The sequence below is a fragment of the Falco punctatus genome (genome assembly GCF_963210335.1).
Source record: "Falco punctatus genome assembly, chromosome: 3".
Classification (NCBI taxonomy): Eukaryota; Metazoa; Chordata; class Aves; order Falconiformes; family Falconidae; genus Falco; species Falco punctatus.
In genome coordinates this window covers 114,422,484-114,682,168 of record NC_137582.1, presented here as the reverse complement: position 1 = coordinate 114,682,168, position 259,685 = coordinate 114,422,484, and the positions used below count along the sequence as shown (strand labels likewise).

General features: G+C 52.4%; 11 protein-coding genes and 1 long non-coding RNA gene across 54 annotated transcripts; 4 read left to right on the top strand and 8 right to left on the bottom strand.

Moving 5' to 3' along the window:
* Positions 1-1,095: 1,095 nt before the first annotated feature.
* On the bottom strand, positions 1,096-10,178 carry E2F2 (E2F transcription factor 2). 2 transcript variants are annotated; one of them, XM_080378856.1, is made up of 6 exons: positions 9,408-10,178; positions 4,152-4,239; positions 3,563-3,782; positions 3,292-3,450; positions 2,998-3,112; positions 1,096-2,707 (listed from the first exon to the last, which is right to left on the bottom strand). In XM_080378856.1, the coding sequence occupies exons 1-6, from the start codon at positions 9,597-9,599 to the stop codon at positions 2,219-2,221; spliced, it is 1,263 nt and encodes a 420-aa protein (XP_080234982.1). In that variant the 5' UTR covers positions 9,600-10,178; the 3' UTR covers positions 1,096-2,218. The 2 variants fall into 2 exon arrangements, with proteins under 2 accessions (XP_080234982.1, XP_080234981.1); XM_080378855.1 differs by lacking the exon at positions 9,408-10,178 and adding an exon at positions 5,138-9,370.
* Positions 10,179-19,516: 9,338 nt separating this feature from the next.
* On the bottom strand, positions 19,517-21,033 carry ID3 (inhibitor of DNA binding 3). Its single transcript, XM_080378863.1, has 3 exons — positions 20,500-21,033; positions 20,263-20,334; positions 19,517-20,070 (listed from the first exon to the last, which is right to left on the bottom strand). The coding sequence occupies exons 1-2, from the start codon at positions 20,818-20,820 to the stop codon at positions 20,278-20,280; spliced, it is 378 nt and encodes a 125-aa protein (XP_080234989.1). The 5' UTR covers positions 20,821-21,033; the 3' UTR covers positions 19,517-20,070; positions 20,263-20,277.
* A 13,255-nt stretch (positions 21,034-34,288) lies between these two features.
* YTHDF2 (YTH N6-methyladenosine RNA binding protein F2) lies at positions 34,289-56,356 on the bottom strand. The gene is made up of 5 exons (XM_080379111.1): positions 56,096-56,356; positions 55,809-55,833; positions 55,335-55,414; positions 49,530-51,110; positions 34,289-35,224 (listed from the first exon to the last, which is right to left on the bottom strand). The coding sequence occupies exons 1-5, from the start codon at positions 56,120-56,122 to the stop codon at positions 35,201-35,203; spliced, it is 1,737 nt and encodes a 578-aa protein (XP_080235237.1). The 5' UTR covers positions 56,123-56,356; the 3' UTR covers positions 34,289-35,200.
* Positions 56,357-56,959: 603 nt separating this feature from the next.
* GMEB1 (glucocorticoid modulatory element binding protein 1) lies at positions 56,960-69,538 on the bottom strand. 2 transcript variants are annotated; one of them, XM_080379112.1, is made up of 10 exons: positions 69,429-69,538; positions 67,628-67,793; positions 66,480-66,562; positions 65,384-65,508; positions 64,376-64,479; positions 63,784-63,938; positions 62,419-62,547; positions 61,555-61,692; positions 60,302-60,424; positions 56,960-59,217 (listed from the first exon to the last, which is right to left on the bottom strand). In XM_080379112.1, the coding sequence occupies exons 2-10, from the start codon at positions 67,753-67,755 to the stop codon at positions 58,511-58,513; spliced, it is 1,692 nt and encodes a 563-aa protein (XP_080235238.1). In that variant the 5' UTR covers positions 67,756-67,793; positions 69,429-69,538; the 3' UTR covers positions 56,960-58,510. The 2 variants fall into 2 exon arrangements, with proteins under 2 accessions (XP_080235238.1, XP_080235239.1); XM_080379113.1 differs by lacking the exons at positions 66,480-66,562; positions 67,628-67,793; positions 69,429-69,538 and adding an exon at positions 66,253-66,373.
* Positions 69,539-69,898: 360 nt separating this feature from the next.
* LOC308060403 (discoidin, CUB and LCCL domain-containing protein 1-like) lies at positions 69,899-80,363 on the top strand. Of its 2 annotated transcripts, XM_080379106.1 has the most exons (15): positions 69,899-70,120; positions 72,622-72,843; positions 75,321-75,458; positions 75,864-75,915; positions 76,121-76,193; positions 76,362-76,495; positions 76,625-76,662; positions 76,773-76,967; positions 77,696-77,817; positions 77,910-78,078; positions 78,175-78,267; positions 78,471-78,561; positions 78,763-78,800; positions 78,952-79,074; positions 79,729-80,363. In XM_080379106.1, exons 1-15 carry the CDS (start codon positions 70,021-70,023, stop codon positions 80,007-80,009), a joined length of 1,869 nt encoding a protein of 622 aa, XP_080235232.1. In that variant the 5' UTR covers positions 69,899-70,020; the 3' UTR covers positions 80,010-80,363. The 2 variants fall into 2 exon arrangements, with proteins under 2 accessions (XP_080235232.1, XP_080235231.1); XM_080379105.1 differs by lacking the exon at positions 69,899-70,120 and having other exon boundaries at positions 70,174-72,843.
* On the bottom strand, positions 79,242-79,720 carry LOC308060415. Of its 2 annotated transcripts, none has more exons than XR_013926714.1 (2): positions 79,573-79,720; positions 79,242-79,502 (listed from the first exon to the last, which is right to left on the bottom strand). It is a non-coding gene; the product is annotated as an uncharacterized lncRNA (long non-coding RNA). The 2 variants fall into 2 exon arrangements; XR_013926715.1 differs by having other exon boundaries at positions 79,630-79,720.
* Positions 80,364-80,477: 114 nt separating the features above from the next.
* Positions 80,478-87,879, top strand: TAF12 (TATA-box binding protein associated factor 12). Of its 2 annotated transcripts, XM_080379127.1 has the most exons (7): positions 80,516-80,605; positions 81,910-82,056; positions 83,856-84,107; positions 85,232-85,309; positions 85,615-85,729; positions 86,175-86,263; positions 87,403-87,879. In XM_080379127.1, the coding sequence occupies exons 2-7, from the start codon at positions 81,988-81,990 to the stop codon at positions 87,436-87,438; spliced, it is 639 nt and encodes a 212-aa protein (XP_080235253.1). In that variant the 5' UTR covers positions 80,516-80,605; positions 81,910-81,987; the 3' UTR covers positions 87,439-87,879. The 2 variants fall into 2 exon arrangements, with proteins under 2 accessions (XP_080235254.1, XP_080235253.1); XM_080379128.1 differs by lacking the exon at positions 81,910-82,056 and having other exon boundaries at positions 80,478-80,605.
* Positions 87,880-88,847: 968 nt separating this feature from the next.
* LOC308060412 (ras-related protein Rab-39B-like) lies at positions 88,848-90,506 on the bottom strand. The gene is made up of 2 exons (XM_080379126.1): positions 90,191-90,506; positions 88,848-89,394 (listed from the first exon to the last, which is right to left on the bottom strand). Exons 1-2 carry the CDS (start codon positions 90,403-90,405, stop codon positions 88,962-88,964), a joined length of 648 nt encoding a protein of 215 aa, XP_080235252.1. The 5' UTR covers positions 90,406-90,506; the 3' UTR covers positions 88,848-88,961.
* A 472-nt stretch (positions 90,507-90,978) lies between these two features.
* On the bottom strand, positions 90,979-93,347 carry LOC308060411 (ras-related protein Rab-42-like). Its single transcript, XM_080379125.1, has 2 exons — positions 92,161-93,347; positions 90,979-91,396 (listed from the first exon to the last, which is right to left on the bottom strand). The coding sequence occupies exons 1-2, from the start codon at positions 92,424-92,426 to the stop codon at positions 90,982-90,984; spliced, it is 681 nt and encodes a 226-aa protein (XP_080235251.1). The 5' UTR covers positions 92,427-93,347; the 3' UTR covers positions 90,979-90,981.
* Positions 93,348-100,478: 7,131 nt separating this feature from the next.
* TRNAU1AP (tRNA selenocysteine 1 associated protein 1) lies at positions 100,479-116,672 on the bottom strand. Of its 2 annotated transcripts, XR_013926712.1 has the most exons (10): positions 116,437-116,672; positions 113,109-113,206; positions 112,208-112,307; positions 109,828-109,880; positions 109,117-109,248; positions 105,884-106,003; positions 104,290-104,452; positions 103,676-103,709; positions 102,162-102,328; positions 101,768-101,904 (listed from the first exon to the last, which is right to left on the bottom strand). XR_013926712.1 is itself a non-coding variant. In XM_080379124.1 (9 exons), the coding sequence occupies exons 1-9, from the start codon at positions 116,461-116,463 to the stop codon at positions 101,768-101,770; spliced, it is 864 nt and encodes a 287-aa protein (XP_080235250.1). In that variant the 5' UTR covers positions 116,464-116,669; the 3' UTR covers positions 100,479-101,767. The 2 variants fall into 2 exon arrangements, 1 of the variants encoding a protein (XP_080235250.1); XM_080379124.1 differs by lacking the exon at positions 102,162-102,328 and having other exon boundaries at positions 100,479-101,904; positions 116,437-116,669.
* Positions 116,673-117,099: 427 nt separating this feature from the next.
* On the top strand, positions 117,100-160,692 carry LOC308060408 (CCN family member 2-like). 9 transcript variants are annotated; one of them, XM_080379122.1, is made up of 16 exons: positions 117,100-118,004; positions 118,493-118,646; positions 119,123-119,232; positions 127,410-127,748; positions 128,621-128,832; positions 139,028-139,254; positions 141,642-141,847; positions 141,970-142,032; positions 144,154-144,419; positions 144,612-144,660; positions 145,382-147,523; positions 152,696-152,814; positions 153,013-153,226; positions 155,949-157,592; positions 158,000-158,208; positions 158,405-160,692. In XM_080379122.1, the coding sequence occupies exons 14-16, from the start codon at positions 157,232-157,234 to the stop codon at positions 158,714-158,716; spliced, it is 882 nt and encodes a 293-aa protein (XP_080235248.1). In that variant the 5' UTR covers positions 117,100-118,004; positions 118,493-118,646; positions 119,123-119,232; positions 127,410-127,748; positions 128,621-128,832; positions 139,028-139,254; positions 141,642-141,847; positions 141,970-142,032; positions 144,154-144,419; positions 144,612-144,660; positions 145,382-147,523; positions 152,696-152,814; positions 153,013-153,226; positions 155,949-157,231; the 3' UTR covers positions 158,717-160,692. The 9 variants fall into 9 exon arrangements, with proteins under 9 accessions (XP_080235248.1, XP_080235247.1, XP_080235246.1 ...); XM_080379121.1 differs by lacking the exon at positions 152,696-152,814 and adding an exon at positions 149,208-149,311 and having other exon boundaries at positions 117,101-118,004; positions 157,341-157,592; XM_080379116.1 differs by lacking the exon at positions 152,696-152,814 and having other exon boundaries at positions 117,108-118,004; positions 145,382-145,449; positions 146,108-147,523; positions 157,341-157,592.
* A 1,211-nt stretch (positions 160,693-161,903) lies between these two features.
* EPB41 (erythrocyte membrane protein band 4.1) lies at positions 161,904-258,036 on the top strand. 29 transcript variants are annotated; one of them, XM_080379079.1, is made up of 23 exons: positions 206,946-207,414; positions 209,755-209,985; positions 212,431-212,535; positions 215,356-215,398; positions 217,320-217,395; positions 217,899-218,117; positions 220,303-220,390; positions 220,932-221,084; positions 222,037-222,134; positions 222,483-222,655; positions 224,420-224,536; positions 225,864-225,992; positions 227,078-227,182; positions 228,718-228,929; positions 230,731-230,787; positions 230,917-230,958; positions 231,815-231,877; positions 234,835-235,014; positions 250,132-250,260; positions 251,932-252,033; positions 252,512-252,592; positions 253,459-253,566; positions 254,468-258,036. In XM_080379079.1, exons 1-22 carry the CDS (start codon positions 206,953-206,955, stop codon positions 253,555-253,557), a joined length of 2,964 nt encoding a protein of 987 aa, XP_080235205.1. In that variant the 5' UTR covers positions 206,946-206,952; the 3' UTR covers positions 253,558-253,566; positions 254,468-258,036. The 29 variants fall into 29 exon arrangements, with proteins under 29 accessions (XP_080235221.1, XP_080235212.1, XP_080235211.1 ...); XM_080379078.1 differs by having other exon boundaries at positions 230,914-230,958; XM_080379090.1 differs by lacking the exon at positions 250,132-250,260 and having other exon boundaries at positions 230,914-230,958.
* Positions 258,037-259,685: the final 1,649 nt, after the last annotated feature.

Sequence of the window (259,685 nt, the reverse complement as noted above, 5' to 3'; positions counted from 1 at the left end):
AGCCTGGGGACTGCGGGGGGGGACACGGCCCGGGGACACCCCCAGCTGCTCCAGGACACGCAGCCCCACGGGGGATGGGGACAGGAGCGCGGCTACAGCACTCTGCCACTCGCCCGGCTTACCTGGCCCGGGGCTCTCCCCCTCCTCCTCCTCCTCCTCCACCCCACCAGACAAGTGATGCAATGACAATGTGTGCCACAACCCCAGGTACCACTGGCCGTCACCAGGTATCCCAGACATCACTGGATACCACCAGCCATCACCAGGTATCCCAGACATCACTGGGTACCACTGGCCATCACCAGGTACCCCCAACCATCACCAGATAACCAGACATCACTGGGTACCACCCGGTATCCCGGACATCACCGTGTACCACTGACCATCACCAGATAACCAGACATCACTGGGTACCACCAGGTATCCCGGACATCACCGTGTACCACTGACCATCACCAGATAACCAGACATCACTGGGTACCACCAGATATCCCGGACATCACCATGTACCACTGACCATCACCAGGTATCCCCAACCATCACCAGATAACCAGACATCACTGGGTACCACCAGCCATCACCAGGTACCCCAGCCATCACCGTGCCACCAGCACTGTTGGCATCACCAGGTCATGGCATGACTTGGCAGAAGCAGGTGAACTGCGGCAGCACCCTGGGGGAAGGACCCTCCATGGTCACGGCCCCACCAGGGTCTCGCTCTGCAGCCTCCAAACCTGCCTCAGATTTGGGTGCCTCAGCCTCAGCCTGTCCCTTCCCTGGTACCAGTGGGGACCTGGCTCCCAGCCCTGGGGCCTTTTCCGTGTTCCTGGTTCCCAGGGCTCAAGCTTCAGCAAAGGCTCATGCTGGACGGATTTGGGCTGAGAAGGACCGATCCGTAACAGGTTGGACCCATTTCCCTCACTCCAGCCACAGTTTCATCTCAAGCCTTCTCCACCAGCTCCTCCAGAGCAGGATGGCCAGTTAAAAGGCCCCAAAACAGGCTTTTTTTACTCTGAAAACAGGAGCAAAACCAGCCCAACACCTCCCTCCTCCCAAACCGCCCCAGCATTTTGCTGCTTAGAGGAAAACAGCCCCTTATAACTCCAAAGTTTTATTTTATTTCACCCCCTCCCAGGCAGAAAACATCAAGTGCCACAAGTTTTTCCATGCCAAAACACACTCTTACCCACGCTGCCTCCAAGCCAAACCGCAGCAGAACCAACCCAAGGACGGACAACTTAAATACACTCACTTAACAACCAAAATACCAACCCACCCCTCACCAGCACCATGCCGAAAGGGGGGTCCTGTATAAATACAGTGCAATAATTACATATATTTTGCAATGGCACAATTAAAAGCCGTATCCAGCCCCATGTCTGGGGGCTCATGCCGCACCGCTACCCAAGCCCCTCTGCAGGTGATGCTCCAGCCACCAGTTAATAGCATCCTTTGTCCCAGTACACTCCAGCTTTGATACCCCCAGCACCAATAGCTCCAAGAGGCTAGAGGGAGCTGGTGCGGACTGGGGGAGAGGGGCCACAGCCCCCCAAGAAATATGGCTCCGTGTCCTGGCCAGGGATTTGCCGGAGCTGCTGATTTTGGAGGCTGTGGGTGCAGTGCCCACACATGAGCTTCATCCTCTACCATCCAAAGGTGACTTCAGCTTTGTTGCCTGATTATTTTTTTAAGGATATTCCCAGCCACACAAGGGGGAAATGCTGCTCAAAAAAAATCTGTCATGACCCTGAAAAACCAGTCTAACTGGGGAGCAACTGGAATGGTCCCAAAACATGACAGTCCCCCAACATGGCCCATCCTGGGCAGGGGTTCCTTTCCCACCCAGGGGTGCTCCTAACCCAACCCATGCACTCAAAGGCACCCCCAGTTCACCAGCAGCCCCGGGGCAGTGGGGGAGCATCGGTGCTGGCACCCCGTGGTGTTATGGCCAGCGCTGGGACAGGAGCTGGCTGCATCCTTCCTACACTTTCCCAGGGTGCTCCCGGAGCCTAGCGAGGTGACAGAGCCCCCAGATGACAACCAACCCAGGAGATGGAGAAGCCGCCACCCACGGTAGCTGACCTGAGCCCCCCACCACCATCCTCAGAAAACACAGCACTCCCTGACGCACCCCACACTCTCCAGCCACCCCACAGAGACCCCACACACTCGGGACACAAGTGGCTGGAAGGGAAAAAGGCAATAGGGAGGGGAGGGCTCAGTGCTTCAGCAGGTCCCCCAGGTCATATGCCTCGAAGAGGTCACTGACACCTTCACCCTCCAGCCCCCAGAGATAGTCATCCTGTTCTAGGGGGGGTGAGAAGGTGATGAAGGGTCCCAAGTCCAGGTGGGAGGGGGCGCAGGGCAGCTGGTCCTCCGTCTGCTGCAGGAGGTGTGGGGGCGAGCCCAGAAGCCCAGCCTCCACCTCCAGCAGCGAGCTGGACCCCCCCGAGACAGCGAAAGGCAGAGGTGGGGGTGAGGAGGAGGAGGTTTCCGTGGCCCCCCAGCTCTGGGGGAAGACGTGGGGCGGCTGTGGGGCTGGCCCAGGGCTGTTTGGCAAGGAAGGGGGTACGGCATGGTCCCGTGGAGAGGTGGCAGCGGAGGGGGTGCCATGGTCCTTGGTGGGGCTCTCCTCCGCGATCTCCTCCGGGCAGAGGTAGACCTCAATGGGGCCATTGGTGCTCTTCAGGTGGAGCTGGAGGTTGTCCTAGGGGGAGCAGAGCAAGACTCAGTGGAACACCCAGAAAGACCCCACATCCCACCCTACCGCCCCCAACCCATTGGGGTCCAGGCAGGGCATTCCAGCCCCTAAAGGACCAGGTCAGGGTCAAACAGCCCCATGGTGATACCCCAAAACCACCCAGGGCCATGCTAGGCTGCACCCCTGGGACACCCCAGATGACCCCATCAGGGATGGCGCAGATGCAGCAGCAGCACCCACACCCCAGCCCTGACCCTGCCACAAGCCGGGGAAACGGCCCCCAGCCCCACACACACCTCGCTGAAGTCTGGCACCTCCAGCTGTGTCTCGGGGGGAGCCTTCATGGCGATCACCGTCTGCTCCTTGAAGTTGCTGATGGTGTGGAGGTCCTGGTAGGTGACGTACGCCAGCGTGGACGGGGACAAGGTATAGGAAAAAGGGGGGCTGCAGGGGGGATGGCTCAACCCCCCAGTCCCAACAGCGGCCTCTGAATATCCCCCCCAGCCTGGGGGATGCCAGCTGGAGGAGAAGGGGCTCAGAGAGGTCCCCAAGACCCTGTCCTCCCCCCTTGTCCCCCTCAGCAAGGATATCTCTGGTTGGCTTCGCTGTCAGCCAGCTGCCGGAGCTGCAGGGCACAGTCCTGCAGGAGCTGGTCCAGTGTCCTCTCCGTCCTGGCCAGCTCGGCCAGCTCCCCCCGCAGCGCCTGCTGCTTCGCCGTCACAACCGTGTCCTCAAAGATCCCTGTCCCCCTGCCAGCAGAGATGGCACCTGAGGGACAGCACATCCTACATGCCCTTGAGCCACCTGTCCCCCACCCTGCCATGACCCCTGGTCCCCCTCCAGCCCCCTAGCATCACTCACATCCACTGGATGTTGTTCTTGGACTTCTTGCGGATGAGCTGGATGCCTTCCAGCACATTGGTGATGTCGTAGATGCGACGTTTCTGGACTTCCAGCACCTCGGCCGCCCGGTTGAGATCCACGACGCCGTCGGACGACTCGCTCAGCAAACGGATGAATTTTTTGGTGAGCAACCCCAGCGAGGTGTCGTAGCGAGTCTTCTCCCCAGGAGACTTGGGGGCTGCGGGAAAACGAGAGAACCCCCCCATCCTCTCCTTAGCCTGGGTCATGAGGTGGAGGTGACATGGGGCTGGACACGCTGGGGACATTAAACACTGTACAATCCCTAACCTGGTGGAAAAATAACCCAGAAATAACCCCCTCGGGAGGGGGGGGGGGGGGGGGTCTGCCAGCGCAGAGTTGAATCAGCTCAAATAGCAAGGAGGGGCTGAGGAGCAGGTGCTGCTCCCACGGTGCCACTTCGAGTCGCTTTGGGTGGTGCTAGAGGGGACATTGCAGCAGCTCTAAGAGGGGAGAGAAACGGAGTTTGTGCCCCCCCTCCGCCCCCCCCCCAGCTCCCCCCTGCCCCACCTCGCCCAGCACCACTTACTCCTGGGGCTGGGGACCTGCACCAGGGTCCTGCCCTTCCCCTTGGGCGTGCAAAGTTCGGGGCCCTCCAGGTCCAGCTTTCTCTTGGCCTGGGTTGGAGAGAAAACCCCATGTGAGGGCTGAGCCAGACACCCCCCCTGAGTCCCCCAGACCCCCCACCCCGGGGCATCAGCCAAGTCCTGGGTGCCACAGCCCAGGGTGGGGGGATCTTGCAAGAGGTTCATCCGGTTGCAAAACCCCTTCTGGGAAGGGCTCCCACAGGAGCGAGGGGCCACCGGGAGAGGTGGGTGGGGAGGAGATGGGGGGTCCCTGCACCCCCCATGGCTTCCTGCCCGCTTCCGCCACAGCACTCCAGCCGTGGGGAACCCACCGGGATTTCCCCTCACCCCCAGCTCCTGGCACAGCTCCACGGGGCTGAGCCCTGGGAACGTGGCCGGATCCTCACCCTCCCACCCTGCCAGCTGGCTCTTTGGGGTGCAGGGTTTCACCCCCCCCACACCCCCCCAGCCACGGCTGGAGGCAGCCAAGGGCACCCAGCTGTCACCGGTGCACCTGGGGCCAGCCGGGCTCAGCCCTCCCCGGGGACCAGTGGGTGCCCCAGACACGTGCACCCAGCTGGAGGGAAACGGGTGAGGTGGGGTGGGGGGTTGAGGAGGGGTGGGTGCCGGGTGCAGGGACACCTCCTTGCACATGCTGTCCTCTCAGCCGGGGGGGGGGGGGGAACAGCTCCTTGAAATCACCCCCAAGCGACTCCCCCAAGCATCACTCGGGGAGAAAAAGACCCAGGGAAGGTGGGGGGCCTGGGGTGCAGCAGAGCCGATGCAGAGCAGAGCTGGGGGATGTCACCAAACCTCCCCCCCCCCAAAGCGTGCAAATCCCCCAGGATCCCCCCACACCCCAGTTATGAGCAGGGGGACTTGGGGGGGGACCCTTTGGCTCAGCAGCAGAAAGCAATGCCCCCAGCCCCACTCCATAGCCCCCCAGTACCTGCTCCCAGGTCGGGCTGTCCCACAGGGTCCCCCCCAGCACGTCCCGCATGGCGCCCAGGTCCCCGTGCCGGCTCAGCGTGGCTCCAACAGCAGCTCCCTGGGGAGCACACCCCACTTTGCGGGGAAGGGTTGGGCACCTTGGCGGTGTTCCCACCCGAGGGGGCCGGTGGGAGAGGTGCCGGGGGCTGTTTTCCACCCCCCCAGGGAACCAGGTTGGTCCTGAGCTCCTGTGGGAATCTGTTCCCTCCCTCCCTTCCCCGAGCAGGTTTTCCCCAGCGAATGCGCCTCCATCCCCGTGCCCCCGGATCTGCCCCCGAGCTGCCGGCACCCCAACGGTTAACGCTGAGCGCATGGGAAACACCTGCCCTGGATCAGACCCCATGCATCTGCCAGCTCGATTTGGGACAAGGAGGGGGGGCATCATCCTGGCCCCCCTTCTGCTGGCACCCAAACCCTTGCTAATCCGGATACCGATGGCCACAGCCGCCCATGTGTTCCCATCGCTGATGGGGATGGGGGTGTCAGCTGCACCCCATCTGCCCAAGCAATGGGGAAACTGAGGCACAGAAGCAACCCACAGCAGGTCCCGCTGTCCCCAGCCACCTCCGATCCCCCCCAAGGCTCTAAGGTGGTCTCCCCTCCCCATGTGCAGGAGGGGAGAATGGGGGACCCCCTGCTTCCCCATGGGCAGCTCGGGGAGGGGGGAGTTTGGTGGGCCCAGGCAGGGGCAGGACCCCGCAATGCTGGGACGCACCAGCGAGGGACAATGGACAAGTGTCCCAGCTGCCACCCCCCCACCCCCCCATGCCAGAGCCGGGCAGGATTAGGCACACGACAGCTGAGCGGGGCACGACAAGGGGCTCCCAGCACCCTGCCAGGGCTGGAGGGGTTGGGATGAACCAGAGCAGATGGGGGTGGGGTGGGGGGGTGGGGCAGGAACCAAACTCCAAGACTCCCCCAGGGCATGGCAGGACCCCCCCATGCCGCTTGCCAGCCCCCAGCCACTGCTTCCCAGGATGGGGGGACACACCAGCTACACCCCAATATGATACAGGGGGTGGGAAAAGAGGCTCGACCCTCCCCCGGGCAAGGGCAGGAGCCTGCTGGGGGGGTAAGGCAGCGGGGGGGGGCAGGCCGGGACCCCTGCCAGCTCTGCCTGCCAAGCAGCCCTCGGCCCAGCCCTGGCGCCAGGGGCTACACCCTGCGCCCAGCCCAAGCATCAGAGCAGCCCTCTCCCCTGGGGGGGCCGCGGTGGGCTCCTCCTGCCAACGCTTCCTTTCAACAGCACCCGCTGCCTTCTCCGGGCTTGCCCGGGCTCTGCCCGGCCCTTCTGGCCCCCCCCACCCCGGTCCCCCTCTGCCAGCCCCACCGACACCCTGGGGCGTGGGAACGCAGCGCCCGGGGATGGGCACCCAGAGCTGGGAGGGTGGCACAGAGCACCCCAGGATCGTGCCCGGGGATGCTGCTCATGCCGAGGGGCTGCTGGATCAGGCCCCCCAGGTGCAGCTCCCACTGCCTTTGGTATGGCTGAGGGCTACTGGGGCACAGGGTGATGCAGAACCCCCAGATTTGGGTGGTCAGGGGGGCTTTCAGCCATACCATGGGCAGGGCAAGGAGGCTGATGCCAGCCCTGGCCCCGGGATGGGGAGACCACCCTGTGCTGGGGAGGAAGGCAGCACCCCCCACCCTGGGTACCACTCCCCACTCAGAGATGCAGCCCGAGTCTCCATCCCCTCCAACAGCCCCATCCCAGCACAGCAGAGGGGAAAGGCCTGGCCAGAGACGTTTCCCACAGAGAGGAGCCGGAGGCTGTAAAAGTCAGAGACAGAAAAAGCCCCTCTGAGGGCAACAGGACACCTTCCCACTCATCCCCCCAGCTCCTGGCACCCCAAAATTGCCCCCTCCTGCCCATGCAGAAAAACCCATGATGGGATCAAGGAGGGACAGGACCACCCTGGGTCACCCCAGAAGAATCCAGGGTGCTGCTGAGCGGTTTTCCGGTGTGGAAGGGTCCCAGCCCAGCACCCACAGGTGCCACCCTGGGTGCTCTTTGCACAGGTGGCTTAGCCCTGCCAGCTCACATCGAAATCACGGTGGACTCTGAACGCCCTTGTCCCTGTGTGAAGCAGGCAGGGAGAGCCAGGACCCCACAGTGGAGATATCGCTCTGCCCGGGGCTCCTTCGCAGCCCTGAGCCCCTATAGAGATCCCATGGCCCCTATAGAGGGTCCACATGGCTAGAAGCAGGGCAAATACTGAGGATGGGATTGGCACAGGCTAAAACCGCTCCGAAATAGCATTTTTCATGGGGGAAAATGCATTTACTTACCCCAGGACCCTCAAATCAGAGACTACAGATAATCTGAGACGGTTTTGGACCGTGAGAGACAACCCATCCCACTTTCTCATGGATGGACATGGGGATGATGGGGTCCCTCCACCCAGACCAGGTGACCCCAGATAATTTATATGGCAGAAATCCAGCAAGCAGGTGGGAGCGGCTGCAATCGCCCAGCTTAGGAATTGGGAGGAAATGCTCATTATCTGATTGCCTCGGATCTGCACACAAAGGTTGTGCCAGTAAATGGGGTGTATGCCGGGGTAAGCCCCAGCTGCCAGGGCTGAGCTTGTCACACTGGGGTTGGAAATGGGATATCCAGCACAGGGAACGGGATCACGGCATCAGGAAATGGGATGGGGACAGAGGGGAATGCCACTTGCAAGCCACCAAGGGAGATGCAGGAGCACTTCATGTCCCCATGCTCCTGCAGACCCCGTTCAGAGGACAGCTGCAGGCCCAAGCACCCTGAGCATCTCCTGGCGTGGGCGATGATGATGATGATGGTGGTGATGCCAAAGAGGCTGTTAGCCCAAAGCCAGCTCTGCAGCAATGCGTGAGAACAGGACTGTGAGTTTGTGGGGTGTTTTTAGGGGAGGAGGCAGGGGCACAGGTGTCTCCTTCAACAGCAGCCCCTAGCAGCACAGGATGCAGCATCACAGGTGGCTCAGAGACAAAGAGGTTGGGGAGGAGACAGGTGGCCCCAGAGCCCCCCGGGATGAGACTCGCAACAGCCCCAGCCAGCCCCGCAGCAACAGCGCAAAGACACCCGCTCTCCCCCAGGCACAGCAATGTCCCCAGCTGGCACCGAGCATCAGGGACCAGGGAAAGGGGGGGGGGGGGGGAATAAATAAATAAATCAAGCCTTGAAAAAGCTAAATCGAAGTTAGCAGGGTCTGGGATCCCTCCCAGGACCCGGGGAGAACAGAGGCTCACAGTGAGGGCTGGACGCGCGCCCGGGCTGGGGCAGGCAGGAATTAAATGCCAGCTGCCAGCAGGGCTGGCCGGCCAGGGTCTTGATGGGGGCCCTCCAGCAGGAGGGACAGGCTGGGCAGTGCTGCCCACGCACCCCAACAGTGGGCATGGGGCCAGCACCCCATCTGGGCCACGGTTTCCCTGTTTAGGGACAGCAGGCACCCCAGGCTCGGTGACAGGGACACAGGAGGGCCAGCAGCTCCCTCCCCGTGCCAACCTGCACAACTGCCAGCATCAGGGTCCCTGCTACAAAGCCTTGGGGTGTCCCATGGAGGATGGGAATTGCTTCAAATTCACACTCCCCCCTCCCCCCCCCAAAAAAAAAAAAAATATATTGCAAGCTCTGCTGTAACCACAGGCAGGAACCAAGCTCGGGCAGCGGTGCTGAACCACCCCTGCCCCACGTCCCCCGACCTCCATGGGTGATGGGTCACCCCAGGGGTCACAGTCCCGAAGCGGGGTGAGCCAGCAGGGATGGTGCCCCCCGCCCCGCCCCCGGCGGCAGGAGTGCTGCCTGCACCCAGCCCTTGCTTCCCTAGGGTGGACAGAGGTTTGCAAAGGGCCTCAGCTCGGTGGCCGCCTTCGAGGCACGATGCAAACTGTTTGCAAGCTGAAGAGAGGCAAAAAAGGCTGAGAAAAAAGGCTGAGAAAAAAGGCTGAGAAAAAAGGCTGAAACGCGGAAGCCAGGAGCCAGCTTTGGGCACGCAGGGGCGAAGGAAGTTGAGAAATGCATGAGCCATTTCATTGCGACTTTTGATTTCAAACCTTACCCTCTCCCACCCCAATGAGTCATTTGAGGGGGGGGGGGTGCGGACCCCAGTATAAGCTGCAAAATTTGGGAGGGTGCTGTACCTCCTGGGGTCAGCCATCCCTTGCTCGCCACCCTGCACAAAGTCCCCAGCCTCCCATCCCACCGAAGCGATGCCCAAGGAGGGGATGGGGCGCAGACACCTTACCGGCAGCCGTCCCGCTGAGGCTGAGCGGAGGGTCCTGAGCTGCGGGCCCTGGGGGGTGGCATAGAGACACCCCCCCTGGGGAGCAGGGACGCTGACAGCCGCCGGCTTGTAGAGCTGGGTGAAGCAACCGGCAGGTAACAGAGGGCTGCCCAGGCTGGAAGCCCCCTGCTCAGAGGAGCCCATCACCGACATGACCTTCTTCGGGTGGGGGGGGGGGGGGGAGGAGGGCGGCGCCCCCCCTCCCCGGGGCGGGGGACACTCCCCGGGGGAGCCGCAGCATTGCAAAGTCCTTTCCAAGAAGCCGGGGAAGGGGGCAGAAGCACCCCACGATTTTGCCTCAAGGAAGGGGTCACAATCTCAGCGGTGGCATTTTAGGGGGGGCGCGGGGGGGGGGGTCCGCCGGGCGCTGACACCGGCCGGTCTCCAAACCCCCCCCCCCCCCGAAATACCTGCAGAGAAGCAGGCGGCGGCAGCACCAAAACCGGGCGGAAAAAGCTTCTTTAGCCCCAAAAAACGGCCGCGGTGGGGCGGAGGGGGCCGGGGCAGCCCGCAGCGCAGCCCTGCCTCGGCCCGGTGCCCCGCGCCCGGCTCCGCTCCCGCCCCGAGCCCGGCCCCGATCGCGCTTTTTTTTTTTTTTTTTTTTTCCTGTTTTTTTTTTTTTTTAAGCGCCAAACGCCTTGCCGCGAAATTCGGATTTCCCGCGGAAAACGCCGCGCACTGATTGGCTGCCGCAGCCCCACCCCCTCGAGGCAACCAGCAGGGCCGCGCCGGGAGGGGCCTTAAAGCGGCCTCGCGGCGGCTGTATGCAAAGCAGGGGGGCGTGGCCTCTTTGGCACCACCTCCGGAGGGGGCGCCTGGGGCAGGGATGGGGATCATTGGGGTTGATGACTAGGATTGATTTTTTAATTATTATTTATTTATTTATTAAAGGCACCTCCTCCCCACCGAGTCTGGTGGGTTCCAGGCTCAGGGCTGTGACCTCCCCATCCCCATCACCCCCTAGCCCCATTGGCCCCCATCTCCATTGCCCCTCCCTCCCCATTATCCCCCATCCCCATCAACCCTCACTGGCCCCCCACCCCCATCACTCCCCCCACCCCTCTCCCCTGACCCCCATGGCCCCCATCCCCATCACACCCCCATCCCCAGCTGCAGCCACCCAGGGTTGGAGAGGGGTTGCATCTATTTGGGAGAAAAATGTGTTCAGGTCCTCCAGCCAGAGGCTGCCTGGCAGCATCCCACCCCCCACAGGCAGGGAGCAGGCAGGGGTCTGCGCTGCCTGGGGGGGCCAGACCTCGGCAGGACTCCCTGGTTTGCTCACAGCAGTTCACCCGATCCATCACCCACCAGTCCCAGCCATCGGCCACCCACCACGTGTCCACCAGCTCCTTCTGGCAAAGAAGGGGGAGAAAGAGGGGGTGAAGGGCCCCCAGTTTTGCCAGGGGGATACTTCAGGGTGCAGTGGTGGCAGAAAGCACCAAGACAATGGCAAATCCCTGAGTAAGGGCAACTCTGAGACTTACTGGAACCAGTAAAAGGCCACCACAGCCTGAGCCAGTTTCATCCTGCTGAGGCCACTGAGCCACAGCGGTTGGTTTCTCTCCATCACCTGGGTGCCCTCCATCGCCTGGTTCCTCTCCTTCACCTGGTTCCTCTCCATCACATGGTTCCCCTCCAACACATGGTTGCCCCCCATCCATTCTTTCCTCTCCATCATTCTCCTCTCCAGCATAAGGCAACTTCATGATCCAGGACAGACATTTGCCTCCCACCATGCAAGGGCTTTGAGGCAGAACAAAAAGCCTGGCAGCAGTAAAGCCACCATGCGGCTGGGCAGCATCTCTTTCTGCCAGGAGCGCGGCTGAGCTTGGCAGCTCAACCCACCCAGACCTTCATCTCCCCCCCTACGGGGAGAAGGCAACTGCTGTCTCCATTTCAGCACACAAAGACAACGCCGTGCCCGGCAGGGTGGATAAATCGGTGTCGCTTGGCTGCCTTGGGCTGGCTTCGGCTGGGTGACTCTTGGGACAGGGACACTGGGGTATGCAGAGGACCTGGATTCTGGGGGCTCGGGCTGGCAGGTTGCGCCCGTAACTCCTCCAGTTTGGGTGAAGTGGAGGTGATGTCCCCACGCACCATCACTGTGGGGTAAGGGCTGTCCAAGAAGGTGGTGTAGAAAAGCTTCTGCTGAACCAGCTTGTGCTCCTACGCCACATTGAACTCGATAGCCCTCACGTCCTTGACTACGCTGAGAGCCGAGGCAGGACTTAGGAGCATCCTTCCCCCCAGTACCTGATACTGGCTCTACAAGCCTTCTCCAGGCTTTCCATCCATCATTTTCCACCAGCAAATTGTTCTCCTGTGCCAGAAGCCACAGGCTGGTACCTCCCTGTGACACCAATGCCTCCAGATGGGTGATAGCCACCACCTTCCCCCCCCCCCCCCCAAAAGGGACGGCTCTTTCCAGAGAGGTTTTGCCTTGGCTGAGTACAAACGGGTGCTCCCACCACCCACCCTACAAGCAAGCCAGCAAAGAGGAAGGAGGTCTGCAGCAGGTCTCACAGGTTGAGCTCCTCACGGGTCGGTTTGTACTCTCTGATGTTCTCGCTGCCTTCCAAGAGGCGTCAGACTTCACACAGGATCCCTCACCCAGCTTGCCCAGCCTGCTGGAGGTGAACAGGTCCTGGGAGATGTACACAGAGACCCCGTCCCCCATCACCTTTGGGTCCTTGGGTCCGTGTTGGTTTCTCTGCCATCCAGCTGAAAGGGTTAACTCACCAATGTGGTTTTGTCCTCCACCAGCTGCATGCAAGGACCGACCCTTGTCATCAAACAAGCCAAGCCCAGAATCCAGCTCTACTGAGATGGAAATCCTGACCTCTAAATGCTGATGGTGGGTGCAAAGTGCAGATCCCTGCTACAAGGAGCTTCAGACTGCTGGAAAATCTCCACTTCCAGCTTCCTCCCCTCTTCTCAATGCTTTTTTTTTTTTTTTTGTCAGAAACACCCATTTTATCAGGTCTCCTGGCTTTTGGCTGGAGGGGAAGAACCATGCAGCTCTTCCCCCCCCAGGCCATCTCTACAGGGGACCACCAAACCATGGCCCTTTCAAGGTGGGCTTGACAGATTCCACTCATCCTTGCCCACAGAGCCCACCAGTCCTGGGTGCCTGGTCCCGGCTCTCCTCCCAGCTGGGCTCCAGCTCCCTCTGCTTCTCTTTGTTGTGGGTGAACAGGGATTCCCACAGGCTGGATGCCACCACGGCCACCAGCAGGTTGGCACAGATGAAGGTTTCACTCATAATGAAGATGACGAAGTAAATGGCCACCATCATCTGCTCTTCTTCCCTGTTGGGGACAAGGACCATCTGGTTGACGGTTGGTGGTGGCCACCTCCCCAGCACCAAGGCCCAGGGGAACCTCTCAGCATCCATGGGAAAGGAACCCCACCATGGTGCCCCACGTCCCTTCTGGGGTGGGGGGACACAGCCCAGCCCCAGCCACCCCCAGGACCCCGCCCCGCAGTGGGCTCACACCTTGCTGTGTGCTCACTGGAAGGACTCATAGATATCCAGCCAGCCATCCAGCGCGATGCCAGTGAAGAGCGAGTACATGGCCTTCCCCTGGTCACCAAAATGGGCCAGGACAGACTTGCCAAAGAGGATGATGCCCAGCACCAAGAGGATCTGTATGGAGACAGTGATGGGGGTCCGGCACCTTCCCCGCAGTGGGAAGGATGCTCAGCATCCTCCAGCCCCCAGCACTGAGGCTCCCTGGCACAAGCAGGGTCTGGCCAAGCTCCTTAGCCTTAGTGCTGGGAGATCAAACCCCTCCTCCAGTATCCTGGATCCTCCTGGGAAGGTGGGATGGGCCAGCGTGGTGGGAAAAGACCATCCTGCTGCTCCTCTGTGCCTGCTGTTCCCATGGTCTCCACAGTCACCGAGGTGCTGTGGCCAGCACTGGACCTTGTTGTCCAAGACGTTTGCTCAAGCTGATGCTCCCAGCCCAGGCAGGCGTTTCCCAGCCACTTACCGGCATAGAATCACGTAATGGTTTGGGTTCAAGAGACCTGAAAGATCACGTAGTTCCAACCCCCCGTGGAGATGGAGAGGATGAACATGTTGTTGCAGAGATCGGGGATGTCGTTGACCAGCTTGCAGACCTGCGGCAGCCCCATCACCCTGGGGCAAGGCGATAGGTCCCATCACTGCACTGACCATGGCAGGGGAAGGGGCCAGGAGAGCTGGGTCCCCTCCTGGCCTCTCCCCTGAGGGTCTGGGGCATGAGGGTGAAGAGCAAGCGATGGAGTTGCCTTTCCCCGACCCAGCACTTGGGATGGGGGCACCACACCTGGACCACAGCATCTCTGCTCAGAGCAGCACGGGGGCACCAGAGGCTCTGGGGTGCAGCACCCCCCGCTCTCGGTCACCTCAGGATCTCCAAAATCCTGGGGACACTCAGCCAGCGTGGGGATCACCCTGAGGCAGACCAGCAGGAGGCTGAAGATGTTCCAGCTGAGGCTGCACTTGTGGACCTCCAATGTCCCTTCCGCAGGGCCCTTCCCCTAATGCTCCTCCCCCGGGGCCATGCACAGGGCGGAGGGGGCTGTCGGGGGTGCATGTGCCCCATGGCTCTGCCCGGGGGGGGCACAACTGCCCTGGTAGCAGGTGATGGGCCACTAGCTGAGCACAGGTGGCCAGCAGCCACAGCAGCCCCGAGGCCAAGCATCCCTGCGCTTGGGGTGGGGGTGCTGGTCCTTGCCGGGGGGGGCACGGGGGGGTGCCGGTCCTTTGCGGGGGGCAGCGGCGGGGCCGGTGGCGAGCCGGGCTCTTCCTCCTTTCCCCTGGAGACGGCAGCAGCGAGCTGCGGCTGCGGGGCCCGCCCCGCCCCGGTCCCCACCCCCACCCCCCGGCATCCCCGCCCGCCGCAGCCGGAGTCGGTGAGGGACCGTGGGATGGAGAGATGCAGGGGTGGATGGAGGGAAGTGGAGGGACACTAGTGCACAAGGACAGAGGGGTGAAGGAGGGATGCAGGGACAGAGAGGTGGAGGGACGCAAGGATGGAGGAGTAATGGAGGGACTCAGGGACACAGACAGAGGGATACAGGGACACAGATGGAGGGATGGAGTGATGGAGGGACTTAGGGACTGAAGGATCTGGGGAACGAGGGATGCAGGGCGGGAGACAGGGGGACACAGAAATGGAGGGATGAGGGACTCCGTGATGGAGGACTGCAGGGACACAGGGACAGAGAGATGCTGAAGGTCTCCATCCTGGGTCACCACAGCTCCCACTTTCCAGTACAGCCAGAAACCCCTGAAGCAGTTGAGCAGCACCTTGGTGACCAGCACAATGTTGTCTGTGATATAGCTCAGCCAAAACTGGAACTGGAGGGAAAAGAGGAGGCAAGAGCATTGCTGGGCCCTGGGGTGGGACTGAGGGGTACATGGCAATGGCCTACTGGGAAACCAGCTGAGGTTCTTCCATCAGACCCATGTTGGGTATAAAATACAAAACTTGTGGATTCTCCAGTGGCTAGTATGGACAAATTCACTGCCCAGGTATGAGCATGGTGACCCTCTCCCCATGCACGAAGCGCTCATCTCTCTGCCATCAAACAGAACTGTGGGGTTTCATGGACCCATCCCGCAGGCAGTGAAAGTCCCGAGGAAAAGGCAAGGGAGCAGGAAGGGGCAGCAGCAGGCGGTGGTGGGCACAGCTGGCAGGGCAGTGTCGTTGGAGGTCTGGTGGACAGGGTGAACTTGACAGGCTGGCTGAGCAAGCAGCCCATCCATTCCTGGTGGTCCCCCCCTGGAGGGGGAGGCAGGGTGGGGAGCACAGGGGGTGTCCCCGCTGTCCCGGTGGGCTGCAGGTCCAGCACCCATCGCCCACCCCACCTTACCTCACTGCACACAACTCTGAAGTCGATGAGCAGCCCCTGTGGCTTCAGCGCCTCTGTGTGGCCAGGAAAAGGTGAAGGGACAAGGGACATGTCCCAGTGCTCCCAGAGCCAGGCTGGGCCAGTATCAACATGGGCCTTTCCCAGTATCCCAACAGCACACTTCCTCTGTCCCAGTTTGCTTTCTAGTGCTGCAGCCACTTCCCTTTCTACAAATGGGAAACTGAGGCACAGAAGGAGCTCAGAGACCCAAAGACCCCAATTTTTCATGGACAGAGGACCAGTTTCCTCTGCTGATCCAGCCCCATGACCACAGTGACCTTCCCTGCATTGCAGCCATCCCCCAAATGCTCCTGCATCACCCACCCCATCCTCACCCACAGCTGGTGCTGAGCCTCACCACGGCTCGGTTTGCAGGATGAGCCCTCCCAGCCTGGCGATTAGACCTGAGAGGGGTGGAGGGTGCCAGGGGAAAGTTGGGGGCCTTTGGGAGGGTGTGGAGGAGACTGGGGTTTTGTTCACCCCTTTCCCACACTGGAAATCCTAAGCGTGCCTCAGTTTCCCCACGCAGCACTGGCGTGGGAACTGGAGCAGGGCGAGGCATGAGCAGGGTGTCAAGGGTGCTGGGCACGCCCTGTGCTGGGCAGGATGGGGCCAATGAGCCGCGTGGGGCCAGTTTGGGTGCCAACCCCAGCAGAGCCCAAGATACACCCACAGCCATGACTCATCCCTAACCACAGAGCCAGGTCAGGCTCTGGCCCTTTGGCACCATCACTGGGGCCGGGAGGAGCTGGAAGGGCCGCAGGGTCCCCCCCGGAGAGGGCAGCTTCCAGGGCTGGCAGCAAACCCACAGTGCCTGGGGTGTGGGGCCAGGGTGCTGGGGGGGGGCTGCGTGTTTGGATTTGGGATGCTGTGCGTGTGCATGCATGTGGATGCATGTCCCTGTTGGCTGGGTCAGGGTGTGTGTGCATGTGCATGCATGTGTGTGCATGCATGTGGATGTGTGTCCCTGTTGGCTGGGTCAGGGGGTGTGTGCATGTGCATGCATGTGTGTGCATGCATGTGGATGCATGTCCCTGTTGGCTGGGTCAGGGGGTGTGTGCATGTGCATGCATGTGTGTGCATGCATGTAGATGTGTGTCCCTGTTGGCTGGGTCAGGGGGTGTGTGCATGTACATGCATGTGTGTGCATGCATGTGCATGTGTGTGCCCCTGTTGAGGGGGTGCATGTGTGCGTTGCAGCCCCCTTGCAGCCCATGTGCATTAGCTCACATACGCGTGTGCACACACGTGTCTTGGAGCAGCACATGTGCAGCTGGTGCCTTGTAGTGGGTGTGTGCGCATGTGTGTCTGCCAGAGCGTGCATGTGTACACAAGTGCATATCATCATTGGGGTATGTATGTGTGCATAAGCATGTAAGCGCATGCATGCGTGTGTAAATGCATGTGTCAGCGTGCATAGGCGTGTGTGTAAGTGCACACAGGCAGGCATCCGCACAGAATCCCATGCATGCACACATGCTAAGCGCACGCCTGTGCCGCAACCCGCCAGCACAGCCGCGTGCACCGAGCCCACGCGTGAGCGCGCCCAGCCGTGCACGCCTGCCCAAGGCCACGCGTGTGCGCGTGCATCCGTCCCGGCGAGGCGGCGGCTGGCGGGGAGCCGGGGCGCGGGGCGGGGGGGCCCGGGCCTTGGCCGGGGCAGCAGCGGGAGGAGGAGGAGGGAAGTGCGGCTCAGACACTGCGGCGCCAGCAAACACCTGCAAACAGCTCCGGGCACACAATGGCAAATACAGGTGGGGAACCGCGGCCTCCGTCAGCGCCGCGATTGCATCAGACTCCGGCTCCTGCCAAGAGGCGAGCGAGCCGGCCTGGCCGGCCACCGGCACAGCGGCTGGGGGACGCCTGGCCTTCACCCCCCCGCGTTATTTTTTGCTCTTCTCATCCTCTTTCTTGCACCCGTGCGGTGTAGCTGGGAAGAGAAAGACAAAGCCTGCTTTGCTGGGCGGTGCGGCCGGGGGCATTTCTTGCGCTACATCTGCCCCGCGAGGTAAATCACAGCCCCGGCAGGGCAACAGCAGCTACTTTTAGTTGGTTTTTTTTCCCTTTTTCTTCATTTTTTTCTTCTTTTTTTTTTTTTCCAAATCAGGATTTCCAAGGAAAGCATCAGTGTCATGCCACAGCTCAGGCTGGGAAGCTGGGGTGGGGGTCCAGGCAAGGTTTGTGCCCCCCACCTCCCCCCCGGCTATCCCCGGAGCCTGGGAACAGCAGGGCGGCTGTTCCAGGCAAGGCGCCGGGATCCGTCCGCCACGGGGGAGGAGGAGATGGCCCTGGGAGGCTTCCTGGGAGCCAGCGCCAAACCCTCACCCTGCCAAACCCCAGGGCCCCTGGGGACCTGCAGCCCCCAGCCCCGGCCGAGGGAATCCCTTGCCCTGACCTCCCCTGGCAAGGGGATGGGGTCCCCCTCTGCCTCCCCGATGCTGTTTCCATGCAAAATGCTCCAGCAGGACTGGTTTCTCCCACCCCACTAGTGCCTGTCCTCACTTCTCCCAGTAATCCCAGCCCCAAATTAGACTCATTAACTGCTCCCATGGGTCCAGGATCTCCACTGCCATCACCCCAGCTGAGGAACCCGTGGCAAGCTGGGGTGCTCACACTGCAAGGAGCCCCATTTTGCAGCTACGGAGACCCATCCCTGTCCCTTGGCTCATTCCCAGGGTGCTTTTCCCACCATTCCAACTAAACCCCTTTGGCACACGACACGGGTGAGCATGGGGACACTCACCCCTAAGCTACCCCTCAGCTTTTCTTCCCAAACTAAAAACCAGTGGAGACAGAAAAAAACTGTTTTTATCCATTAGTGCAACATCAGCTCGGTTCCCAGCAGCAGTGGCTTCCGACGGGCACCCTCACCTGCCTCCCACTGCACCAGGACAGCTCCGTGTCACCCCATCCCACCCCATCCACGGGTGCCACAGGGTAACCTTCCCTTGGGAAGCCTGGGGACATCAAGCTGGGAGGAGAGTGGGATGTTCCCAGGTGTTCGTGATCCCGTTGGACTGGCTGTTGCTTTCTGGCTGCCCCATGTACTGCTTCTCCCTGTGGAAATGCCCACGGACAAAGGGTGCTTTGTGGGTGCCAGCTGCACCCCGCGCTCACCTTGGCTGCTGCGGGGTTTGCAGGCTGAAGCCAGTGCACATCGAGGAATATCTGCATCACCCTGAGCCCCAAGACCCCTCTTCCCACTTTCCTCCTCCTCCTCCCACCCCTGACCCGGCTTACCTGGATACTGTAGTACCCCAGGGGTGCCCTGATGCCACCGGGCAAGCACCCACACCGTGCCTGGTCGAGCCCATGGCAAGAAGGCTGGAGCCCGACACAAGGCATGAAGAAGATGGTGCTACAGATGGAGGGGTTTTAACTTAGCCCCCAGCAGAGGAGCCAGGCCTGACCCTGATGGCAAGCAGGCCAGCACCTTCCCCAGGGAGCAGGATCTGGCCCAGCTGCACTGCAGCCATGGGGCTCCACAGCTGAGCCGGCCGGCCGCATCTGCTCCTGGGCCAAAGGGAAACCGCAGCATTAATCCAAGGGGAGGGAAAGGCATTTCTGCTCCCAACACGCCTTCCCTGAAGTGCTGCCACCCCCCCATAGCCCCGGGGGGGTCCAGGCCAGGCAGGGGCGTGCAGTGTGGATGGCACCTGGGGAACTGCAAGGCTCAAAGCAGCCCTAATTAGAGCCATGGCAGCTGCAGCCCAGAACTCCCCTTCCCGTGTGGGGGGAAAGCATCACCCCCCTTCCAGCCCGAAAGCAGCTCTTACCCAGCCTCAGGGTACTGGGCAGCCCCTTTTTGCAAGGCATGGAGTGGAAACCCTTGGAAAAAAAGCATCCTTTCCCCCCCTCCCAAGGTGCCAGCTACACCTCCAGATGGTCCCCGGGGCTCAGCAGCGTCTTCACTCCTTCCATATCAGATAAGCGGGGCAGCACCCAAAATAACAGGCAGACACCTCGGCCGGGAGACAGCAGCCTAGGGTTAATTCCTCCCATACCTGAGCTGACATTTCAAAGCTATTAAACAACTAATGAGATTCCTACCATAACCCTAGAAGTTACAGTAAGAGAAAGGGGTTTGGGGGCTCCCACCCCCAGGGTGCTGCTCTCCCACCCATGGGGTGCACCCTGGTTACCTCTGCCCCCAGAGATGGGGAAAAACATTCCGAACGACCTGTTTTTATTATGTAAAAATGTAACTTTTATAAAAAGTTTATAAAGCAAGTACAAGGCATGTTCGCAGAAAATCACCTTCCTGCACAAAAGGTACAAAACGTTATACTCTAGTATAGAGCTCCACAATACATGAGGCCGCAGCCCCAGAGAGTTTGGTTCATACGCGAGGATGTGCCCCCCCTCCCCAAAACCCCCTACATTCCACCCCCACCCCCCAAGAAAAACCTTCAAAAAAAAAAAGGACTCGCTTCTATAATCCAAAAATATACAGACAACCGCCTCTTCACCAGTCTATCATTAAAAGTATCTCGTTGAGGTTCGGGTCCAAAGTCTTGCCAAGTCGGGATGCTGCGCTCCGGGGGGGCTGCTGGCGGCGGAGGGATGGTGGGGGTCGGGACCAGCCGCCCCCCGCCGGCGGGGCCCGGGCCCGGGGGAGGCGATGCCGGGGGCGGTAGGTCGCAGACAGCCCGGCGCCACGGAGGAAGCTGCTATTTACCTCCGGCTGATAACGAACCAGGAACCGACACTCGCTGCCTGTTTGCTAATTGGCACCGGGAGGAGAGAGAAGAAAGGCGGGGGAGAAGGGGGGAAGGAGAAAAAAAGTTATAAATATTAAGTGTTGTGGTAACTCTGGGTTTGGTGGTCGGGAAGGCGGGGGACCGCCATGCATCGGGGCGGGTATCGGTCCCCTGAGGATGATGCTGGGGGGGAATCGGGGGACACACACACTCACCTGATGGAGCAGCCGTTAGTGACACAAACTTCTCTCGTCTTTGGAGCAGAGTTCAGACGCCAGCTCGGCCGCCTGCGGAAAGCAGGGACAGCGCTGAGGACCACCCCCTTGCCACGACACCCACCACCACCACCCCCGGCATCCGGGGCCGCGCATCACCCCCAGCCCACCATACCCTCCTCACCCCACCATACACCACCACCACCACCCCCCCCTCCAACGCAGCGCAACTCTTACCTTAAGGGACAGCAGGGTGGCCTCGGAGGAGGGGTCGCGGCCCTTGGCCCCCTCCTCCAGCACGATCTGGAGGTCGAAGATGTAATCGATAACATGCTGCAGGATCTCCACTTGGCTCACCTTGGTGCCTTGCGGGATGCCCGGCACCAGCTCCCGCAATTTAGAGTAACAATCGTTCATATCGTAGAGCAAGTTCATGGGCTCCTCCAAGGCCGGGCTCTTGTTGTTGCTGCCGCGGGCGATGGCCAGGCTCTGCTCTGAGAGGCAGCACACCGCCTCGTAGCAGCTCCGCACCGACCGCACCGGGCTGATGGCTTTCATGGTGGGGGTCCGGGGGTCACAGCTCGGCTGGGGGATGCAGGAGGGGAGGGGAAAGGGGGGGATGCCTGGGCGCGTCGGTGCGTGTCGCGACGGCTGGGACCTCCGAGCACCTCGACCACCAAAGCTTGGACCAGCGACCCCCACCTCCGCAGCCCCGCACTCAGAACCCCTCAGGCTCCGCCGGTACAGTGGGAAAAGGGAAGCCCCGCGCCGCCTTTTATATAGGCGGCCGGCGGAGCCCCGCCCCATGCATGCAAATAAGCCTTGGGTCCCGCCCTCTTTATATAAATGAAGTGCTAAGCCCCACCCTCGCATCTAAATGAGGCCAGCCTCACCACCCCCTACCCCCCCCCATTGACCCCCGGTGGCCCCACGGCGGGGGGAGGACACGGCCACGCAGGTCGCCCCCGCAGCCAGCCCCCCACCCCACCCCTTGGGGGATCCCCCTAAACCCCCCTTGGACACCCCAACCCCCCAAACTGCCCCCACCCCCCGCACCGAATCCCCCCTATTTTCAGGCAGGACACGGGGCGGGGGGGGGGGGTTCCCGGCCCCCCGTGTTTTTACCGGGCGCTCTCCTAAGGAAATTAGTGCCGCCCTGTTCCTCAATCCGCTTCTCATCTGACCCCCAGACTTTCTGGCGTCAGGAATTATCTTGTGACCAGCAGAAAAAAATTAATTGCGGTAAAACTGAGGTTACGATGGAGAAACCAGATTTAGGTCAGCGCCTGCGAGGGGCCGGCCTGCAGGCTGGGGGGGCGGGGGGGGGGGGGAGATTTATAGGCGAGGGGGTTTGTTTCAGTCGGAGTGATGAGGAGGGGGAAAGGCAGCCCCCCCCCCCCCCCGCATCGCTGCCGCTCGGTGCCCACGCGTGTCGCCGCGGCGGGTGGCGGTGCCACATGGAGGGGCGCGGGGGGGCCGCAGCGCCCAGGTTGGGAATCGTTAAGCCAAGGGGAGACACCCCACCCCCCCATTGGTTTCACAGGTTTTGGTCGGGGGCGGGGGGGAGCGCAGGAGAAGGGGGGGGCACAGCCGAGAGGGTGGGGGGCACTGCGGCAGCCCGGGGGTCCCGATGCAGGGGGGTGCGGGGGGGGGGGGGGGCAGGGCACTGGCCGGAGTCCCGGCGTCCCCCCCGACAGCCACCAACCACGGACGGTGCCGCTGGGGTCCGACCCCCCGCAGCTCCTCGGGTCTGGGGCCGCAGGCCGGGACAGTCGCCACCCCACCCCCCCCCGGCCCGGGAGCCGCTCGGTGGCCCCCAGCCCCCCCGGGCAGCATGGCGCTGTCCGAGGGGCTGCGGTATTTTTTGTGACCCCCCCCGAATTTCCAGGGAAATCGCCTCCGTGTGAAGGGTGGCAGCTTGGGGGGAGCCGTAATTACCCTCATTAACCTGCTCTGGGGCAAGCGGCAGCAACCGCGACCCCCCTAAAAAACGGGGGGGGGGGGGAGAAGTAATATTCCTTTCTATTTAAAAAATGTAAAGTTTCAAGTTAAATAAAAATTAAATAAAAATGTGGTATGTAAAAATTAGAAAGTCTAGAAATCATAAATAAAACATTTAAGTTTAACAATTAAAACCCAAAGAGTTAAAAAATAAAAATAAGGTTTGAAAATAAAAAATTAAACGTTAAAAAGTGAAAAGTTACAACTACAAAATGAAAAGTTAAAGAATGGAAAGTTAAAAAATAAAAGTAAAAAAGGAAAAGTGAAAAAATTCAAAAGTCACAAGTTAAAAACGTGAAAATAAGAGGTTAAAAACTTTAAAAATCAAAGGTGAAAAGTTAGAAAATTAATAAGGTGAAAAGCTAAAAAATTAATAAGTCAAAAGTTAAAAACTTAAGAAATGAAAAAAAGTTAAAAACTAAAAATAAAAGGTGAAAGGTTAAAATATTAATAAGTTAAAAACTTAAAGTTAAAAATTAATAGGTAAAAAAGAAAAAGTTAAAAGTTAAAAACCTGAAAATAGGAAGTCAACAGTTAAAAAGAATTAAAAAGTTAAAAAACTTAAAAAATGAAAAGTGAAAAATACAAGAAAATGACAAGTCAAAAAAAATTAAAAACGCAAAGCTAAAAAGGAAAAAAGAAGGGGGGGGGGGGGGGGGGGGGGAAGAAGCCCCGAGAAACACAACCCGGCTCCGAGCTGCGCAGCCGGCCCGAGCGCTCCCCCCGGCCCGGGGACCCCCCGCCCGCCCCGACCCCGCTAATTCCCATGGCCGCCCCCCCCCGTTTCCCAGGGCGGGGGGGCCGCCGGGGGCAGCTTTTGTTTGCAGGGGGGTTTTGTTGGCGGCGGTTCCCACAGGCGCTGCCTGGGCGGCGGGACCCGCTGCCTTTGCCCAGCTGTGGCGCGGGCCCTCCAGCTGTGTTGATCTAACTCCCGGCCCCAGACAGCCTGGCGCCAGCCCTGCGCGCGTCATGCATGCACGGCGCGGCGTGGCCAAGGCAACCCCCCCCCCCCACCTCCGGGGGGGCCGCGCTGATGTGGGGGACCCCGGGGGTGCCGGCAAGGTGGGAGCACGAGATGCCACCCCCCCACCCCCCCAGCGCGCGCCCCCCGCCCCGCCGGCATCCCCCCCCCCCTCCCCCCCCCCCCCCCGCTGCTGGGTGGCCGCCCCCGGTGCCCCCACGCTTTTGGGGTGCCAGCGCTGGGTTTGGGGGGGTCCCCACGCTGCGGCTGGGGGGGGGCGGGTTTGTTGGCGCGGAGGAGGGAAGAGGGGGGGCGGGGGGGGGGGGGAAGGGAGCGCGATGATTTCATGGTGAAAAGGGCCCACACTGGGTGTTCTATTAAAAAATGAAAAGAGGAGGAGCGGGAGCTGGGGGCTGCCCGGCTCGGCGAGCCCCCCCAAACCATGCAAAGCCTCCGCGGGGGGGCTGTGACCGTGCCCCCCACTTCCAGCTCAGCCATCGCTCCCCACAACCTTTCCCGGGGATGGATGGTTAATCCCAAGCGATTTTCCTGCACTGCAAATACCTGCGGGGGTCCCCGAGCTCGGGGGGGTCCACAAGCAGCTGCCCCCCATCCCCACCCCCAAATCCACCCCTCGGGCTTAGGTTTGGGTTGATATATTTATTTCTTTTTTCCTTAAATAAGTCAGTACAGGTGGCAGGATGTGAAGGACATAAAGCAGCGTGGAAGGGGCCGGATTCAGCAGGCTGCCGCGGGGCAGGGAGGGTGAGCGTGGGGGTCCCGGTGTTCCCAGGGGAGACACGCCAGTGTTTTTTGGGGGAATTTCTCGCGTTTTGGAAGCAGGAGGCTGCCTGGGAGCACTGGCTGCAGGGAAGGGAGCGGGAGGAACGGAGACGTGGCAGAGCGCCCAAGGCAGCTACAAAGGGAAGGGCTCTTCCCCAGGGGTCATCTGGATTTGCTTTTGGGATAGGGCTGGGGTATAAATCCCATCTCCCCGGGATCTTCGGAGACCCTCTGGATCCTTCGGGAGCGAGGGAAGCTGGGGGACACGGCAGGCCACGCTTCAGCTCGGCACAACGTGGGAGCGAGAGCTCAGAGCAAGCGTTTTAATTCATCGATTTTTGGAGACCCTCAAGCCAACTGCCCAGCCCGGGCACCCGCATGGCACGGCACGGCACGGCACGGCACTGACCCAAGGGAGCTTTGGTGCTGGAGAAGGAATCTGGATGGATGCTCAAGGGGAAAAAGGGTTTCTGGCTTCTTAAACTGGCTCTGAAATCTCCTTCCCACCTCGTCCCCCGGGACACTGGGCTGCCACCCCGTGCTGTGCCGTGCCAGGCTGTGCCGCGCGGTGAGCTTTGGTCACTGCACTCCTTCCCGGGGTGCCAGCTGTCCCTGCGCCCCAATCCCTGCCAGGGCCGGGTGCTCCGGGTGGGCAGCGGGGATGGGATGGGCAGGGACAGGCAGCCTGGCTCTGGCTGTTGGTGACACAAGGGACATGCCAAAGGCCCTGGTGCGGTTTGGCAAACCCAGCCTCCCTTGGGGTCCCTGTGGCTGCGGTGACAGCCCCATCCAGGGATACCACGTCCCAGATTTGGGGGTGTTTGGGGATAAATGGGGATTATAAATGGGAATGGGCAGATTGGATGGATGCACGCCTGCCACACGAGGCTGATGGCAGCCCACATGGGACAGAGCCCAGCCCCGGCCGCTTGCTGTGCCTCAGTTTACCCCGTCACCCACGGCAGGGACCTGCCGCAAGAGCCAGACGGTGCCAGAGGCTCCGGACCAGGCCTTGCGCCGTGCTGGATGTGCAGGGAAATGGGGGGGGATGAGGGGGGACCAAGGAGGGGCACTGCTGGGAGTGGGCACCCAAGGAGGGGCAGCCAGCCCCCACCCTGGGCTGGGTAACTAGGAGACCGGATCTTGCCCTGGGGAATGCGCAGCTGTTTGTGCAGGGGATTAACCCCAGGGACCCCCCCTCGTCCCCTGTGCCTGAGGCAGGGGCTGAGCAGCCCACCCCGCAGCCAGGCAGGGGGAGCTCAGCCCAACTGAGCCTGCACCCGCGGAGCACTGCCTGCTGGTGGTCATTAGGGGCCAGAGTGAACACAGGGAGGCATTACCTTGCTCCAGAGCACCCAGGGGAGGGAGGGGAGCACACACATCCCTCTGGAGGGGGCCCGTGACCCCAGCCTTGGCCAGCTGCCCAGCCACCGTCTGTGCCTCAGTTTCCCCAGACTCCGTCCCTGCCAAAGCCCAGCCAGGAGCAGGGCCGTGGCTCCATCTCTGTCACCCGCAGCACCGGCAGGGCCAGGGGGATCTGTGGCTTCCCACCGGGAAGCAGAGCCACTTGTCCGGGGCAATCCCTGGGCACCCCCAGCCCCCCAGAGGGGAGAGGCCGGGAGACTGTGAGTATCCCCGGGTGGTACCCGGCCGCAGGGGGGTGGTGTGCAGCGGGGCCGGGGGTCCCGCAGGCCTGGGGGGCGGCAGGCGGGCGGCAGCGCTGTTCCCAGCGCCGGGATTCCCCGCAGCTGCTTCCTGCAGCCCTATCTCACGGGCACATCTGGGGGAGCTGGGAGCGGCTGCCCCCCCCGGCGCTTCCTGCGCTGCCCCCCGCCCCCCCAGCCCTGGCTGCCGTTCTCACGGCCTCCCCCCAGGGCCAGCCAGACCCCCATGTCCCCCCCAGCCCGATGCCCACCCCAGGCCTGACACCACAGCAGCACCCCGTGTCCCATCTGCACCCCTGGGGTGGATCTCATATTCCTGCCCCACCCCCACCCCCCCACCCCTTATGGAGCATCCGCAGTGCTGGGGAGGGGGCTGGAGCATCATACCTCATTACCCCAACGGGGCCAAGGCTGACCATGGGGTAAGGCCAGCTGGTGCCACGTTACCCCCCAACCCACACAGGCTGGGGGGGTACATGTGGGTGCACCCAGCCGGGTGAGGTGCTGTGCCACCACTACGGGTGCACCCACAATTTGGCACATACCCCCCCCCCCTTGCTCTGTCCTCCTGCCCCTGCTCTGCATCCATCATTTCCTCTGCAAAAGGAGGAGGAGGATGGGGCGGGGGGGTGTGAAGGCTGCAGGTGTGAGCATCCCTGCTTGCAGCCCCCGGCCGCTGCAGGTGTGGGGACACTGGTGAGTCAGAGGAGCCTGGGCCCCGCTGCCATCACCCCGGTGGCAAGCAAAGCACCTCCTGCCTCCCACGATATCCTCCCGGGCCCGGGGTGTGGTGGCGGGGGGGCAGCGGGCACCCACTGCCGGCACCACCTTCACCGCAGCCCCCCCCTCCCCAAGGTGGAGTGCTCCAGCCCTGGAATGGTGTGGAGAGGGGAAACTGAGGCAAGGGGAAGGGGAGCCCATCCTGGGTTTCATGGGGGTGCACAGGTCCCAGGAGGGGTTTTGCTGTTCCCCGCAGCTCCCCCTGAATCCCTCCCTTCCTCAGGCCCCCAAATTCCTCCCCCCAGGTCCTGCCGCGCTGCAGGATGTGGCTTTGCCAGGCTGCCTCGCTACGCCCAGAGAGACTGTTACAACTCATCACACACCCCCCAGCCCATGCTGCCCAGCCCCAAATCACACCACCCCCAGCAACCCCCCCCCCGAAAACTTGACACACACCCCTCAAGCACCCTAAAAACCCCCAGATCCCCCTCCCAAAATGACAGGAGCCCCCAGCTCCAGTCACCCCTCCCACTACGCCCAGCACAGCCGGAAAGCCACGTCCCGTGGAACAACCCCCCTACCACGGAAAAACATGGCGGGGGGGGGAAGGTGCTTTATCTTGGCCCCCATCAGCCCCTAATAAGGCAGCTTTATTTTTAGCGAAGGTGAAAGCCAGAGCAACCAGCTCAAGAGCTTTTTCCACTCACATCTGCATTTGTACAATTTGGGTTTCCTGTCGTGGTTTCGGCACTTTTCAAACCTGCCTGAATTGTTATTTTGTTCACTCGTCGAAGAGCCCTACAGATACCTCCCCCGGTATAAATAACGCGTGAGCATCCCCTCCCCGACCGCCTGCTCATCCGGCCCCACGCCCCACCACCCTGCTTTCTTGGAATGGGATCCGAGCATCCCCCTGGGATTTGGATGCTGGTGGAGGTTCAGTGCTGGACCACATCTTCCCAGCCCTGGACCATGTGCTCCCAGCCCTGCATCGCAGCTTTCCAGCCCCAGTGAGGGGAAGCAGCCGCTTCGCAGACCCTGAGTGGGGAAACTGAGGCAGGGATGGGGTCAGCGCTGGGGTGTGGGGGTGGGGACCCCAGCTTGGGCCTCCCCCAGGGGCCCATGGGTTGCGCGGCCACGCTGGGTTTAAGCAGGAGGTGACATGTGTCAGGCAGCAAAGCTGGGGGACAAAGAGGGCGGTCGAGGGTTGTACCCTTCCCCTGCTGCCAACCCATCCCCACGGGGGTGGGCTGAGACCTGCCCAACTCAGCCCAGCTGTGCTGGGGTCAGCTCAGCTCCTCAGCACAGCCACTGCCGGGGGACACACACAGCTGTGTGCCCCCCCCCAGCCCTGGCCGGGAGCACGGCCCCCTCCCCGCTTCCTCTGACACAGAGTTTCCATCCGCCCGGAGCAGGTGCCAGGTGAGGGGCAGTGGGGGGGGGCGAGAAGGGCGCCCTCCTTCTCTCCTCAAGCTGCATCCTTGCTGGGCCCCATGCAGGAAAGGGGGGACAGAGGGCTCAGCTCCCCCCTGCTGCCCCGCCCCGCCCCCCCCCCCCCCCCAGTACACCCCAGTGCTCCTCCAAACCCACTGGAGCTGTGGGAGCCATGCAGCCATGCTGCCCCTCAGTCTCTGGGGGGCACAACCCAACCCCGCCCCCCACATACCCACCATGGTCCCTCCGACACCCCCCAGTCCCCCATCACCACCTACCCCCCTTCCCAAAATCCAGCCTGACACGAAGCATCTGTCCCTATTGCAGGGGTGGGTCTCCCTGTGCCCCCTCCAGCTCTGCTCACCCTATTCCCCTCGCCTGCCCCAGCACCCTGGGACAGATGCTGCCTCTCCACATGGGCACACACAAATACAGCTCTGACCTGGCCTAACCCCAATAGACATCAGAGAATCCAACATCACCCCATCCTCCTGGGGGGTCCAACACTCCTGGCTCCATCCAGCAGCCTGGGGTGATGCAGGGGGGAATAAACCCCTGGGGGTGATGGAGAGGGATGTGATGGTGGAGTTGGAGGGGAGGTGAAGCAGCAGTACACGCATCCTCGGTGAGCAGGGATGGGACACGGGGGCAGGATGTGTCCCCTGGGACACCACAACCCCGTCACAGCCACAGTGATAAACCCTGGGGAGATGTGGCTGTCACCTCCTGTCCCCCGAGCAGTGTGCCCAGGCAGTGAGGGGGAGACACATTACCCCAAGGGACATCTCCCTCTGTTTCCCCATCCCCTGCCTCCAGCAGCTGGGGATTTATAGAAAATAAAAAGAAAACCCACAAATCCTCAGATTTGGGCACCCCACATCCCAGCCATCTTCCCCCATGAAACCCCACCGCTGGTGCCCAGCCTCTCCGGCAACATCCTGCGGGATGAGGAGGATGCTGGGGTGTGAGGCTGAAGGCCGGGGTCCCCTGTCCCCATCCTTCGTTCTTTAAACTCCTTCTCCGCAGCCCGGCGGGGTGGCAGCTGCGGGGCCAGGTGCTGGAAGCCGACCTGCGCTCACTTTCGCTTGGCTTTTATTTATTTTTTTCACTCTCCGTTGACCCAGGGAACTTCACTTTCTAAAGAAAGTTGTCCCTGCGTGTGTGTCCCCCCGCTGTGGGGTTGGGGACATGCCCCACACCAGGCTCACCCCACGCCCGGTGCCATGGGGATGCGATGGTACCCAGCCACGCATCCATCCCTGGAGCTGAAGGGGACACCCCACCAGGATGGGGGGGCTGGCCGAGGGGGGGTCAGGAGGTCCCTGACATGTGGCACCTGTGGCACCCAGGGGCTCCCCCGGGCCCTGTCACCCTCCTCCCCCCCCCAAAAGCAGCATCTCACTTCTCTGCATTCACTTACCCTTGACAACCTTTTGGGGGGGTCAGCTTTATTTTCATTTTTTGTCAACCTTTTCATGGTAAACCCACCAAAGCCAGCCCCCAGATCTGCCTGCGTGAGAGAGGCGCTGGGGACACCGAGATGGGACCCCCCTGCCATGGGCGGGGACACACATCAGGACACCCCCAAAACGTCCCCTGCAGGATGGTTTCCAGCCACAGACCTTGCCCAGGGGACAGATGTGTCCCCAGCTGGACCCAGCCCAGGGTCCTGGGTGCTGGGTGGGTGCAGGAGACCCCCTGGCTGCCTGGGTCCTGGGTGGAAGTGACCCTGGGACCACCCACCTGGGGGGCACCCTGAGCCAAAGGGACCAGGACCCACCTAGCAGCCAGGGGAGGAGGAGGGGGGACAGATGAGTCTCGCAGGTGTCCTTGTCACGTGGGGAGTCTGGGCGCCTGAGCAGGGGGTCATTCCCCCAAAGTGGTGCAGAGGGTTTAGGAGTGGGCAGGGGGTGGTGTGAGCCTGGGGGGGCTTTTGCTGGGAAAACTGGGGGGAGGTGGAGCGGGGCTTCCGGAACCCACATCCCTGTCCCTCTAGACCAGCAAAACCCAGTCTGCCCAGGACAGGGTGGGACATGGCCACTGGGACCCCCCCACTCGGGACCCCCCCACTCGTGAGAACTGGGGGGATGGAGACTGCACCACTGCTGGGGGGGCGGGTGCCCCCCCCTCCAAGGATAAGGACCCTGCATCCATTGCAGGGGTGACACAACCTGCTCAGTCAGCCTGCCCACTCCAGTTACCTCCATTACCACCAGTGGCCCCCCTCCACCTGCTCCCCCTCTTACCCCTCCCCCCCCCCCCCCCCAGTACACGCCTAGGGCCAGTTCAGCTCTGACTGGGCTCCCAGGGGCCACTAACACTTGGGGTGCCAGCATGGGGGCTGCCTATCATCACTGCAGCGCCAGGGCAGGGGGACATGGGGGCACACGTGCCCGAATCCCTTCTGCCCAGGCCAGGGGCACAGGTCCAGGGCCTTGGGGGGCAGGAGGAATGTGGTATGGGGGGGTCCAGGACACCCCCAAAGGCAGGGACCCCTATAGAGTGTCCCCGCTGCATGATGTGTGTACCTACGTGTGCCATGATTACCTGTGTGTGCTGCACACCCCTGTGCACGCATGTAGGTGTAGGTATGTGTGTGCTGTGTGACCCTGTGCATGCATATATACGTATGTAGGTGAACTGTATGGATGTGCCTGCATGTGAGCTGCACGTCCTTATGCATGCATGTGTGTGTATGTATGTGAACTGTATGGCTGTGCACGCGTGTAGGTGTATGTATGTGTGTGCTGCACACCTCTGTACATGCTCATGCATGTGCCCCCCATACCTGCGCAGGCCGCATGTGCCGTGTTTCCCGGTGCGTACGCATGTACCGTATGTACTGCACATACCGCATGTACCGAATAGGCGCGCAGCCGCCTGCGCCGCTGCTGCCCCCTGGCGGACGGGAGCGCGCGCGGGCTAACACTGCCCCCTGGCGGGAGAGCGGGGCCCACGGACCCGGCATCCCCCCCCCGCACAGCGCTAGGACCCGGCCCCCCATGCGACCGTCAGCTCCTCTTGCTCCAGCAACCCCACGGACCCCCCAGCCCCTCTCAGACCACCCCCCTCATCGCCCCCCCCCAAACTCCTTCAGCTCTCGCCCTGGGGCAGAGCCAGGGGCACAGCCCCCCCCAGCAGGGCCCTGCTCTGGCAGGGGGTCAGCACCCACCCTCCCCCCGGGAAAGGCACGGGGCTGCAGCCCCGCGTTCGGCATCGCCCGAGCGGGAGTGGGGCGCTCAGACCCCTACCTGCCCCCGTCCCTCCGAGGCGCGGGGCAGGGCAGGGGGTCCGGGGTCCCTACGGGAGTTCAGTGACTCCAGGCCACGGGGGGGGAGGGCTGCAGCGGTGGCACCGGGCTGCTCCATGTGGCTCCAGCCCGGAGCCGGCACAGATGCTCATTTAACAGCCGCTCGCCCCCCGCAAGCACCGCTGCCCCACCCCCCCCCCCGGCCTTGCGATGCTCCGCAGCCCCAGACGGCTCGGGGAGGCCGGGGGGGCGCAGCCGGGGGCGCGGGGCAGCGCACGGGGACGCGGAGCGGGGCACAACCATTGCCCGGCGGGGGGCAACGGCGCTGAGCCCTGCGCAGCGGGCAGGGACAGGCAGGGCAGCGAGCAGGGGCGGGCAGGGCAGCGGGCAGGGCAGCGGGCAGGGGGCGGGCAGGGCAGCGGGCAGGGGCAGGCAGGGCAGCGGGCAGGCAGGGGAGTGGGCAGGGGCATGCAGGGGGAGGCAGGGCGGCGAGGTGTGCGAGCAGGCAGGGCAGCGGGCAGGCAGGGCAGGGGTCGGGCAGGGGCAGGCAGGGCAGCGGGCAGGGCAGTGGGCAGGGACAGGCAGGGCAGCGGGCAGCGAGGCACACGAGCAGGCAGGGCAGGGGGCAGCAGTGCATGGGAGCAGGCAGGGGGCAGTGGGCCCTCACCCCCCACCCAGGTTCTGTCGCCCCCAGCGCCCTGCCGAGCTGTTTCCTTCCAGGGGTCGGGGTGCTGGAGCCCCCCACTCAGCCCCTGCAGGGCCCCGCGGTGCCAGCGCCCAGCCCGGTTCATTTGCTCCACAACAGCCGGCACAGGGGCTTCTGCGCCCCTGGCCCCTGGGGCAGGGGGAGCCGCCTCCCCCTAAGCAGGGGAGAGGATCAGCAGGAAAAAACCTGCAGGAATCCCCTTCCCCACCTAGGGAACATGCAAATATTTTGCCTTCCCCCCCCCCCCAAAGAAATAGCAATAATAAATACCTTCATGCTCTTACCTGTGCCACGCTCACAAGAGGCGGCGTTGCACACTCTTGGGGTCTTCAGTTACCATCAGGGGTGGATTTTTTTGCCCATATCCTTAAATCCGCCACGCACAGACAAGCTGCGGCTGGCTGGAAGCAAAGCCTCCTCAGTGGTACTAGAAAAGCCCCATTTTTATCCCAGTTTAGACTAGACCAAGACCAGGTCCAGGCTGAACTGGCTGCCCATTGAGTCCTGCCCTCCAAGCACCCTCAAAGTCACATACCAAATCCCTGCTTTTTTCCCCCACATCCAAGCCACCCCTTTTCCCCAGGAGCATTTCAACCCTCCAAAACAAAACATTCGCTTAGCCTCTTCCTTTTTTAAAAAAAATCCCTCCTAATACTTAACATCAGGCCCAGTTTCGGCATTATCCCTTCTGTTCCCCTCCAGAAGCTCCGCATGTCTCCTAAACAGCCAAGGAGGAGCGCAGCCAGCCAGTGATGTAAAAACTACCTGTTTTTCTCTCCCCTCTCTAGTTTGGGGTGAAATGGGGGCATTTCAGGTCCCTGAGCACACCAGACTCCTGCCCCCACAGCACAGCCCCAGAGGGGGCTGGTTTCCATGGAAGTGATGGCAAGGTTGAAGGCACTGCGGAATAAATCCTGCGGGGAAGACAGGTATCAGGAGCACGTCCCAGCGATTCACCCGCTTTGCCTTAGAAGCAGAGGGGAAAATAACATTTTGGCTCTCACGCAGCTAAACACAGAGGGACATTTCAGCAGCAGCAGATGACACCAGCGTGGGACCATCCCAGGTTAAAGGACACAGGTATGACCTGTGAATGAAGTGATTTTTTTCTTATGTGAAAATAATCGCAGGTACCACACCTGCATCCGAGGTACTGGGGGGTTTAAATCACATCTTCCTGCTCCCGTCGTGTCTCTCGTGGGTCGTTCCTTGAAGACCAGAAAGGGGAACCAACCTCTGACCAGCAATGAAACCGAGGACGCAAACACCTGCCAGGCACAGCAGAAAAACCCTCTCCGGCTTTTTCTGTTACTCACAACTCGGATTCTTTCAAAAGACAAATTGTTTAATCTGGGCCTTTAATCAAGCCAAGCTTTCTGCCCTTCCTTCCTCCAGCTCTGCAAACAACGCAGGTTTTACGCTCCCTCTGAAAATGCATGAGGACACCAGCAAGGAATTTGGGTTTTCATCCAGCTCGCAAATGGAGAGGCCAAAGCTATCAAAGAATTAAGGACAGAAATTCTTCTGGAGAAAACAAGTAAAATATCCCAGTAAAATGCAAATGGCCACACAACTGCTCTCAACACCTGCAGAAACACCAGCCCAAACACCCCCAGGAAGCAACCCGGGCCCTTACCCGATGGGGACCAGGCTACTTGTAATTAGGTTTTGTTTGTTTGCTTCTCAGAGGCAAGAACTAGCAAAAAAAAAAAATTAAAAAAAATTAAGCACAGTTTTCAGTGAGTGCATGCAGGGTGTGCAGGTATTTGCTGTCCTGCGCGGGGTGGGAACAGGGCGTTGGGGAAGCAAGGAGCAGGCAGGCTGATTTTCCACCCAAGGTGAGAAGAGCAGAGCTGGCAGCTGGCTGGTTCCAGATGTTTCTAAACTGTGATTTAATAATTGAGATATTTTCAATATAGCACAATTTTCCTTGAGGACAACCCACTGACAATTAAAGAGTCCTGTTACTGGCTCAGATCCGTTTGCGACTCTCTTATTCCCTGCGAACCGCCAAAACAAGAAAACCTGGATTTTTTTACTTTCTTGACCACGAGCAGTTTTTTCCCAGGGGAGGTGATTGGGGAGGCAAGCGGGTGCCTGCACTTCGCACACCTGGAAAGAACAAGGTAACCCCCAACATGAAACAGGAACAAATCCTGGCTGGCGAGGCCGGCGGGGCGCTCACCCTGGGGGGGGGGGGGGGGGGCTGGCTCGGGGCAGGCAGGGGCTCCGCTCGGTGCCAGCCCACACCACCACATATCTCCCCACCGCAACCGATCCCAATGGGCTGGGACCGAGCTTGGGATGCCTGGAGACGGGTCACAGCACCCTGCGTGGAGACGGGTCACAGCACCCTGCGTCAAACCCAGGGAGAACCCACAGCTCATTATTTTAAGGTACGATAGAGCAGCACCCCCCCGAGCTGCCATGCAGAGGGGAAGCGGGAGGTACGTGCCCTCGCTGGGCCGAGGAAGGGGCAGTGCTGAAAAGGGAGCAGCAGACAACAGTGATGCTCAACAGGATCTCACGTTTATTATTGAGAAGTGATTAATGGTGAAAAGAAAGGCAACGCCCATTCCTCATTGGCTTAACAAGAAACTGAAGAAACATAGTCACTACACATTTTACAATATTTCTTCTTTTTTTTTGTCCAAAATTCATTTTGCTGTAAACAAAACAGGCTTTTTACTGCTGTTCTCAGCTTTCAGAAATCAAATTAACCCAGACTTAATCTGTAAATCCGTATAATGCACAAGAACAGAACATTTCTTAGGACTCCTAGTACTTGACTTTTGAGTAACAAAGGGTCAGAGAAAAATGAACCACCTTTAAGACACAACCTCGTGGACAATTTCTGTTCAATTCTTCTTAGGCCAAAACCCCAATTTCCTTGTAGAATTCCTCCTCTTCTAGGCCAGGAGGGGGAAATTAAAAAAAAAAAAAAAAGTTACTCCACTTTCCATGGTGGATGTTACAACTCGGTGTTCCAAGTGCAAATGTCAAAACCAGGGGAAGGAGGCGCGAGGGGGTGGAAGGAAGGGAAGCAGCGGGGCTTAAAAATTAGAGGAGAAAAAAAAAGGCATACGGACTTTAAAATCCGAAAAAAACATAGTAAAAAGACAAAAAACAAAGCGTATGCTCTGAAATCACAACCAAAGCCAAAAGAAAGGGGACAGTTTTTACCTATACTCTACCTAGAAGGGATTTTTTTTGTTGTTTTTGTTTTTTTATGTCCTATGTCTTGTGAAATTCCAATACTTTTTTTTTTTAAACTGCAAGTTTGTAAGAGTCTTTTTGAAGTCAATGAAATTAAGAAAAAAGTCCTAATTCTCTCCAGAATATTTTTGCTTGCTCTTTCTCTCTCTGAAAGATAATTGGGATGCAATCTCTGCTGCAGTCTCTGTGGGAGGAATAGCCTTTTACTTGACACGGCCTTGGCGTTCCTGCAAAAGAAAAAAAGATGTTGTTAGCAGAGAGCAATCTTATTCATCGCTGTCACACATCAGCATTTCAACAGGCGGATCTGCAACAGGGGTCTGTCCCACGTGAGCAGAGTCTGAGAAAAGAGTATTTTCCTTTGCAAAGGAGCTATTGCAACCGCATGGGCTAATGTGATGTATTTACACTGCCAAGGTCTACCAGCTCATTGTGCTTCTGCTTTCTAAGGGCTGTTCGTACCACAGCTCTGCTCTTCTTCCTCACGGCAGCATCCTTCAGCAGAGTTCTGGACTCTCTCCAAGACAGACATCACCAGGCTGCTCCAGGCAGGAGGTTTAACAGCATAAAGAGGAACGGGAGAACAAAAGAAACCAAACCACACCAACCAAGGAAGAATTGGTGAAAAAAAAAAGTCAGTCTGTCACTACTGGAGTTTGCAGCTGCAGTCAGTGGGTGCTGGGAGTGGGGGAGGCAAAGCTCCCCACCCCATGGCACAGACCCTCTGCACCCACAAGGTACCTCGGCCGTCGCAAAGCAGAGCTCTGGGCCGGGGAAGGCTTGGGCAGCTTTGGGAGCAGGGCCTGGCAGTGCTGCGGGATCAGGCAGCGCTGCTTTAGGGAGAAGAAAGAGGAAGCAAGGAATGAATGCCAGGGCGTGTGGCACAGCTCTGCCTGCACCCAGCTGCTGCCGGAGCAGGGCAGCCCAGCTCCCCAGGCGCTGCGGGTGTTGCACAGACCTCGTGGCCTCACCTGAACCCCCATGCGGGTATCAAAGCAGACTGGAGCTCAAACCCAGGGACATCTGCCTGTCTGCAGGGACTGACGTAGCCCACAGCTCCCAGCAGAACACCTCACCCATAACTCTGAAACCTACCAATGGCATCTCACTTGAAAACCAACAGGTTCACAGGGATTTCCCGCTGACTGCTGCTACCACCCCCTTGGCATTCATCCACATCTCTCTTCCAGCACCGACGGAACGCGCCATCCAGGCAAACAGTTACACCAAGCTGAACAGGCAGCACAGCGCAAAATATACCCAGGCATCAAGGACTTACCCTCTCCTGTGCCACGTACCACAGGCCAGCCTCTTCTGGGCTTTGAATGGGTTTAACAGAGAAACTTTGCAAGGAGGAGGGTCTAGGCTACCCCAAAGGGTTAAGAGATGCTGTCCAGCCCACATTCAAAGCACCATCTCCAGATCATATACCAGCTCAAAAATAAAACCTGTCAACAGCTAAAGGGCTCTGGGCTGATGCTCCTCCCTGTCTCTTAACTGCATCTTCTCCGAGCACAGGTGAGTGTCTGAAGTCTCTTGCACGAAGAGCACCCAAAGCATTTTGGCTCCAGCTCCCATGCTCAGAGGCGGAATGAGTTAATCCCCACCTAAGCCAGTCTCAGGAGGTCCATCCTGCCTCCAGAGCAGAGCAACACCTGCAGCAGATGCCTGCTGGCAGAGCAGGACAAGGTGGCTTTTCCCTTGTGTTAACATACGTCACTCAGAGAGAAGGGACACTGTTAGGGCTCTGAAACTGACACCCGGCTGTTTCAGCTCTGGATGCTTCCCTGTGAGTCTGCTGCTCTGCCCAGGGTTGTGTCCCCCAAATTTAGGGCAGCTGCAGCGCTGCCTGCCTGCTTCCCTCTACCCCTCCTTAACCTGGTGATCAGGGGCACCTTCCCGGTGGGGGGAGCAGGCAGCCTCTGCCAGAAGCATGTGGGTTGCTCCAAGAAATAAGTCTTCTGCCACCACTGCTAAATCCAGGACGTCTCCGAGAAGCTTCGATCCCAGGCTAACAGCACTTATAGCCACCCATTCTTAGGAACCTTCCCAAAAAAGAAGGCCTTGCATCCAGCCCAAAACAACACCCCAGGCTGTGGCAGCCCCTCAGCCACATGCAGACCGTGGCTCACGGAGACTCCAGCTCCAACTCCTCTGCCAGATGAGATGGCAAAGAGCCGGATGGCAAAGCAAGCCCCACGCGACACCGCGCAGACCGCCTTCTGGGCAGAGGGATTAGATCAAGGCACACGTTCTCCTCAAGAATATTTGCCCCACGTAAGTCAACGAAATTCTCCTCTTCTCCACCAAGTCAGCCCGAGCCCGTTGCTAAAAAACCACCACTGCACAACAGTGAAATAAAACTACTACCATGGTAGAAAGCAAAGCCAGTCTTGAACACCAAGTAAAACAAGCGCTGCAGGGAAAGGCACAAATCAGAAGGAAGGTGCCAAGCCCTATTCCTTCTCTGCTGCCTGGCTCAGCAGCCAGCACGTTACATTCAACAAGGACAGATGGCAACGTGACGCATTCCTTCAGGAAGGAGCCACAACTGCCTGAGCTAATGCCTCCGTCTTCCCCAATGCAGACACAGGATAAGCCGGCTGCCAGGTTCAATCGCTCCCCTCTCCATCAGCGGCCAGGGCCAGTGTCCTGGGCTGGCTGCAGACAGAGGCTGAGGGTCCTGCTGAGAGTGTCACCCCATTAGCTGACCAGATGGGCCAACGATTAGTCACTCCTCCCTGCTGTGAGGGCGAAGCTGCTCCCGACATCAGTGTATGGTTAACACGGAGCAGGAAACAGGACCGAACCTTGGTGCAAAAGTGACACCCCCACCCCCACCCCAAAATCCCAATGTGCCAGAACAGAAGGCGCCACACCTTCAGAAGAGGCTAGAGCAGATATCCCCATGTCCCCAAGCTAGAGAGGGGACCAAAGCGAACATCTTCAGAATAGATTATAGCCTGGTTCTTCTCAACCCAGCCTACTGTTTAAAACCTCCTGCTATTCAACCTGGAAATACTGGTGCAGAAGTACTGCTACCCTCCAGCAGCACTGCCAACAGTACCCTAAGGAGCACGCCACAGAAAACGGCAGCCTGACATCTAACCACACCTGCCACGGGCTCTCGAGGGGCTGACTTCATACCTACCTCGAGCTGTCCTGCCCTGCTCTCCATGAGGAGCCCAAGCCTCCGCTCCGGGAGGTGCCGAGCCAGCCAGCCAAGAGCTCCGCCTGGTCAAGCAGGTGCTGCCAAGGGCACTGCTGCCAGGGAAGGAACGGCTCTCTGCTAATTTCAACATTGCTTTTCTCTGGGAGATTCACACCCACTTGCTTGCAGTCTCCTCCTGGAAAAGGGGGCAGCCAGGATTTTTACACTGTCCCATCCACCAGCCCAACTGCAGCACATGAACACATCTTGGTCCTTGGGGTGTTATGGAGTAACAAGTGAGCACCCAAATCATAGCAAAGAAGCAAACAGATCTACCAGAACACATAGCAAAGGTCTGCAGTGTTACAAACGTTTGTCCTTCCTGGCTCATCCTCTTCTGAAATCACAGGCCATGGGATGGTGTAACAGACAGCCCACCCAGCTAAGGGACAGCCCAGGGGAAGGCAGAGCAGTATCTGCACGCCCTCACCCCGGGGACTACATGTTGGGGCAGAGATATTCCATCAGAACGTGTTTTATTCTCTTCAGGTGCACTTTCATTAGACCTGGGCCATGTCTTAATGAGCCACGTGGGAGCAGCAGGAAAAGACACCAGCTCAGACTCATCTCCCACCTAGCAAACCCCTCAGCAACCAGAGGGGCAGGAGCACCACAGCACTGAAATGACCGAAGTGCAGAGTGATACACCAGTGGCTGGGAAGATGCAGGCCGTGGCTCAATCGAGCGCTGACACCCACACATCACGGCCAGCGTGCTTCTGGGCTGGTGGTGTTCAGAGGCACCAAGCTCACACGAGGCAAACATTTCCAAGTAGGAGCCCTCTGCAATCATCCCGCTTTAAACCACTTCAGTCACATCACCGCTGTCCCCGGAGGGGGGGATGCAGCAATATCACAAGCCAGGTCCTGATAATAGCGACTGAACAAGCTGGTGGAGAAGGCTGATGACTAGATAACATCATCTTTCACACTGTGGGGAGCCAACAACAAAAGGCTCAAGAGTTTATGCCGTGAAATGATGGCAATAGGCGGTAACGCTGCACATTTGTTCAGAGCTCTTACCCTGATTAACAACCAACATTCAACCTCAATACTGCTCTGGCAAAGGTAAGGATATTATTGCCACACTACAGATAGGGAAATAGAAGACTAAAACTAAAGGGAGGGCCTTGAGAACAACCGAGAGCATGGCTCCCAGCTGGGCAGCGTACCGACTGTGGTTTATTTGGACCCAGCTGACCTGGAGCACGGTGTAGCTGCCTGCAGACATCAGGCAGGCCAGGAAGCCGTCTCAGCCTCAAACTGAGAAAGTCTTACAAGCAAAAAGTATCACTTGCCCAGTACCTGCCCACAAAGGAACTGCAGGAGATCACTTCCTTAGAGCGTGGTCTATGCTATCAGCATCATTCCCCAAAGGGCTGAGATACCCCGCAATCAAATACCAGCCTTGAGACACGCACACGCAACTCTCACCAGACACCTCGTTCGACAGCCCACGATGTTTGCTGCGACAACGTGGCGTTTTGCTGCTTGAACCCTCCTCCTCACACCACCACCTGTCGCACACTGGATGTGATCCTAGCAAAGCACACTGCTGGATTTCCATGTGTTTCTGTCTCCGAGGCAAACTTCTGACATGCCTTAGAACCCAGGAGTTACAGTAGCCAGCTGCCTCAAATGTGCCCAGCGCTGCCCTCCCAGCAGGATCAGCTCAGGGCATGCACAAATGATGGACCATGCATCACTTTATAATGCTCTTCTGCTCCACAAACAGCCTCAAGTCCTAGATGATTTACAAAACAAATATGAGGTTTTCCTGTTGTCAGCATCAGAAAGCCAGAGTTACAGATAAAAGCTACATCCTAGTCTGTTTCATCTCGGAAAGGGGATAAAAATCAAATAATGATCTGGTTATAGTCAGACATCTTCACCTACTCCCCACTCACATAACAGAGCTCACCACCAAGAACGAAGACAGGAGATAGGCAAATAAAAGTAACTCTTGTTTTACAGATCAAAATCTAACGGAGCAAACTCAAATACCCATGGAATCCCAAAAGGGGTAAACTCACATCACTGCGAAAGTGTGAGCCAAGCAGGGATGCAACTGTGCCTGGTCAGCCCCTGCAATTCAGGCTTTGTCCCCAAAAATGCAGAAGGCAGTGGGAAGCACCAGAGTGTCCCCTACCACCACACTGAGTGTGAATGGCTGGGCAGGTAGGAAGTTCTGGCTCCCTCTCCAAACCCGAGTACACCACGGGGCTGCTACATGCTCGTCACCTCACTGTTTAGACAGGATATGAATTCATGGAAAATAAATATGGAACAGCAAGAGGCAATTCCTCAGGTGCAGGTGTAAGCCACGATATACCTCAACACCAGGGAACGTAAATGCCACAGCAGCCACGTACTTTATGTCAGACACTGAGTTACCCTGTCAGAGCACATAGCTTGGGGCTAGGGGTGAGGAGGACCTGAAGAGTGCCAGGACTTTCCCCCTGCAGTGGGTTTTATACAAGCAAGGTGGTCCCAGCTGTCAGATACCACCAGGCATGCCACTGTTCCCTAGCACCTTGCAAGGCACCTTTAAAACTGATGCAACCAATTGCAAAGAACGTACCTCTTCTTGCTTAAACATCGTATTTGATTGCAGGAGTAAAGCAGCCCAATTTCCATAAACATTTATAATTACCCTCCCATAGGGAGCCTTGTCCCACAGGGCAAAACTTGTGCAGGAAACAAGAGTGGCGTAAAAGCTGAGAACATAGATGAATATTTAGAGCAAAGAGCAACACAGAGCAGCTGGGAAGGACTCCCAGTGGCACTCCATGCGAGGACAACTTGCTGGCTTTGGAGCAGAAGCAAAATAACACCACCACAAGCCTTTTCAAGTCATTACAAAGGCAGAAAATTCTCCTTGTCTTAAACCAGGGAGTCTTTATTCTTCCCTGTCACTACAAGGGATGAGAAGCTTGCCATCTTTCTTTTTGCAGTCTGCCAACGCTTGCCCATTGGGGCACCTCAATCTCCCACTGCAGGGCAGGGCACTGACCTGTCTGCCTGCACCAAAATCCTCACAAAGTGGGAAAGAACGTTAATAGCATGGACAAAAGTAACAGGAATAGTTAATGTGAAAGTTTAATCAAATAGCACTGAAATACCGACAGCATTTACCAGAGGCTCACTCTGAGCTTCACATCAGAGTCTTTACCTAAACCAGATACAGTAAAGTGCTTTTTTTTTTTTTTTTTTTTTTAAACAGACCACCATTCTTTCTCATTTAGGCTCACATGAAATGCATTTCATTACTTTGGTTACCTTAAATCACAGCTCACACAATAAGTATTAGCACCAGAAAATGACTGCCACGTGACTCTAGAAAAAGGAAGGACTTCCACTCTGATGTTTCAAAATCGTCACTGCTGTAGAGTTAATAAAGCCTCTGCACCACCCTCTGTCACGCCACGCAAGAGCTGCATGATCTTGCGTGGAGAAAACCTGTGGAGCTTCACTAGAATTCATGGTTCCATATATTCGTATGAGATCTAGATAGAGGAGTGAATAATAAAGTGACGAAGTTTTCTGATGATACTAAGCTATGCAGAGTAATAAAAACAGCGGCCAACTGAAGTGGAGGACTTTGTGACAAAAAGCAGCTGAACATTACAGTGAATTTGGTCTACCTGGTTTAGATAAATCAAATGACATGTGGGAAAAATCACCATCCGACCCCAAGATGACAGGCTCTGCAATGACCATTAACCATCAGGAACACGAGGCCAGGGTTACGGTCTTTAACTCCAGGAAAACATCCCTCCAACCACCCTCAAAGTCACATACCAAATCCCTGCTTTTTTCCCCCGCATCCATGTGAAACATGGAAAACATCCACCATCAAGAAAAGTAAACATCACTTGGAGCCAAACACGTCACTGTGCCTTTATACAAACCCAAGCAGCACCTCTACCCCCAGCAGCATGCAGCTCCGCTCCTCTCCATCCCTGCAGGCACGCAGAACACCCGACAAGGGTTAGAGGAGAACAACAGGGATGAGCAAAGGGCAGAAGGGCTTCCATCTGCACAGCCACGGTGCTCTAGCTCTCAAGCCTGGAAGAGAGACAACTGTAAAAGAGCAGACACAGAGAGGACATTGAAATCAACTGCTCACCACCCCTTCCAGTGCAAAAACTAGGGAGTATCACGAGGCAGACAAAGCAAACCAAAAAGATGTGTTTCCCTACATGATGTAATTAAGCTGAAGATCCTGCTGCCACAGGATCCTGAGCATGCTCAAGAAAGGCATCAAATTCCTGTGGACAACAAGCGAAATCATGAGCTACTAAAGATACATCCTCCGGGTCAAAGATATTCTTGAGCCACAAATTGTGAAGTGTAAGGAAAACCTTCAGAGATGGATAAATATGTGCTTGTACTGCCCTTTCAGACATTTGTGCTTGACCATGTTATTGTTAGCCGCACATGGAGCTTTCTACCTGGAAAAAGAGCAAAGATGCTTAAGCAGGGTCTCTATTGAGTCCTGCAGACCTTGCAGCCACAAGAGATGCAACATGACACTACACAGACTTAAGGTCTGACCCACTGCAGCTGTTCTTGTGTTTGAGGCTAAAATACTACCTCCATCCCAAATAATGCAGAAGAAATACTTCATGCTACAACACATCACAGTATTCCGTATTATAAAAGGATAAGAGGAGATCCATTTGCCTACTTCTGTCAACCATGAAGAGCTGAATTCATGAACTCCCTATAGCCATTTGTGTACACCCTCATTTTATTGCCACTTGAAAGGGAACACAAAGCAGTATTCACTGGAACACAGCTTCATATTTCAACTTTTTTTTTTGTTTCTTCCTTTAATATATCAAGAACATGGCACTCTAATCAGCTGAACCCCAAATCAGGCTGGCTTGCACCAGCCAGAAGGTTGATGAGCAGGACTTTAAGATTTCTTAAGAGTTTGCAAGTGATGATGAGAAATTCTCTGAAGTCATTTTAGAGGAGATGGCATCACACTACAAACAACAGGGCTGAGAAAACAGAGCCTTCCCTGTGTGTACAGATACACACAGGGAAGGAAACTAAAGTAGTGTGGTTTCTTTTCCCCTAAAGATTAGAAACAAAATACAAGGGTTTTTAGGTAGATTTTATCTAAGTCTTCTAAACTGGTATTACATTACAAGAAATAGCTCTGCAGTTAACCACAAAAAAAGCTCAGCATCATCCTTTTAATAAAAAAGTTCTAATGATATGGAACCAGAAACACAGTCTTCATTTCCGAGTCCTTGCTGAAGAACAGTTTACGAAAATCGAAGCACTTTATTATTAACTGCCCAAACGCAATATGACATGACTGATACACCAATTAAAAAGCCTCACACTGGGCGCTAGTCACTGGAAGGAGCTCCAATCAACTCTCTATCCCCGTAATCAGCCTGGATAATGACAATCCTTGTTAACAGAGACTTCCCTGGGTAACTTTGCTACAGTAAAAGCAGGGTGGCACTGTTCTAGCTTGGCAAGCATCCAGCATTTTGCACCATTAAGGAACTGGTTTATTAATGCAAAAGCATAAGATAGTACAATCACTACCAGGTACAAACAAGAGCATCCAAGAAAACGAGAGGACTCTAGTAATTGTGGCAAAAAGAATTGCACAGAATAGAACAAGAAGCTTCCCAACAAATACCTGTCACACAATACTTCAAAGGAGACAGAAAAGAAAGCCACTTCTTTCAGACAACAAACCCTTGCAGAATTACATTTTCATTAAGAACAAGTGAGTAACACTGTGCATGAAGCTATTCTTGATGTATTGCATATATACAAGCTCATGTATCAATGCACTTCAACAGTCTTCTCGGGATCCTAATCAGCTTTCGGCAACGTCCTGTGACCCACTGAACTTCTGCACCAGACAGAAAACCCAGGGAACTGCGCAGGACCAGCCCTGGTGCTTTCACTGAACAGAACTGCTGGCAAATACTTATCTTCTAAGGAAAACTACTTTTTCCTGGAGAAGTAGCTGTTAATAAAATAACTCAAACCACAACGCCTGGGTCATAGCTATTAACCTCAGTGCTGGCGAGTTAGCCAGAACGCTTGGTGGGGGGGGATGGGGGGAAGCAGCCATTGCTGCTGACATCTTACACACTCCATTCTCACGCACCAAACCCTCCACCTCGTTTCTAGGGAATCTGCCACACACATGCAATTTCAACTTGGCTGCTGAAGGAAGTACAGTTGTGGTTTTTTTTTTTTTAATTTAAGATATTCATTTGAAGTCATTAGTATGTTCATAATGAATGCAATTAACATATTTATAAGAACGATCAGTTTGGAGTATTCTGCAACTTAGAGCTGAAATCACCCAGCCAACGTGAAGATAACCTGGATGGAAGGGAGCACAGAGCTTTGCTCACACTAAGTGCCAACAAGTGAGTTGGGAACCAGCTCCCTAGAACAGGCCATGAAATAAGCTCCCTCTGCCTAAGGCCATACCTGTACGAGGTGCAAAACCTCCTCACCGTGTCTGTCTGGCTCAGTGACTAGAGAAGAACAGCTTCAAATCCCATCACCAGTCCTCAAAAAAATTATTTTGAACAGTGCATCTCAACAGGTCCTCGAACCAACTTCAGCAAGTCAACTTTAAACGTTGTATTTTACTGTTTTATAATATTAACAAAATGTCACATTAAAATATTATTTTAAAGACTGCTAACAAGGTGTTAACAGCGAGAGGCAGGGCTCTGAGGCAAGTGCAACAGGCTCGCCCTTCCACCACTCAACTTCCACTTCAGTTGCAGTGAAATGGCTCCCAGCTGCTCCTGTTTTAGGGATGAGGAAACAAAGCCCCCTGCCTTACAGAGGAAAACACAGATTAGAGCACCAGCCAGATCTAAAAGCCTTCCCCTCCAGTTTTCTCCTGCCTTTAAACAAAGCTAGAATGCAACCAAAAATACACGAGAATGCTGTTAAGGGCTTTGTAGTGCTGGCTTAAAAATATCTAAGCACAAAGCACTCCTTACGTCAAACAGCCAGTCCCAAACTACTAGAATAAGCAGTATGGTTTCCATTTCCTCTATTACTGAGCAAATATATGAGCATGGATACAGATGTACAGGATTTAAAAGTCCTGGAAACAAACTGAGAGAAACCATGTGCACTGCTGAACAGCAGAGGGTATCTGCGGCAAGGAAGTTCTGTCCTGGTGAGTCAGTCGATTCACTTCGCTAGGGCCAGGATGTGGAGCAGAAAAGAGCAAATAGCCTCGGGACCACGGGCTGAGAGGAACTGTACGAGGTCAAGGAGTGTTCCCTTGGTGCCACAGGTAAGCTGGCTTCGCCTGGACGTGCAGTATCCAGGAATTGAATCTTGTAGTCAGCAACACTGGCCTGCTGCATACGGTAAAGCCAAAGCAAATGCAGCACTAGCCAGGATGACTGTAACAGTGGGAGAAAGAAGTGCTAGCTCACCCTACAGGAAATAAGTTCTCTCCTCCCCTCGGAAGTTACAAATTAGGAAGAAATAAAGAGCTTTACAAAATGCATCAGCAAGCATTCCTTTTTTACAGCAACTGTGAAACAGTCTGCCAGTTTCAAACAGGCTCATGTAACACCACTTAATTTTGCCCCTTAAATCATATCTTCTAAGGGGGGGCAGGGACACTTGCCACTATTAATACTCCTTTAACCACCAGATGGTGTCACCTGAGACAAAGCAGCACATTTCTGGAAATAATAGCTCCAGTATGACGAATCACACCTTTCTGTTTCAGGGCTGGTATATACCTCAGCACGAAAAAAAAAACCCACAAAAACCCACCCCATCCTGCACAGCTCATCCTGACTCAACTGGCACTGAGGTCCCTGCTCGAAGTGTCTCCTACCAACTGCAAACTTGACAACTGAGCACTCTGGTCCTGGAAGGGACAGGACAGGACTGGTTTTCATGGGATAGCCTTCCTAAAATCCCTGCAACCTGCAAGTAGCCAAGTACCCAACCCTGGGCAAGGCAACAGGAGAAAGAACAATGATAAACTTCTCTGAAGAGTTTATACATTCATTGCTTTCCCACAAAACACATGCTGTTAACCTTCTGCATGCAAGCAGATCACAATCTAGGATCTTTACACTGAGGTCTGCAAGATTCCTAGAAATACAAGTGTACTGCTATGGGCTAGAGGTGGTTGTTGTTCTTGTTTTGGGTTGTTTTTTTTCTTTTTTTTCCCAAAGATAAAACAGCTCTTACAGGACAGAAGTTGGTGACATGCTCTACCATAAAAGCAGCTGTTACAGGTTTCAGGAAGTCCTCAGCTACTCCAGGTAGGATCACACCGGAGTCAGCTTCATCATTTTGGGTCAGGAGAACATCCAAACCTTTTAAAAAGCTGGATTAGTAGAGCAAAGCAAGCCACTTGAGAGAAATGGAGATTAGCCTCTGAGGACAAGATGGGCACAGGCAACAGAAAAGGACAAATAAGAGCATGATTTCAAGTGTTTTCAACACTGACTTGTCTACCTTCCTTCGCCGGCCAACGAGAACAGCACAAATACCAAGCACAGCATTTTTCATATGATTTCCTGGAACTATTTTAGGGAATTCTGAAGAAGTGACTCTAACAGTGAGAAGTATAAAAGATTATTCAAGAGTTTCCAGACTTTCACAAGAGCTTGTCCATCTGCTCGGGTAGCGAGCAGGAATCAAACTGCAAATCAGACAAAGGTTTAGGCAAGTTGAAGCCAAGTGAAACAATTGCAGCTTGCTAAAAGTTCAAAACAAGCCAAACCTTGAGACATTTAAGCTTGAAGGAACAGGAATGCAGAACATTAACATATTGTTGCCATCCAAAGACTGGTAGCAGAGACAAAGAGCTGGTAGCAATGGGATTTCCCCAACACAAAAGCAGCTTGACAGACCGCAGGCAGGGTGCTGCACCACAGCAGCATTTTAACTTTCCAGCACCTCAGCTCTGTTTTCTGATGTATTTTTTAATCCAGGTGATTACCTGACGCTTCAAGGCAGACATAGCATGGCTTGGGCTTTTTTTCCCCACCCACAGTGCCAGGGTAACCATCAGCATTCACTCCAGGAAAAAAACCAACCCAAACACAAAACCCTCCTTGAGCAAAACCAACTGCTTCTCAATGAAACCATGAAAAAGCAGTTAAGAGAAACCTCAACCATCTTCAAGGCTGCGTCAGGGAGCAATTGAGGAGGTCAAACTGTTGCTGTAAGACCAAGTCACTTCCTCCGTGCCGGATGTTACAGGGCAGGGGCCCTGAGCATGCAACAGAGTGAGTAAATGGTAAAAAGCAAACACCAACTGTTTTGTATCTACAAGACTCCCTCCTTGACTATGAATTCCAGAGAGATATGACGAAGTTCCCTTTCAAAGAACAAGTTTTCCTAATCAACCACTTCTGCGCTGGATTGCCACACCAAATCAACTCAAACATCATTTAGAAAGGAGATGCTGGCGCACTTGGCATCTATCAGCTACCATTTCTGCTTCTGACCCTCAAGCACTAGCACGTCTCTCAAGAGAAACTGAAGAAAGGAGAGGGGACCTCAAAATGCAATTGGAAAGATGAATAGAGACAGTTTACAGTTTTAAGAAAACTGCTAAGCCATTTTTAGTATTGTACTGATCTTCTGACATTACAAACAACTTGCAAACACAGCAGCTTTCCTGCAGAAGAGACTATCAGTTCGTCCACTTTTCCCTCAGCGTTTCCCCGCTCTGTTGCTCTTCCTTCTGCTTGCTGCCTGCTTGTATTTAGCCAGTATTACCTCTCCACATCCTCCATCCATCCCTCGCCTAGCAGCAACATTCCCCCGCTCCCTTGCCTCCTCCCACTGTGCCAAGGTCTGCCCCTCTCACAGTGCAAACTGCTCCTCCTTCAAGTCAGATCTGAGGCATACGCGAAGTCCTGCACACTTCCGAAGATGTCCTGCACAGACCAGGTTTCTGATTACATTCAAAACCTCAGTTAGTAAAAGAGAAATCCCCACTTCAGTACAGCTGGATACCAAATGGAACAATTTTAGGATGTGAAGTCACGCAAAATATTCAGGCTTTCACAAAAATCAAGTTTACACCTCCACATCTTGCAATGTATTCCTCCCTTACAGATTTTCTTCAAGCGCTCTAAGTGGTACAGTATCAGATGCAAAATGCGACCACCTTTGTGTATGGGTGATGCTATTTATACAGACAATGCTCCAAGTAAAAGATATTAAAAAAATTCACTGTCATTGTGAGCACCTGCAGCTCCCAATTCTGTTCTTCAACCCTTGGGTGGAAAATTCCCCATTGCCAAAGCTAAAGGGATCATCAGAAAATTGGCAAACTACTAGAAAGCTGTGCTGATGCTAATTTGTAACTACTGTTTAGGTAAAATCCCAGCAAGACCCCTATTGTGGGGAAGGTCAGCCACAGGTGACTAACACAGCTGTACCCAAGTATGATTCGAGGCCCACTGGTCACTGAATTTCGGGCAGAATTGCCAATTAGCAATCCTCCCATAATGAATCAATGATGACAGCAGGCTTCGAGCAGACAGAGCCATGCAGCAACCCAGCGCAGCTGCGGGCAGGTGGCAAGCATGGCTCACGTGCCATGCTCCCGGGCAGCGCCCATGCAAGCAGCCCACCAGATTCACGTACAACCAAGCTCACTGTGAGGAGGAACGGAATGATCTGCTCCGTGCCCACCGGAGAGGGGACAAGCACTCATGGACTTAAATTGCAGTGAGGGAGATTTAGGTTGGGCATTAGACAAAGCCTTCTAACAGGAAGGATAATTAAGTGTAGGAATAGATTGCCTGGGGAGGGACAGGAACTGCTGTTCCTGGAGGTTTTACAAGTGGTGGGAAACATCTGTCACGCTGACCCCACTTTGGGTAGGGGGTGGATTAGGCGGCCGTTCAAAGACCCAGCTCTGTTTCCTAACAGCCCTTCAAACCCCCCACTGTTCTCCTCCTCTACACTATTCTGATCTAGGAGCTGACAACAGCACAGAAATAAATTTCGTTTAGAACACACGCTCAGGGAAGGCTGAGATTTAGAGCAACCGAAGGGCGGTTGACTGCAGGCAGGGCCTGGACAAGCCTGCTCACACTGCTCTGCCAGGGTGCTGGCACGCATTTCCACCCCAAACAGGAGCTGCCACTTGGGTAGCGGGTTCCATGTGTGAGCACGCAGCTAGCCAAAAGGCCAACTGATGCCCACCAAGCTTGCTCAGAAGCCCATGTCTTCACACCCCGGATTTAGTACAGCGTAAGGCAGCCCTCTTCCATCTCCTGCCCCGCAGGACTTCACCAAGACAGACAAACAAGTTACCTTTTTAACATTTTCTTCCTCCTCTTGGCGTTTCTCATAGTGTGAGAAGTCATCAAAGATGGAGGTGGTGTGCTTGTAGGTGGCAATGATTTTCAACACCTGCTTAGCCTTTTCCAGAGGCACCTCCTGAGTGTCCCTGGAGTTGGTCACTGGTTTATTCTCGTTGTTCTCTAGGCGGATGTGCCGCAGCTGGCTGTTGGGAACGTCCTTCACAAAAATCCACCTGACATCAAAACGTCCCTTCCACTTGTCCTGGGACCACACACCCGCACACGTGTTATAGTCCACAGCAGATTTCATTTCTGCTACTCCGCAGAAGTGACCGCTACCGTTGACACTGAACAGTAAGTAAACAGGGCCCTTCCCATTCATGGAGCGATAGGCGGCATCCAGTCTCTTGTTGCCGTGCTCTGTACTGCACCAGATGTTATATTTAATGGAACGGTGGATATCGTCCTCAGAGTAACTCTTAATGATGAAAACCCGGCCATGTTTTGGGTTCCAGTCAAAATCCTTGGGGTTGTAGTTGTTGATGGATCTCAACTTCTCCAAGACTGGGTGCGGCTCGGAAGGAACAGAACCAGAACTGGCCTGAGACTGTCCCACTCCATTACCGTCCACTCCATTTTGACCAAACCCGTTGCCGCGATTACGGGGGGCAACCCAGCGAGTGGGCTGGGCCGTCTGCTGCGGCACAGGCAGCTGGGCTGGCTGCGGCGGCGGCAGCGGCTGGGGCTGCTGCCCGCTCGAAGCCTGTGCCACCGGTGGGCTGTTATTGATCTGCTGACCCACAGGCTGGGGGGACCCCTGGGCTGGCTGCTGACCAATATTCTGAACTAAGGCTTGTGACGGGGCTTTTGCCACCGGCCCTTTGTTATCCCAAGTTCCAATATCCATGTTATGTTTTATTGGAGGCGGTGGAAGACTTGACCCTGCAATGCCATTCTTGGTCTTCAGCTTGGGCTGCTGCTTAGCCGGTTTGCTAGCAATGTCAGCCCAGGAGGTCGGCTTGGGAGGAGCGATAGTAGCTGGAGGCAAACTGTTAGATGCCACGATATTACTGGTAATGGATCCGCTACCGACAGCGGAACCGACGACTTTTGGGACGCTGCTCGCAACATCTGTGCTGCCCAGCTTCAGAGCTGCCATCCCTTGGTCGATGGTGTTCATGCCAGGAGCTTTGTTCAGCGTCTCGTTAGCAAAGGCAGACTGCCCGTCGATCATGGCTCCACCCAGCGAGCTAGGGGCATAGGCGTAATTGCTACTATAGCCAGAGCTTTGAGTGGATTGTCCCTGAGAACTGTTATTCCCCCAAGCCGAAAAGTCAATCCCACTTGGAAAGAAGTTAAAGCCGTGCTGCCCAAGAAATGGAGTGCTGCCAAGGGCCCCCGGCTGCCCAAACATCGCGTCTGGGAGAAAGTGAGGCTCCCCGTTGCTCAGCTGTCCGTAAGAGGTTAGGTAGGGCATGGGTGGGTCACCCCCCGTAGACCAGGCAGCTTCGCCTAAGGAGTAGGAGAATCCAATGGAGGGACTGTAGTAGTTTGGTAAGTAGGAATCGGACATTGCAGTGTATGCATTATTCTGAAAAAAAAAAAAAAAAAAAAAAAGAAATAAGCACTGAATAGTTAGAATGAGTTGAACAAATTTCAAGGGACCAGGAATAAAAAGCCATCTTAAGACTTCCCGTGCCCCACCCCTCCCTACCTTAGGGCTGGGCAGATAAACAGGCCTGGCCTTGAAATACTGCCTTTGTTAGGAGTGCTCTAAAAACTGTTCCGTTGCCAGAACGGTGAAACACAAAGGCTTACTTAGCAAGCTTCCCATGCTGAGATGGGAACGCATTGTGATCGTGATGCATGATGTGGGACCGGACAGCAGATTGCCCTAGAGCTCCTGCTCAGGCTATAAAAACAGTATCTTATCTAGCATCCAAATATTATCATCATCTTTTCGTAGCTACTACCAACGAGGGCTTTTCTTGTCTGTATAACGTACTCATCAACCCTTATCCTGCTGCTTGAGGGAGAGTTTGGGTGAAGGATGCAGAGGGAAGTGGAATATGGAGAAAAAAAGACCCAGTGGAAGTACACTGCCAAAATCATGAGTGTTCCTAATTGCCTTCCTTAAACTTATTACCCATGAGAACAGCTTTATCCCCACAATTTAAAGTTTCAGAGCTCATAATATTCCAAGAACTTGCAATTAAACAGGGATTTAAAGCCTACTCCTCAAAACACAAACTGCTCCAGTGCTGCGGGCACATACTAAAAAAAAAATACCTGAAAACGGGGAGTAATCAATAAGGTTTCAATAGGAACCTTTCATAGCATGGTGACAGCAGCTGCACAAGGAACCAGGCTTCAGATTCAGAGAGGAGAAAAAAAAAAAGCCACTCCATGCCTTGGTCTCCCTTTTAACATCCAAGCAGCCTTTAGGTTACAAAACCAAATGCCTCATTTTACAATTAGGGAACTCTCAGACATCACCAAGATTTGCTTACATGAAAAAGTCTGTCATTTTTCATTCAAACCAATGTCCCCTCCGGGGAGCAGTTAAAGCCACACTAATGGACATTATCATCCAGTAATTTGAACCTGTGTGCAGACAGCCTCACGCTACACAGCCGCTTACATGTCAGCCCGATGCAGATGAGATGAAAGTCAGGTTCAGTTCCCATTTAAAAGCTTGGCTTGCAGCAGGCTCTACTACAATGTTTTGTTGAATCATGTTTTCACGTGCCAACTGCAGCTCCCAAAGGACTTCATGCCATACTGAAATCTACGGAGGCTCTAAAGATGGCTCTGGCACCCTCCAGAAATAGTTGGGTTTGCCACTCCACCTTCCACTGAGAGCAACAGTCTGGGGCTAATCCAGCCCCAACTTTACAAAAATTAATAGGAATTATTTAACATAATGTCTTCAGAGACAAGGTTTGTTCTGTTGTATAAAACACCAAAAAGCTTTCTGTGGTATTTCATGGTGTGAATGCACAAAAACGCAGAGACACTTTCTGTTTTCCCAAAGGGATCTCAAGAGCAAATTAGTAACAGAACTCTTACCCAGGATACAGTTTTGCTAACTGAGGAACTCAGACCTGCTAAACCCACACCAACGAACAGTCTTCAGGGCTCAATCTTCCAAGGGCACAAATACTGACACTAATTTGTAAGGCAAATGAAGGAACTTAAAAAAAAAATTATTATTTTGAACCAGCAAAGTCTCTTCAAAAGATAACGCCTTCATTTATAGGAGTGACAATGTAGACTCCTGGAAATTGCCTTTACCTGAACATAAACGTGCTGACCCACCCCTAAAACCTGAGCCCAGCAGGCAGAGCAGACGTTTTCTCTCCGCAGGCTTCTCCCTCAAAGCACATGGAACACATCACTCTCAGATTAAAACCTGTCCCCTTGTCCCCTCAAAATATTTTCTTACATGCCATTATATGTTTAACTTCACGAGACATTTTAACGCAGCCTGCATTAAACTCTTACCTGTGAAGTATTCACCACCCACACTCACGTAGTAAGGGAGCACAGGAGCTGAACAACAGCTGAGCACAGCCAGCTCAAAGCAGATTCAAAACAGGCTTGCTCCTGTTCCCTACCTGAATGTCTAGAACTACACTTTGCTACCAAACACCCCACCTCGCACTGCTACCCTGCACTCGCACAACCGACACAGTTACTGATTAGCATGCAAATAAAATGTCACCAGCTTTTAATTCTCTGCAATGACCAAGAATTTTTGTACAGTTATTTCCTCAAATTCACAATTCCTCTTCACCTCAGACTAGAACCAGGGTTTAAGCTTACTGTTGCTGTTAAGCTTGGTTTTTAAACTGCTGAAGAATGACTTACTGTGTATCTGAGCTTTAAAATACACAGTAACCTAATTTACTAGGCTGACAAGCTACTAAAAGTTGCACCTGAAACAGCAAGCTCCTGAATGAAGAGCCATGAAACTCTACAACATGGTTACCTCATGCTTGTGTGGAGAGTTCAAAAAGCAATTTCAGAAAGCACTGGTGTTACTCATCTAATTTACTTTTCAGAGCCGTATCTGTAACTCCCTTTCCCACCTTCAGAAAAAAAGGTGCACGCTTCGACACCTTTGTGGTTTTGAGCCTGGCTGGTTGGCTCAGAAGAACCACAGCCCTCTCTAGACTGAACCCCAGGGTTTTGTTTTCTATTATATCCAGTGTCAAAACACGGATGAGAGATGACATGCGACACAACATGGTGAGAAAGTGAGATACAAGTTGCCCTAAAGTTCCATTCAAAGTTAACATGGCTGTTTCACCTCACTCCTGCTGAATTTCTAGAGCAACAGCTCTGCTCTGCCTCCTGGGGCATGCTCCAATCACTTCCTTATTTTTAAAACCTATTTTTACCAGTATGACAAGCAAAAAGAAACTAAATATTCAGAAGTTCTTCATCAAACACACAAAACAGGGTAAAATATCATGTTGCTTCTAACATTACAGCAACCTTCGTTCTCTTTAGATTTAAATAAAGCTACACTTTGCAGGAAATACATCTACATTCACAAGGAAGCTGGAATTTGGCAATGTTAATTTCTGGGATAGAAAAAAACTCACCATTAGTTGATAGCTACGAGGAAAGTACCCAGTTTTATTCAAGACTTGAGAAAGTAATCACACTCTCTTGCCCTATGCAGGTGGAATTTAGGCTTGTAACTTTTTAGGGAGCTGAATGCAGCAAGTTATCTTAATGGACAGACTGAATTCTGAAGATTATGAACATCTGACAGGACCTTAAAAGAATATCTAGTCTCAAATCTTCAGCACAAAGTAGGAAAACACCCAAAGATTTTCAACAAGAAACTGAGACAGAAACCTGTTCCTGTGTTCCAATAAAACATGCATCACTGTTCTATGAAAAAAAATAATAAGTTGACTAGTAAAAACGATCAAAAAATACAGATAGAGAAAACCAGAACAGCTTATTTTTACTAATCACAACTGGAGAGGAAAGAGATGCTGAGAATGAACTAACTGCTCCAGTGCCACTACAGATGTTTATCTAGAATGCTAACTTGTACCACCTAATCAGCTGAACTCCATCTGTTAAGTGTCACTCTCCTACTGCTCATTAAGAAAAACAAACAAAAAACAGCTACCAGTGGAGCTAATCATAAATAGAAAGTTAAGAGGAAAAGTAGCTGGAAGACTGGCTTTCAGCAGCTGATCGCAAGCTCTCCAGCTCAACTTCTAACTGAAGCTCTCAAGAAGTCTTAACAGCCTTTAGCACATGTGTGTTCTGTAGGTCTTTTTGATGAAAAATACAGAAAACCCCATGAGACACATTTTCAGTTCACGCGGTAGAGAGGGAAGAACACTGACGGTATCCTCCAAAAGCCCTCGGCACGTAACTGCATTGTGCGAGGCAATTTCACCACTCAGTGTAGTGCATCTCCTCGTACAGTGTGAAGAGCCAGAAACCAGCAAGGAAACAAGGTCATAACACTAAAAATGAAACAGCAGAAACTGTAACTTCGAGACAGTTACATTGACAAAAAGAGCTGAACATCAACTGTCAGAAGTCCTTACACCCTTGAGAAGTTTTAAAAACCTTTATACCTCCCCCCACCTCAACCTAACAGCATTCAGTGTTTTCTGCCTGGAAAAAAGCATGTATAAAATGGCAAGGAAGCTGGCAAACACCAAAATGCAAGCAGTGGAGATGGGGAAACACAAGGATGCACAGCTGCCTTCACTAGAGAGCAGCGGGAAGCCACCGGGCTCCTGGTGCTTCCTACCCGTTAGCAGGTACGCCTACTCACCGGCCGAGCCTGGGGACTCAAGTAGGGCTCAAAGTCATCATCGTTTAACCCATCCTTTTGATGCACAGATCCGTTTTGCACTGAGGAAGAGATGCGGCACGTTAGAAAGAACCCTGCCGATAAACTCGAACATTTTGCCAGCTTATTTACGAGACAAACCTCATAACTAGCTCCCCCTCGTTCTAATACACCACACGTAGCCCAGCGGGTAGCGGAAAGCCACTCCACCGCTGCACAAACACCCTGAACACAAACTTTCCGCAGCCCCGGACACGGCGACGGGCGTCCCAGCCCAGGGTTTGTTTTCCTGGCAGCCACGCCGCTGCGGGAAGGCGCGGGGAGGCGAGGCCATGCCCCGCCGACTGCGGGGGGGATCCTCCCCGTGCCTCCCTCGCGGGCACGCTCCCCAAAGGCGCTGCTTCCCGCGGGCCTCCCCGCCGCCCCCGGGCCCCCCCGCCGCCCCCGGGCTCTCACCTTTGTTGCCTTGGCCCTTGGGTCTCTGGCGCGGCGGCGCGGCGTGGAAAGAGAGAGGGAGAGCGGTGAGTCAGGGGGGCGAGGCGGCCCCCGGCGGGCTGGGGGCCCGGCCGCGCCGCAGCACAATGGAGGCGCGGCCCTGCGGGCGGGGAGGCGGGGGGGAGGCCGCCGCCGCCGCCCGGCCCGGCCCGCGCCCCCGCCACTAGGCCCCGAGCCGCGGCCTCACCTAGCGGACCAGGCCCGGCGCGGCGAGGGGGAAGGCCGGGCGGTGGCGGCGGGGTTCCTACCTGCTCCAGGAGGCTGCTGGCCGACATGGCTCCGCGGCGGGGCTGCTGGCGGGGCGGGGTGGGGCGGGGCGGGGCGGCGGGCGGCGGCGGCTTTGTCCGGGCGCGGGCGCGGCGCGGCTGCCTGGCGGACTCCGACTCGCCCGCGGCGGCTGCCTGGCTGGGGCGACGCTCTAGCCACCCCCTCGCCTCTCCTTCCGGCCCGCGTCTATGGCCCAGGCCCGCCGCCTCGCGCCCACACGCGCTCCCCGGGCGTCACGCGGCACCGCGCGCGCGCCCCGCGCTCCCAGGCACAATGGCGGGAGGGGGGGGAAGGGGGGGGCGGAGCGCTGTGCATGCCGGGCCGGTGGAGGACCGGCGGGATCGGCGCCGCCGCTCGGCCGGGCGTGTGTGTGCGGGGCCGCTCTTAAAGGGCCAGGCGCGCCCGCCGCCCCGCCGCGCTTCTCCGGCAAAAAACGGCAAATCGAGGCCCGGCTGCTGCTCCCGCCCCCTCGTGTCTGCGCACCCCCCTCCCCCTGCTCAGCGCCACAGGGCGGGGGGCCAGGGGCCACGGCGGCGCTGGGGACCCCCAGGGCAAGGCCCCGCCCCCCACTCGGGGGGATGGGAGTGGGGGCAAGGGGGGTGCACAGCCCACGCCGAGCCTGTGCCCGAGGGACCTGCTGTAAGCACGGACTGGGGAGGGGGGCCCCGGAGGACCCCCACCTCCCCCAGCCAAGGGGGTGCTTGCGGGGGGCTCACCAGCATGGCAGGAGGGGGATCCCTGACCCCAACTCCAGGGGATTTGGCTCCCACGGCTGCACGAGGGGGGGGGGGGGCGACTTGCCACGGGCCCCCACCTCCATCCCAAAGCCGGCAAAATGCTTCCCAGCCGAGGCTGGGGGTCCCAGCAGCCGCGACCCCCCCTCCGGGCCACGGGCAGAGGGACCCCTGCCCAACTCGCAGTGCCAGAGCCGCGGCCGTGCACCTACCCGCAAATAAACCACTGAAGCGTCCTTCGAGTTTTCCTTTTAATGCAAAAAATAGCCAAACACATCTTCCTTCCCCTGCCCACCCGCCCGCCCCAGGTGTGTTTCCTTTGCTGTTGTTTTGCTTAATATTTCCAGCCAAGCAGCCCCCCCAGCCCCCCCAAACCTCCGCAGCTCTAAAGGTCCCCGACGCTTCTCCCCTTCTGTCTTCCCACCGCAGGGCCCAAAGGGACCCCGGCCAGCAAAAAAACCAAAAAGACCCCCCAAAAAAAACCAAAAAGAGGGAAAGAGGGGGGAAAACGGCGGGGCGCACGTTATTTCAGCAACGTGCCGGTTCTAATCCTGCTAAGAGGTTATAGGAAGAAAGAAAAAAAAATACAAAAATAAACCCACCGAACAAGTAGCGACAAGCACGGAGCAGCCCCAGCACACAGTGTAAACAGAAGCTGCCCCAATCCGGAGTCCGGCTCTCCCGGAAAGCAACAGCACAACATGCTTTGTACACCCCAACAGGGAGCAGCCGAGGGGGAGGTTGTGGTTTTAAGCTTGAGTTGATTCTTTTTTTTTTTGCCTTTCTGCAAAAGGCTGAAGTGATCTCGGAGTCTCCAAGCGGCGTTTGCAGCACTGAGCCTGGCCAGGCGGGAAAAGGGATGGGGGAAAAGTGCCACGGGAAGAGGTGGGATTGGGATACAGCAGCCCCCTGAGACTGGCGAGAGGAGGTCCCAGGGCTTTGCAGCTGGGAAATCTGGACAAGGGAAGGGAGAGAGCGCAAAGAAATACCAAAAAATATAAATATAAAAACAATTTGTGTGGAGGAGGAGGAGAATATAGACAGTAAAGTCAGGGTTACTGCTGTCTTCCCCAAAGCAAGAATAATAATTAAAAAAATCCCAGTTGAGGTGACAGTGAAGAGTCCAACAGAATTCCCTTCCCTGGAGGAAAATAAAAATACAAATGAGGTACCTGTTCCACCCCAAAGCTGTCACCCCTTCCCACAGTCACATCAACGCTCCAGCCACTGGTTATTGTCTCTCTGAAATAAAATATTTGGGGCCAGGGCAGGCCCGGAGCAGAAGCCCCATGCACGTGGCCACACCACAGCATGCTCCCAGCGCCAGGAGCCCTTGTCCAGTTCCTCCCAGTTTGGGTTGTTCAGCAGAGATCCAGTCTCTCCTCGACCCTGTGAACAGGCGGTATTGTTCAGTGCTTCACGGAGACGGAGCCTTTTCCAGGTCTCACGTGTTTCTCCAGCATTTTTGTTTTAAAAGAAAAAAAAGTTTTTATATATATATATGTACACACACACACACACATATATATATATATATAAAATATACAGTACAAAGGAAATATCCATGGAAACAAATGGGGTGGCTGGAAAAGATGCTTAACAAAAAAGCCCAAAATAAAATGAATTCCCAACTCTTCCCCAAACTGACGCTTGCCTTCCCCACTAGTCCTCCAAGACCACAATCTCCACGTTATGGACCTGGTGCTGATGGTCCTCCACATCTCCCACCACTTTCTCCTCAGTCCTCAGCTCTGTCTCCAGGATCACAGCTTTCCCCTCCGACTCGTCTGTGTCCGCTTCAGGATCTGGCGCCGGGTCGATCTCTATGATGGTCTGCCCGTCGTCCGAGGTGCCCTCCACGGCTTGGATGGTGGAAGTGAGGCCGGACTCCATGGCCACCAGTTCCACAGGGTTGACCACGGCCGCCACGTTGGCCAGGGCGCCGCTGTCCTGCATGGCCGCCGAGCTCAGCAGTGCCAGGCTGGAGGACGGGTGGAGGGTGACCGTGTCGGAGGAGCTGGTCTTGGAGGAGGACACCACGGTGGCGTATCGGAAGAGCTGGGAGCCAGACGGCAAGGTATGAACAGTCACCGGGCTGGAGCCTTGGCTAATGGTCGCCACCGGGATGTTGCCCACGGAGAACTGTTGTCCAACAGGCGCGATAGTGATGGGCGAGATGACCGTGAACTGCGGCTGCTGGATGGGGGTGGAGGGGCTGAGGACGGTGGCGGAGGCTGGGCGCTGCAGGCGGGGTCTCTTGGGGGGCTTGGGAGCGCTGACGGGCATCAGCACCACGTTCTGGATGGTTTGGGACTTCGCCTTCTGGTCCTTGGCAAGTTTCTTCTGCTCTTCCAGCTGCCGCTCCAGGTCTGCAAAGAGAAGGGCTCAGCAGGGGCTGGGCTGGGGCCAGCATGCTGTGGGAGCTGCTGGGGCTCAGGGCTCCTCCACCAGCCGGCACCCCCCGCGCCGGCCACGCCAGGCCTCCTGAACACCCAGACGAGCACGACCTCAGTGTTTCCCTCAGGATCAAGCTGCACTGAAGGGAAAGACCAGATTCTCCCGCCACCCACAGAGACCCGGTCAACGCTCCGCGCCCCTCAGCCGCTTCGGCCGGCTGCCAGCACCTGGGTAAGGAGCAGGCGGTGCTCTGTACCAGCTGGCTAGTCCTGCTGAGGAGATGATGGGCATTTCTGCTCCTCAAGCTGGACCCACCTACAAGGGAGCATGTACAACCCCCCCCCCGGCAGCTGGAACAGCTTCTGGGTCTTGGCTGGCTCACCAAGCACCTGTCCCGGGGACAGGGAGCAGAACTGCCCGGCCAACAAACCTCCCTCAACCCTCGTCTGTGCGAACATGCGAAGTCAGAAGCAGCACAGTAATCTCATTTATCCAGGGCAGTAGGGGACTAGGACATCCCAGATAAGAACAGGTCCTACAGGACACGGGCCGAGGAGGGAGATATACATCCAGCAAGTGGCTCTGGGGAATCCGGGGCAGCTTATTGGCTTCAGCTCAGGGGAAGCCGTGCAAGACACCTGATAGCTCCACGCCAAGACAAGCAGACAGCTCAGCACCTCGTACACAGAGCAGCCTATCAGCTCGGGCACAGCACAGCACTGCCTGCAGCGGGGATGACGGCAGCGCGGCTCTTAGCTGGCAGCACCTATTCCCTAATGCCGATGGAATCGGACTCGCACCACCAGCACCCTGGCTGCGGCAAAGGGCACGGACTTTGGGCTGTCAGATGCCCCAAGCAACTGCTCAGTGCGAGGCAAGGGAGAGGGGAAATTCCACTCAAGCCCTAGGATGGAAAGGCGATTGGGATGCATTTTTGGGGCAGCACGTATTGAACAATAACCCAAATACGGTTCATTGGGGCTATGTCAAAGGAAAGTCACATCGGTTCCCCAGAGCAGCAGCAGGATGAGAAGCCTTACTGGGCACTGACTGTACCTGCCAGTGTGTAAAGAAACTGTTCCTCTCCTTGCTCTGTCTGGTTTTTCCTGTTGTCCAGAACCTTCTTGACCGTGTCCATTAGGCCAAATGTGTGAGCAACGTTGTTCAAGACTGCAGCATCTGCAAGGAAAGTGCATGGGGACGAGTGCCTAGTCCCACAGGCAGGACTCAGCCACGTACTCAAAAGATGCTTGTATTACACCAAAAATTTTTCTGCTGTTTTTTGTAAAACTACCTCTGCTCTTTCACAAGGGCTAGCTGAACAAGGGCAGACCCAGCTCCCTCATCCTTCTGACATCCAAGGACTAAATAAACCCATTCACATGACAGAGAAAATGAAACGGAGATTTGTCACCCAAGCATCTCAAAATTGCTGCAAATGAAAGCATAATTTGCAATCACAGAGATACAAACGAGCTCTCCACCTACAAAGCATCACCCCATGCTGCTGACAGTGTCATTAACATGCCAGCTCCACTGAAAGCTGTGCAAAATTTCTATTATAATCCACTGACTTCAATCACTTACAGCTTCCAAAAGCTGCCACCTACCAGACACAAAGATCCGCCAGCCCAAAGCTAAATTAGAAACTAGAAAAAAAAAAAAATAAAATATCCTGGGTAGGAGGAAGTTTGTGGCTACATGGATGTTCTTCCAGCAAAAGCATCACCAAGAGGTGCTCTCAAACCCTCTGCTCACAGGGGCATGTGCTGAGCTGGATTAGGGAACTGATCCAAGTTAAAAATAACCCTAATAAGGGGAGTGGAGTTATTTTTAACCCAGATCAGTTCCCTGATCTGGTTCAGCCCCAAAACCAGGTTTTCTGGCACCAGCGAAGACAGAATGAGAAGTGAGAGGGCAGGACCTGTTCAAGCCTGCATTGTCCCAGAGAAAAGTGTTTCACTAACTCCAGTCCAAGAAGCGAATCTGGGCAGGCTTTCCCGAGGGCTGGGAGCTGCGGACAGCGACCCAATGGCCACAGCAAGCCACCAGGGCCATTCCGCTCAGGGAACAGGGTGGCATGTTGTGTCCTCGAGCCTTGAAGCGAATGAACTTTCACAGCTGGGCAGGCTGAGACCGCACCCAGGCTCAGCTCCCGCAGCCCAGCTAACGTGTGGGAACCCGCTCAGCATCCTGACTCAACAGCTGTAAATGGTGGGGATGGACCCTCGTCACTTCTTTTTGCCCACAGCTGCCCTTTGGAGCATCCTTCCCCACTGCAGAGCCAGAGCCTGTGGCTCACAACCTACCTGTCATCTGGAATGGAGACTGACCCAACCTCTGCTGGACGCCTCTTAGGACTTCTTCTATCTCCTTCTGGATGTTGCACACAACCTCTTCCATCAGCCCCACATCAGCTATGCCTTTCCAGAACATCAGCGTGTCCTCTGGCACAAGGAGAGGGGAAAAAAAAAAAAAAAAAAAAAGAGGTCAACAAGCACAAGCATTTGGCATTTTTCCCCACAAGGCTACTATAAACCTTTCAGGCAAGTGGAACTGTGCAAGACGACTTCTAATTTGGCCATTGGGGTGGATACGATATGCAAAAACCCCCAAACCCCAAAAGAAGCAAAACGGACCCAGGCAGCAAATCAGTAACATGTTTCCAAGCGGCACCATGACTTCCAAGGCAACATTTCACATCTTCACATGATGCAGAAAATTCTTTGTTTGAGGAAATTCTGCCTATGCTTCCATATTAAGCCCAAGAGGGAATGCGAGACACCGCAGCCAGAGAGACACAGCCAAGAGAGCTGCCGGTACGAACAAAACATTGCTCCTTGATGGTTTCAGTTTAGCTCCAGGCTGGCAGACATTTACATCCCGAGAATGAATGAAAAAAAATAATAATAAAAGAAAAAGCAAAAAAAGCCCCTCACTGTAACTAGTAGCAACTGATGTGGGGGATCGTCCATCAGCCACAAGTCCTGCTCTGCCTGCAGCGGTGAGGAGCTCTATTTGCCTGGGAAATGCTGGGATAGCCAAGGGGCTGGGGGACAGCTCCATCATTCCCTAAACTCTCCTCAACTCTCCTTATCCTCAGGATTTCAGTCTCCAAAATGTAACAGGCGAGGAGAGGGGAAGAAGACACCTAACGAGCAGCCTGAGCTTACCCGAGATCTCATCCGTGTCCTTTTTCATGCCTTCCTCAGTGGCCATGGTGACGGCAGCCGTTAGAGCCGAGTTCCACTCGATCCCCTCCTCCATGCTCTCCTCCGACAGCGCGATCTGGGTGATGCTCCCTGCCAGAGAGGCAACGTCAGCTCCCTCTGCGGCACCTGGAGTGCCAGCCCTGAATCCCTGCTTTGCTTTCCACCCCCGTCACCCCTCCCAGGCTCTTTTTCACTCTCGTGGTCAGGTTGTTTGCGCCTGGCTTCTTTCAACCAAATTAGCTAAAAGCAAATATTGCTCCTTCTCATTGGAACCGTGATTGTGAAAGGCTCTGGGGCTTCTGGAGGGGAAACCACGTGCCCTCCAAAAAGCAAACTGGAGTCCTAGTTTCAGAGGAGCAGAAAGGGATCGGAATAAAGAAGGGAACAAACAAGCCTCAGCCCAGCCACCTTTCTCCCCTTGCATCATCAACAGGGCGCTCTGCACCCTAGAGACGCCCTAATCTCTCAGGAAAGGACAGGGTCAGGGTCCAAGCTGATTTATAGCAGGGAAACAGATCTGACTCGATCCTAAGCTTCTGGATCAAATTTGGAAGTGTGCCAATGTGCTGCCACAGTGAGGTTTTACCGTGTGGCCATGGCGCTTTCCAGGAGATTCTCCTCAGCCTACAACAACTGCCATCTCATCCACCCAAGGCTTCAGAGAAATGTAACCTGCCCAGCTGAACGACGCGATACGGCTGGGAGTAATCTTCTTCCTTAACCTCGGCAAAGAGATCGCTTTCTGCTCTGAAGCACGGGATTTGCTGAGAATTTGCAGCTGGAATGACAATCAAATCCTGTCCAGCCATCACACCCCGCTCAAGGATGTTCAGGTGATGTGGAGCAGGCTGCTCTGGAGAAGGTCAGCATCAAGGTCAGCATCCCTAAATTAACCCCTGAGATTTAGCCCATCCTGTGCCTTTGTAATAGACCCTCAAATAGGAAAGACATCACAAAACACTGCGCGAGCTCTCTCAGGCGTTTGCTCACACGGTGATCCGAGAACAGGGACCCCTTCACAGCGAGCCTCCGCTGGCTCCCAAGGCTGCCTCAAGTCACTGCTCCACACCGGCGGCTTTCCAGCCCTCCCACCACTGCAGAGCAGAGCTCCCAGCCAGGTGCTGCCGAGACCTCTCTCAGCAGACACGGAAAAGCATTTTCCTTCCCAGAAACCAGAGCAGTCTGCTGAACGGTGGGACTGCCCTGCTGTGCCTGGGGAGAAGGTGTAAAGTGTGTGTGCCTGGGGTCCACCTGATCTGATTAGCCCAGGGAAGGAGAGCTGTGTCAGAGGGAAACTCCCGTGGTGTTTCCTAACTGGTTTCCTACCGTCGGCTGATGTAGGAGTCTGCACCACGCTCTGCTGCCCCGGCACCGGTGCTCTGGCACTGCTGATCAGGAGATCGAACTTGGTGCTTCGACAGGTGTTGGTGCAAACTTTGTCATGCTGGTAGAAGTCGATTTGTCCCGAGTCCATCATCTTCCTGTGCAGGGAGTGGGGAGAGAACCAGGCTCAGCTCAGATCTCAGCCTGGAGACAAAAGGGAGTATTCCACGTAGGAATGCTACAGCCATGGGAAGCACGGAGGAAGGGAGACCCAGGGCCACTCTGCACACAAAGCATCTCCTGCAGGGCTTTCAAACAGCAAATACAAGCCATCCCCCAGCTTCGCGTACAGGGCTCCAGTCCTGTTCCGCCCCCACCAAGTACCAGGCCCCTCGGGCAAGGCCACTTCTGTACAGGATGAAGAATCCTGCCCCTCAGACCACGGGGCCAGGCTCTCTGCAGGCTGCTGGCCAGGTAACGTGAGGCTCCAGAAGAGCTCCCAAGGGCTGCAGAGCAGACAAAACGCCTGCGTGGGATCCTGCAGCTGCAGCGATGATGCCCTGAAGCTGGACACAGCCGTAGGCAAGTGAAATACCTCAGCATGATTCCTCCGAGGCGGATGGCTCTCTTCCAGTCCTTTAGGGTAGATTTCCCAGCCAGGTGAACAAAATGCTTCGGGCTGATCAGTTGGTCATTGAACTGCCAACAAGATAAACAAAGGCTCAGCAAACAGGGTAGCATCACTTTGGGAGACTATTGGGATATCCCACACAGCCAGTCCTCAGCTCACCTAAGCCCCAGCCTCCACCCAGAAAGAGGAGCTGCTTGTCAAATCCCTCCCACCTTACATCCCCTAACCCCAGAATGGATACGTTTGCAGGGACAATCTGCCAGCCCTCGGCACTCGAACCACACAGCTCTAGCCAAGAACAGCCCTGAAGGCTTTTGTGTGAAGCATGAACCAAATCAGCTGCTCCTGCGAACACACAGAGTCATCGCGGAGACCGTTACGGGAGACTCCTCTAACATCAAAGAGCTGAGCAACATCGAGCTGACACAGGTACTCCCTCGGGCATCTGTTCTGTCCTGCTCCAGTGACTAAGATAGTTGCTTGCAGGGGGTCAGTGACGGAGCACTCTCGCTGCAGCAGCGTGGGGCTCAGCCTCAGCATGTCAGCTGTTACGTTAGCACGCTCCCAGACAGAAAAGGCAGCGGCAGGATTTCTCTTCCTGATGCAACCTGCTCACTGAGGCAGTGACAGGAGTGGAGTATCAGGACACCAAGGGAAAGAGACATGGAAGCAAAGTGCTGGCAGAGCTCAGTACACATCCCCTGCCTGCCTGCAGCTCCAAGTCCCTTGTCAAGCACCAGATACTACTCTGAAACATAAGGGGGTGTAATAGACCTTCGCTCCTTAACCCACTCTTCCTCTGCTTCTCCCTGTGCTAAAAAACAGCTTTAGCACTAACAACCCCACATGCCACAAAGGCAGTGTCACTCAGCTCCAGGACAAGGCTCAGATGAAACACAAAAAGTAAGAAAGCCCCGCGGAAGTCAACCAACAGCCCCTGAGAGCAGGAATCTGCTACGAAAACTCCCTTACCTTTACACACTTGACATTAATTCCTGGACAGACAAACTTCTTCCAGAGCAGGATGGCTTTGCTCTCCCCACAGGTGATGGGATAGGCGATTTCAATTTCCTCGTTGGTTTCAATGGTGCTGGGGTCTGAGGGAGAAAGGGGGAAAAATGGATCTTTCCACCCAAGAGGCTCAAACCCCCCCAGACGGGTGTTGAAGGCTCACAGGTTTTGAGACCTACGCTCAGGAAACCGAAAGAAGGGCTGATCCCAGTTCAGGGTCAGCCCTTTCTTAGTCTTTTCCAATTATTAGCTCTAATAGCAACTGGCATGTGCTATTTATACAGCAACACTCAAAATGAAGCTCATCTACCAGGAGAATGTGAGATCAGAAATCCAACACACCTGTAAGGGTAGGGGGGGGGTCTATGTCAATGGGAACAATCTTTGTGGAAACTCTGAAATTTGAAGCACAGATCTCTCCCAGATTTCTTGGTGCTCTGGTATCTCTTTAGTAGTGATACCAGATATTTACCGATAATATATGCTCTTCACATGCAGTTTCTGCTAATACTGCCAAAAGACCCACACCCACACAGGAAGCAGAACACTAGTTGAGATCTAGTGACAGCACCTAACGACAGGAGCCTTTTCCCACGTAATTCCTCAGGATGGCAGGGAGCGCTCGGAGCCAGCCACCTCAGTGGTTCTGAACACCCAACCCAAACCGTCAGGCTGTTCGCTCAGCAAAGACCCAGCAATCGGAGTCCGATGCTCCAGCTGGCGCTGAGATGCAGCCACCATCCTCGCAGCCATCGTGCCTGCCTGCCAGTGTCTGCACACCAAGACTAGGGCGAAATCTTGGCTCCCCTGGACCCCCTGGGAGCCCTTACCATTCATTGCAGGAGAGCCAGGATCTCAGTTCCAGGACTTTGAGACCAAGCAGTAACAGCAGACTCTTATTCCAGAGTATGCCCAGACCCTGCACCCACATCCATGCCTGGGAAACAGCATCTGCAGGGGCAGAGCCAGAAGGAAGCCCAGCGAACTGGAGACACCAGCTCAGCGGCGACCAGCCCTGCGGAGGAGGGGATTCTGCCCGCGCCAAGCAGGAACTCACCGATCCCTTCTTCTAGCTTGTGGATGGTGTGGGTTTCGACGGCCACTACGGCGGTGCTGGCCTCGGAGCCCTCTTGGTAAATCCTGTTGTGAAAGCAGCCATCCATAAACAAACTATACAAATCACGCAAAATTAAGATTCACAGCACGGGGTTAAAAATTCTTTTGGTTTCTTCCCTGCCTGTCCTTGAGGGAGGTGGATTTTGTTTGATACAGTTTCAATCACGGGCATGTTTTTGGCACATACAAAATAGGATAATAATCCCAAGGATTGAAACACGCAGAGGCGTTCCCAGTCCTGTCATCGCACTCTCCACGTTGCCAGTGCCACCGAAGCAGCTCTGCAGCGCGCTTCCCTGTGGCGCTTCCCTGTGCCTTTTCCTCTGGATTCTGATACCGGCAGTTACCCAGGACAACAGGAAGGAGAGCTCAGTGCCCCAGGATTTCCCTCCCAGCCCTGTGTGACACTGCAGCACAGCTGATCATGCCGGGGGACAGTCGCTGTCAGGCCAACGGCCACCCTGCTCTGCGAATATTATCCAACTGGAGCCAGCACATTTAAGTCCCGATGGATGGAGAGTTAAGATGAAGTGTCTGGTGGCAGCCGCTTATCCGCAGCAGCTGCCAGTGGTACCGCAAAATTCCCTCCATCATCCCAGCTTCATTGTATTTGAGAGGAGGATTATTTTAGGGGAAAGCTGGCACAAAGGCACAGGCGGATCCGGACTCATGGGCATGGACCAGCACGTACAGCAGCTGTGGGGTGTCAAAAACCCACCCTGGGGCCGCAGAGGGATGAGGGAGGCTGGGAGGACGTGTGGCCGGGGCAGCACCACGACCACCTCGCCGCTCCCGACCACCTCACCGCTCCCTTGCTGCCACAGCCGCTGCTGGGCTGCCATGATCCAGAGACAGCGTGGCGACACGTCCCCGCAGGACAGTTTCAGTCCTCAGAGGCGCCGTGACAGCAATGCACACAAAAGCCTTTTTGCATTGTATTTTTCTCTCTGCCGTGTGCGGCACAAAACCGATGCAGCCCTGGGAAACGCAGCGACATGCAGTCCCCACACCAGGGAAATCTCCAGGGTCACCCCCGCCTCCACAATCCCACCCCACACCTCCCCAACACACCAGTAGCACCCAACTCACCCCTGCTGCACCGGCTGGAGCTGCAGGATCACTTGGGTTTTGGTATCCTCCGGGTTCTCCCCTTCGTTTCCGTCACTTGGTACAACCACCACATCACCCACAGGGACGCTCACTTCGGCATTCGCCATCTCTCACATGAAGCCCGGAGGTGGCAGGTGCCGAGGTGCTGCGGAGGGCAAAGCAGAGGCAGGGCTGTAGTGCTGCCGGCGCAGGGAGAAGGGCAGGCGGCCGTCTGGAAGCATCATCCCATCCCGCCGCAGCAGAATGGGCTAGCGGGGACCACAGGGCCAGCAGAGCAAAGCACCGGCTCTGCAGAGGGGACCAGGCGTTTTAAATTCACCACCCGAGTGAAAGCAAGTGCCTGGCAGACCACGCGAGGGTCCCCCTCCCCTGGCACTCACGTCTCACCCAAGGACGCAGAGCCCCCCGGTGCCATCCCACCCCGAACTTCCCCAGCCCCGCGGGCTGGCACCGGCCAAGCAAACCCCCACGGTGGGTTTTGGCGAGAGTTTTCCAAAACGGAGCTTCTCTCCCCGGCCGGCAGCACTTCCAGCCGCCCCGGGGATGCTCTGGTCCCTCGGTACCAGCAGCGTGCCTGGGGCTGAGCCTTCCCGCAGAGGAGCCGGTAATTCCCAGAGGAGCCGGTAATTCCCGGCGGCGGCGGAGGCGCAGTGCCACAGGAGATGCTCGCAGGGGGCCACCGAGGTGGTTTCGTTATGGCTGTGGGGCCGGGGCTCAGCCGGGGGCCGGGCAGGATCAGCCCCCCGGGGTCCGGCAGCTCTGGGGAAGCGCTGGCGGCGGGGCAGGACCTCAGGGCGGGTGGCGGTGGGCTCCGTGCCCACGGCTGGGACACAGCGGCACAGGCGGGGGAGAGCTGCCGGCGCGGGGGACGGGCCCCGTGGGTCACCGTGGCTCCCTCCTTGGCCACGTCTTCACCCGCTCAGGGCTCATGGCACCCTGGGCAGGCCGGACCCCTGCCCGGGACCCCCCCAGGCTGGCAGAGCTGTGAGACCCCCGTGGGCCAGTGGGGTCGTGGGACCCCTAGGGGCCAGCAGGGCCATGTGGCCCCCCATGGGCCAGCAGCGCTGTGGGACCCCCGTGGGTCACTGGGACAATGGGACCCCCGTGTGGGCCAGCAGCAGTGGGGAACCCCTGTGAGCCCGGGGGAGCGTCGGCCGGCGGGGCCGTGGGACCCCCCCCCGTGGGGCCGCAGCTTCCTCAGGATTTCCGCCATGGGGGCTGCCGGGGCACGGCCAAAGCCCGTCGGTGACCGGCTCGGGCCCGCAGCGGGGGGTGCCCGGCCGGCGGGGGGGCTGCAGGCGAGGCCCCGGGCAGGGCAGCAGGGGGGCGGCTCCCCCCGCTCCGGTAACGCCAAGGTCCAGGGGACGCCTCCCCCCGCGGGGGGCACAGCTCAACCCTGAGATGGGGGAGGGAGGTCAGAGGTCAGCGCCCCCCACCCTGCCCGCAGCCACCCTTTGAGGTCAGGGGTCAAGGGCGGGGGGGCAGCGCGGGCCCCCCCCGCGGCGCGCGGCGACGGCGGGGCGGGGCTGCCCGGGGGAGGGGTGTGGCCTCCCCCCCCCCCGCGGGCGGACGCAGCGGCGCTGCCCCCCCCCCCCCCGCCCCCCCCCCCCCCGCGACGTCCGCCCTCGCGGCGGCGGCACGTACGGCGCCGCGCGCTGGGGCGCCCCCTCCCCTCCCCGACGGGCCGGGCCCCCTCCCGCTCCGCCCCGCCCCGCCCCGCCCCGCCGCGCCGCCGTCTGGCCCCTCCCGGCTCCCGTAGCGCGGCGCCGGCCGCCCTTACCGTCGCCGAGCGGCCGAGTCCGGGGGCTGAGAGAAGGGGGAAGGGGGGGGAACGGGCCGGGCAGGAGGGCGCATGCGCAGTAACCGCCGCGGCCTCGGCCGCCAGCACTTCCGGCCGCCGCCTGCCTTAAAGGGGCCGAGGGCAGCGCGGCTGGCGCCCTGCTGCCCCCTGGTGGCTGCCGGCCGCACCGCCCCGTGCCTCCCCCAGGGACCGGGACACGCGTGACGGCGCGGAGTGGGGGGCACAGCCCGCGGGGTGTTCGTGGGGCGGGGGGCGCAAAGCGGCACCGGGCACCTCCAGCCCCACCGGGGGGGTCCCGCGCTTCTAAGGCGCGCCCGTCCCCCGCCGCGGCCGTGGCCGTGGGCAGCCCCGCGTCTCCCTTCGCCCCCGGGGTGCCGAGGTCCCCCCAGCGCCCGCCCCGCCGAGCCCCGCCGCGGCCTCTCCCCGCACGGGGTGGTGCCGGTTGACTGACAGCCAGGAGCCCAATGGCATCGCGGAGGCGGGCGGCGGCAGCCAATGGCGGCGTGCGGGGGCGGGCGCGGGGCCGCGGGCGCGGCGGGGCCGCGGCGGCGGCGGCGGCGGCGGCGGGAGGATGCGGGCGGGCAGCGGGCGCGGGGTGCTGGCGCTGGCGCTTCTCCGCCGCTGCCTCCTGCTGGGCCCGCTGGCGCTGCGCCCGAGCGCCGGACAGGACGGTGAGTGCGGGGAAGGGGGGGACGGGACACAGCACCCGGGACGCGGTAACGGGGAGTCCCGCTCTTACCGGCACCCCCGGGGGCTCCCCGGCACTCGGCGGGATGTGGGGCGCGCCGCCACGCGCCCGGGACTGCGTGCTGCGCCCGGGGTGGGGACCGGGACCGGCACGGGGAGCGGACGGGCTCTCCTCTGCTCCGGTACCGGACGGGACGGGCGCCTCGCTGCGTGCGGACAGAGAGCGGGCCAGGATGGGCTCCCCGGTACCGGACGGGACGGGGTCCCCGCGGTCCTTCTGCCCCGGTACCGGACGGGACGGGGTCCCCCCTACCTCCACCACCCCCTGCATCACCCCAGTGCCAAGGTGCCGCCTGCCCGGGGGTCCCGGGGGTCTCGGCGTCGGTTCCGTCCCGCCCGCAGGGCTTTCCCTGGGAATCCCTGATCCCCAGGGGCCCAGCTCTGCTCCGGGCTAAGAGGATCGCTGGAGCTTACGGTGGAGAGCTGGGAGAGGGGGGCAGGGGGCTCCGTCCCGGGGATGCTGTGGACCCCGACAGCGTCGCTTGGGAGGGATTTGCATCGGCCAGGGTCTGGGAAGGCCCCGAGGGGATGTTCAGCCGAACTTCATCCCAAACACACAATTTTCCCCGGCACTGCTCATCCCCGACTCATGGAAGACCGAGGAGACGAGGATGGGGCTTCCAAAGCACCGTCCTCAGCGAGGGGAAACTGAGACACGGGTCAGGGCGGGATGAGGGGGGCAGAACCCCGCTGCGTTCCCAGGTGGGGTTTGGGAGACATCCCGCAGCGCGTTTCCACCGGATCCCAACCCCGTCGGTGGACGCGGGGCAGCTCTCCCGGGGCCGGCAGCCTGCCGGAGGTGGGAGCGTGCTGGGCTTTTCCCGGAGCATCACCCGGTTGTGTCTTTCCTGCATCCTGTGAGAAAACAAACAAATCCCTGGCAGCGATGGCCCCAGCGGGGGCCCGGCCCGGCCGCAGCTTCGCCCTCATCCAGCAGAAATCCAGTTTTCCCATTTTTTCGCAATTGATTTTTTTTCGGGGAGGATGTTCTGGTGGCTGGGGGCAACTTCCCCAGCCCTGTGGCTCTGCCTTCGCCATTCCCGGCGCCTTGGACACATCTTAGGAGTCAAATCCCCGAGTGCGCCTGCAGCTCCCGGTTTATCTCTGGCATGCTGGCCCGGCATGCGCTGGCCACGCTTGGGATGCTTTTACCCAGGATTTCCTTTCCCAGGATGTGTTTTTCCCAGGATGGGTCTCCCAGCTCCTCCACACTCGCCAACATGGGGCTGCAGCCAGGTGGTCCATCCAAGACCCCCAGCTTGGGCATACTCCTGACCACAGAGGGATTTCCATGCAGATCCTGGTGGTGCCGACCTTCCATGCTGGGAACTCCCCTAAAATACCCCAAACTTCTCCCCCGTCGGCACAGCAGCCCTTCTGGAAGCCACTTTTCTGGCAGCCTCAGTGCCCCTCCCCAGCCCCGGAGGGCCTCATCCTGCCCGGCTGGGCTGTAACAGGGGCTGCTGCCCAGCCAGGGGCAAACTGGGGATTTCACCCAGTCCCGCACCCCGGCCCAGGTCTCAGCATAACCCCCCTCCCCAGTTTGGCTGCCAGCCCTTCCTGCAGGCTGGAGAGGAGTGGGATCTGTGGGGGGGCTGGCATCTTCCATCTCCGGCCCCCCCTTTTTTTTATCCCTGGAGGATTTTCCCCTCCGGTGCTTTGTGCCGTCTCCCAGCGACGGCGAGGGAAGCCAAGGCAGGGGTGAAGCCATGCCCGTCACTGCTTTTCTTTCTGGCTGTGCCGGGATGATGCTTGGCAGGAGCAGCAGCTTTTTGGGGATGCAGGAGGTGGAGGGTGTTGAACCCTGGACCCCCACACCCCCCAGCCCATGCAGACGGGCTGAGCAGTGCTTTCCGCCTCCCCGCCCTTCTCCCTGCCCCAATCCTGCCCAGAAATCCCGGCTTTCAACTTAAGTTTCCAGGATATTCCCTCTTGCCTGCAGGCAGCAAGCAGGGAGAAAAGCCCCTTTTGTGGTGGTGCTGGCATCCCCCCGGGGAGGAGGCGGTGGGGATGCAGCTGCCCAAGGTCATCCTCAAGGTCGAGGCTGCAGCCAGGAGTTCCTGGGGGCTGCTCAGTGCTGTTCAGCCCCATGTAGGGGGGGTATTTCCTGCTTGCATCATTTTGTGTCCCCCAAAATTGGGGTCCTCCTGGCCTTGGGGATGGAGAGGAGTGGGAGGTGCAGGTCTGCACTGGGTGGGTGTGGGGGAAACTGAGGCAGCCTCATTTCCAGTTCACCCTGGGGACTGTCCCTGGTGCAGGGAGCAGCCAGAAAAGCCACACACACCAAAAAAAAAAAAGTTTCAGATGAGGAAAACATTTGAAAGGGCTGCAGGTGCCCATGGGGTGTCCCCAGGGCCATGCCAACTGGGGAAACTGAGGCAGGGAGCAGCCCAGCTGAGCCCCCCCGCCTTCGGTCTCTCTGCAGGGGACGGCTGTGGCCACACGCTGCTGACACCCCACAGTGGCACCCTCAGCTCCAAGAACTACCCGGGCACCTACCCCAACCATACCACCTGCCGCTGGCGCCTGCGTGCCCCCCCGGGCACCTCCCTCCTCCTGGCCTTCGGGGACGTGGACCTGGAGCCCTCTGAGCGCTGCACTCACAGCTCCTTGCTGCTCGCCGACCCCCAGGCTGGCACTGCCTATGGTAAGGGGGGGGTCCTGGGGGGAGCTGAGGCAGTGCCCGCTGAGGGGCTGTGGATGGGGTGGGTGGTGTCACATGAGGTAAAGTCCTGGATAAGGAGAATATCAGGAAGACGCGGGATTTAGGTAGTTTCATCATGGGGAGGGGGGGGTACACCAAGATGGGGGTGCCCAAGGGGGGGGATATCTGGGAGGGGGGGTACCTGAGGACAGAGGTATTCGAGGAAGGGGATATCCAAGGAGGCGAGTATCTGAGGATGGGGGTACCTGAGTACAGGGGGTATCCGAGGAGGGGGCTATCCCAGGAGAGGGATATTGGAGGATGGGAATATCTGAGGAGGGGTCTACCCGAATACAGGTGGTATCCAAGGAGGGTGATATCTGAGGATGGGGGTGCCCGAGGAGGGGGCTGTTGCCAAGCTGGGGGGGAGCATCCAGCCAGGACCAGATGCAGCCACTGATTAATTAATTCTGTCCACCCAGACACTGCCCAAACGCTTCCAGGATTTTCCTGGAGAGATTTAATGGTCTTGGAGGGATTTGACAGCACCAGGAGCGTGACGGGTGCTGGGGGAGATGTCTCGGGGGAATGGGGAGGGGGAGGCATCACTGCTGGGGTGGGGGGGGATGGAGGAGCAGCCCCGAGGCCCGGTGAGGGGCAGGGGACTCTGTGGGAAACGTTGGGTGGAAAGGAGCCAGCCAGCCTGGATCCACCACGGCTCCTGGGACCGGGATGTTTCCCTGTTCTCCAGGGCTCTCACCCTTTCTGGGCTGGTACCCAGAGGGGTGAGAGCACGTGAGGTCACCAATCCCCATCCCCTCTGCTGTGGCCTTGGGGACACATTTGTCCCCATCTGGGTCCCCAAAGCCCAGAGACCACCTGGCCTAGAGCAATGCGACAAAGGGGGGGACCCCCAGAGGATGCTCGCGGGGGGCTGGCAGAGGCGGTGGGGGGCGAGGGGAGGTGGCTGGGCACCCACAGCCCCTCTGGGTGCCTTCGCCAGGGGCCTGTGTGCGGGTGGGCAGGGGGTGACGCAAGGCCAGGCCAGGGTCCCACTCCCTCGCCCGCGGCTGACGCCGGCCCTTGAGAAGTCCCAGATGTTTTTCGGGAAGCGGTGGGAGCAGCCGGAGGCTGTGGGTTCCCTCCTGCTGACTCAGACCCGGTGTCTGGCACCCGGCCTGATCCTGCTCGGGGACATGCTGGGGTCCCCATGGGGGCGGCAGCCTCCAGCCTGTGGGTGGGCTGGGGGGTTCCCAGCACTCAGGGTGCCCCTGGAGCCCCCAGCCATGGGGGGTACCAGGCCGGATGTGGCAGCATGGGACCACCCTGGGCATTTGACCTGGCATCTGGCAGGAAATCTGTGCCTGTGTGTCATCAGCATCTCATCGGCATCTCACTTGCATACCATGCAGAGCCCCATTCTAGCACGGCTGTGACCCTGCAATCATCCTGCACATGCGTGTCCCATGTCCCCTGCGCTCGCCCTCTTAGATATGACCCAAGCAGGGCAAAGGTGGGGAAACTGAGGCACAGCACAACCCCACAGGGTTTCACCACCAGCACCATGGGGACACAGGGACACGGCTCCCTGTCCCCAGGGCAACGGTGGCATTTGCTCAGAGCATCTCTGGGTGCACCAAGGCCCTGGTGATGGATGTGACGCAGACCAGGAGCAATGGCGGTCTGGGGATTGGGGCCACCTCTTGTCCCCAGCTGGGACCAGAGATGTCCCTGAGGAACCTGCCTGCTTGCTAAGCCGAAGTTTTAATCAGGCAGATGGAGACAGCAAATTAATTTAGATTAAACGAGGGGTGGATTTAGGAGGCAGCTTTGGTGGCGCCTGTGAAAGGGGAGACGGGGGGGGAGCGTGAGGACACAGCCCCTGTTTTGGGGTCCCATGGGGCTGTGCCATGTGTGCCAGCCCCAGCAGCAGGTGTCCACAGGGAAGCATTTGTGGGAAGTGTGTGTGGGTCCCTGCCCAGCCAGGAGCCTGTCTGTCCCTGCTGGGGGAGGTGGGGACATCTTGGGGTGCCCCCCAGGAACCTGGTCTAGCTCTGACCCCCTGTGCCTGGGGGCTGCGACCACCCTGTGCTGCTTGTGGCTGTGGGGGCACAGTGCAAGAGGAGGAGGTGGGGGACAGGGAGAGCTGTGGTGGGCTGTGCCCCAGGCCCCCCCATAGCGTGGGTGTAACCACCCTGCTGTGGGACCACCCTGGGCATGGGGCTCAGACCACCCTACCGTGCAACCACCCTGGGGCTGGGGTCACCTTGGCCTGGGACCACCCTGGGGCTAGGACTACCCTGCATGGGACCATCCTGGGGCCAGGACCATCCTGGGGCCGGGACCACCCTGGGCACAGCCAAATGCCTGAGGACCCCTGACCCTGGTGGGGGCTGAGCTGGGGCAAGTGAAGCCCTGGGCTTGGGTGCCCACTCCCCAGGGAGCCCCGTCCCTCTCCATGGCCCCATCGCTGTCGGCAGGGCCCTACTGCAGGAACGCCGGCCCCACCACCCCGCTCCTGCTGACCAACTCCAGCACCGTGACCGTCCTCTTCAACAGCACCAGCCACCGCTCGGGACGGGGCCTCCTCCTGTCCTACGCCACCTCGCAGCACCCAGGTAGGGGGGGGACACACATCCCCAGGGGTGCAAAGACCACCCCAGGCTGTGCCTTGGCCCACAGCAGCAGGGGCACGGCCCGGGATGGAGGGAGCTCCTTGCTGACCCCAGGCTGGGCACCCATTGCCCTGAACCTTGTGGTTTTGCTGGTGGGGACACAACGTGGGAGACCCCCAGGCCACCCAGCCACCTGGGACCTCCCCCCCCAGCACCCCAATATCAGACAGAGCCACGGTCACTGCAGATGGTGGCAGGGGGCTGACGGCTGCAGGAATCGAGGGGTCATCCACCCCCCCACCCCTGACGTGGGGACCTGGGGAGTGATGCCCGAACAGAGCAGGGCTCAGTGGGGAGGGCATTAGGTGCTGTGGGGGTCCCTCACCCTGGGGTGTCCCTGCCTTGCAGACTTAGTGTCCTGCCTGGTCCGAGGCACCCACTACACCCAGGAGCACGTCAGGTGAGTGGCCGGGGACTGCGAGGGGTCCCTGCTTTGGTGCCCCCGGCCCCGGATCACTGCCTGGCCCCCTGCCTCCCCCGGGAGCTCGGGCCGTGCTCACCCCCGGGCTCTTGGGGTGCAGCTGCGGCAGGGTGGGGAGCAAAGCGGGCAGCAGAGGGGATTCGGACGGGGGCCAGCCCTGACCCCCCCCCGCCGCGTGTTTCAGCGTGTACTGCCCTGCGGGCTGCAAGGACATCGATGGGGACATCTGGGGCAACCCCAGCCAGGGCTACCGGGATGTAAGTGCAGAGCCTGGCTCGCCCCGTGGGGCACGGGCAGCACCCATGGGTGCACCCCCCGGGGACAGTCCTCAGCACGCGTGGCTACCGCTTGCCACCCCCAGCAGGCTGGGGGGGTGGGCTGGGCCGCGGGGTGCCCCATGGGTGCCCGCTCTCGCCCCCTCGCAGACCTCGGTGCTGTGCAAGGCGGCCGTGCACGCCGGGGTGATTGCGGACGAGCTGGGCGGGCAGGTCACCCTGTCCCGGGAGAAGGGGATCACGCTCTACGAGTCGGCCTTCGCCAACGGGCTCCACTCCAAAAGGTGGGCAAGGGGGGGGGGCGGGGCTGGGGACTCCGGTTGCACCCCACACCCGTGGGACCCATCCATGCTGACACCGGGGACCTGCCATCCCCCTGGGACCCCCCGCCCCGTCTGATGTTCTCCCCGCAGGGGCTCCCTCTCCGAGAAGCGGCTCATATTCCACAAAGGTATATATTTCCCCTGAAATTAAACCCCAATTTTGGCTGCCGAGCCCAGTGCCACCCCATATGCCCGGCTGGGAGCACTGGGCACCCACCCTGCCGTCTCCCGTTGCCAGCCTGCGGTGATGCACTGGAGGTGGCCGCCTTCAACGCCTCATCCTGGTGGCACGAGGTGGATGCGCTGGGCCAGGACCGAGCCTGGGTGGCCACCCGGGCAGCACTGGGCACCACCGGCCACTCCTGGGCAGCCGAACCCAGCACCGAGGCTGCCTGGCTGGAGCTGGACCTGGGTACCCGGAGGAAAGTCACAGGTGAGTGTTGGCCATCGCAGGGGGGACAACAGCCGCCCTTGTCCCTGTGCATGCTGTCCTCCCTGGGGTGACATAGGTGCCAGCCTCACTGCACCCCCCAACTACCCAGAGCAGTTGTGCCCCCCATAACCCTCAGGAGTCACTGCAACTCCTTGTGCTGTGTTTACTGGTGCAAACTGGCATGCAACAGCACCACCACCCTCCCGCCCCGGGCTATCCCCCTGTCCCCTTTATGTCCCCGCACCCCCCCCTCATCTGCAGCCGTTTCTGGGATGAACAAGTTAATATTATGCTCTTGCATCTGGTGCCAGCGAGCGCCCTTTGTTCGGCCGGAGCCTGCCGGGAGCGGGGGCTTTGTGTGGTGGTGGCTGGCGACCGCGGGAGGAAAATGGGGACATTGTCCGGCCGGAGGCTGGAGGAGGGAGGAATGTGGGGCTGGCAGCCGGGGCCGGAGGTTATCAGCTCCCAGGGGCAGAGTTGGGGGTCCGCACTCGAATCTGCCACCTAAACCGCCTCGAAGGCTGGAGGGAACCCTGGGGGGTGATGTCCTGCCCCCCAGTCCTGTCCCAGCAGGGACTTGGGTATTCCAGAGATGGGGCTGGGAAAGCTCTGCCCTGTGCAGTGGGGTATGCTGGGGCACAGGGTGGCCCCCCAAAGCCCCCCCCAGCCCCGCACCCCCTGACTGACAGCAGCCCCCCCGCACCCCGGGCTCACCCCTGCACCGACAGGCATCATCACAGCGGGCTCCTCCAAGCAGCACAACTACTACGTCACGTCCTACCATGTCTCCTCCAGCCGTGACGGCAAGAACTGGAGACCCTACAGAGGCAGCAGTGGCCAGGATGACAAGGTGGGCACAGGGGGGACAACAGGGGGGGGACACACAAGACCCCCTGCCTGCAGCTATTCAGCCATGGGTACCTGCTTCACCCTCTCTGGCAGGTCTTTGAGGGCAACATCGACAGCCATGGGGAGGTCTCCAATGCCTTCATACCCCCCATCGTCGCCCGCTATGTCCGTGTCATGCCACAAAGCTGGCACCAGCGCGTGGCCTTGAAGGTGGCCCTGGTGGGCTGCCAGCTGGCGCGGGTCCGTGCGCCCCGGCCCTACGGTGAGCCCTTCCACCACAGCCACACCTCCCCCAGGACCTCCCCTGGGCACACCGTGGTGGTCCCACTATGCTCATGGTCCCCACTCTGCCCCGCAGTGCCCAGCATCCCCAAGGAGGTCCCTGTCCCCACCAGCCGCCCGGGCAGCCACACACCCATCCCCGGCATTGCCCTGGACCCGGAGAAGGCAGGTGGGTGCCTTGGGGGCTGTCCTTGGGGTACAGTGTTGTCACATGGGTGCTCCAGGCACCAACAGACCCATGTGGGCTTTAAGCTCCCCCCGTGACAACACATCCATTTTCCTTCCCTGGTTGCACTGGGTGGGCTCCTGGCACCCATGGGTGCAGACACGTGGGATGGGGCACCTGCGGTCTGAGCTGCCCTCCCTCCCCAGGCTCCATGCTGCTGGTGATGCTGCTCGTCGGTGGCTTCGTGCTCCTCTGCTCCAGCCTCCTGCTGCTGGCCTTCCTCTGCCGCAGGAAGAGGTGGGTCCTATCCTGCCCCTGCTGCGCCCCGGGGGACCCGGTGGTGCCTCCCCAAAGCGCGGGTGCTCTGGGTGGCTGTTTGGCTGCTTGCTGGGTATCAAAGGGCGCAGCCCCCCCAGGAAGGGGGCGCAAGGAGGTAGGGGGATGGTGGGCGCAGGGTGGCTGGGACCCCTCACCCCCATCTTGCTCTCCCCTTGGCAGAAAGCCGGCAGCAGAGCTGAACTGCGGGATCACGAAAGGTAAAGGGTCCCCAACCCCTGCCCGGGGGTCCCGCTGTGCTGCGGGGCCAAGTTCAGGAGGGGTGCAGGTGTTTTAACTGGTGCTGCAGCTGAGCCCCGAGCCGTCCTGTCCCCGAGGGACAGCAGGTGACAACCAGGGGTTTCTGCTCAGGGCACCCCAAACTGGAGTCGAGCCAGGTGTGCTCGCTGCAGAGCCTGCCGCCCCCCAGCTCCGCGCTGGCCTCCTTCCCCACGGCAGCTGCGCCGGGGGACCTGAGCCGGACCCACTCACCAGGTAACGGGGTCAGCAGGGTGCGAACGGGTCCCTTGGCCCAGAGCTGGAGTCGTGTCTCCCCCCTTGCACTCTGGGGACACCCTGGGGTGCCAGTTGCCCCTCCCCAGCACCATTCTGGTCTGACCCCCTGCCCTGCATCATGGTCCCATGCAAGAGGGAGACCCTGGCAGGGATTATTATTTATTTTCATTATTATTACCGCATGTCGGGGGAGGGCGTTGGAAGGTGGCTGGAGGGCACCCAGAGCCCCGCTGTACGCCCGTCCCCGCAGGGTGGGCACCCTGTCTCGGGTGCGTCTTGGCACACATCTGCCCAGCCTTCCCCAGCCCTGCGTGTCCAGATGTGCCCATTCCCCCCCACCCCCCGTCCCGGAGTGTCCCCAGCCCAGCACCACCACCGTAACCCTCCCCCGGGCCGCGGGGCCAAACCTCCCCGAGTGTCCCCAGCCCAGCACCCCTGGACCAGCACCGTGACCCCTTCCCAGCCGCGGGGCCAAACCTCCCCGAGTGTCCCCAGCACCAGCACCGTGACCCCTTCCCAGCCGCGGGGCCAAACCTCCCCGAGTGTCCCCAGCACCAGCACCGTGACCCCTTCCCGGCCGCGGGGCCAGCCCCCCTGCCGCCCCAGCACCCAGCCCAGCACCCCCGGTTGCAGAGTACGCCGAGCCGGACCTGCTGCAGCAGAGCCCCGGCAGCCCGCCGGGCCCCTCCACCTTCAAGCCGCCGCCGGACGAGGGCTACGCGCTGCCGCTGGTGCTCAGCCACTACGCCGTGCCGGGGCAGCGGCACGAATACGCCGAGCCGCTGCCGCCGGAGCCCGAGTACGCCACGCCCTTCGGCGAGCCCGACCCGGCGGGCCCCGCCCGCTACCACGCCCCCCCACTGCGCCCCGCCTCACCGGGCGCACTCCCGCACGTCTATCACGAAGCTTTGTGAGGCCGTGGCCCCGCTTCATCTACCATTGACGGTACCCGGGGCGCCGGAACGGGCGGTTACCGGCGACCCCCCCTGCAAAAATTGTGCTTCCGAAATCTCTTGATGTCGATTCCGCGAGGGCGGCCATGGGCCCCCCCCGTGCCACGCACGGCAGAAGCCCTTTTTAAAGCTGCGCCTGCCGCCCGCCGCCACCGGAAAGCGCCAGGGTGCTGCTACAGTGACGGCGATTGCGCGCGCTGCGCACGGAGGAACGCGCTCGGATCTTGGCTTCCCCCCGCTCTTTCCCTCCATGCCGCGTGGTTTCTTTCCGCGCTCTCGCAGGTTTTTGCCACAAAAAAACGCCGTTTCCACGCCGCGCTGCCCGCCTCGAAGCGACATGCAAATCGCGCGGGGCATGCTGGGGCGGCTTCACCCAGGAGGGGGGGCGCCTTTGGCGGGCGCGGCGTCGCGCATGCGCAACCACGTTCCCTCTGATTGGCGGCGCGCAGAAGCGTTTCCGGGTGGCGGCGGGCGGTGCCCCCGGAAGGGCTCGGGGTGCGCGGCGGAGGGAGCGCAGCCGGCGGCGGTGCCTCGGTCTGCCCGCGGGTCATGGGGAGGTACGGGACGGCACGGGGGGCGCGGAGGGGGCCTGGCCGCCAGCAGCGGGAGGCTCCGGCTGTTCTACACCGGCGCTTACAGCCTAAGATGCGGCGGGGCCCGGGAGGGAGCGGGGGGCGGGCGCGGCAGGCCGTGCCCCGCCGCTCCCGGGGCGGCTCTCGGAAGGGCCGGGTGCGGAGCCGGTGTTCACCCTCCCGGCCCGTGCGGCGGTCAGCCGCTGCGGGGGGTGGCGGGGCCTGCGGGGTGCCCTCTGCAGCGCTGACCGGCGGGGCCCGGCCCGGGGCGGTGTGGGCCCCTGGTAGCTGCCGGTGACCTTGGCCCTTCCCGGCGGCTTTGGCCGTGCCCGGCGGGGAGGTTCGGTGCGGCCCCGTAGCGGCGTTCCCGCGGGCAGCCGTGGGGCTGGTGGCCTCTTTGAGCTGCTGGCTGGGGAGATGCTGGAAGAAAACCTTGGTGAGCGGCGCGTGTGGAGCTGCTGCCTCCCCGGACGCCGAGTGTCCGTGCTTCGGGGGGAAACGCCAGGCTGGAAGCTCTGCGTCGAGGAGGAAGGAGGTTTGAGTTCCCCTTCAACATCTGACAAACACATCCAGGGGGAAGAACAGGACTTTTTTATTCCTTCCCTTTTAGCTACCGCACCTAATGCATAAGTGCTTGTAACAGATGCTTCCTCTAGCAGCGTAAGGGAGGACTTTGTCTCACATTTATAGTAACTAAAGCAAAACCCAAGAACTTTCCCGGTTTGTTAACAATAAAGAGACCCTTGGACTGTACAGTCCTTTGCAAGCCTATCTAAATACTTGGTGAAAATCATTATGTCTCAATGGAAGCGGGAGGCCCCTGAGTGCTCCAGGGAACGTGCTGAAGGTTGGTTTGGCTTTAACATAGACTTTAATTACAGGTGTAACCCTGCGCTGTAGCACCAGTGCTTAACGAGTTACATGGATCACTGAGAGTCAGCGGCTGTGACCGCGGCCGCCAGCCCTATTCCTGCCGCGGAGGGAAGCTGCTGTTGCAGAGGTCTGGGCACACCTCGCATCGTTGCTGACGGCAGATTACCAAGACACTCTGTCTTCTGACAGAAAAGTGAATTTTGGCCAAATTTCTATTCCTGCTTCAGGATTCTGGGAGAGGCCTTGTCCCCTGCAGCAGCGTATGCTCACGTGCTGCTCGGGATTGTGTGATACCTTCTGACAGATGAACCTTCTTGCGCTGTAGTAAGGGTGACGCGTGCTGTCTTGCGTGAAACTGTCCTCTTGCGATCTTACCATAGAATGGGTGATACGAAAAATATCTGGTATTCCTGTAGGAATGGGAGTTATACGGAAGAGGAGGAGGCGAGAGTAGGTTAACGCTGACTGCTGACGTACTGGGAAGGCTTTGGAAAATGGCCTCTCCATTTGCTGGTCCCACAGCGGTTGCTGATGTAATTAAAGATCTAGACACTCAGATAGCTGTAAGTAAACTGCCGGGGCTTGCCGCGGGGCCGGCATGTGGGATTTGTCCTGGGAATCTGCGCAGCCCGTTAGTTTTGTGTTTGGTGATCTTAATGGCACCATGAAAAGGGTGCGATAAGATCTGGAAATAAACGAACAAACCAACTTTATGCTTATAAAGCGCTTTCTGCCCAAGGATTTCAGAGCTTTCTCCCCTGCATGGTGGGTAAGGATTCCTGCTTTATGGATTTGTGAAGTGAGGTGGGGGGTGAAGAGCCAGAGATCAGCCTAAGCTATAAACCAAGAGTAGCACACTGATCTTGTGCTGAGCTCCTTGTCCAGAAGTACCAGTTGAGGGGTTTTAGGGTGCGAGTGTGATGGTTTTCCATTGTTAATTCAGCTAAAATTGAGCTAGAAACTTGCTGAGGGTGCTACAGAAGCGTGTCTTGGATATAAATTCTCCTAAAAGGGCTCCGTGTCCGTAGGTGCGCAGTGCATGAGTGTGCTGTGAAAAGAAGCACTAAAGCAGCCCCTTCTAAGTACTCCTGTGTGATTTCTGGTTTGTGTTTCGGTATGAATTAATCCAAACTAACAAAGCTTGCTTTGATGAGGAGGAAAATGTCTGTAGCTCGGGTAGCGGATGCTTTGTTCATCACTTTGTGTGTGAATGTGCTGTAAAACTATTTAAACAAAGTCTCTTCTCTTGTAAGTTCACCCTGCGATGCCGCTTTTCGGAAGACGCAGCTGCTCTCAGTGGCTGCTTCTCACCCATCTCTGGGCCCAACAGCAGCTGCTGCGGCCCCAGCTGCATGACGGGCTGTTACATCAAACTGTTCTTTCAATGCTCCTTTTACAGGAAGACCTGTCGCTGCTGCTCAAGCGCTTGTGGGGGTGGCAGGTCCAGGGTTTGGACGAGTTTCCTTTTACAGAGCAGCAAGGACAGAGCAAAGCTTCGTCAAGCCTGGTGTCTGCAGCCTTCCAGCCATGAAATACGGTAGTTGTCAGTTAGTTTGCATGTTAGCTCAGTGGCCTGAGTAACTTCAGGCACCAAAGGGTGAACCTGGAAGATCTGAGTAACCAGTGAAACTGCCACAACCCACTTCTGGTTCACTGTTAACAGCTCAGTAAATCTGACTTCGTTTACTGTGGCTGGCAGTTTCCCAGTGTGGGAAGAACAAATCGAAGGTGTGGGCACCCGCCTGTTTTTCTGTCACGTCACCTCTGAGAACCCAGACTTGCGCTCTTAGAACCAAAAATGAACCCTGTGTTGTCAAGCCCGCGTCAACGGATCACTGCAGGCCAGCCTTGAAGCGCGGTGTTGCCGAAAAGGAGGCCTCCACCCCGCGGCAGGCGCCCGAGGGAGCTTGAACCCTGCCACCTTCTCAGGCCCGTGGAGTGCAGAGATGAAGACCGAGCCGGTGCTCCTGCCGTTCCCCTGCGTTGCTGCCGCAGGAGCGAGCTGTGTCCTTTAGTTAAATCTTTGTGTGGTCTCTTCCTTGAAGCTGCCTGTGGTCAAGTGGAATGTGTTCAGAAAGGCCCTGACCGGCGGGTGAGGGGTGGACGCGCGTGTGGGAGCTGCTGCCTCTTGCCCCACTGCGTGCAGCCACGGCACTTCTCTTGGCAAACTTCACCTTTCATGCCAGGAAAGGTTTTCTTTTCTAAACATTGTTCCTCCGCTCTTGCTGTGTCCAGAGGGACCCAGATCCTCTATAAACCCTGGGCCCTGCCGGGACGCTGCGGTTTGCTCTGGGCAAAGATGCGCTCGCCCCATTGAATTCCTTCTCTGTTTGCTAACTGTGGCTTTTGTTTCCTTTTCCAGTTGATTGGTTTGGGTCCCCACAACCCCAAGAAGAAGCAGGACCTAGATAAGCTTTATGATCTAAAAGCTAAAGCCCAACAGATTATGAACCAGTTTGGCCCTTCTACCTTGATCAACCTCTCCAACTTCTCCTCGATAAAGCCAGAGCCAGCCAGCACTCCCCCCCAGAGCTCCATGGCCAACAGCACCACCGTGGCAAAGATGCCGGGGACGCCCAGCGGAGGAGGACGGCTGAGTCCTGAAAGCAACCAGGTAATTTCATCCTTGACTTTAGGGACACTGGGGGAGATGCTCAGACCTGCCTGTGACTTAATTCCTTTCCTTAAATTACTGGCAAAAACTTCACGTCTATTAAAGTATCAGTTACTGAGTGAGCAAACATCTCCACGTATTCCTTCCTGCCCAGGCACTTTCAGGCTGGATGAGGTATGAACGCTGTAAGTGTAGAGGTTTTCTCAGTCTCAGGAAAATTGAGGGTGTGATTGGGAAAATCTTTTAAAATGTGGTTTAGATGGGAGAAATAAAAGCGCAGATTTGTAGCCTCCATCTTAATGGGGTGGTGCGAGTGGCAGCATCGCTGCCCGGAGCTGTGACTCGTGTGTTTGCTTGTGGTGTGGAGTCTTTGACGTGTGTGAAGTATGCTGCTGCCCAGCAAGTGCTCCAGGAATGGCCCTGGATCTCTGCGGGCTTCACTGGTGCCGGGGAGCCCTCTGGGAAGTGTACCAGTCCCCTGACACAAACATACGTCCAGCAGTTGCACCTTTGGTGTTGGGGAAGCAGGAAGGGCAGGATTCTTCACGAGTGCCTGGTTCATCTGCCCAGGCTGACAGATCAGTGGTGATAACGTCCATCTGTCTTTTACAAGACTTAAGTGTCCCTGCAGTGTTTGGGCTGAGAGGGTGCTGCCTTCTGCCCTGGAATAACCAAGCACTCGCATATCTCTCTGTTTCCATTTGAAACGCTAAAGCTGATAAATGCTAGAGCCACGGAAGTACTTCCTTTGTGCCCTGAGCACAAATGTGGTCACTGATATGTCACTTGCACTTGCTGCCTGCCTCTTCAGGCTTCTAGTTTTGCCTTTGTCCCCTCTTGCCAGCAGCCTTGCTTCAGCCAGTGGCATTTTAAGTGCCAGCTTAGCACAAGACACTTACCCTGGTCTGCTGCATTCCACTCTCTGTTCAGAGCAACGCTGATGCTTGAAAATGACTCCTTAATGCCTGATATTTCTTATCTCTGCCATTCCTGAGCTGATAACGCTGTGTCAACACACATGACTTCGGGGTAGTGAGGGAGGAGGTCTTTTCTGGCTGTGCTGCATGGGCAGCTCCTTTGCTAAAGCAGGGCAGTGAATTGTTCCTCTTCTCCCGCATGCGCAGGTTTTAACCAAGAAGAAACTGCAAGATCTGGTGCGTGAGGTGGATCCAAACGAGCAGCTGGATGAAGATGTGGAGGAAGTAGGTACCAACCCACGGGAGGGGCTGCAAAAAGAGCTAATCTGGGATTTTTTTTAATGGATCGGTGGCCCTTTGTTCAAGGCAGAGAGCGCTGGTTCATTTTACGCTTCTGTATTCTCATGTTCGCTGCAGGCTTCAGCCATCCATGTCTGTTTCTGCATCCCACTGTCAAAAAGGGATTTAAAATGGCAATTGTAGCCAACGCCTTTGAAATACTAGCTTCTGAGGGTTCATTTTCATACTTTCCGCATAATTTCAGCTGCTCAGTACTAACAAGGCTGGTTGTTGCCCTTGTTCTGCCACAGATGCTGTTGCAGATCGCCGATGATTTCATAGAGAGCGTGGTGACAGCTGCCTGCCAGCTTGCACGGCATCGCAAGTCGAACACCCTGGAAGTGAAAGATGTGCAATTGCATCTTGGTGAGTGATTTTGTTTCCCCCTCAACCCCTCAGTTGAGGGCTGGGCACGTGCCCTGAAGTGAGAGCATGGCTGCAGTGTTGGGGTGGAAACCTGTGAGTAGTTACAGATTGTTGCTACTTAATAATGCCTTAATAAGGAGGAAATGAATGGGGTGTCTGCCCCTGACTGTCTCCTCTCCAGCTTTTGCAGTTGTGCGATTTGTAGCTGTCCCATCAGCCTGATGGAAGGTCCCTAGCACCGGGGGCTGCGTCTTTAGCACGTCCAGTGCTGTGCACCCCTCAGCTGCTCTGCTTTTGTGAAGCTTTTATAGCTGGCGTGCGGATTGGCAGCACATCTCCCGCGCTGGCTCCGGGCAGGCGTGCTGCCCATGTGTTCAGGGTGATGTGGCCGCTCTTGCAGCGGGCGGCTGCGGTAGAGCGTGCTGACCTGCGCTGTCTCTTCCAGAGCGTCAGTGGAACATGTGGATCCCAGGCTTTGGTTCGGAAGAAATCAGGCCCTACAAAAAAGCCTGCACTACAGAAGCTCACAAACAGGTGAGGAGCCCTCAGTAACACTGAGAATCCTGTAGTAGAAGCCTGATATGGGGAGGGTGGTCGTGGACTCCTGGCACGATGTAAATTTTTAGCCTCTTCCAAGTGGTTTGGACTTGAAATAACTTCCAGAGCCTCCTCGCCTGTTTGTGCAGGGAGGATTGGAGTTGCTCTGGCTCCCCTGCAGCGGTGTGGTGCTGGCTACACCCTAAGAGAAGCAGCAGTACTTGCTGTCCAAAGGGCAGCCCAGCTTGGAAGGGTTAAAAAACAGCTGAGAGGAGCCAACTAACGTGTCAGCTGTGCCCTTGCAGATCTTGCGCAGAAGGGACTGAAAACACACTGCCAGCTCCCCTGGTTCAGTAGGAAATCCATACCCAGGCACGGGGGGTTCAGTGATGGCGTAGCCCCTCGAACCGTTCCAGGAGTCTGGATGTTCCTGGTGAACCGCAGGGCTCTGACAGGCTGCGGCTCAAGTTCCTGGGGCTGTTTGATGTCTGCAGCCCAACGCTGCGCTCGGGTATTCTGCGAGCAGTGTACGGCACCTGCTGCGTCTGCACGTAAGGGTCAGGAGCCTCGGCCACTCGCCACCATAAGAATTTAAATAGCTGCAAAAAACCTGGAGGCCTGGGAAGGTGTAGCAGAGAGCACACCGTTGTCCTGGGATTTCAGGTGCAGATTGGAGTTGAGCAGCTCTGGGGTTTTTTTCCCCTCTTAATGTTGCTGTAACTGAATTGGGCCGTCGCTTTTTAAGCATGGTCAGCGCCAGGGGAGGGGCTGCCCTGCAGGAGCCGTTGGAGCTCACAGATGATATTGCATCTCCCCTCCTGAAGCTCCTGCCACAGCTGCTGGCTGGAGAGAGGAGGCCTGGAGGAGAGTTTAACCCCGTTGCCCCTCGCTGTCGGTGTTTTACTTGCCAGCCCCAGGTGTCCGGGAGGGGAGCGCAGACTTTTCCTTTCTTTTCCTCTGGCTCCAGCTTGGGACCCCATTAAGATTCAAACAGACTTGAAAGACTTGTGTGGAAACGAGTCAGACGGTGTCCTGAGAGAACCCGAGATCCCTTGTTCCTGCATGGCTGTGGGTTGTTTGGCAGTAACCTTGTCTGAGGGGCTCGGCTTCCCACGTTTTTCTCTTTCTTGTTGCAGAGAATGGCACTGATTCGCAAAACTACCAAGAAATAGCCCCTGGGAAGAGCCAGGAGAAGATGCCAGTGCATTTTGGGATATCTGCCTCTCCATTGAAGCCTCCACGATGCCATCCATGGGATATTTTTTTTAATGCTTTACAGAGAAGCATATATTTTTTATTAATGGTGCAGCAATATCTTGACTTTATGAGGAGATCTGCCAAAAACATTCTACGCCCCCTTCCTCATTCCTCCTAAGAGCGCAACATATCTCAAAACAAAGACTTTTATTTGTGACTTGAAAGTGGTTTATCGTATAAGTGATTATCCAAGGGACAGAGCATTTGATCTTGTGTGGGACAGTATTAGAAGCATCTGTAGAGGTTTTTGTTTCCTCCTTCCTGCCCCTACCTGCTCCAGTACTTTGTAATGTCAGTGTTTATATAAATACTTGCATTTGTTTTACATGAATAAAGAAATTATTAATCTAAAACCACGGCACAGTCTTGTGCTCTTCAGGCAGTGCGCAGGAGGGGTGGTGAGCGGAACGGGTGGCCAGCGCGTCGTCTGATGTCTGTGTGTGGTGCTGTTCTGGTGAGACATCTCCTGCCCCCGGCCTTTATAGAGTGAGTGGCAGGATTTGGCCGGCCTCTGCCGTGCTGGTGGGGCTGCACCGGCGCTCCCCTGCCTCACGTCCAGCCTGTGGTGGGTAGTTTGTCCATCGCTTGGATGTTTGGACCGTTAGGAGTGGGACGTGGGAACTGAGGACAAGAAATGGAGGTGATGCTGGTTCTCTCCTTGCCTGGGGCATAGAGAAAGGCCACGTCCCCCTGCCCGTTCCTGCCTGCTCTGCTCAGCCTCTGTCAGAGAAGCCACAGATGCCATTTGTGGTGGTGAAGCCAGTGCCTCTGCGAGCTGCCCCACACAACGGGGAGCTGGTGGGCAGGAGTGGGGCCCATCCTCCCAGTGCCTCCCGGGGAAACCACCTTGGCTGAAGCAATTCAGAAACCAGTACGGGCTGTCTGCTCTCCTGTAACCGCCTGAGGAGTGTGATAAAGGCACGCCGGCTCTCACGAGGCCAGTCTGATGGGTGCTCGGGGCAGGGGGAGGCTGCTCCTGCACCGCCGCCGTGCTCGGCTGCTGCTGGGGGAACACGGAGCTGCTCAGCGGCTGCTCCGGCTCGGGGTGCCCGGGGGGAGACCAGCTCTGAGCGAGGGGTGGGTAGCAAAAGGGGTTTCAGCTCAACACTGCTTGGATGTGGGACCTGAGTGTCAGGAGGGCCTGCCTCGCCGGGAGATGAGGGACAGCCTGGGACACAGGGGACTGGGGAGAGAACAGGGGAACAGGGTGACACCCGCCTCTGCAGCCCCCTGCCCCAGCCTGCCTGGGGATTTCACCCTTCCCCATGGGCAGCGGGGGCGCTGGCCACATCCCCTTCCCCAGGAAAACAGAGGCAGGCAGAGGTGAACAGCGGGTGTTTAATGCGCCCTGGCAGCCGCTCGCTCTCTGCCTCCCGCGCCCCACACGCACAGCCGGGTGTCCCAGCCCCGCCGGGACAGGCTGCCAGTGTCCCCAGCTCTAGCACGAGCATCTCTTCTGTTTCTCGTCCTTTTCCAGTGCCTGAGCCTTGGGTGGCGCCGGCAGTGGGACGCTGCTCTTCACCCCATCCCACGCCTCGGTGGGAGCCAGCCGCCCCGTCTGCAGCGCCTGGTAGATGGCCAGTGTCAGCATCTGGAAAGCCTGGGCCACGTTGCTGGCATCCTTGGCCGAGGTCTCGATGTACTGCACGCCCAGCGAGGCCGCCAGCTTCTCTGCCTCCCTCCTGCCCACCCGCCGCTGCCCGGCCAGGTCACTCTTGTGCCCCACCAGCAAGAAGACAATGCGGAACGGCTGGACTGTGTCCACCACCTCCCGGTGCCACTGCCGGACGCTCTCGAAGGACGCGCGGTTGGTGAGGTCGAAGAGCAGCATCCCCCCAGCCGAGTTGCGGTAGTAGGAGCGAGTCACGGACCTGGGGTGCCAAGAGAAAGGGGGTGAGCAGCCCCCAGGGCCCCCCTGTGCCACCTCAGCAGCATCTCCTGTGCCTGCAGAGCAGCCCCAGCCATGTCCTCTCCCCTGCAGCTGCCCTCAAATCACTGTAAGGAGGAGAATTGGTCCTTTTGCTGTATCAGCAGGTGATCCAGGCAGCTCTGTCCCTGCTTGGCCACCAAAGCTCGTCTGTTCCCTGCAGCCACATCCCCGGAGCTCTCCCATGCCCTGCAGCCACGTCCCCAGTGCTCCCCAACCCCTGCAGCCACATCCTGGTGCTCCCCAACCCCTGCAGCCACATCCCCGGTGCTCCCCATCCCCTTCAACCACGTCCCCGGTGCTCCCCATCCCATGCAGCCCCGGTCCTGGAGCTCTCCTATCCCACGCAGCCACGTCTCCTGAGCTGCCCTGTCCCCCACAGCCAGCCCAGTGGGTGGCAGGCAGCCCTGGCAGTGAGCTCCCAGCCTCTTCCCCCAGCCCTCTGCAGCTGGTGGGGCAGAGGGGTGCTTTGAGGGGGCCCGTATGCCCTTTGGAGCTGGAGCAAGGACTTACAAGGCACCCCCAAGGGCTCCTTTGCCCCTGGCTTTGGCTCATCCAGGCTCCTGCAGCCTCCGTGGTGCTGGGCATCATGGCTCCTCACCCACGGGGCTCCCCCCAGCAAAGGCACTGGTGGGAACACAGCCCCCGGGCTGGGATTACAGCATCCCACCAGCACCCCAGATCTGGGGGACACACACCCCCAGCTCCATCACCCCACTCATGGCCGGAGCTGGACCCACCTGAACCTCTCCTGCCCGGCTGTGTCCCAGAACTGCAGCTTTACCCGCAGCCCCGGCTCCAGCTCCACAAACTGGACGTAGAAATCCACCCCCACCGTCTGGTTGACGGCATCCAGGAAGATGCCCTCCGTGTAACGCCGCAGCAGCGAGGACTTCCCCACCGTCGAGTCGCCCAGCATGATCACCCGGAACTGGTACTGCCACCGCGGCTCCATCGGCACCTCCACCGTCTGCCGGCACCCGCCACCCCCGCACCAGGTGCGTGTCCGGGCAGGCAGCGCCGGCTGCCTCCGCTCCTCCACCCAGGAGGCGTTCCTGCCTGCCCGGGGTGCCCCTTTGAAGCCCCCCCAGTTCCCTTCGTCTTGGCTCCATCCAGCTGGATGCACTCAGGGCATGCCTCGTCCCATTTTCCCAGAGAGGTGGCCCTGGGACAGGAACCCATCAAGTGACAAAGCCATTTGCATACATGGGGGGTGTGTGTGTTACCTCCCAGTGACCCCCCCCAGAACAGAGCATCCCCCATGTCATGAGCTGAGCAGGGCAGTGTGACCCTGCCGGGGGTCCAGCACTCAGCCCACCCTTTATTCAGTGCGGAAAAGACTCAGGTTTATTAAAAACACTCCTACAGGGGATCAGTATTTTTTCAGCGCCCCCAAATTCAGGCTTGAAGTGAAGCTGAGCCAGTGTGGAGACGCAGCCCCAAGGCTGCCCAATGGCAGGGGGCTGCAGGGTGCTGAGCAGGGAGAGGAACATCCCCACAGGTGGAGGGTCCCCTGTGCCCCCTGTCCTCATCAGCACTGGCAGCGCTCCTGGGGCTCTCCCCATGCCGGGGGCGGGTGGCAGCGCTGGCTGGTGATGAGCCTGATGCCACCGCAGCCGCGGTGAGGGGCAAGGGGCCCCTGGCCCAGCGCCTGCTGGATGCTCCCCGCCAGCATCTGGAAGGCCAGCTCCACGTTGCAGTTGGTGCGGGCTGAGGTCTCCACGAAGGCCATGCCCAGGGTGGTGGCGAGGTGCCCGGCTTCCTCCGCCGACACAGCTCGCTCAGCCACCAGGTCACACTTGTGTCCCACCAGGAGGAAGGCGGGGGGCCGCTCCCCGGCGGCTTCGTGGTACCACTCCAGGACGTGCTCAAAGGATGCTCGGTTGGTGAGATCGAACACCAGCAGCACCCCTGCTGCACTCCGGTAGAAGGACCTGGTGATGGATCTGGCCACACGGGGGGGGGGGGGGGTTGGGGGGCGGCCTGGGACCCCCCCAGTCCCCTCACCTACTTCCCTGGGACAGGGAATTTTGGGTCCCAGCTGGGACCTCGGGAGCAGGAAGGGGAGACCTGCCTGGACCATTTACACCCCCTTTCAGGTTCAGCACACCCCCCCCCACCAAGGCCTGGGGGACTCCGGGGGAGACCTGTGGCGTTTTGCAGAGGCTCTGGGGTCCCTCCACCCCCCCACACAGCCCAGGTTGCTGTGGGGATGGGGCAGCACACACGGGTGGGTGCCAATAGGGCTGAGCACTGGACAGAAACAGGCTCCCTCCCCCCCCCCCCCCCCGCCCGACGAACCCTGGAGCTCCCAGAACGGCTCCCAGGGATGGGGACAGTTGGGACCCCTCCCCCCAGCCACAGCACCCAGCTCTTCAGCCCTTCACGCCCCATTTGAGCTTCTTTCAGGCTTCCAGGAGCTCCTGGCTCCAGCCTGATTCAATCAGGAAAAAACCACCCGGCCCCCACCCACCCGCACCCCAGGACCCGCACCCAGCCCTGCCCCCTTGGCCCCCCCAGAACCAGCTCCAGCTTTGCTGGAAGCTCGACACAAGGTTTCACCAGCCCCTAAAACATCAGCGCCCCAGCAAGCTATTGCTGCCCGTCCCCACACGCCCGGCTGGGGTCTTCACACCCACCCCAGGGTGGGGGGACAAGCCAGCTGGGTGCTGGGGTCCTGGGGGGTCCTGTGTCCCTGTCCCCGCCTCACCTGAACCTCTCCTGGCCGGCCGTGTCCCAGAGCTGCAGCTTGGCCTTGCCGGTGGGCAGCAGCGGGACGGTGCGGCTGTAAAACTCCACACCGACGGTGGGGCAGGGGGCTGTGGGGCAGGGGGCTGCTGGCCCCCCACCCGGGCCCTCCGCGAAGCAGCGCAGCAGCGATGACTTCCCCACGGCCGCGTCCCCCAGCACGATGATGCGGAACTGGTAATGTCCCTCGGGGCTGGGGTCCTGGGGGGGACCCGCCACCGTCCCCATGACTCACCAGCCCCAGGCTGGCCGGATCCTGCCCAGCTGGGCTCTGCTGTGTTGGCGGGTGCGGGGACAGGTCTCCGCCCTCGTCCCCACCCCGCAGCTCCTTCCCTGGGGACAGGGACAGCTCTGGCCTCCCAGTCACTCGAGCAAACAAACTGTCCTGTGGAGGCAGGAGAAGCCACTGGGCTCAATCGTCCTCTCGTCCCCGGGACATTGTGCTTGTGTTGTCACACGCCAGCTCTGTCCCACTGCCTGGTTTTGGTGACAAAGATGGGGACAGCCAGGCTGCGGCTAGATAAGCACGCTGCCACAGAGGGGCTGGTTCCCCCAGGGAAGACAAAATGCTGGGAGCTGGAAGGGATGAGCTCACCGAGGAAGGGGCTCTCGGGTCCCCACGGGGAGGGAAGAGGGGCCGGAGGCACGGACTCCGCGCCCGCCGGACCAAGGAGCCCTCCCCAGCCAGCCGGGGCCACCGGCAGCGGCGCGGGGACTTTGCATCACCCAGCCCTTCCCCTCCCGATGGCTCTGCAGGGTGGGCACAACAGGTTCCCCCCGTTTGTTCCCCCTCGAGTCACCAGGGCTCCTGCGAAGGATGCTGGCAGGCACGACGCTGCCTTCGCACCCCTGGACCCACCGCCCAGCACCGCGGGGACAGGGAAGCCCCAGCGGCAGCTGCTGCGCTGGCCCCAGGGCCTGGTGGAAGCGAGTTGGGCTCCCAGTCAATGCAGCGCCGTGTGAACCCGGGGTTATGGGCACGGACCTGCACAGGAAAAGACAAGAGACAGGTTTTGAGAAAAAAAAAAAAATCACATTGGAGACGCCCAACAGCTGCCTGGAGATCCAGCCACCAGTGCAGCCATGGGAGAAGCACTGATAAACTCGCCTGGAAGGACAGGGAACCCCGGGTAGAAGACATCGCTCAGATTTTGTGAGCGAAGTGTCACCCCAGGACACCTGCGAGGATCCCCCAGCACCCCCCCATGCCAACACCCCCCCCCCCCCCCAACACCAGCACAGGAGACACAGCAAGAATTTCAAGTGATCATGTTTATTTACCCTCAAAATGTTTTATACCGACATCCCCCCCCCCCAAAAAAAAAACCCCTCTTTCCCTGAGAACGCTCCACAGAAGGGGCTGTTCTTCCACGCAATGTTCAAACAGGAGCTTGAGCAGCACCTGGAGCCAGACAAGCTCCTGCTCCCTGTGACGCGGGTGAGCAGAGCACAGGAGCAGCTGCTCCCACCCGGGGGAGCTCACACCTCGGGAAGGAGCCAGGATCCAGCTACGAAGAGCTCCTGATTCGGGAGGAAAGGGCTGGAAATGCACAAAGTCTTGCACTGTGGCACCAAAATCCTCGGGGACTGGCTCACATCAGCTCCACGTTCTCTTTAGACCTGAAGAAGAGATAAAAAAAAAAATAAATCCAGCCTGAATGAAGAGCACTTTGACTCTGCATTACTCCAGCTTTCACGCATGTTAAGGGAATTCCCTCCCACCGCCTCTTCCCGTGCCATGCTGAGATTTTGGCTAGTTCAGGCCTGGCCTCAGCCCCATATCCGCAGGATTCATCCAACAGTCTCCAAAGAAAGGAGTCATCACGGACCAGGCTGCACTCACTTCAAGAGGGCTGGTGTGGTGCACCTGATCTCACCACCACTCTGCCCTGCAAATACGCTGCCTGATTAAAAAAATTTGCTAATGAAGTCAATCGTTCCCACCTGCAAAGCCCTGCACAGGCTAGATGATAGGACCGGCCACTTCCAGCACAGGCACAGTAAGCCCAAACTGTCCTTTGTCCTCCAGGACTGGAGACCCCAACTCAAAAGACTGAATGCTTGGCAATTATCCACAAAGGGTGCTCATGGGCTCTGTGTCACGGCCTCCCCCACGACTCGGGCCCTAAGGAGAGCAAACCAAATCCTTCCACGGGCAACTGGGACTCTTAAGTTCTTGGCTTTTTTCCAGCAAGGGAATAATTCCTGAAAAAAAGAGCCACAGGTAAGTGTCTGCACGCCAGGAATCGGTGTGTCAGATTCAGCTAAAGTAAACCCCAGCCTGCAAATCTTCATGGCACCTCTGCTCTCTGTGCCCAACATTTACCTGTTCTCTTGCTGGGAGGGGAGGTTCCACTCGCACCCCAGCCCTCCCCAAAGAACAAGGCCAGCATAGACTGTCTTCCAACCGGCCCCTCTCAGAGCAGGGCTGTACCAGCAAAGAGGCTGAGACCAGTCTGAATGTTAGTTTTCCTCCTTTTTTGACCACAAGATCGGTATTCAGATCTGATGGGAAAGGGATCTGGAGGGCCAGGCTACAGAGCTCTGCCAAAAATGCTACATTCTTACCTCGGGTCTATCCGGCAGGCAGGGCATCAGCTGAGCAAGCTCTGAAACACCAAGCAACCCTGGAAGACATTGCAAGACCCCCCCCAACATCAGCAGCAGGCTGCAGACCCAGAAGTACCCATCACTGACACACCCGCCCTAAAATTCCTGAAAATGTATAGGAAGGGCGAGTGACAGCAGCAGGCAAAAGAGGCCCAGCAGTCAAAGACCTTCCCGTTGCTCTTGCATGTTGTTGGAGACCTGTAGCTACTGCAGGGAGCCACAGCTCTTGGATCAACACGCGGTCACCGCCGAGCTCACCTGGCAATGCCTGTTACAGCTGCGGGCAGCAGACGGAGCGAGCAGCCAACTGTCTGCTGGCTTTGGATCAGCCTGGATTCCCAGTTCTGCCACTAGCCAGGCCCAGCGACAGTGGAGAGACCCCATAACCCACCCACACATGATCTCGACAGCAAGAATTAAGGGGAGTTGGCAGTTTTTAATGACTGCAGCGGTACCTGTAACAGGCCCTGCCAGAGGGTGAGCCTTGGCTGCGGGGCCCAACGCCCAGCACCAGCCAGCAGAGGGCCCAGGGCGCCTGGGCCGGGCTCCGTGCTGGCAGTGCCTGCTAGCCAAGGGCCAAGAGCTGCTGCTCGGGCTCCGGCCGAGGGAGGCTGTGCAGCCAACCCAGCTCCCAGCGTGCGGGAGACACCAGAGCCCGGCTCACACATCTCACCTTCCCCGTGCTCCCAAGCCGAGGCCGCCATCAGCCGTCCCCCGCACCGGGCTCACCGCCGTGCCAAGGTGCTGCGGGGCGAACACAGCCTTGAGCTTTGGGTGACAAAAAAAGCATCTCACACCAACCCAACCGCCACGACACCCGCCCCCTCCCACCTCCGCAAGCACCGGCTCGGACCCCAGCAGCAGCTACTGGCGCAGCTGCCCTCCCCCGGCCCCAGCCCCCCGTCCAAGGCCGTGTAGTTTCCTGCAATGTTGCCGGACAGTTACGGAGAATCAAACTGAGCGGCGACCGTCAAGGAAAAACTCCTCGCTCTCGGCTCCTTTTTGACTGCATCTGCCACAGCGCCGAGACAGACGCAGCTTCGACAGGGCCGGCCAGGCCCGCGCCCCGCCCCCCCGCCCAGCAGCCGCCCTCCGAGGCTCACCCGCGGCGGGCCCGGCCCGGCGGAGGGAGCAAGGCACTTCCCGGCACATCGGAGCGCCGCCCGCCGGGGCGGCCCGCGAGCGGGCGACGCAGGATGCCGATGCGGGGGGGGGAGCAGTGCGACGAGAAAGCCCCGGGGAGGGCGGATGGCGGCGGATGGGTCCCACACTCCCCGTCCCTGAAGCCCCGCGGCCGCCATCGCAGTGAGAGGCGGCCGGAACCCCGCGGCGGCGCTTTATAGGGCGGCAGCGCGGGCGCCGATTGGCTGCTGGGGCCGGGCCCTCCCGCAGAGCCTTCTGGGAGCTGTGGTTCGCGCCACCTGCCGCCCCCGCGCCCCCCGCGCCGCGCCCAATGCGCCATGCCATCCCGCCCTGTGCCATCACAGCTCGTGCCATGACATGCCATCCCACCCCATGCCATCCCATCCTGTGCCATCCCATCCCGTGCCATCCTGTGCCATCCCATCCTGTCCCATCCCGTGCCATCCCATCCCATCCCATCCCGTGCCATCCCATCCCATCCCGTGTCATCCCATCCCATCCCATCCCATCCCGTGCCATCCCATCCCATCCCATCCCATCCCATCCCATCCCATCCCATCCCATCCCATCCCATCCCATCCCATCCCATGCCATCCCATCCCATCCCATCCCATCCCATCCCATCCCATCCCATCCCATCCCATCCCATCCCCCTCCCCAAAGGATAATCGCTCCCCCCTCATCCGACAGCAGCAGGGAGGGTGGGGAAATCCCACCCCCAAGCCACAAGACCATGATTTGCTCTGGAGCTGGGCTGCGCACCGCCCCCCCCCCCAAAAAAAAAAAAAAAAAAAAAGAATCTCTGGTCTGTGCAGCACAAAGAATTTCCCTCTCCTCCTCCCCGCCAGGTGTGTGTCAGGGGTTGCTCTTACAACAGGTGAAGGCAGCAGCCACCTTTTTCCCACTCCTTCCTCTGTTTTGGAAGGCGGGGGGGGGGGGGGGGGGGAACGGAACACCCCACCCTCGGGGAATGGAAGGAAAGTTTCTTGGAAACAAAAGTCTTACCTGCCAAAACAGCACCTCTGCCTGGCTCCTGGCTTGTGATCCATAATCGGCGGAAAGGATTTGAAAGGAGAGCACCTGCCGGCTGGGTGGAAGGGGCTGCTGACATGCCTGCAGGCAACTGATGCTGAAGCCACAGCCACCCTGAGAAACCAGGCTGAAAAGCCCAAGACTGCGTCCTACCCCTGAGCCCTGAAGAAAGAGCAAAAAGGACGAGGGAGAACAATAGTTAGTTTTAATCTCTTCTGAGCAAAATGCACAGATGAAAAAATTTACAGAGCTCGGCAATCAGCCTTTCAAGCTGGTCACCCCACCACAAACATGCCGGATTACCAATAAAATGAGTCCAGCACCCATTTAAAGCAGAGCTCTGGAAATGAGCCCCAAACCCTGCATGGCCAAGCTCTTCTGAAGACAGCTCTCCGCAAGCCGGTGGGGACAGGTTACAAGCAGCTGGTTCCGTCCTCCACCTCCTGCTTGGATCTCGCAGCTGCTCTGCCAAGTCACGAGGCATTCCCTGGGCAGCCCAGATTCTCCTTGGCACAGCAACTTGTGCAAAGTGAACCTAGAAATCTCCCTATCAAATCTTAGGGCAGGCCAGAAACTGGGAGCTCTCTGCAGCAAAAAACCCCCCACCCAAACAAACCCTCCCCCAAAATTCAAACCTTGGTAAAAATCAAGCGTTTGGGAAGAGAATCTTCCAAATGCTAAACTGGAAGAATAGCCAAAATGCTCCACTGAAAAGCAACGGATGGTCAGCAGACCTCAGCCCACCAGAAGATGAACGGAGATCCAGGGAAGAGCAGAGAAAATCCCACTGTACGTCTGTGGTCAGCGAAGCCCTGATCAAACCTGCCGCTATGGCTGGGAGCTTCCCATCAGCCCCTTCCGCAGCGCAGGATGCTGAGCAAACGCTGGAAGAGGCTGCAATTCCGACCACCAGAGAGGTGGGAGCAGACAACCCACAGGGATGTGCTCTGTGGAAAACTCAGAGGAAAAGCAAGTATGAATTAGTGATCCAGGTGGGTTGCTGTGCCTGCGGTTGGTTCCTCAGGATCCTGTGCATGGGATCCACATACAGCTCAATCTGTATTGCCTCAACCACCTTATCTACCATTCCTTTGGCCCTGGAAATTTTACAGCAGAAGCAGCATGATATCATCTGAGAAAAATGGAGCGTGTGCCAAGCAGCACCCCAAAACCTTCTCACAAAACTGACTGCACTCGGTAAAACCATTTTCTTTTTCCAAAAGTAGCAGTATACTGCATTTAAAATTCATACCCTATCCTGCCACTGAGTTAATTTCATGTCTAAGCAAATCCCAAGTTAAATCCAGAAACTGGTGTATCCGGTATGCTTTACAAGATACACTGGGAGATAGCGAGGTTGGAAGGTAAAAATTCCTCTCAGATCTTGTTTAGCAGAAGCTGGGGATTAGCAAACCAGTAATAAGAAACTGAGTACACAACAGAGGCAAACATCTCCGTTCCTTAAAAGGGATTCAGAGAAATACCTAAGGGTGTTTGGTACTCCTTGGTGTGCGGGATGTGAACCTGCCTCCTGAAACTGGTCCAAGTAATAGGAATTTTCCCTAGTCAGACACACAGAGAAAACATCATCGCCGGCCCCCGTCAGATTCCTCCACCCACACATGGGGCTGCGCTGGTACTGACCCACATTTGCTAAATAAATGGTTTCAGGCTCCTCATCCCATTGGAAGCCAGTCAGAATCTCTCACAGGCCACCCCCAATGCTTACTGTCAAGCTTTTAATTAAACAGATGTTAATGGCAACAGGCCACCCCCCAGCTTTGCAGCTTATGCTTTGGAAATCACCACTTCATGCCCAACAGGAGTAACGCCCACGTCTTTCCAGCTTTGCAGTTGGCTAAACATTTTTCAGTCTGTGTAACTCAAATGGTAATCCCGGAGTCCCTGCAACTTAGAGTAATCTAAGTTGGATCATCGCATCTTCATCAAGCAACGTAGTAAGAATGTTTGAGTCATTTTTGTAATTACTAGTAAACGTTGCGTGCTGAAAGGCGGAATACTTCATAACCTCAGTTGCAGATTTTCAAGAATTACATAATCCCAGTGAGCGGTGATATCATCTGCCTTGGATTTCTTGCTTTTAGCACATAAAGATAAAAGCAGAATTTACCTTACTACATGGAGTCCTTGTCTTTCATCTTGTGTTACACTAAGTGGTAATTAATCAGGGCTTTTCCTGTAGCCATCCATGACAAACAAAATCCCACACTCTGTTTAACTTGGATTCCAAAACACAAACCCTACAAGATCCAGGTGACCGGCTGTTTTGTAGCTCCATACGAAAGTCTCTCTGTGCTTCAGATGCTGCAATAAAGGCCGGGAGCTGAAAATGAACATTAAGATGAAGAAATAAGTGATACACAGAAAAAAGTGCGGAGAGATTAACAGCTCAACAGAACACTGGCTGGGATTCTCACAAACAACCCCAAAAGGCTGGCTCACACATCACGGGAACATGGCCCAAAGCGTCATGTCAACCTCTCTCCTAAAAGGAAACGCGTGAGCTATTTTAAGCTCCGCAGCACCAGTAAACAGGCTTCAGCAAGCAGTCTTTGCTGGCCTCTGCGCTCCCAAATTGTTCTCACATAAGGGCCCATGGGTCTGTGTACACACCACTCTCCTAGAAACTAGGGGGTTACGATGGATCGGGCTGATCATTATCAATTTTCTTTCCACCACAAAAACAAAACCAGAGAGCAAAATGCTTTTGCCACACGGCTGCTGTCAGTGTGGGGTGCTGCTCTGTGATACCTGCTCCACTGTCCTTTAGAGACAAGACTTGGATACGGCTGATCCATGCGGCAGGAAATATTACACAGGACAGTGATGCTGGCCAGCCTTAGCATAGCAGCGTAAATTATAGCGAAAAAGTTAATGTGGCTTCAGGTCACCTCTCGTAGTAAATTAGCACTATAAAAAAATTTGGGGGGATAGGGAAGGCAGGTCCAACAGGGAAGAACGAAGGGCACACAGGGCACCACTGTTGCAGTACAGTAACAGAATGATCTAGAAAGTGTTTAACAGCAGAACATACCCCCTTCCCCTTCCCCTATTCTTTATGTCACCTCTGAAACACCAGTCTATTGAACAGGCACTTTTCAAGGAGAGGGGCATCATCTGAGCTGGCTGGCTACATCAGTAGAAAAAAAGAACTCTGCTCTCTTCCACTTCTCTGCTGCCTCTGAAACATGACCAGCACACACAGGGAACACTCACTGCCTTAAATTCAGAGTAACTGAAGGTTAGGGAACTGTTAGCAGCCCACAGCCCAGTCAGATGCGCAGCAGGAGGAAAAAATTCACAGCAAATGAGAATGCAGGGGTCCAGTAGTCCTCTAGTTGCACTTGTTCAGAAACATGCTAACTCCAGTATATGTCACCATTCCCCACACATTCGCAGTGCGTTTACCATTGCAGTTGAAAAAAAGACCACAGACTGACAAGTATATCATAATTATGGACACAAACAAAGGTGTAGTAGAAGTAGGTTTTATGAAAGTATTTAAATTTTGTGGCAAATCTCTGCATCAACATGGGCAGGGAGGCAACTAAATGCTTTGCAGTAGCAATTTCAGTTACCAAACTATTTCTTGGATAGACATTTATTACAGGTAGTTTATCTGTTTCTATTTCTCAAAGAGTTTAAGGCACAAAAGCCTGAAAAGGGCTTATAACATGTACATAAGTGCTATTATTTTCGCTTTCACCTCTAATGCAACATAATATTAGCTTAAATATATTGCTTGTCCATCCAGCTTATACAACATCCAGTAGAAAACTGCTTTCCACGTTAGCAACAATTTGTTGCACAATATATCAATTAGATTGCTCTGACCCGTTTTTGCTGCAAGATCTTCAGTTTCACCGTATTCACTCTGACAGGACAGTGGAAGACACTATGAAATATCAACATCTTAATGAGACCATCAAGGTGTGTCCGCAACGAAAAAAGGCATGATACACAAAATAACATTTAAACAAGGTTGCTGGTAAAAGTATTTCAAACTGCTTGACTGATGGGGAATTATTTCCTCGTACACAGGTGGAAAAGCAAGCCAAATGTGCGAGAGATCAGGTAGAAGGCATCAGTCTGTAGCAGTTTTGTAATGCTCCTTTCTGTCTTTACTGTCCAAAATGCTGTTCAGGTAGATTGCTTAAGAACACCGAGCTATAAAATTGCTAGCTCAAGATCACAGCTCAGGTTAAACAGAACTTAAGCTTTCATCTACACGGTTCTTCCCTGTACTCAAGTTACAGCAACCTTAAGCAGTCACTAGAAAGCTTTTGAGACATTTTTGTGTATTCAACAATGACTTTTTAAAAAAACCACATTCATGAGAGTTGGATCAAATGACTGAAGACAGTTAAATGGGCAGCAAAACAGAAAGATGGGCAGGAACCAAAATGCAAAGGGTAATTTTACTTAAAAGACCAACTGTTTTATTGTACGTTGGAGTAGAGTCTTTCCCCTGTGCCATCTCGTTGAAAGTTTATAAATTACAATTCCCAATAAGTATTAAGAGTTCATTTCAAGACAAAAGGAATAAACTGCTGCAGTTCTAACTTTCACCATGAATAAAAGTTACCATGATGCTCCTACGATACTCATTCTGTACAGGGAAGGCCACAGTCCTCCTGTACTTCGAGTAACAGACCAGGGTGCAGAAAGGGCCACCCCTCACTACTGCAGGATCCAGGTGCAGCGTAACAGTCCGGAGCGCACTGGCGGGCTTGTCACACAGACACAGCACCTCAGCAACGAGGCTATAACACGGCTGGAATCTCTGACGAGACAGTGTCCAAAGGCTGCCAATGACAGTCCATCAAGGCATCATAGAGCTCTTCACTCTGTTCCATAAACTGTTTATTTGCTTCATGGACGTCTAACTGAGGCGTTGGATCTAAAGGAGGAAAGACAGAGAAACAGGTCACATACCAAATGTTTTGGGAAAAAACCCACACCCTGTAAACATGTTAGTTCTATTAAAACAAATGGGGGAGGTCACAAAACATTCCCAGCACTTGCCCAATCATGAACCTGACTAGATCAGCCCTGCTAAATCTTTCTGCAATGGGATAAGAAATAACTACATCCAAATACGTCCCTCTTTCCAGTGGTGATTGCCCCCATAGTAGAGTCAACAGAGAGAACGCATACCTGCACCTCGCAGCCCAGTGTAGCCACTTAAACTGCCAAAGAAGGTGGGTTGGCACTAAGGCACCGGACTGCAAAGTGGAGGAGCGGAGGCGCAGGCACACGTTCCGTTCTGCTCCCTCCACTACAGGGTCAGAGTGGATGGCTGAGGACGGTAGCGTCTTACGCTGCTGCAACAAGAGTCACCAGAGCTCGTCTGCCAAAGCCTCGAACATCTCAAAGCATTTCACAGTTAGTAACCAAAGAAGTGCCAGCAACACCCAGTGAATTACGTATGAACATGTCCCCTACTTTACAGTTGAAAGAAATGTTTGTAAAGCAGTTTGGAGCTGGATAGCAACCCAGCGGGTACAATTCTGCTGCTACCAACGCACGCTTAACATTTCACAATAATTGACTCATCGTATTCCCCAAACCACTTGTAGGATGTAAAGCTCAACTAACACCACCCACAATTTAATAGCGCAGGTTATCAGAGTAGCACGATCACATAGGTTAGTTAGTAAGCAGCTATTGGAGTGCAAAGCAATTAGCTGACTGAATGGAAAAACTACAAAACACATCAGGAATAAAATGCTTGTAAACATGTCCGGTTTTAGCTTTATCATGCTGTAACACATCATAGGAGAACAGAATTAAGAAAAAGGAATGACACACTGGCAATAAGTTATTTCAGTTTCCTATAAATTCCAACATATTAATTTAATCAATGAGAAAAAGACACCCCAGAGATACTCTAAGTATAGTACGGGTCTGGTAGTTTCAGATGAAGAAAAGCTCTCCTGTAATGCTTTTAAAAGCCATTAAGGGTTTTCTCACTGACATCATTACTGATACCTACAGATCCTGTAAAGAATCCAGCTGCTTTCTGCTGTTACCATTTTAATTTTAAAATTTTTGATGATGTGAGTTTTTTTTTTTTAAAGAGAAGGACAAGATACACTGCATAGTGCATATTCCACTCCAGACAGAAATTTGGAACTGCTAGGACAAAATTAATTTTTCTTGCAGTAATAAATGAAAACTGCTTGTATGTATATCTAAAACCTCAATATGGTTTAGCAGTTCATTTCAAGCAATGGCTGCTAAAGCAAATATTGTATCAGTGTGCTAACATATTATTTATTTTTTTAAACTAAAAGCACAGTGAAATATCCTGGGCTCCAAATTCCAAGATTTTACAGAAAAACAGAATATCCACATTGGTTTTGTGGTACACCAAAAAAGTACTAAAAAAAAGGATAAAAGTTTTGTACACTATAGAAGATTAAAATCTCAATGCTAGTGAAGTCAATTAGTTTCAGTCCTCACAAGGTTCAGACTAGGGACACCAACTGCACAATAAGGATGCAATTGTGCTAGGTGATGTGATAGTGACCCACAAATTTTCTCAGACCTCAGATTTACTCAAAGATAAAGGTATACTATACATGGAAATTAAGGGTCAATTTGAGAAAGAATATCTCTAATCAGCGCAGAACAGACAGACAACTTAGATTAGAATTCAAGAAACGTACCTTCCAATGCATCCTCACCAACTTCTTCATATGTCTGCAAGGGAAAACAAAACCCTTAGGTGAGCAGATATTTATCTTTCCTTTTACGAACATCACTTGTTGATTACTGCTGTCATATACTGACTTTTGTATCTGACTGATTACAACAGAATTCTTCACACACAAGCCCTGTGTTCCACTCCCAACAGACTCCATGGGGGAGATCCCACACTAAACTTCTAACAGAGGCAGCATTTCTTGAAATTCCTGTGGTGAAGCTGGGTGGCTGTCCTGATGTCTTCTATTCTCCAAAACAAGGCTTATGAAGGATCCCAGCAGGCAGTCTTTCCACTGCCTGTCCAACTGCCCTTATCAGGAGAACCCTTCTGCTATGACAACTATCTTAAGAGACCCCTTGTGTCCTCCAGACCTTTTCACCCCTCCAGTCCCGGCAATATCCCCACATAAGGCAACAGTATGTGCCAGGGTCCGCTAAACAGTTTTGCTTCCTCATCAAGTAGCTGTATTAAGACCCCAGAGCTTGAAGATAAAATGTGCCCATCACTGTTCTGTAAGCTATATCGTGTTTCTGTGCTAACAGATCACTGAAGAGTGAGTACATCGTGCTGTCCTACCTGCATTGTGCTCTGCGTGTATCCATACTGGGGGTAGCTGTAGCTGTAACTGCCTGTGTTCTGGTCATAGCCCCACTGGGCATAGTAGTTGTGATATTGTTGGTAATATTGGTTATAATTATAGTTGTACATCTGATTGTACTCCATTGGTTTCACACGATTACTTAAAAAAATAAAGCAGGAATAAGTTGCAAATAATGCAGAACAATTATGAAAAAAAGCACTGAAATAGCTTAAGATACAACATGGTAGATAGACAAGGCTTAGTCTAACATGCAAATTTCAGTCTTTAAAATGTATTTGCTATTTACTGCAGCAGTATTTATCATTTGCATACATTTGCAGAAAGAAAGAAGTGGTTTAAATTTAATGCCCTTTCCTGTATTCATACTCATCTTCATTAACAAACACTGCTTTCATTTTCTAGGAGTTAATTTAGTATCACTTTCTGGCTTTGGGAAGAGAAGAGTTCAGGACTATGAGCCTCAGTTTAGAACAATCCTGAACCATGATCCAGATTCTTGGGTCCTTTTTTCCTTCTGGATGAAGGTAAGTACTCTTTAGCCTCCTGAGACAAGGTACTGAGTCTTGCTTTACATGAAGAGTTAAAGACTTAGAGTCTTGCAAAATAACTGGTGTTTTCTTTAGTAAGAATGAACAAAAACCTCTCCCTTCTGCCACTATCACAGAGAAGCCTAAGCAATGACTCATTGTTCTCATTTTCATTGAATTGGGTGGTCTTCAATGCACATAGTTGGAAAAGCTCAAGAAGTAAAAAGGACTACAAGTAATTAAAAAACCATAAACTTAAATAGCCTGTGAGCTGACTAAAATTCCCAAGTGGCAGCATTCCCAAGGAACTAGGAGTCCCACCTGATTATCAAGATCTGAAATAATGAGATGACAAATATTGTTTGAAAATGAAAATGTCACACATAAAGCTATGTCTAATGATGAAATCAGTGAGAAGTAGGAAGAGGGAAACAATCTTCTCACCACAATACACCCCTTTTTCTGCTTTTCTCTTCCTTATCCCCCCAAGACTTCTGAGGTCACTGAAAATCTAAATATTATTCAAATAGGGAGCAATTACTATTATTCGTATTACCCTAGTGCTACGAGCCCCAAGTCAGACCAGGATCTCATTGTATCAGGTTCTGAACAAACACAGAAAAAAAAGTTAATCCCTGCCCCAAAAGACTTATATTTAGTAGACATTATAATAGAATTAGCAAGGTAATTGAGCTTTGCTATCCAGAAATCAATAAGCAGATTTAGACTATTTCAATTTAATGCAAAGGAATATATACTTTAAAAATAATCATATTTAAATACAGTGTGTGTACATGTGTGTGTATTTAATAATGTATATACAGTTAAAAACAATGTAAAATTCTTAGTCTTGATCTAATATTGTAATTTTTTTGAATTTCTGTACATTCTGATACTCTAGCTACTTTAGTATATTTGTGGGTATTCACTTTGTGATGGAAACATCCAAGAAATGTACCCAAACCACTAAAAGACATTTAAAAGTACATGGGATTTACATCACAGTGCTGTTACATAAATGTTCGGCTGCTCTTATACTCACGCTTTTGGTATAGCCACACTCAAGCGTACAGGTTTAGAGCCCAACCCCACAGCTCCTTGACACTCTGTCAGCGCTCTTTTCTGTTCCAGTTCATCCGTGAATTTCACGAACCCGTAACCTCTGCAGAGACACAGAATAACTCATATCAAACATAACCAAAAGAGCCACGCCACTTTTCAAAAAAACATTTACAGTTAAGTCAGAATTGTTTTTGAAAAACACAGCAGATGAAACACTTTTGCTAGGGCTGTCCCTGCTTTTAGTAGGGATTAAATGATTCTGCCTTCCCGTTGCTTTTGCAAAATGCTTGAAACTGTATGTCTAAGCTTTGGTAGTACTTTCAAGGGCTTTATGAAATTAAAGTAATTCTTTGTGCCGGTGGATTCTGAAGAACTGGAAGTGAACTAACACAAGACACGTCAAAATGCATGAACAAACAGTAGTAAAGCTTCAAATCTATACCGGGAGGATACAGATAATCTAAACAGTTGCAAGTCAGCACAGGATTGACAAGACATAGGCATGTTTATATTTAAAACTGCCCCACTGTGAAGGAAAAAAAGCCATTGCTTTTCTGTAGGATTGATTGAGATACACTTTCCAATCAAGTCCCTTTTTCAACAGGAGAATATTCAAAGAGGCTTTCTGTTACTCCTAACAATGGCACGGCCCCATCAGCATTCCCAAAAGTGGACCTGAAAAGGAGCTCTTAACATCAAGTTGCTAAAGCTTGCTCTGACAGCACACAGCCAGCAACCCCTCGACTGCAGCAATCCTGCACTGTGGTGCTAGCAGTACTGTACGGCAGCCAGACCAAAAACATTAATTCCCCTCCAAACCCAAAGGTCCTTGGCGTGGGATTCTGATGCTGTAGTGAGTCAGAAGCAATGCAACAGCATCCAAGAGGGCAGTGCCAGGATCCCAAGATGGGATGGGCCACCTCACACAGCAGAAAGATCAAAGACTTAGGTGTGGGAGGGAAAGAGGAATCCATCTAGGCGAAGGAAGGAGTTTGGGAGGGAAAGGGCTTGTCTACCTGGGGAAAAGAACGAGCTGTAAGCAAGGGTGTAAATTTACAGCATATTATCTGTTCTGTGGGAACTCTTAAACACCATGTAACACAGTATTTTGAAAGCGGCATCACCTAGTACTCACAGTGGGTCCACACTGGAAGTTATTGCAGAGCAGTCTGTGCCCCATAAAATGCTGTATCTTGCATAGCAAACTATACACACAAGTCCAAATACCTATTTTTATACATGTATGCATGTATGTACATGTACTCCTCACACACAAACCAACTGGACAATTAAGCAAGAGCCAGACTCTGCATGGGTACACATTCTATTTAACTTGCCCTCTGCAAAAGGACTGTGGCAAATTAAACCGGTGCAAGTCAACTTTTAAGTTAGTTTAAGTCAGTTTTAGGTGTTCACACACAAAAGCGTGTAAGTTTCTAAGCTGCTAAAGACTCCTGCAGCCTTTCAGATGGGACCAGAAGTGTGCAAATGAAACCAGGAAGACTGGCAGCTCCAAAACAGAAACGGAGTGATAAAGAGTTGGATGGTGTGGACAGGAATAGATGCTGGGTGCACAAGGGAGACAGTGATTCCTCCAAATTTTCCACTTAAATTTTTTCCACACCAACGGCTAAACCAGATTTTATTACAGAATAAAACCCACCAAGAAATCATTTCTTTGTGGCCAGGACCTCCCTGGCAGACATTCTGTCCTGTCCTTGCAGTCAAGAGACGCCCCCCAGCCTGCACCCTCAGCAGAAAGCAAAGAAGCAGGCACAGCACTACAGCATCAGGCTCCAAGTTCCTGTCTTGCCTAGACAAGAGGTGCTGGGAGGCGGCCTTCTTGATCTAGCAGCTCTGGCTGGAAGGGCCAGGGCTTCACTAGGCACGTCCACAGGCCCTGAGTTCCTCTCTCACATCACACCAACACCTGCAGTTGCCTCAGCCTTGAGTAACAGCACAAGTCACAACAAAGCCCATGGCAGCAACACACTGGCACTGCTAGGGGAGACAGCTGTGCTCTTCCCAGCAATAGGACTTTGAAGTCCCTGCTCCTTCCCCACTTCCAAAGCTACCACAGATTCTCTTTCCCTGAGGTCTGCACTTACAAGCAGTTCCCAAAGCCCAACTAATGGCCCAACAGGCATCACTCGACACCTGTTTTACAGGCAGAGATGGAAGCAGGTGCAGCAAAACAAGAACTGCTGAGTTTACACCTCTGAGGAGGAGATGGCATCAGGAGCCCACCCTGGCAGTGTGAGTCTCAGGTGAGGTGGCAGTAACAGCACGAGCACTTAAGTCAGAGAGTGAGCAGCTCTACAAGAGGTTCAGGTTGCACACGAAGAACTTCATTACTAGGGGCGTAGTGCAGCTTCAGGACAGGCTGCCCAGACAGGCTGTACTATCTCCATCCTGTGAGGTTTTCCAGGCTACACAATTCATGGCTGACCTGATCTAGCATTGGCAACAGTCCTGCTCAGAGTTGGAAGTTGGACCAGAGACCTCCAGAAGTTCCTTCAGACCAACTTGTCTAAGACTGAGAAACCTTATGTGAGAAAGAAGGGAGAGCTATAGCCATGTTCTAAGTCTTGTCAAAACATTCTTATAGGTATTACACCAGAATATTGTGTTTCATTGAAGTCGTGTTCTGTTCTGAAAACCAGAATGCTCACCAACTGGTCCCTCTTCTAGGAAAATAGTTTCATTTTCTGCTATTTAGAAAATGTTTTAATAACGTTAAGAAATCTGACTTTTTGACATCTGTTTTTGGCAAGACGTTTCCAGTAAAGATAAACAAGGTGGCTACTAAGTACCTGACAATGAATCATAGCGTTGTTTGCCCTACCCTATTCAAAACAAAAACCTTTAAAGGTTTCACAGGAATACACACTCAATAACCTAAAGACTGAAAGAGTGCAATTCCATTTGAAAGTCCAGAAGACAGTGTTTCAAGATTACTTGGGCATTTTTCAGCATTTTCAGAAATGCAATAATGTACTGCCAACACACGAAGGGCATCAAACTGACAGAGGAGTGACAATACACTGTGGAGACTATCAAAGCCTACTGTAGACTGAATGTCCAAGGCATTGTATTTTAAGATTACTAAAATCTAAGCTGATGGAACTATTAATTTTTCCCCTTGCCGCATTGTATCTTTCTTGTTGCTGCATGTAAAGTGAAAGAAAAGAACAAATAAAGAAGATTACTTACTTGGATACCCCTGCCTGGTCCAAAACAACTTTTCCACCTCTACACGATGGATAGACTTTAACAAAAAATTCATATAACATGCCATCATCCACATCAGGAGTCAGGTCTCCCACAAAAAGTGAATATTCTGGACTAAAGAAATCAAAATAAAATATCTTAAGCACAATCATACAAAAAAAAGGCATACTGAGTGACAGCTAACATTTGACTTCAGAGAAAAGTGACATTAAAAGACCATTTAATGGACACTTTAACATGTTGCCAGTTAAGTTGCTTAATTTTTATTGACACAGCTTTTTCAAGTTAATTCAACCAGCACAACCAATCTACTCAATACTGCTTTTTATTAAATATAGATAATTTAATTGCTTAGTTCTCACAGGGTATCTCTGGATTTCTAACATGGCAAGAAAACATTGATGTCTCATTTATAGATTTTCTATTTCCCATATATTGATCTTAAATTATAATAAAGAAATTAGATAACTTTGATGCTACAAAATTTAAATACCTGAAAAGAGACTCCTGACAAATCTGCTGTGCTACACCAAAGGCAAAGCATACAACTGACAGGCAGTTTATGTTATCCTGCTTCTGCTAAAGACTGGCAGTGATGTGCTTGTGGGTTTACAGATTTTGAATACTCTTTGAAAGGCAACTGATAAAGAGACATTAAGCAGGCAAATCTAATATTAAATATTGAGCATTTACCTGTTATCGGGCTGTTTTCCATATGTTGCATAATTCAATTTAAATCGCTTTGCCTGAAACAAGGCAAAAATGAATCCATACATTCAAATATTCTCATATGAATCCAAACAATTAGGAAAAAATACAATAAGCTGATTTTACACAACTTTCTTAATGTTGACAGATGTTCAATGCTGTCAGGCCAGCCAGCTAAGATATCAAGGACAACATTTTACTTGATGTCAGTACAGTTGTAATAATGAAAATCAGCAAAGAACCTGCACCAAGTGGTTTTGCCTATCTTTACTTCAACAGTTTACAAAGCTAGCTAGAGACAAGTGAACCTTATATAGCATCCAATTTTTTTGTCTTTAAGGAAAACAAAACAGAGATACTAACAACAAATATTAAAGGAATTCTAATTTTAAGGTCTTAAAAGGAAATGACCACACAGACCATTGGACATTTGTGATTTACACAAATACTGGCAGACCAGAATCTGCCGCACGGGAAAATAGAATCAATCCCTGAGTCTGGAAGTATGGCTAAACACTTTGCTTTGGATGATTTGCTCATTTACTAAGATCCAAAATTAAGGTGTTTTTGAAAGAACTACCTGTCATTGGACACTGGAGGCCTCCCTAAACTTTGCACCTGATTTTATTTTTTAAACAAGTTTCCCAGGAAAGCAAGCCTACTGTGAGTCCACGATCTAGAGATCAGGACATTTGTTTAGTATAGTGGAGAGCCTACTGTGCTCCTGTACCTATGATGTATTTTCTTCCCTCAAAGATAGCGTAAATAATTATTGGAAAATAAAGCAAACACTTAACTCTAGGCTATAAACATGCTCCTTGCATGCTTGCATTCACTGGTGCACAGTGGTACACAACTCTCTGCGAACCATTTACAAGCTAACACAAAATTTAGATTCCACTCTGAAGCACTTTCAACTTTTTTTGGATCTCAATCTTCACTGCAATATTTTAGATTTAAAATCAATGAGACACCTGAAAGTACTTCCACTCAAATGGGAACTGGGGACACTTAATTCTGTAAAACAGAGACAGCAACAGCACCATGGCTCTCTGTTATTCCTTTGGCTGATTTGGTATACAAAAATAAATCAAAGAGCGAGCCACACTCAGTTTTCTGTAAACAAGAGATAAAGTATCTAAATGCAAGAGATGAGCTGGACAGTTGCCTGCTGACTGCACTGATTTAGGCTGCCTACACTGGATCTCTGTCTGACATCTGCAATTCTCTCTATGAGTTCATGTAAATTATCCCTCCATACAACACTGCATTTTGAATTAAACCATGGATAAAGACAGGTATTCCCGAAACTAAACTTAAATTATTATATTAGTCCTTGCAAGAGCTCCTCTATTTGTTTCTCTAGTGACTGTAGAAGGCACCTAGGAAGATGAGCTTCCCTTAATCACAGGCTCCAATTTACATGTTAAACAGGACAGGTGAAACAGACACCTCTAGGCCTCTCATCTACCCCCTTCAATGGGGAACACCATCCTCTCAGGAAGGCTGACCAAATAGCTCAACCTGAAATTCCCCATTTCCTCCTCAGGGTATTAACTACACTGAAACAGGCATCAGTTTACCTTACTATATCACACCGTAACTGAGGTGATTCTAGAGCTGCTTTATGAACCAGTCATCCCAGCTACTGCAGCCAACTTCTGCGGGTACAACGGACAGCTGTGTCAGCCATCCCATTTTAATCCACTACACATTCGAGTCAACATCCTAAAATTAGCCTCTATGACTATTCCTCCTCTTCTTCCTAACCACCTAGCTTTTATGTATCTGAGACATTTGTTATGTATGGCAATTATACAATGGTCTAGCTCCTTCTGCACTGTAAATACGTTTAAATAACTTTTGTTTGCTAAAGGCCAGGAATAATGCAAGGCTTAGAAGTCATGTTTGTCTTGCAAATCAAAGTTACTCAAAACTCAGTGTGAATTTGCAAGTTCAGCTTGTACATATGTAACAACATACACACTGTAACAAATTAATATGGAACTACAAACGGAGAGAGACAGGAAGACTGCGGTAGGTACACTCAATCTATGTTTTGCTTGTTCTTCTCTGGTTTCCTATTAATCCAAATTTGGTAATAGTAGAAATGCTTAGAAATAAAAAACCACACCAAAACATTTTTATGCCTTGATTTTATCCAGACATTCACATGGAAATTAGTGGGTTTTTTCAACAATTAGCTGAGCAAGAACATTAATAGTTTTATGTTCATTACTTTGAAGAAAAGAAGAATCCCAGTTTGCTAACCATTGAATTTGTCTGTAATCATTCAAAATACAGGTTTAATACTATCTATTCCTTCCCAGTTTAGGTTCTCAACTGGCTGATTTCATTTACTTACCGGTGTAGCACCAGGAAGCGGTTTTCCATTGATTTTGTGTAAACATTTCTCTGCAGTAGCTAGATCTGCAAATTCTACAAAGCAATAGCCTGCTGGAATTCTGAACACAGAACACAGGAGAGGAGACAGAAAGATTTCAGATTTAAAACACATTTGAGGAGGAATATTCTATTTTTAGATGACTGGTAGGAAATTTGCTATAGTTGCAATACTTTGAACAATTTCTTTTTCAAAGTATAAACATTAGCTACCAAAAAGAAGATAGCAAAGTAATCCTGGATCTCAAGTGAAGTGATAGCCCCTACTTACCATTAAGTCATGTCAACATAAGCACATGGAAAATAGTTTTGCTCACAGTTAAGTTTACTTCCTACTTTCGTTGACTATAAATTTCCCCACCCAAGTTTAAACAATTGAAATCTCAAATTACAACATATACAAGAATATGAAATGACTTTATTCTGTATAGTCGCTCATTTTATTCCAAATGAACTCAAAAGGTTCTCATATTGCTCTTCCTAAGTCAGACTTCCCACCTCTGCCATCATCACATAGCTGCACTAGTGCAATGAACAACACGGACTAGTCACTGAAGCCTTTAGCCCAGGAGGTGTAATTCCCAGAGGGACTATATAGCATACATATGCCACTCCGAATAAGTGCTGAAGCACTGCAGGATGAGGGCCAAACCTTGGTTTGTTGATGGGGAGGTTGAAGAGCCAGCAAATTCTGCTCTCCATTGCTAGCATCAATATACCCATATTGTTGCCAGCAATGGTGAAAAGCTCAAAGGGAAAAAACACTCCAGTATGGACAGGATCACAGCGATGCCATGCAGAGGGCAAACGGCTCAATCCAAATGCACTGGTAGAACAAACTGAGAACAAGCATAAACAGTTACCCTGTCAACCTGTTTCGAATGATTTTTACGCTCAGTACAAGCTCTCCCATGGTGGCAAAGGCTCTTGAAACAAAGTTTTCATCCATATATGGCTCCAGCTATAAAAGCAAAAAAAAAAAAAAGTTAGACCAGGGCATCTACAAAAAGGAGAATATATGTGTCAATGTCACCCTAAGCAGTTAAAACATTATTGAGAAGTATTTTACCCTTACACTTCAAAAAGAAGACTCATTTAAGAGGGTCGATGCCACTCAAAACCAGCAGGCATGCATGAACCAGGCTCAACAGTCTGCAAAGTGGAACCCAAGAGACAGCATGAATTTCAGAGAACAGGGAGCTTTCACAGAAGGACAAAAGCCACTCAGAAACATACAGCAACAAACTGAGCGTTCACTACATGGAGCAGGGGATAAGGAGATGGCAGGCTCCTTCTCTATTTGCAAATGGAGGCTGGGCCAGCGCTATCGGCATGGCATAGCCCAGGGTGCTATGACTAATGGGCAGTATGTGGCAGGTAACGCAGCCCCCACCGAGCTGGGGTAGGGGATTGCAGAGCTGTGCCTACCTCGCATAACCACGCAGGTATGCTGGGCAGCACTGGGAGGGGAGACTTCTAATCACATCCCGCCATAGCTCTGCGTTTTGTACTGCAGGTGGGTGCACTGACCGTGTCTATGTCACAGGTGAGAGGGTGGCACTGTACATGTCAGAGTGTGTGTGAAGTGCAGGGCAGTGGTACTGTGAGAGTGAACACGCTGGAGAGCAGGTGTCTGTATGGTGTAAGGGACTGGAAAGTATGAAATAGCACTGCAATTCGGATCAAATATATGATGAAGGGACCGAGGGAAAAGGATGCCTCTCTGCGTAACAGAAAGTGGAGGGAACTGATTGTAATTAAGGTTTTGTGCAATACACATACTGATGGGGAGCACCGCATACGACAGGTAACATGGGGCCAGGGTGTGGGGGAAACATATATAGCTCCATATACGTAAGTATATATACCTGTGTAAGACAGATGACCTCATGGTAACTGACAGCCCCCAGGCATGTTCGTGTGTCTGTCAGGTACCAGGTGGCTCCATCACTTGTGTGCATGACAGAACGTGCAGTATCTGATAGTGGGTGACCATATTGCACTTGCATGTGTGAGTGTAAAGCAGAAATGACTCCGTTACATGTGCCAAAAGCAGGAGGCAGCACTACGCCGTACAGACATGCCATGCAGAGGGTGATCCTGTGGGGTGTGTGTACAGGAAAGCCAGACCCATAAAGGCAAAAGGTGACTGTTTGGGTCTGTATGTGTGTGTCTCAATGAGCCGCAACCTGCATGTGAGAGAGGTGACTGAAAAAAGATGGTCTTGTGATGGAGAGGTGGTAGATAACCCTTTGTGTGGGTAAAACTCACAGGAAGTCTGCTTGTGGCAGGCAGTGGAAGACTCCCTAATGTGTCAGTGTTCATGCACAGTACAATGGCAAACCTGGTGTGCATGAGTGTGTGTGTGAGGGAAGCACCCAGCAGGATCCTCAGCGATATGCTGGGTTGTGTGTACACACGCAAATGTGAGAGACTGTGGAAGACTACAGGGCGAGCAGTACTCTACAATATGCAGGTGTGAGTCTGTAAGAACGGGTCTGGAGAAAGATGCATGTGCAAGTAACATGCAAAGTGAAAACTGTGATACACAGAGGTAACTGTATGTGCATATCTGTACGTATACGCAGGTGTACACAAGCATGGGGCAGGCAGCAAAGACACTACAATACAGCGTGCATGAATGTGTGTGTGTATAACAGCAAGCGGTGAGGGACACAGGCGCATGAGTATGAGGGTGTCTGCAGTGTGTGTGAAGGGAAGACAACAAGGGACAAGTGGGGTGCGTACTGCCATGCGAGTGTGCCTACAGCATGCATGTGAGCAAGCAGCGAGAGACAACCTAGGGTGAAGAAGCATCTGTGAGTGTGCTGCCAGGTGCACATGTAGGCAGGAATGAGGGAAATACTAGAGTGCGTCAGTGCTTATGAGTATGTGTCCATGCAGGAGAGTGCAAATCTGTGTCAGCATGTCAGCGTACCCACAGGTGTGCATGTGTGTGGGGCAGGCAGTGAGGGATACTCTTGGACAGGTGCACATAAGCATGCGAGTGCCTACAAGCGTGAGCACAAGCGTGTGAGCCTAGCAGCACAAGCATGAGTGCAAGCATGTGAGTGTGTAAGTGCCTTAAAGTGTGTGACCATAAGCATGTAAGTACCTACAAGCAGCATGCTACAATCAGCATATAAACGCGAGAAGCATGCAAGCGTACAGGCTTGTGAGTACATGAAGGAGTGTGTAAGTGCCTAATAGAGCCTGAGTGCAAAAGCCTGAGAACATGTCAGTGCCCACGAGCGTGGCTGCCCACCAGAGCGAGCGCAGGTGGCATGGGGCACTGGTGGGAGTGCCATGGTCTGTGGCCATGGCTGTGGGCAGGCCACCAGAGTCACTCTGGTGTGTGTGTCTGTGCCTGTGAGTGTGCAACTGCTCACAAATGTGTCCGCCAGGCTGGGGTTAGTGTCTCTGTGTGCTTGTGTGTCAGCCTGAGTGAGTGTGTGCGTCAGCCTGCGTGAGCCTGCCAGCGTGCACAGGAGAGCGTGTATGCGAGTGTCAGTTAGTTCGGGAGTTAATGTGTGTGTCAGGGTCTGTGAGGCTGTGTCAGTGCACGGGGGTGTTGGTGCGTGGGTGTCAGTCAGTGTGAGGGTGTCAGTCAGCCAGTTAGTTGGTCGGTGCGAGGGTGTCAGTGTGAGGGTGTCAGGCAGGCAGGCAGTCGGTTGGTGAGAGGGTGTCAGTCAGTGAGGGTGTCAGTCGGGTCGGTGTGAGGGTGTCAGTCAACATGAGGGTCTCTGAGTGAGGGTGTCAGTCAGGGTGAGGGTATCAGGCAGTCAGCTGGTGTGAGGGTGTCAGTCGGTGGGTGTGAGGGTGTCAGTCAGGGTGAGAGAGTCAGTCAGTCAGTGGGTGTCAGGGTGAGGGTGTCAGTAGGTGTGAGGGTGTCAGTCAGTGTGAGGGTGTCAGTCAGTCAGTTGGTAGGTGTGAGGGTGTCAGTCAGTGTGAGGGTGTCAGTCAGTCGGACAGGGTGAGGGTGTCAGTCAGGGTGAGGGTGTCAGTCGGACGGTGCGAGGGTGCCTGGGTGAGGGTGTCAGTCGGTGCGAGGGTGACAGTCGGTCAGGACGGTCAGTGCGCCCCTGCCCGCGGTGGCCCCGGGCCCGGCCGCTGCCCTCCCGCCTCCCGCCTGCCAGGCCGCCCCGCTGCCCGCCTCACAAAGCCCCGCGCGGGTCCCGGCCGGACACTCACGTCCCCCATCCACAGGCTGGCGGCCATGCTGCTCCCGCAGGCCCCGGGGCGGGTTCAGCGGGGCCGCGACTTTCGCCTCCCGGCTCGGCCCCGCCGCTGCCGCCGCCGGCGCCGCCTCACGCCGAGCCCGCGGCCCGCTCCGTCGCCGCGCTGCCCCGCCGCCTCCTCCGCGGCGCCCGGCGGGCGGAGAGAGCGGCGCCCCCGCCGCCACGGGCGCCCCGGCCCGCGGCAGCGCCCCCTGCCGGCAGGAGGAGCGGCAGCGGCCCGGCGCCGGGGTGGGGGGTGCGCAAGATGGAGGCGGGCGTGAGGAGGGGAGGGAGGGCTGGGGTGTGGGGCGGCGGAAGGGGGCTTTGGGGCGTGGGGAGGTGCTTGGCGGGGCCGTGAGGAGGCCTGAGGTGAGGGGAAGAGCTGGGTGAAGGGGGCGGGCTGGGGGGTCCTGGGGCAGGGAGGAGGAGGAAGGGGCCGAGGGGCTATGGCGGGGTGGGCCTGTGGCTGGGTGAGGCCGGCCGCGCCGGGAGGGCAGGTCAGGACCGGGGGAGGCCTCGGCGGTGGCTGGGGGGCCGGAGAGCGGCCCTGGGGCCGGGGGCTGGGGTGGTGGGGCAGGGCCGCCATGTCGCCCCACGGGCTCCATCGGGCCCGGCGCTGGGGTCCCCATTAGCGCCTCTGCTCCTGGAGCCGCAGCGTGCCCCGAGGGTCTCGGCTCTTCCAGAAAACGGACAGCGAGTTTCCAGCCCCTCTAATGGGGCAAGAAAATGGGGCTCTTGCGTTCTCCAAAGTTCCATGTGCGAGAAGACAAATACAACAAACCCCACGTTCCCTAATTAAAAGATTCTTGGGTTTTCTGAGGCGGGGGTTGAATTTGTTTTAGCACTCCAAGCTGACAACCCAGGCCCCCACACGTCATGGGATTGCCTTAAAAAAATCATGAGGCTTTTAAATGAAGAAAAGAACTAATTACTTCACGTAGTAGCACAGAGGGCTGTGCCTTGCTCTGCGTAAGTGCTGTGGAAACTGGTGTATCACAGATGATTTGGTGTAGTAAAGGGATAACGTTCCTGCTGGTGTAGCGTTTTACAAACACTTTGGTCATCTCCTCAAGGCGGGAGGTGCTGGAATGAGCCGTGTGGAAGTTTTTCAGCTTTCTGCTCTAAGCGCAGGCCTCGGAGCAGTGCCGTCGCTGCTGGCACTGGGTTTGCAGCGTCAGACACTTGTTGGCCAATACCAGCATGGGTCAAAAGCTTGCTGTGGTTTACTGGGGTGAGGAGGTTTGTGGAAGGCTGTAACCCCTGCTCCCCTCCACCCAACAGGGCAGAAGCCGTGCTCCGAATCGTAGCCGAACTGGGGCTCCCCCTGCTCTGGGGTTAGCAAGCAGGAGATTCAGTCTTTGGGGTTGTCAGCCCAGCATGCAGGGTTGGATTTGGTACGGTGTAATCCCCCCTCGTCTCCTGTTTACTCCCCTAGGCCTTTGACAGCAAGGGTGGCGGTTCCCGGAGCACCTGAGAGCACTAGTTGTGATGGAGCAGGGACAAGTGGACCTGGAGTGCTGCGGGCTGCATGCTTGTGAGCAGGTTGGTATTTTGGCGTCTCCCAACACTGCAGTTCTGGTCACGGGAGCTGTGCTTTGTGAGCCCTGTACCCTCTTTACGGAAAGCCAGGCATGGGGCAGAGCTGCTAAAGCGCTGGCTGTGGTTGTGCCGGCACTGCAGTGTGCCATAAATCCAGCCGATGGCAACAGGAACGCTCCAAACACTCCGTGCTATTTTTGCCTCTGGGTCTCGGCGAGCAGAGGTGTTGCTGCTCTGCTGTTTGCAGCCCGTGAGAGGGCAGCACAAGGCCGCTGGTTGGTGGCTGGGGGTTTTCGGGCGGTGAAGTTGCGCATCGTTGTAGTGCGATGAGAGCAGCATGGGGCGATGAAGCCAATCCTCTAAAAGTAATTCTGAAGCCATGTGTGAATATTCGCTTAAATCGTGCACCAAAGCATCCTCATTCCAGTGACTAATGTGTGAAACCGACCAGGAGTAGGACGAAAAGTTATTTGCTCAGTTTTTCCCTGCAGATGAAAAGTGTAATGAATGTTGACCCTTACTACATTTCTGCAAGAGACTGAAAATTCTTCATCTTCATACTGGGCAGGATCTGTATGTCTATCATCATTCTGCACCATGGCCTGTACTGATTGCTCTAGAGTATCAACTCTTCAGCAGTCATGGGTGAGCAAGAATTATAAGATTAAAAACATATTTACAGTTTGATTTATTTGTTTTCTGATTTTTGAGTCCCTAGGGCACCCTCAGGTCATTTTTCCAAGCTCTTCCCTACAACGTTGCAAAATCTGGCATAAAATTGAGACAGCTAGCAAGACCCACGGCTGATAACTGTTGCATAAAGATGTTCTTTGGTTGTCAAGTAGAACTTCTTGTGCCTGGCCTCCTGCAAATTCACCCTCTTTGAAGTCCCTGCTGAGACTGCCTTTCGGGTGTCAGCTTTCAGGATGTTTGGTGGGGTTTTTTTGTGTGAAATGGCCATTTGTCCACTGGTTAGCACTGAGCTCTGCTTTGCAGAGCCCACAAAGCTGTTGCTCGTTCTGTGTTATTTCCTTACAACTCAGTTGTAAGTAGTTTGTTCTTTGTCATTTGATGAAGTGAGTCCAGTATCTTTAATAACTCCTTTCCGTTCTTCCTTCCAGCTGAGTAATACAGAACTTGCTTTTCCTGGGATAATCCATAGAGATGGATGTTGGGCAATGAAAATGCAAAAGGAAGCCAGGATCATGTCGTTGTGTTGGACCAGGAGAAGGTAAGAATTTTATATTCAGTGTTATATCTGAAGTGACTGCTGTTTATGCACCTAACCTTGTGACAGAGCAAAAACACTGCCAGAAGAATATTACCTGAAAAAACTGTTTATGCCCCCTTAAAAAATTGTGAACTGGCAAAGAGGGAGCAGCTCATAATAGGAAGACATGGGATTCCTCTGTCCTGTGCGCAGATGTCAGTAGTCCAGTAGTCAGCTGCCAAAACATCTGTATATCTTGTCACCTTTGCTGGGACAGTAGTGATTTCTTGGTCTAGGAACTTGGTCCTGAAAACTGATGAGTAAATTCCAGTTGGCATTTACTGGAATCCACTGGAGGAGTGATCCTTGAGTGCCCCGCAGGGCTGGGTAATGCTGGTTGGTCTGTTTCTTAGCTGATCACTAGGAGCTCAGCCTGTCAAAGGGCCAAATCCTGTGAGCTTCAGAGCTCTTTCAGCTCTCAGTAACTTTCACTGGAGTTAAGGGTCACGCAGTACCTCCCTGGGGGACGCCCTGAGTGGTTTTAGCTTTTGAAATTAATGGTTTTGAGCATGAGAATCTGGCCTGGGTGATTTTAATTTGAATTTGCTATTTTTAGCTTGAGCTTGAAACTGACACAAATAGTTTTTCTGCCTTCAGTATTGTATGTGACTGTGTTAGAGCCTTCCCCACTGTTGGTCTTGCAGGTGCCAAGTCCATCCTCTGCCTTAAGACAACTGTAGCCAATGGACTGAGATCAGGGATGAATTTGGCCAGGGATAATTGAAATAATAAATAATTTTTTTTAAAAAAAGATACATAAAGCAAAACTTTGAGCTTGGAATGGCTTCTGAGATTCTGAAAGTAATTTAAGTAATCCAGGAGAAAATATGCAATGAAATCTGTTTTCCAGTATTGCATGAGATGGTATGTCTTAAAATTTGATCAAAACCCTTTTTTTATATGGTGAAGATAACGCAGCTTAAAGTGGTACAGAGATCTGGGATCTTTTTTGTTCCAATGTAATATTGTAGACTTGACATTCTTATTTATTTATTGATAAGACTTGCTGTGCCTATCTTGATCTCACAGCAAGTAAAAATAATTTCTGACTGAGTTCTAGCTACCAGTGGTATTTTTAAAGGTAGTGGTAGTAAAAGCTCATTATTGATACGCATGTGCTTGCTGGTTTTCTTATCCAGACCCAGTTTGTTGTATATTGGCACAGTGCAGTGGTAGAGACCTGATGTTCTCTCTTGCCTTGTATTTAAGAAAAGATGAAGACGCATGATAGTCCCATGTTCATATTTCTTTGGTACTGTGGGTTTTGTAAGATTCCCCAATAAATCCAAGTTTGGACAAGGACGCTCTGTTCCTGCTCCTTTAAAGGAATATCTTCCAAGCTTGAGTGACTGCTGAGCTGAATGACTGTGAGCAGCAACATCTAGAGTTCAGCATGGAGAATACCTAGCTAGGCACATCAACGAGCAAGCAGGGCTAGAGGAATTTATTCCCAGGTCTGTCAGTTTTCCCCTCTATGAGCATACATGCTCCCCTTCCTGATTTTGCATTCCTGTTCCCACACTATCAGTCAATCTCTGTTCCTCTGTAGTTTTTATCCACTTCATATCTTCAGTGAGGGATGCCCTTACTCACTCCTCGGAGGGAATTTCTTTGGAGGCCTCAACTATCCCCACAGGGATCAAATAATAGACCACTGTGTCTCACCAAGCCAGGATTCAGCAGGGCCCGTTGTAGACTGTGGATGTCATTTACCAGGAATAGGGTCAAAAACAGAAGTCTTTTTCTTATTTTTTTCCTTGGTACTATAGGGAATTCACCCTCAGAGAATTTATGAAAATGTCAATAGGTCAAATAAGAATGTTCCGGATGTTCACAGTAATAATTTACTAGCTGGCAGGGCTTGTTTGTTTACATCCTCCATAAGGATCCTATGGGACAGACTTAATCCCGGTTTTGGATATTGGATTGAGAGTGGCTCTTGGGGTATCTGCCAGGATGTTTGTAGTCCATACATAGTCAGTTGTGGGATCTTACGCCAATGATGTTTCAAGGTAAAATAAATAAACAGTTTTTTTCACCACATCTGTGAGCATGCTGTGTAACTCCAAAAGCGGTTCAGCTAATGACTCAATACAGATGCTTCTGATGTTGCTGGGAACAGAAGCCCTAGTCCATTTAAATTGTTACTGTCCAGTGTCAAGGCAACAGAAAGCCCTATAGGTCCTGCAAATGCAGTGTTAAATGGATCCAGCACAGGGGAAGGCAGGCACAGTGCCTGGCAGGGCGAAGAGGGTGGAGCTGTGCAGCATGAGGCGTGGGCATCACGCACTAACGGGAGAGACAAGGGACTTGTCAGGGTGTCTGTCTTAAACGGCTGGAAGGTGGCAGTGCCAGTTGACCAGTCATCGTTGCAGCAGCTTGCAGGAGTCTGCCGCTCTCCCCAGCATGCAGCTGGGTACATCTCTGTGTGTGTGGAGCGGTGCAGCACGCGTGGGAGATCCGCTCTTCACTTTAGGTTTCTAATTGAAGCACTTCCAGCAAGTGCCTGGAGTTAAGGGACTAAATCAGGGTTTGTTTCTCTTAATCCCTTCTGTAAAATGCAGATAACAGCACTTTCTATGGGTTTCAGTTTTACCAAGCTCCAAGCAGTGTGTGAAGTGTTTGGTTTAATCTTCATTGAGCATGTGTCTTTTGCACTCTGTTGCTGTAAGTTAAAATCTGGAATCGGGTGGAGCATCCACCAGCCTCACAAAACAGCGGCAGAGCTGGGCATTGGGTGACAGAGCAGAAGCATGTGGTGATTTAGTCCCAGTTAAGTGGCAGCTGGCTCTACTTGGTGCTGTCTGCTGCCTGCAACCTAAACTGAACATAGCAGCAGTTGGAGATTGCTGGTAATGTCTTTTGTGCAGCCCCACAAATGGTCATTGATCAGAAAGATAACATGCCTGTAGTTGTGACGCAAGGGATGCATGGATTAATTTCTGGAGCAGTTACAGATCGTATCCTTACTCAGATGCTGCTGGAGAACCAACAAGGAGGCTTCTCAGGGAACTGTCAGGGCTCACTCATCTTTTTTTGTCTCTCCAGGAGCTTGTGCAGTTGAATTAGCATTTACTGTCAGTACATTTCTTCCTAGAAGTCCAGAAAAGGTGTATCAGGGTCTCCCACACAGCTGTTCCAGCAGCAAGGAAAGCCAGGATGGGTTTATGAATAAAAGGTGGGAAATAGCTTAGTAGTGGCATAGCAGAGAAGGGTGCAGAGGTTTTAGTAGACCACAAGCTGAATATGATTCAACAGTTGGTGCTTTGTAAAAAAAGACTCATTTTATTCTGGCATGTATTAGCAGGAAAGTCACGTGAGACACAGGGGTTAATTAATCATGCCACTCTGGTAGGCATTGGTGCTCCCAGCTATGGGCATTAAGGAATAGAAGGACACGCTGGAGACCAAAGGAGAGCAAGAAGAACAACCAGAGGTCTAAAACTCTGGACCTCGGGAGGAAGCTGAAATAACTGGATTTATTTAATCCAGAAATCAAAGATGAAGGGTAGGGTTTGCTAAGGACAGTCTTCCAATGAGTGAAAGGTAAGAGGGCTGAATCTGTTCTCCTGTAACTCTGCTGTATGCAGGCTGGGAAGGCTGCTTAACTTGCAGCAAAACACGTTTATTTCAATGAGGTTTTGGCAGAAGTTTTCTTCTTATTAGGCAGTAGGCTTCATATGTCATTTTTTGTGTTTTTTTTCCTAAGTGCATCAGAGAACCCCCTGAGTATGGTATATATATGCCTGATAATGCATGTGGAGGCATTTGGGGGTGAGAAAGATTGCTGTTCCTCTGTGCTTGGAACAAGATTCAGTGACATTCAGGAGCAGCAAATCTGAACGGGTGCGAGAGGTATATTTGCATCCAGGGAGCTGGCTTGCATTAAAGTCGATGCCATGTGCAAATCTTCCATTGACTCCGGTAAATTTTCGGGTTTACAATGTAGCACTGCAATGGACTATGCAAAATAAACTGGAATAAATGAAACCCTGACCATTTCTGGGAACGAGACCATCACAGTTACAATTACTGGGTAGATGATTTCAAGGGAATTTTCTAAGGATCTAAACCTTATATTTAAAATAAATAAACCAGTCCTAATGAATGAGGAAGCAGGGGAGAAATAAGATGATATTCATACCTCTTCCAGGATGGGGTACCTGTGCTTTTGCATACTGCAGGGTATATTAAATCTGTAAGGCTGAGCTGAGGGTATCTGGGTGTAGTAAATGCTATAAATGCCTGAAATTCTCTCGATTTGATGGAGCAGTACCCGTTTTGGGGGTAAGGGGGGAATGTTCTGCTTCAAAGAGGCCAACTGAACTGATTATTTCAGTCAGCAGAGAGCCTGTAGCCACTTGTATCTTTTCTTGGTTGCCAACAACCCAGTTTACCAAGACCTTCCTTTTTAGAGATGGTCGATTGCTGAAAATTTCAGAAAAAATCAGTCAAACATTTAGATTGCTTCTCTGATTCCAGCAAACATAGATCAGGGAATTAGGCTGGGAATCTTAAAGAGTTTTCTCCTAAATTTAAAGAGGATAAAGCCTTGCTATCTGAACTCTTTGCCTTAGGCTAGCATGGTTCCAGAAGTAAACTGTAGTTAACTGATTCCTGTTTGCAAGGTTTTCAGCAAGTCTTTGTACTGAGCTAGAAATGCGATGAGATTTTTTTTTATTGAGCTTGCTCTTGTTTTCGTGAACGCTGACAAACTTGAAGGAAGATAGACGTTCCCTCTTGTTCAGCCTGTAAGTTCAGTAGGTGAGGGTTTTCATAGGCTTGAGTTTTGCAACAAAGGTTTTGTGTGGATTTTTGATTGTTAAATTTCAACCCAGCCAGTTTCTCCTCTTGTAGTGTTCCTCATATTGCAGATAAATTGACATAATTTAAAATCCTCTGAAGTGGTTTTCCAGGTATTCTTTGGCTTTGATGAAAAAGAACTAGTGTCCGTATCAAAAGCATCCAGGAAAAAATGATTAATTTCCTTCTTTTGTGTGGCAGAGAGGCTAGTGGTGCCACCACTGCAGCAGCTGGCACGTGGTGAACAACTTTGATCTCCTTGCTTGCCTTTGAACCGCTTGCAAGCCCTAAAGCTCTTTGGTTCTCCATTGAATGGTATTGCTTTTGGAGGTTCTGCCTGTTAGCTCAGCACAAGGCTCTAGACCTAAGGAAATACAACCAAAAGGCCCATAAAGGTATCTTAAAGTTAGCACTACCCATGGTGAAGCTCTGTTGCCTCCTGTTGTACTAGAAAATTAACTGTGGACAACCCCTCTTACGGGGTGAAGGAGAATGTGCAGGTCATGTTACTCTGTAGGGTGCTGCTGACAGAGGAATCACGGTCCTTTTTATAAAGAACTGCAAATCTTGATTGATCATTTCTACCACTTGGAGGATCACAGGTATTATTGAAAGATGCATCTGAGAAATTTGACCAGTGAGTCGATCTTTGATTTATCAGCAGATACAGTTCCACAGAGGGAGCAGAGATAAAAGGCGGATGGATTCAGTCATTTTAACCACCCTATTGTTCTATTCACAGAGTTACTGGTTCTTGGACAAGGTGGGAAGAGTCCGTGGGATTTAGTTCTTTAACAAAAGCATCCTTTCTCCGCAACGTTAATTACTCATTTGTGCCAGACGGGAATGAGAAATGGAGTTTAAGGATCTAATTAACATTTGCTTCTCATTTCAACAGATCAGTCTTTAAACTCATAAACTCTGTGATAAAACTGTTTTCACTAACTTTCTACTCATCTAAGAATCTTCCAGCTTTCACAGAATCTGTATGTCTGGGTTAGGAAAACAAACAAATAAAAAAGAAAAGCTAGAAATAATATCCTGCTACTTTTAGAAAAGGACAAATGTCATTTTTTTGTGCATGTATCTCGTTTTTAGCCCAGCAGTGAATACTGTTCATACTAGGAGAAGTACCTGTTAATATTAAAGCTTCTTCAGAAATCTTTTGTTTTGACATACCTAGAGTGGGCACAGTTTTAAAAAAATAATAAATTATCCTGATTTGGCTTATTCCCCTACAGGAATAGGTAACATAAGGTACCATTGTAACAATCTGACCGTGTCTAAGTAAGGCAGTATTATCTTTACCACCGTAGACTGGCATAATTAAAGTAGTGTTGAAAAGCCATAGGTTAATGTTATTGCCTTGGACATAAACCAAGGAATGTTACAATTTTTAAAAAAGTGTTTCTTCTCAGAAATAAGGACTACAGGATTTGATTCAAAGTTCTTAATTTTGGAAAGCATTTTGAGGTTTGCTAAAGGTGCCATATTTAGTCATAAAAATAACAAAATGAAAAATACAGAAGTGTATTTATAGTAAGAATAATGAAGATTTATAGGGTAACGATAGTTGCAGTGCTCCTAGCCTAGGAACTCTATATTGAACAGAGTGATTGAATGTTTGGCTTTTTAAAAGAGAGAGAAAAAAACAAAAACCAGATGAATAATGAAAAACAAATCCTTTCTCTGGTGAAAAGCCAAACCCGTGTTTTGAAAATTAAATGTTTTTTTGGGTTAAGCAGTGAAAAAATGGACTTGATCTTTGCAACAGCTTGGATTTATTATTGGAACCAGTTGGCTGTGCCATAGAGGAGAGGAATTTTCTGGTAATTAGAGCAAGAAACTGGGAGTCAGAAGCAGTAGGGTCTGTTTCTGGCTCGGGCACTAGCACGCTATGTAGCCTTGGGAAACATGCTGCCTCATTTGTACCTTGGCTTTCCTATCTATAAAATGGGGCTAAGGAAATAATTCAACCTCACAAATTGCATGCACTAATTAAAGAACATTTCTACAGCACCTTGAGGTCTTTTCTGCTAGAGGACGGATTTTTACAAGCATGTGCTTCAAATGCTTTTGAAAAATCCTGCCCTAAACATTTACAAACCTGATTGCCCAGATTCCTAAATCCATGTGTGGGCACCTAATTGAAAAGGGTCTGATTTCCAGAAGATTGTCTGCTGATGAAAAAGAACATGATGGGAAGTATTTTCTCACTGGACTATGAAAACAGAGGGATCATGGGACTCCCTCCCGCTGGGATCTTGCCATTTAGCTTGGCCAATTTCACAGGCTCCCCCCTGCTCCCCAGCAGCAACGTGTAATCCCCGCAGGCTTCCGTGCTCGGAATGCTGTGGCTCCCTTGCAGCACTCCGAGAGGCAGCTGCGAAGAGGCAGGTGGGGAACAATCAGCTTAGTACGTGCAATTGGTGGTCTCTGGGGGGTGCAGAAATGCTCCTCGCCCTGCTGGATACAGCTTCCTTAGGAAAGCAGCAGTCAGAATTAATTTGAGTAATAGCTGCACATCCTTACTGGAGTTACCACCAGTATCCCTGAGGCCCCATATCTGATTTGGCTTGGGTGTCCCAGCGGTTCAATTTCTAAATCACCATCTGTCAGCGTTAGAGCTACTTGGCCGCACCTTCCTTCGGACGATGCCCTGGTGGGTGCGTGAAAGGAATGCCATTTGCCTTGGACACCATCCCTCCCTGAAGCAGAGGAAACGTGCGCTGACAAGGCAGGAAATTCTCGTGAACCACAAGGACCTGGAGCTTGCCTCTTGCCTTCCTGTGGGCCTTACCCAAGTTTCAGCCTGGGTGTTTAAAGATTATTAATAGCAATAGTTACATTAACAGTTCTATGTTTTTCTTCTTCTGTCAACAAAGTTATTTCTTCGGTTGAGACTTTCAGGTTGTTTTTATTCAAAGTAGTCGGAAATGGACCCAAAAATGTGGTGGCAGCGCAGTACAATGATCCGTTCGAGCTAATGGGCAGCCAAGTGGGGATTTCACTTTATGGAAGGCTCTCAGTCAGAAGTGGACAGGCTTTCAAGGCTCCAGTGCAAAACAAATAGCTCCAAACTGGGGCAGGCTTAGCACAGTGAGGATTTTGTTTCACAAGTATTTCTTTTCAGCAGCAGCGCACTCCCAGCATGCAGTGGCTTTCCCTTAGCTATGGCTGATTGTTTCTGCGCCTGCTCTGTTCCCCTCTCTCATCCTGCTGTACCTTTTGCATGGCTGTGTGATAGCCCAGCTAGAGAATGATCTCAATTCAAAAAGAAAATAGAACAAATCCCCCCCTTATTTTTCTTTCTGTTATTTTTATTTTTATTTCAGGTCAATTCCTGAGTCCATATTTCATCCGCAGAAACAAGTTGTAGTAGACTGAGAGGGTGACAAGAGGTGGAAATATGGGAGCTGCTTAAGCCAGTGCTTCTACTGAAGTGAATGCTTGTGCAACTGGAGGCTAAGCCCAGTCCGAGAGAAGCTCTCTTTTGCCCTGCTTTGAGTCATGAGGACCTCAAAATGAGTCTTGGCTGCAGGAATGAGCAAGACATATGTGTGTGGTTGAGTGTTTGTGTCCAAGGAAACAGTTTGTGTCTTCAGTGTTTGGTCACTGCTACCCAGTTCTGCTCTTCATTGGGTGTAAAAGCTCTGCCATGGTCAACCATTCAGGTACAGGGAAGAGAGGTCCTAGTTTTTAAATGTGCTAAGCACTTCCTGCAAACTAACAATTTCATCTTCTCCTGCTTTCTGCTGAAGTTACTGGTGTTTGGCGCCTGCCAGAACAGATCTGTAGCTGGCATGTAGGCAAGCTGTTCTGCTGTCTTTGGGGAAAGGTGTATTTTGATTAACAAAGCAAGGGAAGGAGTATTTGGAAACACTAGCACAGCTGAATAGCGCATGGGATGAGGAGAAGACTGTCCTTCACAATGTCTGTGCCGATATTCACAAGGAGTTAAACAAGTCTTATGGGGTGAGCAGATGGTGGGCTGGTTCTCCATTGAAAAGATTTTTTCACAGGAAGAGGGACAGAGAAGAGTTCAACTTTGTTTATCCCAGATTTATTCTGGAGTGTAATATGCATTGTAAACAACTTTCTCCATAGAAAAGTATGGGCATGAGGCCTGTTCTGATTTATTTTCTCTGTTGTTCAGATTTAGCCCAAAGTGGTACAAGTTCATAGTTTCCCCTAAATGTTAATGCTTTTAAAAACAAGCCCAACATGTAATTTCACTTACCGTAGGCTTTGTGTTTGTCACGCAGAACAATAGCTGCAGCAGAACATGAGCTTTGAACGGCCACCCTGAATATAAGCTAGCGTTGTTTCCAGTGCAGAGTGAGAACCCGTAACCCTGAACAATGTGAACAAACCTGGGGTTGCTTTTTTGGTCTGGACCCACCAATTCCCTTTATTGGGTGCCTGGGCTGTGAGCTTGCGTTACTCATCCTTCCTCTCTGTTGTGTGGGGTGGCGCATCGCTGCAGAGGAGGAGGAGATCAGAGACATTCTTTTCTTATGATCAGGATGAATCTCTCTTTTTGTAGATTTCATAATGCCTTGGAGAGCAACTGCATCTTCCTCCTGGGACTAAACTCAACCCGTAACAAGGCTTCCTTTCTCCTGACATCTCTGCTGACCTTCGTTTCACTCTTAACTGCTGTGTCAACTTGACAACCCTGACCTTGCAGCATCATTGCAGAAATCGCCAAGAGGGACTGTGTTGGTAATGAACTGGCAGCACCAAAGCCTGCGGCATGTGAGTGTTTTTTAGAGGTCAGATTTTGTATCCATCTGTTGGTTGCTTAGCCCCAGTTAATTGTTAATATCAGCTAAGGTCCCACCCAATGTGATAAGACTTAGGGCTGCAAAATACTCCTGGAATATATGTAAACGCAGCCAGCCTTCTTGTATTGAGTGCTGGACAAAGCATCACTTCCTAATTATGCATTACTGCATAAATACTGCACGTGTTTGTTCAGTGACTTGGAGATGTTTGTAATTCATCTTCAGCACCTCAGGACATTCCTAGATCTCCAAAATAGGCTGTTCTAGGAGCAAATGAACTGAACCTCTGAATTAGAAGGGTTTAGTTGTGAATGTGAATGGATCCACTTTAAGGTGCAAACAGATGAGAAGGAAACAGGTCTCTTGAGTTCCCTGAAGACCCATGAACTGACCCTTTGAGTTTTCTTTATTTGTCAGAGGAAACAAAATCTCACAGAGCTATGTTTTCTCCTCTGCCATTTAACTAAATCCTTTGCTGGTAACTGTAGCAGTGAAGTGAAGAGGTAAGAGAGCTTTGGAGCAGAGTAAAAACATTCAGAAGGAAGACAGACAGGGCAATGGTCACTTCTCCTGGGTGGATCATCTCCTTTAGCCAAACTTAGTCTTGTGTGGTCTCATTGATTTCTGTCCAAACCTTGTCCTACACTACTGCATGTGAAAGGAGAACTGGATCCTGTAACGGACTGATCAACAGGGCTGGCAGTCCAGCACATTTGTAGCATCCTGCCTATAAGTGCCTTTAAGTGGTAATAGTGTCCACACCGTCCAGTACAGAACAGATCCTGTGCCATGCCTGTATTGAACATCCACCTCTTAAGCAGCTCCTAGATCTGGGGCTTTTCCAACACCCTGCAACATCTTTGAATTTGGGTCTTGACCCTCTTTGGTCCATGTGGAAGCGCAAGAGCTGATTCAACTCTGAGCGCATCACCTTGGCTCTATTTGAAACCAGTATTTGTGACTTTTGGGACAGAACTGGGCAGCAGGAGCTTGGTCTTTCCTGTTCTGTTGGCTGTGTGGAAAGGAAACCTTTATCTGTGTACCACAGCAGGCTTTGTATGGCTGGCGAGATGCATCAGTGGAAGGGGAAATTGTGTTCCTCCAACGCGTCGAGGGTGGGTGGTTACTGCCAGAAGCAGGATGCTGGGTTTATCAGGCCAGTGGTCTGACTCGGGACAGCAATCCCTGTGTTCCCCAGCCCGACTGACGGGTGAAATCTTTTGTCTGATCTCAGCATTGCTTTTAGCAGCTGGCTCCAGAGAGAAGGGAGGAATGACCTCCTGCAGAGTTGGGCCTTACAAAGCAGCCTGTGTGGGATGGAAGGTCCTCTGCTCCCTGGCTCGAAAGAGCGTGTGTGGGGGGGCGTATGTGTGCGCGGGGCAGGGGGGGGCCAGCACTTCTGGCAAGCAGTGAACTTGTCCAAATAAACGAAGGGCTAAAAACAGCCTGTCCTCAGCCCCTTGAGAAACCCTGCAGCAGATGTTGCCAGTGACTGTAGGTCCTTGTTGGGAATCCCATGGATAATCATTGACAGCAGGGAAACACATGGCAGCATACGACAGCTCAGAGAGGGCCCTCTTTGTTCACTGAAATCACTAGAATATCTGTCTTGTCAGTGCCGATGAAAAAGCACTGGCTGGTTCAAGCTCGGAGTGGGGAGTGAGTGGAGCTGCCTTTTGCTCTTGGCTCGGCTGTGGACTTGCTGTGTGGCCTCAAGCAAGTTGTCTTTCCCCCCTGTACTATAGTTCCTTCTGTTGTGCATTGGGATCAAGGATGGAAAGCTGCTTCCCAGGGGATTTGTAGGCAAACTTTTAAACTTTGCAAGGTGCTTTGTGACTGGAAAGCGCTACGTTCAGAATAGGTGAATGTTCAATATTAGTGTAATTGTTGACATACGATTCAAAAATGAGGAGGGGCTGAGAAGTTCAGCTGAAAGGTCAGCTTGTTACAAGACAGAATTTTTTGTGCCACCAGTGAAAATGAGAAATGAAGCAAAAAGAGAAAGAGGCTGGCTGGGTATGATCAGAGATGAGGCTGGAGCAGGCTTGGCCTCTCTCACATGAAATGCTTTTCTCTCTTTTTGCTTTGTGAGTTCAGCTTTTTGGCTCTGTTACTCAGGGATTTGTATTTCAGGCACAGTGATGGCTGCGGGAGGTGGCTGGGGCCACAGGGGTGGTGGACAGAAGAACTGAGAGTGGTTCTGATGTGAGTGTGACAGGAGGCAGGGGACTCGGGATTGAAGTAGAAGGAAGAGTCAGGTCAGGCCACAGTGCTTTGGCCATGCTGTGTAGGTGCCCCCTTTGTGCTCCATTCTGCACGCTGCTGTTGAGTCTCATGGCATGCAAATAGGAAAGAAATACATGTGTCCTTGGATTGATGGATGACTTTGCCTTTGCAGAAGTTAAATTGAGGCAGGAGGTGGGAATAACTGAGACTTGCACATAAGGGCATGCTGTTGTTTTCTCCCACTGTAAGTATGGAAACCACTTTCAGATTTCCTCATATCCAAAGCAGCCAATTGATTGTCCTATGGGAAAAATGAAAATGCTAAGCAAAGCCTAAATCTATAAAAACCTGGGATGTGGTTCTCAGCGGGACTTTGCAAAGTAACCATATAGTTCCTGTTACACCTGAACACTACATACCAGCCTGGGAAGTAACAAGATTTTCTAGCCATGCTCTGAAATTGTGTTTTAAGGGTTAGGAACATCCAGGGGACACAGCAGAGCATTTTGCATGCAGCTGTGAATTAGTGTGTCCATGGAAATTTCCTATGGAAGGGGCATCTACAGGGAGGGATGTCTTTTGGACAGGTGCTGATGTAAAAATATACAGATCCACATATGGGCTCCAGAAACACAACAAGCTGGCACCAGCGCTTTCTCAAAACAGACTTTTCTCTTCTGCTTAATTTTTTATTCCTTCATGAGGCTTTTCCAGCATCCCTCATTGAAATTTATAATCCATCTACCTTATCCTTTATCATGCCTTCTAGTCTTAGACTCACTGCAACTCTTATCCCTCCTAACGAAGTAGCAGCGGATTGTTCCCATCTGATCCCATTCTTGCTAACCCTGAGAAGTTACGTCTGACTTAAATAAAAGTCACATAGGTAGTAACACGTCAAGAAGCACCGAGAGTGTGTGAAGTGACTGGCCTGTTTTGTGTGATTGGAAATCAAGCTGGGAATATTCAGTGGGAATTATGAAAATGACTGTACCTGTTTTACTGTAGCATAGCTATGTTGCCTTCTGAGTCTTCTCAATTGCATCAGCATATGGGAAAGGACCTATGGAGTCTCTGTCTGCTCAGAGTGGCAGTGTGTCCCTAATAGCCTGGAATAAAGAAAGGAGTAGGATATAAAAGACTTGAGATTCAGTTTTGAAAGGAGTGGCTTTAAACTGAGGTTGATTCTTCACAAGATAGTTAGCTAGCATTAAAAAAAAAATCATGTATCACAAGATTGGAAAATGCCCTAGATCACTAGCTGCTAGTGAAAAATGTAAGGATGTGCGTCAAATCTTGTCTTCACAGCTTCTGCTGAATAGCTGTTTATCTCTCATCTCTAAAAAGGAGGATATTTACTTGCCTTTGAGGTTCTTGGATGTGGCCATTTCATGTTTCTGGGAAAGCCTGGCGGTTCCCTTTATTTGGATAGTGCTGGTCACACAAATCCATCATTCAGAGATGTGGTGTTAGTGCAGGAGGAGCTAGGCACCTTGAGGAGTGGAATGTCAAATAGTTGCTGCTTTTCTACGGGGAAAGAAAATATGTGCTCTCAGGCATTGGAAAAGCTGCTTAAGAAACCCTGTGATACTGTAAAACTTGCCAGAAGATCTCCAAATAGATACTTATCATTTTATTTGAAATTAGTTCTCCTTTGGGCCATAAGGCTTTAATACCTAAATCTTAAAGAAGGCAAGGGAAATATAAGAAAGTGACTGATTCTGCAGAAAATCCTTTTCTTCTCGTGTCTTGTCACATAAGTTTTTATTGATGATATCTGAATGACTTTAGTGGTGCAAATCATAGAATCATAGAATCATTTAGGTTGGAAAAGACCTTTGAGATCATCAAGTCCAGCTGTTATCCCAGGCTAGGGTTAACCATTAAATAGGCTCCTGCAGCACTTAAACACTTCAGAAAGCCTCACCTGTGCCACCTTGTAAACTTTTTTCATAAAAGAGAGCATTAGCAAACAGTCCGTTCTAACTCTCCCACTGCACAAACTTTTCTCATAAAAAAAGGAATGAGAAATTTCCTAACTTGCTTTGGCCAGGTAACACCGCAGATTTATCAATTCAAGAAGATTCTTTCTTTACCCTAACTGAAAGCAGGATTGGCCTACAAGATCTAGAATACCCTTTTCCTGCTAGGTTCCCTGCTGTCTTGGTAATCCCGGTGACTAGTTAGAAACTTCTGTGGCGGGGTATTGGGGAGGAGAGATATCGCTCCAGTACAAACCGTGTTTTGAAATGTTTTGGCTCTTATTTGCCTTAGGAAGGTTATAAATACTGTTCCCAGGACAAACATTCTCTATTTCTGAGAGCTAATGAGCCAAACAGCTGCACTGAGGCTATCCACCTCTGACACCAGTAAACACTAAGCCATGTGAAAAAGATTTTAACATGCCCAGACAGTCCGATGTAAGAGTTGTACGTGTGTCTAAAATACAGTTTTCTTGCTGCATCCATTTTGTACCTTCAAAGGAAAAAGTCCTTTACTGACCATCTTTGACACCTGTGACTGTCAGAACAAGACCAGCACAGACCACAATCTCTCTGATACTGGTGCAAATCCAGCTGTTTTCAATAGAACGCACGTTGTTTATGAAAGGAAGAGAGAATAAAGTGTCACAAGTATCTCTCTTAGGGAAGTATGCGTATTTTGTAAGGATCCATCTGAAATGTGCCGCAGACAGTATTCACTGATATCCTCTGGCTGTCTGAGCAGCTTCAAGTCCAAAGCACCAGTAAATCCACTTTAACTGGCTGACTAAACTGGGCTTATGGCTGCTTCGTGCTACCAGAACAATGAAAGGTGTCCTGGCTCATGCTGACGCATCTGATCTAAAGTATAAAAGAATTTGTAAACAGGATCTGGGAAACATTTGAAGAATCAACTAACTTTGTCTGTAAATTTGTATCCACACAACACAAATGTCCACAATTTGCTTCAGAAGAGACAGAAAGAGGAAACAACTGTATGTTCTAAACTCTAAATTAATCAGAAAAAGTGTACAAGTGATCTCGCTTCGCTCTTCTCTGCTTCTCAACCATCCTTTGGGAAGATCACAAGGCCTTTCTTGCAAGACTTTTTCCCATCTAGTGCTCCTCAGACCCCAGACTCTAACTGGAGTTACAACTAGCCCACTGAAACCGAACTAAAATGCAGTTGTGACTAATTGTTCACAACCACAAGAGCAAAAGCAGTGTTATCAGGTGGATCTCGAAACTACGGCTGATTCTGGTTTTTGCAGAAGTTGCATAAATCTAGAAAAGCTCCTTTGACTCTGCCTGGACTTGAGGCACCACCAAGAGCAGAAGCAGTTGTATTTAAGGACACTGATTCCTGGTCTGGGGCTGTGGGAAACATTTGTTTTTCCTGACGCCTGACTCATGTTGACTTAAACCCGAATGACTTTTAGTTCAGGCAATGTCAAGGCAAAGTTGTGAACAGGACCTTTTCATTCATGTTCCCAGTAAGCATGTATCTTCTTAAAAAGAAAGAAAGAAAAAAATAAACTAGGTCAGTTGAGCACAGTAAATGGTTATGTCTCTCTTCTTTTGGGCTTTAAAAAAAGTCCCAGTTGCTTAAGTGAAAGTTGCTGTGACTTGGAGAAACGTGTCCCAGGGCCCCTCTTTTGTTTGTCTGTCATTAATCATTGTAAAAGTCTTTCTCTAAGAAATGCAATTGGTCAGTTTGCTTTTAGTAGCTCGGGGCTGGATGCTGATCTTCGTTCCTCTAGTTGCATCTGGCATTGGTCTGCTGCAGTAAGGGGAGTGACTCAGGATTTATAGCTGTGTAAATGAGAGCAGAGGTGATCGTCTGAAGCCTACTCAGTTCTGTAGCATCTGGAGAACATCATATATTTATTAAAAAACCACCAACCAAACATCTAGTGATAACTGCTCTTTGACATCCCAGTCATGACATTCTTTCTAACAGGGAGACAGGACAAGGGTGGGAAGAGAACAAAAGCAGTGGGGGGTAAAGGAATTAAGAAATCTGGCCTTCATATGCTCATAGAAATGGGCAGGATACACTATTCGTGCTAGATTTTCCCTGCTCCTGGCCCCTTGGATTCAGTGGAATTGCTCCTGATTTACACCCGTTCGAGTGGAACAGGATCACTCCCTTTTTCTTCAGCAAAACAAACATTTGTTACTTGGAAAGAAAAACAGAAGAATCTTAAAATGTGACCCACAGCTGAGCGGAAATTCTCAGTAACACAAGAATTTGCGTTTCTTTAGTTTGTAAACAAAGAAGGAACCCTTGGAGGGAGCGTGTTGATTAATGCCGTGGAGGACTGCAGAGGGACAGTTCCTGCGGCCGTATAACTGGGGATTCATCCTGCTGTGTTCACAGCAGTTCCAGGTATATGAAACAGGAACGTGGAGGAGCAGGATGCTCTAACAGAAGAGGGGATTGAGCTTTGGGAATGCTGACAGCAGCTTCTCTGCTGGCTCTGAGCCCTCAGGCAGGCCAGAACCTTGATCAAAACAACCCCAACTGCCAGAAGAAATTGAGATCCATTGCTGAACTGAAGGTAGTTAGGGGTCTACAGATGCAGGCAAATGCTTAGAATTATTTCCAAAAGCACCCTAGCAGTCTGAGTGCCAAAAGCCCAAAGGGAGTTGAGGTCAGATGCTCAACTGGTGTAAACTGATGTGGGTCCTCCCAGGTCCTACCTCTAACCAATGTTTTCTCGCTCTCTGCAGATCTCAGGTTCCCGTAGCTCTCATGCAGAAGCTCCATACTCACTGACAATGGATGGCTTTGCCTGCCTTCCCCTCCTTAAATACGCCAGCACTATATATTGAAATGCCAGTTTAGCCCGCAGAGCTCCCTGGCTCAGGAGCTGGCAGGCCAGCAGGGAGAACCCAGAACAGCTTCCCTCCAGCAAGAGAGAAGGAACACACACGCACATTCACACGCACACTGCTTGCTTAGCACAGTCCATTAAACTCAGCATGAACTCCAGGCCCAGCCATAACCCGTGATATTTATGGAGTGAATATCTTCCTGTGAAGGATGTGGAAGGGTGGTACAGCCACCGTTGAGCCCCTACCCTCCCTCACATTTGCTCATATCTCATACATACGCTTTTATGACTATTCCACTTATCTGGAACTGGAATAGCAGGCTCAAATCTTGGCTGCTTCTCCGTTCTGCGTAGGAAAGGAAAGGACAGGAGGAATATTTTTGCCCTCCCTCCCATGCCATGGGGAAAGCCCTAATCCTGCTAGGAGAATTTCAGCTTTCCCGCTAAAGCCTGGCTCACCAGAGCCATTACGGGCTGTAGCCATGCTGCTGCTGGCCTTGGGAGGTGTTCTGACACAGGTATGCTGTGTATCCACAAAGCAGGGATAAGATTTGCAGCAGGACCAGCTCCTGTCCCCAGCACTGAAGATGCTCTTTGTTTTCCAGCAGCTACGAAACAGACTGCTGTGGTGTGAGGTCTGTGGTTGTTCGATGCCTTCTACATCCATTTTCCCTAAGAAAAGGGCAAGCACGTGACACCTGGGAAGAGCTGGTACTATAGAGGAGCTCGTCAGCCTGCATGACACACAGGTGCTCCCTCCAGTTTAATTTTACAGCATCCACAACATGAAAATAGACCTTCCCTTGTACCTGGGCCCTCCTGTCACCTGAGGAGAGAGTCTGATAGAGAAGAAATGTGAGGACTGATGATTGCTGACTGTTCCTGCTATGGCTCTGCTGATACTCTCCAAAATCCAGAGGGTCACACTGCCCGTGGAGCTCTCACCTGGGTCAGAACAACCCCAGATACTCCAGAATTAGGAGCTTCTGTCTTTAAAAGCTCTACATGGAATTGTCTGAATTGTCTGCCCAGGAGCCTCAGTGCAGATGTGTGTCTCTCTTGGGAGATAGAAAGGACCTGGTTCTGACCTTGTGTGTAGGGGACACTCGACGAGTGCGGTGGCTCTGAAGAGATCGGGAGCAGACCTGCTGTTGCCTCGTAGCTTCACTCTGCCATGAACTGATGGGAAGTGTTGCTGAATGTGCAAACAGGAACACCTGCACTCGGGAAAGAACTCGACCACAACCAAATAAAACAACAAACCTTGTAAGAAGATGAGAAGCGCCATTCCCCAGGCTCGTTGCATGGCCTCACCTGAGAGATCTGAGTGACAAGATTATTTTAAAGTGCCTTTTCCTGAGCTACGCTGATCTGTCTTCCTCTGACAAGTCAGCCACCTCTTGCCAAGCATGCTGTGTGCACATCCTGCACCGCTGCCTCCCTGCCATGCCAGTCACCTTCCTCAACGGTATTCACAGGGCACAATGACTTCAGGGGGCACCTCAAGGGGAGAAGACAGAAAACTGTTTCACACTGTCACCTTCCTAACCCTGCTGTGCCCCACATCACTTTGGAGTCACTGGCACAGATCAAGGGCTCTCCCTTTTGTCTGATAAGTCATTAGGTGGGGAGACTTGGAACAGCAACAGTCGTTCTGTAGGGAGGGGGCAGAGCTGAAGGGTCTGCTCTCTCTCCCTCCTTTGGAGTGAGCTGCAGAGAGCTTTAGAGCTGTCCAATTAAAACAACCCTAGGACAAAAATAGGATGAGAGAGTGCTACTTTAAAAACAAAACAATTAAGCGAAGCCTATCCCTTCCCATCCCTGGAGGTTCCTATGGAAGTGGCAGCTTTTGAGCCAGAAATCTCTGCTGAGCTGGGTATTTCTGGCATTCGAACCCAAGGCAAGCGATGACCTCCCAGTGCTGGCTTGGGAGGAGAGGCTGTACCGAGCTCATGGCAGCAGATGAGACTGAGCTTGCAGGCACTGACATGTCTCCCCTAAAGGCTGGTTATGCTGTAGCCTGTGGAACAGCAGAAGTGAGATTCTGAGTGTGGGAAAGAGCTGAGCAGACACTGGCACAAGCTGCACCAGCAGCCAGCCAAGCCCGGTGGGCGGCCGTGCAGTAAACAGCATTTTGAGCCTTAAGACTGAGAGGGAGAATGGGTTTGGTCTTGAGCTCACAGATCTGGGTCCAACACCAGGTCACTGAAACCTGGTTCTAACATGGCTTCATGGACCGGGGTTCTGGGAACCCCTGTCCAGACAGGATTGGGCTCTCTGCCTGCTGTTTGTGTGGCTTCACTCTTAGCAGGGATCCATATGTCTCCTTTTGAAGCTGGTGCTGATGAAAAGGCAGATGACCAGTAGCTGCACTGACCAGGCAGAATGTGTCAGCAATCTTTTTGGAACATGAAAGCCTGGTCAATCACAACAGTGCTGGTGTAGATGGTCTTCCGCATCTCGTAACACTTTGGGCTGTGGGATAAGGATCCATAAAGATAGTCTCAAAATAACCAGAGAAGGAGTGACTGCCAGCACTGTCTGTATAACCTCAGAAGTTCATCCTGCAGCATGCATATCACCCGAGCCCCAGCGCCAGCTGAAATCATTCTCTGATGAAACTATGGTCTAGCATAATCACTGTGCAGTTGCCACAGGAATGCTAGAGGTAAAGTTCTGGCTTTCATGATATCAGTGCAGTGTCAAATTAACCTCATGCTTCTGTTCCTGAGGTCCCTTTGTTGCGGGTGATTTTTCTGCCACAAAATTCTTTCTTTCAACCCTAATTTTAGTTCACATGAAGAATGAAAAAGGGTCTTACATTCTTGTCGTGAGGCTGGTTCCTGGGATTCCCCTCTGACTCAGCACAGCCTGGCCTCTTCCCTGGCCTTTTCAGCTGAGATCCCCTTGAAATACACCTAGAGCTTAAAATAGCATCGCAAGCTCTTTCCCATGTACGTTCTGGTGAAGAGAATAGCCCCACTGTGAGCATGGGAATTTGTCTCATTCTTTTTGTTTCTCCAAATTCTTGTTACAGGATAGCAGTACAGACTAAGCTGACATTATTTTGAGAAGAATTTTGAGAAGCTGGAAGTAATTTTCTTTGTTTCCTTTGTTCTAGGAAAGGGATCCACACGGCCCTGCCAGCCCTCCTTGTCTGGGGCAGAATGAACAGGCTTGCAGGGCTTGCAGGCATCTGAGCTGTGTCCTGGCCCTCACTGTTTCCTCTGAAGGAAGATGAGCATAGCAGAGGGGGAACTTCACCAGTCCAGAGGACTGTGCACATGGAGAATGCAAGTCTCACTGTTTTTGTGGAAAGGCAATGATGCTGGTCAGTCTCTGCAGCTGGTTAGTTATTTCCCCACATCGGGGACACACAGAGCTCTGACAGTTAATGTCAGAGTTGGGAACATTTCTGTGGTTTTTGAAGGTCTTGGGTGCCAAGTGATCAAGAGCTGCCCTGGCAGGAAAAGCCTTTTTTCCTTACCTCCTTGAAACATAGCCAGGCTCCATCGTTTTCATTTCATCTATCCCCTTTTTTTGAGGTCAGGTCACCTTGGGCTCAAAATTGTAATAATTTGAGAATCCCCAATAATGTTTTTTAACAAAGCCTTTTGACCAGAGATTGGCCTATCTCTGCCAGGCAGGTCATTCATTTCCAGTCTAATGCACAAGGGAGAACATTGTGAAATGACTGCATAAAGAGGCATTAGCGTAAAGATGATTTGGGGCTATTTGCCTGGCAAAGAAATTGAACCAGCCACAGCTTTTCTTTTACCTGACTCATGGCTGTATTGCAGGGATCTTGGAAAAAAACAAGTGAATATTATTCACGTAAAGTCTGCTTTCAAACCCATCTCCGTGTGCCCCTGTTGCCAGATGACATCATGCTTCTGAGGACGAAACAGTTTAAACTATAGAAATGAAAATTAGTGGTTCAGATAACTTCCTTAAAACAGCAACAACAACAACAACAGACTTAGTCTTTGTAAAACCTGCTTGAAAAACGTCTGTTGCTGCATCTCTGGGGTAAAATAGCCTAAACTATAAAAGCTTTAGCAGTCTGTCATAGTGATTGCTTTACCAGCAGCAGGGTATTTAAAAGACGGTATGGCAAAAGCCATACTGAAAGTAAAGGCTCTGAATTTAAAGTGGTTTAAGCAGGTTTGTAACAGTAATGCTGTTGTACCTGTACCTGAAGTGGTATGAAAAAATGCGGCGTTTGTAGGCAGAACTAATAACGTTCCACCACTAGCTAATAAAACTGTCACCTCTAAATATATCAAGAGTGTTTCTAACATCACACAAGTTTCTGGGGAAGACAGCTAGGGCAGTTGTTCAGGACAAGGGGCTGGGGGAGGAGAGAAGCACCAGGTGCTGAGAAGCAGCACACAGTGTCCAGCATACGCCAAGTGGGTGACTGCTGCTGGGCCCAGGAGCACAGCGCTGACTCGGCTCACGTGAAAGCCCCACTAGAGACCTCACACAGGTTGCAGCCTGCTGAAACATTCCGCCTGCCTCAGCTGGTGTGAATTTGGTCTGTCTGAAGTCAATGATGGCTCCAAATACAGACTGTTTCCTTATTAAAGTTGTGTAAAAGTATGCCATTCTTCTAACAAGGCTATTCACGGAGCTTGGGACTTGTGTATTCTTAAAACATTTGTGATGTGAAACTTTGAAAAAAACTATTAATAAGGAAACAAATAAAAAAAATATGAAAGATCAGCTTCATAAATGTGTGTTTGTAACAAAAATAAAGAATTAAGAACATGTAAGTGAAAGTCTCACACTTAAGATTTCCCAGATTATTTTTCATGGGTTTGTAACTTACAGCAGCTTGTGCAGACCTTTGAAGAAAGATCATGTTATTTAATCAGCAGTGAAGTAGCTGGTTTACAGATAATTTCAAAGGTGTCTGCATTACATTCCAAGGTTAACAATCCCTTCAGCTGAGCAAAGTCCCTGCCTCTCTGAAGGTGCAAGCCCTTCGTTAAGGCTGGCTCACAGTTACAGCCCTAGGGGCTAGAAAGCTAACCAAGGATTCATGTGCTGAGATTTGTTTGTGCTATACAGGAACAGGCTGGCAAGAGCGGTGCCTTGGTGGACTTGCAGATGCCGTTGACCTGCGCTTCTCTCTTGGTCCCTGAAGTCTACCTGTCTTCTCTATCCTCTGCATTGCAATTGGCTGCAGGAGGACCAGATGACCTAAGGGTCCTTCCAACCTAAATTATTCACTGATTCCATGTAATGAGCTGGAGTCTTTCCAAAACTTGAATGGGAAAGGTGTGGGCAGGCTCCTGTTGGATTCCCAAATCCCTAATGAGAGATACACACAAGTCCTGGTAGGCCACCCACCCCTCCAGGTCCTACCAGCCTGGCAGAGCTCAGGGGCCTGTTGCTGCCTGTTGAGTCTGTGTGAGATGTGCCGCTGGTATAAATTAGGGAAGACCTATTGACTTCAGCAAGGCTATTTTGACCGAGGGGCTGGGTCCTAGGATTTTAGGGCAGAGAATCTTTGAGCTTAGGTGATGCCAGGAGTCTTTGGGGAGATGGGATCTAGTGGGGAATTCAACCTTGCACCTTTTCAGATACAGCTGTGTAGACGCAGCAGTGCCTGGCGGTGGCAGAGCCCCATGATTAACACAGTAGCCCATAACTAGAGGTCTCACGTTAGTCCCTTCTCTTTCATAAGCCATGTTACCTTGAACACATCCTTCTGTGCCTCATCTCTGCAGGTGCTGTGAGGACCCAGCCCCATACAAGAGTTCAGACACATCAGAGCTGCGCACCAAAGGAATCCTGTAGATCAGGAGGCCACCTTAAATGAGCCTGCCCGAGTCCACCTTAATCATACCCTCCCTTCCTGCAGTTTTCCTTCGGGATAATTAAGCATGCAGTAAGTTAAGAAGTGGAAAAACCCGAGGAAGCATCCCTTTCACAGGTGGGTGCAGCTGACTGTTTCCTCCCAGGGCCTGTTCCTCTTGCAGTTCTGTGCAAGCCAATGCCTGGGCACAAATGCTCCTGGCTGTGATGATGACTCACATTTCTATCTAAATTTTGCAGTTGTTAAGGGTCTCAGAAGATCACCTGCTATTACACTGCCACGTGGAGACCTGTGGTCTGCAGGTAACAGGTACTTTTTTATTGCACCTTGACAAACCTTGAGGCACAGGGTGATTGCAGCTTTGTCCGCATTGCCCTTGAGGTCTGATTTTCTGCATGGACCAGTAACCAGGATGCTGAGCCCCGGGGATCCTGGGGCACCTGCCTGCACAAGCCTGGTGCAGAGTGAGCCCTCGGACAGGTCTGTGCAGCCCACGCTGCTGCCAGGCAGGGTCAGATCAGGGAACAAGCTGTGCTCACAGCTCTTGCTCGACTGCTTTGGAGGGGTTGTACCTGCAGCGTGTCTGGGGTCAGGCAGGGGGTCTGCAGTAGGTCTAGCTGTTGCACCAGGCTCCCCAGAGCTCAAGTCTAGGGCTTGGTCCTGCCTCTTTGCCACATTCAGAGCTGGTTGCAGCCTGCCAGGAGGCAGAACACAGATGCTGGTCACAGAAGCCCTTGCTGTAGGATCTTGTGTGTTATTTAGGCAAAATCCTCTAGCCTGTGTTAGGCCAGGAGTCGGGTTGGATAATGACAGTGGTCCTAACTGGAAAGCCTCTCAGCTGGCTGTGCACTGGGCTGGGGCAAAAGGCCACATTTCTTAAGGCAGAAACAGAGCAAAAGAAAGAGAGAAGACTAGTGCTCTGCTTCCAAAATCAAGGCCTATTTCACAAAGAGCTCAACACCTGCATTCTCTGCTTTGGGAAGGCTTCTTGTTGCATGTATGACCTTCGAAGCGTTGACTTTCTTACTGTGTACCTGCTCTGAAACGAGAATCCTGTGCATTGATACATGGGTTTTAGTGTTGTGCCTGGTAGCCCCTCTGGGTGCCCTTGGTCGCACGCTCTTTGGTAAGCTGCACAACTGGCTTTTTGCATCCTGACAAGGTCAGGCTCTAGGGGGGCATTTTTTTTTTTTTTTACCAGAAGAGAATGTGTGCTTTTGCTGGCAAACTCTGTATCTAAGCACTGGCTGTTTCCAAACTCACAATGCCAAGACTGTTTTTATATATTTACTTCCTTTATGAGGACATCAACAGGCACCCCACCCATCCCAAGTTCTGCATCCCTTGATAGGCTTCGATTTCACAATAAATCCTGAAATACAATGGAGTGTTCCTCCCAGAACTAAAATAACTGTAGATTTTATTAGCAAACTCTGCAGCCAGGGATGAAATTTATTCCCTGCTTGACATCCCTTACACTATGGGCACAGCAGCGTGCCCTCAGGGCTGTAGCATCTGGCAAGCCAGGCGGAGAGGGGAATCCTAGCTCTGCTGGAGCCAGCGGGTGTTTCCGCGCAGTCAGGATTTCATCCCAAGGTTGTGCTGAAGTGGGGAGGGGTGTTTTGTCCTGCCCTTTCCGTCCGTCCTTAGGGCAGGGTAGCCTTTCCCACCCAGATTGGAGTCAGATACGGGGTAGCATTTAGCCTTTGCTGAGCTCTGGTGCTGCTTTTATATGATGCTTTCTCTTGACCATTCACAGCAACTAACTTCACGATACAGCTGATGCATGTGGAGCAGCAGAGATGGGACTGTCAGAAGGCAGCTCAGGAGCTTCGGCCCTTCTCCACTGATTATAAAGAGAGCCTAGAGACATCAGGCTTCTAATGTAGATGCCTTAATTAAGTACCTAAGGATTAGATGGCATGAATCTGACCCTAAATGTCCCTCTAGGCAGATGCTGAATTAATGCTGAACTTGAACAGGAACATGGGTCTGGAAGAGACCTTCTCAGCTGTTAAGTCTTTGGTTTAGCCCTGTTTAGCCCAAAAGCATTCACTCACTGTCCCACCCCAAGTCACATGGACCAGCAGAACTCCTTCCCAGCCTTGCTGCAAACTTACGGCCTTGATAGACATTGATGAGATTGTTCTTTTATCAGTAATATACCACAGATGGAGAAATCAAGTGTCACTTATGTCTTGCAGCCCTGTAGCATCAGGAGAGAAGCTGGGTGAAAGTGCCCAGCCGATCTCAGGAATTGCATCTTATCCTCAAAAGTACAGAAAGTGGCAAAAAGCAAGGGACAGGACTCCTTTGTAGCTCTGAATCTGGCATTCAGTTTTGCCTGAGCATGTGAGCAGGATGCATCAAGCAGGCATCAGTAGCTGGGTAATGAACAATGAAATGAAATTCCTATGTTTCAGACCAACTAGCTGGATGAACCTCACCATCTCGGCTGGCCAAATTTATGTTTGAGATAATTTCAGCAAGGCTCATAAAGTTAAAAGAGTGCCAAATTAGAGTGAGTGCCTGTGATCCACTCCAGCAGTGACTTTTGCCAAGACTGGCCAGCTGTGAGAATGAAAATTGTTCTGTACGGAGCAGTCCTGTGAGCCACCAGCATGTCCTCTGGATGACTGAGCAGCTTAACTTTGAGGCAGGGGACAGATTTGAAGCCACTGAGGACTGGGTGAGCCCGATTCCCTTTACCAAGGTGCTTGTACTGGCTTTTTATTTTGGCTCCTGCAGGCAGGGCGCCACTGCGAGCGATCACACTGAGTCAAAAAAATGTGTGTGTGCTTGCCTTAATTTTATTCTTTAGCCTTACATGATTTTTAGCAATTAACTAAATGTCTTCTTTTTGTAATTACTATATATTCAGGAAAGCTGCTAGCTGGGCATGGTGAGTGAACCCAGAGGAACATAGCAAGGTGAATTAAACACCCACTATTCTTTGCTTGGGGGAGATTTTAAGCAGGGTTGACATCTTTATCCCTTCACTTGAGGCAGCTCAGGCAAAAAGAAGATATACAAATGGGTGTTAGCTTGGGTGTTTCCTCCCTTTGATCATTCTGAGTCACTCAACCTGCATGTTCTTCTCTTGCTTCTTGGCAAGTGGCGTGTCCAGTGGGGTGAACAGTTCAGCTGCTAACACAAGGGGTAGTTTTGGTTGTCGAGTGTCCTGAGAATATCTTGGACCATGGGTATAGGAAGCTCCCAAAATCAGGGTTCTCCAGCTGACACTTGTCCTTCATGTCCTGCTGCTCCTCTTCTTTTTTTCAGTGTATGGTGAAGAAGTGACAGACTTAGTCTGGGCTATGAGAGACAAAGTGGGCTCCTCTGGCCCCAGCAACCCTCCTCGGGAGGGTTTGGCACCGCTCCTGGCACTTCCCAGTGAAGGGGCTGGTGCAAGATGCTGGTCCTGCTTTCCAGTAAAGAACCTAGAGTGGATCCAAACGCTCGTGTCTTGGCAAAGCAGGGGAGATGGCTGGCCACAGCAGAGCTAAGGGGGCTTGTAGGACAAGCAGGATTGCAACTCAGTACGTTTTGCTTACGCTTCTGTTCTGGGAAGATGAAAGCACTCATGTGGGTGATGATGGGCAGCTTGGTAAGGATGTTTTATCATGGAATTATTCTTTATTTTTGTTGTAGGTTAAAAACTCAAGCAGCCATTGTCATGCTGGTTTAGCGCTGAATATTGCCCCCAACACTCCTGACAGGTGAGTGAGTGTTGTGATTTTGGTTGAACAGTTCACTCGAGGTCATGCAGCAGGTTTATGCTAAAAGTGGCATTTGGAAGATGATCGTTCCAAGGTGCAACTGCTGCTTCTTGGACAAGGGGCGATGCATGAATCGAGCCATATATTACATGCTGTCCTTTTAAAAAGGCACAAATGTAACAACTTCAGATGCCCCGTATGGCTTGGAATTCAGCTGCGGTTTATATTCTTGCTGTGTGAGAAAATGAGGACAGAGGTGTGTAGCACTTTATCCTTGTCTTATTTACACGCCGTGGTGAAATGTGAGCAGCTAATTTTAGGCAACAACATAGTTTAAGGTGCCAAGCCTTCCAAAAGGGGAAGGAATGTATATCCAGTGAGACTGCCTGTAGCTCTGAGCTGCTCTAGGGCACTGGAAGTTTATGCCACCTCCAGTACGTTAAATCTTCTGTGTGGAGGTGTAATCCTTTCTTGTGACATTAGCAGAGGTAGCTGGTACGGAAATGATTGTGAAATCCCTTGTCTTAAGGAAGAGGAGAAGGAGGCGCACCAGCATTTTGCATCTGCTGGTTTGCACTGTGCTAATGCTCTCCAGCCCCAAATCCCCAGGGGCTTTCCAAGTGCTAATTCATTAAAAGTTGGAGTTGTTTGTTTTCAGCAGTGGACAAACAGTGGTGTAGGGAGTGTGGAAGCTGATCCGGTGTTGCACAGGGACCCGAAAGGACCTGGGTAAAATGCAGGGCTTGATTCCCGGCTAAGATGCCCTACACTTGGAGGTGGGTAGGAAGGAGGCGGAATGGAAATGACCCACTACACGCTCCCTACATTTGTCTTCATCTTTTGTCCTACTTCGAGGCACGCACTGCTGGGATGTGGTAGGGACTGTATGGCACAGTGCATTCTGTGTACGCTCCTGCCCCTTCTTTTATGCCGGCCTGAAGTCAGTGCACAGGTCTTGCACCACCTCTACCCTGGAAAGGTCCCTGACTCAGAGGCACGGCTCCATCTTTTTAAAGGCCACCTCTTGTACAGCACAGAGGATTCCTGTCCGGTACCCAACGTGCTCTGTCACACCCCAGGCCAGCGAGGACTAAGAGTGCCCTCTGCTGCACTCCTTCTCCTAATCTTTCCATGGCAGCATTCCGCTTGCTGTTTGGGAATAAACAAAACGACTCTTTAATACACAAGACAACTATTCATATTCTAAAGGTCTTTGTGCAGGCTGTGCAGAAGCCTGGTTCTGTATTTCAGCAGTGAACGGAAAGGATCATGCCCTGAGATAAAAAGGTATGATACCCTGCATCAGTCCTGAGGTGCAAATAAAGCACTGTGAGGAGCTGCTGTCCTTTATCAATAACCTTCACCCCGTAGCTTTTCATTGCCTGATAAAACCAGCGGCTCCTCATTGCAGGAGTTCAGACGGCAGTCTTTGTAGTCATAAAACTTTCATTTCTCGGAGCTGGCAGCAGCAAGCGCTGGTGATGCACGGTCAGTGATGGTACCTAATTGCGCCTAACAGCACTGAACTTTCCATCTCTCCCTCCTGTTCAAAGGAAAAACATTGAGCACCACAAAGCTCTGCTTATTCGAGTCCTCGGCTCTCGCAGCCAAAAAGGAATGGATGTAGGTAGGGAAGGGGGGGTTGTGTCAAGAAAGCTGTCCCAGGCTTCATACTTCTGGAGTTTAAAAGGGGAAAAATTAAAAAATATTAATCCTGCTTTTACCGGGATTTGATTTACCCACGTGGAAAGGAACCAAGCTGCAGGCTGCACTGGCAGCCCCGTAACCAGCGGGGCCACAGGAATCTGCTCATGTTCCCTGGAATGTGGACATTTTTCTTTGCACCCACTTCGGCGGCGCTTTCCAGGGTGTCACTCAAGCGCGGGGCACGCCCCCTCCAGGAGGCTATTTAAAGAGGAGCTGGTATGCAACTTTCTCCAAAGAGAGAGGAGAAACTCCGAAGGAGGAGTGAGTCAGTCAGCAGCCTGAATCCCCTCCCTTCCCTTTACTCGGGATGGCTGGCAACTTGGGGGCAGTGACCTGGACCCTGTTCCTCCTCCTTGCACCTGGCTGGGTATGTATTGCACCGCAGCAGCTCCGTTTGCTGGCTGGGCATTGCAGCTTCTTGCTTTGATGCATGCGAACGCTTTAGGCTGAATAACTCTTCCCGCCTGCCACCTGCCTCCGAAGGTTTCTGAGCAAAGTCGGGCTGTTAGCAGAGCAATGTGAATGCGCCGTGTAACTCAATCACGCCCGGAGCTGCGCCGCGCGTGACGCCTGTCACCTATGGATCTCAAAGCTCTTGGCGAACATGAATGGATTTTGTTTCACTCCACTCGTGTGAGCTAGAAGCCAGCCCGGGTTTACCAGGGGGGAGAAGAGAACAGAGGTGAAGACGCTGAGTTTGTGTCATTGCAAGGATTAAAAGTCTCATATCCCAGTTCCTTACCATCACCATCCTTCCCCAGCTGCCACTGAATCCATCCATGTGTTCCCAAAAACAGTGATCCCGAGGGGGAAGTTAGTCTGCAGCCTCTCCAGAGCAGAATTTGTGCCTGTTTTTGTGTTAATACAAGTGCTTGACAGAGCAGCTGATCCTGCTTAGGAACATTGCTGCAGTCATTAATGTATCTAAATTGCAGTTAAGTGCCTTTTGGATCGGTGAGGAAATAAAGTTTGCAGAACCACTGTGCCTCGCACAGCTTGTTGTGCTGACAGAGGCAATAAACTGCTGGTCGGTGAGGTGTCCCCTGACTGCTCCTGGCACACTCGGCATGTGCCAGCCTCTCTTCTGCCAGGAAAGGTGTCCTGTGCGCCCAGCACTGCTTTGCTCTAGAGCTAACCTCTGCCGTTTGGGATGGTCAACGTGTTTCTTGCACTGACCCAGCTTTGGCAGCATAGGATCATTTAGGTGGGAAAAGGCATTTAAGTTCATCGTATTGGCCATGTAAATTATTGCATTGAGTCCCACCACTGTGACCCTTTATTATTACTCTGAGATGTTGTTTTTCCTAAACCTGCTGACTGTCTCGGGAATGGGACTTTTGACTTTCTTTGAGCTCTGAGAGTGACGTTTAGTGGATGGAGCAAGGAAACGAGAGCTGTTACTCCTGCATCTGCCTCCTGTGTTGTTCAGAGGTGAGAGCAGGATTGCTGGGAGTTATGTTTAGCTCTGCCAGGCTCAGCCTGGGCAGGTCTCCGTGTCTCCCCTCTCTGTGAAATGGGGTTGGTGGTTCCTGTCTCTGCTATTAGGCTGTTGTACAGTTTGCCGCAGCAATGTCAGGAAGGTGCCTTGAGAGCCTGAGGTGGAGGGAGAGCAGGGATTATCCGTCATGATTCAGTGTCTGCAGTATGTGAGTAGCTGTGTTTTGGCTGCTTTATCTGCTGCCAGTCTTGGAGCGTGAAAGAGAACCAGTTATGTGTTTATTATATTACTTCTACCTTGCAGCATTAACCCCTGGCTCCCAAAGCACTTTGCAAACAGCTCGCTCAGCTTCAGAACGCCCCTTTCCCAGCCCTTTGAATACAGGCACGAGCCCAAACGCATTTTAAAAATCCTCTTTGGTGTGGCCCTCTCAGCTGGTTTCTGGGCTTGTGTGGACAGTGATCAGGAATGAGAAGTCCTGATGATGCCACAGAACTGCTGCAGTGGCGTGAGCTCCTGCCCCTCTACTCATGCCTTCCTGAGGGTGCAGGGGGTAGAAGTTTCATGTGGATATGAAGCAGGAAGAATATTCTCACTTTTTCTTTCCCCTCAGGTAACTGGGTTTTGTGCTGGCACTTGGGAGGAAGCTTGTTCTGGCTTGTCAGCTGAGCAGATGGGACCTGGGAGTCAGTGGTGGAGAACATGCATGGAGCACAGGCAAGGGAATCCTCTGGTTGGGCTGCTGTGGCTTGGCCATCGCTCAGGGGTCCTGGGAGCAGCAGATCCACACGTGGTGGTTGTGATCAGTATGAGAACTGCCAGCAAAGCCGGGAGCAAGGAAAGATGGTATTCCAGGCTTTAGTGCTTTCTTAAATCTATAGCCTTGATCTCTAATGCTGGTTTTGTTCTGCTGCTCTCACAGTTCACAGAGATGCGGTGCCAACCTTGACAGAAGCGAGGAGTGTGTCCAGAGCTGGGCAGGGGACTGGGGAAGGGGCTGGGGCACAGGGCTGGTGGGGGGTGGCTGGGGGAGACAGAGGGGTTCAGCCTGGAGAGGAGGGAGCTCAGGGGGGACCTGATCACTCTCTGCAGCTGCCTGACAGGAGGGTGTAGGCAGAGGGGGGTCAGTGTCTTTTCCCAGATGACAAACGACAGGACAAGAGAAAACAGCCTTAACCTGCACCAGGGGAGGGTTAGATGGGATATTAGGAAAAATGTCCTCACTGAAGGGGTTGTTGAGCATTGGAACAGGCTGCCCAGGGACATGGTGGGGTCACCATCCCTGGGGGTGTTTAAAAACCAGGAAGAGGTGGTGCTTAGGGACATGGGTTAGTGGTGGGCTCGGCAGTGCTGGGGTAACGGTTGGACTCAATGATCTTAAAGCTCTTTTCCAACCTAAATGATTCTGTGATTCTATGATAAGGCCAAATGTATAATGAACTTGAAGTTAGGATCCTGCTCGGTGAAGGTAAAAGTGTAGTTTTGGGGACAGACCCTTCTGCAGAGGGAAGGAAATGTTATCTAAGTTGAATCCAGCTGCACCCAGGTTGGTGGCATGTTATGTGGAAATGTTGGTCTTTGGGTTACGTACAGGTCTGCAGCAAAGCCCGGACTGCGGGTTCTTGCAGTTCTTTGGGACAGTTTGGGCAGTTTCCACACTGTATTGAAACAATGCCTAGAAGCCATCCTTGAAAATAAGGCAGGGTGGAGGGTGCTCCCTGCAAATGCCATATAATCCCTTATTTCACCTATTTGAAACTGCTGTGAAAGCAAATTAAGTAATGGAGAACTCTAGGGAGTTGGTTCAATGTTGACTTTCTACCAGCCGTTCCCGACTCAAAGTTCCCCTCGCCAGCCAGTTATTCAGTGCTCACTGCTGAGTGTGCGTGAGCCAGAAAAGATTTCGGCTCGTTCCCTCCTCTCCTGGGCCCGTGAGAGGGGCGGGAGAGCCCCTACACCCCCTGGGGCCAGGTGGGCTGGCTGGCGAAGAGGGGCATGTCTAAGCTGACTGGTTGGGAAATCTCAAAATACTGAAGAGAGCCCCGAAAATGCGGGTGATTTGGGCCTTTTAAGCTGTGCTTCTGCTCGCAGGTGGGGGAAGTGAAGCACGGCAGAGGTGGGGGGCAGAGTCACCCGGCAGGTCTCGGCTACGTCAGAGATCTGAATCCAGATGTTCTTGCTGAAAAGCAGCTGTAGAATAATGAGGAAGCGAAGCTGCTTGTGAACAGGAGGTAAAACCAGGTGGTCTAGTTTCTTTGGGTGAGTTATTAAAGGGAAGAAACGGCGCCAACAATGATTAATGAAGGCAAGAAAGAAAACTCAGTTGGGTTTAATTCCGTTGCATTCTCTGTTACCCTGAAAGAGGTTGTTTGGGTTTGTTTTTCAGTAGGAGAGCTATTTTGAGAGTGTTTCTTTATATGGCCTGTGGCTGACACTGCATTGGAAAATGCTTGTTGTCATTATTTTTGTTAAGTGCATGTATTGCATCTTAATATAGGACCTGCGTTGGGAATGCTTTGCCTCTTTTATGATCTCATGTAGCCCCCACCCACTCATCCAAGGTTGAATAACACGTCCTTTTGGCAGCTACAGGAGTTGCATACATGAAAAACAGTAGGAAAGCATTTCTGTATTTTTAGCGTCTTTTAATGCACTTCAGCAGTCGGGAAGAGATCCCTGTGACATGCCAGCTCCCAGCGAGTGGCTCTGAGCCTGCCGTCTGGGAACAGCTGGGCTACAGGCGGAAGAGGCTTGTTTCCAAAATACTTTGCACTAGGAGTTTTCAAGAAGAATTACACTGATTCCTGCTGAGCAGGGTGAGACTCTGGGAGGATTCATGAGTTAAAGTTTAGACTGATCTCTGTCCCACACCATACTGTGCTGATTGTTACAGCAGTACAAAGCAGCTGGCATCTCCTGACCCCATGCGAGCTAAAGTCAGAGCAGCTGTTTTGAGCAACAGTCAAAACAGCTGGAAAAATTTTACTACTGTTATTGGTGACAAACACAATATCCAAGGAAGCTGTTTCACAAGCGAGGGCTGGATGGGGTCTAACAAGTGCAAATCGAGCTGTAGCAAGATATATTTTTCGCCTCTGATCCAGGTGTCCCCCCTCCCCACCTGCCCTCAGGCTCTTCCCAGCTGCCACAGCACCTCTCTCCGGGTGGCAGCGGAGCTGTGAGGGGTCTGCCCTGGCTGGTGCTTTCCTCTTCACCCAGCTCACGGCCGTACAGGATCCCAGAACGTTTTGCTGGCACCGTCTATGTGCAAGGGTTCTATCCACCCTGCGGCAGCAGCTGCCAACAGGGTGGGAGCTGCCCCATGTCCAGCAGCCCCCAGGGTGGCAGCTGACCCTATCCAGCAGCACGGAGCATCTGAGTGCTGCAAACTGGAGCAGTGCTCTTGCATCTCTCTCAGCTACCTGGAGAATTGAGTGGGCAGAAGCTGAGCAGAAAATCAGGCTGGAGCTGGCACACTGATGTCTCTCAGGGGGTGTAAGAGGATCTTCAGTGACCACACACTCTGCACCTTTTACAGTTGTGGTTTTACATCTGGCCCAAATCTGGGCACATCCAGAGCTGAGGCTGATGTACCTGCTCCCAGTTGATTCAGGACAAGGATGCCACAGACTGAGTTACTGGAGCGTTCAAAGCATCCCGGGTTTTTGGGAGAGGGTACCCCTCCTTCAGGCAGAGCCTGATCTCTCTTCAGCGTGGGAAGTGGTGTAAAAGCCAAGGGTGGGTTTCAAGGGGCGGCCAGCACTTCCAAAATGCTGCCAAGTGAGGCAGCTGTGGCTTCATCGGGTCCCAAGGAAGGCTGGTTACTCTGTGTTCCCTGGAAAGGGGAGAGGAGAGGGCACATCTCTGGGAATAACGAAGAAAGTATGAGGTTCAGGGGACAAAATGGGACTGGGGAGTTTCTGGGTCTGTTTTCAGCGCTGCTGCAGTCCTGCTGGCTGACTTTGGGCAGGCCCCTTCGCGATGCACCTCACTTTTTCCGTCTTTGCACTGGGTCTAACGCTGCTGCTGCAGAGTGCTTTGATGTTCCCTCCTGAGCTGAGAATTGCTTGCTGTTAATAATTACTATTTTATTGCTTCCAGGGAAGCAGGGGGCTGAGCTGTGCATAGGACTCCAAGCTACTGCTTGTCCCGTTTATTTTGGCGCTGCTTCCCAGAGGCATCTTTTTTTTTTTTTCCCTTGAGCTCCGCATGAGTTAAGGGTGAGAAAAAGCTCCGTCCTGCGGGTCCCTGGGTGCTGCACACACATCCTCTGCAGCAGGGCTGCCCGGTGGAGGGTGAAGTTGGTCTTCCCCCCTCTTGACAGGGTGTCTGTGCTTGTAGCAGAAGCGTGTCTTTTGTTTCTCTGCCTGGCTGGCTTGTGGGAGACTCATTATCTCCATGGCTTGTTTGCCCTCCAGGTAGAGCTGCAGGCCTGCACGTACCCATGCCGGTGTCCCTCCCAGCCTCTGCAGTGCCCCGCTGGCACCAGCCACGTGTTGGATGCCTGTGGCTGCTGCAAGGTGTGTGCCAGGCAGCTTGGCGAGCTCTGCTCCCTGCAGAAACCCTGTGATCATCACAAGGGACTCTACTGCGACTTCTCCAAAATCCACAGAGGCAGTGGGATCTGCTTAGGTGAGAGCTGTATGTTTGTTCTGTTATTGTGCGCTTTTCTTATGGCCCCTTCAGCCCTCTGCCTGCAGACCTCCCAGAAAACCCAAGGCATCGTCAGAATTTCCCGAAGCGCTTGGAGCTTCATCCAGCATCACGTTGGGAGATCTGTGCCAGCCCTGTGAGCCAACAGATTCCCCGATACCGATACACACGCAACCGGCTTCCTCCTGCCCTGAAGGATGTTTCCAGAGGCACGAGTGTGGGTTTGGGACGCTCCTTTGTTCCTGTGACATTGTTAGGAGATATCCTCTAGCCCTGTAGTGCCTGTGGGTAAATATCAGCAATCTGGATTTTTACTGGAAAGGTACTGTTGCTTGAAAAATCGCACCCAAAATCTCGCTGCTTTGCACTGGAGATGGGCAGTTTGCACTCGACTGCTCACATGCAAGAGGCATGCTGCATTGCTGGCTGCAGCATGTGGGTGGAAATAGCTGAACAACTCGTTTGCAAAATAGTGTCTGTGGACAACATTACTGAGCCAGGTAAATACAAATGCAGAGCTGTTTTCTCTCCTGGTACCTCTTATCATCCAGAAAAGAAAAATCTTTTTGATTTTTTTTGTTTGTTTTTTGTTTGTTTGTTTTGTTTAGTAGCTATTTTTAAAGCATCCAAAAATTATTTTAGTGCAGAGAGGGAAAAAAAAAGTATGTCCTCAGTCTTCTTTGTTTAAAAACAAGACTCCTCTGCCCCTGTCTCTGCCAGGAGCTGACCATTTTTTTAATTCAGGCTTTTCAAAACAGTCAAGAAGACGTGTGGGCTGGAAGGCTGGTGTGAGCACTGTGGGAGGCATTGAACCAGTGCACGGGGCACCTCGGGAAATGCTCTGTACCACTCGCACCAACCTGAGACGGGGGTGTTGGGGGTCCAGACTGGAACTGCACTTTTTGCAGCGCCATTGTCACTTACATTTTTTTTTTTTTCACTCTAAAGAATGAATTTAGCTTGCAGGAAGTGTTTTCTCCTTTCTTATGAGAAGTTTTGTAAGTCATTTAATCTTCTCCCCCGGTTACTGTGATCTTTAGAAACCACATGAGCTTCCTGGTGCTTCCTGTAGGCATTGCTACACCTGAGAGCTGACGACTGAAGCTTAGGAAGGTGAACGTAGGCATAATGACATCCAGCGGGCACAAGCTGTAGACTGCCTAAATAAGGCTGGGAATGAGGTGTGTGGTTGTAGAGTAAAGGTAGTTAAATCACTGGAACAATTTACTCAGGAGTGTGGAGGAGTCTCCGTCTCGAAGACTTCACATGAAGGCTGGACACCTTTCCAATGGAGATGCTCCGTATGGGTTTGATACAAAGATTTTGGAGTGAGGGTCCCATATCCCCGCTGTTTAGATAATCAGACTTGAAGACCAAAACTGTCCTTCCTGCCTTTAAATAAGAAATTAAGATTTCCATGGCAAAATTCCCAGATTAACATAGACCAGGATACCTCCCTAAATCGGACTGAGGATTTGGGCTGAAATGTCCCTGGGTGATATTTTTGCGATCGCCACACTGATCTCTTGGAAGGTGGGGGATTTTGGAGGCAGTGAAGGAAGCTGAAGGTGGAGGAATGAATCAAATGAAGGGAAAGAGCAACGTCTGCGACAAGAGAGGGCTTACAGGTATCCAGATAAGACAGATGTGATGGGAGCAGAGAGGTGTTCAAGCGTCACGGGAAGAGCTTCTAGGCTGGGTACCAGCACGGGGGCCACATCAGAAGAGATGGGAAGGGAGCCATCAGAGTGAAAATTCCTGCGTATTTGTTTAATGTTATCACAGTACGTAGCATTTCACATGTTGCAGAGGAATTTTCCCCTTCCTGCAGAGACCCTGGCATATCAGAAAGGTAGAGACCACCCTGTAGGAGCTCTAGAGTAGGAGAGCCTGAGGGTGGTAGGGTGGCCTGGGTGGGCGCAGGGAGCTGGCAGAACTGCGGCGACCTGAGGGCTCACTTGAGCTCTGCCATGTTCCCTGCAGCGAAGGACAAAAGTCTCCTGGCTGGGCTCGGTGTTTGGGGACCGGAGCGGCAGCAGAGCGGCAGGACCAGGTGGGGCTGGTAAATAAAGAGCTGCCTTGCCCCGCTGTGGCGCAATTTGTTTGGGTGCTTTAGTTGGATCAGGTCAACAGGAAGGCGAGGTCCGTGTAGGGTAGTGAAGGGCATGACAGAAGGATCGAGTTTTGTCATAAAGCCCCCGAGCAGGCTGCCGTTCCTGGGGTGGGGAGGAGCGCTGCTGCGGGAACAGCACGATCCGTTCGTGGGGAAGGGAGTGGGCTTGGGCTAAAAAACAGTGAAAGAGGATTTAAAAATAAGTATGAATGGTTGTGTGGAGGGAAAGTGGATGACTTCCACTTTGATGGAAAAAGTGAGGATTTCAAAACTTCTAAGTAGGAGCACAGGAGTATTTTTATACCAATGGCATTGAAAGGCGTTGCAGGTTGGGCTCCAGCTCTGGTTAGAAACAAGGCATCAGCAGCCCGGAAGGATTTGTGTCCCCTCAAGGAGTAGGTGGGATGGAAAGAGGCTCTTGCTCCTTGTTTGGTCCAAAAACTTTCTGATACAATGTTCCATGGGCGAGCAGGACTAAGGGGAAAATAGATCAGGTTTCCTGGTAAGCCTCCGCAAGCAGCCAAGAATCCTTAATTTTGGTAACTTCCCAGTAGAGGTTTGCATGGATTTTTTTGTTTGTTTTTTAAGGGTCAGGATTGCAGAAAGCAGCAGCTGATGAGAACTGTCCAAAACCAGGATTTCTGTCCTGTGAACAACTCTGGGATTTCAACATCTCATTTCAGGCTGAAAGAAAAAGAATAATATAAAAAAACCTCTCAAAAGTTTCCATGAGCAATTTAGAATACTCGTTTGGCTGTGTCGAAACTTTCCATTTCCATTATATCAAAATGTTTCATCTTGATCTTTATAGTATCTAAAATAATTATCTGAACAAAATACTTCCCCCTATGGATACTGTCCAACAAGTATTTTGGTTGAGCTATTGTGAGACCATAAAGGAAATCTTTGACATCAAATTGAAATGCTTCAGTTGTTTCTCATTGAAAACATTCCTGCCGTCGATCTGAGCCTGCAGAACTCTCAATCAAATGAAGACTTTTCTGCTGGAAAACTTCCACTGGAAAAAATTTGGCTAATGCAGGCGTAAGAACTTGTGAGCATCGCTCGCACCCACAGATGGAAGATTGCTCCTATGTGTCAGATACTGTTGCGTCTCCTTTTTTGCTCATTTAAGTTTTATCGGGAAGGAGTGAAAGACTCGTAGGAGGGCTGCAGATGAAAGAGCTAGAGACCAGAACAGAGAGAAACAGAAAAAGTTGTGGCTGGAAGGAAGCAGAGATTCACGCATCACAGAGAAGCCACGAAGGTCATAAACCCAAAGTGTTATTTTCCTTTTTTAGGTACCTTTAGACATGTGGGGAACCTACAGCTCTTAGGAGAACGTTGCCTTTTAGCCTCCTAGGAGTAAGGAGGAGCAAAGCTGCTGGCTCGTGTGCTGTGTCAGGAATGCATCTTGCACAACATCGCTGACTGGGGCACTCTGAGCCGGCCAGGAAGACCTGGGACTGGGGAGCAGGCTGTTTACAAGCTGTAGAGACAAAGTCCCACTTAGCAGCTCATCCGAGTGGAGAAGACGTTTTTAGAGAGAACGTTGGGAGGTCTGGCCCAGCTGGAGCCAACTTCCAGCTATCAGGAATAGCTGTGGGTCCAGGGAGCCAGATACGAAATGTGCCAACGTCTGCTGGGATGGCAGAGCAGGGGAGACTGTGCGTGGGCACTCGGCCCCCATCAGGAGCCCTGTGACCCCCTGAGCGGAGACCGTGCTGCCAGCCCCCTGCCATCTGCTCAGCTCCTCATGGAATAACGGAACGGTCGGGGCTGGAAGGGACCCCTGGGGATCACCCAGTCCCACCCCCGCTAGAGCAGGCTCTCCTCGGGCAGGCTGCACAGTCACGTCCAGGCGGGTTTGAATGTCTCCAGAGAAGAAGACCCCCAGCCTCTCTGGGCAGCCTGTGCCAGCGCTCTGCCACCCTCCAGGTAAAAAAGTCTTTCTCCTCCTCCTCTCCCCCCTTCCCACAGCTCACGAGGGTGCAACTTGTGACCTGCTGGGCAAGATCTACCACAATGGGGAGAGCTTCCAGCCCACCTGCAAGCTGCAGTGCATCTGCATGGACGGGGCCATCGGCTGCATCCCGCTCTGCTCCGACGACCTGCGGCTGCCGTCCCCCGAGTGCCCCAACCCCCGGCGGGTGAAGTTTCGCAATAAGTGCTGCGAAGAGTGGATCTGCGAGGAGGGCAGTGAGGAAAACCGCTTTGAAACAGCCATGGCGGGTGAGTGGTGGGCAGAGGGCTGTTTGGGGGGCCTAGGGGTGGACCCACACCGCCTTTGGGTAGGGGCCCTAAGTCACGCCTGGTTCGGCACTGGTGGTGACTGCTGGCTTTGTGCACCGTCATGTGGGCACCCAGTGTTGAACTCCAGACCCACTGAGGTGAGACCTCGGCGGTGCTACAGGGGAGCACGTGCACCCTCTGGTGCTGCAGCAGGGCTGCCCGGAGCTGGGCTGGGGTAGGAAGCGGCCCCGTGCTGGCCTGTGTCCTCCTGCTGAGAGGCTGAGTAGCTCACGGGACGGATCAGACCTTTCTGCTGTTCCTGAAGAGCTGCACCAAGTTGGGAGTAGTCATGGAGCTGCCACGCTTCATCCCAAGCCCTGACCCTTGTGTCTCTTCGCGTGGCTCAGTTTTCAGGGAGGATCCGGCACGCAAGCCCGAGCTGAACAACCTGCAGGAGAACTGCTTGGTGCAGACCACCGAGTGGAGTGCCTGCTCCAAGAGCTGCGGCATGGGCATCTCTGCCCGAGTAACCAACGACAATCCCCAGTGCCACCTGGAGAAGGAGACCCGGCTCTGCATGGTCCGACCCTGCGACTTCCCCATGGAGAAAACCAAGGTACTGGCCTCGGGGAGGGGGGACACCACACCGTCAGTGTGAGGGACGGCCTCGTTAGGTACTTGTCAGGCACGAGCCCATCTCGCAGGGTTTGCTCTGTGCTTCCACTTTTTCCATCTCCGATTGCCCAGTGCCAGAGACAGAGCACGGTCCTAGGTGGCCCGTGTCCTTGTTAACCCCTCTGTTCTCTCCCTAGAAGGGGAAGAAGTGTGTGCGGACCCCAAAGCCACGCCAGAGCCTCCATTTTGAGTTTTCGGGCTGCACCAGCACCCGCTCCTACCGGCCCAAGTTCTGCGGCAGCTGCACGGACGGCCGCTGCTGCACCCCGTACGTCACCAGCACCGTGGAGGTGGAATTCCGCTGCCCCGAGGGGGACTTCTTCCAGCGGAAAATGATGTTCATCAAGATGTGCTCCTGCCACTACGACTGTCCCCGAGACAACGACATCTTCCTGGCCACATATCACAGGAGGATGATTGGAGACCACGTCAAGACAGAGAGGCAGTAGCCCTCTCTGTGCCAGATCCATGGGCCGAGGTGTCTAGAGCCCCTCTGTGAGGGGCTGTGCTCTTCAGAACGGCACCGTTCAGCACCAGTGGTCCCCGTGGCCTTCCTAACGAGCCGAGGCACGTGGGGGAACAGCCCCATCGGCTCCAGGCTCCTGACCTTCCCCCGTGGTGGTGCGGAGGTCAGTGAAGGAACCAGAAACAGGCTGGAGCTGCAAACTTGACCCACGTTCCCACTGAGCAGGTGGGAGAGTGGATCAAGCCGCGGGGCTCCAGCCTGGCTCCAGCTGAGCGGACAGCGGGTGCCGTTCCCCATGGCCGCCCTCCTGCCCCAACCAGGCGGCGAGCCCAGAGCATCAGGCAGGAGCAGCGCAGGAGGCCTGAGCTAGGGCCGAGCTCTGCAGCCTGCTCTCCGGCACCGTGGGCTCCGCTGCACGTCGGTGCAAAGCTGCTCAGCGAGGAAAGTGGTCCTGGCCCCATGCTGGGCTCCTGCTGAGCTTTGTGATTATTTTTGGCTAATTGGATCCAGCAAGTTGGCAAAAGCTCTTCTCCATCCTTGTGCCCGCCTTGCACCCTCCCGTCAGCAGCTTTGTTCCGGATCAGTTCGCTCCTAGAGAGGCCGGATCGTCGGCTGGGTGACCCGTCGGCTGGGCAGCTCAAGGCTGGGCTCTTTTTTCCCTGTTAAATTCCTTTTAACCTTGTGTGCCAGGGAAGGTGACAGCGAAGACAAGGGAACAGCGAGCTGTGTAGTGTCACTGCTGGAGACAGAGCATGGCTCGGGGCCTCCTGCAGGGACCTGAGCCCGGGAAGGGGTTTCTTGGTAGAAGAAAGGATGGAGCCAGGCGCTGCTGGCGGGGCCGTGCTCCTGGGGCCTGTCTCGGAGCCGAGGAGCTCTTCCAGCCCGGAATGGGGCTGAGCCAGGCTGCCAGGCTGAAATGTGTCCCTGGCATGTGCTCCTGCGGCAGCTTTTAGTGATGAGCATCTCCTGTCATCCCTCCTGGTAATCTCCTCAGAAATGGCTCCGGGGTGGGAGAGGGGCTGGGCTCCGCGGCTCGCACACCCACAGCGGGGCTGGGGCTGCGCTGCAGCTCCAGAGTCTCTGCTGGTGGGTCCTAAGCTGGAGGAACACGGGTCAGTCGGGTCCGCCCGGGGAGCGTAAGGCACCAGCGAGGAAAGTGCCCGTGTTTGTCAACAGAGCTGATCCCTTCTGGAGTTACCCAGGCAGCAGCATGGAAAGCTGGTGCGGGGTCTCCGGCGGTGGGATTCCCTTCTTGCCACAGACCTGCGCAGTCTCTGTGCCGTTAACGCCGTGCCGATTGCCAGCCCGTGGCTGCGGGAATGGCCACCAGCACCGGGACACTCCCGTGACCCCCGGCACGGCACCTCAGCAGCTCTGTGCTGTCTCGGAAGCCTCATCAGTTGCAATCGGCCTCTGCTGGTTTTTAGCAGAAACATCCAAGTAAAGGGCCTGATCCTGTTCCTTACATCTTCCCTGCCTTTCACTGCTGGGAATGATGATTCCTGTCCCAGCTGGGCAGCAGCAGGGGCCGTGCTGCAGCACCGAGGCTCTGTCCCACCCCATCTCCCACCCCAAAGTGGGACGTAGGGCTGGAGGACGATCCCTGCAGCCCGCGGCTCCGCTCCGACGCTGGCTCAGTGCCTGTGTCTCGGCTCAGTCTCTTTTCTCGCTCTCTCAGCCTGCAGAAGCTTGTCAGCCTTCAGCCTCCTGTAATCAGTTTGAACTGTAAATAATTTATCCGATATTGGTTTTGGTTTTTTGTTTTTTGTTTTTTTGTTTTTTTTTAAAGGCCTTTGTACAGTTCTCGTATCTTTTTAGCACAACCCCGCTCGGGGCCTTCTCTCCCCTTGCCCTCCAGGTCTGCTCTGAACTTTTCTCCTGCCATTTACAAGGTTTCTGAGTGTAAAACTACGCTAAGGTCGCACTTTACTCAACACTAATAAATATCTATTTTTTACATCCCTGGCAGCATCCCTCTGTGCGAGGCTCCTGCCTGGTTTCCCCTCCGGCCTTTCCCCAGTACCACCAGCCCACTGGGACCAGTGCTGGGACCCTCTGCCAAGCTGACGGCTGGCTGTGGGGTGGGGGTCCCCCCAGATAGTGTGGGGGGGCAGTGGTGTCTCACGGGCACCTCTGCAGCTCGCACATCGCAGGTCCTGCACGGGGCGGGGGGGGGAAAGCACAAGCAGAGGCCCCCCCCCTCGCCTGCTTAAGGACCCAGAAATCCTTAATGCGCCGTTAAAAATAGCGGCGGGAGCAGATGTGAGCGGGAGTCGGGATAACGGGGCCAGACCGCGAGGGGCTTTGCGGTGGCTTAACAGCTTACGGCGTCATCTCCCCCTCATCACATTAGCCGGGGCTCCCCCCTCCCCACCCCCGGCCCCGCCGCGGGGCCCAGAGGCTCTTCCCCCCCCCCCCAACCATCCTCCTCCTCGGGGAAGGCTTGGGGGTCCCTGGGGAGAGGCAGGTGTTGGGGGGACAAGACCCCCCCGGCTCCAACGGGAGCTGCGGGGGTTCGTGGCTCGGCGCTCCCGCGGGGAGGGGGAACACCGAGGGGACGCGGTGGCGGTCCGTGCCGGTGTCCCGAGGGGGACAGGTTGGCCCGGGGCAGCACCCCCTCCTCCAGCCCTGCCTCAGGCCCCACCGTGGCAGGGGGACACGGGACAGCGCGGCCGTGGGTGCTGGCCAAGGGGCCGGTTCCAGCCCCGCGGCTGCCCGCGCCCCCGTTATCGCCCCCAGCCGCCGCCTGCGCGGCCCCGATAGTGCCGGCGCGGCCCCGCGCAGCCCTTATCGGCCCGGCCCGGCCCGGCCCGGGGCTCCCCGGCCGCGGCGGCCCGGGCGGCGGCGACGCTTTTCCCTACGGTAGGGTGAAGGGGGTAAGGGGGCGGGTGAACACAGGTATCAGAACTCCGCAAGGGACCCGGTTCCGCGGGGTGCGGGGCTGCGCCCACGGCGGCCACGCCCCGAGATCCGCCCGGGGGTCCGCGGGGTGCGGGGGGATCCCGCTGCCGGCGCCTTTTTCCTTATATGGGGTGGTGACGTCAGGCGAGGCTTGAGGTGACGCGCCCCCGGCGCGGAGGTGGGGCATATCTCTTGACCACGCCCCCTCGCTCACCGTGACGCCACCCGTCACCTGCCCGCCCCGCCCACTGCAGCGCGGCGCTGGCCCCGCCCCCCCGCGGCGCTGACGGGCGGGGGTGGTAGCCAGTGGGCGCGGCCGGCGGCGCGGGGGGGCGGGGCGCGCGCTGACGTCACGGGGGCGGGGCTGGCGGTGCAGGTGGAGGCAGCGCGGTGCGGTGCAGAGCGGAGCGGCGGCCCCGGCCCGGGTGAGCGGTGGGGGGCCGGGGGCACAGCGGGCTCGGGGAGGGGTGAATCCAAGGGGGACTTGGGGAGCCCGTAGGGTTTCAGGGGGGCTTATGGGCTTGGGAGGGCAGTGCGGGGTCTGGGGCACTCCGGAGGAGGTGTAGTGGGGTCAGGCTGGTTATGGGGCTGGGGGGGACTCTGTGGGTCAGCCCGGTTATGGAGTGGGGGGTTACAGGAGGATCTGGGGGCACGCGGAGGGTCAGGTGGGTTATGGAGCGGGGGGTTATGAGGGGACATGGAGAGCTGTGGCATGGGGGTGGTCCGCAGCGGGGCCAGCCTGGCTGTGGGGCGCCCTGGTCTGGGGGCGCCGGGGGGACCCGCAGAGGTCATGCTGGGTGTGAGGTGCTTTAGGGTGCTCTGGGGTCGGGGGGGGCAGGCTGGGTGTGGGGGGCCCACAGCGAGCAAGGTGTGGGGCAGGGGGGTAGTGGGGACATGGGGGGTGTCCTGTAACTGGGGGAGACCGGGGAGGCCCCCGCCGCAGTGTCAGGAAGCCTGTGGGGCAGAAGGGGGCTGTGGGGTGGGGGGCGCCTAGTGGGGTCAGGCTGGGTGTGGGGGGATTGGGGTGCACTGGGGCTGTAGCAGGGACCCAGAGTGGGGCTGATGGGGAAGATACAGGGTGGGGGACAGCTGGGGGGCCACAGTGGGCTCAGGCTCAGGAGGTGACTGGGGTGCAGGGACCCTGCCCTGTGGTGGGGTGCCAGTCCCCCCCCCCCCCGCAGTGGTCAGTTGTCCCCCGGGGAGGTGGCAGCTCCCGCGGTGGCACCTGGATCCTGCTCTGTTTTGCTGGAGGTGGCGGGTGCACTGCTGGGCCCAGGGCTTCGGGGCGGCTGTGCTCCTTCCCCTCTTGCCACGATGCCATCTGCGCCCACCCAGAGGGTCCCCAAAGCCGGTCGCAGTGGCAGAGCTGTGGAGCGATGGCGGCCTCGCACTGATACCTGTCCCAGCACAACCAGGCAGTGCTAAAACCTCGCCACCGACTTCCCTGCGCCGCTCCCCCACGGGACTGCGGGGACGGGGGGTTTCTCTCGCCACATCCCCTTTCTGACGGGGCGCTTCGCGCTGATGTTGCAACCAGAGGCGCGTGCGACCGAACTCGGTGGCCCTGGTGGTTCCTGCAATCTTGTCCCTTCCTGAATTTCACCCTCCTGCAGCTGGAGTGGGGTGAGGGGTCGGTGAAGCTGCTTGCTAGCACGTGCTGTGAGCTGCACCGGAGGGCTTCTGCCTTCCCCGCTTCCCAGTGGGCTGGGCAGGTGCCACAGGGTCCGAGCCGCTGGCCGGAGTGGCAGGGGACAGTGGCTATCTTTAGGGCTGTGTTGCAATGGAGGGGTGTGCCTTGGCTCAGCACTGCCGGCAGCCGCCTCCTCGCCCAAGGATTTACTTACGCCAAGGCTCCCGCATGGGAAAAACCAACATTTGCTGTGCGGTTTGCGGGGGCTGGTGGGTCCGTGGTGGGGCTGGCCCCGGTGTGGGGCTGAAGCCTGGGGTCAGGCGGTGCTGGCAGCTGCCCGCAGTGTGGTCACTGCCAAGGCTGCTGGCCGGCCCCACCAGCTTGGTGGGCAGGGGCTGATGTCAGGCGACACGTGCCCTGCGCGGGGTCAGGCTGCGCAGACAGGCATAGGGCCGTGGCTTGGTGTGGGTTGCACCAGTGGCTCCCTGGCACCGGTCCTGTGCCACTGCCCAGCACTGGGACCGGCCGAGCCGCAGCGGATGGCTGGGGATGGAGATGGCTGATGGTGTGAGGAAATCTGCTGCCCCACGGGAGAAGAGCCGCCTTGGGGCATGGGAGCAAGTTAGGTTCTTGCAAGGTGCCCCCCAAAAACCCCGTCCATCCCGCCATAAGGCTTTAATGAAGGTACAGACGCAGCTCCAGCACAGCCGGGGTCAGGGCTGCTGGCAGCAGCGCGCACGCTCCCCTCCGCGTCCTCGTTCTGCCGGAGTGCCCCGGTTAGTCCATGGGGGTGACCCGCACCAGCGCTTCAGGTGACACGGGGCTGAGGTCTGGCTTAATCCTCCCTGCACAGCCGTTGCCCTACTCCTGCTAAATGTGATGCGGCTACACTGTGCCTGTCCCCGAGAGGAGGCAGCTGCAACTTGTGAAGCCATTTGCGGCCCCCCAGGTGCGCAGCTCCTCTCTGAGTGCTGGGGCATGGGTAGATACTCGCTCCCCTGCCTTGTTGTGGTGCTGGCAGCTCCTCCTGTTTTTCTGCCCGAAGTGGGGCATGTGCTGCTTCTGTGTGTCGTGATGGTAACAGCAAGTCAGCGGCAGCACAAAGTTCATCCGTGCATCAAACTGCTTCCCCATGGCCGGGCTCAAGCTGTTTTGCGGGCTGTGGGCGCCTCCCCTGTCCCTTCGCTTGGCTTTGCCTCGTACTGGAGAGAAACTTCGGGCCTTCTTGGGAGGGTTTGAAACCCTGCCGAGGAGAGAAAGTGCCTTCTCATCCGCGGCGGTGCTGCTCTGACGAGGCTCTCCTCCCGGCGCGCAGCCTGGCAGCTGCTGGAATTGCCTGCAGCTGCATCTCTGCACCGCGTGTCCCCCCTGGGCTGACACAGTCTTTTTGGAGCTGCCAGTGGGTGAAGGTTGCTCGGAGGGTAAGCAAAACATCAGCCGTTCTTCGAGCGGGGTGCTCTGAAGATACGTCACTAATTTAATATCTGACAAACGTTTTTCTGAGCTCCACGCGCAGCTGTTCCTCAGGGAGGAGAGCAGGCTGCAGGCAGACCCTACCCCTGTGAGCAGATAATTGTCCTTCTGTGCTGGGCAGGGTTTTACCTTTGTCCCCAGCTACGGGAAGAGGCTTAAGGCCATGGTGGCTGCAAGTTTGGGGTCAAAATTGGCTCTTGGCCATGCTAGATTCTGCAGGCTGGAGGTGTGGGAGCTGTCTGGGGTGTGATTCGGGTGGGGGTAGGGGCTCACCGCCATCAGCCCGGAGGTCTCTCCCTCAGTGAGCTACCTGGGGGTGGGAACATGTTTGTTGTCCCTTTTTCTGCATTTCATGCGTCTGTGCGAGGCTCTGAGTCAGGCCTCGGGGGAGGTGCTGCAGCTGGTGCTCTGTGCTTAGCCCAGGACCAGTGCTGGCTGTGGGACCCCAGCCGGTGGGGACAGCCCCTCCGAGCGCTCTCACACGCGGGATGCTCGGCTGAGGCCGTGGCGGTTTGGCTTGTGGCTCCCAGGGTCCCTGACACCATGAGCATCGGGGCCGTGCTGGGCTATACCCGGTCAGCCCCAGCTGAGCTGGTGGGGACCGCCAGGGTGGGCTCGCTGGGGCTGGTGGGGTCTGTGGATGTGGCCACCCCGTCTGCGCGGCTCTCCCCACTAGAGGCTGCTGACGAACTGAGCATTTTCCTTTCCCTGGCTCTGACCAAGCAGCGGGGTCTTGAATTTGCAGGGCTGAGCATCCTGGCCTGAGCTTTTCCTGCTGATTCACCCTGGAGACAGGAGCAGGCTTCCCCAGGCAGCGGCCAGGTTCAGGGGGCACATCTGCTCCCTTGCCGTGCCCACAATAGATCTCCCTGCTTCATTAAGTCTTAATTAGGCAAACGCACCAGGACCATGTGCAAGACCATTGCCGGGGGACGTGGATCGTGTGGTGAGCTGGGTACCAGGGATGCTGGCTCCCATCCTGCCTGCCTTGGGGAGGGGGGGCAGGGGTGCCGACAGGGTTTTTCCAGCTGGGTGCTGAATGTGGAATGAGTTCAGCCTCTTGTATTGTCTTCCTGGAGGATGTGTGAGCAGTGATAAGTGCTTCAGCCCTCCAGCCTATCCTAACTGGCAGAAAACCCAAGGATTAGTGAAGCGATGGGATACTTCATTGCTGGGCACAGCCACGACGGCACGGTAAAGCCACCCTGTAGACACAAAGGACGCTCTTCTTCCAGGGCAGCTGGTTTAGTACCGAACACCTGGGCAGGACTGGAGTGTGGAAAACAAACCCAGACTCTGGGAAGATGATTAATCACATAACAATTAGGTGTAAAATGAAAGGCAGCTGCTGCCGCATGGTAATAGCTGCAGTAGAAGGTGCCTGGGAAGGAATTTGTGGTGTTGCACAAGACCCCTCTGCCTTTGGAGGTGCAGGCGCTGCCGGGCAGGCAGTGTGGTGCCAGCTGGCTCCAGCAACCGAGCAGCCAGCACGGCTTCCCCGACAATGGCAGAGCGGTGCTTTACATAATCTGGGACTTGCAAAACAAGCTTGAAGGTCTGGAAAATCCTCTTGCTATTGTTCGTGTTCAAAGTTTGCTAAATTTCCTGGTTTGATCTGTGGGTCTGGTTTTTGTTTTGGGACCGCAATGGGGGAAAATGCACTTTGCGCAGAGAAAAGAAAAGGACGTTTGTGGCGTTTAATCCATGCCTGCTCCTTACATGAAACTATTTTTGTGGTTCGCAAGAGGTTTGGAGCAGCTGCTTGCAGTAGGACTCTTGGTCTATCCAATTAGCATGGTTTGTCTCTCGTCCCCTCCTGATGCCCCCTGAGAAAATCCTGGACTATCAGCCGTGCGGGTGCCGCGGGCAGTGCGACGCAGGCACCATCTGGGCGCCCGGCCCGAGTGTCTGCCTGGGGACAGGGAGCGCTGGGTCACAATGGCTCCGTGTGCTCTGGGGAGGCTCTAAAACCACCTCTTGCTCGCAGATTTTAGGAGAGGAGGCTGGAAGGGAGCTTGGGTTGTCCTATTTCTGTGTGTCTCATAGGCTGGAGGTGACCGCTGCAGCCTGGCGATGTGGAGGTGCTGGGAAGTGGCCCCGGGAGAGTGCTGAGGCTGTCGGGAGCCCCCCCAGCCCCACGCTGGCCCACGGGTTCCACGGCGGCGTGTTGCCTGGCCCCCGGGAGGTGTTTTAGGGTGCTGGGCCTGCCTTTGCTCCTCTGTTTGCTCAGCCCAAAGCCTTCTGCCAACACAAATAAAGCCACTGACGTCCTGTGCGCTGTTCAATTAAACGAGTGAATCCTGTTAAAATGTTCTCTGTACGTAGGTTCATAAACAGGTGACTAAGAAACCTGCCTTTTCCTGCCGTTCCTGGGAAAGCCAGGTTTGGTAGGAAGGAATGAGGTTAAGTTCTTGCTGGTCCATGTAAGGTGAGGCAAGGTTTGGCACCCTGGTAAGCAGCAAAAGAGGAGGAGGAGGAACCCTGGCCTGACAGCACAACTACATCCTCTTATTAGAGGTGGCTTCTAGCTCCTTTCACGTAGGTAATTACATCTGGCCATGCTTGACCTGAGCTGGATTTGAGCAAGTGGGTGTGAGGCTTGGCTTGTGCTGGGAGCCTTCGGAGTGACTGAGATCCGACTGCGGTGGTGTTAAAGCAATCTTGTAGGTGTTGCAAACAAGCCATTGCATCGCAGCGATGGGGTGGGAGACGTGGGGAAGCCCTGAGCATGCTTACATCCTGGAGAACCCGGTGCTGGTGCTGAGCTCTGCTTGGCGTGGGTGGGAGCCGTGGTGGGGACCGATGCCTTGAAGCGTCATCGTAGCCAGGGCGTTAACGCAGCGGATGCATTACAGCTTTTATCATGCTGTACGTGACCTCTGAGCTGATCTCTGCTTGGTTGCTGTCCCCTGATTGCAGCAGCGGTTTAGCCACCTGCCAGACAGCACCAGCCTTTAATGGCTTGTTTTTCTATATCCACTCTCCAAAAACCCTTGGAGATGGGGTAAGCAGTTCGTGGGCGCTTCAAAACTCTTTCTGTGCGTTGAGGGTCTGTGTCAGACAGAACAGCACAGTGTCACCTCCCAGCATCTGTGTGAACTCGAACGCTGAGGGTGGGAGCAACGGAGGGCAGATGCTGGCCCAGTCCTGAGCCACGTTGGGCTGTAGTGTGATTTTCTCCGTCTGTGTTGATGTGCTGGAGGTGCCTGTGTCTGCCGTGGAGCTGAACCTCTCCTGTGTGGTCGGGATCGGCCTCAGCCAGGCTGTGGCTTTGAGGAGCCTCGCTGCAGGCTGGCAGATGGGGTCAGCGCTGCTCGGGGATTTCCTTGGGTGCAGAGTGTGGAGGCTTTTAATAGCAAACACGGTCATCTGTGTCATCGCATCGCTTGAAACCTGTCCCTCAAAAATACCGACTGGCAACTGTGATGCAGCTGAGCAAGAAGGCCACTCCTTTCAGAATTTTTTCCCTGGTTTTGAGTGAAAATAAAATAATGTTTAAACCTGTTGCTGGTGATGCTAATGTGCTTGGGGGTTTGGGATGCAGCTCTCGCCTGGGAGGCAGCCTGGAGAAAGCCCTGCCCTTCTTGGGAAGGTTGTTTGGCCCCGTGCAATGGTTAGATCCTTCCCAGTGTGCTGTGCTGACAGATCCTGTGCCTCCGCCAGGTGCCAAGACTTCAGCCTTCTAGGAAAGGCAGTGGGGCCGGTGTGGGTTTCTCTCAGTGCCTGCTGCCAGCCTGTGGGTGCCTGGTGCCTTGTGAGCAGCGGTCGGAGGCGTCAGGGCAGCGTCTGGAGTTGCATATGGCTCCGCTGGGGCTGCTTGCTCCATCTGAGCTGCCTTTTGGTGGGAATACACAAGACAGCCGAGCGCAGAACTGATCTGTGCTGCTGGCTAGGCTTTTTCCTCGTGCTGATTTTCCTTCTACTGCTGTAGCAGGAGGCAAGCGTGGTTACGGCAGCTGCCTGGCTTTGGCAGTTTGCATCTTGCCTCCCCTACAAACTGCCTTCAAACTTCTCCGCTTTCTGGCCCCCTGTTCTGGTCAATACGAGGCTGTTATCAGAGCCTGGCAAACTGCGATGATCACATCCAAGCGCTGTACCTCAAACCACCTGGCAGCACTGGGCTGGATGAAGAAGCTCATTTGTACAGGGCGGTTAATTCTCTGTCTGTTTTAATCTCTGTGACCATCTGTGTTCATGCCCGGGCTGGGGAGATGCGAGCTCTTGGGATTTGTTCCAGGAGGTGGACATGGAGAGGACTGCTTATTCTGTGTCTGCTGAAAACTGCCCCGGGTCAAAGCAGGACAGCCTCATTAGCTCTGGGAACGGTTGTTCCTGCATCTTCAGGCCAGGAGGCCTTGATGGCGTGTCAGCTCTATGCTGGAGGGATGTCCCGAAAAGCTGCAGGGAGGGGGCAGGCGCAAAAGGCACTTACTGAAAGTGGAGACCTCTGTGAGTGCTTTCCAGTATACAAACCCAAACACAGAGGGTCTGCGGTGGGCTTGGCTGGCACCTTGGAGGGCTGAGGTCCCTTCAAGGAAGGCTGTGTTGGTCTGGGGGAGGTGTTGTGTGCTAAAGCATCTCCTGGCCACCCTGAAAGCCCTGCCCCAGGCTGTGGCAGCCTCTGGGGTATGAGCCTGCCCTGCCAGCAGCTACTACAGTCTCTGTCCTGGTGAATGCCACAGCTGGAGCTTTGGTTTGAGCTTCAGAAACTGCTGAGAAGACTGGAGCGTTCACATACAGCACCAAATCTGGGGGACCAGTACCTATAGATGGGCTGCAGTAGCATCTCCACAGATGCATGCAGGCTGCTGCTGACAGAGAGAAGTTTTCTTGCGAGCAACAGCTGAAGTCTTCCTTGTTTTGGGTTCTCACTTTTGCAAGCCTGAGGCTCTGCAGCTCATCACAGAGCCCCAGCCAGGATCCCACTGACTACAGGCTCTGCACGTGGCTCAGGCAAAGGTGGCATTTGCTGCGGGCTCTGTGGAGGAATGCCTGTCCTGTGGGGCAGCACGGCCCTGCCGAGGCTGCTGCTGACATCTGAACCCAGAGGGAATGATCCCTGCCCTGTAATTAAGCTCTCTTTCTGCTCCTGTTCACTCTACTAATGAGTAGTCTTGTGGATGTGCTCCTTGCAGCTGTTGTGGATCCTCTGTGTGGCTCAGAAGCTGGAGGTGGCTTTCCAAGAGAGCCACCTGCAAAGGGCAACCCCAGATCTCCCCCATCTCACTGGGGTGAAGCTCGTGGGTGGAGGACCTTTGACTGTAAAGGCTTTTCCCTGCCTGCACCTTCCTGGACTGCACCCTGCATGCTGTAAATTTGTCTGCCAACACCCCCCCCAACTCTCTTACATGAGGAAAACGCTTCCTGCTGCTTGTGCTGGCAGGGCTGGGCGAGATGGAGAGGTTTTCCCAGCCTTCGGTTGAAGGACTGAGGCTGCCTCTTGAAAGGATGGCTCTTCTTCACCTGCTTGTCAGGCTCTTGACATCAGTGGATAATAACACTTAAAAAATAACCAGCGCTCCAGCTGAATCCTCTCCTGGTTCAGCAGTTCAGGGGTTTTAGTCTCAATGGAGATGACAGCACCAGGACCATCAGCATCGTGGTGCATCCCAGAGGATGGGCGCGGGCTTGTGCCTGCCTCCTCGGTGCAGCAGGGTGGCTGTGGAGGAGCCTGGCACCGCGCTGGACCTCCCCTGTGGTGCACCAGGAGTGCTCGGCTGTGCACTGGTGTGCACTGGTGTGGAGCCGGTCCCGGAGTCTCGAAGGATTTGGATCCGGCTGGGTTTCGGCACCCTGCTCGGCCCCAGCGTGTGCCCGCGGGAGCAGGCAGCCGGCCCGGCTGCGGCTGAGAGCACCGTTGCTCTCTTGAATCTCTTCATTTAGTTAATGATCCTTTTGTTGAGAGGATTAGGGTTTAGAGGCCTCTGGCAGAGTGTTAATTAAATTAAATCTATGGGTGTTTTGTTGAATTTTTAAAGCCCACTAGAGGGCTCAGTTGGAGCCTGTGGAGCTGGGGCCGGAGGTGCTGGGCTGTGTCCGTCCCAGTTGATGTCCATCCCAGTTGAAGTTTCCATGAAAGCCAGGTGGGGCCGGAGGGATGCAGAACGCACGGAGCCAGCCCGCAGCCCCCACACCCGGCTCTGCTTCCCCAGCCTGGCGCTGCCCGGGCTGGGCCGTGCCGTGGGCACCGAACTCGCTGGGGGCTGGCAGGCACGGGACGCCTGCGTCACAGCTCGCTGTTATCAGCGTTAAGTAACGTTGGGCTGATGGTTGGGTTTTTTTCCTTTTTTTTTTTTTTTTTTTTTTTCCTTCCCCACTTGGTGTTTACATTTCTAGAGAAGTGGCTCAACGTGAACGTCCAGTTCCAGCTTCAGCTCTGGGAAGAGTCAGGCACCAAATTTTGCTTACGTGAACTCTGTCGCAGCACTTGTGTAGGATACAAGTGTGAGCACTTGGCTTTGTGGCTTGAGGGATTTTTCTGGCAGGTGCATGGGGGTTTTCGTATTTAGCTGGAACTGCTTATTAACCAGTGTCTCTTCTCCTTTCTTTTCTATACACTGCCCCGTGATGGATTTTGGTGCCTTGCCTGCGTGGTTTGCACGGCTGTCTCATCTCTGGGTAAGTACATGCTTCATTAGCCTGGTGAGAGGAAATAGCTGAAACGAATCACTTGGACTTAAATAATGACCTGTTTATTTTGTCTTAAACTCTGGAGCATTGATTGTTATCGAACAGCAGGATTTGTCATGTGTGTGTTTGTGTGTGTGAAGATTTTTGATACTGAAAAGCACTTAACGTAGCAATTTCCAGGCCAAGTTTATAACATGAAAAAGCCCCCAGCAGCAGTTTTTCATGCCAGCCTGGGCTGCAGATCACTGACCTGGTGATAAAAGCACACTAAGTGCCAGCAACTGAGAAAATGGAAGTAAAAATGTTTTTGGCAATGGAAAGCAATACCCACTGTTTCTCCCCAGCCGCCTCCTGACAGGTGTTGATGGTAAACCAGTGCTGTGGTTGTGTAAGGGACTCTCTGAAGGCCAGAGCGCGGCGCTGGGCTGGCTTCCCCTCTGCAAACCTGCAGATGTGTGGAGTTTTGCAGGGTACGGAGAGGAGCCCGGGGCCCTTCTGGCAGGAGAGGAGGGGAAATGCCTGTCGAGCTTGGAGAAGTGCATCAGGCACTGATGCTTCTAGCTTGCATTTGTGGAGATCCTGCTTTGCACCCGGGGAAAATCACCCTGGTGGGGTGGATTTTTGTGGTTTCCCAGCAGAGGTTTGGTGCCTGCCCCCCAGCCTGGCTTGGAGGTGCTGTTCGGGTATTAAATCCTCTCAAAATAAGGTGTGTGCGCTCAGGGTAGAGGAAGGGAAGGAGTCTTTGCTTGGTAGAGCTGGTTCTTTGGGTGCAGTGGTGCCCCTGAATTGAGGTTCCTATCTCTGGAAACTTCAGAAGTTTTTGATTTGATTTACTTTTTAAAAAAAAATTTAAGGTATTCTGCTGCTAAGCTTTCCCCTTTCCTGTCCATTGCCCTCCCTTCCCAAGTAATGTCCTCTCCTCTCCCAGTAGCGGAAAGGACTGAGCATATTTAGAGCTCTGCCCAAGCACTCAATGTACTGCCAGTCACTGATGGAAGACTTGCAGGGAAAGCAGAGGAAGGTGCTGGGAACAGACTGCTTTATTCTTAAGCTCAGCGTTATTGTATGATGCCTCACAGTGGAGGGCAGGAGGGTTTAATCAAACCCAAGCATAAACCTGTTGTTCTTACACAGAAGTAAGCGAAGCGCTGTATTTGGAAGCTGAGCAGCTGTCTTCTGTTATGAATGAGCTGTTCTTTGCTACCAAATCTCTAAAAGAAAGATCGTTAATGAACTAGAGGACCGGCCTTGATTTGAGTTGCTGAGCTCCAGCCCCACCAAACACCCAGCAGTCGTTTCAATGCAGAATAAAACTCCCCTGCACAGAAGGTGTAGCTTCAAGAGGCGCAGGTTGGCAGTGTGCTGGCCAGGAGCTCATATTTGACGTAAAATGGAATACTCGCTGGTGTCACTCCTGGAGCAGGTTAGTGCGAGGCATGCCTCTACCAGCGCAGCGGCTCTAACTCTGCCAGGGTGTGCTGAAGCCAGTCATCGGCCAGAGGGTCTTCCTCCTTCGTGCTTGAGCAGACCTCAGGACACAGTCACCCATCTGGTTATCACTGCGTGACAAGTCGAGTTGGTCAAGGGTGAATTTCTTCCTTGGGGAAAGCAGGTAACCTGAACAATCCCTGGTTTGCTTTCCTCTGAGCAGTCTGACTGTGGCTTCTGCCTGCATGGGTTGTCTGTTGTCTCTCGTGTACTGCACAGAGGGGAGACAACTGCATTTCAATGGTCTTGCTTATTATAGGCTTTTGGGGTTCTGATCCCGCTGCGAGATGAAATTTGCTGTTTGCTAAATACTTGGTATAAATCTTGGTCGGTCAGCACACAAGAAAGTTAAGTGGTACCTTGTTAGTGATGGCAAAGATAAAGGCTGTGTGGCACAGTTTCACTGGATCAGGGACAGCCCTGACCTTCACCCAGCAGAGGAAACAGCAGGCTCAGGTTGCCTTTCCATCTTTAAGCCTGGCTTATCTCCTGGGTAAACATAAAATGCATAGGAACTGTAGTAAGTGAATCTCATCTCCTGGCCTGATAAAGGGTGTTGGGCATCAGTCCTAAAAGCAGCGTGCCAGCAGCTTCCATGGAGGGAGGCTGCAAGAAGCTGGAGGGCAGAAACCGCGAGGAAGAATGCTGAAGACACAAGTGGCGCAAGAGGAGCCTGTAACCTTTGAGGTTGTGCTCTTGACCTTCAAGCTGAGATTCACATATGTTGCCATTATTTGAAGCCTGTAAAGAAATCTGAGGTGAGGGCATGTGCACTGGCTGAAAAAATGCTGAGAGCTGCGTTTGTGGCAAAGGAGTTGGTAAGTACAGTGTGCCCATTAGCAGGCTGCTGCTGGGCTCTGTCTTTCCATACATTGGTGGTGCTGAAAGCCACGTGTTGTGATCTTAAAAGTTTACCTGCACATGAAATTGTTTCTTGCTATCACTTAATTCATGGGTCACCTAGAGAAGGGCATGGCATTGTGGAGCCGTTGAACAGCTGTTGTGTTGTGAACTTGGGTCTCTCCTTAATTCTCATTTACATATAGCTCAAAGAGGAGAAACAAATAAGGTTTCCTGCTTTTCCACCTTTCAGTGAGTTTTTCTGCTTTGAACCTCTCCTGGAAATGTAGTAGCAGGGTATCTGTTTCGCTTGTGCCACCCGTTCAGAAGAGACCATCAGAATCCGATGCGGTGTCAAGTTCTAGGGCTGGCTTAGCTCAGTGGTTTCACTTCAGTGCTTTGTAAGGCTGTGAAATAGTTCTCATTGTGGTGTTTTAAATAGCAGTGCTGCCTTCTGAATTACCATCTAATTAAATGAAAGCAAAAACTCAAAAGCAAGTGAGCTTTCTGCACCTCTTGTTGCATAAGAAAAGCTGTTTTAGTTGACCTAAAAACCGACATTGAAAAACAGCCTCAACAGAGATGCTTTCCTCCTAGCTCTGTGGGCAGTTTGTAGCAGTTGCTACTGTTCTTGGAGAGCCATTCATGCAGTGGCAGCTGCAAGCCCTCTTCAAAACAGTTACTCCTTTGAGACTTGCTTCCCTTTTGCTTGATGGTTGGAGGAACCCTGCTGTGGAGACAAATAATTAGAAATAAAAGATGGCAGCTTAATGATTATTAGCTTCTTTCTGATGCAGCCTGCGGTAAATGCAGGGGTAAGATCTGGCTAGCGTGCATCTCAAAGCTGTTGCTGCATCTCTTGCTTGGAAGATTTACCGCGTACACCATGTTAACTTGCAGCCTCTGTGGACCTGCAGAATGTGCTGAGCTAACAGGGTTATGTTATTTATTTCAGTAACAAACCTTTCTCAGAGAGGATGACTTTGGGCAATTAGCTGTGACAGTGGCAACAGTTCAGATGAAGTATGCTCCCAGCCCTCTCCATCCGTACCCACAGCTTTCCTCTGCAACATCTGATTCCCCCCTCTGCCCTCCCCAGTACTTGGATTCTGCCATAAAGCTGAACCGCTTTGGGTTTTCTTTATAAAATGAGCATGGAAAGATAGGACCTTAAATAAAGCCTCAAAATGCCTTACTTCGTAAAGCTTCAGGAAAAACTGGCAGCAATGTGATGCTATCCTCTGGGATTTTGTCCTATTGATATTTATCTTTTTGAAGCTCGTATCCATGACTGCCAGTTTCAGAGGTTAATATACCGCATTTCAACCAAGCTGAAAAGTCTTTTTTTTATTTTTTTTTTTTTATTTGTGATATGGAAATGCGCACCAATTAATCACTGTGCACCTGCAGAAATGCCTCTCAGCAGACGTTAGTGTGCCGTATTAGGCTGTGGGATCATCTGTAGAAAGGACTCGGTCTGATCCAGTTAGCAGCTTAAGGCAAACCCTGCAAGGTCCAAGGCGATAGCAGGCAGGGGAAGGAGCCTTGAACGAAGTGGTGCAGAGCTTCAGCTCTTATTTGTGGAAGAAATAAGGTAGCCCGTGCTCTGTTTAGAAGTTGTATTTGCTCTCCGTAGCTGAAGTCTTAATTAAATAAATGTTTGGTCTTGGCAGGTGTCCCTCGCTGATGTGCAGGTCTGGCCTGCAATAACAAACTGCTGCCTGTTGTCTGGTGCTGGGTTGACGGCTTGGGTGAATTTGCTGCCCAGCCGCTGGGATACAAGCAGTGTGTTAGTACAGACTAGAGGGGCACTCCCCCAAGTACTTCACTCTAACGTACTCCTAGGTACACATCGGTCCTAAATAAACCCTGGCCTTGAAACTTTCCTTCTCTGAACCAAATTGCTCTGAGTATTTTGAAGCCAAGGGATGGTCTTTGCCCAAAGGGAGAGCGTAATGGTACGGAGTCAAATCCACGCTTGAGCAGCCCCTAGTGAAAGCTTCACCTAACTGGTTCCTTTGTGGGGAGAAGCTACGGTTCAAAAACACCTACCTGGTGTTACTTAAACAGACCAGAGCCGCCTCTCGCTGCAGTTTGACTTCTCATCCATGCAAGGAGTAAATCAGCCGCTGACGTCCTTTGTTTGCGGTATGGCTCTTCTGCCTCCCTGCCTTAGTCCTGGTCCCTAGGTGGCACTAACTGTTATTTTTGGGTTTATTTCAACACAGGCTGCATAGCTGAGCTTGTCCCCCGCTGAAGTGACAGCTGCGTCCCTGACCAAGCTGGCTCTTCTGTTTGGTTGAGGAGGCTGGCGCAAGGGCTTGAACTTCCTCCTGCTGCCCAACCATAGAGGTTTCCAGCAGCGTCTCCTGGAATTTATTAACGAGGGGCAGGGAGCCGAGCGCTCTTTGTGAGCACGCTCCTCTGTTTTCAGTTGTGTCTCATTTTCCCCAAGACTGCTAGGGGATGGAAATCTGGGAAATGCTTGAAATGAGGGAGAGCTCGCGATGTGACGGAGGTCAGCGTGGCTGTGGGCCAGCTGTGTCTCTTTGGGTGGCTGTTCGCATGGTTCAGCCTGTTTCTCGGGCTGTTTCTGGAGCTCAGGCTCGTGCCACGCTGGTTCTGCCGTTTCCTGAGCCTGCACTGCTTACACTCACAACATCGCTTGTAATCTTTTCTCCAGGCTTTTTAAGCACTTTCCAGATCCTTTAAGTGCAGCCACTCGTACGTTTAATACTTCCTACCCATACTGAAGGGGAAAAGTATTTCTCTCTCAATGCAGAAACATTCACTATATGAAAACTCGATCCTGCAATCTGAAGCTGGCCTCCTCTAATCTTTAAATGGTGCATCTTGGCAGAAATGTGCTTTATGCACTGTCTCTAACCCCTGGAACAAAGCGGACTTTTCAGGGAGCTGTTCTTCCCTGCACTGGCATGCAGCCTGGAGAGAGCTGGTGCTCCTCTTCATCATCTATTTTATTCCTCCTCCTTCTTGGTGTCTTGCCACCCAGCAGACTAGCTCCGACTCAAGTGAACATCAACTTCACACAGACTGAATAAACCCATGATGGGAGCTTTTTGCATGAATTAACCAGATTCTGGGTGGGATGGGAGTTCCTGGGTGTCCAGGGTGAGTTGCCCAGCCATCCCCTCTGCCTTCCCCATCTCCCCAAAAGGCACATGCATAAGCCAGCCCAGTACCAAAAAGATGTAGTGGCTCAAAAAATGGATTCTTCTGCCCACGGGAAAGAACATGCAGTTTTAGTTTGGCAACAATGGCCTTCAAAGGGCACAACTCCTGCTGTTAAAACAACCAACAAAGGAAAACTCTCTAGTAGGAAACCACACAGAGAAGGATAGGAGGAAGCAGCTTGAATTTAGCAAAACTTGAGGCTAGCTGCCATGATGCCAAGGGGAATTACAGTAGCAAAATCACTTAGTCTCTTTAACTATGGAGGGTGCTGCTTGGCCCTTTAATAGCTCGCTCAACAATGAATCGATTGTTGGTTTTGGAGAGTGCTGTGACGGGCTAGACTAGATTTAATCTTTGGTTAAATTCTTGATACGGAGCCAGGTGAGTGTAGATGTTCCAGGTTGCCTTCACTGTGCACACGTGTTGTAGCAAAGCAGTGCAGCTGTTCTAGTTCTTCATGAAAATTTCTTGACTTTGCAATTCAGCCTGTCAGAGCCTTTTTCTGGCGGTGAATTCTGCTGTGCCTGCCACTTTGTGTGCTAAATCAAGGGGTGAGCGCGGGAGAGATGCAGCGTTAGTTGAAGCACCCCTTCCTTCTAGGTAAATCATTTACCTGAAATATCTTTGTTCTAGATCACTGTTTTACAGTGAAACAAACCTTGTGAAGTCGAAAGATTTCCTTTACATCCTGTGCTTTTGGTCTTAGCCAGATCAGCACTGCTGATGGTGACAGTACATCTCGGAAGAGGAGCCAAGGGCAGAGGGCCAGTAGCTGGCAAAACTGAGCCACCTGCTCTCCTCCCACCTTGTTTGCTCTTGTGAAATGGCTGCTGCTTTGGAGACTGTCACTTGCTAGCAAAGTGTGTGAGCGAGGCACATAAACCAAATATGCCTATCGCATGTGCACATACCTATGTGTAATATCGATGCAGCTGGCCCATTTAGAGCCACAGTGGATAAAGGATTCAGTTGACCAGCTTGTTTCTTTGTTTTCCTGGAACCTGGCATAATCCTGAGTATTTGTCTTCACCTTAAATCCTGTTTGCTTTGCGGGAGGGAGCACTGATACCAGTGTGATGCACAATTCCTTTGTTTAGATTGGGAATTCCTCGAGTAGAGAAGCTCCTTGGGGTGAGGAGAGCTCTGTGCAGCCTATTGTGCCAGTAATGCTCTAGGCAGGGTGTTCACTGGCACTGGTGTGAGCCAGGAGCCCAGTTTTACAGCAAATTCTACCAGAAGTGCATCCTGTGGGGGCCTGCAGAGTGCTGGATCACCTTACAAATGATTGTATTTTCTTAAGAACTTACTTGAGCTGGATTTAATCTACTGTCTAGATGCTCTTAAGATGCTGGGGCACGTACATCTGAGCCGCTTGCTAGCTGCACACCCATGAAACAGGCAGAGGGTAGGGTTTGGCATCGTTCTCTGTTGTGACCCAGCTGATTTGCGCTGACTGAGTCCATTGGGATCTGAGCGGTTGCGAGTGGCTTTTCAGCTCGCAGGGAACAGCTTCTGCCTGAGAGACCACGAATGCATGCCTAAAATGAATATAATTCCTCTCCTTATTCCTGTATCCAGCAGCTGAATACCAAGGAAGCCTGACTTATTAGAATATTTCTTAGTCTCTAATTGACTCCTATAAAGTGACTTAAACCAGCTATAGCTGGGAGAGTTCTTTAAATATTTGCAATCCAGGCTTGGCATGGGGCAAACTGTTCTTATAGTGAAGAATTTAAGAAATTTCCATTACTTCCTATGGGATTTCAGAGGTCAGTCTGGGGCTGTGTAGGAAGGAAAAGGTTAGAAGCTAAGCCAGCGATTTACAGCAGAAGTGTGGTGTTGGTGGTGGTATTTCCATATGCAGAGGAGTGTTGCTTTTGTTTTCTTTTTTCCCTTTTTCTGCTCCCCACAAAAGGATTGCTTTGGCCTAGGTTCAAATCCCCTTGCCCCAGAAGAACATTTTCAAGGCATGCTCGTGGTACAGACCATGCGCCTCTTTTCAGATCTGATGACTGTATTGCTCTTAAGTTTCTCCTGCCATTTCTCTGGCCACTCTTGGCCATTTGTTTGGGGTCTGAAGAGCTAAAAGCGTCCTTTGCCCTTGTGCAGAGCGTGTATGGCAGCTTGCACTAGTGTTCCCTGTGGATAAATGGCTCACCTGGGAAATAATGGCTCAAAATATGGGAGCTGCTGCTCTCTATACTCAGATGCTGGCAGATGGAGTTGGGGATCATCTGGTGATCTGAGCATGGTGGATGACGTGCTGTGTGGTGTTAAATCACTGTTTTGATGTGAAGTTTTCGTTGCCCTTGTCTCTTTTCCATGTAATCTGCAATCTGCCGTTGGTCAGCATGCGTGCATGTTACAATGAAGCAGTGTGGGTTTGTTTGCTTGTTTTTCTCAATTGCAAGAAGCTGTTGCCAAGCCCTTGCATCCAGAAATTGTGGCTCCTTTGCTCTGTGGTTTTCTCCTTAAAGCCCCTTGGATTCACATTTCCCTTGTGACACAGCCTGTTTTCAGCCCATCCCTGGGTGAGCAGTAGCAAAGGTGGCATTTGTTGTGGTGGATCAGCACCAGACATCTGAGCCCTTCATTCACAGCCTGGGCAATTAACATGCGTTAATTTAATGCCGTTGGGGAGTGAAGTTGGAGCTTCAGGGCTTGTTTCAGGGGAGCTGCCTGTCTCTGGTGTAGGAGCAGCGACTTAACAGCTGCCAGATCTTTCCTAGCCTGTGTCTTTGGATCAGATGTGCTCATCTGAATCCGAGGAAACCACCAGATAGTCCAGATTTAAGGCGAAAATACCTCTCTTCCGTCCCGTTAAGGGGCTTGTTGCAAGCGGTCTCAGCACTGAGGCAAGGGAAGCTGCACCATCGTGTATGTCTTGGCAGAGCCATGTCATAGACCCATAGAGGGGAAGGGGTCAATAGCTGTGAGAAGCACGTTAAGTTTTTCTAGAAAATGGGGTTTGTTTGGCTCCTATTTAGCACAAGTGTGCTTATCACTGCGTCGGTACTAGTGAAGGCTTCGGTGTGAGGATGCAGCCATCCCAACCAGGGCATGCGTCAGCCCAGGGTGTTACCTGCTGACGAAGGGCTAGGACATTTGCTCTTAATGCAAGGAGAACGAAGTGCCTGATCACTTAATTCTCTTTGGGAGACACAATGGAGATGCCACACATCTTTTGGGGTTGTGTAAATATTTGAGAGGGATTTGGTCCCCCTGAAGCCGACTGGGCTGGCACTGCCTCACTGGAGCTCCGTGGAAATGCTGACAAGAGGCTGGGGAGCATTTTGTTCCGGTGTATGTGGCGAGGGGAGCTGGACGGGTCTGTTTGAAAAAAAAAAAGCCTTATAATTTGGCTGTAGGTGAGGCAGAGCCACTCGGTACGGTTAGGCGCAGGGTTGTGGAGTGGCGAGCAGGTCAGTCTCCCCGGCGGAGTTTTGCCCATCTTGTTGACCTCGGTCAACTTGCCATCTCGGCTGGGCCAGTACCTGGCTCCCAACGGCCTTTATTTTTTTGAATATAAGAAAGCCCCAGGAACATACGCCCCCCCGCCCCGGGTCCTCCTGTGTGAGCTGGGCCACAACTTTCTGTATTTAAAATCTAGGTCACGGAGGGAGGGGAGCGCAGCCCGCTGCCGCTCGGCGTTACCGGCAGGCCGGGCCCCTCCGGCCCCTTCCCTACCGGTTACGGGCGGCGGTGACTGATCGCGGCCCCCTTCCCCCGCCCCAACCCCCTCCCCCACACCGGCTTAGCGCCGGGCCGGCAGGGAGGGCTGCCGGTAATCCCGTCACTCCAGCCCCCCCTCCCGGGGCGTTCTGCCGCCGAGCTGAGGGAGGCGGCCGGGCCGCGGCGCCTGAGGGCCGCCCGCGGGCGCGGAGCCCCGGCCGTGAGGGAGGGAAACGGGGTGGGGGGGGGGAGGGTGGGGGGGCGATGAGGGGGCGCGCGCTCCCGCTGCCCCCACCCTCCCCGCCAGCCGCCGTTTCTCCCGCGCCAATAGCGGCGCGGCGCTGGCGGCCCGCCCCCTGCTCTGGGCCAATGGGAACTTACTACAGTGTTGTGGGCGGGGCCGGGGCCGGGCGCAGCGCAGCGCGCAGCGGGGCGGGCCGGGCGCGGAGCTGAGCGCGGAGCGGAGCGGCCCCGCCGTGCGGCACCGGGGGCTCTGCGCGGCCGGGCGGCAGGGAGCGGGGGCAGCCTCGCGGGTAAGTGCGGGCCGGGAGCGCGGGTGCGCGCGCGCGGTTGTTGCGCGTGCAAGCGGCGTGTCGGCGCGTGCCCGCGGTCCCCGTGCCGTGCGCTTCGCGTGCCCCGGGTGTGCGCGCCCGCGCTTGCGCGGCGTGTAGCGGTGCATGCACGCGGTGCGTGTGCTCACGTGCGTGCGACCCGCGCCTCTGCGCGGGGTGTGCGTGTGCAGGGGCTGCGCGCAGCTCCCTGCGCGGAAAGGATGCGTGTGCGCGGGGTGCTTGCACACGCAGGGCGCTTTGCGCGGGCAGCGGGGGTGCGCGGCGTGTGCTCGCTGCGGTCTCTGGTGCATGTGCGTGTGCAGCCTGCGTGTGTGCACGGTGCATCCGTGTTTGCGTGGCGTGTCCGTGTTTGCACGGTGTAGCGGAGTGTGCGTGGCGCATCCGTGTTTGCAGCGTGTATCCGTGTGTGCGCGGCGCGGTGTGCAAGCTCTCTGCGGGGGTGCGTGATGTGTCATGGAGAACTGGAAGCCAAAAGGCTGAGGCTCAGCCGGAGACACATTCTGCAGGAGGTGAGAAATGGGGGGGACGCGGCAGGACGGGGGAACACAGCGTGGGGGATCTGGCACCCAGCGCCCCCCATTGCAGGGGCGGTGGGTGCCCAGGGCTGCTGGTAGCCCAGCTGGGATCCCTGTTCTGCCCGGAGTCCATTGTCCTGGAGGAGGAGGAGGAGGAGGAATGAGACATGGCGGGGAAGGGCACTGGGCTCTGCAAACTGGCGGGGCCCGCTCGCCCACCGTGGGATGGATGTGGGTGCTGTGGTCTGGCACCGGCTGGGCGAAGGCTCATTGTGCGTCCCAATTCCCTCTGAATTCCAGCTCAGGAAAACACCTCGGCCCACTGGAAAGCAACGCTCTTCAGCTAAAAGGATTTTCCGCCAAGGCGTGTGTTTATTTTTTCTCTCTGGCAAGGCAGCGTGTACAATGGGAATGACTCCACCGGGTCCGGAACGAGTTAAAATTGTGCCCTGACCGCGTCTGCCAGTGCTGTGCCTGGAGCATCCTGAGCCCCAGTGCTGGAGCATTTCTTGGGGAAAATGAACTTGCAGCCCCTTTGTGCCCCGGGGGGGCTGCGTGCATTTTGGGGGGGCTGGTCCTGGGCAGAGGCCAGTGGCCCCCCTGGCTGTGGGTGTGTAAATGCTTGTTTAGGAATTGTACGTCCAGCTGCAAAGAGAAAATTTTTTAAGAGACACTCCAAATTCTGGGGCAAGTGTTGTGCTGGAAGTCATAGTTCAGTTATAATTCAGTACTCTGGGTTAGAATTTGATTAAGGTACTGGTGACAATACAGAGAAGCAAAGCAAAATCTTATTTTTGAGCACAAAACTAATTTTTGCTTTACCTTGCTCTTTGTATTTAGGATTTTGAGGCTTTCCACGTACGCTAGGTTTTGTTTGCGTGAGTTAGGCAGATCTGGAGGGTTGGTCCTTTTAATTAATTGATTCTTATTTTACAATTGTGTTAGCGAATGTACAAGCAATCCTGGGAAGGTCTCAGGGGAGGAGAATAGAGCCATGTATCGATGGGAGACGCGGAGGGGCTCCGACCTGGCCGCTATCGCTGTTCATTGAGGTGACGATGCCATGGAGTGCAGCTCCTTTCACAATTAGCTGACTGGCATGTTGCTGCCCCAGGAGCTGCTCCCTTCCCTTGAAAGGGTTGGTTGTGTTGTTTGATTGTGTGGGTTTTTTTTTTTTTGTAATGGCTGGCACAACCGTATTTTTAATTTATTGAAGGTTTTCCTGCGGTGTCGTGGTGGTGGTGAGCAGGGCTGTCCTGCTTGCAGTGTATGTCAGGTGCTAGTGCTGCTTTTTTTTTTTTTGTTTATTTTTTTACATCACAGTGCCAACCTCTAGCAACCTCAGTTATGTTGCTGTGACGATTTTGAGTGTTGGGTGTGATTTAAAAGACAGCGGGGTCTTTTGCATATCTCTGCTGACATGGCCTCAATAAAGAAGGTGAGGATTTTCTGGGATTCCCATGGACAAACATAATCTGCTGCAGAAGGTAAATATCAGGATAAACAGCACTCCTTACCTTTAAAACTCAATTAGAGCCTTATGAGACAGAGAGAAGGATGATATTCCTGCCCCCCCCCCCCCCCCCCCCCAATAGATTATTTCCTGTAGTGGTCTAGGTTAGAAGCAGAGGAATTATCTGTGTTTTCATCCGATCTCATAATTGCAATTTAAAAGGAGCTGTTAGCAGAAGCAGGGCATTTGATGGGCAGCAGTCTCTTGGGCGCTCCTGGCCAGGGCGAGGGGAGGAAGGACTGCTCTCAGCCTGTTCCAAAACACCGTATGTTCCCAGATCCTAAAAATGCTTTAGACATTGATCCCCCAAATCTACGGCTTCTGTCTGTGGCTGCCAAGCGCCTGCGTGCTCCGCATGAATGGACGCGGTATTTTCACTTGACAGCATTTGATTTTCAGAAAGCGGTAAAACATCTCTCTTCTGACACCCCATTTACTGCTTGTTGAGCAAATATTGGAATTGATGGGAGGTCGGCTGGTAGGTACGTGGCTTCTCTAGCGTGCAGCCATGTTTACAAATTCATTCATTAGTGATCAAAGTGTTGCTGTGCCGGGGTAGCTTGCGGGCTTCCAGCCATGGGATGTTGGGATGCTCCGTGTGCTTTGATATGTTGATGGGTGGATGATGATGCTGGGGATGTGGCTGGTAACATGCTGTAATAAAATTGTATGTACGGAAGTGCTGCTGACGGAAGGCAGTGGCTCTCTACTAGGTTTTCACCAGGAGTTATTCAGCGTCTTGGAGGAGTCTTGGATTTTTGGGGTCAGCAGGTAAAACCCTGGCTCCTCATCCTCTGGGCGGTTCGGTGGAGGTGTTGGCTGTGCGTCCACAGCATCTAGCCTGGAGTTTCTCATTAAACATCTTTCCTTGTGTTCCCTAATGAGGGGTGTTTGGTGAGAGCCTCTTCATTTGGGGAAACCGTGACAGTACCCATTCTGCTGCAGAGCGGGTTTTTCTTCAGCCCCTTAATGCCACATTGCATTTATTTCTTGGAAAAAGCCCGAGAAGTTGGTGCTGTGTCCGTGGTGGGTGGTGGGAGCTCTGGGCTTTCTCCAGGTGTCTGGGCCAGGGGATCTGCAACAGAGGGAAAACCCAGGGGAGTGGGTGGCGGAGTGGGTGCTTCCCACTGTGCTGCTGCTGGAGATGTGCGTGGGTCTGCAGGTGGGGAGCCCGAGCTGGGCTGTGTGTCCTGCTGCCCTGGGTGAGTGCCTGGACTTGCTCTGCTTGCTGCAGCTGCTTTTACATTCGTGGTAATAAGCTGTGATGAATCAGAGATGTTGCTTTAATAAAGTAAGTCTTTGAGGGGCCTGTGGCAGCCCTTATTTCCTTTTATAAAAACTTACTTTGTGCTTTTAAACCCTGCTGCGGATCTGCTGGTTTCGTCCTGACTGCAGTTCACCCCCATGCAACTTTTCTGGAGCAGAAGGAATGGCAGATCCTCGGATTGTTCAGACTCGGGGCTGTGTTTTGTTGCTGTCGTGTGCATCTCTCTGGGGAAGCTTGATGTGAAGCTTTGCACCTCAAGTGGAAATTGCACTCTGGGCTTGGTGATCTTTTACAATGTTTGTTCTGCTTTCTTGGTGCTTGGCTTTTGCTGTAATCTTGTGTAGATTAAGCAGGTGGCTATACGTAAAGATTTCACCCCATACTTCTCATCTGCTACGTTGTTTTGATCAGTACTGTGGTTCCTTAAGTTGCAAAGAACTGTAGGATGCGGCATAGCAGGGATTTATCTTTGTCCGTTGGATGGATTAGGTGGGAATGTTCATGGCTTGTACTTAATCCAGATTAATATTATTAGTTTCTTTACGTTCAGTCGGTTGTTTACGCTTGTTTTCTGTTTATGTGAATTTTTGCTTGTGTAATGCTGCTAACATTATGTATTAAAAGCAAATACTTTTAATTTGTCTCTGTAGATGGACTAAATCCTTCCCCCTCCCTTTTTTTTTTTTTAAATGAAGCAGTTCCACAGAGAGGAAAATTGCATGGGCTTGCGGGGGGGTGTTTCAAGAAATCATACTCTTCCAGGGCACGCTCCTCCAGACCCCGCTGTGTTTCTGGTATGGGCTTTTTAAACAAATTCGCATGCCAGCTTGCTTTAGCTGCTGTGCTCAGAGCAAACGTCTGCAGCAGTGCTTTATGATTTATAATTTATTACAGCACTTGAACTCCGGTGCTTTTGGAGGGGACTGAGTGTTTTGTATCTCCCTGGTCTCAGTGCAGAGCCTGGAAGGCGTAGGAAGAGCAGCAGCTCTGGGGAGCGTTTCTGCTCACGGCGTGTTTCTGGCGACGCGGGTGTTGCGGAGAGTGGTCCTTTCCATCTCTTGGCGAGGGTGAGTGCCATGGGATGTCAGCCGGAATTTCCAGCAGGTTCACACCACGAAATAACATCCTCGGTGGCCACCCGAGGAAAACTCTGCGCTTGGAGAGGAGCCTTTGTTCTGCCTGAACCAAGGTCCTTCTTGCGGTGATCAGGTCAGCCCGAGTTGTAACGGCAGCAGAATGCGCCGTGGATGGAGCCCTGCAGCTGGAAGCGTGGTTTGGAAGCAGCAGGAGAAGATCTGGGCTAGTTAGCTGTTTCTATGAAAAACACAATTCCTTTGAACCCGCGGGTCACCGGTTGTAGGCTGATTATTTCCTCCCCTTCCCCGCCCCATGTAATGCGTGTGTGTGAGAGAGATAATTAAAAGCTTTTAGTTAAATAAATAACTAAGCCGCTCACGCGGCTTTATAGTAGAATTGCAGAGTCAAACGCTCGGAGGTAGAAGATGGCGTGTGCATCCCCTCTGCTCTTCCGTGCGAGCGCAGACCAGCGCGGTCTCCGTGTGTGATCGCACTCGGGCTTTGCCCCCACAGGGCTTGCGTACCGCTAAGTATAAACGAAAGCTGCCCGCTAAGTGGGGACAGTCCCGTCCCATTGTGGACGGGGCCCCGGGCTGTATTTATTCCCTGTTATTCAAACTCTGCTCGGGAGGATTAATAATTCCTGCCGGGGTTCATCTGCCATGCCTGCGTGCAAATGAATCAAAAGATGGTCTTTGCAATTTGCGTGTGGATGCTTCGGGACAGGTAATGGTGTAAGCGTTGACGGGCAGTTTGGTTTTATCCCTTAGACGTGGAGCGTGGTGGAACGTTTTATATTCAAGGGTTCTGCCTTTGTGAGCTGCCCGCAGTGCCTCCAGCCAGGCACTCGGAAAATGAGAAACACGCAGCTGGTGGCTCCATTCCTGGGGAGTTTTAAGAGTCGTTCGTCACTGGAGCAGCGGCTTGTTCATGGAAGGGTAAAAATCTGTCAGGTCCAGATTCAGCTGCCATAGCTCGGAAATGTTTCTCCTCCTGCAACCCTGCCTTCCTTGCTGCCTTCCAGTTCCTGAAACAAAGGGTAAGAGGGCCCTACCACCAAATATTCCTGATCTCCCCTCTTGAGGAGAGGGTCGGAGGAGAGCAGGGTGCCCTGGGGCTTTACGGGAAGATGCACATTTTAGCAGGTGCAGAGGCAGCTCTGGCTGGTGTTCTGCAGCCTGGCAGACCCCCCCCCAAACAGAAACTGCTGGTCTGTCTTTTAAACACTGGCTTCTGCATGCGGGTAGTTTCTTAGTCCTGCTTGCAAACAGGCTGATCCCATCATCATCATTTGATGTGCACATCACTGGTTAGAGACAGGAGCCGGTGGGACCCTGCGGGGACGCAGCCCCTTGGGCGGACAGGGAGAAGAGCGGTGGCGGGCCAGGGAGCCTCCTGGTCTTTGTGCAGGTGGAAACACAGCTGTTCGTTTTGGCCAAAAAGTCTTAAAATCCAGTGTTAGGCCGAAGTTTTCTGTCTTAGGTACCTGTTTTACAACCGTTGGCAGCGATTGACGTGTAAGATGGAAATTGTATGTTTAAATTGTGTGTGGGACTGTTGGTGTGAGGTCAGAAGAAATGCCAGCTAACCCCTGTGTCTGTTTCTCCCGCATGAGTTGCGTGTAAGCGTATAGAGGCGGTAAAAGAAGCTGTCTATAAGATAAACATGCCCTTACACAGGCAGATGGCAGAGGATGTGTTCCCAGGCTTCTTGTAGGAGGAAGGGGTCATGTCCCATGCAAGAAAACAGCATTTTTAGGATCCTCAGTAGCAAGTATTAAAATTTGAGCAGTGAGAAACCAGGTGAGGTGAGTCCTGGGCACTGCCTTGTGTCCCTCCATCCCTCCTGGGGGTGTACCCTCCCAAGGATGTCCCTCCATCCCTCCTGGGGGTGTACCCTCCCAAGGATGTCCCTCCATCCCTCCCTGGGGGTGTACCCTCCCAAGGATGTCCCTCCATCCCTCCTGGGGGTGTACCCTCCCAAGGATGTCCCTCCATCCCTCCCTGGGGGTGTACCCTCCCAAGGATGTCCCTCCATCCCTCCTGGGGGTGTACCCTCCCAAGGATGTCCCTCCATCCCTCCCTGGGGGTGTACCCTCCCAAGGATGTCCCTCCATCCCTCCTGGGGGTGTACCCTCCCAAGGATGTCCCTCCATCCCTCCCAGGCAGTGCCAGTGCTGCCCCCATGTCCCTCCATCCCTCCTGGGGTTGGTGCCGGCGGCCGATGCTGATATCGGCTGATGCCGATATCGTTGCTTTTTTATCTCCAGCTGCCAACTTGAAAGTGAGTATGTGTGGTGAGAAGCTAGTGAAAGTCTCGGTGAATAAGCACATCGCGTAGCAGTACTGTAAAACCTGAGTGTGGGCTGCCTGGTTCAGCTGCTGGAATAACTGCCATCTAGGTACACGTTGGGAATGTTTGGGGCTTGGGGAAGGGTCTGGCTGCAGAGAAAATGACTGTTTTCAGCTGTTTGTCCATAGTTCTAGTCAAAAGGGTTTAAGGACCCCCAAGCTTTCTTGGAGAGGGGGAAAAACTAGGGAGAGAAACTGATTTGGGAGGGGATAACGCAGGCTAAAAAGATGTTGCTTTTCTGTCGGTTTTCATGTGCACCTGGGCCCCCTGGGGTGTTTAAAGGTGATGGAAAAGAGCTCTTGCAGATGCCCAGGTTAGTTGAGTTAATTACACGGATCAGCCGACTCCATTCTTCAGGAGTTTCTGAAAAATAATTCAGTAGTGCAGAGGATGGGTGCAGGATGGACCCTGGAGAAGGGGGTTTATCTGCAGTGAAGCCAGGGGGAGTATTGGGTGTGATTGCATCAACGTGGGAAGGGTGTGCTGCCGATAGCGTGGGGAAATGGCCATGTGCTGAATTCATCTGACTTCAGCAGCCTCTGATACCGTTTCCAGCGTGTTTCGTTAGAGGAAATAATTTCTTTAGACTTCTTGTTGAGGTTTTTTTTTGTTGCTGTTGTTGCTGTAACTGCTGCTTCTATTATTTCCCTCCTGTCTACCTAGATGCTGTCTTCAGAAAACATTTCCTTTGTTTATAGGCGGCAGTGTCTGGTTTGTTTGCTCCCGCCTGTCTCTTTGCTTCCCTTCCCTCCCCCAGGAAACGGTGGAGAAAAGCTGGAGGTGGCCGATGAGGTTAGAGCAGCCATCGCGCCCGTCCCAGGGCAGGGATCACATCCCATCGTGCGTCCCTGCCCCTCTCTGCAGCGTGGTTTGGGATGCTTCGCCCCCTCGTTAGAATCGGTAATGAGAACCCAAGGGGCCAGCAGGAAAGAATGACCTTTTTCCCCTCTGCTTGCATACCGGAGCCAGTATTTTGTCAATTTTATTTTGCTTCTGAAGTGAGGTGCGTTGAGTAGCCGGTGTCGCCCATCCTCTCAGTTTTGGGGCACTGATGCAGAAAATGTTCCTCAGTTGCATTCAGGTACACCCGATCCCCACCTGCAGATGCACCTGAACAGTGTCTTGGGTGCTGACAGGGCAGCCAGCAGTGGCTGGGCGGCGTTACTGGCATCGTATTTTGCAGCTACTGCTCTTGGTTTATTTGAAGATGATGATTGGCTCTCTTCCTCTGACCTGATGGTGACAAATGGTGATATTCCTTTTGTAAAGATGTAGTTTATTAAAAAAAAGTTCCCACCGTATGATGAATAGAGAGGGAGAGCTCGGGGAAACTGAATCTATTAGTGTTATGTGCCTGCACGCCTCCAGAGGCAGGAATGGGACTAGATAATGAACGTGAGAGATGACTTAAGCAAAGCAAGGAGCCTTGCAAGTACACTGAGATTTGGTATTTCGCTGTGACACTTTTCTTACAGCTTTATTTCTTTCTATAATTGAACTGGACTCTGCAGCATGAGTATTGCTTGATTATTGCCCTGGCGGGGTGGTTCAGGCTGCATGATCCATGCAGTGCTCATCGCAGAAAAGGCTGGCGATCTAGTAATGCAAATACTTGAAGCAAAAGCTTAAACTTTTTTCTCCTTTTGTTTTTTTTTTGAGGTAGATGCACAGCTGCACCTCTGCCAGCGGTTATGTTCGTTGCACACCCAGGTGAAGCGAGCGGCAGGGCTGGTCGGTGTAGGGAGACCTGGCAGCACCCGGTGCCCGGGCATCAATCACGCACGGGTGGAGGGGGTTGTGAGGTTTGCACGGAGCTCGGCGGTGGCTTGGCAAGGTGCAAGCCTGGTTGCAGGGTTAGCTTTGTTTGCTGGGCTAGTGCTGCCGTTGGAAGTGGTTGCACATTAACTATTTCTCATGATTTCTCATCGCCAGCGGTTGTAAATCACTTGCATAGTAGGAACAGGCGCAAAAAGCCTTCAGCCCGGGTTTTGCTGTGCAGCACACCACCTCCTGCCTGGCGCTCCTAAGTTGAAAACAGAATTGTAAGGAAATAAAGGACTGTGCCCTTTTGATGCATGAACTAGAAAATCAACTGAAAAACTGTCGGTACGTTTTGCTCATCTCAGAAACATTTTAACCTTCTGAAACTTGTCACACTGGCAAAAAAACAAGTAGTGATTAGTTATACTGAAACTAAAGTTTGATCAGTTGTAACTTTTGTAGCACTTCAGCTTTACCACTAGAAAAATGCCTCCGGATAGGTGAAGAACATTTGTTGTTTTACTGAAAACACCCGTGGTAATAAACCTTATCACAATCTGCTGAGGGTGGAGAGGACATAGGCTGAAGTCGCAGCTGCGCATCTCTGAAGTAGGAGATTTGTGGGCGAGTTGTTCCTGTGTGCTTCAAGGATCTGCTTATTTTTCCCCCTGCGTTGAGTACCCTGCTCCGCTTCAGCAGACACACTCCCTGAGAAAATATTTTGAGACATTTCTTTAAAACGAAGATGAAAGCAAGGGGAGAAAAGAACAAGCCTCTCCGTATTCCTTCGGTTGGAAAACATCATCAGAGCTTTTCTAATGGAGCAACAGCATTTGGGATTTATGAAAACAGTGCAGAAATGCAGCCAGCTGCACCCTGCGAGGTTGAGCATCGTCTCAACATCCCTACGTAAGCCAAGCCCAGCAGTCACTCGGTTCCTCCTCTCCGGAGGAAACAGTGACTGGGAAACATGCAGTTTTCATCTGCCTTTCTGAGTTAACCTCCTTCCCTTGCGCTCCCCCCCCCCCCCCCCCCTTAACAGTGCTTTTGCCTAGTCACAAGGTGTTTCATGGGTGCAACCAGTTTGGGTGCTGCGAGTCAGAGAGGTTTGGGAATGAGTCACCAGAGCTCAGGATGGGCCAAGTTTCTTGAAAACAACCTGGGAGCACAAGTGTAAAATTAAGAGTTGACTCCAAGACACAAAAGGATCCAGACTTGGTATTAGCAGCTATGAGCTCTTTTCATGATGCTTTGGGAAATAATGCTTGAAATTTGTTGCTCTCTTTTAAAGAAAGATCTGTCTTTGCCTCAAGCAGTGAATTATCATTTTTTACAAATGCAAATCAGAAAAAATTCAGCTTGGACCAGTGCAGATATTTGATTTTTAAGTCGATCGTTCATCACACAAGTAATGAGCCACTGTGGTGCCTGGTGCGGCCCCTTATGGCTTTGTAGGATTGTAGTGATCATATATGTGATTTGCATTTATTACGAGGAAAAATGGATTGTGGCGCTTGCGTTTTAGTAGGCAGACTGTCTTTTTGCTTGAATCACTCTAGATGAGGATGTTTGTGTTTCACCTGAGATCCACCTATCTCTTTCATTAAGCAAGAACGTTTGGTATATGCCACCAGCAGTAAAAGCCTGTGCTGCCGTTGCCTCATTCCTGATCACACGAGCACGTTTATGTTTGTGTAGTATATTTTAAACCATGCTGGAAGTCAGTTTCGCTGCTTAAAATGAACTCCTTTTGGAAACTAACAGCTCACGGGGTGACCACGAATTGATTTAATTGCTCTTCTTAATATTAAATATACTGTGGATTAAAAAGGCACATTCTGCTGCCCCAAAGTGCTCGACCAAAGTGGTCCCAGATGCACGTGAGTCGGCCACGTTCCCTGTGTCCCCACGCGGGCACATCCCTGATGTGAGCAGTCTGTGCCACCGCGGTGCTCCCTGCCCCTGCTCCAGTGGGGTCCTCAAGCCCTGCTGAGCAAACCTGTGGTGAGATGGGTTTCTATCAAAAAAGCTTGTGTTTGGCAAGGGCTGGGAGCAGAAACGAAGCACGGAGAAGAACGATTTACCTCTTTGTTTTCCTCTTGTATGTAGAAGAAGCCTAGCGCTGACCTTCCTGCTGCTGTCAAGAGCGAGTTTTGCAGTGCCGTTCGTGAAGCACTTTGAAAGCCTGCTGCACCGTGCAAAGAGAAACGCACGTTAAAAAAAAATAAAACATCTAATAATTAAAAAATTAGTAGATAATTGTGCTAAAGCGGTATTTCCTTCTGGCGTATAGCTGTTTCACATAAGTGGCACTGCATCAGTCCTTTGCACAACAGATATCTATTTTTAGAAAGGAAAAAAAGAGACCAAAGTTTACAGGATCTTTCTCAAAATCTGACAGAAGGATGTCTTGCAGCAGGGTGATTATTAAATCTGAGCAATGTGAGTTGCAAAATAACTTCTTGCGCCGCTGTCTGCAGATGCCAATGCATTTGTGAAGGCTTTGCAAGCTGCAGAGGGTCGCTGTGGGCTGCTCCCCAGGGCTGGTGATGTGCCCCCCTGTACCCGGACCCTGCGGCGGAGAGTTGTTTTGGGTCCTACCTCCCAGATCTGCTGCTAATGCCAGAATGGGCTCAGTTTAAAGTGACCTGTGCTTGGAGGGAGGTGGTTTTCAGGCATTTCTCCTGAAATGTCTGGGGAGTTTGGGGTCTCCATCCTCCTTTTTGTGAATGGTTTGCCAAAGGCACTTGCAACTTACATGAATTTACGCGGCACTGGCTGCCGATGCTATGTGTGCCCTGCATCCCAGAGGCTGCCGGGTTCAGGTCACCAGTGCTGAACTGGTGCGGTGTTTTGTTGAATCCCAAAGAAGAAAACAGACCTTTAATGCTGTGGATGCGTGGGGGATCCAAGGGGCTGGCGGAGGCTGCTGAGATCTGGCCATTGAGGCTACGATGACCTTCTCCTCATCTGCCATTTCACAGCAGACCTGTTCTTCTTGCTCAGGGCTGTTAGTCCACCACTGAGACTGGGAATCTGTGTTTCTTTTCCCAGAAAAGATGCAGGCTGGTCCTGGATGCAGGCAGGTTTGAAGCAGTGCCACCAACTCCGTGTGGCGCAGCTGGCAGCAACCTCGTGCGCAGGGAACTCTGTAATTAATGTCGGCTCTTGAGCACTGAGTAATTGGGAGCAGTAATTGGATGGTAGCTTAAGAGTAGGAGCGTGGTTAAATAAAACAAACAGGCTTGCAATCGTAACGTCAGCAGGTAAAATGCCTGGGAAACAGCAAGTCCACATGGCAGTGACGTGCACCACGAGCGAGGTCTGCGCTGATCGCAGGCGTGCTGCGCAGCAAGCCCAGCGAAACCGAAAGGTGCAGGGACGGGCGCCTCCTTCCCCAGGTGCTGAAGAGGGGATGCCACCTGGTAAGGCAGATATTTTTAAAGCATTTTGCTCGCTTAGGAATAAGATGATGAAACGTTCTTGATGTGGAGTTGTAATTCACTCCTAAACAGTTTTGCAACTTGTTTAGCTTGGGGAGCTGGGCTGTGCTGGGGCTGCTGCGTGTGCGTGCACCAACATCCTAGATGGGAGAGCAGCTCGTTACATCTGCTTCTGTCTTTGCTTTGCTTTTAACTCTTAAACCACGCTTCTTGCCACTGTAAGGGCTGCAAAAACCAACCTGCTTTCTGGAGCTGGTGTGGCTTTTCTCTGCTTTCATTTTCCACACTGCCCTGCTGACAGCTTACACCAGGGAGGACGTGTCTCGGAGTGAGCTGAACCCCGGTCAGACCTCGTTTGCACATTCAGTATTTTCATCTTATGAAGGAGCAGGCGGACGTTTACCTTCAGCTTGTGTATATATGAAGAGATCCTGAAGGAAGTGCAAAGGAGGTGGTTTAAGGGTGTATTTGTTGGAGGAGTAAAGAGCCGGTTTGGCATGAGCCTCCTGGCTGGGGAGCCTGGGTGAGCTCACTGATGCTTTTTTGCTCTCTCCACTCTTTCGCCTGGCCTCGTTTGAAGGGTCTCCTCATGGCAGTTTTAGCTCGAACAATGATATCACCAGAGCTTGCAGAAAAGAGGATTTGTGTGGCATTTTATTCCCTTGTGCTGCATGAATGTGGATTTCAGCAATATTGTTGTGTGGCTCCTGCTGTCAGCAGCACAGTGAAAAGAGTAGCTCACTTGTCTGGTATTGCGGCTGTGGGACTTGCAGCACTTTTGCAGCATAATTTTAGCTGGGGCTCTCCATTCAGTCTTCAGTACTGGGTGCCGGACAAGACCAGTAGGTTTAGAGTCCGAAATACGGAGGCTTGTAAAGTTTATTGTAAATTTTTGCAAGGTTTTGGTACTTGCTAAATACCTGAGCCATGCTCAGTCCCCACGAGTCTGTGGAGCTTTCAGCTGGATGAAGCAGTGTTAGGCTCAATGAGGCTTCAGTTGTGCATGAGGCAATTGCACAACTGGGATTTAAATATAAAAAAGGGAAAAATAAGCAAAGCTTCTACAAAAAAACACGTAGTTATTCATACCGCCTTTGTATTGTTGGGGGTGTGTGCGCGCACAAATGTGCGCACATTTTGAATAGCGTAAGGATTATTCTGAGACCTAACTCGTAAAATAAGTATCAATGGGATGCTAAATTGTGTACACAAGGCCAGTAGCTTATCCAGAGAGCAGCGCTAACCTCAGCTACCATTTATTTTAGCAGGGAGATACTTAAACCAGCTGCTTTCTGTTCTCCGCATATGCCTTATCTCTACTAAAGGGAATATTTTGTCTTGCACGGCTCTTCATTTATTTTAAAATATTGCAGTGTTTAAAAAGGTGTTTGCTGTTGTCTTCTCAGCTGGTCGGTGGCTGGCGGTGTGCTGGCTGTGCCATGGCGGTGTGTGTCAGCGCCAGTGGTGTGTATCGGCACCGGTGGGAGCGGAGAAAGCTGGGTTACAACTTCAGAGTGATGCGCCTGTGTCCCCAGCCTCATGCTCGCCTGTCTTTGTGCCCAGCCTCTCTGGAATGCCTTCGGGATTGTTAGGCTTCTCCCAGGCTTCTCCCAGTGCGGAGTGAAAGAGAGAAGGTGGCAGGGGGGTGGGGGGAAAGGTGTGAGCAGGCTGGGGAGGGGGGGATGTGGGGAGGAGGTCAGGGAGGATCGGGGGGGTGGAGGGGGGAGCAGATCTAGTGCAGCTGGATGGGAGGGTGGGAGAGATCCTTTTCGTGCATCTTGTCCATCGAGCAGCATACGGACCCCTGGGCGGAGCGATGTTTGGGTCGGTGCGATGAAGGGTGGCTGGAGAGGAAGGCGTGTTACTCAGAAATACAAGGGCCATCCAGCAGCACCAGTATGAGACTGGGTGCTAATGCTGTCCTGGCTTGCTGGATGGCAGAGGTGGGAGCTGAAGAAGTAAAAAATACCTCTCACAAACTGCTCAAATATGGCAGCGCTTGTGTGTGTTCTGTGAAATCAGAACCTACAAAACCCTTCCCTTACCGACCCATCGAGTGCAGAAAGGAAAGGCAGCAACCGAAACTAACACGGCCCCGAGTAATGTGGGTGCAACATGCGTTTCTGACCGCTCCCTGCAGGTACTGAGGGCGAACGCAGCTTCCTTTTCCTTTCTGTAGTTTGAAGAAGGCGACGCTTGTGCACGTTTCCTCCGTGCAAATGGTTGCAGCGACTGTGAGCAGGAGGGCTGATGCAGGAGCTGAGCGCCAGGTGCTGCGGGGACCGGCGAGGACACTTACTTTGGGTCTCCAGCAGTGGGAAAAAAACCCCTCGCAACCCCATGTTGTCTTCCTTCTCATTTTTAAAATCGGCGCTGTCCCTTCCCCCCAAGACGATATTTAATATCCTGCTGAGGATTCCCTATGGCGGATAGGACGGGCTGCAGGCGGGAGCTCAGCTGCCGCGTCCCAGTGAGCTATTAGTGCACTGGGATGGGAGTCCGGTGCAGTAATTCAAAGCAGGAGTGAGCGCAGGCACCCCGTGGGATAACGCTATAATGGCTCCGTGGGCAGGCAGGAGGTGTCAGCGTAATTATTTTGGTTCGGCAGCAGAAGTGGTGGTAATAAAGTGCTCGCTGGGTATTTGCTCTCCCAGAGGATCAAAGGGATTCCTGACAGCTGAGCAACTGAAATGAAGCACGCCGTTGTTGTCCGCCTTCAACTGAGCTACCGAAAGGCGTTACACCAAAATAACCGAGTTGGGCACTGAGATACCATCCCTCTGTCCCGTGGGTCGATGCTGGGAGCATTGCCTGAAACGGGCACCTCTTTGTTGCAAACTTTTTGTAGCTGCGCTCCCACTCTGCTGCTTCAAGCAAACTGCTGGTTGTTTCTCAGTGCTGTAGTCACCTCGTGCTTAACTCCTGCCAAAGAAACAGGTGATTATTTAATGAAAATCGCGTTTCCGAGCTGTCCGTGACCGTGTCATGTTAAAGCATCCAGAGAGCCGTGTTGTGTCTTCTCCCCGCTGGCGACGCCGTGCAGCCGGTGTGGGAAAGACGGCAATTTTGATTCAAAGCCATCTCCGGTGAAAATGGTTGTTTGTAAATGTGTTGCATCAGATGTGTCAATGGATGTAATTAAGGAATGAAGACTGCTGCACACCCCTAATTAAGGGGATTAAAAACTAAAGCTGCCTGATTTCACTGCTGGGTGGAAAAAACAAACAGACTGACTGGTGGAAACGGCTGGGAGGCCAAATGTTGTGCAGGGTGGTTCTGCTGCAGCTACGTTGGATACCGAAAGGAGCGGCTTTGGGGAGGGTGGCAGGATTGAGCCACTCTGTAATTTGTGCGTAATTGACTGCTGAGCGCAGAAGATGATATTTAATCGCGGCTTCACGCTCCCTCCTGTTTGGTTTGTGTTTCTGGTGGGGATGGGAGGATTTGCATCGGCTGCCAGCCCTGTGGGGATGCAGCCTTGGGGAGGTTGCAGTTGTGTCACACTTTTAAGACATGTGGTTTAATTTTAGGCAGTCCTCCGAGGAGCAGGGAGTTGGACTTGATGATCCTTATGAGTCCCTTCCAACTTGAGATTTTGTGATTTTATGATTTTTTTTGTTTTGATATGTTTTGTTTTGTTTTGTTTATGATATGTTTTGTGATTCTATGGTGGGTTGGTGTCCTGGTGTCTTACCCACCGTTTTGGTCCCCCTCACTAGTTGGCTGTTTGGGATGACAGTGTGGGATCTTGTAGCACAGAAGCAAGGTGTGCATATGCGGTGCTGGACACAGGGCAGGACCTCCAGGCATCCACAAGGTGCTTTTGCATGCATGGAGCAGGTAGTGTTGTGCCAAATCTGGCACAGTAACGTGGTGTAACGGAGATATTAGGAAGCTGTGCTCAACGTGGGCTTCTCCCTACCCTTGCTAAGAGGAGAGCTGCTTTGTGGTGGGATGGGGGCTGCCAGCCAGGGTGTCTCGCTGATCCTGACGCTGATCTCCCATTGCCGGTTTGACTGCGGGCAGGTGCTGCGTGCGGTGCGGGTGCAGGATCCCTGGAGGGCTGCTGGCGGAGCACCCTCCACGTGGGAGGTGTTGCAACACCTGATGGAATTTTCCAGAAACCATCTTCTTTGCTTTCCAGCTTGGGAAGACACCCCAGGGGCAAGGGTGACTTTGGGGTCACTGAACAGCACGAGCAGGAAAGATGGGAAGAAAACCATCCTTGTGGAGGTGGTGCTAAGTGTCCGAGTGTGCCTGGGACCTGCAGTGCTCTTCTGTAACACGTGATGCTGCATTTGTCGGGGCAGCATCCTTCGGGGGCCCTGGTGGCACTTCAGTTTGTCCCAGTTGAACTGAGTCAGTATCTTGAGGCTTCACAAACAGCACCCCACTCTTGGGTATGAGTATTTGGGAAAATGCCTGAATGAGTGGTTTGCAGGGCTGGCTGAGAACATGCCCCCAGGCTCTGAATGGTGCTGGGTGTCTGCCTGGACCAGTGGGACCATCCCCATGGGGTGCTTCTCCGGGAATGATGCAGAGTTTGAATTAACTCATCACTTTCACCATTTAAACAAAAAAAAAAGAGGATGAAAAAAAAGGAAGGGGGGGGGGGGGAGGGGAGGGAAAAAAGGGAGGGGAAAGAAAAAAAGAGGAGAGCTTTCTGGAGCAGGTGTCTCCCTGCCTCCCTTTTGTGCACGGTGCCGACAGAAGATGCTTTTCTGTTCCCAGTTTTGAGGCAAGGTCAGCAGCTGGCTGGGGGTCTGCATCCTAGTTTGCATCCCCCATTGCTGTGTGCCTTGGAGAGCTGCAGCCAGCTTGGAGAGGGCTCGTGCTTCTGCAGGCTCTTCTGGTTTTGTTGGAGGACTTCAATTAGCTCTTAGTGGTTTCTAAAGCTAAGATGCATGGTCATGCAAGTTTTCAAATGGTTAAAGGTTGGGTTCCTCCTGTGATGCTGGGAGTGTACAGCTCAAGGTTTGTGGTGGGAGGAAGTTTCTCCCCCTTCCCTGCCCTGGCGTTGCCGCGTGTGATGCGAAGCCCTGGAAGGAGAAGAGGAGACTTCAGAAAAGGGAAAATGCCGAAGGGTGTCAGCTTCCTGAAACAAAGCCTTCCCCTTGCTCAGGATCAATGCCGCTGTGATGCGATACTTGCGGTGGTATGTACCCACCTAGTGAAACTCAGCATAAGGAACCTCCCTGCGGGCTGACTCACTCCTCCCAGCCTTGCAGCAGCTCCTGCAGCTGCCCCACTCGTGTCTCCAGAGCCAGCAGCCGTGGGGGGGCTGGATCGATCCAGGCTGGTGGATGCTGAGGAGGTCTCCAGCTTCTCCATCCCCTGTCCTGCTCTGCAGGTGTAAGCCGCTGGGCCTTGGCCATCCTGTTGAGAAAAACAAGAACTGGGGAATTTAGTAGGATAATCTGCAGCTGGTCTGTGCCTTCCCGCGCTGCTGGGAGAGGGTCGTTAAACTTGAGAAGTGCAATGTTCCGGGCTTGCTGATAATTAGTGTAAAGGTCGTTATCCCCTGGCAGCCCCCATCTTCACTGCTTGTTGCGAGCGTGCTAGAGCAAAGCGTGTGGATGAACTCAGCCTGGCGTCTGGTGCTGAGGGATTGAAACAGCAACAAAACCATGTTGTGGCTGCTCAGGGGCAGACCCTTGTGGCAGTGTCCGGGGGGGGGGGGGGATCCCTGCTGCTGTCTCTGGCGGGGAGAACAGGTCTCCTTCACATGGAATATTTTTGGAGTGTTGGTGCCAAGGGGAGAAGGGATGGCCAATTTACAGGAGAGAAAGCCTTGCGATCGGTTTAGGGTGGCATAGGGGCTAAGTGGTGTAACTAGCCTTCATATTCAGTGGCAATCCTCAAGCAAAGCCCAGCTTAAAGCCAGGGTGGAGGATGCTTTCAGCTGGCTTTTACCTGGGCTTGGCAGAGGCTGAGCCTGGCATGACCCTGGCCATGCCAGCCCTCCTTCCGAGCGGCTCCCTTAGATACTTTAAATGTGACGCATTTATCGTGCTGCTAATCATGTAAAAATAACTGGCACATTAGGTTCTTTTTCAATGAATTTGGGGCGTCGTACCGGGGTGTGGCAGGTGTGTCCGAGGCACTCGGATGAATGCACGTTGTGCTGCAGCTGGATCGCTGCGGATCGAGTGGTGAAGCGCGGTGTCTGGGGCACGCAGCAGCAGAGCAGCGCGGTGTGTGAGCCGGAGCCGTGGGCACCCGCTGCACAGCAGCAGCAGCAGGCGATGAAGCCTGTTAAGAGCTTTTAGCATCAAACATCCTCCTGGCTGCCGGTGCTGCAGCAGTACGTACTTGGCAGGTGCCCGTGTGTGCGCGCGCGGGTGGTATTTATCTGGCAGGCAGCTCTTTATCAAAGGAGCGTGCAGGTCCCTCTTGGGTTCTAATTATAGCTTTGGTTTGGAAATAACCAAAGGGAAAATGATAAAAGCAAAAAGTGCTTTACCCCTGTGCTTGAAAAACTGTAAGGAAGGAAAATGAGCCCTGTTATGTTAAACCTTGAGTGTAAATGAGACACAGTGTGAGTAAACACATCTGTGTTCAGGCAGGGGGAAAAAAACCACCCCACCCTTATGAATTATGCATGGAAAAAATCCTCCTGTTCGGTTGATGGAGATCTATTACTTATTCCTGTTTAACTGTTGCTTTAGAAAGTGGTGTCCTGCTGGAGGAAGAAGGCTGTTGTCACGTGCGGCACTGGTGTTGTCATCTCTGTTGCGCTGTCATCGCCACCCTCGGTGTTCCTTCGGTGCAAAGCCAGGAGAGGCTGCGATGGGGTGACCTGCTGGGACGAAGCCCACGTGTCCTTAAGGGGCTTTGCTTGCTCCTGACAAAGTGCCGCTCACTCATGGTGCCCTCACGAGTGCACGGGCTGCGCCGTTCCCATTGCTTTTATTTGCACAGATTTTGGGCGCCTGTCTGGTTGCTTGCGAGTCGAGCTGCCCGCGCTCCTGCCTCCGTGGGCGGCCGGGCCAGCGGCTGGAGCAGCTCCGGGGATGCTATCTGCTGCTGGCTGCGGGGTGGGCACGGGTGCCCGGGGTCCTTCCCTTCCTCCGTGGCAGATACCGGAGGGTTTCGGTGGGGCTGCTGCCTGCGCTCGCCATCACCTCCGTGGGGCTTTGGTGCGGTTGAGTGGTTGGAGGCTGCAGAGGGAAGGGACCTGCGTTCCAGGCAAACCCGTGGTGTCTCTGCTCTGAGCTCCGTGGGAGTGGGGGAAGGGAGCCCCACCAGCGGCTTCTGCTGCTCACGGTGGGGTAGGAACCAACGCTTGTATGAAACAGACGGTTTTCTCAGTCTTTTTAGCAAACTACTGGTTTGCTCCTGCGTTGCAGCATGAGGAGGGATAGTCTCAGCAGCTTTATTTTGCTGGCAGCCTGGTGCGTGCACCTTCCCCGTGGCTCTATTCTGGGTCCAGCTGCTCCAAGTTCAAGTGAGTTTTCTTAATGGGTCCCCCATGGGCACCCTTTCCAAACCCTTTGCTGTAGACAAGGCTCCAGCAACAAGTACCTGTTTTCATTTAAATTTCAGCCCTTAACCAATGGGCAAAGCCTGTGAATTCCTGCGTAAGGAATTCTGTAGCATCCAGGAGGATTTCTGAGCATACAGGGGAGGAGCTCCCAGCTCCCTTTGGTTGTAATGCACTTACTGCTCCATTTAGTCAGGTCATTTTATAAGCCCAGTCTTCAATTTGACATAAATGATTTGCTTTCAGCAGATGGTGAGCTACTATTTTTTGCCCTCATTTAAACAGGAAAGCTGTACGATACCAGAAGATGAAAGAGGGGCATGGTGCTGCTGACATACAGTAGATTACGAGGGCTGGTCTGGTGAGAATTAAATCCGGGCAGTTGTAATGTGCCATCTGTGTTGTATTGGGTGGTTTATTTTTCCCTCGTTCAGTGGGGCTTCTGAAGTCTCCCTTTACCCTCTGGGTAAGGCAGTGTTGCCGGCTGAGCAACAGCATCCCTTTTGCTCAGGACCCAAAGTACCAGCAGAAAAAGATGGTGCACGTTAATTCTAACAGGGGTTATAAAATGCCAGCGCTAATTACTCCTCTATTAAAATATATTAAATTTTGAAAGGTTCTGGTGCTTTACACTGTTTCACAGTTGTTTGAATTTCTTATTGAGAGGCTTATTTTTATTGCATTTTAATTTCTTAATTTGTTTAAAAAAGCCTGAAGAAACAGCTCTCTACTATGTTTTTTTTTCTAACTGTAGTAAAAATCACATGTAGGATACTGGCTCGAACGCACGCGTGGGGCGAGTCCTGCTGGTGGTGGTTGCAGTTTCCTCCTCTCCCACCCACAGACGCAGGTTTGTTGCACATGCACCACGTCTTGAAAAAGCTGGATTTTCAGCCTGCGCTATCTATTTCAGACCGATGTGCTGTGTAGTTTCCCTGGTGAATCGTGTGCTTTTCACACATATTATGAAATGGGAAGGAACACATTTAAAAAAAAAAAAAAAAAAAAAAAAAAATAAAAAAGACACTGTTGCTGAAACTGTTTGATTTTTGCCTATTTTTAGCAGAAATTTCTCTCTTTTATCTTTGCCTCCAGCTCTCGGTGGAGCAGGAGCATTCAGTGAAGCCACACATTTTTGGGTAGGACGATCAAGATAGTTTGTTCCAGCAGTGCCATTACCATTATCTGGTGTTGGGCATTGCTGCAAAACTGTGTTTCTGAGAAATGAACTTTCCTGGTGGACAGTCCTTTTTCGTCTTTCTCTGAAAGGCTAAGACACTGGGAATTAAGTAAGTTATGGCATGAGCCATGAATTGTTTTTCCAGGCTTGGAAGCAGGGATAAGTTAGATCTTACTATTACTATGCTTATCTGTGTGCCTAAATAAGAGAGGCTGGAGCATGCTGACAGGTAGGAGACAGTGACAGACGCGTATCTAAATATTAGTGTTTCTTTGAGCCTCTGTAGCTCGTCATGAAAAAACCCAAACGAGCAGCATCGTTAATTCCAGAGAACTAACGCACCATCACTTAATGACAGCCTTCCAGGAGCACAGGCGCAGTGAGTGAGTAATTTGGCACCCTCCAGGCTTGAAGGCTTTCTCGACAGGGAGCCGTTGGGATCTGTTGAGCTACTCTAAAATCTGTATTTTAGATGAATCGCCTGTGCAGGCTGGAAGAGGGGAATGGTTTGACTTGGAGGGTGGTCTGCAAGAGCAGAGCCTGTGGGGTGGGGTGGGGTCGGAGCTGAGTTCCGCTATCCTCTGCTCACCAGATACTAATTAGTGTTGGATTGCACCATGGATCATGGGAACAGGATAAGCAACGAGGCCTTGCGCTCCTTTTAAGCACTTTTAAGTCTGTTTTCTTTAATGGATTTTGATGCAGAGGGGCCGGGTGAGTGTGCCGGTGACAGGGAGCCCGCAGGGATGTTGTGCCCTCCCTGCAGCTGTGCCCTTGGACAGAAACGAGTGAGCACTGAGCCTGGGGGTCTCAGGATATCTGGGCAGCTGGAGGGTCTGCCATGGGGGACAGCAGGTTCGTAAGGCACCTGTTTAGTGGTTTGCTTTGATGTTTGGTGTTCAGAATTGCTGACACACCTTTTAAGAAGAGATGTGCAGGGCTCCCTCTTCATCACCGAAGCACTGATGATCCCGGTGATGCTGAGGGATGCCGGGAGGTCCAGGTCCTCCTCTGGGGTCCGATCTGGTGCAGGTGAAGGGGGATGCTCCCGCTGGGGAGGTCGAGCTGTGGTGCAGCTCTCCTCAGTGGGGAGAAGCCTGTTTGTCTTCTCCCCACAGGCTGCTCTGGGTGTGTTTAATTACCTTTTCTTCCGATCGCTTCCTGTTGCTAAAATGTTCTTGCCCAGAGCAGGATGTTCTTAAACTTAAAAGTGCTTGAATATAAATACGTACTTGAACACTTTTCTGATGAGATTTTTACTCTGAAATCTCTATGTGGGATCATATCTTAAGTTTTGCTGTGATTTGCTTATTTCTGTAGCGTTCCACGCCTTCTCCGCTCTAGACTTGTGAAGAGCCTGCCTTTTACAGACTGTCTGGCATCCTCTAAAAAACCCAAACCAACCCCCAAAAAACAACCCCAAATCCAGCATTTACAAGCGTGGCAGTGCAGAGCAGGAGGTGAGCAGCTTGGGTGCTCCTACAAGAGCAGAATATCCTCCTGCATCCAGGGAGCTCCCAAGGCACCTGCATGCTCTGCAGAATTGCCTTGTGGAATAGTGCTGTGGAGGAAAATTTAAAACCTGCTTGTGGTTTGGCTGTGGGCATTGTTTTCTCCAAATAAAGAGTTGAAGAGCAGTGGGAGCCTCATTCTTTGTGTTGGCTCTGCTGTGGGCTGTGTTGGAAACAAAACACTACTTGGCAAACATCTCCATGCAATAAAGGTGCTTTCTTTTTGCCTTTTTTTTTTTTTTTTTTAAAGTAATATGGCCTCTTGGTTATCTTGCTTGCTTACAGTTCTTCTTGCTTTTGGTTGAGAGCTTAGGGGAAACCATTTCTGAATGTAAGACTTCAAAGGGAGGGAACCAGCTGTGAGCCCACGCATCGGAGAAGCACGCTGAGGTCTGCAGCAGGATGTTTGCCTGCACCCAGCGAGTTATTGGTGCTGGCGGCTAACTGGTGCTATGAAATGTTTACTGGGAAGGGCAGGGCTCGTACGTGCCCATCCGCATCCCCAGCCCTGCCGAGGGGATGTGGCCGAGCTGCGACATGGTTCCCCGGGGATGAGGAAAGACGTGGAGACGTTGCTCATCATCAACAAGACCCACCTTCCCACGCCAGGAAGGGTCTTCGCTGTGGCTTTGAAATGTAAACAAGTAAACATTCCTTGTTCCAAAATTGTTGGTATTTAGTATTTAAAGAGAGAAAACTACGTCCAGAGGAAACGTTTGTTTGTGGACTGTCTGTCTTGTTTACTGCAGCTGATAAGAGCTGATCTTCAGCTGTGCCCTCCCTGCAATCATCCTCTCAAGAGCCTTGATTCTGCCTTTTTAAAAGTAACATGCTTCCAACGCTGTGTGTTTTGATAATGATTCCTACAAATGTGTTTATTCAAAACAAACACAGTGGGAAGCAACTACAAAGCAGGCTGCCTCGGCAGCTGGTGCAGAAGGGAGCTCGCTGGTGTCCTGGGTTTGCGGTGGGACAGTCTTGCAACGCGTCCGTCCCACTCAGTGCGTGCCGGGGCGTCGGGAGCTTGGCCCTGGGAGCTGGCCGTGGCGAGTCCGTCCTGCATCGTGGGCTTGGGGTGACGTGTGTTTGGCTGAACACAGGTTGCTGCTCCCTGCTCTGCCTTGTAGCAGCTAGGAGATTTTGGAGAGCTGTTGAGAGCACGAATTGGCTGTGTGGTGGCTGGGGTGACTCTGCAGACAGAGCTGTGTGTTGCTGACGGAGCCAGCAGCATCCCTAGCAAGGGATCACAGGGGAAAGGGAAACAGCAGTAAGAGCTGCAGGGGCAAGTCACCTGCACTCGGCCATCCTCACAAGCCGGTTGCAGCCCCTTAACCCCCCTGGTGAGTGCGTAGCCGTCCCTCCCCCTGCTCGTGTGCTGCTAGCTGCAGCTTCCAGGTATTCAGCATCCACTGTATTCACCGTGGGGTGTGTGCCCTGTGGGCTGCCGAACTTCGGTCTGATTGCTGCGTGCGGTGGGGTTTAACTTGCTTCCCCTCCTTGCTGATGTTTAGGGGAGAAGTAGGTCTGGCATCGTGGATTCTGCCCCAGGGGGCGAGCAGCAGGCACACAGCTGCCCCCTCCTCAGGGGTACTGGGGGACCCAGCTGGGTGCTGCCTCAGTCTGCTGTAGCCTTTCATTTAACTTGGGTTTTCTCACAGAGCCTGTTCCGTGATGATCTTGCAAAAATAAACTCCTGCTGTTTCTGGGGAAACAGCGACAATAACGCCCAGCCCTGGAGCATTTTGGAGAATCACCCTTGCATGCTCTGGCTGCTTTGGTTGGGCTATGCCAAGCTGTCCTGTCTTCTCCCGTGCAACGTGCCGGAGGAGGAGAACCCACGCGGTGTGGTTTTCTGTGCATCTGCTCGGATGTTTAGCTCGGAGCCTTGTCACGTCTGGGTTTTGGCAGCATCTTTGCCTTGCAGCGTGCCTGCTGCGCCGGCGGGTGCCCGTGCTGGCTGGCTGCTGGGCTGCCCGTTTCCTCAGTGCGGCTGGAAAGCTGCTGATGCCGTGGCCTCCGCCTCTGCGGTGGGTTTGGAGAAACCCAGAGCAGCTCACCGAGGGGAAGATCGTGAGTCGGGTATGGTGCTGTAGCCAGAGCCCTGGCTAAAAAGAGCCCTGCAGCTTGTCCCCAGAGCTGGCTGGTGGGGCTGAGTCCTAGTGAGGAGGTTTCAGAGAGCCTGTCCCCAGTGTGACCCAGCTCCGGGTTACCCTGATGGGAGCACAGACCCTGTGGGTTACCAGCCCTGCTTTTCCAAAAGCCCTCCCCAAAAGCAAAACCCAACCCAAACCCTGTAAACTCAGGAAATTTGCGTTGCTGGAGGAACAAATGGAGTGAGGGTCTCTAATGCTGCTTGGTTTCAACCACAGCATTAGGAATAATATTAAGCTTTTGCATTAAATGTGAGGGAAGAGAACGCTGGAAGGCTAGGAGGTCTTTTCTCTTTCAAGTACTCTGGTTATTTTGGCAATCAGGATGAGTTAAATTAAAATTGTTGAATGCGGTAATATGTAGGAGGGTGACATCTTGAGATGTTTCTTAATTTCAAGTATGTATTTTGAGCAAATGTTTGTATGCTGCAGCTTGGGCTGGGGGGATTGAAAGGCATATTGGATTATATGCTATTTGCTCTGTGTAAGCAGTGGCAATTTATTGCTGCAGATGCATGTGATGCAACGCACAAAGATTAGTTCTATCCTCTCTAAAGCATGATTATTTTGGGTCCTCTTTATACCTTAAATAGATATTCTTCTCATGCGATTGCCATCTTTTTTTGTGTCAACAGCCCGGGCTAAAGTTGAAATAAACATTGCATCAGCTTAACAGCTCAGGCTCTGAAGAAATCTGCTCTCTGTTACGGAGATTGTTTGGAAACCTTTTCGTTTTACATTTTCCCCATGTGCAATGCAAAGATCTCTCGAATCCTGACGCCTGCTCCACTGGTCCTGCCTTGTTGCCGCTCAGCACTGATGGGTGCTGTCCCCGGCAGGGTGGCACTGTGGTTCCTCGTGTTCAGATATCCCCCTTTGTAGCTCCTGGCAAGGATCTGTGGCCTCTTTCAGGGACATTTAGAAGTAAGCGGCCGTTAAAATTTGTGGCTGTGCACAAATGTTTGACTCTCGTTGGCTCTATGAGCTGTCTCCCAAGCAGCAGGTTGCTCCTTCCAGTGCAGTGGCGGAGGAGGATGCTGGAATGCCGTACCGTGCCGTTTATGGCCCTCGGGAACTTTGGCGTGGCGTGGTAGGCAGAAGGTTGCCTGGTCATGCACGTGTCCTCATCTGCTCTGCTCCCACAGCCAGTGCTGCTAGAGGGGAACAGGGACTTGGAGGAAGGGAGGACGTCAGGACAGCCCTGTGGAGCAAGACTTGCTGCCGTCTCCTCCCCTTTCCCTAATTTTGTTTCCATTTTTTAATCATTTGTTCTTCTTGGGCTGCAGACCGGGTGCCAGGGCATTTAGCGGTTTGGAGTCAGTGCCATCCAGATGGTGGAAGATGCACGGGCAGACGTTGCTGGAGGTGTTTCTGTCTGAGCAAACCTCAGCAAAATCAGTGATTTTGCTCTTCATGACTTTGTAGGCTGGAGTTGGCCGGACAGGGGGGTGTGAGTGGCAAATGTGGTGTGTCTGTGCTTGTGGCTGGGTTCGAGTAGCTTAACGCAGACTTGAATATTGCAAAGCTCTTGACTGAGACCTTTGGCGCCTCTCTTACAGCATCATCATGACAACAGAGAAGAGTCTAGCGGTGGACGCCGACAACTCAGAGCAGCAGCAAGCCAAGGAGGAGGAAGGAGCTGCTGAAACACAAAAGCAAGAGGCATCCCTAGAGGAGGGGGCTCAGCAGGCATCGGAGGGGCAGCCTGCAGCGGGGCAAAAGCAGAAGGCCTCCAACGGCGATACACCCACGCACGAGGAGCAGAGCAAGAAGGAGCGCCGCACCCCCGAGGGCCGGGGTCTCTCCCGCCTCTTCTCATCCTTTCTCAGGAGGCCCAAGTCTCAGGTGTCCGAAGAGGACAAAGACAGTGATGCTCCTAAAGAGGCAGGTGGTGGCCAGAAAGACCCGGGATTAGGAGCCAGCCCTGATGAAGACATCCTGGTGAAAGCCCCGATTGCAGCTCCTGAGCCCGAGCTCAAAACCGATCCATCACTCGATCTCCATTCCTTAAGCAGTGCGGAAACACAGGTAAAACACCCTGCTCTCTTCTGTTCTGGAAAACGTGTCTTCTTAGCCCAAACTATAAAAACTTCATACCCTAGGAAGTTAAGCTTGATCAAAGAATCTCAGGAGGTGCTAAAAAAGTTTTTGTCAGCTCCCTGCAGTGCATCGCATGCTTCTTGCTCTTGCGTTCCTGTGTCAGACTGTCCTGCAAAGTACCTGCTCCTGAATTGGGCTCACACTTCACAGCATAATTTAAAATGCCTCATGCTGACTCTTTATCCTGCTGAGGTATGGGCAGTTGCATCAGAACTAGAGTTCAAATTGGTAATTCACCACAGAGTGGTTGCTCATCGGGATGTCCTTGGTGTGTGCAGAATAAAGGCAGGTCAGTGGTGTGAGGTGGAGGTTACAAGGAGGTGTGGGTTTGGGAAAGGGTTTCTGAAACTTGAAGGAGCGCAAGCCTGGCATTTCAGAACTTGGTTGTCTGTTCAGTCCAGGCTGAGCCTTCCAAACACAAGAATTTTCTGCTTATGCATCACGTGGACAGGGATTTCTGCACAGCACGTGGGCTGAGCGCAGCTCCTAGTAGCTGTCTGATGTCTGCTCTTCACAGCCAGGGTTGTTTTTCATGCAAAAGGTAAAAGTTTTTAAAGCATGGTAGAAGCTGAGGCAGACACCCCCACAGGGAGACATTCACAAAGCCGCAGCTGGTTATGGATTTGGGGGTACTGGATGCCCTCTTTTACTACTAGTTGCATCTCTGCCGTTGCTAGTGTGAGTGCTCGGAGTTAGGGAAAGGCAGGGTTCCCCTTCTCCTGGCGTGGGGATTTCTTACAACCCAGCCAGCCTGTGTGTATTGCCGGAGTCAAAGCACGTTTGTGGTAAAATCTGGATTACTTACCCCCGCTGCCTTAGGTTTTGAATGGACTCCGGAGAGGTGTTACATACCTGCAAAGTCTGACATTTGGAGCAATGCTTGAGGCGTTGGAGCATTGCCAACTGCAGGCGGTCATTGTAAATCCACCTCCTTAAAATGACAAGGTAGTAGGTAACACCACGGTCTTTCTTTTCCCAAATTTCTGAGCCTGTGAAAACTGTGGGGTGATGCTCGTATTTTGTACCTCTGAGTGTTGGGATTAGTGGGATGGGGAAGAGCTGGAAATTTTCATGCAATTTCAGCTCAGAAACTGTCTTCAAGAGGAAATGCGTGATTTCTTCCTCTAGTTAACTGATTTGCTGCTTCTGGGTGCACGTGAGTGTGCACACACAGCCTTCCTTCACCATGGGCTGTTCGTTTCAGATGAAGCATTTGTACCTTTTTTTTTTTTTTTTTTTTTCCCTTTTTTTCTTTTTGCAGTTCTTATTTTAGGTCAACGTCAGTGGCTTTTTGAACTGTGACACTCGGCAGATATTTCTGCTGTGAAAGCATTTGCGAGGTGCTGCCTGTTTGATAAGTGCTGACCGGAGGGCATTAGGAGCTTTGACTGATTCCCTGCACCCGATTGTCCTGGCCCTGCTGGAACAGAAGTCAGCAGCTTGTGGACATTATTTAGATTTTAAATACCTCTGTGCCGTTGTGCCTGGCTGTGATTTCATGGGATGCGATGGGCTGAAAGGACAGGGTTTTGCTCTTCCTCTGCCGTGGCTGCGTGCTCCTGCTGCATCCAGCCACTTCCAGCGCTTGTCAGAGCCTGCAGTGAACTTGTTTAACCTGCTGCGATGGCAGCGGGGAAAAAAAAAACGGGCTTCCTTCCTCCTGTCCCCAAACTGCATCTCTGTCTGCTCTTGCAGTGAATTAAACTGGCTTGCAAAGTGCTTCAGTAGGCCTAAAGGGAGAACGGTGGGGAGGCTGCCTTCCCTTCTCGGTGGCAGAGAGCTGCTGGGCTGGCTCGGATGGCTGTGAAACCTCAGTGCTGACCCCCCAGCCCTTCTCATGCCCCTGCTGCCGTGCTGAGGGTCGGTGCGCTGGAGCAAAGCCCATCGCCCAGGGAGGCAGTGGGAGCCGGGGGGGGTCTTGCCTAGGAGGGGAAAAACTTACTAGTCCCGAAGGTGCTGTCGTTAAGACTGAAGATTTGCATGATGTAACCTGCCCCGATTCCTGTAATCGACCCTTCTTTCTTTTTTATTACATCCTTTATTAAATGAAGTCTCGAGAATGACTTGAAGGGCTTTAAAAATTAATACTATTACCTTGCTCACCCAAGCTGCTGCTCTGGGTCCCAGGTCATGCCTTTAAGTCTGGTAACTCGTTCCGGAGCGAGATCCCAGCCCTGTAGTGCGCCCATGCGATACTTGTTTCGTCTGCTGTTTTTTTTTTTTGCTTGAGATGTCTCAATTGCAACTTGGGTGATGTGGGGCTTTCAGCCTGCGCAGGAGGAGAGGAGGGACAACCAGGAGCCGGACAGCGGAGACCTCGGGGGCAAGGACGGAGGGGAAGCGAAGGAAGAGTGTGCCAAGCCGGAGCCAAAACAAGAGACTCCGGAGACCAAGGCAGACAAGGATTTGAAAGCTGCCCAGAAAGCAGTAAAAAGACACAGAAACATGTACTGCAAAGTCGTCTTGCTGGATGACACCATTTTTGAGTGCGCCGTGGATGTAAGTACTTCTGCGGTTTGTTTCTGCTTCTCTTTTCCCTCTCCCTTCTCCTCCCCTTGAAAAAATCACCACAAACAATGTAATAGGGGCCTAATTTGCTGCCAGTGAATTACATGACAGGCTTTACTGCAGAACAATCTTGCTGTAAGCTATAACAACTTATTTACCATGTTGTAAAAACCTCTGGGTGCCTAGGAATCTCTCTCTTTTTTTTTTTTTTTCTTTCTAAAATTGTTTTACGATTTCCAGGGTGACTTGCTTTGCAAAGGTGGGGGAAAGTTTAAAAAAAAAAAAAAAGAAGGAGAAAAAAGAGCGAAAGTTACCTTACTTGCTGTTCATCTTCTCTCATTGGTATCCCAGACTAGAATTTAGGTTGTGTTAGGTTGGGATTGCCTAATATCTCTTTGCCCCTTTCCTTTAAATAAATAGGGTTGTCAGATTGATTTGTGCTTTTCTATTCACCCAGGGTACCTCTGCCTATCAGGCTGCTGGCTAACATAACTCCTGGAGCTTGGATGTAAAGAAAAACACGCTGTGTTTAGCCTGCAGTTGAATATATTTGCAGTAAACAATTTAAAATTATTATGTTGCCTTACAGCGCTGCAACCCCCTTCATCTGAGAGCTTTTCTTCCGCTTTGTTTTGTGCGTTCTCTCACAGGGCTGTTTTGCTGTCAGGGCAATAAAAAGCTAGCAGAAATCCCCATTTCAGTATCGAAGTGCTTGTGCGGAATATTAATCATCTGGTACTTGCCATCTGAGCGTAGTTCCATCAGCTTGTTTTTCCCCAGTCCCGCTGGCTAAATGGGCCAGGCGAGGGTATCTGGGCACAGGGTGCCTTGTGAAAGCGGTTACCTTGGGTGATCCTGGGCAAGTAGGTCAGCGCCGGCCGTTTGTGTAACGGCATCGCTGCTGCCGCTGCCTGGGATCAGCCGGGAGCATCACCGCCCTGCCTGCCTCCCCCCTTGCTGGGGCTGCTGGTGTGTGCAGCCCCCGAGAGGCAGCTGTTCCCCGAAAATGGGGGTGGGCAGGTTGCCCCCGTGGCTCTGCGCCAGCCTGCTGCAGTGGTGCCTCCAGACACCGGCAGGCGGCTGCTGGTGGTTGGTGGTGCGGTGGGTCCTGGCCCGAGCAGGACGTTAGAGGTCTCTTTCTGTAAGTCCAGAGGGTCACGGAGAGGGTTAGGGGGACTGCTGTGTTAGTGAGACCCTCTCGAGTTGACAGGTACCCTTGGGTTTAACGGCAACATACTCCTACTCTAGCATTTTGAGGATTTATTAAGGCTTAATTGGGATGGAATTGCAAAGGTGTAGGGCAAAGACCAGCACAAACGCCTTTATCCAAGAAGAAATGATTTCAGGCATCCTTTCCAGTCGACAGCCATGGAAAGTTTTGAATTTCCATGTGTCTGTAAGTGCCAATTCCTTGAGAAATACCCAGGCTGGCCGTGCGCCGTGTTACCTATGGACTCACAGCGTGCGCACTGAGGACCTTACAGCTGAAGGACGGGAATAAAACAAGGCTTGGATCGGTTGCCATGCAGAGATGACTAAAAGGAGAGATGTGGGCACAAGTGATGCATTAGTAAAGCTTATCTTGCGTCACTGGAACTGCACTTTTCTTTTTAGCAAAGCCTCCGATAGATGTAGCTGCTTCTGGTTACCATAGTTCTGTGCCTCAGGGGTGTTTTCCTTCATGCTTTTGGACTAAAAGGGTGTCTGTTCCTCGGGCCAGTTCACTTCTTCAGGATTTGGAGGTGGGGAGGAGGGGGAAAAGAGGAGATAGGAAAAAAAAAAAGTGTTATTTCTGGAGGCAGGGAGCTGTGTGCTAAGCAGCTTTTGGTGCGTAAGGCAAAACTGGAGATGCTGGGTTTCATCAGCAGGTCGGGCGGGTGAAAAGGCTGCGGAGACGATGGTCTTGGGTTCTGAGCTGCTCTTCCTGTTGTGAACCCGGTAAAGTCAGGTTGCCCCCAAATGGGAGACTTCAGCTGTGGGTTGGAGCAGCAGTCTCATACCCTGCATTGATCATCTTTTGACGAATGCCTGCTCGTCGGAGCGCCTGGCCCTGGGGGGTGTCAGTGCGGTGGATGTACCTTGGGGAGGGAAAACTGTATGAATCCTTGGTGTTTGTTGAGCCGTGTTGAGAAGCTCAGCTTTGGAGGGTGGGTGGGTGGGTGGGGGTGGTAGACATAGGGCTGGCGGTAGCAGAGAGACCCACTGCAGTTCCCAGTGCTTCTCTGGTCTCATGTTTTATGCCCGATGCTCTTTCCTATAAGGGGTACTTGCTCAGAAGCGTCCAGGAGATCTGCTTTGGAGCTGATCAGGACTTTTCCCTCTTCTAGACAGTGAACAGTGTGGTTTGATGCCATGCCCTTGTCCCCTCTCCCATGAACAAGGGCAGGCAAAAACCAGCCCGTCCTACATACAGAATTTCTTTCTGTCTATTTGCAGAAACACGCCAAGGGGCAGGATCTACTTAAAAAAGTCTGTGACCACCTCAATCTCCTGGAAGAAGACTACTTTGGTTTGGCCATATGGGACACACCAACCTCCAGGGTAAGTGTTGAGTGATGTTCTGCACCTCGGGTGGTTCAGCTCTTTCAAAAGATAAGATCTTCTTAAAACTCCTTTCAGTCTCCTCCCCAAAAAAAGGAGTAAGAGGGTCATCACAGAGGCAGAATTTGTAAATGCATGGTTACAGAGGGTGGGTTTTAGTTAGAGCGCTACGTGAGTGTGGATCTTCACCTGGAGAAAATTCATTGTATTAGTTTACTGCAAAACGATGCTGTTTTGTAAAGCTGTAGCTCCCGAAGTCAGGCTGCCCTGGTGCTGGTGTCAGCGTCGGCAAGGTTTGGTCGGGGCTGTCCAGAGCAGTTTTGAGTCGAGGCTTTGACACCTTTGAGCTCTTCATACCAAAACTCTTACTCATACGGTTTCAGTTTAAGGTTTTTGTTTGCTTAGACTCAAGCAGTGTCTTATCTTTTAAACCCTTGGTTACGCTTTAACTCAAACAATTATTCGAGCTGTCTCCTGAAGCTAGCCAAAAGTGTGCTAAACTGAAATCAGGGGCCGCTTTTATGTCCTTTAGACCAGTTACGTTAGTCCACACTGACTGGTCCAGTGCTTCACCTGCAGTTACTGTGGCTGACGGGTGTGTGTCACTAAGTACTTAATAACTGCAAGTGTGAATTTTTAACACACAGGCGAAATAACAGCCCATCGCTGTGTGGGGCGGGTGGAGTTGTGTCTCGGCTGTGTTTTGCTGTCTCTGGTATCTTGCTGTTCTCTTGGATGTGAAATTTGCTTCCATGAGTGTTGGCTTTTTTTACTTTAGGAGTTTGTTGCGCTTGCAGAGGGAGGGATAGGTGTACTTTTAGATCCAATTAACAGCAAAAAGTTTAGCTGGAGCAGCTCAGCTTCTCACACGCGTGCTGTGTGTAGCTCACCGCTGCATCTCCCAGACCCCCGGGACTTGCTCTTCTCATGTCCAGGCGTGCTGGTGTCGATTCTTCTGAAAGCAAAAGCATGCACCTCCTTCCCTTCCAGCCGACAAGGGCGAAGAGGTTTTGCAGCTTTTTAACTAAGGACTGAAACCAGACAGTTTTGTCAGGTTTGTGTCCCAGAGCTGAGAGCTGAGGAAGGTAAAGCCACTGTGCTTGCGTTTAGCTCCAGTGCAGAGTGGAGGCTCTGATGGGAGAAAACACCATTTTGGTTTTTTTTTTTTTCGAGGGGGGAATCTTTCTGGTTGTGTTTCATTGAACTTTGAAATCTGAAGCCCGATCTCTCTCCTGCTGTAATTTTGAACAAGACCCGACATCGAGTTCCTGATTCACAGGTAGAAATGATCTTAACAGGAGAGCAGCCGGTGAGCTTCGGCACCTCACCTGCAGCTGTGCGGAGCAGGCGGAGACGCACGTGTGTTTTCCTGGACAGGGAAGAGTTGCCTGCGGCATTTCCCACCTTGATATTTAGGAAATACACCTTCCTGGGGACGGGCGGTTTCCCACGTGGGAATAGCAGAGGGTGACAGTGGGAGCAGGAGGTGGTGACAGTGGACGGAGCAGCTGGTCGGCACTGGCGGAGCTCGACGCTCACGCTGCTCTGAAAGGGAGGATTGTTCCCCACCGATTCGTGATGGAGCGTGGATAAAAGTGCTGTTAATTGCTGTGCCCGTCATTGTCTGCAGGATCAGGCAGGGTGAGTGCCGAGGATGCATGACTGCACCCTGGGCTTGGCTGCCTGCAATCCAGCCGTTACCGCTGCAGTAACGAGCGGTCGTGGCACCGGCGTGGACTGCTTAAAACAGTGGCCCTAAAAAGACAGCAAGAGGCACATCTACCTTTCAAACGGCTTTTGTATCCCCAGTTTTGTAGTTAGAGGGGGCAAGCGTATAAAAAGATAAGATTAAATGTAAGTATCGCTGTCTCTCTGCCATGAAGTTACGTGTCCTGGTCAAGACAGATTAGCTTGGGGGATTCAATGAGTTAATTCCTTCACCTTGGGAGACCTGGTCGTCCAAATCCTGCTCAGGGCTTGTGAAAATGAAGAAGGTGATTTAATGCAGCCTCTCCAGGAGGGCTGTTAGCACCACGCTGTTGCTTTCAGTGGGGCAGACCCTGACCTGTGCAAAGGGAAAGGCTCAGACTTGACGTGCTGGGAGTTGCTCAGACCGTGCTGGCAAAAGCAGGAGTTGTTATTCGAGGCTTATGTTGCACCACCATCCCACAAACCCCAAATTACAGAGGAGGGGAAAAAAAGGATGTATTTCTAAATTTGTAGCTGAGATAATTACTAGAAACTTGAGTCATACTTAAAAGAGATGGAGTTTATGTCACACTCCTGTAAAAGAATCCAGCCTTCCCCAGCAATTGGATGCTTTCACTCGTATTTCAGTCATTAGGTTGTTAAAAACCATAACTAATAATAGCAAGTCTTGGCAATCTTTGCTCTGAATAGGGAAGGTATGGAGACAGGGTGCTTAAAATGAATGCAGACATCCCATTTGCCTATTTTTAAAGGTTCTGGAGGAAAAAAAAAAAAGGTATTGCACAAAAGTCCAGCCCCTTGTAGCTGGAAGTGGTTGCAACCATACCTGCTGCTATGTGAGCCCTAATAGGCCTTTTTTTATTTTATTTTTTATTTTCTCCTCCTGTTCCTTGTGCCTCCCCTGTGGTACCTGGTAGGTGAAGGTTTGGCAGTGCACCCACCGAGACCACAGACTGGAGTAAAAGTTGCGAAAAAATGCACTGTCTCTCCAGTTTCCATGGCTGTGTTCATGTCAAATATTGTCTTTTTGCTGTATTTTTAGCAATTTGCAGTTTTCTGTGATGTTTCTGGAACGTCTGTTAAACTGTGAATGTTTTTATCCTCTTACAGACGTGGCTGGATCCTGCCAAAGAAATAAAAAAACAGGTTCACGGTAAGTAGATCGAATGTATCGTGTGGTGGGTGAGGGTGGTTTCTCCCCCTTCCCTAAATAAACGTGGCTCTGGGGGACCCGAGGGTGGGTGAGGGTTCAAGTGAGGGTGTCTGGCAGGGATCAGCACAAGTTCGAGCAGTCTGTGCATCCTTTCTCTTCTTCTTAAGTACTTAGTGATGCTCTAGAATTAGGGAAAAAAATGTCATTTCCTTGGGAAAACATAGCTTGGGGTGTGTTTGCCCTCTGCAAACCCACGCTGTCCTTGCTACCATGTGATGCTGAAACACGAGATCTGCTCCCAGTTGGAGGATGGGGAGATAGGTGTCACTAGGAACCATTTAAATCTCAGATGAGATTGGGAGAGCAGATTTTTATGCTGTAGCAAGGTTTTATGGACATTGAAGCTGTTTGGGGGTCCAAATAGGGGTACTGGAACGATAAATGGCTCGAGTAGTGTCAGGGCAAATACCAGATGCTCTCCAAAGTTCTGTTTTACGGTTTGCTAGCGCTGAATTAGTGCAAGATGAGGGCAGTAAGCAAGTTAAATAAATTTTAGAAGCTTTTGTCTTCTCTCAGGAGCAAGCTGACTGCTTTGAAAGTAAAATACTGTTTTACATATGCTTTTGTGGAGGTGCAGAGAACAAAGTGTGTCACTGAGTACAGACTGGGGGGAAATGCTGCAGGGCCAGGGAGCAGGAGAAGCTCCTGCTCTCACCAACTTCTCTTTGAATCGATAGCAGGATGTGTGTAAAAGGCATGAGCTGCTCCAGCCGTGCCGGTAAAATTCAGCTAATAAGTGTAATGAGCAACCTGCTATGGAATCTGGGCCCCTGAGATGGGTTAAATGGCAAATTATTTGATTTTACTTGAACATAATGTACGCATGCAATGTGTGTCGGTTGAGGTAACCTCTGCTACCTCACATGTTGTCTTGGGAGTAACTTGTTTTGAACTGCGTGCAATGAAAACAACATGCCTTGTGTTTAATCCCAGTTATGGCGTTGCATAAGAAGTAAATCCATGAATGCTGCGTCCTTCCTCTTCCCTGTTTGAGATTGCGATAAACCTCTGAGCAAGTTAAGCGCAGGGGTATCTCCTCTTTCTGAGATAAATATTATTCTGAACTAGTGTTAAAGGACACAGCAGGGGGGAGTTATAACTATGAAAATTACTTTTGAGTGCTTAATGGGTCAGTCAGGACTGTTTTCTGTGGGTAGATGGGATTATTTAAAAAAAAAAAAAGTCACTCCTTCAGCTGTGTCACCTAGGCTGTCCATACCACGTATAACACCAGTTCTGGGTGCGATTAGGTGGATTCTCGCTCCAGTTGATGCCTGTAACAGTGCTGGTACGAGGTTTGCAGCGAGCTGTGTTAAAGCATTTAGGTCTGGACTTGTAAAGCTCTTCCCGTCTCGGCGCTTGCTGGTTTCACCCAGGGGTTGGTGCTGGTGTGGTGCCGAGTTTGAGCAGCAGTCTGACCACCCGACCGATGCGTTGGGCTGCCAGGCGGCTTGGCCCATCTGCTCTGTATGAGAAACTGGAAAATTGGGTCAAGTGATAAAACAATACTGATTTATTAACTTGTAGCCTGGCCTCTCTTCGTGAATCCTATTTTTTAATCAATGAAAAAATGTGTAATTTAGCCTCTTAGCAATGAATTTAATTTTTTCCACAAGTTGTGGTTTATTCCTGTATGTTTGCCTGCCCTGTTCTGTTTTCTCCTGCAAATGAAATTGTACCTTACACCGTCTGTTAAGCAGCAGCTCGCTGTCTGAGCGAGTAGTATTAAAATCAGTATCGTGATCTGCTGGCTGTGTTTTGAAGGTCGGATGGGACATTCCCCGCTGTTTTTGTAAGAAGTGACTCTCGCAAAGCTGCTCGGGTGTGTTTCATTTTCTCAGCCTCTTCTTTGCCATTGCAGGCGGCCCCTGGGATTTTACCTTCAATGTCAAGTTTTATCCACCGGACCCTGCGCAGCTGACGGAGGACATAACCAGGTGAATTAACCTGCTGCCAGCCAGGGAGCTCACTCAGCAAAGCAGTGGATGTTGGATCTGTAATGTTTGGGTAGTTTTCCATCCTTCAGCAAGGAGATCAGATGTCTTAGCGGATTGCAAGGTTTTTCGTTTGGTTGGTTTTAGTGGATGTGCGGGATGTTCCCGCTCTCCACTGAAGTCCACGTGTGTAGAGCAGTGTCATTTATAATCCTGGCATGCGTGTGTTTGTGTGGAAAAGTAAATTTTTACTTAAAACCGGGATTTTCTGATGAGAAGTGTCCTCTGCTCCATTTGCAGAGTGAAGGTGACTTTAAAATCCTCCTGTCCTCCACACTGTTTACTGTGGGAATATTACCCCATCAGTAAAAATACAAGTAGGAATTAGAAACGAGCATCATTCTGCATTCATCAGTGGCATGAAAAAAGAGACACAGTTTGATCCTCAAGTTTCTTAAGTTTCTCTGTGTTCTCTGTAAATAGTATTTTGCTCCCCCCTCCCCCAGGTATTACTTGTGTCTTCAGCTTAGACAAGACATCATTACGGGGCGGCTGCCCTGTTCCTTTGCGACTTTGGCTCTGCTGGGTTCGTACACGGTCCAGTCTGAGTTGGGAGACTACGATCCTGATCTGCACAGCCCGGATTACATCAGTGAATTTAAATTGGCCCCAAACCAGACAAAAGAGCTCGAAGAGAAGGTTGTGGAGCTTCATAAGACATACAGGTGAGGTGCAGCGGCTGGAGGACTTGTTCCTGCACAGCAGCCTGAAATAATGGGAATAACGGGGCTTTCTGGTATTTTCCCCATGTCTGTTGTACACTTTGAGTTTCCTACTGCACCAATTTTTTTTTATGTTGGCAGCCAAAGCTTTAGCAGTAAGGTGTGAATTTTCAGCTACAGAGAGTATCAGCTTTTTTTAAAAGATCTGATACTTTATAACAAAATCTTTCTAGAAGCTGGAATTCTTTTTTTCCTGCATGAAGAGCTGTTTTTAGAGAGCAGATGCAAAGTCTTGCGATTATTTATTAACAGGTGCTCTTTTTCAATAGTAGGGCTGTGAAAGTGGGTTTTATTTCATGTGAAAAAACAGTGTTTGCTTGTTGCAACCTTGTCCTTTGCCTTTTTTAAAATATATTTGCTTGGGGATTTATGTAATTTTTGGATTGGAGTCTGGTTGGAGGAGATCTCATCTCTTTGTACGCGCTGTAGCCTCCAGCGTGTTTGGGGTTTTCTGCTGCCACGTTTCATGAGTAACGCTTTCTAACATGGAAATGTTCCAGGTGTTGCAAGAGCTATACACCTGCAGTTAGGCTGTCCTCCTCGGGTGACCTGGGCAGATGTGTCTTGGGTTGAAGGACTCCTGGGAGAGTCCCCCTGGCACCAGGTTGAAGGGTGACAGCAACCCAACCTCTTCCTCATCTTATTTTGAGCTTATTTCATTGATGCTCTGGAGTGCTTGGGTTGCAGCAGCTGTGTGGAGCCGTGCGCCGGAGAGCAGCCCGCTGGCAGCTGCTGCGCCCTCCTGGAATTACATTTGGGTTTTAGTGGGGGTGAAAATAATAATAAAAAAAAAAAGCGCCCATAAACCCGCTTAGCAATATGGAGGCCTTCAGCCGGCAGCCCCTTGAGCTGTGAAAAGCTGCAGGCTGATGCGCTGGCGAGAAGGGAGCGAGGAGGAGCGTGGCAGGCAGGCAGGGAAGGGTGTCCGTGCGACCAGAGCCGCAATTAACACCTCGCTCAGCCCCGCAAATCAATACTTGGAATTGATTCCCCTCCATTTGCGCCGAGAGGAGAGGAAATGAGGGAAAATAAGTACTGGGCTGCTGACAAGCTTCATGACTTGAAGTCAAAGGCCATTAGCTGCCCTAGAAGTGGCAGAGCACGTTGCTGAATTATTCATGGCTTCATTAGAAGGATACTTCAAGGTATAGGATGTAGTTATATTTAATCTGCTAGCATGTGCGAGAGGAAGCAGCATGTACTCGTTTAATTTCTGGTCTGTATTCTGTGAACATTCAACTGTCAGGGAGTTTTCAGTGGGAAAGCTCTGCTAAACCACACTCTGCCTCTCACTACTTCATTTGCAAAGCACCAGGCACGTGTCGGAGGTGGCAACTGCTCCGGGGGTCTTTCCTAGAGGATTGTCCTCACAGTTGTCTTTGTCTGCCCTGTCTCCCACCACTAACAGCTCTATTTACCTTGCAGACGAGGTGCATGCAAGTGCTCAGTAAAAGGAAGACGTCAAATCAGGGAACAAAATGAAATGTATCCAGCTGAATCCTCTCCCAACAGGGCTGTTAGATGCACCTCACCCACCAGAAACTTAATAACAAGGGCACTTCAGTAACCTTGATAAATAGCCTCCATTATGAGGATGCTGCTGTTCAGTGAGGTTGTGTTGCATTGCCCCTCCCGCAGACAGGGTACCATCTGCTCCCAGAAAATGTCTCATTCATCTGGCCTGCTCCAGCAGGAATCGCTGCTGCGTGGGCTCAGCTCTCCGGGCGTTTGGTTGGGAGAACAACAGCTGGGTTTGGGGAGGTCTGGAGGCAGGAGGTCTGGGAGGATGGTGCATGTCATCCTTTGCCTTCGCCTGGATCGGTGTTTCTTCCTCTGGATCGAGTCTTGTGCCCCTTCTTGCACTTCCTCACTTTCTTCCCTCGTGTCTGTACAGCTCCACAGGTGTAAAGCACGTCTGTTTTATGAAGATGTCTCAAAGCACAAATTCGTGCGTTCAGAGTAATTGAATAATTCATCGTCTGGGCACAAATTTGTACTGAAAGCAAAAGAAGATCTTAGCAAGTAAATGGTTTTGTGAAGTCTGGTCTGTCTCCTAAAAGCCACGTTAGGGGAATACTAAAAGCCACAGTTATTAGGGGAATACCAAACCCTTTCTCTCTTTCCCCAGATCCATGACTCCAGCCCAAGCAGACCTGGAATTTCTTGAGAATGCAAAAAAGCTGTCGATGTATGGAGTTGACCTTCACCAAGCCAAGGTGAGAATCAGCATGTGTTCACCCGCCTGTGGATTTTGTAATTTGATTATCCTTCCCTTGCAGGAGCAAATTTACCTATTGCAGGAGGCTCCCTTTGAAAGATGTGGGAAGTATGGGAACACAGACACACAACAGAAATGCCTCGAGCATTCTTGCAAGAGAAGTGACTCTCCCTGATTGCTTATTATTTATATATATCAGGAAGCTTTACAAAGCTGCTGGTGTAGACGGGTCCTTGCTCTGAGGAAGGTGGAACGTAAGGCTCTGACCCGGCAGCGTGAGCCACTGCACTTGGGGAGATGCAGGATGGATGCTAGATGAGCCCTTTGGGCAAGCAACATCGCAGGAGAGATGGGCAGGAGGGAGGAGGTTGTAAGAGAAATGCCGGGGAGAAGCGAGCCCGCTCTTGGCTGCGCAGGGAGCTGAAGTCTGGGTGGTTGGAGATGGGCTGCGGGGGAGAGCGGAGCGGTCACTTGGAAGGCAGACGTTCACCTGGAACTCGTAACCCTGACACTGCTTAAATCCTCACCTGCTTTCCCAGGACTTGGAAGGAGTGGATATCACTCTGGGAGTCTGTTCCAGTGGCCTTCTTGTTTACAAAGATAAACTGAGAATCAACCGCTTCCCTTGGCCCAAAGTCCTGAAGATTTCTTACAAACGCAGCAGCTTCTTTATTAAGATTCGGCCAGGAGAGGTACGTCCTGGCTTCTTTGTGCTTGTGTCGTCTTTAATTGCCTTCTGATTATCACCAGTGTGTGTGCTTCACTAAAACACGGTGAGGGGAGGGAGCAGGCTTTTCTCCTAGTGAGCATCCTACGCTCCGTCAGGTTCCTGCTCTGCCCGGGTGTTCCGACCTCGCTGGAGCTGTAAAGCAGCAGATGAGGGTCTGAACGCGTGTCACCCAGCACCACCAGTGGGTGACGATCGGTCTGAACGCGTGTCACCCAGCACCACCAGCGGTGACGATCTGAACGCGTGTCACCCAGCACCACCTCCTGGCACTGCTTGGGATTCCCAGCATCCAGGGGAAACCTGTGGGAAGCACACCCGTTGAAAGTGGGAGAGGACTAACTCCTTTTTTAGAAGCAGGACACAAGACAAAGGCTCTTCATCTTGCTTTTATTTTTATTTTTTAAAAAAAAAATTAAAAAACCCAGACACATACCTTTTCAGTAAGACTGCAGCAGGCAGGGGGTGGCTGCCCCGACACTGCCTCTTGTGAACGGGGAGATCCCCAGAGCAGACTGGGCACTGGAGAGACGGTGGGGAGAGAGGCTGTAGTGGGGCTCTGCCTCTTTCCTTCTCCTCTTCCTCCTCCTGCTTCAGCTGCCGTCACCCAGCCTTGCAGGAAGGTCCCTTTGCCATCCCGTCCAGCAGCTGGGCAGTATGATGGGGCAAATGGTTCTGAACGGTTGCAAAACCCACAGCACGCTCCTCTGCAGAGGCCGGCACATCCCAAGGGATGGCTTGTGGCCAAGCACCGTGTGTTCTCAGACCCGAGCTCCTCCCGCACATTGTGGAGTGAGTTGCGCTGCTCTTGGGCTAGGCCAGCAGCTTGTACTGCAGCAGAACAGGTCGATGGACTGGGCGCTGCACTCCTGCCACGTTTATTTCGTGCTGTACTTAAGTCTCTGTATTTTCTGCAGCAAGAACAGTATGAAAGTACAATTGGGTTCAAGCTACCAAGTTACCGGGCAGCGAAGAAGCTGTGGAAAGTATGTGTTGAACATCACACGTTTTTCAGGTTGGTTTTCTAAACGGTAGGCTCACCTTGAATAACTAATGCTTTAGATTAGCTGCTGAAAATGAGCACTCCTTCGGTGTTCCTTAGGGTTTCACAAAAATTGGAGTGAAATGGTTGCAGTGACATCAAGTGTTTATATTGTGATAAATTTTAGGTAGCTTCTGCTTCAGAATATATGTAAGACAGGGGTCTTCCAGCTTATGTAGATGTGGGGCTTGTTGTTAGTGCCTGTTGTTTTGTTAATCAAGTGTATGCAAGAGGCTTCTTTAATTTGTATTTTAATTTCTCTTTACCTGCCACTTCCTAGATCTGGAGGTATGATTTTTAAATTGTGCATGTGGTTTTCAGGCTGACTTCCACTGAGGCCATCCCGAAGAGCAGGTTCCTGGCACTGGGCTCCAAGTTCCGCTACAGCGGCCGGACGCAGGCACAGACGAGGCAGGCGAGTGCCTTAATCGACCGACCTGCTCCCCAGTTCGAGCGGACGGCAAGTAAGCGAGCCTCCAGGAGCCTCGATGGAGGTGAGTGTCTGGTGCCTTTTCCCTCTCCGTGGCTGGATTCAGGAGGATGCTGAGATATTCCTTAAATATCACTTAAATTCCCTGCTCTTTTTTTTTTTTTTTTTTTTTCCCCTTAAAAAAAGCACATAATTTCTCACTTTAATACAAGACCCAGACATAAACCACAAACCAACAGTAGTCCCAACAAGAACTGACTGACGAAAAGGATGTAGGTGGGTGCCAAAGGCTTATGGCAAAGTTCTGGTTGTAAAGATACATCCTTATTCAATCTCAGTGCCTTTTGCTTTTAGCACATCGGGAGTTAAGCTATTCTAGGATTTTTTTTGTTTAATGTAGCTTCTTAAATTACATCGTTTTCCTTGAGGGGGAGATTTTTTGCTACAACTTTTCAAAACTTCTTCAACAGCTGATAAAGTGATGCTAGTGTTGCAACTTGGTGGCATATCAGTCAGGTGGGTTTGTCCCTGGCATTTTTAAAAAAGCTGGCTAGGAGCAGGCTAGAAGTGGTGAGGCATGGAAGGGGGAGTGCCTAAGTTTGCTCCTTTTGATCAGGATCATGAGGTGCTTGTAAAATTAGGATCTGAGGAAAGGGCAGCATCCCTTTGCACCGAGAGGATCCAGGGAGAGAGGAACATCCCTTTGCACCGAGAGGATCCAGGGAGAGAGGAACATCCCTTTGCACCGAGAGGACCCAGGGAGAGGGGGGCATCCCTTTGCACCGAGAGGATCCAGGGAGAGGGGGGCATCCCTTTGCATTGAGAGGATCCAGGGAGAGGGGGGCATCCCTTTGCACCGAGAGGATCCAGGGAGAGAGGGGCATCCCTTTGCATTGAGAGGACCCAGGGAGAGGGGGGCATCCCTTTGCATTGAGAGGATCCAGGGAGAGGGGGGCATCCCTTTGCACCGAGAGGATCCAGGGAGAGAGGGGCATCCCTTTGCATTGAGAGGATCCAGGGAGAGGGGGGCATCCCTTTGCACCGAGAGGATCCAGGGAGAGGGGGGCATCCCTTTGCACCGAGAGGATCCAGGGAGAGGGGGGCATCCCTTTGCACCGAGAGGATCCAGGGAGAGAGGGGCATCCCTTTGCATTGAGAGGATCCAGGGAGAGGGGGGCATCCCTTTGCACCGAGAGGATCCAGGGAGAGGGGGGCATCCCTTTGCACCGAGAGGATCCAGGGAGAGGGGGGCATCCCTTTGCACTGAGAGGATCCAGGGAGAGGGGGGCATCCCTTTGCACCGAGAGGATCCAGGGAGAGGGGGGCATCCCTTTGCACCAAGGTTACCAGAGGGAGCAGGAGCAGCGTTGCTTTGAGCCCTGAGGTTGTGCAGCCACCCGGGAGGGAACAGCACCCGGTGGCCAGCAGCAGCCAGGCTGCCCCTGCTCCTGCTGTGGGTTTACAGGGCTGAGCAACACCCCAAGCCTGGGCTTTATGCCTCGGGGCCGGGAGGGGAAGGGCTGCTTGGTCTGAGCTCGGTACTGCAGCAAAGCAAGAAGCCAGCTCACCTGCAGTCTGGGCGTGCGATGTTACCTAGGCGCCGTACAGCGAGGCGAGGGGACTGGCACTGTTGGTTGCCCCTTGGCCATGCCCTGTAGACTCTTACGACCCCAGATGATTAGAGAAATCCCTGCTGCAATCCCACACCCAGATGCCAGAGCTTGGAAAAGAGCAGCCTGTGAACGTAACGCTTCTGTCCCCATTGAAGTCTGCAGCCTTTTTCCATCTGCTGTGTGGGCAGTTGTTAACATGTGCCCCATTTCTTCAGCTAAACGTGCGACTCAAAAAGTTGAGTTCAGAGCCGTAGAGGAAGAGAAGCAGGAGGAGGTGGTGGTGGTTGAGGTTCCTGAACCAAAACCCGCGGATCAGATCCGAGAGAAGCCAGGTATAGCTGTGGTGGTGGCTACAACTCTGCAGCACCTTTCCTATCCTTCATATGCTTGTTCCTGACAATTCAAAGTTTCACCAAATCTGGCGGCTTTTTTCTTTTCTTTGCAAGAAGAGTTTCACAGTCAGAGGACAGACAGCCCAGCAGAGCTCCAGCTCTGGGAGACTCATTAAGTTTCCACCTTGCACCTCGTTAGACTGCAATTCCTGCAGGGAGGTGGGGAAAAAGTAAGGATGTGCTGGCACTTGTGAACTGTCTCCTTATTAAATTTGGGTGTTTTTGTAAATGTGGATTAGGAAACTTTAAAGTTTGATCTTGAGACTTCTTGTATATCTGAAATTCTTCACCCCGGGACCAGCTTGCCATTTTTAAAGGCCGTTCTGGGGTTTTTTGGGGGTTTGAGAAATGCCACCTATTTTGCTACATGGAGCTTATATTTCTCTTAAGATAAGTACTGTTAATAAATTTTAATAGGTATTGATGCCTTTAAGAGGTGTGTAGGTACAACAGCATATTTGAATAGTAATAAGCGTATCACAGCAGCAGTGTTGTCAAATATTTGCAGTCTTCATCACTTAAATAGCGAATGCCTGTGGTGCATTAGGGCTGGAGATAATTCATATGCAAATGCGTTGTGTACTGCTCCGCTTCCCTTCTTCCACCCTGAATTTTTCACAGCACATTTCTGACGCTACTGTTTTTCTGGTATGAATGTAGATCAAGCTTTCACAAAGTAGTGTGGCAGACTGTCTCCTCACCACTGCCTTGCCTTGAATTCTCGCTAGTCAGCATCACCTGGTAGGGGAGATAAAAACAGAAGGTGGAGAGTTTAAGATGCCCGGGTAGATAGCTCTCTGTCTTAATTTTTAGATTTGAAGTTGATCACTCAAGTACATTTAATTAAAGCTGCTAGTTTTTATATAGTTCTTTGTCTAGAGGAGCCTGGGAGTGTTTTCCCTGTGTTTTACCAGCCAGCACCTGCGTCTCTCCAGAGCTGGCAGGCAGAGCCCGTCCCAGTACCGCACTGGAGAGCCATTCATGTGTCCCCACGTATCCCTGCCCAGGCTAGGGGCACAGCCGGCTCGTGGCAGCCTGTTCCCCCGCTCATCCAGTGCCCTGTTGGGCCTGGCAGTGCTAGACAGGCTGATACGCAATTGTATGTTGGAAAATTGCTGTTAAACTGCCTGGTTTAAAAACCTCCTTGCTATTCTCAGCTGCTGCCCTGCAGAGGCATCTCCTCTCGCTCTTTCCTCTGCTGTGGTGCCCGTTGTGTGTCCCTGTGGTTCTCCAGCTGCTCTGTTAACACCTGCAAACCTCTTTTTAGCCAAACAAGCTCTTGAAACTTTTGAAATGAAACCCATTGCAGAGGAGGAAGAGGAGGAGGAGAAGGTAGAGATGGTTAAGGTTCCTGTTGCCAAGCCAAAGTTCCTGGAGCCGTTGCAGACGTGGTCAGGTACAGCCACAGCGGCATTTGGCATCGGTGTGGCGCCAGCGGTCACCCGTGCTGTGACCTGCTGCTGGGTTGGAGTGATGCAGTGCTGTAGGACAGAGGTTGCATCGTTTGCGGTGGTGCTCATTGCCATTAAAATCACACCCAGCTTTGCAAGTGTGCTGTAATGCGTGAGCGCTGCTTTATCGGGGTGTGCCTCCGGGTGAGACGAGGAGGTGCCGTGCCTTGGCTGTGCGCCTGCGTGTTGAAATGAGTGTGCAGTGGCCTCTTAACACTCCTCTGTTCCTGTCCCTTCTCGTAAGGTTCATTCCCCTGAGCTGTAGGAATGTGTGGTGCCTGAAAATCAGGTTGTGTGCTGCGGGACTGCTGGAGGTCACCTGTGCTCTGCTTTATTTCTTCGCTTGTGAGCCTGCTGCTTCCCTCCTTGGGGAGGGGTTTCAGAGCAACTCCACTGCTGCAGACAGATCCACCCTAATCGTAATTAAAAGCAGACTTGGTTAGTCATTGCAGGAAGAGGAGATTGAAGCCGTGGAGGGAGGTAACTGAGGGCTTCACCTGTTTTCTTGATTATTATGAAAACCACTAAACCAGCCCCTGCACTCGGATGGACGTTGTCCCACGGGATGGGCTGCAGCAAGGGGGACATCAGCTGGTGCCAGACCTGAGCACAGCCGGGGGCTCCTGCTGCCACTGCCCCTTCTTCTCGTTCACCTCCTGCACTTCTTCCTCCTGTTGATGCTTTTGTTCCCAGTAGGGACTGTTTTCTTGGCCGGGGTGATGATGATTGATGTTTTTATGTCTCATGGTTTGGAGAGGTGCTTTTTACTGTCTTAATCATCATGTGTCAAAATAGCCAAAGGTAGTTAATTAAGGAAGACTTAATTTAACACAGTCCTGGACAGCACAGAACTCATCGTTGAATGGCAAAGGAAAAGCTTGGTATCTGCTATTTTTCCTGCATGTCTGGATGCTCTGAAGTGCTGAGGGAGAAGCAGGAGAGGTGGCCCTGCAGATTTACTGATGTGTCAGTATTTCCTTTGCTGCTTCATCTTCGAGGTGGCGTTTTAACACAACCATAACTTTTTTAGCCAAACGTGCTCTTGGCAATGTTGAGATAAGCCCAGTTGAAGAGGAGGAGGAGGAAGAAAAAATGGTGGTGATGAGAGAACTAGAGCCGGTTCCGAAGGAGTCAGGTACCGCTGCGACAGCTTTGCACACCCAGCATCCTCCTAACCCCGACTGTCCCTGCCATCTCACCGTCCCTCTGTACAACCTCCCTGGCGGCTGTCACTGCTTCCGTGGCATAAATACACTGGGACACGGCTCTGGTCGTCCTTCTGAAAGGATAATGCACTGTCTGGCTCACAGAAATGAACTGCTTGTGCTGAGGAGCAGGGGAGATAACGGAGGCGGCGGTGGTGGTATGGGTCGTAGGGCGCATTTTCATCAAGACGTGGTGTCTGGGATTTTGTCGTAAAAGTATCATTTCAGTCTCTGAGAAATCAGGCTCTTTTTTGCCCCTTCTTCCTGTATGTTTTTGACCGCAGGGATGCTTTATTCTGTGCACGTTTTACACACGCAGATTATCTTTTCAGTGAAACAGGAGTTCTTACTAAGGAGTTGCTTAAAATTACAATTTCTTTTTTAATGCCAAATTTTATTTGTGTCTTTGACTAGCTGGATGGACACTATTAACCTGCTGTTGGCTGGGGTGGGTTACGTAGTGTGAGCCTTGCTGCGTAATCTGTGACTTTTAAGTATATGGGACCACGTCAAAGAAATTATTTTAGGTGACTAGGTATATTTTTAGTGGAACGGCCTTAAAACCCAACATCAGGAGAGCAAAATAGCTTGTCGCATCTATAGGTATGCACAGTGAATTAGTTGGGGCTTGCTTTGTTGCACAGTACTGAATATTTCAGAGGTGTTGGGCTTTTCAGGGGTCGGGAGCTGCCTGGGAAATCAGGAATTGAAGGAAAGGAGTAGGCAGTTGATTTTGTGTGTACCTGGTGCTTGTATTTTAAAGACTGTCATCCTCTGGAAAGATGATTTTCTGGCAGCATGCTGTTCATTTCTGCACTGTCACTGATCTGAAGGTGCTGGGTATCTTCTCGCGGTGGTGGCTTGGGCTGCAGCAGGAGATACCCATCCTGGGCACGCACCCCCAGCCTGCTTTGAAACCCACCTGGAAGTTGCTGTGAAGTTCTGTAGAGCCATGCCTGTTGGTTATTGGTTTTGTTTTGAATTGCTGGAAACACTGGGGAGATGGGGGAGAGCTTGTGTTACCCTTCCAGAAACCATCTGTTTCTGGTTGAGGGGATGCCAGTGAGTCAAGAACTCACCACAGCTGTGTTTCTATTTTAATGGTTGCACTGGAATGGACCTTCTGTGTCAGTTGTGTGTGAAGGACCCAGCAATAGGTGGCACAATGTCAAGAATAGATTTGCCTTTCTGGTGTGGCTTCTCTGCAGAGTGCAAGCTTGCTTTTTGTAAACCATTTGTTGAGGGGCTTTATTTTGTTTTATTTAAACCATAAGGAAAATAATCTCAACTTTCCCATACTAAACGCACGAGCTGCTTTGCTCAACATCTTTATTTCTTTTCCCTTTTTTTCCTCCTCCCTTTCTTTTTAAATGACAGCACTGTAATTGGGAAAGGCTTTGCCTAGCACTTTAGAAGCGTTGCCAGCTCTGAGCCTTGTCCCTGTCTGTCTCTCCCCCATCCTCAGCAGTGGCTGTGATAACCCCCGAGAGGAGTCCCCGTCCCACCTCCGCCCCGGCCATCGCTCAGAGCCACACCGCAGAACCAGTCCCAGCTAAGCCTGATGCGAAGGATGCGGCCGCTGCATCCAAAGTAGAAAAAGAAACAGCAAAACCCGATGTGAGACGTGAAGAAATCCTACCGGACAAAGCCAAGCCGGAGCCAGCCGACGCCGTGAAGGTATGTCGGACCGGAGCCTCTTTGGAAGAGGCAGCGCTTGTGCCGGGCTGCAGCATTGGCTCTAGAAGCCGCAGCAGCTCTGTGCACCTTCCCCTCCCAGCTGCCGAGGGGTTTATCCCTCTCCCAGGCTTCGGGTGGGGGGTTTGGGTCCCAGAGAGATCCCAGTCCTGCCCTTCCAGGTGCTGGGAAGGAGGAGGTCGGGGCGGTGAGGTTTTGGGGGTTGCAGCCGAGCTATAAGCGCAGGTTGCCGGTGCGTGGGTAAAGCCGGCCAGGGCTGCACCCGAGCTGGTGGTGCTGGAAGCCAGGGCTCACCGTGCTGGGCTGTCTCTGCTGGTTCCCGCTATGACAGTGGGAGGCAATTCCAGTGAAACTGGGGATACAGATCTGGTCCGCAGCCCAGCGTCGGAATGCAAATGTTCTGTACGTCGATAGGCATTCACTGGGAGAGCTGCTGATGCCTTCCTGCAGACCGGGCGGGAACTTTAGTTGTGAATGGCACCGCTGAGACCTTGGGGGGGTTTATTGTTAAAATGAAATATTTTTTTTTAAAAAAAAAGCTTTATTTGCTCTTTCTACAAATGTCTGAGACCTTTGTTGGTGTTGATGTATGTTTATTGTTCTCCTAAGTCAAAATGATGTGCAAAATTATTGTTCGTATTATAGCGTCCTTAATATTCTGCAAATTTTATTGACTGAAACCTTCCAGCGTTGCAGTGGAGTTGGACCTGGAGATACAATTTTCACGTTACCCCAAATACTGAGCTATTCTCAGCATTACGCATTTTTGCTATAACATGTCATACAGCGGGTCTTGTTCAACACGTTCCAGGGGAGATCGCTGTTAATTAAGGTTGGGAGATGGAGGTGAAGAAAGGCCAGTTGCTTCAAATAATTTGGTGGCCTGTGTGACCAGTAGTTGTTAAATGAAAACGCTGAAGGGATCTTCAGGCTGGCACTTCGGAGTGTGCGTCGTGGCACACAGTCCCTGTAATGCTGTTCCCGCATGGCTGCGCACCCTCCCTAGCCTTGAACCAAGAAAAAGTGAACGTTGTTCATCCCAGCTCACATATTACAGGGATTTTTCCTAAATGCTTAAACACTGGGGTTTGATTTTTTTTTTTTGTTTCTTTAGACGTAGATGTGGGAGGAAATTGTGGATTTGAACATGCCAAATTTACCCTGTTTCTCAAACATAGCTGCATCACTTCTTACAACACCCACCCATGCTTTCGCCCTCAGAGTATCTGGCAATTCAGTTTCCCCAAAATACTTCCCTAAAAGCATTAAGACAGTCTTGGCTCTCTACTTACGGACAGTAAAGAGCTTAATTTTGGGATGTTAGGCTTGAGTTTGGTAGATAGGTCTCTTCTTACTGACTGTGAACATCATGCCTGTGCATAACAAATAATTTTCTGTTTTTAGAAGGGCTGTGTTCGTTTGAGCATGTTGCTTTTGGTACGGATTTCACGGGGAGATCCAGCTGCAAATGAAATTTGAAAACGTTGCCTGGCAAAGCTAACTGCAAGTGGGAAGCCCTTCTTCAGAAGCACTAGAGAGCACTGGTTTCAAATGCAAATAATTCTCAAGCTAAAGGAATTATTGTAAATGTGCTGTTAACTAACAGGCTGTGGAGAGCTGCGGTGTCATTAACTCTTTCCGGAGGGCTGCATGTTGGTTTTTGCACATTCCCCCCCCACCATTTCAAAACCAACTTTATGCAGCTGTGTTTTGAAACTAAATGGTCTCTTGAAACAAGTCTACTAACAAGAAATGTTTTTACCAATTTATTTCTTAAATGTAGGTGAGGAAAACACACATTGAGGTCACAGTACCCACCACGAATGGTGACCAGCGCCAGGTTTGTGCTAATAATTCAGTTAGGTTGCTCACTTTTTTTTTTTTTTAAGGTTAAACAGTGAGGTTCAACATAGTTAAATGAACCAACAACTTTTTTTTTTTTTTTTTTTTTATCATTGCCCAACAGCAGCAGCCTGCAGAAAAAGAGGAAGAGCTGATAAGAATGAGGAAGGTTAGCCATTTTACACTTTCACCAAACAAATTTGCCATATCATTCATGCATCTGTAACCTGTTTAAAAAGACAGTGCTCCAGTTTCTTCATGTGCTTTGGGTTGGGGTTTTGTTGTTGGTTTTTTTTTTAACTGCAACTATAGAATATTTGATTTTAAAATTAATAGCTTTTTGTCCCATAGTCTGATTGCTAAAATTATGCATGTTGAATGTTCAAGAGAAACACAGTTGGTTTGATTTATAAAATTTATCTTCTGCATAACAAATTTAGCTTGAAACCAAAGAAAATTGTATAGTCTGCATTCCAGGAAATGCAAAAAAAAAAAAAAAAAAAAAAAAAGTATAATGCTTTTTTTTGGTATTGATTAAGTAATAGGGAACATATCCAGGATGGGAAAGGTGGTTAGGACATCATTCCTGTGCACACTGAGACCTTGTAAAAGTTACACCAGGCAGTGCAGCCTCGTACGCTGGGGTGGGCGTGCATCGCTGTCAGGAATGTGAAGTTGTGACTTTGTGCAAGGCTTCCACAGAAAACCGGTAAACTGTCCCTTTGTGGTGAGCGATAGAAACGAAGGCAAAAGCCAAGGAACCCCTGGGAGCTGTCTCTTTAAAGGACTCATTGCATTTCCCCATTCTCCATGAGCAAGACCCCCATTTCCCGGTGGTGGCCCCACGCTGGCGTCCCTGTGGCTGGGTCCCCACCCCACGCTGGCACAGCGCTGCACTCCCAACGTTGAGTTAACTTTTTTAATTTGCCAATTTGTCAATCCCGCAAGAACAACATTTTAATTTTTTGTGCTTTTCTTTTTTCTTTTTTTTTTTTTTGTTTCCCCCTTTTCTTTCATTTTCACAGAAAAGATCAAAGAGGCTAGATGGTGAAAACATTTATATCAGGCATAGCAATTTAATGTTGGAGGTTTGTATGAACTTGAAGCTTTTTTCAGTTTGCCTAGACCTTCTGCATCTGCGCTGAACTTTTTCTTCCTCTTCTGCTGCTGCCTTTGTTTTGCATGCTGTTGCATGAGAGACCTTTTCTTATTTTTATTTTTTTTAAATACGCTTTTGCATGGTGACAGTAAACATGACGATGTGCAGGCATTCTTCCTTCTACCTCTTCTGACTTTCATTCTCTCATACTTACCCAAAATACATGATTGGCAGAGCTGCCCGCTCAGGTCTGCTCTGGGACCCCCTGGGTGCTCACGGTGGCATCAGTCGCATCAGTCGTGGCGGGGAGGGGGTGGGGCTCGTTTACAAGTTTCTCCTGGCTTGAAATGAGTTGCTTTCCTGGGGGAAAAGGCAGGCAATGAAAACGGAAAATTCAGGATGAAATCGTCACCGCCGTGGCGTTGGGGCCACCGTGACGCCCGTGTTGCTTCAGGCAGGAGCGAGCCCTCCTTTCGGACGCTGGTGCAGCGATGCTTGCAGCGTTGCAGTCCTCCTCCCAGCGCTTGCTTGCCTCACTGCATCTTCACGCTCCCCTGGGCCCCATCCTGCACCAGCACCAGGTCCCCTTGGGGCTGACACGGGGGCTTGTGGTCACGGGGGGCTTGTGAGAGGGCAAGAAGCTGTCGCGTCCCTCCACATACAGCTCTTTGGCTGCGGGAGCGCTTTACATTTGGTTTGGCCCAAGCACGGTCTCAGAACAGACCATGCCAATCATATATTTTAATTTTTCTAATACACTGTGTTATGGAAGACGTTTTGTGGCTTCTGATACTCTGTTCCTGTGTTACGTGTTTCTACTCAAACTTACAGCACCAGCAGCTGGTAGGGTTTCCCTGGTGGTATCTCTTGAAAGTCAAGTGGACTCACTGCCTTCTCCTAATCCGAATTTTAAAAGTTTTGCAGCTTTTGGGTGGCTTTTTCTGGTTTGTTTTGGTTTGGTTTTTTTTTTTTTTTGTTTGGTTTGGTTTTTTTTTTTTTTTTTTTTTTCTGACTGCTCCAACGTCAAGCTTTTGGCCACCAGCGAAGGGTCTGCAGCACGACGGGCAGGGCTCAGCTGCCGGAGCGCTGTGATGACTGTGCCTGTCGCTTGCTTTCACCCAACTCGAACGGCTCCGTCTCCCCAGCCCCAAACAGAGCTTTTTCATCGCTTCTAACCCCCTTTTTTCCTGTCAGTGCAATACTTGGCTCTGACGCCCAGCCTCTTCTCCAGCCCCTTCCCTCCCCCTGCCCTTCCCACCGGTTCTGTTGCAGGTGCTCCAGCCCTCCCCTAGAAAAGGGCTGACCCCAGCAGCTCTCACCCCCTTTATTCCTATTTTTTTTTTTTTAACCTGTGCATTTGGCAGATCAGATGTTTTTCCAGCAGACCTCACACCTCCCGAAGCTGACGCTTGATTTTAGTGGAAGCTGTTTAGCGCTCCGTGCTCGATAACCCACGCTCCGTGTTCTTACAAAAAGGGCAGAACAGGAGGAGAAGCGGTACTGCTTGGCCAGCTTGTGCCTCAAGATGCTTTTGAGACCCGTTGTGGCTCCATGTTGCTCCTCGTGGCTTTAGCTTCTCTGCCAGCCCTCCCAGGACCAGCTCTGGCCCATGGTGGACAGCCGAGGTGGTCTTCTCCTCTCCAAACCAGGAGCAACTGTTGGGCTCCTGGATCCAGGCAGGGCTTTACCTTGGCATCCTCAGCAGACTTATTTGGGCTTTTTTTTCCCTTTTTTTTTTTTTTTTTTTTTTTTTTCCTTCCCACCCCCCACAAACTAGCAGACGCTTGCCTTGTGCTTTCATCCAGGACAGATGCCAAACCTAGTTTTTTTATCCCCCAGAACCGTGCCAAAAAGAGCAAACGTTAACGAGGCGTTTGGGTGCCTAGCCCTGCGGAGGGAGGGCGGTGTGTCCTGGGTAAGCTGCAGGGATGCAGGTATTTGGGTGGACGCCCTCCTTTAGGGATCTATTTGCTCTCCCGTCTTCTAAAATTGATGGGATGAGTAACAACTAAAAGCACAAAAATAGCAAAATTCCCCCATGATGCTTTTACTGACCTTAATTTCCCCCTTTCTAACAAGTGAGGCTTGCTGCTTTTTGGCACTGTCCAGAAAAGCTGTTGTTTGGCTTATGCCTATTTTATGCAAAAGCTTTGTTATCAACAAACTCTGGTTTGCTTGCAAGGAAAAGCTATTTTTAAACAAGTTGAAGAGAGCTGACTTGCCTTGAAGTCTGTGCAGGTGTGCTGTAAACTGGCATCACAGAGTAGGAATCTCACTTTTTCCAGATGAAGAGTTTTAGCAGGAATCTTTTTTATGATTGATCGGGCATAAAGTAAATTCTCGGTTTGATTTTTAAAGGGTTGTCATCTCATCTTCATTTCAGAAGTCTTAAAACGTCCTGTGGTAGCTCCTGGAGGGGTGAGATGAGAGGGGGAGGAAAAAGGCAGTGGGGGTATTCTGGGACCAGGGATAATTCCTGGTGGGATGAAAGAGAAATAGGTACGAAGAGAATAAATAAATCTGGGAAAACATTTCCTTACCGTTAATTGCATTTGTACCCATGCATGTTCAGGCTAGCAGAGGGAAAAAGAAAGCAAACTCGCCCAGTTGAAAGGCATTGAATTAAATCACCCAAACAAACGTAGTCTTGCAACTTAAAGTAAAACCCACGTGGGGAAATCCCCTGAGCGTCACCTGCTTGGGGTGAACCGATGGCATGTCCCGCTCCTGGAGGAGCCCCCGCTCTGTGCCGGTGGCAGTTTATCCCAGTTAATACAAGAGGGGAGAGGAGAGAGGACGTTCCCTTTCGCAGTGTGTTTGCAGTGTGAGCACAGTTGATGGAAGTCGGCAACAACTCTGCTGAGCGCAGCTTTGCTATGCGGCAGCCTGGGCGATCGCAGGGGTCGTCTCTGCGCCTCTTCATTTGTCCTGTCCTTTTGCTGATAGGATCTAGATAAGACCCAGGAAGAAATAAAGAAGCATCACGCCAGCATCAGTGAGTTGAAGAAGAACTTTATGGAGTCCGTCCCGGAGCCTCGGCCGAGTGAATGGGACAAACGTTTGTCCACTCACTCCCCTTTCCGAACCCTCAACGTCAACGGGCAGATTCCCACGGGAGCAGATGGAGTGAGTACCTTGGTGGCGTGGGGGGGGCGTGCACTGCACTGTTCCAAGGGACAGCGTTGCAACGTAGGGTTCAGCCTCAGCTCCCCTTAGATTTTGGTTATATTGAATTTTCCATAGGTAATATTGACTTTTAAGATGTAGAATAGTCTCTGAGGCAATTGGTGCTTTAGTCACAGCATCATAAAAATGCGATTTTTTTTTTTTTTTTGACAGAAAAGAGTGTAGGAATTCCTCATTGGTTTTGATGCTGTTTTTCCTAGTGTTGCTGTCATCCGTGATGCTAGAGAATGTACTTCTCATGCCTGTTTTGGGGACTGGCTTATTCCTGGTGCCAGGGAATGCATTTCTCCAAAACGTGGGCAAAAAAAACAATCCAAAACCCAAACACCTAAATTAAAAGGAGTTGTTACTTTAGAGATAAAGTTGCGTATAACCAAGTGGAGAAGCACTGGGATGGTATAAATTTCCAAAAGTCGCTTTATCCTCCAGTTAATCCAGTGTGTCATTGGGTTTAGTCTTGCATTAGGATCTGCAGGTGCTGATCTGCTGTGGAGGCTTCAGGAAGACTCTCAGGGGGCTACAGCAGGGCTGTTCATTCGGGATGGAAATCTTCCTACTTAGAGTAACGTTGTCTGTATGTCGGTAGCCACATACATTCACAGTTGCTCTGCTAGTTTCCTTAAAAAGGTAATTTTTCAAAGAAACCAAGTTGGAGCGGCAGAGATCTGTCTGCCAACTGGTTTCTTTCCGGATAACAGACAGCTTCTCTGTTTAATATCGGTGTTACCTAGCTCAGACGTGAAGCTTCTGACTAAAACTGTAGTTAGCACCCGTGGTGATCAGTCTTTTAAATAGTAAATGCCATTTTTCATTACAAGTGAAAAATCGCATCCTGGCTGCAGTTGTAGGCTCTCTCCTGGTTTAAGCCACCCTCCTCCCCTTCCTGCCCCCAGCGCTGCAGATAAGCTTGTGTTTAATCTTCAACCCATTGCAAGGGAGATACTTTTTAAACAGCAAGAATCTTGCAGTGGACGGAGGGTTGTTGTAACAGGTACAAGGGGTTTTAGTGGCCATCTTCACTACAGGCTCCACAAAGCGTAGAGGAATTCCATGACAATTAGAGGCTAGAAAACCCTGCTAGAAAAACAAACGCTTCAGAACTGGTCAGGGTTGATGGTTACCCTTGGCATTACCCTGTTTAACACATGGATGGACGAAAGTTCATCCTTCGGCTGCCGAGTCGCAGGGTGAATTCTGCGGGAATGTGGGCAGCAGAGCGGTGCAGAGCTCAGCCCGCGGTGCCGTGGGGTTCCTGGGCATGCGGGTGGGAGACGGCCGGGGCTCCAGCCCCACAGCTGCAGTTCAGGAGTGATATTCTCGGTTATTATGAAGAATTTCTTGCGAGGTGACTGCCTTGTGAGGTCTTGGGGGGCTGCTGTTCAGGGTAGCGGGGTGGTGTGGGCTTTCCCCGTCTGAGGCTGCGGTGATCCACAGCAATGCAAGAATTGGGGTCAGCCCTGGCTTTGCATTTCTAGAAGTTCCCCCTTAATCTGATCCTCTCTGAAGTGGTCTTGGCTCTGAGGTGGACACGTTCTGCTGTGAACTTCCAGAAATGCATCTTCACCAGGCTCTTACCAGGGGAGGGTGCTTCCCTTCACCTGCGCATGTTTAAGGATGGTAAATAACGCTGCAAAGCATTCCCGATTCTCCTGCTCATGGTGGTATATTCACCCTGTTGTAGTGGCCAAAGGGTATTCTGCCAGGGGCTGCTTTTCTGCTGTTCCTCTATGTTTTATTGCAAGACAACTGAACCTTAACACGCTTTGTGTGTCCAGGTCAAGAAAGTCACTGTCCTATCTTCTGAGAGACAGGTTGGTGGGCTTGAGGTAAAGCTGCTGTTCTGATATGTGCTTCTGAACCAGACTTCTGCTATTGCAATGGCACCAAGCAAAAACTCAACAGCAGCTGCTGGATAACATTTTTTTTTTTTCTTTTGGCTACATGAAGTAGTTTCATAACTCACACCGAGAGGACTTTTGCACTGCTGCAGCTTTTGCAGCTTTCGATTTTGCTTATTTTGGTGCATGGCTGGTTCGAAAAAGCTGCATGAAAGATATAACCGTGTATTCGGAGAGAAAAGCAATTATGAAAGTTTAACTGTACCCTGTTCTTTTTATGTTGTCTTTCCGTTTTTTGTTTTAATGATCATGTTACTCTTGCATTTTATATTTTCTTTTGCTGCCCAGTCTCCCAGCTATTTTCTCCCCAGTACTCATCACTTAGGGGTGTGCAAAGAACCAGTCCCAAAATACTGCACTGATCAAAGGAGGCTAGCTCAACTGAGAGAGCTTAGAGCCAAGTTTTTCCTCTCCTAGGCGCACTTGGGTTTGACCAGGTCTGGCAAACTAAAGGGATGGAGAGTTACTAAACAGCAACGTTTCCCACAATCTTTTCTTTCTTCCACGAGAGTACTAGAGCCATTGCATGATCCCGTGTGATGATCTACTCATTCTGGTTTTTTACATTCTTCAGACTCCAGTAACACAAGTGCTGAAGTGCGGAGCAAAATTCAAGGAGTTTGCAATGCTCCTACTGCCATCCCACCTGTTCCACGCTCGGGATTTCTAAGATTAACAATTTTTCACTCGTTCCAGTAGAGTTTTCAAAACAATTGAAATTTTGATACTGTCATCAGAACTTTGAAAAAGCGTTTTGTATCTGCACTGCAGTCTGGATGTTCAATGATATTTAACAAACGCTATTTTTTAAGGGCACTGTAGAATAGGAAGCTGCCAGAGACCACATTTTGTACTACGCCATTTCTATTTCTAATGCCTCGAATGTTTTTCTCAACCATTCCAATTCCAAAACACTTCAGCAGGCTTTGAGCATACACTTTTCTGGGAGGGCAGGGATCATGATCCAGAGGTTTGTGACAAAACACACGTGATCCTGATGCAGATGTTCACAAGCTCTGCAGAGAGGACCAGATTTTGTAGCTCTGAGACTGGTGTGACCCAAGGCACCAGCATCTCTGCTCTCCAGGGCAGTTTATTTTTACGTTCAGAAGAAAGCTGTCCTAACGCTTTGCACACCTCCAAGTATCATTTTGGGCACTTTCCATCTGTCATTTTTGTTCATCTCTCTCTGTCTTTCTTGATCTTCTACCATGAAAGCAGACACAGCAACGTCCTCTGTTAGTACAGGACGAAGACAAGCTAAAAAAGCAGGAGATACCTACTGAGACAGCCTTTCCCCGGCCAGCAAGTGAAGAAACTCTTCCAAAGGTTTCTATTCCAATTCCTGAAGAGCAGAAATCACTCAGAAAGTGTCAGCTGTACTCTAGCATTTTTCCTTCTCCACGTATTCCCTTTATGATGTCCTTTCTCCTGGTCGTAGCACTGACTGTTTGGTGGCTGCTCTTTCTCTGAGTGGCAACAGGGTCATGTTGAAACCTCAAGACCAAAGCTCCTGAATTCCCCGGCCATAGCCTCTGCTGTATCTTCCTTGTCCTGGTCTTTGATCTCCGTATCTCGCTGTCCCAGGGAGGGACGCCTGCGGCCGTCGTGTTAATCCCGCTGTCTGTTGTTGTGTAGCTGTGATCCGGGACCTGGCAGGAGTGGTCATGGATTGCCAGGTCCATCCAGAAGTTTCCTACTGTGCAAAAGCAAATTCTTTTGACCCGTGTTCCCGGTTGCTGTCAGAGGGCAGACGGGGAGTGTAAATACACAGGAGGAGACGTTTGCTTCTTCAGCCCCCGTAGACTTCACGTAGGAATTGCTGGAGACTTGCTCTTAAGCTTGTCACTTTAAATATCAGGCGTTCACGGGCTGAAGAACAACATTTGGTACTGGTCCAAAAGAGGCTTTGCAGCAATCTGCCGAATCTAATCCATAACCACTCCTTTTCTAGGATACTCAGATTGGTATTTAAATAAAAAGTGCTGATTATCAATGCTGCTGTTAGTGTTAACTTAGAGACAGGGACAGGCGACTTCATTTTCCCAGTGGGGGAAGGCTTCCGCAGAGCATCGCAGCTTCCCTCTCGCACCCCTGTTCTTGTTTCCAAGAAAGTAATTCGTCTCGTAGGAGAAAACCCATTGCAAGGAAATGTTTATTGTAAACATAGATGAATCATTTTTCTGAATCTGGCGGTCTTGGTGCGCTTCAGATGTGTTTGATTTCATTTGTGTTGAACTAACTGACGCATGTTTGCTTAGGTCACAGGAATGGAGTAACCCCGCTGTTAGGTACGTCTCCTCTGTTAGCATGTTGACTTTACCACATCAGGATACGCTTCTAATGTTAAAGCCATCAATTGTTTTGACTTCTCTTAACAAACTCGTTGCATGCATCTTGTTGTTTATTGCCTACAAATGTAACTGTCTGGATGATGCTGACGTTTATCCCAGTTACCCTGGTTGAGCTGCGCAGGCTCAGAGATGAGCTGCAGAACTGGTTTGCGAGCTGGAGGGGAGATGGGACTTTGTGTCTGAGGGCTTTCTTTTCTGTATATAGTCATTGTGGGACTGAGCTGAGCCAACCGCTTCTCCTTTCAGTAGTAATCAGCTCTCTGTTGCATTCTCTGGAGGACTGTGTAGACACAATTACTTCTGAGAACAGCCACCAGCACCATCAGTGTTGGTAGCTGTGCCAGCAGCACAGGAGAGGAAGGAGTAGACCTTTATTACAGGGACTAAAATGTGTGAATATATATAAATACTTGTATTTATAACCCTTTATAGATCTGTATCTGTGTGAACAGTGTTATTTAGGAAGCTAGCAGATAAGCTTGCAGGAAAAAGACATAAGGCAACTATGGCATGTGCTGTCTGATCCGAAGGACCGTGGCGTATCACGGACCTCTTGAGCCACCTCTCTTGCTCTCAGTGTACAGGTTGAGGCTCTCTAAACGCCGTCTCAAAACTTAGGTTGCTGGTGAAAACCCTTCATTTGACTCTTGCAGGAATCTTTCCAATGACTCTTGTAACCCGCTCCGATTAGTTCACCGGTTTGTGCCTTTAGGACTTTGTTTTCTGAGACCGCTGATGTTCCACTGGAAGGTCTTGTCCCTTTTCGATACACTGCCTTTAATACACAGTCTTCCTCTTTCCAGCGACTGGGGGTGTGGGGGTCGCTGGGTGGCTGTAGAGGTGTGCCGTGGCGCGGAGGAGAGCTGTCAGCATGGGCAGCGGCCGGAGGGTGCTGCTGGGGGGGCAGCGTGCCCACCTCCGAGGAACACGCCTGAGGATGCGCTTCAGCTCCCGCAAGCGCGGCGTGAAGTTTTAGGAAAGCTATCTTGAGCAGGTGGGCCCCGGCGACGAGAGGTGGGGAAGGATGCTGAGGGACCACGTGCTGTGCAGAAGATGCAGGATGGAAGAAGCCGGCGGGGGATGCTTCTGGCTGGGATTCCCTGCCTGAATCTGCTTCCCAAAACTGGAACAGACGCGGTGAAAAACAGGGACTGTTGGTTCTCCCCAGCCTGGCACGGAGAGGGAAGGGACAGGAGTTGTTTGGATCTCTCTGTCCATTTTGTGTCCACGTTTCCTGGAGAAGAGCAGCTCAAACACCCACCCGCTTCCTTCCAGAAGCGGTAGCCAGGGTTAGTGGCCGTGATGCTGCTCTGGGCGCTGCCGGGGTTACTGTGTACGCTCTCCTGAACCACTGACAAGTACTTCGAAGCCATACCGGTGGCTTTTGCAAAGCCATGGTTGCTGTAGCTCTATCTGTCGTTTCCAAAGGATCTGAAGTCTAAAAATGTTTGCCCGGAGCAATGTTTGAACATAGTGCTCAGGGTGTCGTACCCAGAGTGATGAGAGGTGCACTCCGTCATTCAAACTCAATTCTTCAACTTCTTAATTGAAACGGTCTCTCTCGCTTTTTTCTTTTTTTAATCTTGAGATAAGGCTGGTTGTTATCAGCAAAAATAACTTTGAAACTTTATGCTCTGAGAATGCTCAGGAACATTTTTTGGATTTATATAACAATTACCACTGCAGATAAAGGAACTGAACAAATGCTTTATATTTCTCTGGCAGTTTAGAGGCCAGTTATCTATATTCATCTGGGTGGATACGATCTTTCCTGACAGGGGAAGCCCGTAGTTTGCCAGGAACAGAACCCTCATCCCTTCAACGCCACAGCGACGTGCCCGCTGCACTCCAGCCCCTTTGCCGGTCGCTCCCCTGCTTTCTATCCCGTCTGCTTTGTCGGGGAGCTCCAGACGTGCCCTGTGGCAATCCATGTGAGGTTTCGCTCCGCATTATATATCCCATTCCTGCACATTATGTGTCTGGTACACGTCGGTGCTGTGCTGGTTCATTCCTGGTTTCACCCTTTTCCCTTGATGTCCGTGCAGGATGTGGTGCTGAAAGAAGGGATTTCGGGATGCTGCAGTTGTACCCGTGCACAGGGAGGGTTGATTCGCTCCAGCTTTGTTGAAGGGCAGAGGTCTTCGTAACGGAACCAACACATACACTTTGCTCCCTTTTTGCCTCAGGAACAAACTTGCTGCAAAGCACCGGCAGCCCCTCGGCGGCTGCCCAGCACCGTCGCTGGCCCCACGCCATGGGGGTTAACGCAGCCCCTTCGTCCGGGGCCGGTGCGGTGCCAGGCGGCGACTGATGGAGAGCTCAGTTATCCCTTCCAGAGGGAAGCCGGGAAGGTCTGCAGCACCGAACCTCATCCCAGTTGGCATGAGGAATCCTCATTTTTCAGTGTGACCTGCTGCAGAAAATGACGTTTCCTTGATCTGGCCCGCCGGTGCTGTACCTGCGGTAAGACTGCGGGCAGCGTTGATGGTAATTGGACTTTCCCAGTGGTTTGTGGTGTGGCTGCTCGGCTGCAGCGAAGCTCTCTGGTGCTGACCTGTGGGATCCGGTTACGGCTGCCGAGGCTTCGGCATTTTCCATCCCAAAGTTGGTGCTTGGCTCTGTGCTCACTTTCTGAATCTTCTCACCCCAATATCATCTCTTCCGAGCACCAGATAAAATGCAGAATAGTTTCTTGTGCTTTAGGAAAAAGCAGACATTAGTATTTTGAAGCAGCCAGCGTGCCAGAGCCGATTGCTTGGAACTCAGATTTTGCTCCGAGGCTGCCGCGGGCCTGGGGCTTGGTATGTGGCGGTCATCAGTGGTACTCGAGGTGTGCATTAGTGTAAAGCAACATCCCTTTTTTCTCTTCTGTTACTAAAAGTGAAGAGATAAATGACGGCGTTGTCTACATCCCCTGCCGTGTGCGGCTTTGCCCTGCAGGTCGGTAGAAGATGAACTGAGGGTCGGGTTAGGGTACGGAGTTAAGGTGAGACCAGCTCTCCGCCCGTGCGGTTTGTGCAGTAAGTGACGGGATGACCCTAAAGAGCAGGGATTCCGTGGTTGCCTCTTGTCCTGAAATGATGAGGAGGGGTGGAATTCCTCGGCGTGGCACCAAGGGAGCCGTTTGTGTTCGCAGGAGCGAGGTTGGGCTGGCCCTGCTGTGGCCGCACCGCAGGTCTGCTCGAGGAGCTTGTGGGCAAAGCGTCTTGTGCTCCACGGAAGGGTCAGTGATTTGTCACTCTGAGAATTATTCCCCTGGTTTATTGGTTTGGGGCTTTTTTTTCCTGGGCATGAGTTGATGGCACCTGTTCTGATGTACAGAATGAGGTCGGATGCTTTCTGGAAGAATTTAGCCCGAAGAAGGGTTATTAGGGGTTTGTTTAGAAACTCTTTGGTCTGGACTTACTAGTGGGTGACACTGGAGAACCCGGCAGCGGTGGCTTCTCTCATGTCCCTGTTGGCATCTGTCTTGGCTTGTGAAGCTGGAAGGAAGGACTAGCCTTGCTTTGTGCCACTTTGGGATCTCCTAGCGGTGGTACGTAGTTGTGTTGGATCAGTTTGTGGGGACTAAAAACACTTTCTTTTTTACCTAAAATGCTCTCTTTTGGAACACTTTTTCGGTTTTGTATTTTTTCTCAGATTTTTCTTTGTAAATATGTACATTTATCATTAATAAATGTTATTGCAAATCAGATTCCTCTTTCCACTGCTTATTAACAAAAAAGCTGTGTACAACACACCCTCAGTGTTGCTTTTCCAAGGCATCGGACCCCAGTTCCTTCCCAGTTGCCTTCAGGGTCTGCTGGGTGCTCTGGTGTGGGTCTCGTGCTCCTGGGGAGAGGGGACACACAGGGCTGCGGTGACCAGCGCGTGCTCTCAGGCTGGCCAGGATAATTCAATTGAGGATTAAATCCGGCTTGGTTTAAGCAAGGCTTGTTTGCAGGGCGGTCAGAAGGTTCAGCGCTCGGCTGCGTACCTGACGTGGCACTGACACGTTCTCCTTTGCTTCTGAGACTGGGCGGTAGGAAAAATCATTTGCAGAACGCTGCTCCGCGAGCAGAAGTGCCACGCAATGCGACGGTGAGAGCCTCTGCCCCGCACGTTGAATTAATCCGAGGACAAAAATGCGCCTTTCTATTTTTGTAAGTCAAGAAACCCTGTTTCTAATTAACCAGTTCCTAATTAACCACCATTCCTCTGCTTGTCATACGACGCAAGCCTCCGGTTGGTCTGAGCTGGTTGGGGCTGCCTGAGGTTGTGTCTAGAGGCTGTATCTAGTCGGTTTTAATTTGAACTCCCAACTTTTCTTCTGTGAGGTTACGTACCTCTGGGTCAGCCGTTCGGCTCGTCCCGCGCTGTCGCGGGCGATGACAGGGAGGCAAACGTGGCTGCGCCGGAGCAGCGCGAGGCTCGTGCTGCTGCTCTCCCGGATGAGCCCAGCGCCGGAGCTGCAACTTTATTTACAAAACGAAGCAAGTGAAACGCAGCAGCGTGGGATTAGTGTCCGTCAGAAACTCCGATGGTATCATTACAAACCCCACTCTTCTCACCTGCTGCTGCTGCAGCAAACCCGAGGCAGTTTGTGCAACGCCACAAGCAGTTTTGTTCTCTGCAGAGGGAATTTGGGATAAGAAGCCCCTTATCCAAGGGTACCTGCCCCACAAAAAGGATGGGAAGGGGATCGGGGTGGATGGGGAGAGGAATCATACTGCTCATCAACCTGATTTTAATAATTGGAGTGTTGATCTTGAGGTTGTTTCATGTTGCCAAGTAGTTGATGCGTTGGGTCGGAGGTGGCTGCTGTGTATCTTGTAATATCCTGGGATTCCTATTCATGACAGCAATTCCATCTTTTTAAGCTTGTTGTGTATTTTCTAGCCTTACTTTTAACTCTTTTAACTCAAAATCTCTTTTATTCTTCTGTCGTCTGAGTAGGCTGGTCAGGATGTTGTGATCAGATCAATGGCAATTAAAAAAAAAAACATCCAAAAATGCAGATCCATAGGTAATGGCCATAATTTTACAATGCCAGGGTTTGTTGAACGGCTTCTAAATGTTTTTTTAACTTCTGTCCTTAAGGCAAAGCAGTTCTGTGAGGCATAGCAGGTATTGTGAAATAAGGATTTCTTGTTTTCTGCTTTTATAATACTTTTTACCCAAGTGCTCTGACAGCTGTGAGATTGAGCATCATTTGATCTGGGAGTTCTCACCGGTGAGTGCGGTTCGCTGCAAAAGCAATGTCATCTACTTGTGCATCTGTAGATGGTCACACCGAGCCTGTGAGCTTGTGCGGGTACTTGTTCGGGGATAACCTAATAACACGCGCCAACGCTAACGACTGCAGGGCCATAGTGAAAAAGAAGGGGACCGGGAAGCCCAAACCGGCTGGAATTTATAGCGGTTCATGTGGTGGTGTAGGGAGTTAGCGTGCACTGCAATTTCATGCTTGCATCAATTTTTACCCAGTGTCTTCGGTGATGGGCAGGTTGACATCATTTTAACAGTCCGTAAGTTTCCTGCAGGGTAGGAGTCTGGTTTGGGATGAGGATAATTGGATATTTCTGGGGGGAGAGAGGCAGCAGCAGTCCTGCAGAAAGCAGCTGAGCTGCTGGGTCATGCCGGTATATCCTGATCCAAACTGGTAGGTTCTGGAAAAAATACAGGCAAACAAATGTATACAAACCCACTTTTTAAGCCAAATAAATCTTTTTGGTCGCTGGTAGCAGCCATGCAGTTAAGCCTGTTATTAATTTATCCCCGGTCTGAATTACTGTTTGTCACTACGCCGTAACGCTTAAGCTGTATCCTTGGTATTTGTCAGCATCAGGTGCACAAAGATTTGTATTTAGCAGGCGGATCTTTTAGTTGCATTCATGTCTGGTTCGATTTGTTTCTTCTGGGGCGTTGCATCCTGTCCTGTATTTTCTTTACACCGTGTATGGCTTGTGCAAATAGTCCGCTTCACGCTTGATTTTAGGCGTCGCTGGTTTGGTTCTGTGTCTCTGGAGATGAGCAGTTTGCAGCCCAGGCACTCTCAGGTTTCGTGGGTCTCCAGGAGAGCTTGGAACTCTGCAAATCTGAGCCCTAAAAATAGGAATGCTCTTGCATTTGCATTAAAATAAATCTTGATAAGATCAGATGCTCAAATTCCTAGGGATTGTTTTTGTGTTTGTTTGGTTGGTTTTTTTTAATAGAATGATAATATTCTAGCCTACCTGCAAACTGCTTCTTTAACTACAGGAACAAACAGTAGTTTTGGGGTATTTTTTTAAGTGTATGTAAATAGATAATTTTATATAGAAACAGATACCTTTCAGTGGTCTTATCTTCTTACCAGTGGAATAGGAAGGCAAGAAAAAAAGTGGTACTGATCAGTTGATCTTATCAGGATTTCAGTCTGTCTTTACAGCTTGCACGTTTATTGCCGCACTCGCTCTGCTGACCGGCCAGTATATGGTCGCCATAGGCTGCATTTAAGCTTTTCCCTTTATGCTTTTACTGTACAAGATACTTCCAAACCGTGAATTATTTTTTCTGTGCACGAAAGGGAGCTGGGAAGCTGTTTTGACTGTGTACAAATGTTTGTCTCTCAACTAGATCTGCGTTTGTGTAGCTGCTTAATCTGCCTTGGTTTATCTGTGGTTCTCCCTCGCGGCCGAGTTGTGCCCCAGCTGTTCTGCAAGGAAATCTCACTCCTAAGGCATTTTCCATTAAACCCCAGATGTGCCTTCTCAAGGTCCCGTGATTAATTTACAAGACTTAGCATATATAATTAAGGGAAGATCAGTATATTGGCAGCACATAAATCCAGGTTTTAAAGCAAGATGAAGACACGCGTGCTGAAAGCTGCTGACCTCTGTTCTGTTCTGGTTTGTGAAATACTGCAGCGTGGTTATCTTGCGTTAGGCAAAGTGGGGGTGAGGTCTGGATATACCTTTGGCAGAGCATGTATGGAAGTGGGTTTTGATCAGAAATAACGCTCCCTGTGTGTGCGGTCTGACCTGATCACCACAGTGCTGATCGCTCTCCCTTTACTCCTATTAAATGCGTTTTCCTAAGCAACATCCCAAGAATTTAAGGGAAGCCCGAGGCTGGTAGTCTTAATGGATAAAAATCTTACAGGTAATCTATCTGCAGCATAAAGCAGCAGGGAACTGAAAAATACCCGGGAGGAACAGTGGAAGAGTCATTTATTGAAATGATACTAAAATTAGCATCTATTTGTTCCTACATAAAGCAGCTCCTATTCTTAGTGCACTATTGAACTGTGCCATTAGATGGGGTCAGTCTGGGTGAAAGCTTCTGACGTACAGAGAATGCATCCTACCGGATAATCCACAGGCTTCAGACCTCGCATTTTAAGCACAAATTACAGTTTTTTGGTTGCCCAGAGAGTCTTCTTAATAGAAAGTGAGGCAGCAGTTTTTGTCTTACTCTAACTCTGGTGGTGGTATTAACAGTTGACAAAATGGACTTGCTGTACTTGTATGAAAATTTAATCGCTGGTTTTGGATGAACAGGTATGTGGCTATTTTTATACAAAGTTACCAAAAATCAACTGTGAGGTTAATTACTGAGAAGAAAGAGTAATGGCACTGATGAAGCAGCATCCCTCTGGGTCTTTTTCCTCCTTGTTCCCTGATGCTGGATGATGTGATGACTCTGATATGTGTCAAATTGGAGGTGCCCGTAACAGCTTATTCTGCCCTTCCTCGAAGGCAGCTTTCCATGTCGGTAATGAGAGAAACACAGTTTCTAGCACAGGGTAGGACCGTAGCCACTGCTGGGGACTGAAACGCTGCTTCTCTGCGCATATGCGGTGCTCATCGCTCGGGCACCCAGGCAAAGAGCTGGTTTTTGCTAAGGCTTGCTGTCTTGTTCATGCTTTAACTCTTCTCTTCTGTCACTGTGGCTTCCCTCCTGGCTAGAGAGCTCCCAGAGATGTGAGAAGACCTAGTTGAGACCTTTGCTAACGAGCCGAACGGAGAGCAGAATAGCACCAGCCTTGGTTAAACCCGCTGGCTTGGCACGCTCTTCCCAAATATCTCAGGTGCTCCAGGCGTGCTCACTTGCTTCTGGGAGGGCTGCGCTGCTTCGTTACCGGTCTCCTCTCCCAGGCACCATCACGAATGCCGGTTATGTTGCACCTTCGGGAGGTTTAGCTGCTGCCAAGGTCCCGTGCACCAGCCGCTTTGGGGATAAAATACGTTACAAAGACTTCGGTGCTCCCAAATCAATGGTCGAACGCAGCTTGCAGAGCAGCGAGCGGAGCGGCGTGCTCAGTGGTGGCGGGGTCGGCGCGCACCAGCACGAACAGCTTTCCAGCTTAAAGGCGCGTTTCTTTATTCCTCAGCTGAAAAGTTTTGTGCTGAGTTAATTGAACTGGTTTTTGTCTTGAAGAAATGGTACAAATTCTTTCAGATGACCAGACTGCCGTGCTAATTCCGGAGCCTCTTGGTAATCGAAGTGCTTGATTTCAATACTAACTGGTAGATATTCTTACAATAATTTTACCAAAGCCATCATCTGTGCTAGTTATCCCAGAGACCAACAGCAAGGGGGGTGCTCGGAAGCGTGAGTGTTCCCAGGGGTGAGGAAAAGAGCAAAGCACTGGCTCCGGAGATTGCCGTGCACAGTAATTCTGGGCTTATTCTTTTAACCTCCACAAGCAACTTAAAACACCGTGTAAAATATTTAAAGGAGTTAAAAGCAGAATTGGGGTACGATTTTGGTGCAGGCGGTGGGGTTTGTTAAAGCATGTGTGAATTTTGGATGTGCACAAGTCCCCCGTTTGCTACACTGAAATTATTCCTGTTTCCAAACTGGGCAAAAAGTGCTTAGCAGTGGCTCTTCCTTTAGGGGCCGACAGTTGTTTTAATATTAATTCCTTGAACTTGAGGAGAGGGGGTTATTGGCGTACCAGGAGGGCTGTGTCAGTACATGCACTGGACACATCGCAGAGCACAAAGGTTTTCAAGCTTTCCAGTGCCTGGTCCCACTGCTGTTGCATGTGTTACTGGAGATGTGATATATTATAAGAAATATGTTTTTGCCTTTATGCTTCATGACCTCCTGTTCTCCCTAACGCTCTCTTTCTTTCTCTCTCTCTCTCTCTCTCTCTCTCTGGCCTTTTTTTGTATATTCGTTTCTTTTTAGAGAATGAGTGACTTTCTCTCCAGAGAGGATGTGGCTGCAGTGCCAGAGCGGAGCAGTGTTAACACTGGCTTTGCTGGGGGGGGCTCAAAGCAGTCGGTAGCTTTTAGTGAGACCCCCGTGCCACCCGCCTCAGAGCCTTCCCCCAGCCGTGCCTTTGGTGCTTCCTCCCTAAGCAGCGAGGAGGAGGAGGAGGCGGCAGCTCCCAGCCTCCCCGCGAGTGAGGAGGACCTGAGATGTGGAAAGGGGGTTTGTGCAGATGTGGAGAAGGACTCGGAGCTCTCTGAGCTGGAGCCCCCCCCCAGCCCTGCCGCACCTCCCCGGCAGCCCTGGGGAGGAGAGGAGGAGGTGGCAGAGGATGGCGAAGACAGGTTTGCCTTTAGAAAGCTAAACGGCGAGTGTCACGACGCCGACGTTAATAACGGGCTGCCGGCAGTCATTCGCTGCTTCCAGGTAGTGAGCTCCCGCGCCTGCTCCCCACCCCGGCTGGCTTTGGAGCGGGAACCGAACACTGCAGCAAGCAGATGCCACAGACCCCGAGAGGAGTTGTCTTTGCTTGGCTCGGACTCATGCTTGGAGCTAATTAGCTGGTTAATCTCCCGGTCGGTGCACACAAGTCCCTCTCAATTTATCTTTGCATTAAATACAATTTAAGCACAATGCCCTTTGCTTTTCTTTGATCAGAGCATCCTGTTGCATCCTCCAAAAGGGAAATATTTAGGCTCCAAAGGCATGTAATTTTAGTTCCTTAAGGTTTTTGCTATCTCCTGCTGTACCGGAGGCTGAGCCTTAGCGCAGCAGAGCAAATTCGAAGCGCTGTCAAACGTGCTTTTACACTGTGAACGTGAAGCTTTGACATCCCCTTTCTGCTCCCCATCATGGGAGATATTTTTGCCTGCTTCAGTGTTGATATTAATTGCTTATGGTTAAGTAGGTGCCCACTTCCCCCGCTAACAATCACGGTGGCATCTGTCAGGTTTGGGGACGGTGAGCAGAAATCGAACCCTCTGGGAAAACCCTGTGGGTCTGAACTAACTCTTGTCTTCTTCCGGGTAATTATCAGGTGGTGGAACGACTGATTCCTCTTCCCCCCTCCCCATTTCTCACTCGAGATGTCGTGTTTCTGAGTTGTCTGACATTGATTTAATAAAAGTTAAAGACCTAGGGTCTGAGGAGGATTTTTAATAATACTGTGTTTCACTTGCAGTCAGGATAAAGCTTCTTAGCTGTGATCACGTCTATTTGCCCAGGGTTTGTGTTAATCTTGACATTGTCATCAGTAGACGGGGGTCATCTTTTACTGGCAGCTGGCAATGAGCTTCTAGTAATTAGAAAGTTAGTGATCAGTGGAGACAGTATCTTAGTGGTGTTGTGGCACACTGGTGAAGCCCTCAGTGCCTCGCTTGGGCTGACCCGAGGGCACAGTGTTGTGGCTGGTCCGGAGGATTCTTCTGTCCGTTTAATCCTCACGCATGATCCCTGCCCTCTGAGCAGTGTGTTGTCCCAGAGGCTTCAAAACAAAGATTTCCAGGCTAACCTTGGTTCCCACAGTGCTTTTATCAGATCAGTGTCAGAACATTTGCCAGCGGCTTGGTCAGATGTAGAAATGCTAACGGGGTCTTTACGGGGATGTTTTTAACCCTGTCTCATAGCCACCGCTAGTGAAGACACAGACGGTCACCATCTCCGACGTGTCCAGCGCTGTCAAAAGCGAAATTCCCACAAAAGAAGTCCCCATCGTCCACACAGAGACGAAGACCATCACCTACGAAGCTGCACAGGTAAGGTGTGTTCCGATTAGTTTTCCAGGGGCTTAATTAAACTCAAGTAAGCATTTTGTTTCCAGATCCTCTGGATGAGGCAGCAGCACCTGCCTTTCTCTCAGCATCCGAGTTACAGTGCAGATGTTCACTGATGCTGTGGACCCTATTTCCAGGTGCATCTGCTATTTTTAGAGGAGCATAGGGAGTGTTTTCACTATGCCAGAAGAGTTAATTATTTTTTCAAGATGTGTGTGCAAACAGAATTTATCTTCAGCACTGGTGTAGCTACACCCTTCAGCTTCAGGGTGTAGATTTGGTTGTACGGAGTCAACCTGAGTTGGCTGTTTCTCTGCAAGATACGCCCTGTTTCGTTTTCCCCAGCTCTCCTTGCTGTTTATGCCTCTTCAGAACTTGGTTTATAAATGATTTGATTGTCCTTTAGGTTTTGAGCCTGAAACAGGTTTAAAGTTTGGTATAAAACGCAAGCAGAGTGGGTATCTGGTGATTGGAAACTAGAAATGTTAGTGGAGGGGTACCAGCACATGCAGGGATGGTTTCATTGTTGAGGTTAAAATTAACCCTTAAGCTAAAGTAGGTTTTATTTATGTATTTGAGAATTTGGAGCCTGTGTTAGCTTGGGTCTGTCATAACTGTGGTTGTTGGAAGCAGCCCATGCTCTGCTGTTGGAGTGCGGTGAAGTTGGATGCAGCTTTGGGCGCGGGTATCCCATGGACCTTGCCTGTGTAATTTGGGATTCCTGAGGAATCCTGCGGCTGCTCAGCATCCTCCCGGATGAGTAGAGGGGTGTCCAGACATCGCCCCGATTCTCAGCGAGTCACTAGCTGAATAGAGGAGTTTTGCTCTGGTTGCTGCTGTTACCGTGTCTAACTGGGAAATGAGGACCAGTGCGTCCCCAGGGCTGGGAGAAGGCTGGAAGTGCAGCACCGGCTTGTGATGATGGAGATTTCTTCCAGTCTGTGGGAAATAGTCCCACCTTGTGGTAAGTCCAGATACGGTCCCACGTGCTGCCCAGCCTTCCTTGGTGCTGCAGGGCCAGGGAGACACGGCCGGGGGTGACTTGGTTTAGGTTTTTCAGCAGAACTTGAAAGGTCGAGTCGTGCGGGCTGGGAACCGAGTAACCAGCTAGAAAAGTTCTTGGTTCAGCAAGTACCTGGACGTCCGTTGCTCCTGCAGAGTTGAAAGCGAGTGATGTGGAAGGTGTCGGCAGGAGGAAGGACGGGTTACAAGTCCCTTCTGAGTCAGGTTGTGCTCTCTGGCTTTGTGGATGTCCCCAGACCCAGGCAGGTGTAACCGGGGAGAGGTGTCTGCTTTGGGCTCCCTTTGTGGTCCAAGCACGCTGCTTGGCACCGAGGGGCATTGACCAGCTGTGTGCCCACATTTGAGTGTACCCCAGCCCACCTGGGCTGAGGGGTGGCAGAGGTCCTCTGTGGGGGATGCTGTGGATCTGTGCTTCTCCAGCCTTAAAGCCCAGGGGCTTTGTGCTGCGCCGTCAGAGACCTGCACGGTCCTGGTGCAGCTCCGCTGGCTGCGGGTCAGCTCGCTCCATCCCGCGGTCCACGGTGGAGAGGAGTTTGTGCCCTGGGATTGCATCCTGCTGTGTCGATGTGGTGACCCTGCTTCTGTCCACACGGCCCACAGAGGCTGACGGCCTGTCCTTCTGTCCCACAGACAGATGGTGGTAATGGAGATATGGACCCTGGCATCCTGCTGACTGCTCAGACCATCACTTCGGAAACCACCAGCAGCACCACCACCACGCAGATCACGAAGGTAACAGCACGGGAACACGATACATCAACAACAACAAAACCAGCAACATGATAGATGGGCAGAGTTGAATAGCAGGGGGGAAAAAAAAAAAAAAGCTTTTGAACATTCCTTTCATAAAATGTGATTAATACCTGAAACAAAGCACGAGGGTCCCAGGTCTGCCTGCACCCATTTGGGACTGTGGATTATACGTTGATTTGCAGTGCAGCCTGTGGACACGGGCTCTGACTGTCCTGTGGGATAACAGGGAAGAGCTGTACTGTGAGTGAAAGCTCTTCCCTGCCTCCGTTCTGAGAAAATGAATATTTGACAGTTTTCCTTTGAGCAGCAGCAGTTTCCCCCTGTGATTCTGATGCCGTGGTATGGCGGCAGCGTTTGGTAACGCTATTTTTGGATACCGTCTTTAGAGAGGCAGCCCCAGTGCACTCAAATTCCTTTCCACTTCTAGACTAATGGCAGTGTTTTGCTTTTGTACTAGACTGTAAAAGGTGGCATTTCAGAGACGCGGATTGAGAAGAGGATTGTCATCACAGGAGATGCAGATGTAGACCATGACCAGGTAGGAGCTTGGATGCGGTCCAAAAGAGCTTCTTAGAGCTGTCACAAATTAGACAGACTGCTTTTCCAAAGTCAGCTTCACCAGAAAATAACCTAGGGGAATTTTACTGGGGTAGAAACAAAACTTCAGAAGTGATTTCTGTAACGAATAGCCTTTTGACAGTATGCAGCTGTGTAGCTGGGCAAGAAGAGCTTAATTCTGTTCTGAAACTGGTGTTGGCAGCAAAGTTTTGATTTTGTACAAGTACAATGTTAAAAAAAAATATATCCACAAACCCCATAAAATAAGGTTTCCGTGACGTCTGGATGATATGCATTTATTTTCTTATAACTCTGAAACACTATTGCTGCTTCATAGTGCCAAAAGTAATTTTATAGTGCTCAGCACCTGCATTAAATCTCATCAGCTTTATGTGAAACCTTTCTGATGAGTCAGCCTCATTGGCCTCCAGCATGTGTTGGAAGTGATGATTTTGTCATCAGAGAATTATACTTTGAATTTAATTTTAGTTGCAAGTATCATGGGGCTGGAGAATATTCGTATGACAAGAACTAGTTTAGTAATTCCAACAGAAAATGTCTTGACAAGATGTCCAAAATATGATCATCACACTCGCTGGAAGAATAAACAGGATTTGCTTAATTGCTCTCATCCATCTTCTACCATGGGGCAGTGGAGAGATGTGACATATTCTTAGAAAACAGCTTTTTCTTCCAGAAATAATCTTTAATGGCACCAAAAGTCACCAAACTGTGCAGCTGAAGCGGATTCACTTTTGTTTTTTCCCTCCCCACAGTTAGGAATAGTCTCTCACCCCCCCCACCCCAGCCCCTCGGTGGCGTGCTCTGAAACGTGCCCTCTTTCAGGTTCTAGCGCAGGCGATAAAAGCAGCCAAGGAGCAGCACCCGGACATGTCGGTGACCAAAGTGGTTGTGCACCAGGAGACAGAGATCGCGGAGGAGTAGCGAGGCTGTGTAAGTAGCAAGACCACGTACAATGCGTGATGGGGGCTGCTCTCCGCCCCGGGGCGGGGGACTCGATCTCCGTGCACGGTTTGGCTAAATATGGTCAAAGTTTAAGCAAAATTATTACTGTTAGTTGATGACTCCTGCTCAGGCTGTTCTTATTAAATCATTTAAGGCTCATGAAGCAGTCACAAATACAGACAAATCCTGCTGTGGAAGTGAGCCAAAATTGTCTCAAACAAGCGGCGTGGCTCCTGCGATGCAGCTGTGCTGCCTGTGCAGGCACCTTCGATGCACCAGCAGCACACTGGGCTATAGGGGTCACGCAGACCCCTGCCTGCACCAGCGCCAGGTACCCGCTGAGCTGGATCCCAAGCTCCTGACTTGCCTGGAAAGATCCCTTTTCTGCAGTTTTGATGATTTGGGGAAAGAGCTGCTGGAGGAATCCCAGGGCTCTGCCCGCACATCAGTGCTGTAAAGGTGTAAACACCCGCACTGGTGATACTGGTGTTGCCCAGGTCGGTGCTGCGCTGCCCTGCCCTGCTGTGTCCTGCCTCATCCTGACAAAGCTGGTACTTTCAGGGATTCGGGAGGTAGAACGAGAACAAATTAGGCGAGAGGAGAGACAGCAATGGTTTAACAGACGCTGTGGTCGAGCTTTTTAACTCTCCAAACCTAAATCAAAACGGCACAGGTTTCCCAAGGGTTCCTGAGGTTGCAGCTCTTCAAATACGGCCCATCAGGGATGGGAGCAGGGTGCCTGGTGGCTCTGAGCCGGAATTCACACCGGCCACTGATGGTCACTCACCTTCTGGTTTCTGCTCGCCAGCCCCTTCAGGGAAGGGGGCTCCTCTCTCTCCCAGAAAGCTGCTGCCGGGAGCTGTAACTTACCGTGCGTGTCTCTTTCTAGGAAGCGTTCCTGCCAGACACAACACCAGGAAAAAGAAACCCAGCAAAACTACCAAGAAACTACCTGGAGCACAAAGACCTCGGATTTACAAGACTTGACATTCAGAGACATTCATATCATTTATTAGGAGTTGCGCTTTTTCATTTTACTTGGGATTTTCCAGACTCCACTGGATCCTGTCAGATATAGGGTTTTGTTTGTTTTTTTTTATATATATATTGTGACAAAAGTATGCCATATTTCTAACTGTACTGAATATTTTTTACAGGTTTTCAATTTTGCATTCCCTCTCACGCATAGCCTCTTCAGATACAGACACCCGACACACCTCACAGGGCTCAAAGGGTCGCTGTTTTAAGTCGTATTTCCTCCGCCTTGTCAGGGATAACGGAGATAAGCCACATCCACGCATAATTCCAAGTGCAGGATCCCTACACGCCTTCAAAAAGCCGTGGGTCCTTCTGCCGGGAGAGTCAGTTTAGAGCAAGTCAGACTTCAGTTTTGTGCAGCATTTCCGATTGCCTCTTTATTATTATTATTATTATTATTTTATTTTTTAGCTCTAGGGAGCTTGAGACTCCAGCCGCGATACCTGGGCGTGCAGGGCAGAGCTGCTGCCTTCGCTCCGACTTTCCTCCCCGTTGGGTTTCAGGCCCCCAATGTGTGAACACAGTAGGGTTGTGTGGTGTAGCCTATGCACACATCTTGATAGTTGACTAGATTTAAGGAATACTGGAAGTTGCTTCAAGTATCTTATACTGTGAATTTTAGAGCTTTAAGAGGACTGTGATAGCATCTCGCCTTCCTCCTGTGTGTCTCTACCGAGTGCTGCCTACCTGTTTGTGTTTTCTAGATGCCGTTAAATTAAAAAGCCCTTAGAAGCGTGCATTTAAGGTGTTTGGACTCTGAATGCTATTAAGGTAGGCTTATGCAGCATTCACAGTAACTGATTTTTTTTCAGTGTCATAGTTTTTCACTCGTTTGTGTTCATGATTTATAAATTAGGGGGTTTTTTTATAAGTCATGGGTTGGGTTTTTTTCCTCCTCTCACAGTGCTATTTAAAGCTAAACGCATTACCTATATACCAGGGCATCTATCGTACTATCATTAAATTTAAAATCCTTTAGACAATCCTTCCTAGGCCTGGAAGCTGTATTTGGAGAGGCCGAACAAGAAATTTTAGGAGGTGCCAGGTGGTGCTGGAGCCAAGCTACGGGGAAGGTGCTGCCACCCCTTCTTCCGCGCCGGCATCGGGGCTGGGCTTCCTTGGGCATCGTGGCCACCTTGCTGGAATGAGATACCAGGGTTAGTGTCTGCATCTTTAGGCTGAGCTTGCAGACCACCGGCCCCATCTCCAGTGTGGTAGAGATGACCAGAAGATGACTTCTTTGCAGCTGGATGTGCTTCGCTCTGTGGCACCGGGGGCTGAGTTCCCGCTGCTGCGTTATGAGCTTTGTGGAGATGTTCTAATCATGCCCTGGTTTCTCCTTCCAGCATTTAAATTTAAAAAGGAAAAAAAAAAACCCAAAAAACCAACCCACAAGCATTGTAAAGATTCTGCCCAGACACTTGTGAACACTTTAGTATACTTTGAGGTTGTGATTTCTTTTTTTTTAAATATATATATAGTGTGGCACATTGGTAGCCGAGGGCATGGAGTGCTCTGCCGCTGCTCCTCAGTTGAGGATGGGAAGAAAATGGCAATAAAGAAAAAAGCTCTCTGCTATTATGAATTTGAATAATGTGTTTCAGAAGTCACTGGATTTAGCTCAGGCTGCAACGACTCGCTGTTTAACTGCAAACAGCTTTCAAACTACACTGGGGCTAGTGTAGCTTCTCAGATTCAGGTGCAATTTTAATTAAGCTGTCAGTATTGATTGGAGACTTACACTGAAAACGCTGGAGCTGCTGGATTTTTGCTTTCTTTGAGCCTTGCTGGCCGTGAATCCTCCTCAGCCTCCAGTATTCCCACGCCAGTAGCTGCTGCTCTGGGTGCGCGCGGTCCCTGCTGGTGATGCTCTGCCCTCCACTGGGTACCGGGCATCCGACTTGGGATTTAGGGAGTCCTGGGCTCCACAGCTGTAGCGCAGGGATTAAGTCTTCCTATTTATGTCTGAACAGCCCTTCCCTTCCTTACTCTGCAACGCGGATCCTGTAACAGGTCTGTGTCCCTGCTGTCCTCAACTTAGCTTGCCTTAAATGCCCGTCATGCTGAGCACCCCTCCAGCAATGTCCCTTTGCTGGGAACTTAGGTTTTTGCCGCTCTGCTCCTTCCTTCTCACCCTGTAGCAGTTACCTGAGGAGTAAACGGGCACGCTGAGTAGTCATTTAGAGTATTTCCGAGCTTTACTAGACAAAGCCAGCGTGATGAGTTTTGTCCGTAGCACTTAAAGACTGTCACAACCTGGGTGTTCAGTTGGGGTGAGCACGATGAGCAGGACAAAACACCCTGAGCAGGGATTTCTGGGGTGAGAAACCTGCTGGCACGAGAGGTGGTTCCTTTCCAAGAGGACCGTGGCTGCGCACGTCCCTTTTTAAGGGCACATAGACTAGAATAACCCTAATTATTTTTTTTCCTGGATTTTGGGTGGACTGTTTCCAGGCTGTTCATTCTCGTGCTTCCCCTTCTAAGTTCTTGCTTCTCCTTGAGTATTTTAAACAAGTTATTGCCTCGTCTGACCTTTGCCATCACGCTGCTGTCTGACCCCACGTGGGATTTCCAGCCCTGCTGCCCCTGCGCAGCCGCCTGCGTGCAGAGCCCGAGCCCGGGAGCTGGATGGCAGCAGCAGCAGCAGCCTGGGAAGAAGATTAAGAGCAGAAGAAGTTTCTTCCATCCTCGGCCGGGGCCGTGGGGGGGCTACCCACACCCCTTCCACCTCCGACGGGTTTTTAGCATCCTTGGCTCTTAGCGTGCTGTGTCATTTCTAGGGACAAACCAGCAAAGGAAGGTCTATTTATATGAATGTTCCCAGCTCTTCCTACTCTACAAATTCACCCAGAGACTGTCTTGATTGTATAATATACATTATATGGAAGCTATTTATATATGAATGAATGTTTTTATAGAAAGGAAGGCAAGGAGCTCATGTTCTCCTCCATTAAACTGGAACGGCAGCTCTGGTTGCCAAATAGCAATCTCTGACCAACGCAGCAGTGTTAGCAAAGGACTGACTGATTTCTGGTTTTAATAAACTGTGGTTTGCTGATTTTCCTAATTGTACAATTACTTTAAGAGGTGGTAGTGTCCCAGCCTTAGAGATGAAACTTGTAAAAAAAAAAAAAAGTAAAAAAAATTTAAATAAATAATTTAGTTGAGAATATGAAGGAGCTTTGTAAAATTTTTTTAAGGCAATTGTGAATTGTCTAGGCTAGCTGTTTACACTCTTCTTTATAAAAATAGGAACTTTTAAAATTGGCAGTTCTTTATAGATCAACTAGTGATGGGAGCTGTTATTTTGGACTTTCGTAGTAAATCAAAGGGAAAGTTGCTGTAGCATTTAGACAGACGTAAGTGTTTAGTATTGCTTCTTGTATTGCATTTTTCAATAAATTTTCAAACAAAACTGTCTCCCTGGCCCTGAAGCCTTTTTTCTTCTACTCACCCTCCTCCAGATCTCTCTCCCCAGCCCCGCGCCGGGCTCTGCTGCCACCAGCTGCGCTCTGTGTGGCTTCAGATGCTTCAGCCAGCTCCCAGCGGGGCTGCCTGTGGGACCAAAACCCCCAGAAAGGGCCAGAAGGGAGCCCCAGAGTCCCAAGTTTTCCCTAAAGCATCATCACTTGATATAAAACCCTTGGAGCTACTGGATTTGAGGTGAGCTCAGGTGAGGGTTTCTGCTCCGCAGCTGCTGCCTAATGGTGAGCGAATGTGATGGAACTGGAGCAGGGGAGATGTCCAACCTAGCTTTTTTTTTGGTCCTGTCACATTTTTTCTCGCTGCAGCAGCCTTAGGAGGATCAGAAATACTGAGCAGAAAGCTGACAGGGCATCTTGGCCACCAGCCCAACAGAGAGCAAAAGCCAGTTGGTCCAGCCAGAGACTGGGAAGGGGATGGGAAGAGCATCCCTGCAGGCAAGGGCAGCCCCCAGGCTGGCTGCTGTACCATCCCCCCGTGCCTCAGTTTCCCCAACAGAAGAGAAGGGTTATACAACCCTGTTGTCACTCATGCCCATGTCTATATTCATGCACGTCTATATTTGCATACTATAAGCAACCTTAGTTTAAATTGCTCCAGAGATGAGCCATTGCATCTTGCTGACACCCTGCCTTTGGCCAGTTTGCTTTCATTCTGCTCCAAGTATTAAATCTCAACGTACCGTAAAGCAAAAATTACAAAGGGGCCTCAGCAGTCAGCCCCGGATATCTGGGAAACAGCCACTGCCGGAGCTGCTTTCTGTAAAATGTCACAGCAACTTGATTTACTTGTAGCAAGGAGGCAGAGCTGACCATCACGTTATTTCCCCAGGCCAGCATGGGCTGCTGCGCACGGCCGGGGCATCCTGGGCTCTGCGCCTTGTCCGACCCCATTAGGGTCACACAAAAATGCACCTTAAATAACCCTGTCCCGGGGGGCTGGGGCTCACGGGGGTCCCAGCTCCTTCAGATAATGCGTTGGCGTGATGAGCCGCAGCTCTAAAGACATCGCGTTGGGGAGCAAACCACCAAAACACGGTTCCATTACTGTGCTCGGCTGCACTTCGGGGTGCCGGTCCCTGGCTCAGCGGCCAGTTGGCCAAGGCATCACCCACACTGTTTGATGTCACCCAGGAGCATCTCGGAGCTGGGTCCCAGCCCCTCCCCACGGCTCCCGGCTCAGCACCAGCTCTGCTCCACCAGTGGCACCGGGGAGCATCCCAACCGGGCTGTGCCGGAGTCCAGCAGCATGTCCTGGCTCAAAGACCATCAGCCTTGGGACTCCCACCCCCGGTGAGGGGACGCTGGGCTGATGACCGTCCCTGCTGCCTCTGCCCTCCCCAAGGGGCTCCCAGCCCGTCCCCCCCCCCGGCACTGGACCAGACATGCTGCAGGGACATTGGTGGCACCAGGGACTTGGTCCTACATGCCCCTCCACCACCGTGCTTTGCTGGGCAGGACCATCGCCAGTGCAAGGACATCCATGGCACAGGGGACATTTAAGCCCCATCCAAAATGCCCAAGGGAAATTTGTCCCCAGCTCATTTCCCCAGGGGACAAGCGCTGGGACAGCAAACACCAACCACC

What these genes read in the sequence shown, in the direction of transcription:
- E2F2 (XM_080378855.1), bottom strand. Translation starts at nt 5,824, where the DNA reads ATGGGGAAGCAGGGGGTCCCCCATTCTCCCCTCCTGCACATGGGGAGG. An exon ending in ACAGCCCGACCTGGGAGCAG is followed by an intron (nt 4,240 to 5,137) that starts GTACTGGGGGGC and finishes TCTCCAACCCAG; the next exon opens with GCCAAGAGAAAGCTGGACCT. An exon ending in AGGTGCCAGACTTCAGCGAG is followed by an intron (nt 2,708 to 2,997) that starts GTGTGTGTGGGG and finishes TGCTCCCCCTAG; the next exon opens with GACAACCTCCAGCTCCACCT.
- ID3 (XM_080378863.1), bottom strand. Translation starts at nt 20,820, where the DNA reads ATGAAAGCCATCAGCCCGGTGCGGTCGGTGCGGAGCTGCTACGAGGCG. An exon ending in CCACCCTGCTGTCCCTTAAG is followed by an intron (nt 20,335 to 20,499) that starts GTAAGAGTTGCG and finishes TGCTTTCCGCAG; the next exon opens with GCGGCCGAGCTGGCGTCTGA.
- YTHDF2 (XM_080379111.1), bottom strand. Translation starts at nt 56,122, where the DNA reads ATGTCGGCCAGCAGCCTCCTGGAGCAG. An exon ending in CAAGGGCCAAGGCAACAAAG is followed by an intron (nt 55,415 to 55,808) that starts GTGAGAGCCCGG and finishes TCTCTTCCTCAG; the next exon opens with TGCAAAACGGATCTGTGCAT. An exon ending in TGAGTCCCCAGGCTCGGCCG is followed by an intron (nt 51,111 to 55,334) that starts GTGAGTAGGCGT and finishes TTTTTTTTTCAG; the next exon opens with AATAATGCATACACTGCAAT.
- GMEB1 (XM_080379112.1), bottom strand. Translation starts at nt 67,755, where the DNA reads ATGGCGAATGCCGAAGTGAGCGTCCCTGTGGGTGATGTGGTGGTTGTA. An exon ending in GGACACGGATGAGATCTCGG is followed by an intron (nt 61,693 to 62,418) that starts GTAAGCTCAGGC and finishes TCCTTGTGCCAG; the next exon opens with AGGACACGCTGATGTTCTGG. An exon ending in GTTTCTTTACACACTGGCAG is followed by an intron (nt 59,218 to 60,301) that starts GTACAGTCAGTG and finishes TTCTCTTTGCAG; the next exon opens with ACCTGGAGCGGCAGCTGGAA.
- LOC308060403 (XM_080379105.1), top strand. Translation starts at nt 72,207, where the DNA reads ATGCAGCTGCCCAAGGTCATCCTCAAGGTCGAGGCTGCAGCCAGGAGT. An exon ending in CCAGGCTGGCACTGCCTATG is followed by an intron (nt 72,844 to 75,320) that starts GTAAGGGGGGGG and finishes CGCTGTCGGCAG; the next exon opens with GGCCCTACTGCAGGAACGCC. An exon ending in GAGCCGGACCCACTCACCAG is followed by an intron (nt 79,075 to 79,728) that starts GTAACGGGGTCA and finishes CCCCGGTTGCAG; the next exon opens with AGTACGCCGAGCCGGACCTG.
- TAF12 (XM_080379127.1), top strand. Translation starts at nt 81,988, where the DNA reads ATGGCCTCTCCATTTGCTGGTCCCACAGCGGTTGCTGATGTAATTAAA. An exon ending in ATCTAGACACTCAGATAGCT is followed by an intron (nt 82,057 to 83,855) that starts GTAAGTAAACTG and finishes TTCCTTTTCCAG; the next exon opens with TTGATTGGTTTGGGTCCCCA. An exon ending in CTACAGAAGCTCACAAACAG is followed by an intron (nt 86,264 to 87,402) that starts GTGAGGAGCCCT and finishes TTCTTGTTGCAG; the next exon opens with AGAATGGCACTGATTCGCAA.
- LOC308060412 (XM_080379126.1), bottom strand. Translation starts at nt 90,405, where the DNA reads ATGGAGCCGCGGTGGCAGTACCAGTTCCGGGTGATCATGCTGGGCGAC. An exon ending in GCCGGGCAGGAGAGGTTCAG is followed by an intron (nt 89,395 to 90,190) that starts GTGGGTCCAGCT and finishes TTGGCACCCCAG; the next exon opens with GTCCGTGACTCGCTCCTACT.
- LOC308060411 (XM_080379125.1), bottom strand. Translation starts at nt 92,426, where the DNA reads ATGGGGACGGTGGCGGGTCCCCCCCAGGACCCCAGCCCCGAGGGACAT. An exon ending in GCCGGCCAGGAGAGGTTCAG is followed by an intron (nt 91,397 to 92,160) that starts GTGAGGCGGGGA and finishes CCGTGTGGCCAG; the next exon opens with ATCCATCACCAGGTCCTTCT.
- TRNAU1AP (XM_080379124.1), bottom strand. Translation starts at nt 116,463, where the DNA reads ATGGCCGCCAGCCTGTGGATGGGGGAC. An exon ending in ATTCGAAACAGGTTGACAGG is followed by an intron (nt 112,308 to 113,108) that starts GTAACTGTTTAT and finishes TTCTGTGTTCAG; the next exon opens with AATTCCAGCAGGCTATTGCT. An exon ending in AGTGTGGCTATACCAAAAGC is followed by an intron (nt 104,453 to 105,883) that starts GTGAGTATAAGA and finishes TATTTTTTTAAG; the next exon opens with TAATCGTGTGAAACCAATGG.
- LOC308060408 (XM_080379117.1), top strand. Translation starts at nt 147,464, where the DNA reads ATGGCTGGCAACTTGGGGGCAGTGACCTGGACCCTGTTCCTCCTCCTT. An exon ending in CTTTGAAACAGCCATGGCGG is followed by an intron (nt 157,593 to 157,999) that starts GTGAGTGGTGGG and finishes CGCGTGGCTCAG; the next exon opens with TTTTCAGGGAGGATCCGGCA. An exon ending in TCCCCATGGAGAAAACCAAG is followed by an intron (nt 158,209 to 158,404) that starts GTACTGGCCTCG and finishes TTCTCTCCCTAG; the next exon opens with AAGGGGAAGAAGTGTGTGCG.
- EPB41 (XM_080379086.1), top strand. Translation starts at nt 206,953, where the DNA reads ATGACAACAGAGAAGAGTCTAGCGGTGGACGCCGACAACTCAGAGCAG. An exon ending in AATAAAAAAACAGGTTCACG is followed by an intron (nt 215,399 to 217,319) that starts GTAAGTAGATCG and finishes TTGCCATTGCAG; the next exon opens with GCGGCCCCTGGGATTTTACC. An exon ending in AGCCAGCCGACGCCGTGAAG is followed by an intron (nt 228,930 to 230,730) that starts GTATGTCGGACC and finishes TCTTAAATGTAG; the next exon opens with GTGAGGAAAACACACATTGA.